The 209,153-nt window shown below is 36.7% G+C and overlaps 3 protein-coding genes and 3 long non-coding RNA genes across 24 annotated transcripts; 1 reads left to right on the plus strand and 5 right to left on the minus strand.

Annotated features, from left to right (window-relative positions):
• The first annotated feature begins 416 nt into the window (after window positions 1-416).
• On the plus strand, window positions 417-207,793 carry LOC139773476 (protein amalgam). 16 transcript variants are annotated; one of them, XM_071707921.1, is made up of 10 exons: window positions 417-1,573; window positions 1,777-1,847; window positions 2,098-3,915; window positions 18,833-18,954; window positions 85,984-86,138; window positions 193,892-194,102; window positions 195,322-195,381; window positions 197,109-197,259; window positions 197,980-198,140; window positions 203,800-207,793. In XM_071707921.1, the coding sequence occupies exons 4-10, from the start codon at window positions 18,858-18,860 to the stop codon at window positions 203,898-203,900; spliced, it is 936 nt and encodes a 311-aa protein (XP_071564022.1). In that variant the 5' UTR covers window positions 417-1,573; window positions 1,777-1,847; window positions 2,098-3,915; window positions 18,833-18,857; the 3' UTR covers window positions 203,901-207,793. The 16 variants fall into 16 exon arrangements, with proteins under 16 accessions (XP_071564022.1, XP_071564023.1, XP_071564020.1 ...); XM_071707922.1 differs by having other exon boundaries at window positions 2,122-3,915; XM_071707919.1 differs by having other exon boundaries at window positions 417-1,847.
• On the minus strand, window positions 9,442-12,072 carry LOC139773478 (uncharacterized). Its single transcript, XR_011718354.1, has 2 exons — window positions 10,685-12,072; window positions 9,442-10,139 (listed from the first exon to the last, which is right to left on the minus strand). It is a non-coding gene; the product is annotated as an uncharacterized lncRNA (long non-coding RNA).
• Window positions 35,989-45,839, minus strand: LOC139773473 (uncharacterized). Its single transcript, XM_071707912.1, has 6 exons — window positions 45,502-45,839; window positions 42,014-42,270; window positions 41,400-41,669; window positions 38,544-38,674; window positions 38,179-38,344; window positions 35,989-36,665 (listed from the first exon to the last, which is right to left on the minus strand). Exons 2-6 carry the CDS (start codon window positions 42,266-42,268, stop codon window positions 36,267-36,269), a joined length of 1,221 nt encoding a protein of 406 aa, XP_071564013.1. The 5' UTR covers window positions 42,269-42,270; window positions 45,502-45,839; the 3' UTR covers window positions 35,989-36,266.
• Window positions 53,033-54,860, minus strand: LOC139773498 (uncharacterized). The gene is made up of 2 exons (XR_011718360.1): window positions 54,197-54,860; window positions 53,033-53,809 (listed from the first exon to the last, which is right to left on the minus strand). It is a non-coding gene; the product is annotated as an uncharacterized lncRNA (long non-coding RNA).
• LOC139773474 (uncharacterized) lies at window positions 56,600-60,856 on the minus strand. 2 transcript variants are annotated; one of them, XR_011718353.1, is made up of 3 exons: window positions 59,953-60,856; window positions 57,271-59,554; window positions 56,600-56,944 (listed from the first exon to the last, which is right to left on the minus strand). It is a non-coding gene; the product is annotated as an uncharacterized lncRNA (long non-coding RNA). The 2 variants fall into 2 exon arrangements; XR_011718352.1 differs by having other exon boundaries at window positions 57,271-60,856.
• On the minus strand, window positions 102,173-107,818 carry LOC139773475 (ATP-binding cassette sub-family G member 1-like). Of its 3 annotated transcripts, none has more exons than XM_071707914.1 (11): window positions 107,271-107,818; window positions 106,147-106,454; window positions 105,783-105,956; window positions 105,265-105,475; window positions 104,586-104,693; window positions 104,157-104,293; window positions 103,898-104,072; window positions 103,530-103,630; window positions 103,235-103,390; window positions 102,811-102,929; window positions 102,173-102,580 (listed from the first exon to the last, which is right to left on the minus strand). In XM_071707914.1, the coding sequence occupies exons 1-11, from the start codon at window positions 107,416-107,418 to the stop codon at window positions 102,355-102,357; spliced, it is 1,863 nt and encodes a 620-aa protein (XP_071564015.1). In that variant the 5' UTR covers window positions 107,419-107,818; the 3' UTR covers window positions 102,173-102,354. The 3 variants fall into 3 exon arrangements, with proteins under 3 accessions (XP_071564015.1, XP_071564016.1, XP_071564014.1); XM_071707915.1 differs by having other exon boundaries at window positions 103,235-103,312; window positions 104,157-104,302; window positions 107,271-107,815; XM_071707913.1 differs by having other exon boundaries at window positions 104,157-104,302; window positions 107,271-107,813.
• Window positions 207,794-209,153: the final 1,360 nt, after the last annotated feature.

Consider the following 209,153-nt stretch of genomic DNA (forward strand, 5'->3'; position numbering starts at 1 on the left):
TAGTGAAGAAAGCGTATATTGAATTTAATCCTCTTTTTCTTCTTCATATATTTATTTAATTATCATATATTTAAATACGTCGATTACATCTTGAGTAGCCTAAGAGATATAAAGGCAATTGAAGATTAATGTCGCGAAATGCACGCTAAAGTTATCTCTGGGCTAATCTGCAATCGAAGAAGAGCACGATTTATCTTCCAGGAAGATAGCAGTCGGATTGCAAGTCGGGTTCTTGAAGAAAATCTCTCATTCTCTCGCGCAATTCGCGCCTTAGACTCCGGGCGACTTAGCTTTTCCTCCGCCACTGCAGGCCACCCTCCACCTCGGGGGTGAACGTCGCGACGCGGAGGAGGGTGATTTTGGTTTGTCCCTCGCTCGTAGCGACGCTAGCGCCGCGTCGGAGGCTCCAGTCCGACCTCAGCATCACTCGTGGTGGTTTCGCGCGCGCATCCGCCGCTAAAGTGAGACCACTTTTCAAGGGAAAAAAATCGAGATTCCGTCCGGTTTTCGGCGCGATCGGCCGATTTCATCCCCCGTCGTCGCGTCGCCGCGTTCGACCGACGCGATTAAAAATTCTGGACGGCGATCGTCGAGGCGCGTCAATCGAAAAGTTGCCGAAAAAAAATCACGAGAAGTGCGTTTTAACGAGAGGGAGACGAAATGAAACCCGCGAGAATGAATCACGGGTGATCGACAAGCGCGAGTGAGTGACCGTATATATATAATCGCGGATCTATCGATCGCTTACAGATCCCGCGTCCCCAACAAGTGAGCCGCGTGTGCGATTTAGGAAGCGTAGATTCTCTCCGCTTTTTGGATCTCAACTTGACACGTTTGTTTACCGCTCGTCGAGCAACCTGTTTTCTTATCGCGCGCGCCTCGCGAGTTCCGTCGATCTGAGTGCTCTCGGGAACGGTGAAATGTATTCGCGGGAATGCTGGGATTTTCGCGGCGAGATCGCAGGGCGATCGAGAAATCCCGGTCGACGTAGAGAAAACGCTTGAATTTCCTGGAGACTAAGAGTGCATCGCTGTGCGGCATCTCTCCTGTGGGGCGAAAAAAGAAGAAACGTTACGTGATTCGCGGAGAATTTGTAGGAGAATTTTAGGAGAAATTCGTTTCGCGGAATAACTGTCTCAAAATGTGGTCGAGATGCTCGAGGTGCCCGAGTGATTCGGAATAAATTCGATTCTGCGGGCGGCGAGATGATAGTTGAAGTGGTGCCATGAAACACATTCAGTGAAATCCGGATTAAAATGCTCTCACCTGTGCGAGTTTCGCCTGTACAAAATTGTTACGCAAGTACGAGTGGAACATTGCAGCGTATCTCTGGTGTTTAAAAAGGACCGGTCGCAAAATTCGCGAGGGGAAAATATAACCGCGGAATATATTCGAAGTGATCCGAGGTGATCGAGCGGAAAGTTTCTCGCGTTTTGAATGTGATAAACTTTATGCGATTTTTAGGGGAAAAATACGCTTTGGATGCCTGTGAGATTCGAAAGTGCTTGAATTTGAATACGGGCGAGAGACGACGAGCCACGTTCGATATCAACAGAGAGATATTTCTGCGGCGGTGCGTAAATGTGTCAGCAAAAATCCGCATTAAAACTTGGGCGTCGGGCTCTTCCCGATACCGATAAGCTTCGCATGAGCGCGAATTCTCTGGTTTTAAGTGGCATTTGAACGCCGAGGGCTCGCCACTGCGAATTCTCACCTCAAAGTGGGCGCGAACTTTCGGGCTCCGCCGCATAAAAATATATGGTTTTTATTTTTTAGTGACACGTATGCATGTTGATAGAACTCTGCATTCTCGGACATTCAATTTTTACTGGGAGAGTAAACACAAGGTAAAATAAATACAATAAAATCAAAGCTTTAGCAAGATAAGAGAGCTATAGAGCGATTTTTATCTGCGATCGAGCGCATAGTTTAAATCCATGTATATAACTATAGGGATATATTAAAATTTGAGAATCAAAGGCGCTTGAAAAAGGCGTACATAATTTTTCGTAAAGAATGATAAAGTTTGAGAATTATAGGCTGTGTCGGAGAGACATACGTAATCAAGCAAAGTTTAAATCATATTGATATTTAAAGGAGTTTCGTTTATAAACGCTTCAGTTTCCGATCCACTCTCAAAGCGTAAAGGATGCCGCGCTCTTCGGGCTACCGCATTATTCCGCGTGCGAATTCTTGAGGATCTATTGGTCAGTGCGGGCATAGTTCGTCCCGGGCGAAGTTACAGGGAAGTGAGCAAAGAAAATACGGTCGTTTGACGTCACGAGTGAGATGCCGATGATGCCGCGAGAGGAGAACAATTTTCAGCGGATGACGCGGTAATCGTGAATATATATATATATACCTTGCGAGTGACGACACAAAATTCGTGAGAAACATCGTGACGTGCGAGAATCTTCGCATTAAAAAGCCCGCGGCTCGCGAATACGTTCTCGGAGTGCTTCAAGTGTTCGTAGAACCGTGAAAATAACAATGTCATTCATCCGAATGTACGGTGACGCTTGGAACAAAAGCGCGCGTGAACTGTAAAAATATAGTCGCAATAACAGTAACGTCGCGCGCGCGCTGCTCCCTTACGTGACCGAGAGCGGGCGTGTTCTCGAAAACGATTACGCGAAGTGCCCGGCGAAAAAGTACTCGTGAGACTAAAGCTCCGACTGACCGTTTGATGTACCCTCCGCCGTGCAATTGCAGTTTTCGGTTTAAAGTGTTGTGCGAGAGACGCAAAGATAACGGTAACGATTGACATTAGAGCGCCTTTCTCGTCGTCAATGTCTTTCGCACAGGCATGAACTTTCGGTATACGGTGCAATGATTATCCCGCGGAACTTTTTATCGCGTGTTTTATCAACGTAATTAGCCGCTCTTTGAGATCGGAATACGTCGGGATAAAAATTACGGCATTGTGTTATTACCTAAATTGTTACACGAGTACGGAACGTATATGAGAAACGTCACGGAGTTACGCAATTAGGCGATTAGGCGAAAAATATCGCGAACGTAGCAAAAGTAAAACAGAGATTACGTTGCGCAATTAGTGCATGAACACGGTTCGAGATAAAAAGAAAAGTTGTAAAAAAATCGCCCAAAATACGGAATCACGCTTTGCGTATCTTGAAATAATATTGTGCACGGTGAATGAAAAAGAAAAAGGAACATCGAAAATAAAATTCGTTTTTTCCGCGATCGATAGTCGTCAACTGATAAAATCGTAATACACGATATGCGCGACCGACTGTAACAATATTGACATTGCCAACGAGTGAAACTCTCTTCCCGTCATCGTCGATTACATATACTTTTCGGCGTATACGTGAAAAGCTGCCAGCCGCGGACGGGAAAGTGTTGACACGGTGCGTTCTATTAATTTTCCATCGCGACGTAAAGTTTCCCGCGAGTTAAAGTCGAAATTGGAGCAACGCGACAGCTGCATGTTGTGAGAGAAGATCGCACGCGACATCGCCGGAGGAAAATAAAATATGTATGTGGGTAAAAGTGTCGGTTGTAAGCTCGACGAAAACGTCTCGGAATTTCTTTAATAAATCGCTATCGTCCGCGCGCGCGAGAAACATCGTATCGTGTGTTCTCGAGCGAAGAACTATTAAACACTCTTGAGTGTCGAGAATTGTTGCGACTCGAGATCCGTAACTGTTGCCTCGGAAATCGATTCGTTCTCGTAAGAGATCGAAGAGTGTCGAGCAAAAGCTTGTGCTGGAAGCGGTTGGATACTTCGTAGCGAGTGCTTCAAGGAGTTGTCCCTTTTTGGTTGCGTTACTCGTCCACCCGACTCAATTTCGTGCCATTGTCTTCCGATCGTTCGATTCGGTGTTTCGTGAAAAGCGATTTCCTCGATTGTGTATATACTTCGGAGAGAAGAGGAGCGCGACTTGTCCGAAGGTAAACTTTAAGTCACCTTATTAATTTAATAACCAACTTTATCTGCAGGGAAATATATTCCAAGCTGATATAAGTTTTACTTTTTTAAAGGAATAATTACAATTTAGATAGATTAACAAAAAATGTATATAGATTTATGAAAATTTAGCAACTTTTAGAAAAAAATTGGAACATATGTCGCTGTACAAATGTATACAAATTAAATTAATCAGATGTACGGTATAATAGAAATCATATTTATATAATTTATGTATAATTACTATCTATATATATATTAAATTTATTTAACATGTCTAATATCTTAAAACTTGCAGTTTAATTATAAAAGTTATTTAACTCCGAGGAATTAAAAAATAATGTAATACTAAATGGACGCAGTTCTGCAATGCGGAACCAACTTTAAAACCTTACTTTTCCGCTAGAACCGGGAAACATTAGAAATAAAAATTCTGCGCCAACGTTATCTCAAATGACCAAACTATAATCCTCCTAAAAAAAATTCTATGTGTTACATGCCTTTTTAAATGTGTTTTATGCGACTGATAGTTGGATTTTGTGTCTCCAAGAAACAGCACATTACAGATAAGAGTTGAATCATTTTTGCATAACATACTGTAGGTTTATCACTTTTTAATATAGAATTAAAAATCTTGAAAATATTATTTGATTCTTTATTGCATAACGTATTCAAATAATATCTACCAAAGTCGTAATATGAATTAATGTGAAATTATGTAAGCCATCAACGGGTACGTACGCTAATAAAAGCTTCAAATTACATTATTCTTTAAGGTAATACTCGACTTTTCCTAATTACGAGTTTCAACGACTTCTGTGATTTCTGCGATTTCTGCTAAGATTACATAAATGCTTATATTAATGAATTAAAAAAACGAATATTATAAAACATACTCAATATTTCAAGAACTACAAGAAACGTTATCTTTAGAAGTAAAATTTAGAAATTTTACATTAAAATCTTTTAAATAATAAATTTAATCTTTGTTTGTATGAAAATTGGTGTTGTAGAGTTTGTTTAGAAGTTAGAGAAGTTCCGTGCATTATTTTTACTTTTCACGCTCTTTCTTATTTAATCTCTTAATACGACATTTTATGAGATGAGTAAATAATTTAGATTATTCTACACTTCTCTTATCAAAACTTTAAATAATATTATAAATTTAAGTATGTAGTGAATACTTATAACTTATATATACATACCAACTTTGAAATAAAAGATATATATTTAAATAATTATATTTGGAACAAAGTGGGCTCATTTATGAAGATTATAGTAAAGTTGTTGGTTATATGATCGAACATTATCCCGTTCTCAGATAATTTATTGGACGTACACTGTTCGAGCGCGATAATTAAAGGGCTGTCACAGTTTTCTAGGCGAGCAGTTAGTTCTCATTTATAAATGAGATTATAATGAATCGCGGGCGCAAACTCAATTTCTTCGAAGTCCCTAATGGATTTGTCACAAAAGAATGTTAGCTTCGGGAATGGGAAGAGTTTGGGGCTCTCTTAATCTGTCTTTACTGCTTTCTCATTACTAGAACTCCCGGAGTGAAGGCTCATTGAAATAAATGTGAGGGGTTAAATTAAACGGACGAAAATCCGAGATTGCCTATTTGCGCATTTTTCACACCCGTTTTTACTCGAAATATTTGCTCGGCTGTTGTTGGTCAGACAGGAATGCACAAGATTTTACTATACAAATAGAGAAATTCTATCTATTTATTACGCGAAATATTTAATGCAAAGAAGTATATTTGTTCTTATAAAATGTATATAAACTTTAATATTATTTATTATTATTAATATAATGTTAATATTTAAGCAAAGAAATATAATTATTATTATTAAAACATATGTAGCTTCTTTATTAGTTATTTTTATGAATTTTTTATAATTAAATAATTATTCTGGAAATAATTAAATATAACGTTTAATTAAAAATGGTATTCCGAATTTTATTGCATTTTATTTACAACTATCTCTGATATCGATCCATTTCATTCATAATGCTTCTATTTGGTACATATATTATAAACAATAATTTTATGGAATGCTGTTGCATATGGTTTAATAAATAAATGTAAAGTGCTGAAATTAAGTTTTAAAAGTTAGAATATTAAACTTGCGCGAAATATGCGGAAATTTTACAAACCAGCCACAAATTCAAATTACATTTAAAAGTTAATAAACCTGTAATTAACGGCTAAATTTCTTGTTATTATAAGTAACTGCGGTATTTATAAAAGAGATTTGTTAATTCAATGTAATAAAATACTCATCGCAATTGATAATTTATATATCTTACAATTAGAGTTACGAATTTATGAATTCATGAGAGTTACCACGCAAAACACATTTTTAAGAGTTCTCCCTTCGCGTGGAGAATACCGACGAGATATTTTTTTGCAGTTTTCGCGATTTGGCAAATTGCAAATGTATGGAATATCCACTTTTCGCGGTTGGCGTATGTGTGCACCGCTGCTGCGGGCAATCGCACAACCACAGAAAGAAAAACATCAATTCACCATTCATAATATAATACCGCAAAATAATTTCTCTTGTTTTAAGTTATAATAACTTTAATGTATCGCCACAGAAGCACTATGGCACAGATCGATCTTTGAATAATCGTAATTCAGCCGTGTAATTCATTACGTATGGGGGTGTTGACAATAATAATTCTGTTTGCACTCGTCTTTATTTATTGCTTGATTATTCGCCGTTGTCGACTTATTAGTATTTTTTAGTATTTTTTGTATACGTATATTTATTTATTAGTTATTTTTAATTTGTAAATATTATTATTGCAAATATTATTATTGCTTTTACTCCACAAAAATATTTCATGAAAAATAATCCATTAATCGTAGCTTCATGCAACAAATATAACAAAGATAGATTGTGAAAATTTTCTCTGTCATTTCAAACTGTACAAACTGAAGACATCGAAGGTTTGATTTTACGAGGTAGCGGAAAGGATCTGAACGAACGGAAGATGAAAGCGGAGAACGAAAACGGAGGACAGGGATTCGAATAATGGGCGAATCTTGCGCAAAACTGAAATGATTGATGGAGAAGCGCGCTGGCGGAGACTGGGAATTCTGGGAAATGCCTCGGAAACAAAAGGAAGGGGAGGAAATAGTTAAACTTGTGCGCGGACTAGGTCGATACCTATGATGTTTGAATGCAGTTAATTCGAATGCTTTCGATAATAGTTACGCTACGAGGACTCATCAACCGACTGACGCGGTTAATGAGTTTTCCAACCTTTTCGCGAGAACTGACATTTGCCATAGTTCGATTTTAAAAAAGCAATCTCTATCTGCGATTCTTTATTATTCTATGGACTCGAGATTAAAATTGCAAGTTACAAGTTATACATTTAATAGAAGAAAATGGTATGAAAAATTCTACATTAATCTCGCTTATAAGCGAAATTAATGTAGAGTTTTTAATTATAAACTCTATAAAGGATAGATTTTGACTTGTTTTTATATTAATATTATCATCTATTTCTACTTTCATTGAAATTGCTGACAAACCTTTATTGTTTATTTGCAAGGTGTGAATAAAACTTATTTAAAGTTGATATCTTGGTAATTATTTTGTCACACACAATAAATTCTTGAAAAGCAAAATTGTTAAAAATAGTCTTATATGAAATAAATGTAATAAAGAAGTAAATTGACAAGAGGGAGATAAAATACGATGTTATTAAAAATTCTTTGTAATTTATCTTAACAATTTTCTGATTATAAATTTATAGAAATTATTCTTTTAACATTTTTGTACAATAATAATTGATTTATGTAAGAAAAAAATTTTATTCGTATTCTGTTTAAGATAATTTCATATCGTAGAATTCTGCTTAATGGTGGAATTATCATTATTCAGATTTAACTCCGAAATTTACACAAGGTATGACCTAATGGTCTTCCACATTCATTAAATATCCAAGTTGTCACAGAAATATGTATGAACCTAAGGAGGTTATCGCGCAATGCAATTTTTCTTCATTAATTTTGTCCGGTTTACGTATGCACGAGGAAACCAGTTTAGTGTACGAACCAACGCGGGTTTATTAGATAAATATTAAAATGTGCTTCACATTTGTTACACAAATTTGATTGATCTCAATAAAAAAATATTCTGCCTTGGAGACACAAGCGAGAATAATTTGACTATAAAAAGAACAATATAATTGTACAATACATAAAGAATGCATCAGTAATATTTACTGATATAGATCAATTTATTATTACAAAAATCTTTAGAAAAAATAATACGCGTATAAAAAATGCGAAAAAAAAGATATATCGAGACTTTTTCAAACTATAGGATTGAAATATACTACGTATTCCGAGAATGATGATAAAGCTAATGAGATACATGAAGCATTTAGTTTCTTATTATGCGTTTCAATAGTCTCTTATGTTTCATTAATATTAATGAAAACTTCAGTTTCTGTTGCATCGTAAGTACAGCGGAGGAATAATTTTTCAAATAATACTTTTTGCGTGAGGATCGATTCTGAAGACGTATCGAGAGAGACCTAATAACGACAAATCCGAATATGTTCATTGAAGCACTTGTCAGACGGCATTGATATCTCTTCGCGCCATGTAAAGAAGCATCGTACTTTGAGTTTTTATGTAGCGATCCAAAGTCCTTACGCGCATAGGGATATGGCGTAAGTCCAGTTTGATTTTCGGAAAAGTCGCCCCTCGAAACTTCTGCGTATTCTTGAAACCGAGTCTTAAAACTTTCCCGGAAGCTACTTCGGCGCCGCGGCATATTTCCTCGTTCGATTTAAACCGAAGGATTTTACTATCCTCGCACCTCCAATTTTACGACCGGTGTTCCCATATCGCAATCGCGAGAGCGCGGGATAAACTTATCTGCTCTCTCTCTCTCTCTCTCTCTCTCTCTCTCTCTCTCTCTCTCTCTCTCTCTCTCTCTCTCTCTCTCTCTCTCTCTCTCTCTCTCTCTCTCTCTCTCTCTCTCTCTCTCTCTCTCTCTCTCTCTCTCAATGTTTTCCCTCCCCTGTTTCTTTTTGACCATGATTTAGTAGACCCCAATAATATCGGTGTCGCAATAATTTTCACCGCGTGACAAATACGTACTAAAACGTATCCGCAGCAATTTGTATCAATAACCATATTTCATTATACGTATATCACGGCGCTACCGAGATCGCGCGGTCTTGATGCGATCTCGATTACATATTGGCGCGGGAACGTTACCTAATCACGCTTGCATCTCGCTCGCAAACTGACACACGAGCGTATACCAATCTTCCGAAAGAAACGGGATTGTGCGCAAACGAGGCGTATATGGAGAAAAATAGCACTTTATAAGCAAGGAGATTCTGATGAATTTTTAACATCGCGTAGGATGGACTGGCACAAGAGAGCAGAAAGAGATAGGAATTTGAAGATGTATAGTCGAGAGCCGACTATAACGTATAGAATAAATTCAACATATTCAAGACAATAAAAAAAGTAAGATCAAAGAAGAGGTTTAATAAATTTCTCCCCATAAATTTACATCGTATTTTGCAGTGTTTACGCTAATTTAGGTCAGATACTTATAAAAATTCTCACATTTTTGCATATTCTCTGATATAAATTTTTTAAATAAATTTTACTCTATCAACAATTATTTATTTCGCACTTTTTTTAATTAAAACGCTAAGCGCCGATGTTTGAAAATCCAGGCTCCGACCAAGTTCTACTTTCCCTCGTCACTGTAAAATTACGGCATTGTCTCCGGAATATGTAATCGCGTTCTTCCGTTCAATATTCATCGAAGCGTTGCCGTCGTCGGGTCAAAGTAATCACTCATAGCTTTGTGCGGGCGTAACGATTCTATACTGAAGGCCGATTAGTGCATTTGTCATGCAGCCGGGGTATCTGGGGTCGCGCATACTCCCATTAGTGACGTACGGGCTTCAAGCCAGACAATGCTTCGATGCGAAGACGGCGATCTGAATTCTACTAAGTGAGCGCTGGCTGATCGATGGGAATACTATATTTCGGGAGGGAAACGGTTCGTCATCCTGTGAAACTCTGCGTGTGACACGGGCCACTTCAACTTCGAAGAGGATTAATGTACTACTCGTACGAGAGAGATGTGCTATCGCGGGTCGCAACAAGCCGTATCTTCCATGAAGTGCGATTGCACAGATTTATCCTGCCATTCTGTAATAAAAATTTCGTTGATTAAATATGGATTTAATTGCACGATTTTTTTTCTCTAATGTTACGTAAGTTACGTAGACTTTATTTATAAATTAATAGCTTTATTTATAAAACTACAATATTATAACGTACAATATTTAATTAATGAAAGAGGAACCTGTCATGCATGAGATTAAATATAACGGAGAAAATAAAAATATTTGTTACGTATATATGTTATAAATATTGAAATAAGTGAAAAATATGGCAATTTTGTAAAAGAACTAGGTCACAGTATTTTACATAATTATATAAATGTCATGTTGACTTCTAAATTTATATACGCTTCATTTCACTATTATTGGCACTTCCTCTAATAAAAAATCCAAAAGAAAAATACGAATTGTGTGCGACTTATAATTTCATCGATAATAGATCAAACAAAATAACAGATTAAACATCGAATGACAACGATAATTGAAAAATATTGCGTCATGAAAAGTAGTGTTACACGTTTGCACGTATCTCCGGGAAAAAAAAAACGTTTATTATCCGCGTGTACATACATCGGGTACTGTGCTCGACACTCTTCCACGCTCTCTGGGACGCGCGTATGGAAACGTGCCGGATGAATCTTGCGTGCGAGAGTCGGTTTTACCGGGATTTATTCGCGTATGCCTCGTTAAAGGTGTACAAACACGTACTTCCGCGGCATTCATTAAAATAACAGATACTTGGTGCTGTCCGGATAAATGTCGGGAACCGGGTTTACGCCTGCCGCTTTCATTTTAAACGAGAACGAGACAATGATTCGTGTTGACTGTCTCGCTCGATGCTCTGCAAAGCTGACGTTAATCGAGTGCCGCGGAAACTTAGACTGAGATACGGTTACATATAGTACGTTATAATAGAGCGCGCGTAATCCGACGGAGACATTGCCGTAAGAAACTAGGGTGGAAAAATGTTCTAGCGCTCGGATATAAAGCGAGCCGGGTTAATGCCGGGCGTGTTCTTTGTTCAAGAAAACATGCCCTAGGTTACGTCTGATCGATTTACCCTTTAAAGTATTCTTACGCCGACAACAGGTTGCACATGCTTCTATAATTAAAAATACTTGAGTTCCAAGATTAATTTGAGTTCCAAGATAATTTAAATTAAATTTTTCAAACACGCTGAAAATACGGGAGAGATACTTTAAAGGTCTTCCGCGTTATTAACGCGGAAAGCGCGCTATCTTATTACAGCGTAATTTAAACGTTCGAGTGTTACTTTACGCTATTATTTGCGGCGAAAGAAGTCGCGGCAGGTTCCAAAGTTACGTAATTTCCTGTTGACGGCGATATCATTGCGAGCGATATGTTTTATGCGAGCGAGACACGAGTGACGCAAGTGACCCCACATCTCGCCGTCCGGTCAACAACACTTGAACAACCGCGCGCGCGGTAATCGTACAAGGGGTAGACAAGCGCAGCCGACAACGAACGGATAGATACGCCTGGATGAAACGGCGCATCGTTGCACGTGCTCGTTGATGTTGATTTTCTCGTGCATCGTGAATAGGTGTGTTTGCCCGGCCGCAAGCACGCATGTACGTACGTACGTGTATCATCCTCGCGCAACACTTGCCCCCAAGCGGATTTTACATTCGCAGTACAAAGCGAGAAAATAAACAGAGAGCAGACGGTGTAATATTGCGTTAGCGAAATGATACATTGATTGTTGTTAGGGGATGCAACTATGCGCTGACTTTACGATAAACATCTGCCGCTCTTGGCTTTCCGTTTCGAATTCTAATGGATGAAACCGATTTTTTTTGTCTAATCAAGACGCGGCGCGCGGCTATGAACACAAGCTTTTACTATAGGCATTAAAATCTTAAAATCTGTTTGCCAAAGTTTATTTCCCAGTTTGACAATTTTGTAATTATTTAATGTCATTGAGTTGACAAAGTTCAAGATGATTCTGAAATGATAGAAAACATGTTACCTATGTTTATCGTTATTTTAGCATTTATTTATAGATATAATAGAATATTAATTTTTCAAATATTGGCGAAATCATTCCTTATCTCAGAATATCAAAAATTAAAAGATGTGTACAAGCACGAATGGAATTAATCTAAAGCGATTATTGCGGGATTTTGAACAATTAAATGTTACTTTGTTTACTCTTTTTTTAGATAGATATAGGTTTTTCTCTTTGCGAAACCAGTCGGGTATAAAAAAAGCGAATCTAACGACGCGTTTATACGGGTTTATGGTTAATCGAACATAAGTTACCCACATATAAAATCCCTCGAAATAGGGGAAGAGAAGTATAATTAAATATAACACGCAATAAGGTCATCTCTTTGTTTGTGTGATAGAAATAGTAAATGTAACAGTTGAACATCATGTAGAGTAACAGCTACTTCATCGTCACTTTATTCGACTCTATTGTCGTCATAACTTCGGAACTTCTTTACGAGTGGGAACTAAACTTATTTTCAAACAACATAGTATCTTATTTTCTGTATATGCATCAATGTTTTAGAACAAGTAATATTCTGCCGAATAAATTATTACACGTATATTGCAGGACATTTGCTCTTTTATTTCCACATTAGAGAAAGATACAGAATTCTTGTCGTTCCTTCGGACTATTGATATTCAGGCAAGCCTCGACTCATTGGATATTTATGCGCATTATAAGTTGATTTCCAGCAATAAGATAGGAATGGCAAATTCCGTAAAGAAACAACTAAATCGGGCAGCGGGACTATCATTAAAATGAAGTATCCTTCTGAACTACGCGGTTCTTCCGCTACGATTGCAAACTCCGCAATACGTCACCTTCCTTCCGCGTGTCGTTTCGCCGCGGGCGGTCGTCGTGGATCGTTTTAACGACGCAATAATGACCGCTCGTATTCAAATAACGAGAGGTGCGCGTAAGGTTCTCGGGCAGCATAAATTTTGCGCTCGCGCGTCATCGACGCGCAACCCGTCGCGAATCGGGGATACCATTCCCCGCGGTATTTTTCACGTAATGCCGCGTCGTCCGGTCGCGCGACACGCTCCCGCATAAGCGAAAACGCGTCTCCGGTAACTGCAGTCGAGAGACGCAGTCGACTTTACGATCGCGAGAAACACGCTACCCCCGACGCTCTTGATTCTTTTATATTCCGTCCGTCCGACGTCGAGCTCCGTAGCCGTTTACTGCCGCGTTTTAACGTCGTATAAGTGACGCGAGGGGTTCCAGGACGTCTGGCGCGCTGGGAGGACGGAAGGATTTAAGTCTCCCGCTCGCCCTTTCGTTTCTCCACGCGGCAGTTTTGAAGCTGCCACCGTCGCGTCGCTTGTACCCGAAGTGGCATCGAGAGAACCTGTCTCACGACTCGCGACTTCCAACGCGAACGCGCCATAGCACGAGAGGAGGGTGGTTACGGTTTCTGAGCCGTGGTTACCGCAGCGCGCACGGAATATTTTACAAAAATGCATACTCCGAAGGATCGCGGCATTCCTTATTCACGGCTGCGCGAATTTGTCGTGTACACGCCGCCACGCTGCCACGTGTACGTGTAGGTATCTATCACCCATGTCGACCGCAATTCTGCTGTTGCGCTGCCGCGCGGTCCTGAGTGTGTTATGTTCACACGGCTTGTTTGCGACGGGAGGGTGTCAACGCGACCGAAAAAGTGACCGGCGGTGATTTCGCGCGAGTTAAACGGAGTAGAAAGTGAATATTGTTTAGGACGAGGGAAACGGATGCGCGAAATTTTGTCGGCAGCCGTCGATGCAATCGGTCGCGCGTTTTAATGCTTTTAACGCGGAACATGATTCACACCTATTGGATGCCCACTGAGTGGATTAACAAATATGCTAGTCAAATTTCTTGTTAACACTATACAGGCCGGGAAGTTGCGCGAGTAACTTTCATCAGTGGTCGGCTCTTTTTGGCAGGAATTGACAAGAAATAATTTTTGCTGTGTATGTAAGTAAATTCAATAACTCCGAATATCTGAAAAGTAACGGTCGGCATATCAAATGTCGCCAATGTGGTGTCATCGGTTATTAAAATATTAATCTGATCTGTTTCTCTTTTCTTTATTTTCGTAATTGAGTTTAACATATATAATTATTTTTACATAGGTATAATTACGATTACAAGTAGAATCTCTCTTTGACTTTATCTTAACCCTCGATTTAATTTTGTTTCAAACTAATCCGATTCTATTCTGAGAGAGACTGATCTTAATTTGGTTATATTAGAGGTTTATTTGAACCTTAATCTAAACTACAAAAGTAAAGTTTTATAGGCAATCTAAGACAGCTTTTTGATATTGATAAATTAAACTTTTTTAATTTAAGATTAAAATTATTTTTAAATTAGATTTTTTAAATAATTATTTCAGTTTTTTGTGGACAATTTTGTTCTTTTACATATCTGTTTTTTTTTAAGTTGCAAAGAAAGCAAGATCGTAAAGTTTGAAACACATATTCGAAAATGTCAAATTTAAAATTCGATTGTTTGTAAGAAAAGTAGGAAATCTATTTCTCCATTATCTGACATTTTTGTATGTACCTACTTAAATAGTAAATTAATCAGGTAATTTGAAAAAATAAAATCGAAAATGAAGATCAAAGCGTAATCCACACAAAACAACAGTTTATTTTTAAAGCACTGATAAAGTCTTGGAACTTCCGATATCGCCGAAAGCTCTCCTTAGTATAAACTGATAATGTACAACTTGGCAAAAGCTGATTTGGCCTGCTTACTACTGGCATAGCTACATATAATTTTATCCGAAATAATAGCTAGAACACAAAGGTTGTGTTAAATACTGCCTGAGATTCGATTTATGTATATGTCTTCAAGAATTCCGCGCACGTCTGCCAAAAATTAGTATTGCTACATTCCATAGAACGACTCAAAATATTGCCAAATTTCAGAAATCTTATTAAATATAACCGAATTAAGTAAAACGGAAATAATAAATGTATTCTCAATAAGACAAAATTGAAAAGAAAATTATTATTGAGAAAAATGGACGTATGCACTCTCTGGGAAAAATAAAGACGGAAATAACCCACTTTGGGGCCCACGATTACGCGTAACTAAAAATCGTAATTAGCTATTCTATCTATTTCTAAGATTTTTAAGTTATACTAGTCAATTATCTCAATTAGTTCTGTCGATATTCAATTACGCAAAAATAATTTTCACTTAAGGGGCACTAACCAAAATGTTAATTAGAGTTACTATATCCAAATAGTTTGATTATCTAAAATCGTGGACCCCAAAGTGGGTTATATTTTTCCCAGAGCTTATATACTATTTTCATACGACTAATATTTTATGTAATTTGACTGGAAATCAGTTATTATTTATACATCAGCATAATAAATAAATAATATAGTAACATTTAAATGAGAAGATATTCTTTATTTTATGGGCACAACGTTGCAATGTTTCCGCTTTTGCGAGGTAAGCAGCGAGGAAATGCAAATTTTTCTGTTCAGAGAAACGATCTCTCTTCTAAAGTAAAACGAGAGTACTTTACCGCATAATTTTTTGCCCATTTTACTGATTTATAGTCGGGTCGACTTCATTGCTAGTCAATTTTCCTCGAAGCCGGTACATAAATGAAGCCCGGTTACATCCATTACTTACAAATCTCTCATCCCCAATCAATTTATATCTCTTTCAACCTTATATTTGTTATAATTAAGATGATAATAAAGAAAAGTCGAAGAAATATACGGATATGACGAAAGATATATTATACATCTACGTTGAAGTTATATCGCTTATCTTAATTTAAAAATAAACCACTCATATATCTTACAGTTTAATCTAACAATTTTCGCTGGATTACTAGAACCGTATTTATTTCTACAAATGTTAATTGACCTTGAAAATAGATTTTGTGTAACTTTATGATATTTCATACAAACTTTATATTTATTGATATTTTCATAAATATTTGATGCACGCTTTGCAATTTTTATATTTCTAAATGCAATTTTATAAAAATGTAAAATATAAAAATAACGGTAAACTGACAACGGTAGTCAATGTAATCAACACAGCTCGGAGTTAATATAGCATAAAGGTACGTCTCTGTCATACGCGAACGGAGAGTTTCATCACATTCGATTCGACGGTGGATTAGTGGTAGCGCTCGAGGTGATTCCGTTTATTCCCTCTATTTACTGCAGGTGTACGATTTTCTACGACGACGCGGGCACACACGATACAAGCCGGGAAACATGTATATAAACGCGATAAATCGCCGACACGCGTCCGTCGAGCCGTGTGTGAAACTCCCGCTCGGATCGCTCGTCGAGTAGATCCGTCACGAATGCAGACGCCCACAGCGATGCATGAAGTGCATCGCGGTGCCGGTTGCACTCGTATTTTACGAAGTTCGCCGGTGCTTCGTCTACGTCATTTTTTCTTCAGGGCTCGCGCGCCGGAAGAGTGGAAATCGTCTCTCTGCGGAATGAGTTCCTGATACGGCCGAGCGGTCGGTAAATTTAGACGATTCGCGATCTACAGGAGCGAAAAGCGAAATAGAGGAATGGTAATTTATTGACTCCTATACATACGCGGTATCGCGGCATATGTGGCCATTGAGAGTTTAGTTCCTATTCAAGTGATGAAATTTGAGTGCAACAGCTCGTCCGCGTGATAAATTATTCCGCTAATGGAGCATATTGTAAAATCGATCAGCGAATTAACCGCGAATATATAATTACGTCTTTTTAATATGCATTTTTAGCGAATTAAACGCTTTTATCCAAAGAAATTTAATCATGTATAGAGTAGGTGTGCATATCGCGCGTAACGTTGTCTATTAATATTCCCATAACTTGAAGAATAATGTACAGTAAAATTCACAATTTTGAAATTTTATTATGTTATCAAATACGTAGAATTGTTCTGTTATATTTCAAATGTTGAAATAGTAAATTAATTTTTTTATGTTAATTTCAATTTAGGATTAAACATTCTCTTTCCTCTAAAATAAGATTATTATTTTAAAATATGCCATTATTATACGTATAAATAGTTATTGTATAACAAATTTTAATATCAATATTTAAACTGTACGGAAAAAAAGATTAGTTACTATAAGCTAATATAGTCGTAATATATGGATAACTAACATTTTTTTGCAGCGAGAGTTATATTTTTTGCAGAGCGAGAACAAAAGGTTTTGCTACTATTGCTAAATTATAGCTCTCGCTGCAAAAATGTTAGTTGTCCATATTTTACGACTAAATTTAGCTAATTTTTTTTCCGTGTGTGCTTGGAGCAAATATTCAAATCCTTCTTTGTGTTTTTCATTATCGTAATGTTCAACATCGGACGGGAAAGTCGCTCTCCGGAAGTGTTTAATCGTCAAATCCATTGAAGAGCATCCTCAAAGCAATCGCTCCGGGGACATTTTCTAGCGCACACCGACACGCAAAACCACGTTCTCCTAACGTGAATTCACGCTCGAAGTCGCGCCACTCGACTTCTGTCGCTTTAAGCCGGATCGGGCCGACGTTCCTGGAACCGAGAGGCAAGATCGCTACTTATCTACGATCTAGCTATTCTGTGGATCAGCTCGCGCGAATCCGAGAGTCGATGCGCCGCGCCGGTGGGTTGGCGGGACATACAATGCCTTGGGTATCTCCCACTTTCGGCCGACGAGGGGATCCATCTAGCCACCAGCCACGAGTTTCTTCCACCATCCTCTTAACGGCGACCATCAATGTGCCTTAGTCGCTTGCGGAGCCCACCACCCCGGACTCATCGTTATCTTAGCCGCGATAAGCCCCGCAGGAGAATAGATGACGACGAGTATTTTTTCGCCCGGGCAAATCTATTTTAAATTCTCTTCCTACATCCCTCGTTCTGCGCGCGGTGCCGTAAACGACACGAAGGTATTTCTCGCCCAGCTTCTCGTAGCATATTAATTTCCGATAAGTCAGCATCCGCGCGCGTCCCACGCCCATTTTCGTTCACCACTCCGACACACCCCCTTATTACGGTCCCGCGGCGAAGACACGCGGCGATCAGAATTGCGGTATCAGAATCTCATTTCGCGGTGAGACGACGCTATCGTTGTTTCACTTTTTTTTTCACCTCCCTCGCGACGATATCGCGTGGGAAAACGAGGAGGTGACGCGATGCGCGACGGTGTTTCCGCTTGATGCGGAACATTACGACAAAGTCGATCTATCTCGGATGGATTGTCCCGGGACAAAAAGCTACGGATGTGAACAAGCTCATGGTTATCTATTTATCTGTGCCTGCAGGTGGAATTATAAAAACATATATAAAATGTATAAAATATGTATGTTAAATATAATCTTCACAAAATAAGGACATAGATACATGGAAGAAATAAAACAAAATTATTTGTTCGAAAAACATAATTTTATTACTAACGTTACAATGGAAAATTAAATAACATTGTAAATATGTTTACCAAAGAAGTATTGTATTATAATATTCTCATATTTTAATGTTTTCATATTGTATAAATATTAGATATATAATTATTCTAGCAAAATTAATTATAAGAGAAAATGAACCGTCTATTTACTTTATTGCTCTTTCCGCTATTTCCTCTATATTTGTCTTTTTAATTAAAATACAGCTTTCGCTCTTAGTTTATATTAATTAGGTACGATTGTCACTCACAGAAAGTGAAGAAAGTCGTTGCTCCTTGTGCATTTCAGGATTTCCATGGAATAGCTACTCACGATGACCAGTATGAAATTTTTTCGCGTCATCTTGGCGCTCTTGGGAGGCACGCACGTTTTGTGCTCACAACCATCGGCGTCTCCAACTGTGAAAACCGGTGAGTACTACCTGCCTTGAACACAATGGACTTGATTACTGCTGCGTTATATCATATTTATTCGTCCGCTGATATCCTCTGTTGTTGAGATCGAAAGTGCTATTAGTTCCCTTTCTCGCGTTTTGATGCAATAAACTACGTGCATTTGTAGCTTTAATAACGGTGATTTTTTAATATAAGATACGATGCAGAATATTGCACGAAGTATTATTACGCTGAAAATAATGCCATTATAAATTTATAGCCACCGCTAGGAATGCACGCTATTGTATCGGAAATTAAATCTTTCACATCGAATTGTAGCGCAACGTTTACATATCTCTTCGCTATTTCACGTGATTATTAATGGATCCAATTCGCGCAATGTTGCATGATCTATCCTTTATCAATTAAAGTTTGTGCATTCAACGTCGGTGAAATTAATAAACAATTTACAGCTGTAATAGAGGTCTCGGTATTTTCAAAGTTTTCCATGCGGTGCTGCCACTGCATGTACCGTAAATAACAGAAACAACAATTTTTATTTTATTTTCAATATACGTCGAAATCTTTCATTATTCTAAACAGATAAAGTAACACATAAATTTACTAATTTCTCTAATAATATATCTTTAAAACACTTTTTTGATAAGAAAAATATGCAATGTGAATACAAGAAGTGCGCAATATGTACGCGGACTCAAAATGAATTAAAATTCTGCAGTAACTTATGAGTGATCTTGTTTCTATTTTTACGAAGATGTAAAGATACCCTTGTCAGCTTCGTTCCATTTCCAATAATCATCGTAGAATGGAATTATCATGCAAATGAAAGCGTAGCATAATGGCTCTGTATGTAATTAACGAGTCGCCCAGCCTTTCGTAACAGTGAAGCCGGTGAAATGGCGATAAAATATTCGCAGAGACAACGAACTGAATCAGACGGTAGGCGAACGAGTCCAGGAAAGTAACGGGTAATGCGCATGCACCGTTCCGAAAGATAGGATGTCCGTCTGTTGCTACAATTTTTCTCGTTAGATATCGCGTTGGATTACTTTTCCAATTGACATGGGATAAAAAAGTAAATTACTGAAAAGAGTGAATTACTGAATTACTGAAAGTAAATGCCTGAAAAGAAACGAAGTGAATAATTAAAATACTTTATGACGCTATAAATAGATTCTTTTTCCTATTTTAATTCTGTTTATATCTCTGTATTAATTAGTTGTATTTTTCGCAATAAATTTAATTATTTAATTAAGATGCTTATATTATAAGCATCTAAAATTACATCAACTTTAGAATGACCAGAATCCTTGGTCGAAAACTCGGTGACGATTTGTCACGACGATTATAATCGTTACCACGATTATAATCATTACCAGTATAGTCAATTAAATTCTTAATTGTGTTAATTAGTTGTATTAGTAAATAACTTCATTAAACGTCAACAAAGGAAATTAGGATATATTAAATAGCTAAACAGCTTTTATGGAAGAGAAATGTTTTGTTTTAATTTAAATTTCAAAACTATTGCATAGATTAAATCTATTATTATACTATTTTAATTAATAATAACGAGGAGAAGCAGCTTTCCTACCATTTCAACCTAGATAGCCTTTCCAATTATTCTGAATTCATTGCTTTAATTATTCAGTTTAATTTACGCAAAATACTATTCATAATTGTATGCAATTAATCGGCGTTTCGAAATGTGAGATGATATATAAATGATTTTAACTTTTCGCTAAATTTTGTATGGTCATAAAACTGAGCTAAGAGCAATTAATTCACAGGTATACTCTCGCGGAATTTAATTCGACCATCGGATCCGCGATACGATGTTCTCGCATTTTTCCAGATAGCCTCGGGAGCGAATCGGTGTGCTTTTAAGCGTAATTTTCATTCATTACTTATGAAACCATTAATTCCGCATCGAAAACCGGACGTGTTTTCATTTGTGTGTGTGTGTGTTCCGTTTAAAACCGCGTTTTTATCTCGAGAATTTTACATGGCTATATTATACAACGCTGTTCGATGCAGCTTCAACCACATATCGATGTGCTTCGGCTGATAAGCAGAGCATTTACGTTCCTTGATTTCTATCGTGCACACTTCAATTTGCACTCGCAAACTGTGCGTAATCTGATTGATTCATTACCGCGAATACCTACGCGCACTTTATTTTCGCAAGCGAGCGACGCGTCCGTATCGGTTCCAATGTGAATGACTTTGCCGCGCCGTTCCTTTTTCATACCGAGAGTTTGATGAAACGATCGATTCTCATTTGCTGTTCTCCAACGGTGCAATTTTCGAGAAAAAGCTGGCCCAGATTTCACCCTAACTGTTTGCCGTATTAGTTTCGTAACTGATAGACGAAGACCTAACGTTATTATTCCGCTAATATTATGGCATTCTAGAATTAATTAAATTTATGTTGACGTCAATGACTCCGGACATTGTTGCTAATGTGTGTTTCGTAAAGTTTGAAGATCTAACATATGTATACTACGCAAATGATCATAATTGAGAATTACAAGATTGTATTCAAGAGTCAAAGAACTATGAGACTATACACTATATTTTCTTATTTTCTAAACTATATTTTTTCTATGATAGCAAAAATGAGTTTTTTTAATGCTTTGCTATTTAATTGCAAATTGTTTAATGAAATCTTTCGCGTCCAATTTTGAACAGGTAAAAATTGTACGGTTACAGAAAAGATGTATATAGATAACTTCTGGAAATAAATAATGCTATAAACTTTGACTTGCTAACGTGGGAAACATCATTTATCAAGTCAAACATGACAAATAATATCGAAAGTGATGACAACGTTGTATCGATTCGTTCTACATATGGCGAAACTTTCGCGAAAATCGTTAGACCTTCCTGTCGGGAGACCTGAAGAAAAGCTTCTCGAGCATTACGCGTGATTTAATGGCGTCGTTGTACCGTAAGTTTGTTACAATGCATAAATTTCGCGTCATTATGAGGCTGTTCGCGATAATTGCGTCGCGTCGCGGCCAACGACTTAAAAGGTCTTCCAGGGTAATTAATTATTGCCGATGAAGGGTGAGGAAGGTGATAAACACGACACACCTGCAGTTCGTTAACCAAGAGGCACACGAACAGGCCCTATTAGATATTGCCTCGAAGATTGAAAGGAAGCCGTGACGAGATCCGGTAGATATCCTACGTGCTATATGTTGGACCGGCAAGGGCGTAGCAGCGCTGTTATTACCCTATCGGTGCATCGACATTCTATTTTGCAATAGAAGTTTTTCCAATCCAGCACGACATTCGTTTACATATACTATCCTTCCCTAGCTATTAATTAAAACAGCGAATTGATTGACGTAGTCAGTAGTTGATATCGAATATTTTTATGGCTTCTCTGTTATCGCAAACAATATTCTTTCCCAATATTTTTTTATTCCGCTAAATATCGACGTGATATTTGCATGCCGAGCTCATGACAAACACGACCGAACATTTTAACGTTGTCGATTTTAGCAAGTTGACGGTTCGTATTTTAATGAATTAAACATGATGGGGCGTATTAAAATGGATTTCCCGCTTAATGTGAAATGTGCAATGTGAAATAACTGATAAGTGATCGTTGTCAACAATTTGCGACGATTGCAATTGGCAATGATTTTTAATATTTTTTTTTTTACAGAGACATTAATGTGTCACAACAGATGCAGGAGAAAAAATATACTGCAAGAAATTTTATTCCTATGTTTTTACTGAGAAATTATATTGCGGCGTATTTCGAAACTTCTATGACGAATGAATATACCTGCATAAGAAATCCCGATAAATGTGATCGTTGTTTACGTTTCGCGCAGTCGATATATCAAACGACCGATGACAGCAAGTCGGAATTGCGCGGGTGTCTTTTTTTCTCGTCGACCGTGTCCGCGCGCTCTTACTCTTCTCGAGATTATACGTGATGGCGTGTATAATGCAGGTCGCTCTAGCCCGACCCCGATATCCATGGCAGCGGGGTGCACGTACAACCCCCTCCCCTTCGGCCGACACCTCCACCAATCTCGAGACGCGATAAAAACTAAGATTACTGTGCAATGCAATCAGTGGGGTACCCGCGGTTGTTCTTTCAGATTAAAACACAGTCCGAGATTACCGGTCGAAACTATTGTTTTGCCGAGAGAGCAGGCTCCGCGACCCGAGATTGTGTCCCGGTTTGCCAGATGCAAAACGTGCGACGTTTGAAGATCGAGCTCAACTGAGGAAAATCTGTGACTTTTCGTTGCGTGCACTTCAGCTGTATCCTTACGCTCGCGTGCGCGCATATGCATGTCACGTATTCTTTTGAGTATCAAAAATTCGACATGTGTCAGAAACGAAAGTTTCTTTTGTTTTTCATGTTTGCGCCGGGGAAAAAATTTTAAGAAAAATTGAAGTAAAATCGGATAAGTTCTTATCGAATCTGCGGCGTAAAAATAAATAAATGCATCAGCAGTAAAAAGTAAGTTACGATATCAATCATAAGTAAGATTATGAATGAGTAACCAGATATTGCAAATAAATTCAGATTTGTTTATTTTTAAATTTTTAATCTAAAAAAATATTATATGCGTTACATAAAATATTTGCCAAAATATTTCCAATTGTGTCCTCGGGATGGAGGTAACGTGTTTGAAGAGAGAAACCACAAACAGTTTAAAACAAGTTTAGCAACCATTGCGTAGTGTGTTTGTTTAAAACAATGTTAAAATGAAAAGATTGAATACATACTCAGTGCAAACAAGCAATGTTTAGGAAAGTTGTAAAAAATCTAAAAGATTAGAAAGTACAATTTCTCAAAATTAGAATAAACAGTCTGTATTTTTTGTTTCTTAAAAAACTTGAATTTTTGATTCGTGGTATTTTACACGTTATTTTCAATTCTTTTAAAAAATACATTGTTTAATGAATTAAAGATAAACGTAGAGATAGACTAGATTAATTTTGTTAGATTTATATTATTTAGTATTACAACTGTATCAGAGAGAAAGGATTTTTGAAAAATATGTAATATGTATTTACTGAAAAACTTTATTTTAAAATTTAATTTTGCTAAATGTATATAATAACAAAATAATTTGTATTATAAATGTTTTATATCAGACAAAAATATCAGCTATAACGTTTTTAATTCTTTGAAGATGTTTTTTAGTTTTATTAGATATTATTATTCTGTAATTTAGCGAACATTTAGACAAACATAAATTTTAATGTAAAATATATTAAAGCACGATACACAAGAGATCATTTAAATGCGTCGCAATGAGTGTTGCATTCGAAGGTGGCTAATATCAAAATACGAAACAACTGATGCAAAAATCGGAATACATGTATATGATCGTGTAAATATGCAACCCGTAATGCCGCATGGTTTAAAACAATAGGGTTATCATAATGCGAAAATACGTAATAATTTGGTAGAACAATTTTGAACTTTAATCGCGTTGCTCGTGACCCTGATATAAATTCTGGGATAAAAACATACAGGAAATTGAACAGCGCGAATATATAAAACAGATTGTGAAACATACTAAAATATCTGATTAATGTAAATAGATTTAAATACAGATATTTTATAAATTTACCAATTAAAAAATGTGTGGTATATTATAATCTATATTTTTATCCGTTATCAATGCTGCTAAAAAATTATTATTATTAAAGAAATAAATTATTATTTCTATTTTTAAATAAAATTTAATCGAAAATTACAATTGAGATATCTCTCCTTCGTTAGTATAATTAAATTATATATTACGTTCATTTCGTATTTTAAATATCCATTCGAAATTTTATCAATGATATTTTCAATATAATTACAGCGAACAAAGATGTCCTGTTGCAAATTTCATGTGAATTTACGAAAATTAATGGTTATTTTATTCATACCATCTCGCTTAGAGATTCCCTTAGTTCCGTGGCGCATTTTATATTCCAATTGTCTAGGACAGACGTTCGCCATTAATCATCGCGCCGTGCGAACTATCGAGACTTCGATTTAAACCGGCGATAGAGGCGCGATCGCATTTCCTATCCATCTATCACCACGCCGCTTCCAAATCGAGAAAACTGAGCCGGTTTAACGAGGGATCGCTCTTACGAAGCATGTTAGATGTAATCTGTAACGGCATTATAGCAATTTAGTTGGCAAAGCGGACTTAGCAAACTTCGTATCTTATTTCATATTTTATATTTCATATTTTACGTTATCATCAGCCTTTAGCCCACGGTACCATTTATTCGCATAATGCCGTAATCGTCTTATCTTTTTATTAAAGATTAAAGAAGGATTATAAGAATTGTTCGAGTCAATATCTTCCCGGTTAGCTTTTTTTTTCGTCCGGAGCAATCCGAAAACTCCCCGAGTTTAAGCGATATGAAAATAATCCGGATACAAGGGTGGTCGAAGACAGGGAGTGATCCGTCGTTGACAATCTAATGAGAATTCTGTGTACGCGTCAACAATTATAGGCAAGAAAGTTTGACGCCTCGGAATGTGAGAAAAGGCAGAATCATCTCAATGGGTCAGATCGAGAGGTTTAGATCGTTGGGCAGGGTACAGGCTAATGCATAAACAATGCGCCGTTTATCCGCATTGGGGATGCAACCCCAATGAATAATAAACTACCCTACAGACATGCGGATAGATAGACCCGGTCTGCTACGGAGAACAGTGAATGTGGGTGGAGGATTATCGACTAGGAAGTACAACCGCCGCTTGTGCATCGGTGGACCAGGCAAAGTGTGAATATTATTGCCCCCCGAGATTCTTTAACGCGCAGAGATTTAAGGCCAAGTGTCGTTGCCGACACATATATAAATAGCGCGATAAATGTTTTTTGATAATACACTTCAATAAAAGTGAAGTTTAGGATTTCCTATTTCAGCCTATTCTCTGTCGAGAGTTAAACAAATATATTAGTGTAACATTGAAATAATTATGGCTAATGCTAATATAATAATGATCAATAACTCTGTTTGTTTATCATTATTGCAATGTTATCCTAATTCTGTTTTAATAAATTTAGCACATGAATTAGGCATATAAATAGAGTAACGATTTGATATAAAATTAAAAATAGGGACAAAATAGACTATTAACACTATTAATCAAAGTTGAAGTATCTTTGATATTTAAAATAATCAATAATAATGTACATTTCGCTTAAAATTATGTTTAATTTTATAATAACTGTGAAAAACTAAACAGTTGAATTATATTTGCACGATCTAAAATCAAAATTGAAATAACACCCGATTTACGTTTATGCAAGCGTTTCTTCTCGTGTATCGTACAAGTGTTACGAGAAATTGATATGTCGAACGAACTTGAGAGGGTAAACTTATTCAGATTCTCTGTTTATTCAAATCTCAATATCGGTTTATCTTTGTTCGCTTATGTGACAGATGGATCTATTGCCACATCCAATTTATATCCGTCTCGGCGTAATACTTTATCCATTGTCATATTTCCCCGCTAAGAGGTCGTCACGGTACGCTTTCAGTTATGGTAATGTCACAGATATAATACCGTATAGGATATCGAGTAACGGCGTTACCGCGCTGTGCTGAGCGTTATTTTATTTTATCCCTTTATTTCGATGCGCGATATGCCGCGGTTGCATCATTATTTTCTATCCGCGCATGGTTTTTATCCCGGCTCTCTCTGGATGCGCGCTTTAAAAGAAATAATTTAGCATTGAGAATAAACGCAACGAGGCATTCCAGGAAAAGCCTCTCATTTCCCGCGTCTTACGGACGGGAACGCTGTTTGTGAACTTGTATGGAACTTTAATCCCGCGAAATTGCTTCGCATCCATGTCAGCGGGAAGTTTAATATCATAATTGAGCGTGGCAGTAGAGTGGGCAATAGAGCCCAATGGAAAGAAGTCCCATTGGAATCTGGTTTCTCCGTAACTTGCGCGCATGTTGAAACGTTATATACCCCTAAAGGATTGAATTTAACTGGACATTCATTAGGATAAGATTACGGATTATCCTGTCTTGCCTCTCGGTAAAGAATAATGGTAAACGCACGGGGATCCCTCTCGGAGATAATTTATCTCGCAAGTAAGAAGAATATACGATAAATGTAAATTTCGCCTACTCCGTCGCTTTTGTTAATCCTCCGGAATATCCTTTACAAATCTGTAATCTTGGGATATTTTTTTAAATGCACTCTTTTAGGCACTCCTCCATAAATTGTATTAATTCCACGAAAGCCCATGAAGAAGCCGTCACGGTTTTAGATGAAAACATTAGTTTGGCAAAGTTATTACGCAGAAATTTAAGCGACGCCGAGGTTCGTTAATTGGGAACGTTTCTTCTGGGCTGTATTAGCACGCACGGGCATGCTTATGTAGGCAAACGATGTAGGGTCGGAATTATTCGGGGAGTAAGCGAGTTTTCGCGCGACAAAGTGATAATCACTTGTTTCGCGTAACCGTCCTCCTCTCCCCTCTCCCACACTTTCTCTTCTCGTCTCTCGCTTTTTTGTCCCTATCCGGCGATAGTGCTCTCAACCGCAACTGTACTGATGGAGTGCGCATTACGTGTGCATCCGATGCACGTACACGGACTACGGATCCGGTTACTGCGAAAACGCTAACGGTAAAGTAGCGAACGAGATAGCGAAGTGCAAAGTGAAATTAAGTGTGTACGATTTTGCTCTATTTCCCCGCGATACTCGCTTGCCCCCTCGAGGTGGAATTGAGATTATTGTACATCTACTAACGAACCGATGCGTGAAATGAATTTTGTAATTTGTATAATGAAGAAATCTGTCAAATCTTTATATATGCACGAATGTAAAGCTATTTCCTTTGTCTTTGCGTCTTGCTTTGTTAATTGAAAAAACGCAAGCGATTGAAAGGGAAGCAGTAAATTATGGAGGAATAAAGACAGTCAAGGGTGGCCGAGAATTGGACCGGAAGCGCGAATAGAGGCGAGCATGCTGCGATCACGAGCAAAGGGAAGTAAACGACTTCGAGTGCAAGGGAGAGAAAAGACACGGCAAATGGAAGGTTTTCCTTTAACGCGATAAAATGTGATCCTCATTTTATCAAGTTAAAGTAATCCACTTATTTTGAACCGGCAACAAGGTTGGATTGGGCAAGGAGAGAGAGAGTGTACTGGTGTGTGGAATTGCGAGGGGCCGATGAGATTATGCAGGTGCTAAGTACGCGGATAGGAAATACTGTCTTTTAAATTAATTTCGGTCGCGTCGCATCGTCGCGCGCTCGCGAAGTCAAGTTATTTGCCACCCTCGCGCGCACGTAATGCATAACCCCACCCCGTCTATTACCCGCACGCCCCCTGCGTCACCTTCTGCCATTGGACCAGTTCCAATCGCGAATTGAACCGTTCGTAACTGTTGAACGTGAATTATGGCGTTTATTTATTTTAGGCTGTCCCGCGTCGGCTTCCATACCCATTCGTGTACGAAACTGTCAATCTAATTGTGCTTTCGGAGCACTTGGCCGGTTCGTCCGATTATAGAGCGATGACTTTCCCTGATTGTGACTGATTTGGTCAGAGGAGGACAGTCGCTGCAAATAAACATAAATAATAAGAATTATTTTATATCGGTTTATATTTATTAAAAACAGAAATAAATTCATGTTCTACATTTAATACAACATATGTTATACAAAGTACTTTATTTTATAGTATAATTAGTATAATTAAATTCACAAGAATATCTTTCTAATCTCTTTTGATATTATCGATTATTTTAATATGATTAATACTGGTAAATTAATATGATTAATTGGACAGCTTTTCTTTACACGTATTGTTTAATTCTTAAGGAGAATATATTCTTAATCTTCTTATCATTAACAGAGCTTTACACGTTTAAATGTCAGAATCCTCCCTTTTACGCGCGGCATTAAATTGTACGATTTGATTCTGTTTCGCATTATACCGCACGCGAATTCTCTGTACGTAATGAAACGTTTATACACGATTGTAGAACAGGTCAGGCACTACCGGCGAACATGCGCGATCTTCATTACTATGCGTTCGCTATTATTTCGTATCAGAACATCGCCGGGCCGCGACGTAAAGTTTCAGACGTTGTCTGAGTAGTTTATGAATACCCGCGACGGCGAGATGATTGCGGTGAAGACGGTCGGGGGGTGAGGGAGACAGAGAGGGATGGTCGGGAGAGACGTTTATCAACCCTCTGTCCCCGACACGCGTATATACGCGCGAGATATACATGCAGTCCGCTTCATATTCTCGGTGATGCTCTTCTTCTCGTATCCTTTATGTGTGTACACCTGTGAGCCGTACGTATATACGTATGTGTGGTCCCTCTTTCGACCTCATGTTCGAGCGCCCGCGTTCAACGCAGAGCCTGGCCTTATAACTCAAACGTGGAGACCCCTTTGACTGATACTCGCATACCAGATATTACTTTTACACATGTGATACCGCATCAGTTCCTGGAGACAAAGGCCGCGAATGTATGATGGCGAGAATGGGCGAGGTGTGGGTTAGTCGACGAAGTTCGCGCTTCAATTTTGCCGGGACCGGCGAGTAATTTTCTGCTTCTTCCTTTCGTGGCCCCTCTCCTCTCTTTTTTTTTTGTTAATCTCCCGGCTGGCTAGCTCCAGTGGGCTCTCTATTGTTGAATAAGGTTAAATGTGATGAATCGCTATCGGGTTTATCAAGCCTAGGTGCCGTGCTGTGCGCGATTTCGATATTCAAACTTTGTTACCGCATCCATTCTTTTCTATTTTACATTATATTATCTTTCTGCTTTTAACATTGCACATTTTTATCCTTATAATATTATTAAGTTATGCATTATTTTGAAATTAATTAATTAAATATGATTAAGTTATTGATTATAAATGTAGTATAAATGCTTCAAAGAAAGCCGTTTTTATTGCTGTAACGGCTATATTAAATAATATAATTTATAAATAAGAATAATTGTTATGTTATAATTATAATTCTAAGTCTGAGTAATAATTTTCCTGATTTTGAAGGACTCATAAATATGGCTGTACATAATACGCCATAGCGTTAGTAATTAATGCTTTATTGATGATTCACTTAGTTGATATAACGCCGTATTTGTCGCGAAATGAATAGAATCTTCATTGTAGTATTCTAGTCTCGGGATACTATGATCAGATACCGTAGATTGTATTCAAGATGTGAAATATGGGCGGAAAGGGACGCTTTCCTATCTCGGCTTGGTATCACGATTCGAGACTTTGAGTAATGATATTGATGTATTAGCTTATTTGATACAGAAATTGCCTATTACTTCCCGCATTGGTCAATATGTCGATCATCATGATGCCGTTATCGATATTACTGGAAAACTGTCCAAGGAACCGTCTAATCGATTATCATGATATTTGTCCACATGGTGAAAACTGAAAATACACGTGTCATGACCAACGCAATCAATAAAAACCCGACCATTTTGAAGCCTTTAGAGTTGTGTAGTTTGAAATCGATGCAATATTACCTTTTCTTTTTTGCGAATGTAAATCTCGATAAAAACATTTACAATTAAAGAATATCACTCGATAACCATTTCAACGATGAAAAGGGAAGGATTACTTCGAGAATGAAATAACACCTCCGTCACGTAAATCGCGAAATCGATTTCTAGAGTGCACACGTTTAAGCTGTTCAGTCAAGAATTGAAAAGCTTTTCTGCGACGAATGACGAGATGGGAGAGGGGGGGGAAAAAAAACAAAATCGGTCCGGAACGTGAAACGAAACAGACTTTTCGGGATAATCTATCTTATCGAGTTATGAGTGCGCAGTTCGAGAGGGTCAAAAGGGGAAGAAATTGCGTTAGATTAGGATGGCACGAAGTCGTTTTATTCCGAGCCATCCTCTTTTCTCGAATCGTCCAACCTCGCCGCCTGTATTTCGCCTTCCGGTGATTCTATCATCATCCACGATACGTTTGATTTTATTCACTCTGACTCTGCTTCCAAGCCTGGATCTTTCGATGTAACTCGCACAATGTCACTTTGGAAAATTATACGAGAATTATACATTTGCCTTGTCGTATATCATCGCATAATTTATTAAGCATGCGAGAGACCGTAAGAAAGTAGCAATAAATTATGCGAATTTTTTTTCATGAAATACCTTCTGTAAAACTTCGCTTATTAGAACTACGCTTTCAGCGCGATTGAGACTCTGCATGGTTTTCTAATTAACAACTTTTATCGCATGCTTAAATGAGAAAGTATACTTTCCGGTTATGGTATAATTTCTGAAACTATTTAAAAAATCATGTATTCTGTATGTCTCTACATATATTTTTATGTATTCTGTGTACAATTAGTGCATGCAGAATTATTTTTATTTATAATTATCTCGATTAACGACATCATCGTTGAAATATTAAACTAAAATCACGTTCCTGTTTTAACATTTAATTGCAGCACAGTGTGATTACAATGTGAAGCGCAATGACGTGAAAAGCATTGTATATACACTACATTGTATAAGATATATTTATTATTTATACGTAGTCTCTCATCCCGTGATGAAATTATTTCAACTGTACAACTCTGTCGATTGTTTCACGGCGATAATTATACTGTCCGTACAATTTTAACAAGCTGGGGTATCATATTGCAGATCTAAAAGTAGGACACTTTGTGCGAGACGTGCGGCGACATTGTTTAATAAAAAAACATGTTTTACTAGAATGTAAACCAATCGCATCGTTTAACGCTACTCTGTGTAACGAATGATCCATAGCGAAAAGTCAATACCAAATATTCGGCTAGTTGAGCCGTATATGTATATTGGTCCCATCGACTGTTTCGGATAAAAACATGAAACGAGAAAAATAGACAGTTAAAATTTTATTTGCTCGCACGGTAGAATACACTCTCTTGTATTTATGTGTGACGTATTATTATATATAATAATATGTACAATACAGTATACCATATTTATTTGGTGTAATGATTTCATTTGCCCTTTACCCCTTTTAAATGATTATTATTCAGTTAAGCTATTTATTATACATACTAACAGTGATTTTTAGAACATATTTTTTGACAAAAAGAAATAGAGATATATTTCATATAATAATTATTATTTTTTTTGTAAGATTAATTTGTGTGCAATTTACCTTAGAAATACTGATTGTTAGAAATTAATGATATTAATAAAATGACTTTAATTTATTTACAGTAGTTTGTTTACAGGGAAAATAATCATTTTTTTCTGAACAATGCGGGTAATTATGGACCATAAAGAGTAATAAGCAAAAGAGCAATATCGACAGGATTAAACAAGGATGAATATATTCTCACAGAGCAAGCAAGGTGCAGGCAAACGAAAGGTGTAAGCTTAGATTAATAGGGGTCGATTTCAGTATCGGAGATGGCAAATCGCGGTAATTAATATCGCCATTTGTTCCGCGTCACGTGCACGCCTACGCGCATGCATACACAGCATACACGTTCGCAGAATATACAAACACATCCACGCATACAGTCGAGCGAATTGTACGTAGACGACATACACGCCAGAGGGGGAAACAGGCATACGTTCGGTTCAATTGAAAGGCTAAATACATATATCCCAACTTCCCGAAGATATTAATTAGCTTTCGCGGTTCATCGAGCCTCGGTCTCCACGCGGAAGGTCCTCGGAATCGGTACATATTTCACACGCAGCCACTCAATTTCGATGGGTGCGTGCAATTGCTCGCGTAGTGATTCGTTGGGATTTAATTGTTGCATTCGAGAATTTGTATGGTTCATTGATGCGCGCACTGCTTGAAATGAGCAACGATCCAGCACGTTTGAATGGCTCTGAAAGGGGAAATTGACATAGCATATAAATGCATTTTGGAAGTTATTATATGATAATTTACTTTTGAATTAGAAAAAATAATTAAACGTGTTTGATTGATTGATGATTATTTTAATTTAATCTAAAAATTTGCACAAATGAAGCAAAGCCCATGAAACGGACAATCAATGCAAAAACAGTTTAGACAAGTAATGTTTATTTAAAGCATTGATCCAAAGCTAATCGATAAATACATGTATCACGATTACATTTGATTTGCTAAATCGGGCTTTCAATTGAATCTGCTACTACGTTATAATCTAATAATCTGCTGGGATATTACCGTTCTTGTGAAATCAAAATCGACATCTATTGATGCGTAGTTCCAATTGGCGCATTGAGACGTGGGATTTGCAAACGCCAATTGCTTGTTAGTAACATGCGCAATCAATATGAACAGACTCTATTCTGGAGTTTCAATTGATTCTCTTTATCCTCTATTTTCCATCCTGTATCTCTTTCATCATGTTATTTTATCTTCCACATACCATAAATTAAATAAATAGATTAAAGATATATTAACGAAATGTTTGATTTCGATATCTTAGTTATCTTTTATAGTATGCAAAAAATAGACGCAATATAGTTTTAAATAATTAATTAATATTTATATATAATCATCTTACTTTGACTTACATCGGTCAGAAAATAATAACTAACGTTATGATTTGTGTAAATAATGTGATAATTTCGTAAGTACTACGCATAAGCGATATGATAGAAAGTTGAAAACATTTTACAAAGTCTGCACTTCTCTAATATAACAATTTATTAAGTTTGCTGACTGTTTAATTTTGACGAAACTATGCTGCATTTATGTCAGTAATGCAGTTTCTCTCTGCAAAATTCGCCCAACTATGTTCGTAAAATAATGATTTTCTACTATTTATTTCATGAAATACTATAAGTAACTGGAATCATTGTTCAGCCACAACAAAGGTTAATTATTTGGTAGTTGGCGCTTAATGTATGGCATGTATGCCATGAATCGGAATCATTTTCAACAGCGTGGATGATATTATCCAGTTTGATCTAAAATCGATGAAAATTATAAGTATAAAATCTCTTTTTAAAACATTTATAAATCCGGCTAACGTTGTGCGTTATATTTTAAACATTTAAGCAACGTTGTCTTATTTCATTGTTTTAATATTAATATTACAAACAAATTTTTAAATAATTTTTATCCTTTTAAGTTTTTCTTTTGACAAATGTTTTATCTAAAGAGTAATGCAATTAATCCATAAAATAGATATGCAATATACAGTACGCGTGCCCAACAGCAATTTCATTTCTACTTCTTTGTTTTTCGCATCTCGTTATTTGTTTTCGTGAAATGGCCGACATGCACGCAAAACTGTGTTGCGTAGATTCATTCAAAACCAGGATTATTCTACAAAGAATGTTATGAAAGTTCAATTTCAATCTAAATCTGTCTGGCTATTTTGAAGATATATGTGAAGGGTAAAAAATTAATAAAATATCAGAAAGACCAAATAATTTATAATTAATATATTAAAGCATTGATTCTAATACTATGCATAATTAATTTTTGTACTAATTTTCAAAATTTTAATTCTAATAGAAGCGAAAACTTTTATAAACATTTTTATAATTATAAACAGATTTTATATATATGTAGTATATTATATTATTTATATAATGTATTATGTATATTATAAAGAATAGATGAAAGTAAGTTAACTTGTAAATATAATTAGACTGCATGAACTTCAAAAATAAAATTTGATTTGAAAATTAAATTTTATATAGAATTTCGAATTAAATAAAAAAAATGAAAATTTAAAGAAAAACAAGACGAATTGTAAAGTTTATAATATTGCAAGAGAGAGAGAGAGAAAGAGAGAGAGAGAGAGAGAGAGAGAGAGAGAGAGAGAGAGAGAGAGAGAGAGAGAGAGAGAGAGAGAGAGAGAGAGAGAGAGAGAGAGAGAGAGAGAGAGAGAGAGAGAGAGAGGAGGGGGGAGGGAGAAAGAGATTGGAAATGTATTAAAAATCTTGAATTATAATCTTTGAAATCTTGAATTATAATCTCTGAAATTAAAACATTGAAGATTTTTACATTAAATTTACGAATATATGTATAAGCAACTGTAACAAGTTTATCAATGATATTAAAATGTAGAGTCTTTCATGTTTTTTAATGTGATCTATAATTGAAGTAATCCATGTTAATCCAAGTCAACGAGGTCAAACATTATATAATCTCTCATTTTGCATCGTAAAAAGAAGTATTTTGTAACTTCGTATGACAAAGTAGACAGTAAAAGATAATTAAAAAGCCATTAAAGAGAATAATTAAGTTTTCTTTTATAATGTTATAATTCTCAGATTTTTCTCGATATAATTATAGTAATCTTTATTTTATATATATATATGTATATGAGAAATTTCTTATATATTTTATATATATGTATAAGAAATTATATATATAATTTTATATATAAATTGGCTTAAATAAAATGTTACAGATTAATATGTCAGGAACCACGCTGGATTATACAACCGTACTATATATAACCGATTGTACAACAGATCTCTATTTTTTATGATTCATAACTTTTGATATAATGGTTTTAGAAAGAAACATTTTAAGTAAGAGTTGCTTGGTTTCTATGTTACTTTTTTTATAAGATACTTTTTCAAATTTTAAAGTTGCTTGTCTGCCGTTTCTTCAGGAAGCTTTCAAAATTCAATTGTAGAACACTTAAAAGGCCATCTTCGATCGGGCTGGATCTTGGTAGCCCCTAATAATAATATTTGTGTGAATTTTGTATCTTTTTTTCAATTTAGCAAACTGTACGCCGATTATTTGTCGGTCTTGAAACATAACTCTTTACACAGAAATATTATTATTTCTCTATTTACCTCTATTTAATTTTTAGATTCATGTCGGTCCAGTTTTATTTATCATTACTTAAAAGCCTCTTTAATAAGAAAATCGCCATCTGAATCACTTATTTTTATCCAATGGGTCCTGTCGTATTAATCTGTAGCACTGTATTTGAGCCACTCTGTGTGTGTGTGTGTGTGTGTGTGTTTCAAGAATATATGTATATATTCAGTTATATATTCCATTCTTCTATTTTTATTTTATTTATTTAATTAAATTTAATATAATTTTATTGGAAAAATAAGAATATCTCATCCATATTTAATAGTTGTTTTATTACTTACATTTGCACTGCTAATTCATTATATACAATATATATATTTGAAACCATTATATTACATCATAAAAGAATAATTTTTGATCTTTCAAACTAAAAGATCTGTCGTTATCATATCAATTCCATGATGGCTTTTTTTAAAGTGCGTCAATATTTTTATTCTTCTATTATTTTTTATTTTAATGTATTTGCTGTAACTTGTCATGCTTATTATTATTTTTTCTACATTATTTATCACAATAAAAGTCAAGTATGCATTAAAGATCCAGCAAACCCCATTCGTCATACATTGGAAGTCTCTTCATCATCAATTTTTTATAACTCTCGCTCTTTAGACCCGGACTTGAAAAAGAGCCACTGCTCATGATTTCATCAAAATCTTTCGCCTCAGTCTTACAGCACAGCACTATCGGTAAAACTGAGAAAGATGCTATCATTCCATAGCTGGCTCTACGTTTTAGGGTAGCTTTCAGTTCTTCTATGGTGGGTGGCTGCGTCTTGCAGCCCAGTTGCTTCAAAGTCGCCGACAGTGCGCTAAGATATTCATTTAATAAAACATCTCTCTTGTTTTCAATGACATCCGGGGAAGGACTTGTACTGAGAAAATACTGAAGATCGATTGCCGGCGATGTGTAGACACATAGTTGGAAGTCCACCTGTAATATCAAACGAACTTTGTCGATCGATCGATTTTTTGAGCTCCTGGCAATTGAATTGGAAATGAAATCCGTGCCCCGGGAAAGAAGTGGGACTCGTGTTTAGGAAGTCGCGGCGAGAAAGTTGAGAGTTTGTGCGAATGACACGGGCAGACAGGTGGCGGATGTACCTGAATGCGATTAAACTGGATTTATGCATTATTCATAATATACTGCAATTTCAAGTATCTCATATTAGCGCCGCCTCTTTGTCTTGATCGCTAAAGTCGATATTGTATACTTTTCAGAATATTATGTATTTGTCTTATTTATTTTGTTTATTTTTACGTAAATTTATTTTGCATTGCATTCAACTACAAAAATAATAATAAAAATTCAGAAATATTATAGATAAGTAAAATAAAGTGACCGATGCTATATTTTAATTATGCTCACAATGCTTTACATTTTTCAAAATTAATCTTTTAAGATATTATAGTTTTAAAGTAAATATACGCTGTTTCAACAATATAAATCATGTCATTACATGCAGGTACAAATTAGATTTCATAAATTTCGTCTTTTAATCTTAAATTTTAATCGTGATTATAATAAATCAAGGTAATTATGCATAAAAGGGACATCCTCTCCGATGACCTTGACCTTGACATATGTTGACAAGGTCACCCTCCTGAGTGACCTTCAGAAGTTTTTAGCCGGCGGTCGTTTTTTATTAAAAAGTTATTAACAAAAAAAGTTTGAAAAATATAGCAATTGTTTTAAGTACTGAGAGGCATAAACGACTAATATTACGTTTTTTTTTTAAAGCAGAGAATACTTTATTTCGCGAGAAAGTCCCTGCTTTACCAAAACACAACATTTAAAGCAGTAAATTGTTGATAAATTGAAGTCTTTTTGTTAAAGCAGAGAATACTTTATTTCGCGAAAAAGTCGTTGCTTTACCAAAACACAACATTTAAAGCAGTAAATTGTTGATAAATTGTATATTGAATATATGTGAGTATTGGAAGGCATAAATGACTAATATATATGTCGAAATAGTTCACGCATACACTTTCCACGCGAGACGAGTTGTCACATGGGTTCGTGGCGCGCTTTACATGCTCGTTTATTGTATATCGCCACAAATATTCACACAGAATACAGATGATCGACTAACTTTAACTTCTTTAATACCATCTCTACTTAAACACGCGCCACGAACCCATGTGACAACTTGTCTCGCGTGAAAAGTGTATGCGTGAACTATTTCGACATATATATTAGTAATTTATGCCTTCCAATACTCAAAATAGCTGCTATATTTTTCAAACTTTTTTTGTTTATAACTTTTTAATAAACAATGACCGCCGACTAAAACCTTCTGAAGGTCACTCAGGAGGGTGACCTTGACAACATATGTCAAGGTCAAGGTCATCGGAGAGGATGTCCCTTTTATGCATATTTACCTAAATCAATAAGCCATTTATATTTAAAGAAAATACATGATTTTTTATAATGTGGTGGTACTTACACAAATGTGCTGAATAGGTTTGCCATCATTGTCATATTTGAACAACATATTGTTTACCCAAAAATCACCGTGATTAATAACATTGAATTCATCCTGACATGGCTTGGTTGCATCTACACCTATTTTATATATGTGGTCGGTGAGTTTAGCAATTTTTTCCGAGTATCTAACAATAAAAGTTACATAAACATGGAATTCTATAAAATTATAAAAAAAATCATAAATATTTGCTGTGTATATTCTAAACAACAATTTGTGTTTCTATATTTGCCAGTTTCTGCTTATTATATATATGCTTATTTACGTTATCTTAGATATTAAGAATTAGATTAATAAATATTGTATGGATGTAGGGTAAATCTTACTTTTTCATTCCCGGCCAATTTGCAACCTCATCTGCTAAAGCTTTAACACTCATAATAAAAAAATTGCTCATTTCTGGCGGCTGCTGCTCGTTAAACATTCCTTTCGAATACATCTCTTTTTGCTTTGGTTCCTAGATATTAAAATATTTTTATCAAAGAATATTGATATTTATTCATTTAATTATAAAATTTAGTAAATAAGTTTGTAGTGTAGACTGGAAATTTAGAACGTTATATGTATACATGAGGCTATATAAAAAAATCTACGACATTAATTTTAATAATATGTGATTTCTTAACAAATTTAGAGAAAATTTTTTCTTGAAGATAGTTACGAGGAGGACTATTATTTGTTACAATTTCTTAATGTAAATTTCAATATAAATTACAAATTACGATTTTGTAAATGTAGAAGGACTTACTGCTTACAATTAGTTAAACACATACGTGTCCATTTAAGTTAAAAGCTTAAAGCCCTTCCTTTTTAATTGCTTTATTTTTGAAGGTATTTGATATACGCGAAGCACTCATCCATAGCGTAACGGAGATCGTGAGAATTATTAAATTGTATTTGTTATGCCGCTGATGATGGCTCAATGCGGAGTCGAAACGTTCGGACGAAGATGTAAGAAGAATAAATAAATAAATTTTGATTTATCACACGCACAAATAACCGCGTTGATTGAGGACCAGATTTAATTTGATATATGTTTTTCAGTAAATTGTAGTTTTTTTTCATGAAGGATACTTCTTTAAATTGTTTTCTTGGCTAAACGCCGAGGCACGTGCTATAATAAAGGATAATAAAGGATATTGAACTTTGGTTAAAACAGTTATTCTCCGCCAGGCATTTCTACTGGATCATTCGCCGTGTAGTTTCGAACTCCCATTCGACCATACAAAATCGCTGCGGTTTACGGTAACCATTATGCCGCACGCATTATTACAGTGTACATATCTGTATTATCAGAGTTTAGGACCACGATATTTATCTTGGATAGATTCAGTTACGTAACAATAATGGACATAATGACTTTTCCTTATTCTAACATAGATGTTCGAGCTTTTATGAATCTTTCATGACTTTTATTACTAGTAATTTACTTGAGTCTTAAATGCATCATTTATGACAAAAAAGATGAGTGCTAAATTTCATCTTTTCAAACATGTTATTAAACAATTTGAAACTAATTATATAAGTACAGCATAAGATTAATATATCTGCAAAAGATTTGTAACTTTATTGTAAATATATTTTATTTTGTATATATTTTATCAATTGTGTCTATAAATTTATTCTGAATTAGAATTCATTAGGGGAGACCGGTGCAAACTCGACACAATTTTTTCAAAGCAATTTTCAACAATTAATTAAAATTTTCAAGCAAATTTAATGGTACACATTTAAAGAGCGTTCCTTCAGGTACAAAATTGCTTAAGGAAATTTTGCTGTACGTCGCTTAGTTTTGCCCCCAGGAAAGGAAAAGTGACGCGAAGACAAATTTTCAAATTGAAAAATGTTGGGGTAAACTCGACACTTTGCCTGATCGACACAATTTGATCTGGAACTTATTTTTTATTGTCTGAAACTAAATATACATTTGTTTATCGTGTATTTAGAAAGTACAAAAATTTGGAATTAAGTAAAACAATCATTGGAAATAATGAGAACAAAAATTGTTGAACATTCAATTATTTTCATCTAAACTCATGTCTGAAAAACAATTTATGCAAGTAAATTCGCGATTACACGTGCGCACACATTTGTCATGGGCCATATAGCTGCATCACAAGCATCGTTTATTATTGGGAGCCAATAAAACAGCGTGTCGACTTTGCCCCGAACGTCGTTTTTTACTTTTGTTACTCCAAAAATATAAAAATTTTGAAAATATGCAAAAACTATTATCGGATTCGTATAAAGCATCGAATTTCCCATCAAAATCACTTACCGGTAGATTCGCAAGAGTAAAGCTCGATGAAAGAGTAGACATTTTCGAGAGATCAGAAAAATTACTTTTCACTATCAAAAACGCTTATGTCGCGCTAAAAACTACACCATAACTCAGAATGTCACCAAATTCCTTTAATAATACTGGCACATAAAGACGCATTTACAGTAGAAAAGGCAAGTTTCTACGATAGATTTAAATTGGCAAAAAGCCTAGTGTCAAGTTTGCCCCGGTGTCGAGTTTGCCCTGGTCTCCCCTATACGAGAAATATTAATTTTTATTTTTTTTTTTAACAAAAGGTGTTGAATGTATGATATTTTATTCTAAATAAATTAAAACGGATAATGAAATGCACTATTTATCAAATTCCCGATATATGCTTATTTGTAAAACGTAAAAACTTTGCTCGCCACTATATATTTATGCAACAAGAAAATTCAATTTAGTATGAAGTTGAGCAATATGTTTGTACACTACACAGTATTAAAACAAAACTTGTACTTTTTTTAAATATTAATTAGAAACTACTTTTCTATAGGATTTAAAGTGTTAAGCACATTGTCCTAAAGCTTTACAAGTTTCAAACTTATCTCTTGACAGTATTCGAAGCAATTAATGTTTCGTCGCTTCAAAATACATTAATGTCTATTACATGAAACTTTTGAATATTTTCGACGATTATGTATAATGCGTGTTTAATACTTCGTATAATATAGTGCAAGAAGTCTCCTAGCATAAAATACAAAATGATTTTTCCATATAATTAAATATATTATTTATATCAGAGGTTTTACATATTAACATGGAAATTTGCACCTTGTATGGTCCATGGTTTCGTGCCACTGACCTGAATTCGTGATAATCGCAATGAGACATTACAAGTGAGTCACGCGTGGTGATTTACCTTCTCGCATATGGCTACTGAAGCTGCGTGGAACCTGGCTAGTCCGTCAAGCGCCAATATGGTATGAGCTAGGTCAAGGCCAGACAGACGATCGGCCATGCGAAAGCCGAGAGGCGCGAGATCCTCCATCACCAGAAGCGTTGGATTTTTATTTTGCATGTATAGGCCCTTCCCGCTTAAGCGATGCTCCGGCCCTAACAACTTATTCATTTTATCCAAAGTATCTGACATCATCAATATCTCGGTGTGAAAGATGCCTGATAATTCGATCTGTAAAAAGTTTATTTAAGATTATTTAATTAAGTTTATTTAAGATTAACGAATAAAATCTTTTAATCAAATAAGCACGCAATTATTTTTGTAATGTAAGTGACAAATAAATAATAATTCTATTCCGCAAATCAAAATTGATTTTAAAATGACTGAAGCATATATTCTTCTTCCAATATATGTGCCTCTTTGAACTTGATAAAAATAATTTTATTTTCAATCACTGATTGCCTTAAAAATAATTGTCCTGATCTTTTTGTTGAATAGAAATCTACTTCGAAATGATGGAATCTGCAGTTTGATCCATTTGCATTATAAATATTATATTAGTTGAATCAACTTACAAGGTCCTGACGAATGCCTTCAACTATAGGCGAGATTTTGACAATGATTGATTTCTTCTCCGTAATTTTACTGTTGCCTTGGTTACGCGAAAATTCGGCAGTAACCCTAATCATGTCGCTGGTGTAGTTGTCACCCTTAGCCGTGGCCGGTTTCGAGAATATATCGATCACCTGAATCGAGTTGTCGCCTTCCGACTTTCGCAGGATCTTCTCTACGAAGCATAGATTCAGCCATGCCGGTGTCTCTAGGGCCATTTCTGAAATTGGAATTGGAATTGGAGAATTTTCCCGACAAATCATTGTTCTTCCCGCCGTGTCATGAAACGCGAAAACGATTCTTTACGATAACTTATTGTTCGCGGCGAGATTTATCACGTTTTCTTTCTCCCTTTCCAGCCGGCTCCCTCCCACTCATTCCGGCCTTTCCACCCTTTCCTTCGTCGCGCCCCTTCCGCCGTTTTTTTTCCCCGCTTCACCGTCGTTTCTTTCTTTATGTCCGTCGATATTCAAGACGGGCGCATTCTCCTACGTTTGAGATCGCTGTTTCAATTAAGACCGTAATGGGAAGCCGCTTTTCCCTTTTCCCTTTTTGGCCAACGGCATACGTACGTTCCGCGTTGAGATCCCGTCGAACGTGATCGAGTTGCGGTATTTGCGAGAAATTTACGACGCGTCTGGCGCGCCGCGATCGCGTACGTACTTGTGGTCAAACGACGTCGGCCATATTTCACCTTGATGAGTTTTCTCAGAAATGTTTTCCGCGCGGTTTTCTCAGAATCAAATCCGCCCATTATTAGATGGACGTTTAATGACTAAACTTATGAGGAACACATATCATTTTAATAATATATAAATAATTTATAGCTTATGATGTAAACCACATTGAAAATGGTTTACTAATCAAGTGCCAGAAATACAAATAAATGACAAAACTTTGTATTCTTTAATCGACTTCAAATAAATTTTATTTTAATTAAATTGTAATACATCTTAATTGCAATAATTAATGTAATAAATTGATTAAAATGGATTTAAGAGAATTTTAATAAAATAGATGGTAACATTTAAAAAATGCATATAATTATACAAATCTTATACTTCATAAATATGTATTGATATATCTGATTGTGTAATACCTTTTTTTCTTAGTTATACTATTTTCACATTATATAACTCTAACATACTAACATTAATCATTACGAAAACAACGAAATGAGATTAAAGTTAAAAACTATTCGTTTGACGTAATAATTGCTCAAGCAAGTACGTAATCATGTACGTATGTCATACTTAGATAAAGCATAACATATGATTATACACTTGCAGTAGAGTCACTGTACTATTAAAGAATATGAACGTATAATTTCTTTATATCGAAGTCAAATTAGAATTATCATTCAATCGAAATCGTTGTACATTGTTACGTCTTAATATGTTACTTTTTATTTATTTGAAATACTAAAAATTGCCTTTTGCTAGCTTCACAATTTTCAATGTCAATAATCATCAATTTGCCACGTCACGTAGTAAAATATGTAAATCTGTTTGATTGTTTGTTTTATTATATTACCATTATTATAATTTTTTCTAAGAAGTATTTACGACAGATTTCTATATATTTTTATTTTAATATTTTAATATATTTTAATTAGAATAACATACTATATTGCTTAATTGTTAAAGGCATCAAAAATCGGCCTCAAGTCGTCGAGAGCTACAAAAATATCGCTAATTATATTTGCTGCACAGCAAACTCATAAAGTACACTGTAACTGCACTCAAATAAATCTTGTTAGATTAAATCTACTTATCTTAAAAGAAAACAAACTCAAGTTTTTTCCTCAATTTTGATGAGCTTTGGATATGTTGCAATACAAATGAAAATAAGAGTATTTTTAGTGCTCTTACGCATGTTAAAGGAGTGAAACACTCTATCGGAAAAAATTAATTTTTATGTTTCTAATCTAAGCGTATATCTTACCGAAACGATAAGGGATAGGCAAAAATGTTCTAACTTAATTTTTAATATACACATACGATCTTATAGTGACGCTTCTTTATGATGCACGAAATTGTGATTAATATTATGTTACTGTGTAAATGCATTTATTAATATTACCATATGCTGCATCATTCTAATTAATTTTTTTATCTTTTTGAATAAGCCTTGATACCAAACTAATGTTCGGTTTATTTAATTGACTTTTTAAACTATATTTTAATAAATATATTACTATCATTATATGTCAAAATTATATTATGTATGGTTATTATATTTACGCACACACACATATTTAAAATATCTCGTACCGTAGTATAGTATTTTTTTCCCAGTCAGAAATGATTAATCAAATCGACATCATGCATTCGACGTCGATTCATCGATGAATAGTCGATGTCGAATACTGACTAGTATTGTTGTCATTTTTCGCCTCATATTTGCTATATACTGTTTTTTTTTTTGTAATTGTTTTTATGTTAATTGAGTAATCATGAATATTTCTATAATATTTCTATGTCTTTCGGCCAATTCTCCCCCCTCCCCTCTTTCTCTTTCTATTCACATCGAATACGTAATATACATATATGTATATATCTATATTGTGCTTTCCGACTTTGGATTAATTCGAAATAGAGTTACCCGAAAGACAATAAAAGTCTCACAGAAATAGTCTCAATTTCTCAATTAAAAACAATTGTGAAGATGACAAAGATATCAACTAGTATCTGATATCAACTATTTATCGATGCAATTGACGTCAATTCAACTAATAATTTCTGGCTGGACTGTTAATCTCAAAAAGCGTAACAATTTTTATTGCATTGAGAAATTGAAATGATATTTGTTATGGCCTATCTTCTTTAATTTAAGAAGTAAAGAGGAGACGTCGTTATTTGTGTTGGACAGATGTATTCGATTTATATAGATATTCGATTTCTATATTATATTTCTATATATATATCGATACATCGATATTATATTTGTATAAAGTATAAGATTGTTTAAAGATATGGAAAATTATTTATGCGGCTCTAAAAAATATTGTCTATAAGCTAGACAAATATCATAACAACTTATAATCGCGTTCGTAATGTTTGCGTTATGTATGTTTACAACTTAAATTCTTCTTCTCTCAAACTCACGTAACTCCATGCAAATTAGACGGAATAAACTTTTGAGATTTTCCACTGATGTGGCATTTTTGTAAAATCATATTTTCTTAAATTATATTAAAGTCTATTAAATTATGTGTCATATAATTTATTCAGGTGCTTTTTATTCCTATTTATTCATATTTATATCAATGCATTATCACATATCATTGCATTATTAGCAAGTTGATCTCATATTTTTGAAGTATAATACGGTATAAGAGTTCACTATAATTACATGCCTTACAAGACTTTATCTAAAATTTGTATCAATAAATTCCGACTGAATATCAGTTTGTGGAAAACATAGTGTTGATAATAATCGACACACTGACCTGTAAATTGCTTCGACTTTGGTCGTCTATTTCACTTAAATGCTCACTTCACTGTGCCGTTTCGTAAAGCCGCGAAGTGATACACGCAGAACGCAGAAGTGACAGGCTTTATATCTACATCAGTGCATTCTTTTATACTCTTGAATGAAATTGCGGGTATACGTATATTTTCATTCGGCACCGCAGATGACGACTGTCACGAACATGACATATGATCTGCTTGGTCACCATTTATACCGTCGGACTTCCTGATTTATTCTGAGCCTGAGATAACTGAGACTTGGCATTAAACTCATGTCGATTCAGCCTCAATAAACTAATAGACGCTAACTTAATCGAGACAGATAACAGAGTGATGATAAGACACTAACACTCGTGCGATTATCAACTGAATACGACAAGCATGATGCCGCTAGAAGCGTGCACTTGCCATCCTGATATTGAGACAAGAGAGGGAGTCCTGTTTCATTGAGACTGGAAAACGTTAAAAAAAATTATAAATGAGTACATATTGTACATGAATGTGTGAATATGTATATTAAGGAAGGAAGATTTCAGAGGAATGCATGAAATTTATCAGATTTTGCACGGAAAATAAGGATTACCTTTTGTTAAAGTTTTGCTACTATTGCTAAATTATAGCTCTCGCTGCAAAAAAAATGTTAGTTATCCCTATTTTACAACTAAATTTGCTATAGTAGCTATAATCCTTTTTTTCCGTGCAGTAAGGATGTACGATTTCCAAAATTAATTCATGCATTATTCGTCGCCGTCCATAATACTGTCATCCTAAACTTGAATAATTTTTCTGAACGGCGAGAATATAGTGGAATTATTCACGAAGGTCGTCTATCATGAGCGTTATCTCGGGATATGAAATTCATATGTGATATTTAAGGGAAAAAAATCTCCGCGGATTTCACACTCTGCGTCAATATATGCATCTCAGTCAACATACATATTGTTCTTTCATTGAATAAATGAAGCGAGACAACAGTTCATCAACGTACTGATAATTAAAGTGATAAATGCATTTAATATTTGCTTATTATATATTTTTGCCTGCATGTACATTTAATTTATTACAAAATTGTGTATTCCGCATTATTGTCCTCTTAAAATATTTATTCTTCTTCGATTTCATGACTAAGTTAACCAAAAATATGAATTGTCTACTGATCTCTCAAATCATAAAAAATTTTTCATATTTATTTTTTCATTTTTATCAACAACTATTTTTGTAATAACATATACGTCTCTAACATTTTTTTACTTAACTTACTTCACTATACTGTTAATGTAATTCAGATTTTAATAATCATTAAAATATTAATCAAATTTCGACATTTTTAATTTTATAATGATTATTACGAAAATAATTTGGTAAATTTGGAACTGAGACACATGTTAACTATCGTGAGAATTTCCGGTTGGTAATCTTAAGTGCGTGATGCACGCATGTTACTAAGAAACAGCTCGTGTACTTAGAATGTAATATAATATAAAAAAAAGCAAATTACGAAAGTAAATTATGAAGAAAAGATGTTAATCTAAAATATTTCTGAATGATTTTAATGTCGGCAATCATATGTATTAATTGTATTACGTCAATCAAAATGCTTATCTATTCCGTACAATGAGATATCGATATATCGATACTACATAATGATAATGATACTATGTCAATACTATAACGATCAACGATAACAATAATCACAGACAATGATATTTCAAAACATCTATTCAAACAATAAGATCGATCTTTTATGTAAAGTATTCTTATTAGACATTTTTAACTTAACGATATAGATTTAATTTAATACGTGATTAATAATATAATAAGGATTAATTAATTATTTGCACGCAAATGATGAATAAGCAAGCAGTTTGCATTTCATAAAATGCACGCGATCTCTAGAATCTTTATGTAACAGATGATATTTTGTTCTCCAACAATTCGCACGCGCGGTTGTTTCGCTGTTCAGGAAGTTAATTGACGCGATTATAAAATCGCACAGTAAACGTTACGACATCCGCGCAAGTCATCGTTGTCTGTGATTAGTCTCTATCTTGATTATACCATATTACTCGATTTAACAACTTAATCCATTGGATTATGAGCGTGGTATTGCAGCATTGCACATTGGAGTAATAAAAAATTTTATCAGGATTCAATGGGTATTTACCCGTTTACCTTATATCAGACGTTTTTTTTCCTTATACCTTTTTTTTCCTTGTACCTTTTTTAGAAGTGGATCCCAGACTTTGTCCAGATTGATATAAGGAGCGAGGAAGGAAAAAGGAGAAAGGGGGAGGGGTTGTTTAAGGGAGAGTAGGGAACAAAGGAAACAATTTAATGTGTGGGAAATAAACTTAATTACTAGAAATTATTCTTCGGATAGGAGTTCGGTGTCATTTTGTTTGTTTAAAACGGAGGTTTGACGCTTGATGTACAACACCATCTCCGAGATCAGTCTTCTTGCATAGGACGGTCTTTTTCTTAGTCTAAGCATTTTCAAACTCACGGTCAGTTTCTAGTCGATGCGATGGTCGGAGATGATCGAAGAGAAGATTTTTTTATGTCAGCATGATGCCTTTTAACGATACTCTGATTTAAGCTGCCTTTTTGTCTGAATACATCGACACGAGCACCTAGTTGTGGCTCTAGTAAACTCTTTTTCATTTTATTGATTTTTAATTATTATTAGATAAGTTTTTTTTTCTAATTGATAAGTTTTTAAATTTAATCGTTTAATTTTTATATTGAGTAATACTAAAACTATGAAAATATAACAAATATAGGAATTACATTTTATTTTAAAAATTGGAGGAAAAAATTTTCTTGACATATATAACGCCATGATATTTTTAAAATATATATACAAAATTTGTTATCAGATATCATCCAAAATGTAAAATAACCACGGCAATGTATATTGAATTAGATTAGAAATATTTTTATGTTAAATATGAATATTGTATTATATAATATTTTAGTGTTATGTTTCTAACAAATGACTTATTTAATAATTAGTTATGAACTCAATATAAATTAAAATTAGTTTTAATATGACTGTAAATGTCATATTTAAAAAAGAATACGCGAATAGATTGAGATAATATTGTATCTAATTGTACAGATGTATACACGGCGATTATCGCACTGCATATATAGACATCTGCTCGATTTGTATTGATCGAGTCTATATATCGAGGTTATATATATTGAGAGATTAAACTATTTTTTATTTGTGACATCTATGCATTGCTCGTTTTCGGCTTAGTATTATTTATTATTATTGTTGAAGCATACGAGCTAGATTCCATTGATGTATTGATCGACTTTGTTTATCAGAAGTTTTTATTACAAAATGAGTACATTTTTAGTTTATTTAAATCTTTTGCGATTTATGTAAATGTATTTTATAACTGAGTTTCTAAAATATTATATTTTTTATTTAAATTTGTATGTTGATAAAGAAGAAGGTTTTTTTTTAAATAAATATTTATGAATTTCACAATTGATAATAAAATTACATGATGAGATTCTTTATAAAATGTTTATTATATAATGATAAGTAATTACTGATGTCTTATTGATATCTTATTGATGTTAGTAGGTACTGAATAAGTTAATATGAATCGCAAATGAGGAATTATTTATTTCTTAAAAGATTTACAAACTTATCGACTCTTATCGACAAAAATATATACGGTGTAGACTGTAGACTAATGAACTTTGAACTGTCTGGTCTATATCAGTCGTGAGAAGTATAATTAATACATTTTTCTAAATTATATCAGTGATATTGATATTAAATTATGTGACGGAACTTTGTCATCAGTTATTCCAAAATACATGTTAATTTGTCAAACATCCATGTTAAAGCACGCGGTTGGACGAAATTCCTGAACGCGTTTCGTAAGTCCGATCGATGGCGATGAATTTTTAACGGTTTAATTAATTCTCGGGCAAAGCCGATAAGTATCACTATTCGATTGAATCGTTAATGGCCATGACTAAAATTATATACTCGCATGCAATTCTGAAGTATCGGGCGCGCTGCATTCACAGTCCGTGCGATTTATTTATATGAACCGATTAAACGAAATGGACCGCTCGTCGGTAGTTTTCAATTACATTATTCAGCGATCACGCGCGCTGCGCGAAATACATCGGCCGGCGCGGGCGTAGCTGTCCAAAATTCTAATTGCGTGCAACATTGCACGCGCGTTTATACGTATGGGACAGAATAGGAAAATGACAGGAATTTCAGGCATGTTCGTGCAAATTAGAAATTGCGATCTGCAGCTGCACCTATATCAAGCATTTTCGTTACAACTTAGTTCCGATGTAGCATTTTTAACAATGGTAACTTTTAATACAAATTAATATACGATCTTTAAATTAACGATAATGTTTAACTTAATAATTATACTAATTAGAAATTAATATAACAGCATTTATAGTTTAAATTATATTTTGCACGATTATATAACATTGCAACATTTACGCGTGCTTTCGCAAATTTAAAATATCATGGAATATATTGTTTTAATAGATGTTATTTAATTATTACAAGTATCAAAGATGTAGATAGCTACAAATTAAAAACGAGAAACAATATATACACAACTAAAATAAAATATAAATGTTAAAAATGTATATAAGCGTGAAAAATAATCATAGTCTCGAAATAGTTACGACATGTGCAGCAAGCAAAGTTTGTTATTCAACACGTTACGTCATTGAAAAGTGATGCGGTGTGTATTCATTCCACGTAGACTTGCAAGTTGATTTGCCTAACGATTACTTGACTGTCTGTGATAAAATGATGATACTATTTCATGCCAAGGATATATAAATTGACTCTGTCATTTATCATGGTGAAGGGCAAATGCATAAACGTGCAAAATATAGTCTAACAGTTGAATCGTCCACATACTTTTCAGTGGCGGTTAAATTGCAACGACAATTACTAGCGTTTATAATATTTATCTTCTTATTAACACAAGCTAATGAAAGATCACGGGTGGGTGGGAGTTTTCTCAGAAATAGACAAGAAACGCAACGGTACTACCAGTTTCAGTATAATGATTTATCGCAGAGTCTCAAAACGATTTTTTTTATTAAAATCATTTTTACACACGTGTTATGAAGAATTACGTTAGTATTTTAATAAATTAAAAATAAAGGATTCTAATTTAAGAAAAATTTTATTGCACATGCACCGCCTTTATTTACAATTTTAACGTTTTGATTCTGCAGAAATGTTAATAATAATTGATTTTCCTAGGAATAAGTGAAGAAAAAATGAATATTTTAGTCGTAACTATGTGAACAATTACGTATAATTTAAGTTCAAATAATTGCCTAACGAGAGGTAATATTTACTTTTAGTAATCATTTATCGACGATTAAGTCGTACGTGTTATTGTAAAAAACAAATATTCGATAAAATATCATGATTTTTAAATGATAAGATGACGAAAGATACGATAACGGCGCGGCGCCGGTCGGATTTAACGGTGTCGATGACCGTTTTATTGATCCCATCGGCACATTCTAAATTACAGTAGCTTAGCCAAGAAGAATGCTGCAATTTGAACGTGCGCATTTTCATCCATAAATTACGCGCGATGAAAAATTACATTGCTGTCCTCGTGTAGATTTACAATTATACTCTGTTATCGCGTTGCGCACATATTTACCTAATGGCGCGCTTTAAAGTCTGTCAATAATGTCTCGATGATGGAAAGACTCATCACCATAATTAATCACAACTTTATTGTAAAATAGCCATTGAATAATAGCTCTGAATAAATAAATCTGATGTAACAAATACATAAATATTTTTATTAAAGTAGGAATAATTCTATGTAGATTTTGCTTTAACAGAATTTTCATTCAAGATTTATTTACGCAGTGATATTTATATCACCGTTGAATATTTATACGTGTTGAAGAAAAGTGGCGTGAAATTAAATTTCTCTAAGAGAATAAGATTAATTCTGAATTAATTAAAGAACTAGCTGAAAGAGCTAGTTCTTTAATTAATACTAAAGGAATAAGTTTAATAATGATGTATCTTCTAGACTTTCTAGAGCTTTGACAGGAGAAAGACAAAATTGTTGCCTATCCTATAAAACTAGATATACGTAAATTAAGTTAGTTCGATCTCGATATGAAAATATATGATTTTTATTGAAGCCGAGAAAGGCAGGAAGTAGACTTAATTTTTTTCATTGCAACGTATGTTTTCACTACGCATTGCGGTGCCATCGATTTCGACGAAATGGCCAGCATATACGTATTTTATTGTTACTCACCATTGGTCGTTGTTCGTGACACCTATACGCGCGGTTTCCTCTTCAGACTCAATTTGCGAAATTCCATCCGATGCGTTTCGACGTTCGAATATAAGTTTCGTTAAGTCGTTGCAAAATGTGGACCGTTGCGAGGTACTCGGGCGCTGAATGCAGTCGTTATGTTCCCACCGTGCTCGCTTCATCCACCACCGGCGGCGCTCTCTCACAACCCTTCGTGGAGTACTCGTTCCACGAACTCTCTCCTGCCATTCGCTCCTCGTTCGAAACAATTGTATGGCGTAGAAGACGAGGATAGCTGAAAGATAGTCGGACACTAGTTTTCCGTAAGATCCTCCTTCGAATAAAGTGACAATTTCCAATGTTGCTCGAATTCTCGGCACAGAGTGGCTCCAGGGCGAATCACAGGATAATCCCGAGCAACGTCCCCTCCAATATCGGTTCTACAAGCGATGGCACTTCTTCTAATGGAGCCCATGTCTGCAATGCATTTATGTTTAATGCGATTGCAGCTGCTTCTTACGTTTATTTCCGCTAAGCGTCGATTGAAAGGGTCTGCATGGGTTGATCTTACGATGGATTTTCCGATTAACAGTTACCCCCGACAGACAATCTTATCTTAATCTCACAAAACCGCTGGTACTCTTAACGTTATAGTGGTTGTTAATCGCACGGAGAATTAATTTTCCGTGCTTAGAATGAATGCAAAAGAAATACGAATACCTAAAAAGACTGCAAACATTATCAGAAAAAGTTAAATTAAATTGGATACCGATAAATAAAGATATATGAAGGCTCTCTTAAATAAAATCAAATAACATTAATAAATTTGGCAATACGAGCCAGGCGCGGCAAATTGAATTCATTCTTCTTATAATATCTTTTTCTTTTCAATTGTGAGATATAAGCTGAGTTGACTCTAATAATATTTTTGAGATTGATATTATCGCAGTAAATGAGGACTGTAATTGATTGAATAACGGATTTTTAGTCAAAAAAGGTTTTGTGTAGTAAGACTAAAATTATTTCTGCGTTTAAGAATTAATGACAACATCTTGATTATATTTTACATCTTATAATTTCTCTCGATACGGCGAATAAGTATTTCATACTTTCATAAGTTAGAGAACTGTGGATGGAAATGGTTTTATTTTAGACGCACTTATTTGCGCTGGAAATTTTATTTTAGACCGCACACACAATATTTTATGCAGTATTCATATTTATTTTTCCAGTAGTAAAAAATTACATATAAAATATGGTTGACATGTAACATAAAACGCGTGAAATAAACCTCTCACCGTAGCAATTTCAGGTCATAAATAACACTGCAAAATCGTAGAACAAAACATCAGATTTTTCGTAAAAAAATGTTTATATTACATCGCTGTATATCACGCACTAAATAAAACTGATACAAAACATGCATACGGTGAAAGAATAATGTACTGCTATTACTGCGTATATGTGTCAGTTGAAAAGCGCTAACGCAGGAACGAAAAAATATGCATTTGCAAAAGATGCATTTTTGAATTAATTGAGATTGCAGCAATGGAAATTTTATACGCGATATGGAAGTTTGAAAATATTTTGGCCATACACGCCATATTTTCTCTCTCTTTCTTCCTTTCCTCTCTTCCCTTCTGTCTCTTCTTTTTTTCTGTTTTACAGAGCTTTATTTAAAAGGACAACCTGCTATCCGTTATCGTTATTGCGCTCCTCTCCTCTAGGAAGTTAATCCAATCAACCGCGTCATCCCTGTGAAATTTCCAGTCAGCGAGGGAATGGCCGAGATGAAAATGAAACGTTCTTGAAACTAGTCGATTTCACGACAGCCCTCGCAATTTCCTTGATCTCCCTTATCGAAAAATGCATCTTTTTGGGATGATCGTATCGAGTTGAAGGGTATCCTCGAGCCAAAAGTCGCAGTTTGTATTTCATCAAGCAGAACGTAGATTCTGTCATGCGTGCGACGAAATGCCTTTTCATACAGAAATATAATATCAGCATGCATATTTTTTCTAATCTATTATATTAATGTCAAGATAATCGCAATTGATTGATATATCAGAAGTTGATTGGAATTAAGGTCAAATGACGTAGCGGAATGTTACGATACTTAAAAATGTATTTTATATCGAGTAATTGACATTGAGAATTGATATGATTAATGATAGTTGATTTGACTTGATTAATGCAGCAAGAATTCTTGCATATTCTATAACAATTTTTTTAATGACGCAACAGAGTACACGTGTCGCAATTATAAAATCACACATATTTATAGTTTATCGATTTCAATGAAAAGAAAGAACTTTACGAAAAGAGAGAATTACGTTTTCCTTTAATATCCCTTCAGGTTTCATACCTATTGGGACTTACTATCACTCGCCAATCATAATGACCGTATTGTCGGAGTCGCATGTAATTCGGCGATATCACTTGAGTTATGCGTATTGCGAAACGCGACGCGTCATTCAGATATCGTCGATTGGAGCCGGAGGGACTTGGCTCAACGAGCAAACGGCGTTCTTAAGAGTCTCGCGAAGTGTTTGTAATGACTGTGCTGACTCTGGAATATCTAGAAGTTGGCAGTAGATGTGTCCCCTGACCCATCTCGGTTATTGGAAGACGATAATGCAGTGATGCTCATCCAATTATTATCAATGAATGTCGTTCCTAAGAGCTGCTCGTATCGGCTGAGCGATTTTTACACCTTGCTGGAAACGATCGTTAGGCTCTAGATAATCACTCGATGGCCGGTGATTAATTTCTCGTTAATGTCAAGCTGCAGGAAGAATTCCACAAGGGTTTCTATCGATACCATGAATTTTCTCATCCCGTTATGGCTGCATGAAAAATTTAATGATCAGACTAATTTGTTTTCTTTTTGTCTAAATACGTAATCTACTAATCTATAATCTCTTGTGGTTGTGGCAATAAATACCAACTGTAATACAAAATTTTATGCTAATCTTTGATTATGCGACTTAAAAGAATTGATTTAAATATTAGACATTGAGTAATAACGTAATATTTTATTTGCTGTATTGTATCTTTATACACGGACAGTATAAGAGTGATTGCATAGTAAAATTTTAAATATCAGTATCGTGATTTGTGTATTTAAAAATATTTACATAAAATAATTTTAGTTTTAAAATTTATACTGTATGTGAAATTTAATATAACAAAACAGAAATATTTGTACCGAAGTAAATAATATGAATTGTTTAAATAAGGAATATGAGAAGCAATTTACACTGCAGCGGTTTGCAATATTAACCAATATAGTGGTAGATAGAACTCTATATTTTGATATATTTATCATAATTATAACAATATTAATACACTGAAAAAAAAAATACTAAAAAAAAAGAAAATTTCCTTAATTTTAGTAAATGGCGAGTTTGCATACAACTGTGAACGTATTTTTTTAAAATAAGAAACTGTATGTATTTATTTAAACAACATAATTCTTTTATAAAGGAAATAATTAATTAATTATAACAAGTATTTACTACAATGCAGTTAATAATTATTGAAATATAATTTTTATTTTTTACTAATTAGTAATTTTCTAATTATATTTATTACTTTCAACAAAATGCATTTTTTCATTAAATAAAGAATTCATAAACTTTAAGAAGTATTTTGTACAATATAGTCAATATTTATAGAGATATGAATCTTATGTTTTATAAGTTAACAATTTTCTAATAATATTTATTTAATTTAAAAAAATAATTTTTCTATAAATTATTTTTACCTATAAGTAAAAACTTTAAAAATTTTTTCTAAAACATATATAAATTGGCGTCCAAGCGCCAAGAGATATCCTTGTAGAGAGAGAGAGAAGGGATTCTTCCACTTATATATATACGAGTCTTACGACAGTGGACTCTGTGGTTTTCGCCTCGCAGGGAGTCTGCTTATATATTATGGTTGGATATATTTTAAATTTGAGAAACGTTTCCCATCATACGCCACCTAGCAGCGTCGCGCGTCGTTGCGAACTTATAGGATTCCGTCGAGTTAAAAATGCTTACAAATAAAATATTCTTTTCCTTTTTTTGTCGAATATATTAACTTTATTTCAGTATACGTTTCCTTAAATGTAATAAATTGCACTAAAGAAAATATTTATTTCTTATAAGTACTCTATTTATTATTTTTATAACTTTGGAAACGTGAAATTAAGCAAATATTTATTAAAGTGCCATTTCTAAAATTAAAAGATTCGGATTTAGTATTTTAAAAATTCATTTACTATATTTCAATAACTATTACACTGTAATATAGTAAACCTGAATTTGATTCAAGTAAACGTTTCAAGAAGAAAACATTTTCTGATTTTAATGCTTTAGTTTACTATAGTCAAATTAATAAGTTTTACATTTTAACATTATTTATTTAAATTAAGTAAATCTAATTTTAGTAAATATATTTACTAAAAGTAAGCAAATTTTTTTTTCAGTGTAGAAATACAAAATACAGATATAGCAGATATGTACTTCTTGATAAAGATTATATCTTTTAAAGTTATTTTTTAATGATCGAATAGCAAAATGCTGTTGCAGAAAAACAATTGTAAATTATTTAAGATGTAGCTTTCTTTAATATAAAAATATTGAATATAAATCTATATATATATGCTTCCATCAGCATTGTAGATAGCAAATCACATGTTCACACACGTCTCATGCGCGCGGTAACAGCAAGTCAAGCTAAACGTGCTTTAATATAAGTCAACATACCCCATCTCTACATATATTTGATTTCAGTCATTTTATTAAATTACTGTTGTTACTCGAAATAACATGTCGTATAGAAACTTTTCTTTTAACTAATAATAAGTCACTTTGATTTACTTCTCAAGCTGAAGAACATTAATACGATATTTTGAAACGCTCGAAAATTTACTTGCCATTTCTTGAATTAGAGTTTTCTCTTTTTTTATTGTAATACTTGTTTGATTTAAATAAAACTTTGGGAAAAGTACCTATGTCATAAAAGATATATTTTGTGATAACTTTTCCATTGTTTCTTTCGCCATAAATACATAAACGGGACGCATTGCCAACTTGCTTTCTGTGCCAACAAGCCTCGGTCTCCCCTAAAACATTTTTTATTCATATCAGTTTTATATATCTACCTAAATTTAATAATATATTTGATTTTACATATTAATATATTAAATGAACTTTTTGTCCCGCTACAGCATATTTCTTGAAAATAAATAAATTCATATAAATTTTTTATGAAAATATTAGTTATAAATTTATGATAAGCACATTAGTTTTTTAATTATTTAATGTTATTTATACATCAAAAAATTTGATTTGCGTACGATAAGCAACAATAAAAGATGATAAAACGAGAATAGTTTCCATGAGATCCATATATGATAAAGATCTATTCGAATGATATGAGCGAAGTCACCTGGGGAATCCTGAACACGTCCACTTTGTATACGACCAAATTTATCAGGCGGGACCTAAATAAAGCTCGATCTCTCTGTAGAACTGGGAAGTCATATCACGCTTCGACCCCATGACCACGAAATCCCAATTCCCGATTCAGGAAATGGCATTGTTCCTGGTAGAGTTCGATCTGGAATTAAAGCTTTTTATCGCGTGGTCGGCAGTAATTCTCATAGTTTCCGGAAATGCATTATTGAAAAGCCTTTAACTACACATAACATATTTCCGGATGTCGTCAATAACGACTCGATGCACTGTAATGAATCGTGAATAATTCAGCAAAGACATTAAGACAGTCTACAGTCATCTGTTTTTAACCCTTTATCCTAGTGTGTATTGAAGAATTATTCTTATTAATTATAAATAAATGAATAATTTATTATCTGGCAAGAGAAAGCATAATTTCTTATATAAGATTTAACAAATTAATATGATTATGCAAACATTTAATATAGTTTTTAAGACTGCTTTATTTAACTGGAATATTAATCAATGTTCCGTTATATCTCTATCTACTTCTCAAATTTGTAACTTTATATTACTTTAACGTATTCGTCTCCGTAAGAAACAAGGTCTATTGTCGGAATATAAACAAAAAAAAGAGCTAATCTTCCACGAACATTCAGAGCATGAAGAAATCCTTTCGCGACAAACTCGGACACCTCGCGCAAATGTCCGAATTTCGCTATCGCGCATTATCCGCTAGGATTTTGCGCCATTAGCGGCCGCGATTCGTTGGCTCGAGTGAGGTAGGCGGGGTTAAAAAGCTCTCGTGTCGAGGGGGTAAGTTCCAAACTTTCGCGATGAGGGGGCATAAAGTTCTAGGAAGCGGGTAGGAAGCGTCGGTGATACCGGGCTACAGTAACAATGAGATGCAGTGTAACTAAGCCCTTTTAAACCCCCCCCCCCCGTTCCTCGCGTTCGTGTCCGACCATCCCCCGCGCTTTTCCTCTCGCTCCACCTACGACGACGGTTGCACTTTCTCGAGCTTTCATTTAGGAAAACAATTGTGAAAGCATCGTGCACACCGAAAGAGCAAAGCGGTGCGCGGCCTGAAAAGGGGAAACCCTCCTTCCCCCCTCTCCCCCCTCTATCTTCTCATCACGCCCGCGCGCGTCATGAATACTATACCGCGCGGTGTAAACTCGCACTCGTAGATTCGTTCGTTGCAAAGGATACCGTCGTCGTCATTGTTTTATTTCGCGGTCGCGAGAACATGCTCGCGTTATGTATGGATTTCCTGCGGCAGATTAAAGTGCCCTTTGTTGTAAATCCCAGGGACGCGAGTCCGCGGCCGTGCGCGCCGCGCCGGGCGGACTATCGACCGGCGATTTATTATTTAAGTTCCCTAAAGTGCAATCAGTAATTCATAGAAAATAGAGGTAAGTTGCGTTAGCGAACAAATGTTGCGTGAATGATTACACTAGTCTCTATATAAATTTGGCATACATTTGGTGCGCATACATATGTTACGCTTTTCGGATAGTATAATAGTAATGGAAAAAGTTACAATATATACACAATGTTTGTATATTTTAATATTTTACACGTCGAATTATCTTGAATTAGAAACGTTCATGAGAGATAAAACATTTCGATTTAGTGCAGCATTCTGTGTAGATATAGTTTACATGTATTCAATTTTTCGATATTCTTTATAATATTCGAAATGCATTTTTTTTTAATTCTTCGCCACAACTCTTTAACGCAAAATCAATATTCAGAAGCAATTTCTTTGTACGCCGTTGCTTCATAAAAACTGCAAAGGATCATTGCAAGTGCAGAGAGAGTATTTCATTTTCCAATTAATTCATCTAAACAAAGGCAAATGGTCCTGAGTCGGGTATTTAATACCTTGTGAGAACGAAATGCCTCGAGACCAAGCGTGATTAGTTTCTTCCTGAGCAGAAGCACAAAATGGTCCGCCGTTGGTTGCATTTGCGGCGCTTTCATATTAAAAAAAAAAAAAAAATTGTAAAAGCATCGCGCGTCGAAAGAAAGTGAGTATAAGCGACACATCGCCTGAAAAGAAAGATTCTTGTACAATGAATACTCACAATCACCAAAAGCAGTCACAAACTCGCCTTTGGTGACTGACTTGTTGTTGCGGAGACAATGTTCACGCGTGCTTTCGTTTTGGCTGTTAGAAAGACACCATTTCGTCGTGTCTTTCGCAGATCTCTCGCAGGGGAAATCAAACTGCCCCTGTTGTGTAAGAGAAACGCGGATAAATTTACTTCGTCCTGGAAAAAGAAATGTCCAACATTCCCGAACGTCGATATTGATGTTACGCGACAAAGAGTAGACGCGTGTATGCGATACGATATGCTGTCTATGATGTCTCTTTCGTGAGAAGTATATTAATACATTTTACAAACACGTTTGTGAGTGTTTATGCAACTGGCAATCAATCTTTGCGAACGCGTAACAACCCGCTATATTAGAGTCAATTAGAGCCTACGTTAATCCTTCTTTTCTATAATCAATTTGCGATGTCAAGTCTTTTTTTGCGAGAGAACATTTCATCAGAAGATATCTCTAATTATTATTATCAACGTGAGAAATAATAGCACGTAGTTAAAGATGTGATATACGGTTTGATTAGCAAACTGTCTTTTACGCAAGAAGCTTAACTGCTTACGTCACGATTCGAGGAACCCTTCCATATTGACCTTGCATGTGAACTCCCGTCTCCGGTTAACTCGTGCTGGAAACCAAGAGTTTCGCTGTTGTCGGTTAGCCGAGACCTTCGACCGTCTTTTTCATTTGAACTGTATAATTGTACATTGAACGGACAGTGGAACCTCTAAGCTTCGGATTTCCACGAGCCACTGTATTTTCATCACGATCACGGTACTCTGATTGCCGACATTGCTTGAACCTTCACGTGAAGCTTCACATGCCCGATTTGAGCTGCACGTAATCATGGCGAGCCTAATCAATCAGATATTAAAGACTTAAGTACGTTAAGTAAATGGGTAAATACAAAGTAAATACAAATCTTGAAAGGCAGACGGGCGATGAAAGATATAAAGAATTTGCTTCGAATAAACTTTCGACGTTGATCCTTCAAAAAAAGAAATTAGCTATTTATTTTAAAAGTAGAGATAAATATTTAAGCATTGTGTAAGCTTGATTACGGATATAATATTATTGACGATGCCATAAATAATTATAATTAATTCTGATACGCGCTTTGTGCATCTGTTATCTGCAGATATCTATAGATGTTAGTACATTCTTAATACGTAAGTAATACATCGCAGCTTCTGTTGGGTTTTAATTTTAACTTATGTAGCTTTTTATAGTAGTTATGAATTTAAAACGCAAAGTTCTCTCTCTCTATTTTAAAATCTTTGTGTTTTATCAGAATTAATTATTTAACTTAAATCCTATGTAATGTTCTCTTATTACAATCTATCGTTAACACTGCTAATTAACTGTACGTATTTAATTAGAAATTAATTATTAATTGAGTTAATTGCTATTTAACATTAGTATTGCACATATTATAAACATAATGATCACATTTTGATTTAAAATAGTTAAACAAATGGTAGTTTTATGAGTATATATAATATTTTGCTACGACAAATATAATGACAAATATAATAAAATTCAAAAAATTAGCTTACAATACAAAATACAATTAACAGTAAAAATTGTGCATATATAAACTATGTGGTACTTATTTATATCATTATTTTGCGCTATAATATTTTGTTTGTTGTTACTATTTGTAGCATATTACAGAAATTAATATGCTTTACATTTTAAACATTTTAATAATTATGTAGTAATTAATAATAATAATTGTTTAATAAGTGATATTCGCTTATTACTATTAATTATATATATGTTATTCTAACACATATTAATATAATTTTTAAGTTATTATGGAAAATAGATTAAATATCTTAATAATAATGTTATATTATTGCAGATGCAAAATAGCATGTTCCTAAAAAATTTAGCGCAATATTTGAAGATGAGATATTTCTATCTGAAAATCTGTTAAAGAGGTAAATACTTATAACTACAATCAACTGAAAATTTAACAAAGCGATACGCTTGCGCCGAAAATCTTAGGAACGCGCTTCTCTGCGAATCTCCGCAAAGCTGGAATTTAAATTGCACGCTAAGCTTGCAGGGCGAGCTTTTCCTTCTATCGCTAAATGTAATTTGCATATTTCGTTTAAACGATGAACGACTCGATATAGCACGTTAAACCGGGCAAAGAGATAACATTCGTGTGTACGCACTTGGAGCATGAATGAGCCAGGTCTTTCCGGATAATAAAGGGCGTAACGGACAAAATTGTCCTTTAAACTGTACGACATTGTCGGGCATATCTACCGACAGATTTTGATCCGATGCTGGTATGTGTCTTTCGCATATCGCTTATGGATTCGGCTATCGAGTTTTCCCGATGGCGCTGGAACTTCGCTAGACCAGGTAATTAAGCGGCGCTTGACACGTACGGACGGGGGATGAAAATGCCACGCCGCTGTTATTTCGTCGCCTCCTGATACCACCTCTGACTACCGTAGCGCAGCTTAACGCTTTAATCTGTTCCGCGTCGTGCAACTTCTCGCCCTCGGATTTTCGACGAAGGGACGATTACGCGGGGGTTTGAGCAACTGCGTGTTCGGAATAATAATTATTGTTGTTTAGCGAAGTCGTCGAAACGTGCCGCGGCATAGTAAGGTCTTCACCGTTACGTACCTTCTTCGTATGTGGATGAAGATACGAGGTTACAAAAGGCAAAACATTCGGGAGATCGAAATTATTTCAGCGTCAGCATTTCTTTTTATCAAGACGATTCGGAGAAAATGTTTCCCTTATTCTTATACATGTATCGCAACATATATACGGAACAGATTAAATCATACTTTCGTAAATTAAATTATTTATTTAGTATATAACATTCGTTCTTATGAGTTGTAAGAAGTTTCAAAAGATCAAGTATAAATACTTTTTGACGAAGAGGTTCTCTCATTGCGAAAATTTTAGAATAACCATGACGCTTTTAAAGAATCAATCATTGTTTTTTTGCGTTTTTTGTTTCTGAAAGTCTAAGTAGTATTAATGTATCAGGTGTTGTGTACGGCATATAATCGCATGAAAAAGGTTTTCAAATTAGAGAACTGACGTTTCAAGTGAAACTTTACGAAACTGCAATAAAAGTTCTTTAGAGGCAGTTTCTTGAATCGTATTTTTAGATATTTTAAAAAAGCATTGTTAATTTATTAATACTATAAAATAATATTAATTTATTAATATTATTTTATAATATTTTTTACAGGGATATTTGAAATTAATGCCATTTAATATATCAAATATGATGGATATTCAAATTTGATACGTTTAGAGAAGTAAAACGTCACAGCTGTATTTAGAATTAAATGACGGTATTTTTTTTATATTTTAATGTTAATGGATACTAATTTGTCGCATTATAAAATCGCGGTTAAAGGTCTATTTTTAACTCAGAAGCATAATTTAGAAACGGAAGCAGTGCTGCTCGCAGCAGATACGATAAATGTTCGAAAACATGCGAGCGCGATATACACATTTTCCAGTTGGCGGTGCCGGTACCACGCGAAACTGTTCCGCTTCTGTTTGTTACAACGTTGCATAAAGCCGGGGGAAGACGCCTGTCTTTGTTGCGCGCAACAACTTTTATACGTGCTACGCGAGCGTGTAATAACGCCATTTCCACTTACCGCGGGCGAGTCGCCACTGTACTGTAAAACATTCGCTAAGTTCTGTTTTGCAGCTAAATACCATTCCACACAAATCTGCCTTTCAACAAACGGCAGGTAACGCGCCGTTGCGTTCGAGTGCTTTCCTTTCGCGCGCATTCCTGCGCGCTTCTGCCGGGAAAGCAGCCCAATAAAGTATCATCGCGAAATAGTTTTGTTCAAGCTGTCATCGTGTCTGCGAGAAATCCTGCAAATTCTACCGCGCACTTTCAGCATACCTTCCCGAAGAATTATGTTGGCTTCCTCGTGGCAGTGGCAGTTTCGAATGGTCCAAGTCCAACGTAATATTAATTACATCATCATAATGTTATCATCTTCGACAAACGCCAGCACAGAATTCTACGGGATTCCATTTGCCATCAGAGCGTTCAGCGAAGCGTAAAAAGCAAGAGATTACATTGCAATCAGATTTAGAAAATCCTATCTTCCAGTTCTCGGTAGATCCACTTCAAATTGACAATGTATACGCATTGAAACGCTGATCGTCGTGCATATCGCGAACGTAAAACGTTCTCGCCATTACGACGCTGAACCCCGACTAATTGTAAATTACAGAATCGATTACGATCGTAAAAAAAGGGGGGAAGGATTAAAGCCTCGCAAGGACCTAAAGTTTACGAGCGGACAACCGCGCGGACTGATTACAAATCGTGTATACATGGAAAAGGCATAAAAGTCTTCCTGAAACTCGGCGATCGATGTGGTGTAAACGGCGAGTCTCGGTCTCGTCGGACGATGATGCGGTGCGTGCTACTGCGGTATTCGCGGATGCCGAATGGAAGACCGTGGGCAATTCGGTCTTCCATTCGAATAATCGGTGGAAACTATTCGCTATATTATCCGTATGCATCCGCGCGCGGCTGACATCGTCAGTAACTATGCGGCGCAGAGAAGTCAGGCTAATTGTAAATTAAACACCAGATATCGCTCACGATACACTTCCATCCGGCGGAACTGACCGCTCTCGCGTTTCAGTCGCGCTCGAAACTATTAGCTCCGGTATTCCGGCCGATCCGCCGGTTTCACATCGTCGGCGCGGCGCCGCGCCGGCGTCTTGTCACTCTTGTCGCGAATATTCGCGACTTGTTTCAGCGCGTCAGCGCGCGCGATGCGCTCCGACATTTTCTCGTCGGTCGCAAGCCAGCCACGGCCATGCGGCGATATGCCAACTTTGATTTTATTAAAAATATTAAGAATAATATTTCTACAGAAACCTCGTAGAAAATAGATCATGTTTTCGATGGAATGCAAAAATCGTAAATTTGAATTTGCAACTAAAATGATGAAAATTGAGGAGATGAAAAATAAACGAGGTATCCGGTCGCCTGGAGATAAAATAATCTAAATCGCGAGAGCGAGAATATATTTCGCTTTATCGATTTTTTTTACGCCGCGGCGCCGCGTGGATAGTGTGGATACTACTAGAGAACGTGAAAATGCCGTTAACCGAATTTTCTCAGAGGGTTGACACAGCCAGGACTCGCTCGTGGAGTCTCACAATTCCAACGCATTTCCCACCGTTCTCTCTTTTTCCTCGCTCCGTCTATGAGATGATCGCGCAGATCTACGCGGGTTACCGTGTACGGGGTTAAGCCTTTAGGCAAGGCGAAATAGCTGAGCATTTTTACGCCCGGCGACAACTAAGGCGACGTTTCCTTTGAGAAACGCCCGAAAGAAAATGAGTAAATATAGGCGTCGGGATCCCCTTGCTTTTCCTTGCCCGCGGTTTCGCATCTGCCTGAGGAGTAAGCGTCTTTAGAAAATACCATCCTCCTCAGCGGCCCTTCTTCTGTGCTTTCACCACGCCTCTGGCGCTCTTGCCCTTTTTATGGGCACGTCTTCCTTCGCTCGAAACAGCGCTAAAAAGGGGAATTCGTGGCTAACGTCGTTCACTTGCTTGGTTGAAAACCCGATTGGCGCTGAAATAGCGATCCCTCGATGCTCGTTCGAGCAATCTAACCCTTTGAGAGTCATGCAATTTTCTCATGCCTAGTGTAAAGAAGCGACCTTTGCAGTTTACGGAAAAACACGAAGAAACTGATCTTGATTTGTATTTGTGATTTCTTTCAAATGCGTATATCTATGGAGTGTTTTGAAGAAATATTGAATAACCTTTCGAAAAACACCCACGTTCTATTTATCGAAAGTGTTGTAATAACTTTAAAATAAATTTTTGAATGGATTTTTGCCAATGAGAAATATCAAGGCATAAAATGTTCAAATAAAGTCATATGTAGTGATTGAATATTTTCTCGTCATTTTTTCACATATTTGCACAGCTAACCATATATAGATTTGCAAATAATAATTATGTCTTAATTGATATTACAATATATTTTTATTGTATTTCTCTTTATATCGACAATTAAAGGGCTCTGCCTTTTCGCCTGCACTCTCATCCCGAAAAAACTAATCCATATCTATTTCTAAATTAAAATTATAATATTTGGCGGAGCCCCTCCCCCGCCCAAGCATTTACTTAAATATACAAGGATTTTTCTCATCGTCCGATTAATAAAAGAGAACTGCAAAATTAATATAGTAAATTATCCCTTTTTAATGTTTTTCTAGATGTCATAATTTTAATGGGTGCCAGGTAATAAGCGGACTACTTCTAAACGTTGGATTGTTTCTCGTCGAATCACATAGACGTCATAGACGCACACTGATTTGCACGTATCATTAATTAATTAATTTCTCATTAATTATTGAGAAATTTAAAAAGCGATAAAAGACTTTTTGATTCAGTTTAATCGACTCCTACCTGTCCATAAGAAGGTGTTCGCTTATTATAGAGCGTGGAATAGTTTTCGGAAGTATATCCAAAATATTAAATGCTTTTCTATATAGTACAGAAAAGTGTGTGTGTGTGTGTGTGTGTGTGTGTGTGTGTGTGTGTGTGTGTGTGTGTGTGTGTGCGCAAAGTATTTATTTTTAATAATGCATTTGAAACTGAATATATATTAAGTCCACATAATGGCATCGTTTCATATTATAATCTCCATATGAATCGTACTACTGAATCTTATATATGACATTTTATTTTTCTGCTCATATTATATCTGAAAACAATTGTACAAAGTGAATCGAGAATTGACTTAAAATTATTTAACATCAGAGAAATGTATCAGAGTTAAATACGTAGCAGTATTCCATTATAGGATTAATTTTTACATAATGCTTACTGTTATACTGTTAAAGTATCGTTATTTTCTCTAGAATTCGAAGATGGTGAAATATAGTCGTTTTTGAGCGGTTTGTCGCGTGTTCCTCACGTTTTTATTCTTCTTTGAGAAATCCGTTTCCTTTCACATGTCGAGATAACCCGAAAGCAAGATCTTCCGCCGGTCTCACCCGTGCAAAAACCTTTGCTAAGGTGCTTTTACGATTCGATGAACTAGACAGTTGAGACAAATATCTCGCTTTCAACACCGGAAGAAGATACAAGCTAGGCGTAACCGGCGAAAAGAAATTACCGCTGGAGATAAACGAGAGCGGTTATCGAAGAGTAGTACCTACGAGAAGGACATCGGAGACGCGTGTCTCGAAGATAAGTAAGAAATTACGTAAGCGCTGCGCCGGGAAGCCGCGGAACTTTTTCAGCTCGTAAATAAGGAAAAACCCTGCCTTACGTAATCGTTGCACCGCGACGGAATCAGATGGCTGTAAATTGTCTTAGTCGTCGTCGTCGTTGTTGCTGCTGGAGCTGAAAGAGAAGGCGCGCGCGCTGGTTTGGGGATAGTCTGCGTCCGTCGTGAAACAGGAGAGACGGTTTAGGCGAGCTGCTTTTTTTCCCTCCTTTCTTCCATCGTGTGGGGGAAAAAACGGAGGACGGTTGGGGTTACAGGAGCAGACCACACTTCGGGCACTCGTGTCTCCTGCAGCGGCAGTGGATAAATGCTCCGAAATATGGAACGAAGGTGTTTAGTTTCTCGAAATGTACCTCTGTGCGACTTGCTTTGTGTGCAGAGGGAGCTTACTGACGGAGAGGCGCAGCAAGTGTCGACTTCTCTGTGGCTGTTTGTACCTAAAAGCCATACTATAGAAGTATAAACTGACAAACACGTAGAACGACATGTTGTGTAATGGTATAAAATATGTCAATTACTTAAACTTGTGTATAATTATTTTATAATTTTTATTCTGTCTTATTTAATGTGCTCAGTCATGTCAATTCTATTATTATTATTATTATTAATGTAATTATTATTCGACAGATTGGGACAATAAATTTTAAACATTACAATTAAGAGAGAAGTATATTACGTGGTAAATGTAAAATAAAAAAACATATTTAATCAAGATTAAAAATACATATTTAATTACATGTATTTATGTTAAAATAGTAATTGAAATATTTTTAAGTATCCGAAAATTACATGTTATCAAATAACAAAGTAAGCGAGAGATCGACTTTCCCGTATATATATATATATATATATATATTTTAAACCCTAGATTGCGATTTCTTAATATTAAGTGTAAAGTATTCCCATCGTCTTTGTTTTGATATCTCTCATTACAATAACGATTAATATAAACGGATTGAAAACCATACGAATTTAAGACCGTATGAGCTTTGAATTTACCAAAATTTTGCTTTTAAGACAAAAAAGTTATTCTGTTAAAAAGGAAAATATTATTTTATTCTCAGTCTTAAAGAAATAGCGGAGTAAAATAACTGAGAGAATTAGGTCCAGTGGACAGAAGCGTGTCGCTTGTGATTGAAAGACAATAAGAGGACGATGGAAGTGTGAAGTTTCTCGTCTTTCTAGGCGAGAAGATCCATCTCCGAGTTTCACCCGTCTTAAGGTGTAATGACGTCATAGGAAGTTTGCCAAGTTCTGTTGCGTATCTTAAGTCGTATTCTTGGTTAATATTTTATTTTGTACGGATCTTATGTTCCAAAAATCTTTTAGCGGTAATTTTCGTTATATTCCGTCTGTAACGACGAACGATATGTGAGCAAGAAGCAATATATATAACTTATATACTTATGTAAATTTTTCAATTACAGAAAAATCTATGCTAAAATAAAATAATAATTTAATGTTTTCAAGAGATCTAAAATAATTATTTAAAAAATTATCAATGAAAATTAAATCTGGCCATGAGAGTCAACGCGGTTATTTGTGCGTGATAAATCAAAATTTATTTATTAATTCTTTTTATATCTTTGTCCGAACGTTTCGGCTGCGCAATTGAGCCATTATCAGCGGCATAACACATACAATTTAATAATTCTCACGGTCTCCGTTACGCTGTGGATGAGTGCTTCGGGACTGGAAAGTCGGAAAGCCGATCCGCTCGTAACGTGTTGACGTATGGAATGCGATGTCATAGTCAAGTGATCAAATGACCACGATATCAATTTTTATACTTGCGTTCTCCTGATAACTTGACTATGATTCCAATATACGTCAACACGTTACGAGCAGTATGAGAATTGATATCGTGGTCATTTTTACTCGTCGCGTCGCGTAAAAGAGTCACGGTGCGGTCTCGCTTTGCGTATACTTGGCGCGAGACACTACCGTGTCTCTTGATCCATTATTCAGCAATGCGACTAAGACGACACATAAGCACGTCTTAGTCGCATTGCTGAACAATGGATTTAAAAATGACCACGATATCAAGTCTCATACTTGCGTTCTCCTGATCACTTGACTGTGACACTTGACATCACATTCCAATCATACGTCAACACGTTACGAGCAGATCGGCTTTCCGACTTTCCAGTCCTGAAGCGCTCATCCATAGCGTAACGGAGATCGTGAGAATTATTAAATTGTATTTGTTATGCCGCTGATAATGGCTCAATGCGGAGCCGAAACGTTCGGACAAAGATGTAAGAAGAATTAATAAATAAATTTTGATTTATCACGCACAAATAAACCGCGTTGTCTCTCATGGCCAGATTTAATTTTTATTGTTATCGAGAGTTTTAGTTATTTAATTTAAAACATTATGTTAAATTATTAAAACTTTTGTTTAAATATGCGTTTATATAGATATTAATATGCAATCAATTTAGATAATATGAAATATAATCGAGATAATTCTTTATATCGAAATGAAATTGACAAATATATGAGAAATTATTTCTTCTTTACTTGCCGTACATGCGATGTATTTTGTCCGATTTTTGAACTGTGGATTTTTTATTTAAAGTTAACGATGAAGAACACCTATTTTAGAATTCACGTACAAAATATGTTCCGTGTTAGATTGGCAGCTGCGAGTATATCTTGAATATACCGAATGCTATAGACGATATATTTCGATCACGTACGCAGCAGCAAAAACGTTGATAGTTTATTCCCTTGACCAGCAATAAAAAGAAGATATATCAGAATATTTCTTGTAAATCTCTTTTGTAAATCCGCTAAGGCGGATGTCTGTGATTCTTGAGAGGGCTAGAAAATGTGATTTGCCATATTAATCTCAGTCAAGCCATATAAATAGCTAGTATGAATATAGGATTATAAGAAAACTCATTGAAATGCATTATGAGGAACTGTTATTATATAGTAATAATTAATATATTTAATTACTTATCAGTTTGATGTTTGATCGTTATCAGTATTAAAATTTTCCGCGAGATACACTTCTTAATAGCTGCGCGGCATTTCGCGAGCCCTATTTACAACGTATCCACAATGAGAAATGATCGGCCCTAGGAATGCCGCATCATGAGAAAGAAGTTAATATGAAGAAGCGCGTCAGGAGAAGAAGCTTCGCAAAATGTAATGGCGCAATTCACACGGTCTTTGCGCAAACGACGATCATTCTTCTTCCGAAAGGCGCGCCTTTCATGCGCAACGACGTGTCCCGGCGATAAGAACCGGCATTCGCAGGAATTCATGAGCCGCGCTTCACGATGAACGAGCCTCGGATATGGGGAACGCGGGATCGAGGTATCAGGAAGAGCTCGTTCCCGCGGAATCGTTTGGTAACGCGGTCCAAGAACATTTCTCATTCTACCGGGAAGCTCCCCTCGCCTCGGGACGGCCTGATATTATCAGGGGGAGACGAAAAAATTATGCGGCTAATCAAGAAACGCGAGTGTCACTCCCCGCTCGATGTATCAAGTTGGATCTGCTACGAGAAATGACCTCATTCGCGTAAGACGTTTTCAGCCAATAACGTAACGCCTTCTCAATCGTGATATCTTATTTGATTTTACTTTTGCTCTCTCATATATCTGGAACGAGTTTTTATGAAAGCGATTTTTAAATTGTCAACAACTTTTCACGTTTCGAAACGCGATTTAGAAATACAAAATATTATTGAAAGTAAGTATTTTAAATTTTATTGCGTATGAGTAAATTTTTATGCACTGGATTTTAGAATTGTTTTAAAACTTTTATTTTTTTCTGCTACGCAAAATAGGAATAAGACACAGTGAAATTGGAAATATCTAATAACTGTAGAGAGATTGTCACGAAACTTTTACTGCGTCGTGCATAGCACTTTGAGAGTGCTCAAAGTCGATCACAGAGATGAGAGAATTCACTTCGCGCGAAAATCTATTTTACACACAAATTTTATGTGTAAAGTTCAATATGGTCTAAAACGTGTTCTCCAATCGATTAGTCAATGAATATTCAATGTGGTTTCCACGTGGCGTTCGTGCGATTGCAGTTTCGTTCTACTAGTTTATCCTCAGATCTACGATCGTCGCGTAGCTCGTAACTTGGATAGTTACGCCCGCCGGTGAGGTGGTCTGGTGGCACAAGAGAGGGTCCTCCGGTACTTCCGGTCCTCGCACGGAGATTATTATCCCCGCATGGTCGTCATCGCTCATAGAATTTTCACCGCAATCTTTCGGGGTACCTCAGTCGGATGTCCCGGTCGAGCGAGAAAAATGTGAAGGGGTTCGGTGAATCGATGTGCTTGCATTAAATATCTTGGCACGGAGCGCAACTGCGGGCGGATAGTTCGGCACGTTCCGTGCGAATCGTTTTTCGTGGTGGCGGCCGATTTCTCACGGAATCGCGAGTTCTCGTTGTAAGTCTGAAGGGTATGTATACAATCGGAAATCTACGGTAGCCGCGGGCCGTTAATGAATCGTAAATAATCCGAAAACTCTGTTCAATCGCAATGTCAGTCACGGTCGTGCGGACCAGTTTACCGACCGTGCCAGTCAACGTGATTGACGCTGCGATCGAATCTTGTTTGGATTCTCGTCACTATTTTATTATTTTACTTTTTCACTTTTTTCGATATTATCTCGCAATAGCAAAATAATTCCTGATCTTTGAAAATTTGATTACGCTATAATGCTATCTTCTTTCTCGACTTACTTTTTATGTAATATATCACTCAAATTATTTCCATTTTTGTAATCAGAACAGTTAAATATGATTTATCCTATATATTCTTTAAAAAGTAAGTTAGTATAATGATAAACGGTTATAATACGATTATAAATTAGTTCCACAGGAAATAGCTTTATTACAGTAAATCACATATGTAACCTTATAATAATTCGTTCAATTCTCTGCAGCGAGATTTTTAGTGCAGAGCACGAAGTTGGAATATGATTCGACATAGGAAAAGTTACAGAGTTCACGCACCGAAACGATTTTTGTCGCTCGTAGGCCGAGCACGCGTTGGTCACATTGTTAGGAAAATGTGTCTGGGTGCTGGTGAAAACGAGTCTCTTGCTGGGATCGAGTAACGTATCGACATTATAAGCAATGCGCATTGTTGCGCTTGTACCTAGCGTTTATACACTGAAAAAGATATACTATTTGCAAGAAAATAGATTTCTTTGAATTTAGTTTCCTTAATTCAAAGAAGTATTGGGTAGGTTTAAGAAAACATTTAATATTTTCTCTACCTAACACTTCTTTGAATTAAGGAAACTAAATTCAAAGAAATCTATTTTCTTGCAAATAATAAATTGTTTTTTTCAGTGTATATATACCGATAATCGAGTCGTAAAATTTAATTCCACCCGCGAATCGATAAAAGAAATTTCACCCCGCGTTTAGTAACGTCGTCGCAGCTGTTACGTTGCTGAATAAGCGGTCCTTACAGGATACACTGAAAAAAAAATACTTAGATCCAAGAAAATATTTTTTCACATAGTACCAATGACCTTATTTACTTAATATAATTACATATTTATTTATAATTAGATATCTTTACTTAAATTAAGTAAAAATATCTAATTCTAAATAAATATGTGATTATATTAAGTAAATAAGGCCATTGGTACTTATATGTGAAAAAATATTTTCTTGGATCTAAGTATTTTTTTTCAGTGTAGTCCTTAATCTTCTTTATCTTCGAATTAAAATTTATATTCGTGATTTTGCATTTTGTTTCAATATTAACTTCCGAAACAGAAGCGAAATGATGCCTCAATGTAGAATTTCACTCGATTATGCTTAGCGCGTTAGTAACGCAATTGCCTCGCTGTCGCCGCTTTGTGTCGATCGTTTCTTCGCATGTTCAACAATACCCGCGGGTGTATGACAATAGGATTTCATTTCGCGTACATGTCGATGCACGGAGAACGCTGCCGTTGCGCTTACTGATGAGGGAAATAACGTTCGCCGATAGATATGCTCTAATACCGGTATAGATTCTCTTTCGTTGAAACGCTGCATCTAAATCATACTGTATTTTGATTAATTGAAATTGTAGGATTGTTTCAAAATCAATAGTATGCTGGTATAAATACGAAGCACAAATCTTATATCTGATATTTGTGTAAAACTATTCAGTTGCAATATTGATTTTTGTTTTATTGTCGTTTATCAAATATTTAAAATATTATTGTAAAAATATAATGTATTATAAATTATGTGAAATATTTACTGGATGTAATAGGTTAGTCGAAAAATATACACATCTCATAAAACGTTTTAGTGTAAATTATAATAATTTTCCGCTTATTTTATTACACAGTTATTTTTAAAATATTATTTTTATTGTTATATTATATATTTTTTAAATTCTTAATTAAGAAATGTATCTGTGCAACGAAAGATAGGCACTCGAGATACAGACACAATCTCGATCTCTATGCAAAGTACAAACATCAAATAATTTGAAAGGATCGCTTCAGACTGAGATACTTGTCTTCATTCACGGACTATTACTCTCAAGAATCTTACTTTAAAGAGATGTTTGTATATTTAACGAGATATTCCAATATGTATTGCATAATAAAGAAATATAATATATACTAGATCTTGAAATAAGTAAATTATTTCAAGTGCCTTGAAATATATAGTAATCGAAAAAGAGACATACTCCACGGTTATATCATCTGGACACGAATGGTTATGCATTTAATGTACTGAAAATCATGTAATAGAGTTGAAACTGGAAATGATTTCGAAATAACGCTTATTAATTCCTTGTCACAAAGTTCGAATGCTAATTACAAAGAAAGATACGGCCAGATAATGCGGATGCTATGACAAGGCGATTTTTGCGAGGCAATTAACTCACGACTGTTTTTCCGTAGCTACGTGTATACCCCGTGACTGAAAAGTAAGCGAAAAGCAAACCGAGAAGGACAGTGCGGAGGCGAAACGAGGACATCGCGAGGTGCGAGGCACGGCCAGGGCAATAATATCAGTAAGGTCGGGCTTATACTGCGCCGCGAGGTTTTCCCGATAGTTCGAACGCGAACTTTCCGCCCAAGTTGCAAAGCTTTAAAGCGAAGGCTTTAACGGGGCTTCTCGCGCCCAGCGCCAACTCTCTCTCTCTCTCTCTCTCCCTCCCCTCCCTCTTTTTCTTTCTCTCTTCGGGATGAAGTCGTGCGAGGAAAGGGGAAAAAAAAGATCAGTACGAGAAGAATGCCCGCCACAGTAACTTCACAGGCCTGAATATACCCGCTGACCTCTCACACTCCCTTTTTGCGTCAATATTCTCACGTTCGGAGTTTATCCCGATCGATGCGGTGCGCGGCATGTTTTCCAGGGGAGCTTTTTATTATTCACATACTCTCCACGATGCGAAGACGAGGTGCGGCGCTCCTCCGCGCCATCGTCGTCCCTTAACTAGCGGGTAATTACGAGTAATTATTACGAAAATTGCATCATGAAGTTCCCAAGCTCTGAAGCAACTTCCAAATCACTTTGCATGATATTCTAGACGTATATATATATGTGTATTTCTATCTATATAAAGTACATGTATGTGTACATACATGTCAGAGTTTAAAATGTTACATATTATGTTGCTGCGCGTATCGTTAAAACATTTTTATATATCTGGAATTTATTCGTATCTTTTGATAATAATATATCTACATATGTTGTTTTATATATCGAGTATCGCGAGCTCGCACATTTCAGAAGAATTCCCAGCGAGAACATCCATCGTCGAAACGTAAGTTTCCGATGGATATCCGTTGATTCTCCAATGATTTGCGTCCAAGTTATTCATCCTCGAGCTGGTATCCGCGATAATCGAAAACGAAACGTCGACGAATCTCGGCGCGCGAAGAAATCATGGCGCGGAATGACAAAGCGTCATTGTCATCGTCGCAGGTCCGTCTCAGGACTCGCGACTCGTCGGGCATTTCAGTCACGTCGAAGTGTAATGATCGGTAAATAACAAATGACCGCGTCTGTCGGCTGTCCTCATCCTTCATCGTATAAGAGTAGCCGAAGCTGCTCGAACTTTCGCGTGGGAGGACGAGGAGAAGCGCCGGGCGTCGATTCTTCTTACAAGCAGCGCGCGGCCGGAAACTTGCGACACGCGACTCCGCCCCCGGAACTCCACTTCCGAGCCTCAGAAACGTACAACCGTACCGGATGATACGTTTTTTTCCGACGAAAGTTTTGGTAGTTACGTTATCTCGCCGAGAGTGGCAATTCCTACGGAATAGACCGCCTTTACAATTCTCTCTCTATAAACAACCTGTGTATATAGCAATGCGAATATTACTCGCGCGCGAATAAAAGTCACCGTCGCAGGGTTGTAAAAAAAAAAAAAAAAAAATTGATGAATTATGCAATGAAGAGAATCAATAGTGTAAAGAGGCAAAATTTTTATTCCTAAATTTTCTATGCACAATACAAATTCTTATTTGCATATATATGTGTATTGTTATAATCTTACGTGACGTTTCTTGACACAATAAAACAACCTGTTATAATCCTGTTATGTAAATATATGATGCGAAGCTACAAGAAAAAGAGGAAAGCAAAAGAAAACACACGTTTCTTTTCTTTTTTTTTTAAACAGAATGTTAAATAAAGCGATCCGACGTATCTGCTATCGAGTTTCCTTACAAGTGTAATTTATGCGAAATTACTTTCCTTGTTCGGGGACGTTTGCCGGCTACTGTACAGAACTGAAAGAGACGACGACGGTGCGCAGTCAGTCGTTCCGCATGTAATTTGCACATTGCATCTCTGCTGGGAGAATTATGATACTGCAGATACGAGATATCTTACTTATGTTCCGCTTCAAAATAGCACGCAAGGCATGGAATTTCAAGAAGTTGGGGGGGGGGGGGTGAAGATGTTGCATTGCGGTGTCGCTCGATGACTTGTTTCCCCTCCACGCAATAAGTTTTGTAATTTTCTCAGTTGCGTAACTTTCTGAGTGGCAATTTTCCGGAACAATGACGCTCTTGATTCCTTTTTCAATTCTTCTGCAACGCAATCTCGATCTCTTCAGATCAACCCGATCTTCACGCAACTCGGATTTCTTCAATTTTCCGCGCGCACTCGCTTTCTCGAGTATATTGAGATTAATTTCAAAATTCTCCTACGTATAAAATTATACATATTTTAATATTATAAATAAATTGCAACGTTAATTATTACGTTATAACGTTAACAGTTGCTATATAAGAAACCACACGGATTAATTTGCGGCAGTCAAAATTTCTATCACCGCTCTTTCAGACCGTCCTCGCTCCAATCTACTTCAAGCCACCCAAAATGGCGGACGATATTGGACGCTATTTTCGTACGAGGATCGCGTTGCGGGTCGTAAGAATACAGTATCGCGACTCTGTTCGCCGCCTCGTTTTCTTCCCATACAATAAGTTTTGTAATCCCCTCGCGCGGTTACGTAACTTTCTGAGTGGCAATTTCCTCGAACCTGCTCGCGCCTAGTTTCATCCGTGATCCTACGATGTCCCAGAGCATCCTTTCAACCCGACCGTTCCTCCTTTAACCGCGAGAACGCACCTTCGACACACCCTTCTCTTTTGACTTGTCATCATCCCATATCACACAGCTTTTGGCAGTCCACCTTCGTCATCTTCATTTGATAGTAAGCTAATTCTTATACTTCATCCTGTCATATTGCTTATTCTTGAGATTTATTTTCGGTAGGCCGTACAATAGTTTTTTATCATAAATTTATATTAGAGAAGCATTGTGAAGCTGGTTTTGAAAGAAGTTTGGAGAAAAGGTGTGTGAAAACGAACTAATACATATATTATACTACAGGTGTAACGAGAATCAATTGAACATGTTAAAAAGTTCAAATATGGAGACCCTCAAGTAAGAATCTGGCCAATTTGACAAATAATGATAGCTGCGTTTAAAAACAACGCGCTCTATATAGAATTTATGTATTAGTTAGAGACACATGACGACATGTTTTGTATGATAAATTATAACAAATATAGACTGGGTTCGTTTTGACGCTTTTGTTTTTATATTTTGGATTGCTTGTGCCATATGGTTTGTCAACACCAATCAGCACACAATCGATCAATGGCCAGGCTCTTACTTGATGGTCTCTACTCAAATACATTAAAACTGCTGTAAAACTAATTGTAAGATGAAGAAATCTGAATCGCATTAATATAATTAAAGTGTAATTAAATTACAGATAAGTGATTAGAAGGCAGTATTTAAAAAAATCTGATGCTAAAATCTATGAATGGGGATTTTTGAGTTGAAAGAGATGATTCGATTTTTATATCAAGATTTAAAAAATCTAGAAATAAGAAAGTCTCGACAAAACGCTTGTCGTATTTTTACTATTTATTTAATGAACTCTTTAAGTACATAAGACGTCTTAATAAATTGCAACATTTTGATGTATTTAATACTGGTCGATAAAGTTTTAGCGCTATAAAAGGATGACATTTATTTAATATTATCTTTGGTTGCACCCGCGGAATTATCGGCGCGCCACTATTATTGCCTTAATATTCTAAGTCGTTTACTGTGCAATGAGCGTTATCGTGCTAGGGTAGAACAGATGTACCAAGATTACGGCATTGTTCACACTTAATAGCCTAATTCCCAGTGCACTAAATTCCCAGAGCGTCAAATTTCAATGCGTGCGATTTCTCAGTCTTCTGACCTTGCTATATCCATACGTTGGCCATGGGTCAAGTGTCACTACGAGGAGACGATGCAGACCTCCACTCGCTAGGACCAACTCTTTCGATTACTCGCCCCCCTCGACTCTTGATGATACCATACTCCCTTCGAAGCGCACGCACGTACACGTAGACGCTTCAGAATTGGTGCCCTTAAGGACGGCACTCCCGTGCCGTGAGGTTGAACGGCCTCGTGAGATTTGGACGTTCGCGAATTTAACTGCTGACTTCGCTCGATAGAACATCCCCTAGTTACTCGCTAATGGGCTTCGTATAAAGTTTAAGCTCGCTTTTGAATACGTATGATATAGGTGAGATTCTGTTATACTAGATTGATTGCTGAACTGGAACTGCTGGAATGTTTATTCTGCTCAGAAGTGCTCTCGTGTTGAAGTGGCATATTTTATAGCATACAATTTGAATGAATAGAAAAGAGCCTTATTTATTATATATTAACCCTTTTTCATTTTTTAATACAAGCAATTCTTGATACAGATACACAAATAAATACACAATAAATAGTCAGCATATGTAGTGTGTGGCATTACGTTATGTATTTTTTATATTCCTTCCGTTTCTGATCTTATTTTAGAGAATATGTTTCTTAACCGCGCGGAGATAAGAATAAGTTAAACTGGAATCGAACTTTCAATATAATTGCAACTAAAGTCGACGGTCGAGAATCACGCGTGCGCCGACGGGATTATACGGCCACTAAAGTTCCGTAACACCAGTACCACCATATTCCACTTTATGCTAAAGCCTGATGCAGTAGTAACTCAGCAATTTCTCCGATCTTTCGAGTTCTTTCCGCCAAAGAGGAAACGAGTGGTCTACGAACTTTCCTCGGGTGCCGCTCGGATTCTCGCATTTGCCAGTATCTCCGCCATTGTACTTCCCTTCTATTCGAATTGTATAGGTTGTTCGAGCAGACATCTAAGACCTCAGTGTTTCACACGCACCCATCCCTCGTGTCTCCTCGACATATATACGCGCTGTATTATTTACCTCGACGGTTCATCTTCGCAGTCACGCGCATTTAAATTATCTTCGTTCGCAAAATGGAAGCACGCGCGATTCTAACACATATACTATACTGTAATTTATAGGATAAGTGGAGCTCCGTAATAAATCTCATGGTCACAATGGACCGCGGTAAAGAATTATTTCAGTTACGTATATAAGACAAGATACAATATATATTATTTAAAAACTCGACATAGCTTCGAACCTTCGGTAAAGTATTCATGATAAGACATTCTTTATCACGCGTTTTGTTTATTTATTATATAAAATTTACATAACAATTACCCATTACTGTTTATGATTATTTGGAAAAAAATTCTAATAATTAAATTTTAATGTCACGATATTTAATTGTTAATATTACAAAATTCTTAATATAATTATAGTGTATTTTAAACAGTAACACAATACGTGATAAATCCTGTAATACATACATTAGGAACATATTATAATGTTTCAGTTACAACACATGATATTCCTTTATTATTACGCATAATAAAATAACATATTATTGAATCAAACAGTTGTATCGACATCGCGAGATATGAAATTCATTTCGCGCATCTTTCACTGGAATTTAGAGATCTATGTAACAACATTAATATTCCATTTTACTCGAGAGGAGGGCTCTTCCACCCGCTGGCGACAAATCCTTCCGAGACGAATAGCTACGCGCGCGAGTTGCTCGTCAGAATTACTCCACCGCTCATTGTCTGACCCGAAACGCTTATTAATGTCGCGGCGTTCTGAGAGTGATAAATTGCACCGCCTGCGTATCACAGCGCGCGAACATTTTTCCGGAAAATGCCGGAAGGTCTTTGTGCTCCCGCGCGTTTCCCCCCCCCCCTCCCGCTCCCCCTCCCCCTGCGTTCTCATTTTTCACGGTTTTCAGTTATGCGAGCGGACGCTGATGAAATTGGCGAACGGGAGCGCGGCAAAGGGCCCCGATGGCGCTGCGTCGCCGCGCGTGGAATCTGTTTGCTCATTTCTATTTACGAGGAATACGCGACCGTGTAAACCGCCATGTTAATAGAATACGCTCGTACCACATCCCAAAGGAGGCATATGGGCTACGGGATTGTAATCGGCGCTGCCTCGCCATATCGTTATCGCAATCGACCGTGTAGCCATCCACGGGCGGAAGCTTGACTTCACTTACGAAACACACGCGCGTGCAAATTCGATCTCGCATGATGGCCCTTCGCGAGGTGATGCCTTGATCTTCCATAACATTTCGCGAAAAAGGAAAGAAGAGATAGAGAGAAGAGTCTGGGGGCTTATTTTTGGAATACTCGCTGAATTCCTTACTGTTTTTAACGTTGCACAATATTGTTTCTCGGAAATTGTCTCTATTTTATTTAAGATATAGTAAAATGTGATATAAAGACCCTCGAAATTCAAAAAATAGATTGGAAGAGGCTGTAAGGGTCACACGCGGATCACGATGCGTTTAAATATTATAATGATTTATTCATCAAGTTCCAAAAATCCAAACGTTTCGGCTCCAGTCCGAGCCATCCTCAGTGGTATAATATTAAAGACATTAATAAAATGTTCTCCTTAACAACATGGCGAGTTTACTGTTTCCAAATTTTACAGGAACCTAGTGAAACTACAAGGTCCAAATCTGTAAAGTAATTAAGGAGTTAAATCCTTGTCTTAATTAGAATTCTAAAACAACTCACCAAGTAGTCTGGAGAACGAATACATCGCAGAGTTAAATAAAATGGTATGAACATATGGCAAAGGGGGATGGTCTATACAAAGAGAACTGTACGAAGAGATCCCGTCGACACGACGCACAACAACAAAATGATTCGGTAAAGCAGGCAGGGACACGTCTTATGCCAGACTTTAGCAGAAATAGATAGAAAAAACACATAGGTCAAAAGTAAGAATAATATAAAGTGAGCGATAATAAATACAATAAATAGCTAGTCGGGAATGTCATAAGTCAAACATTAGTACAAATAAATATAAAATGTATAAGTCAAAACTTAAGAAACAATAAATATTCAATATATAAAGTCAGCGGTAAAAAACACATAAAAACAACTCATGATCTAGTGGAGAAACAAAGGTGTCATGGACATAGCTTACAATTTATCTAAGATCGAAACGTATGCGTGGTGCAAAAACTCTGTATCGGCCTGAGAGTTCAAACTATTCTTTTGTAATTTAATATGTAACATTTCTGATACAAGTCGCTTTGCTAAAAACCTTTCCTTGTCCAATATTTCAACGTTTTTCCAATCAAATTCGTGGTTAAAATTTAATCTGTGTTCTCCTTTTTTAACTCCTTAATTACTTTACAGATTTGGACCTTGTGGTCTCACTAGGTTTCTGTAAAATTTGGAAACAGTAAACTCGCCATGTTGTTAAGGAGAACATTTTATTAATGTCTTTAATATTATACCACTGAGGATGGCTCGGACTGGGGCCGAAACGTTTGGATTTTTGGAACTTGATGAATAAATCATTATAATATTTAAACGCATCGTGATCCGCGTGTGACCCTTACAGCCTCTTCCAATCTATTTTTTTTTTAAGATATAGATACCGTACAGGCGTAGATTTTATATACATATCCCAATTTTTTAATTACTAGAATTATAAATATATTCAAATTTTAATATTAGAAGGTTAATATTCAATTAGCCAAATAATTTTGAATCTAGAATTTAATTAAGTGGATATAATAATTATTTTTTATATTGTTAATACTACTTGCAAACACTAATATGTATAGATATTATATTGATATAAAGAAATAAATTAAAACATTTATTTCATTTCTTTCTCGTTTAAAGATTAAAATTCTAGGCCTATTAAATGTTAATATAAAATTCTAAAGGACAAAACTGAAGAAAATATTAAAAAACGTTCCAGAAAATTGACATTATCTCTTTTTTAAGAACAGAAAGTCGTTTGAATATTTTAACAATATCAACAATATGTATGTTAATTTGCTAGTTCTTTTATATTCTTTTGAGAAATAAATAAAAAATGTTCTCAGATATTTAGCAAATATAACTGATAAATTATAGATGTCGAATGGATTGTATTAAAATCGTTTTATAGCTTAAAAAGTAAATTTTCTCTCAAAAAATGAATTCATCCAGGCATGTATCAATCTGTTCAACTCCAATCTAAATTATACACGATATATTTTATTTTGCCTCATCGCAGATTGCAGGACAGAGGATGATAAAAATAAATATCATTTCCCCGACCTCGACTTAGCTCGCGCAATTGCCGTCGACGTCGTCGTTCGCGAGTCGTCGATTTATCTGAACGGCAAAATCCAGCTTCTCCGATCGCAGGTAAAAGGGAGGGGAATGGCGGACTCATATTGCTGCGAGCCGATCGAGCGTACACCGCGACGAATTGCGACGAAGCGAGCAACGGAATAAAACGGCTAGAAAAGAACGGACCCTTCGGCAATGCACTCGATACCGAAATCGACGATACCATCCATTTCGAAATATCGCCAGCGCAGTTTCCGAGCCAAGTGCGCGACTCGGTATAGGAACTGGTTGGAAAACTATGGTGGAGTATCGTAACGGCGCGGCGGGGGACACTTTGTACAGGCATTTGCTCCGCTTTTCGCTATCGTAACGGCAAATAAATATTGCTTCAGTGCCGGGCAAGATTCGACGCGGCTTAGCGCGGTGAAATACGGCGTGGACCGTGAGTAAAGCGCAGCGTGCGCTTTGACATTAACGGCATTACCGCGTTCTCTTTTCATCGCGCACAGCCATTAGTTCACATTAATGTGAGAAGGAATTTCTGTTTTTCGCTTAATAATTTCTAAAGAGTAGAAAACACATTGAAACATATTCTTTTGTGATATGACATAGCTACACATACGCGAGAGCGTGAAGTCTACTACGTGATACGTACGTTTCTAACGAGATTATAAATATGCGTTTATAATTTTGCCTTCTGCTTCAAGACAGTATGTATCTTAAAAAAATAAATATTTCATAATTATAAGGGTATAATGGATTTTATATAGCTTCTATATGCATTGTACGATATATCTCACTTAACGTTAGTTATAAAATTCTATTTCTTCTCTGAGTTTTAAATTTTACATACATAATATAGCGCATCCTGCATATTTCACATTCTTATTATCCTTTCATTTAAAATTCATAATTTGCATGCGATAATTTGCGTATTGAAAAAGTTTCGTTTTATATTTATTTGCTGTGAATTTTAATCGTGGAAAAGTTGTCGGGGAGCTGCGCATAGACAGCAGACGGTACAAAGATAAAATCAGGAATAAAGGCGGACGTGGCTAAATTTAAAGGCGAAGTGGAAAATTTCACTAGTGGTGTTTTCCGCCGAGTTCAAAGCTACAGATCAAACAACTCGGATTACGTGCCGCGACTGGAGGGAAGTTTGGAAAATCATCCGGCGAGTGGGCAGTGTGCTCGTATTGTTCTCGTGACCGGTGTTTGCTTAACCCGCGCGCCATGACTATAACAAGAAGTTATTGTTGCCACGGAGTGCGGAGAATGCGGAACCTTATTGAATTCGCGCAAGGTAGCAGTGAGGCGGGTAGCCTTTGCGTATCGAAAGCCGAGTTCGATAGCTTTCATTTCCCGGTGTTCATCGAAAGTTGAGAGGGAATGCTTTATTGGCGAAACAACTCCTCGGAACGTAAAAGTTTGTCTAGGTAATATGGAAATGGGATACGAACGACGTACTGTACACACACACACAATCGTAATATATGGTATTTAAGAATTTGAGTTAATTAATTAAATCACAAATAATTCACCAAAATTATTAAATTTTTTAAAATAAAATGTAAAAAACAATTTATTTCTAAGGTTTTTAATACATACATATTTAAATTCATTTAATTCAATAGTGAGATAAAGAAAACATAAATTTTAATTTTTTATTTATATGCTTTAAGTAATATATATTAAAATTTATTTTAAAAGCTTTCTGTAAACCGATAATATATCGTTAAATGTTACACGTTATTTATCTTTGCTACATAATTTATTAGCGTAGTTCGATATTAATGATATTTTGGATTTTTCATAAAAACTGATATAAAATTTATACATCGCGCTTTATAAACTTTCTCATGTTTTTGTATTTTCCGCAACGAAAACAACAGCGCGAACTGAAAAATTTCCGTTTTATCACAGTCATAAATTAATTTCACCGTAAAGCAAGTGAATTAATTTTGCAGGTATATAGTAAGAGCGTTTTTAAGGTATACCGACCTTTTTGATCCCGTCACGCTTTCGTTATACCCCGAGTCTCGCTGTGCGATTTCCGCAATTTTCACATGTACCTCGTAACAATTTCAATTTCTACCCGCGCCAAAGTCCCATTTTCCCCGACATACAATGGAAAATTTTATCGGACGCGCTCTATCCCGGCCTTCTTGTCCGTTGCACGGCCGTTCCGTTGGGCTTTCCGATGCCACCCCCTCGGAAATCCGCCCGTTCTTTTTTATCCCATTCTGCTACTCCTGTGGGATTATGATAATGACAATCTCCGCGATCGTCGAAAGCTCGGTTAATGGCAAGTCGAGCGATTCATATAAATTGAATGAAACCCGCGCTGGGATGCATCATACAGGTATATTAACTACCACACGAACGTCACTGGAGTACATTAATTCCAGACACTGCATTTCCCTGAAAATAAAAAAAATGACGAAACAAGTTTATTATTGTTTCCAATTAATCTTTAATTTTTAATAATATTAATTAACAATGTTTGATTGCCTGGAAGCAAAATCATTTTGCTATCATATATGGGTCAACCGGAAAATAATTGAAAATATAATTATGAATATACTTTCTGTGTACATTACATTAAACTAATATTGAGAGACAGATATATCGATGACGTTACACAAGTTAATGTTTATAAACGAGTATAATTGCAAGATGTTAATTAGCATTTTGTAAATCGGATGTCGTATCAGTCAGAAGTGCATTAACATCGTTTATAAACATGCGCGCGGTCGTCCAAATTATACAAATACGGACAGTTAATTATTAGTTTGTTTACTTATTATAGTGCATACATTTCTAAATACATCGTACTTGTAAAGTAAAGTGCAATAAAACTTTATTGAAATAATTGTCAACAATTTGTCGCATATTATAGATCTTAGTATATCACTGTTGCAGATATACACCGTTATAGCGCGATGCGGCGAAAGTGATAGGAAGCGGCAAGCGTGTGTATATATATGCACGCTTTAATACGCTTTACGGTTATTAGTTTGTAAATTATTTGCCTCGATTTAAGATCAAAGAGAATAGTGGTATTCTTGGCGCGAACAGCATCGTGTTTCGTGAATGCTAAACGCAATTGTGTAGAGGAACCATGAGTAATGGCGTGACGCTTTATAATCCCGGAAGTTTGGGCTTAATCAAGTACTTATTACAATTACCCACGGTATGCGCAACCCGGCAACTTTCAGTCCACTCGCAGCTGCAGCTTCTGATACTGTAAAGGGTTCCGCGTCTAATCTCGTTTGAATGTACATACGCTGTACTGAGTTTCCATATTCATCTAACTTCGACTTTGACTTTAGCTTTGAGTTATATAGCCCGCTCAATGTTTCATCAGATAAGATTTGTCCACGGGTTTACGCGCCTTGTTAAGCTTTCGATACACTCTCTTAGATAATATTTATTTCCAGCTGCGACAATGACACGCGTGAGATCTACAAGTATTTACACACTGCTAGGTATTTTTAATGACTAAAAATTTCAGGTATCTATATGTATTTCTATACGTTTTTTACGATTTCTTTTTTATAGATCTTGTAAAAGAATAATTTTTTTTTAATCGAGAATCTAGGATTAGAATCTGAATAGAAATAAGGAAAAACGATTCGTTGTCAAATAAATGTTGGTTTAAAATGTAGATATAAGGTGAAAACATCATTCGCATTTCAAAAATTTTATTAACATTATTGATTTTATTACGAGCTATTATCTTTCAAAAAAATTAATTTTATTATTTATTCGTGTATAAATTAAATAAATTGTGCGTCTGTTTATCTGTGTACATCATGCTTTCTCATTACTATCATCAGACCAGTTTTTACCGTAAACTGTAAACTAACCAAGTTGTGGATTAAGACTTATTTACATTATGATACGCGCACTCCGCGCGCGAGAAGGGTTTATTTATATTTTATATTATAGCTTGGAGCCACAACAACTCTAAATTCACTACTGACCATCGCATAAGATTAATTTGCATATGAGATTAATTTGTGCCCGCAAGCTTCTATTTTACAATAAAAACATCAGCTCTAGCTAATCTAAAAAAGTATTTTCTAAATTTTAATTTTAACATTTATGCATAACAAATATATTTACATGTATACGTTATATTCTTTAAACAATTTGTGAAGTTGATGCAAAATATTTTTTCAGAAACACACACTTTATCCGATAATATTCAATTTTCAATTAGTTTATAAAATAAAAAATTGTATTTACAAAATTAACTTGCATTTTTCGACATCACTATATATTAATATGGCGTCATTCTGTTTCAGGTGGTTCCAGTATCGCCAGCGTGGTGGCAGGGAGCAAGCCGACGAGATCCTGGGACAAACCTCAATTCGACGATATTGCACCGCGAAACGTCACTGCCATCGTCGGTCAGACGGCGGAGCTGAATTGTTACGTCAAGCATCCGGGCGACCGTGTGGTGAGTACTATTTTCATACTACATTTGCCACGTTGCATCCGTTATTTCTCCCCTGCGTTGTCAGATAAAAGTCCATGAGAATTTTCATTAGTGCTGCACACCAATTTCTCTCAATTTTTCCAGCGGCTATTCGATGCTTATTTTTTAAAAGCGTACAAACGATCGTAATGATTTTGTAACATAAGGGGATTTTATAATGTTATGAGAGAGCGTAAAGATTTAACTACAAGATCTAACTACACCTTACGTCAAGGTAAAAAAAGCCATCAAGTACACGATGCTGTTCTTCATTCCGTATTGTTTCACACCTTACCACGTCGAGCCGCTACTCCGTGTCACCGTCGATCTCGAAAGCTAATCGCGTTGATTAATGCCGCAAAATTGTTAGTTTGAAAAATGATGGAACACAATTTCCACAGTATAGCTCCCGCATGACGTTAAGTTGTCGTGCTACTTCGAAATACCCGAAACAGAGATCTCAGATTATGGTACACGCTCTTGAGGCTCTGTGCACCAGCGCAAATTGCAGAAACGCACGCTACGGAAAAATCGATCGGGAAGATACGCATAAAGCTTTTCGTCGAGATATAACTCTTTTTTTAAAACAGCGCCGCAAATGGAAATTTTCCTTCAATAATGTCATGTTGTGATCCATTTTTTGATAAGTCGCAAAATAGTATATATGATACTTTTCCGCGATCCAAAGTAATCAAGTTCTTTTCTATTTCTGCATTTCTAATTTTTGACCCGAATACATTACATGCGAGGTATACATATTTGACAAACTTTTATACTGCCATGTAGAATTGAATCATAATTGATATGCTATTTGATCGTACCATCATCGAGTATATTTGCCCTCGAACGATGCAATCGAAAAGACAAACATTTCTATTTAACACGCTTCTACTCTACGTCCACGATAATAAATATTTGTTTTTCTAGCTGCAATTAATACCCGCGTAATTGTAAAGTCACGTCGCGATTGCGCGCTTCGCGCGCGATAACTTTGCGCGTGTCGGCATAGGAAATCTCCTCCAGAAGAACGTTTATCGTTAGGATGCAAATGGGGCAGCGAAACTTTCAAAGTCTCCCCGACAAGCGGACAATAACACTGCCCTGAGACAGTTCGCCTGTAACTGCAAACAGTTGCTGGGGAGGAACTCGCGCGCGATCCAACATGCCGGCACACAACACAACGGTGGCGTTTTCACGGGAGTCCGGTCCGCGTGTAGAATGGGCGACGCGATAAAAACGCCCGCGGACATTCTTGCTGCGCTGCATTTACAATGGCCAGCAAGAAACGCAGCGAGGAGAGTTCTCTCGGCCTGATTAAATGCAAATCTCGCCGTTATTACAGCGCCCGAGCGCAGAAGGCAACGCCGTTCTTTAACGTCGCGCTATATTCAATTAACAGCCGTAAGATTATTTAGTTTTAAATTGGTAAATAATAATTAATGCGCGCCGGCTTCGCTGCAAAGCTGGCGCGCTTTCGTCAGACTTTTGCAGGAAAGCGCGATCAATAGATCTCTCGCATTCTTTCCCGAGAAGAAGATCTTAATCTTTAAGATGACACATTCATGAACGAGTTACAGAGAAATATTTATCGGCGTCGCGGTCGTTAAACCTTATCGACTTGCCGCGAATTGTTTTGGGTATTATCTTCGACAAGCATTAACGGGTCGTTAAACTTTAACGACCCCGCACTAGTACTGAAGGTACACGGAAAGTCAAATGTTCAATCCTCGCTTCACAGGAAATTCGAGTTTGGAACACTTGTAGACGGATATCATCATTTAACTTAGTTGCTAATTACTGTTCAAGATTGTACTTATTGTATGTACACATTGTTAATAGCGAATATTTTAACCTGACGTAATAGATCTAGATTTTTGGTTATTAGTATTAGAAAACAAAATTATTGACGTGATAATTGCGTCTCTCTTGTAATATCTGAAATAATATTTCAAGTGTATTCCGGAAATACGTTGGGATCTATTTTTCTTCTTCTTTCTCGTTATGATGAGATAAAATAAAATATAATTATTTAATGAATTAATTTTGATGATTTTTATCTGTTAAATTCGTTTTTGATAGCGCCATTAAAAGTCATATTTGTAATCTTGAAAAAGAGCCAGTTCTCGTTAGAAATAAATTTCTGATCTCACAAATTTAAATTATTTTTAGTATTTCGTATTTCACCTGACTTTTATTGCAATCTCTATGCAAATTTTAATTTTGCAAGTACGGAGGCATCCCGAGAGCAAACTTATCGAAACAGTAATTTCGGATGATTCGCATAGTTCAGCAAGAAATGTTTCTTCTTCCGGAACTGTTTGCAAATACAAACGAACATCCCGGGAGTCGGTTATTGTTTGTTCTTGGATACTCCGGGCGCCGACGAGAGCGTTTGTGAATTCGTTTGCATTGTCTCAACCTTGTTACCTGTTTGAAAATGTACGTTCTCTAGGTTCATTAACACTTTGTGCAGCACGGGCGATAATGAAGTGTGTCCTGATGGAATAATTATCTTTGTGTGTAAATGGCGTGGGAGATGTTCGTCCATTTTGTCGCGACAATTTATTGTTCTTTCGTGTTCTCGCTCGATATCGTGCGGCAGTCTGCCTCGTATGAATACGTTTATAATATAAAAACCGTGCGGGGCGCGACACGCGAACGGTTTAAAGAGAACAATTATGCGTTAATTCGCTAAAATTCATTTCTCAGTTGATCTACGCCAATTACATTATCTGACTTGTGTCAAACCGCGTGATTTCTGGAATATTGTACATTGGGCACCGTGCGAATTCGATATATACGTAAATGTCCGCATAATTATGGGTGTTTATCCGATTTAGCATACGTATACGGCGCGATATCAATATGTACATTAAATCCATTAAAGTTACGTAATGAACAATTGAGGCTCAATGTTTATTTTACACTGCATATTCGCGTATTATTGCATTATGGGGCGTATAATACGATCGCGTCCGTCGCATACGGATGCGCGTTATACATTATTAATATCACTCGTTCAATTTTGATCGCGATCATCCGAGAGTTTTGTAATGTTTGAGCAAAATTGTTAGCACACCACTTAATTAACCATTTTCCAATTATAACAAAATATACTTTTTATTTGTCAACTGATATAAGTTAACGTTCTCGATTCTACACATTACGGTCGATTAATTTTGTATCAATATTATTCTTCTGCGCATAGAGTTTTAAATAATGCAAGATATTTTATAAAGCTACAATTATTTTTAAAAACTCTAAAAACAGCGTAAAGATCATTGATACAAGATGTTGTTTGGATTGATATAAACTTCGCATACAACGGGCATGATCAATTGTTCGATGCTTCCTGGATACACACAGCAGCTGCAATCTCAACAGGATGGTACGTAACATCGTTATCAGGGAGTTTTATTATTTTGAAACGGAGCAATCGTCCTCTTACTTTAACGCATCATTGAGCACCCTCGACTATCGTAACAAGAGAGACGGTCGTTAAAGTCGCCTTTACTCGCTCCTGAAATTCCCAGGAGTGCCTGCGCCATATTGTGTGCTTGTGTTCATCCGTGTAGCGTACCTATATATGTATATACAAGGTAGCTACAAGGATCAAACCTAGATATTCTTTTTTTCTTAAAGAATAATTTGCCAAAATTATTACTCGCTATTTAATCTTGTGACAATTAAAATAATCATCTCTTTAATTTGACCTGCAATATCTAAAATATATCAAAAAGAAAAAAATTACATACAAGAAAAGTATTTTGCTCCGAGAATGTTTAAAGCAACTGAATTATAATTTAAATATTTTGCAATAGATAGCCTTATATATCTTTTTATAGCTGCTTTATAGATTTTAAAAAAGACCTCGGTAATTGAGGTGAAACACTCGATATAAGGTATAAGCGCGTGCGTGTATCCGATGATGGTTGCGCGAAGGCTGTCTTTAATTGGCCAGACCGAAGGGCCTGAGAATATAGTAGAAGAAGCAAATTGCGAGGATGGTTGCCCCCGACTGCACGTTCTCGACGCTGGTAAATGAACCGATCAAGCGTACCCGGCCAAGTGGTTGCCAAGAGAGTATCGGGTCAGATCGCCCGTCACTATGTCGATGATATACATGTCGCACGGCATACATATAGCCAGCCACAAACGTCTCGGAGTAGGTACGCTGCTATTACATTGGCGAGTGTGGGATAGCTGGGGCGAAGATCAAAGGATATAAGTGCAACTACCGAATTAAATAAGCCGACAAACGTGAATACAGGGGGACTAACTTTAACCAGTCTTACACACTTATACATGTAATATTATATGTATATTTAATACATTATATTTAGCTACTGCCATGTATTTTTGAGTGTAAATTCGCACCATGCGAATCTAAAACACAATGTTGAACATACCTATATGTAACAAAATATATACATAAAATTGATTTTTAAGTTATACGTTAAAAATGCACCGTCTAATGTAAAGATAATAGATTGCAATACCTAAAAAATATACTTTCTGTTATTATACATGTGAAATATGAATATATTATAAATATATATATATCTGAAATTAACATTAAATGTCTAAAGTAATGTTCGATATTAAATATCTCTCGTTTAATTAATAACTGAGAGACAAGTTGGAGAGAAAAGTTGCTAGGAGTAGGTCGCATTTCTCACTGCAGCCAGAGCTTGTAGGCGGAACAGCCGGCTTGATTGTAAAATGGATCGGAAGTGATCCGTTTAATCGAGCCCTTCCCATCGCATGTACCATCTGAAATAGTTCGAATGGCTTAGGCTTAATCGTGTATCTGCACACTGCCAAAGTGATATCGTTGAAGGAATTCCGATACATGCTACAAGAGTTAGCGTTTGATTGCGCGAATCGGCTTTGCATTTTCATTAAGCATAATGGATCGTACAGATACGCGAGTGGCTGTGTCACTCTAATCGGTCCTCCCCTTTTTTTGCGCGACGTCATATCTACTTTTCTGTAAAGCGGAAAACGAGCACCTGAAACACTATAATACTCTTCTTTGACGCGATATCGGAGGATTGGCGCAAATTCATTTTAATCGTCAAAAATATGGCCGCCCAAGCTAACGTTTCATCCACTTAGCGGCGGGTATTAAATGATAAATCAGCGGCGGGTATAGGCGAGCATCGTAAACCGATCCGCTTTCCATTTAACAATTTGCACGTTTTACGCGATACCGTATCTCGCTCTTCTCAAAATCAATAAAGTAGGAATGAGTCACGGCGGATACATGCAAAATTCAGCAGAATAAACTGTTTGCTATTTGCAGAGTGCTCCAGAGCAATGCATTGTTTATCTCTGTATAAAATACAACGGTCGTAGTTGTACAAATTTTATATTTGCGTTTTTTTTTTTTATATATTCTGATCGCCGAATAGTGTGGCAATAAATATTTCACGAGAAAGATCGGGGCTGTCATGATAACGTTGAATTTTCCATCTGATCTCTATATTACATTCTTGTTATATAAATGGGAATCTCGATCACGATTTTACAACAAAACACTATATTGTAATAGCTCTCTAGATACATCAAGCATAATAATAGCTATTATTGGAACAATCGAAACCTCTAAAAACTGGCATCAAATTTTATATTAATTGTTGCAATTTATGGGTTTTCGCTAGCACATTTTGACGCTCTATCAAACGTAATAGAAAATTCATTTAGACATTGTAGCAATTAATAATCCTTCCTATTGTTTCTATAAAACGTACAACCACTTATACCGCGCATTGTTCGAAAAGCGCACGTTGTATAATCCACCATTATCCTCGGCCACCCTCTTTTCAATCCGTCGCGGACGATTTCGAGCGTGGCCTGGAAAATAAAAGCACATCGCACAATATGCGAGCCGCCCGAAGGTATTTCCCGGCGACACCCTTTCACATCGCGCCGGTAACTCCGATAATTGATTTAGCGGCGGATCAGGAACGTAACACATATAACTGCTCCGTGCGACGGGGCGGCGGCGGGGGGCGAGGGTTCCGTTTAAACTTAGTTTAATTAAACCGTGGATTTATTGGGCACCGCTTGATACGCGCACACGAAGGCACGGCCATACTAGCGAGCGACAAGAGGGTACGTCGGTGTACCTGAGCTGGTAGGGGAGGGTAAAACGAGATAAAGTAGGGGGGGGGAGGCGAAGCTGATGGGCGAGAGGGTGGGTCGAGGAGGAAGAGGAGGCACGGTACACGTGTCTACGAGTATCCTCTTCGTCGCTGTGTGAGTGTATACGCCATGCAGACGGGACAAAATCTTCCAAATGGCCTCGGGAGAAATATTGCGGGGCATCAATTGGGATAATGGCGCGAGTGATCTAAGAAGACTCGGTGAAGAAATCGGTTTCGTGATGTTCCCCCAGCATCCGCAGCACCCACCGGCGATATTTCTCTCCTCGAAAATGTCACGGAATCAGCCGGGGTGCATATTCAGCGAAATCGCACTTTAATGAAGGGCGCCGACTACTCCTCGGGACGCGAAATGTACATACACCGCCAAGGGTGAGCTCGCGGTTAATTGGGAAGAGAGACGAGACGAGAAAAGCACTCGGTGCTGTGCGATTCTTGACTTACCTCGCGATGATTGCTCGGTTATTTTTAATAGTTCTTCTTCCCTCAAATCGTATATTGTTACTAAGAAATCATACATCGGTACCATTTCTTATTCAATTTTCTTTATAAATTCTTTTACGTAGCTTAGATTTTCTTAGAGGACTTCGTTAATGACGTTACAGATATACATATACATCATTTTTGTACTTGTCGAAATGTAAAGAATATCAATAGTTATATGTTTTTGTACGTTCCTTTCTGTGTATATTTGCGCACGTTTTTTTAAATTTGTTAGCGCAAAATGTTCATTCAGATAGCGAAATACCTTTGTTACGATTTTAATAGCATTTGATAAAATGTCGAAAACACTATTACGTAGGAAGACGTACATATATCGCTGTAATACGATGTTCTTGGGACATTGTGTATTTCGAGAAAGCCGAGCTTAGTACCGAAACCACTAATATACGCATTTAAGGAGCTGAAATGCATACGTAATTAGATTGCTTCCCGTTGAAACGTATCCAATTGCAGGCAACTCATTACACGAAGTAGAATCACAAATACTAATTTCTACTTATTTAAATGCGTTTTAGTTTATAGATTAAATTAGCATTTTCTATTTATAATATGTAATTTATAAAGTATTATATCAATTAACGCTAATTAATGTTTGATTTTATAGTTTTAAAATATAATGTTTAATTTCTTTAAAAAATAAATTTAATTTTATATTCTGCTTATAAATGTTATTATTTTAAATAATGAAGTTACAGAAAATTAATGGAGTAAATTTAAAGTGATAAATTGTGTTTTGCCTTATTATGTATCCTTTTAGTAAGAGACTTTATTCAATTACTTTTTTATTATATATACAAAATAATCTTTAATATTTAATAATAATATCAAACCAATTGAGTTTTATAAAATACATTTCAAATATTTACATTAATTATGTTTTTTTAATTATTCCTTAATATTACAATGTTTGTAAATTATAATTTTAATAACCCAAGTATAATTTTCTGGACAATTCCAACGCTTTAATGATCTTTAAGAGATTTGTTTGCGACCATTTGCTTCTCATCTTGAGGTATTTTCTTTCCCTTTGTTCCCTCTTTCGATGAAGGGAATTTTGATCCTTTGAGTATTTCATCAAGGATCATTATTTACTACGGAAAAGTCTTTTTAAAGTTATTACCTCATAAGCTACGAAATTCGGGGAAAATTTAGGGAAGTCCATTGACTTCTAATTTATCATATCCTAGTTTGTAGCTAATTAGCGAGAACCCTTAATGCGCTGTCGAGAAATATGCAAACTGGGCGACAAGCCATCGTTTTTCTTATCGAGGGATTTACTGACATAATTGCGATAAAGCAGCCGTGGAACGATAATATCTACCGGGCAAATGGGCTAACAATAAGTATAGCTTTTATCATTTTGCATCCTTGAGCGAACGCTGACTTGCATTTTCTTTGTCAACTCATGTCGCGTAAAGACCGCATATATAGTTTAACGCTCCGGAAATTTTCATGCATCGATTCGGATTTCTAAAGCGGAATAACGATACGCGATAAATTCGCGTTGAAAGTTATCATCATATAAAACGCATTATACGATTAAATTGCGAGAATTTTGCGAAAATAATTTTGCAGCTATTATAGTAACTGTTTCAAAGCAATAATGAAAACGGAAAAGGGAATTTAATATTTCATATTTCCGCATATACCGTATGTGTGTGTGCTTTAAATTTATATTGAAAAGATAAATTAAAATATTTTCCGGGATTGAAAAGGGGGGGGGGGGAATCGCAATCGTCAGCGCGGATACGAAACTCATCCTTCTAATCCTGGTGGAGGCAAGGTGGAGTGTTTGTGAACGAAAGCGTTCTCTAGGATTTCCTCCAGAAGCGTCTTTCGATTACGAACCTCTGTCCTAGAGTTTGCACAGTGGACGAAGGGTCCTGTCCATTACTCGACCGAACCACACCCACTACTACGCCGGTGATTCCCAATAACCCCGACGAAGTGTCGGCCGAACGGGGAATAAAAACCAGTCGCTCCCTCAATACAAAAGACACAAATAACATTATACAGACATTATTATACATTATAATAACATTATTATACAGAAGAAAGAATGTAGGAAAAATATTCGATAAAAATTTGGGATTAACATAATGAGAAGAAGAAAGAATGATTTCTGTAATTTTATTTTTATTCTTAATACAATTACAAAGCATAAAATCAAGCTGATGAAAGCAAGAAAATCAATGAACAAGTATGATCGTTCGATCCTAACGTTCGATCCTAACGAAGATAAGTCGAAGAGATTAATTTTGCGGGAAAGATTTCAATCAAGTTGCAATTACTTGACTTGTCCATATGAACGGTACGCAGAGTCAACAACAATGGCTGGCGAGAACAAGTGGGCCGGATTCTCTGTCTTCGATTCAACGGAAAACCGGACGCGGAAAAACAACAGCTCGCGGAGAAACGATTGCTTTCAATTACCTTTATCTGTATTTACTGTGACCGACGAAAGGCTGGCTGGATATAATTGGCACTCGTTCCTTGGGGGATTGTCCTCGGACAGACGCGCGGATAGAATTAGCCTGCTCCTGGTGACTGTTTCTAAGTCTTCGTTTGTCGCGAAATTTACTGTGACCGTTACTCTACTAGATCCGGCAAATTGGACATATTGAAGAAGTTTAAAGTTATCTCGATTTCTTCGCGAGCAGAATGATAGCGATCTTTGTTAACATTAATTGACAATAATGTAAAAAAATAATTTTTACACAATCTTATTCTTTAATTTATCTTTTTTACAGTCTTTCTCAGATATATAAATATATACTTGCATATAACATTGACGTTTGTAAGCATTATCTATGTATTGACTTTGTATACAGCAAATATTACCTTCTTAATTAAAAGAGAAGAACATACCTACGTACAGTAGTAAAGATTGCACGATACTTACATAAAGAACTAAATATCGAGTGAGACAAAATATCGAGCTACTTTAAATATTTATGTGAGAATATTCTTAAAAATGTTCTGCATTAATTTGTAAAATTGCAGCGTAAGATCAAAATAGCTAGATAAATTTACGCAAGCTTGCTCGTTCGGACAAAATTATCGGAAGAGAATAAAACAGCGTGAAATGTTCGTACGCGTTATTCACATGTTATTGAAAACTATATTAATGAATGACGATCAATCATCTGTCACATCCTTTCAACTGAGGCAACCGCACCAGCATTGCTGACACACCGAGGTTCATTATTCACTGACACATTATTCACACACGATCTATCATATTTTCTCAAAATAACGCGACGTACGGTAAAGTAAAATACAGGAAAGGCAGCGTGATTCCCCTATTTCCTTGCAATCGATAGACGATTCGAATCAATCTGAGGATGCAACCGTGAACAGTATATCCGACTCCGCTTGAGCGCGTCTCGGAGTAGATTCGCGCAAACAAAACGTCAAACGGGTCAGTCAAGAGAACATTCCCCAAAGCTAATTCCGAGAGCGGCCATTAACCACGACGGACACGAACGCCGCGCTTGCCAAGCATCCGACACGAACGAAACACACGAAGTAAACGGCATTATTGAAAGGCGACGCGCGCCGAGATAACGCCTGCCTGTTCCACTGAGAGGACGATGCCACTTAGGGAATTATCCTCCTTAATTAGCCTTATTTACGCTCGCAACGACCAAATGCGGAGTGAAACTACGGAATAATCCTCACGGTTCTCTTGCGTCACTTTGTCGGTGCACAGAGAGACGCCAAAAGCTCTTGTTCGATTGAGCGCGCCTTGCGCCTCTCGGCAATCCTGATATTTGGGAAAACGATACGAACTTTGTGAAATAAATATAAAGTTACACTCTTTCTCTTAATGAAATGTTTGTTTTTATACTTACGTAATATTGAATTTAAATAAGTTAATTTAAATTTAATTTTATTATTAAATTTAGATATAAGTTTTATATACAATATTTAAATTATGGTCGGGCATCATTTTTATATAAAATTCTCAGTAAAATATATAATTAATGTCTCATTGAAAAAAGAAACATTGTTTTTATAATTTTTGTAATACGAAGAACTTCTTATATATATAAGTAATTTGTAGTTGTGAGAATTCCATTTATGTACGCGCTCGAATTATAGCTCGAAAATCTCGAAGTCGGGTCTAATATCAGATCCACGTCCTGAACGTCATTACACCCAATAATCCTTATCTGAAAGTTTCTAGCCCCTATCGCATTCTCCGTACTTTAAGAACCATCTCTTAAAAACTTTAGAAAGAAGTCGTTTTCACTCGGTAGCACTTCGATTGGAGCTCTACGGCACGAAATAATTCCCTTTCAGCGTTTTATCGCTCACGCGTCACTAAAATTTCGCCCCAGATTTATCTCGTAGGTTGATTCAAGACACGGCACGGGCTTTCGATCTCGCCCTCGCTCTGTCTTTCTCCTTTTTTTTTTATTAATTATTTCGTGCCGCGCGCCGTTGTTATCCCGGACGAAGGCTCGATCTGTCGCAATGTAATCTATTAAGTCGAGTGCAACGAGCTGCACTCTTCCCAATATTGGAGAAGAGCTGCAGCCGGGATAGAAAAAGGCCGGGTTGAGAATGGGGCGGTTCGAAGGGGAGAAATGGAGGGAACGACGAAGAATGCAAAAGGGAGCAAAGCGTCGATGACGGTCGATGGTAAAAATGCCTCCTAGCTTTTATCAGCCGGGCGCAGGCATAATTTAAGTGGGAGATTATTAAACGTGAGGTTGCGCGCAAAAAGATCCCGCGGGAGATTATTAAAAGTGAAACGCCATTAACGAAAATAGGAGCCCCCTGGATTTAGGTGCAAATTTAATATGCTTGCAATGTCTTCATTAATAGGATTCCCTCTTAAAGTTGAAGATGCGATTACTGAGTTATAGCGGTTAATCGCATGCCCGTTCACCGCTATCCAATCATTTATCTTATCGCAACTATATAATTAATTAGCATTATTATAATATAACAAAATGTTTTATCCGCAAATTAAAAAGAATTAATTTTTGCAGCTTTGGTTTAGCCGGAATGCATTTTTATAAAAAAAAAAAAAAAAACATATCTTTAAAGATGTATATATTGAATCGTATTTAAGGCATTGACTTCTATCGCTTTAACTTACAATAAATTTCATCTGTCAGCTTATTTCAGCTTATTTTTTCCGTGTGTCAGATACAGAACGTTCTAGTAATTGGACGTAATCGAGCGCATTTGAAAGCTTATCGAACGTTCAAACCGTTAACGGTGCTATATAGATTCGCAAAAAACGCAGTTACGAATTCATAAAATGTTACGCATCGTATCGTGCGCGAAGCAATCTCGCACGTTTTAAAATTTGCTCGCATCGAGGACCCGTATTTTTGCGCGCAACGCACGATTCACGCACACCATAAATGGTGTGTAACATAGTTCTCACAATTCGCCGAGAAATCAATGTGCGCGCCCGTAAAACGATCGAAAAAACTTTCCTTTCCCAACAGACAATCGCGGAACTCCGAAATTGTTGACAAATGAGAGAGAGGAGCAATATGCGGTCGGTTCTACGCAGCATTCGTGTATCTGGAGTAAAATTCGGATTTCATAATTAAGAGATTCCAACAGCAATTTTAAATGTGTTTAAATTAAAACAAAATTCCATGTTAAAAATTACAGACTAATTTATATAGATATTTATAAAGTAAGAGAGATTTCTAAATTTTTATGTTATATACGCCTTTCGCAATTTATTATTTAATTATATATGAAAAGCTTATCTTTTCTTGTCGCTCTCTGATTTATTTATTTCTTACAATCAATCTTATATTGTGTACATCAATCAGAAAAAACGGAACGAGGTACGCGAATTATCTGCCACTCAAAAATTGTTGCCGGCCGTGGGCAAGATAGCCATCAATTCTTCGGGGCGAGATTCGTCATTTCTTAGATTACGGGTAAAGAAAAATGAGATTTACGCTTGATCTCTGCTCGAGTTTTCTCATTACCGTTTTCCCCGAAACCGCTTCGTAAACTCGCGCGGTTTCTCTTCCCGAGTGCCCGTAATGTACTGTAGCTCGCATGGAGGGACAGAGAGATATATCGTGAAGCCGGAAACGGGGGAATGCCGACCATTGTTGTCGGGCAATGTTTGTGCAAAACGTTATGCGATACCGGCTGACGAAGTAAGAAGAGATTGGGCACATCAACGGGGTAGCCTGGCCTAATAGTGCCTCTCGCTATCTGTGTCCTTTGTTGCGGCGTCTTAGTCTAATGACGCGGCATTATCTGGCATCCTCGGGACGCGCATTCAGATACAGAAAAATTCCTTGATGGAAATTCGATATGAGAGCGAAACAGAAAATCCCGGATAACGCGCATGAATGCGATATTTATAAGCCAGCGCGCAATTTTCTTATGGACGTAACAGTATCTCCGGTTTGGATACTTGCCGATGCACATTCGACTATCTCGTCCACGTTTTATAAAATCAACGAAGGATACGGTTTGGATACGCTTCCGATGCGCTTGCATTTCGTTTATTTTTGTTTTGGATATTCGCGTTTTCATTTCTAGAAAAGGATTAAAGAAAGGTAGTGCGCCGAGTGCGCGTTTACGTTACGTTTCTCGACAGTGTTTGTTGCATGCTGAAGTTACATTTTTCGCTTGAAACAATTTTTTTATATAACCGAAAACATTTCAGCGCCCCCGGGAAAGAGTTTCAAATGTGTCAATATGAATTTGCGCATATATATTAATACGTGTTAGCTGCTTTTTATTATCTGCCGTGATCTACCAACCGCCCTTTATCCAGCAAGTCTGAATCACTGTTATAATGCGAGTGTTAAAAGAGCAAAATAGGACGGCTACGAATCTGCCATGAAAAAAATTTATCGATAAGCACGAAATCCGATTATCAGCGTGAAAACAAACATTTAATAAAAGCATTCCGGCACGGACGGCGGGCTTTGTAATAACACGAACATACTCCGCTTCTATTTTGACATTGCGTTCTCTGTCTTCCCTTTAATTACTGCAATCTCGTTACAGTTTACATAACGTGTTGGTATTATCTGTTATTACACGAGATATCTGTTAAATTCTATTAAATTTTGGCAATATTATATTAGACGTGATATTGAGGAGAAGTGCAAGTATATCTCTGTTATTTTTAAATATGTTGTATAATTATGAAAAAAACACTCGAAAATTTTTACAGCTTTGCAAATTTCGTGGATCTGACTGTGCCGTTATCGAAAACATTCAGAGATATTTATGAGATATTCACGATGGTTTATGTCCTACAGTAAAGAGCAATATTTGGTTTCCAGTCTTCGGCCTGCTTTTCACGGAAAATAATAATTTATGTCTCGGTAATTTACGAGCAACACGGTACTCTACAGATTTTCCAGATTAACGGTGGCTCGTCCGGTTATAAATAAAACCTTAAGCACAGGTTTTCCTGCCTTTCCTTTTTCCGTTGTAAGGCACCGCCGAGTCTGTGTAATCATCCATTGTGGACATTCGTAGGAGAGAAAGGAGTGCAGCATTCAAAAACAAAACGGATCTCGCCGCTCTCGAGATTTCTAATTGTGCCCGTTTATGAAATACTCGGGCGTTGTAAACATTTGCCGCGCGCAACATAGTCTCGAGAGTGCAGAGCTTAATGCGCGACCGGTGCCTGCGACTACTAACATCGGGCGCTTGTAATTTACGAAACACACAATTCTCGTCCACGTATTTCTGTATTTCCTTTTTCAACTTTTACGGTTTATTTCGTAACTACAGCACGAGATGTCGATGTCTCTTTCAATCTATCTTGTGTCGAGTTTTATCTCCGCGAATATATAAAATATACTTCTCGAGTACATTTTTTTATCGCTAGTTTTATTTCTTGAAGCGCTCTTTTATATATCGCGCGTTGAGATTAGCACTAGTAGGGGAGACCGGGGCTCGTTGGCACAAGAGGCAAGTTGGCAATGCGTTCCATTTATGTATTTATGGCGAAAGAAATAATGGAAAAGTTATCATAAAACATCTTTTTTATGATATAAATGCTTTCCCCAAAGTTCTATTTAAATCAAAAAAGTATTACAATAGAAAAAGAGAAAACTCTAATTCAAGAGGTGGCAAGTAAATTTTCGAGCGTTTCAAAATATCGTATTAATGCTCTTCAGCTTGAAAAGTAAATCAAAGTGACGTATTATTAGTTAAAAGAAAAGTTTCTATTACTATACGACATGTCATTTTGAGGAACAACAGTAATTTATTGTAAGAAAATGACTGAAATCAAACGTATGTAGGGATGGGGTATGTTGGCTCATATCAAGGCATGCTTAGCTTGACTTGTTGTTGCCGCGCGCGTGAGACCTGTGTGAGCATGTGATTTGCTACCTACAATGCTGATAGAAGCTAGATATATATTTATATTAATATTTTTATATTGAAGAAAGCTATATCTAAAATAGTTTACAATTGTTCTTCTGCAACAGCATTTTGCTATTCGATTATTACGAAATAACTTTAAAAGATACAATCTTTATCAAGAAGTACGTATCTGTTACCCGTTTTGTGTTTCTATTACGTTTTCATTAATTTAACATGAACTTTTGTGACATAGCCAACTTACCCTACTACCGGGGCAAGTTGGCTGCGATGCAGCATGTTCGTATTTCACTTATTACGAAGAAACTATACAGTATACAGGAGCGTTCCTGGCATGAAAAGAGAAAGGTTCTCTCTATCATATTAGTACTGTTTAATCATGAAAATTAGTTGTTTAAAAACTCAAATGCCGAAATTGTGAAAACGGTGCCAACGAGCCCCGGTCTCCCCTACAGTTCCTTGCAAACTAGTTTTCCTTGCTAGTCGTTTTAAATTCCCACCAATACTATCACCAGGGACCTTTCCCATGTGCTGTGGTAAAGAAGTGCCATTCTGCCGTGATACCAAAAAAATCACGCGCATAGTAAAGCAAATTATGCAAATTGTATTTATTTTTATAATGTTGGCCGGCTCCATCCTCCATCTGTAAATCAGGTTTCGATTCACACTGCTATATTATTATAAAATAAACGATAAAGTTCGTCATTATTACAGATTTATAGCCATTATTTCAGACGATCTTACAACATAGTAGGTAGCAATGTGCGCTTTTCAACAATTTATTAATAAAAGGACTTAAAACAAAAGGGTATTTTTGTTAAAAAATTATCTATTTTAGGAGCTTTTTCGTCAACTTTGTCAAGTCGACGCATTGATTATTCACTTGTACCTTAAGATATTTTAGTTTATTATACTGTTATATTTAATTTATTTTATTATAATAACGCCAATTCTTACATTATCACCATAATCAGTTATAAGAAAATAAATCTTATTACATTGTTATTATTGAGCGTGTTGTATATTTAGGTTCAAAAAATGTATACAATTTTTACATTTCTAATCCTATTGTCTCTCTTAACATTCTACCTACTGTTACAGAGAAAATGTGCTAAATCATTAATTTTTTGTTTGAGACATACTTAGAGAGTACTTTCTTGTTTAAGATAAGTATTAACACGTTACTTTCTTGCAAAATAAATTTTCCAACAAAGTACTGCATAGGTGATTATGTGTAAACAGAGTATCCAAGAGCTAAGTACTATCAGAATAACGTAAAATGGTACTGTTGGCATGTCCATCATCGAGAGAATCTTGTTTGGCGAACTGAAGAAACAATAGATTTCCGAGCACGACAGCTCCGATCGATTAAGATAAACCGCCTGCATCATTCCTTCGAATGTGTATCTACAATAAAGTTTACATTTCTCAAATTTACTAAAAAAAATAAGGCAAATTGGAAATACAATAAAACAGTGTTTCTACAAATAGGAAGCAAGAACAACTGTTTATAAATAGCCATTATAAATTATTATAAAAAACGGTTCATATGGAAAACATTATGTAGTAATAATAAGTTTAAATACAAAAAATTTTTAATATTAGTAATCGCTATGGTATAATTAAATTGTCTGTACCTGTAAAAGCTTATAATGCTTAAAGGCTGTAGGTATACCGGTATTTCTTTAATTTTCAAGAAAAATCCGGCGAACAGCACTAATGGTGTACTGACTGCCGGTATTAAAAAGAAACCTGACTGAAAGAAATTATACTTGGTCAGCTACATTATCTGTTCATACATATTAAATAACAATCAAATTGAAATTTGAATGGTATAAATTGCTCAATATATACATATATAAACTAGAAAATTATTTATTATTATAAATAAATCATTTAATGATTTATTAACTTATTACTATTACAAATAATTATAGCCGTGATATTTTCCGATATATATTGTAATAAGTATGTAATGTTGACTTATCATAGCTTTTTTTGTAGCTTTTCTAATAGTGTAAATATTAATTAAAATAATAAAAAATACCGCAGCTGAAATACCTTAGTGCCAAAAGCTGCGCCTATAAGTATCCCGGCCGTTTGTCCAAGAATTGTAGTTAACAGGCCAACGCTCCACATCTGTAGAATTGTAATATATTTCATTGGCTGTCCTGTCATATAATATGATATAAACAAAAAAGATGAGGCGCAAAGTATCTAGAAATTAGACAAATTTTTAATTGATTTCAAAACCAATGACAATATATTTAGGTGATATTTAGCCAGAACTTCATGTCTGAAAGAAATAATTAGTAATAATTAGTAATAATACAAATAATACTGCATTAAAACATACTTGCAGCGGGAGATCCGTTAGTATTTTTACGCTATAGTAAGCCCTCAAAGAATACCAGTTATTTAAATATTCCTGCAGAAATACTGTCGCTTCTGCGGGAACTAAAATCAGATTAACTTATGGTACAAGTATTTGTGAAAATCATAAAACGCATTTATCATAATTTTAACACGGAAAATTGAAAGTATTGTCAAAGAAATTAATTTTATTTTTTTTAGTCTTTTAGCATTACCAAAAAGATAGTAATAGTATAGTATATATAATTTAGTTATTTGCCAACAAAATCACATAAATTATACATTATATTTATACGTAAAAAAAAATATACAGAAGTATGAAATATTGTTAGAAAAATCTGTGTCACTTACACATTAGTATTGCAGACTGAGAATTTACGTAGAATAAAAATAACGCAGACATAAATAAGTAAGCGGCATTACTCATCACTTTATGCACGTCCGCGTCGTCACCAAAATTATAGAAAGCTGCTCCAAAAAACAGGCCATTCGCGACGTGCACCGCAAATTTTAGTTTTGCCAAGGTCTGAGAGATCAATCACACAAAACGATAGCATTTTGATTTTTCAAGCAAATTGTTCGAATATTACTTTCGATAGTTTTTACTCACAATATCTCGCTTGATGTAAATTAGAGATCTTAAAAATAAAATCTTTTGCTGTTGCCATGTCGATCTTTTTGGTATTATACTATTTGTGGACGTATCTATGTCGCCTGTTTCACATTTCTGCTTAGAATCAGTCGATTCTATAAATCCTGCAAATGTATTCACGCTTTTATTATCCAGTCATCGCGAAGCAAGATGGAAAAAACATTGTATAAATTGGTATAAGTTATTAAAGTAATTGTTAATAAAAGAGTCACTGTGTACTTGGCGCGTGTACTTGGCGCGTGTACTTGGCGCGTGTACTTGGCGCGAGACACTACCGTGTCTCTTGATGAATTATTAATGAATTATTATGGATTAACAAAAATTTGAAATAATTAAGAAACGTTTAAATATATAACCGTTTAATAAAGTATGTAACATCATATTTACCATTTTCATTAGGTTTGTTGCGCGATCTCGACTTTTCGTATTCATCACGACAGATCTTGTATAAATTCTCTAAATCTCCACCTCTTTGCTCTGTTATGACCTCAAGTACTGCAATCAGGAAAACACAATCAATATCACATGTGGATTGTTGTTCTCCATTTTTTTCAAATTAATAATATGTTTTCATTTAATATCATAAATATTATATAGTAAAATTGTTGTGTAACATCGAAAAGTGATAAAGCCACAATTCATGTAATAAGCAATACTACATCAAATTAAACAACTAATGTGAGCATTTTCTTTGTATTTGCACATAATATTGAGACTTGTATTTATATCAAGTTTTATAATCTTGATGCTTTTCGAGATATCGAAAATATTTCAGTTTATGCAAGGTAAACTTTTTGAATACTTTTTCTTAAGAATACATCTGTCTTAAGGAAGTCTGTTTGTTACTTGTGATTAGTACAATTAATTACGAAATCTATCTTTTTAAATAAATTTAACAAATTTGCTATGCAAGATTAATAAGAAAAAATCTTTCAGGCTTTAAAGTAAAAGAATACATAAGAAAAATGCGCACAGCTCTAAAATATTTTATGTTAATACTTTTTTTCTAATTCTTCTGTCTCTTTGTAATTTACTTATTAAGTCGGATCGATAGAGTCAACGTTACCGAATTCTGCTGTGTTGTAGAAGCTGGGACACGTGAACCCGGCGATGCTGTACGTATTTAAGATCTCGCTCTTTGGACCACAGTACATACTTCTACCTTGGTTAAGTACCATAATGTCATCGAAGAGCGAAATCATCTGTCTGCTGGGTTGATGTATCGCGCAAACCACAGTGCAGTTCTCTCTCGCCATACCGTGCAGCATGTTAACGAGCTATTCAATGCAAATCGTATGGATATATGTGGCACATTAAGAACGCCTTAATGATATCGCGGAACAAAATATAATAATCAGAAATGTTTATTATTCTCGACCACAATATAATAATATTCCAGCTACGTCGCAGGAATGTTGCAACGTTGCTACAATATTGCTGGAATATTTTGCGCTTGTATCTTATTAGTAGAATACAAGAAATAAATATTGATTTATGTCGGTTAATAGCGAATGTTTTTGTAAAATAATCGCTATTGATGTAATCTGCATTAATTTGCATTAATATATTTATATATCAGAATACCTGATTAGATATCGCACTGTCGAGACCGCTCGTTGGCTCGTCTAATAAGAGAACGGGTGGCTTGGCGATCAATTCCACGCCGATGGAGAGTCTCTTTCGTTCGCCACCGCTTAATTTGTTCGCCAATGTACCCAGGCAATTTGACAAGCTGAGACTCTTCGCGATATCGTTCACCTGACATAAATAATATCTGATGGTGCATCAATCTATATATGTATAACTTTTTTGTTCGTCACAGCAAGCTTATTATAAGTAAAAATAATAATATATAAAATATATTTTTATATAATTTTATATATTTATTTAATAATACATTTTATACATAGCGATTGGAGCGTTTCTTTTGTATTTATATTTTACTTACAATTAAGCGAATCACTTGTTCGTCCTGATTAACGAGTTTCAGCCGAGCCGCTATGTAGAGAGTCTCTCTTGTCGTGAGAAACGGCAACAGATCGAATTGTTGCGGCACGTAGCGCACATGTTTGCGGACCATTCCCCTGTCTCGTTCAACGCCGTTTATGGTGACAATACCCTTAACGTCGGTCAATCGTTCGCCCAACACGACTTTCAGCAGGGTGGTCTTTCCCGCGCCAGAAGGACCGATTATTACTGTAAGTTTCCCCGATTCGAAGTGCCCCGTCACATTACGCAGGATCTTTTTCTCGGTCTCTATAGTAAGCATTCTTCTTTGAACCATATTTATAGACAACACGTGGAAAACTCATTATAATTACAAATGAAACTGTGTAACCTTCAAAACCTACACTGAGAAAAAAATTTTCTAAGAAAATAATGCATATACGCAATACACCCTATAACTGCGTTTTATAAATCATTCATAGATTTTCAGGATCGCTAACTCCTAAATTAATAAATGAGATAATTTTAGCCAAAATCCGAAACACGATGTATTTGCTGTCGCTATCGGCTGTCAAATAAATAATTTTTGACATGTTACACCCATCGACATATTATAATATGTTATATATGAATATATGTATCATGAATATGTCTCTAGGATATAATACGGTAAACGCAGTCAGTGGAGAGAGTTTGGAGCAATATTCTAGGATATAATCTCTAGGAAATCTTTAGTATATTTTGTTAGTTTCTTAGACTTGAACATTTTTAATTTTAAGATTAGAGTAAACAATACATGATTTGTATTTTTATTACAAATTTATGTAATGAGATAATTAATTTTAGAACACTCCGCAGATTTTCAAGATAATTGTTTTATATTGCGATAAGTAATTAATAATAAGCTTTATAATGAGGACAAAAACTTGTTTAGTGCACACCTTGCTATTTCAATCGAATGATTAGATTAGTTATTTTTTAGCTACCTAAAGCTGCCTACAGCTACCTAAAGCTGTCTCAAGAATCAAGATATCACGAAGTGTAATGAGTAAATTGTGTCATGGTGTCTAGAACGCAAGAAAATCCCGACTTTCATAAATATGTGAGACGATGAAATGTTCTTGCCTTTGCAGTTGCGACGAACCGAATAACAGAGATCGCTGAATTCGATGCACATCTGCGAGTTCTGCGATTTTCCGGATCGCAGCAATTTTTTCGACTCCTGCAAATGTATTTTGCAGGAGTTGTCATCCAACATTTTCGCTTCCAACATCTTGCCGAACACTTCGTAAAATTAGCAGCCGTCCGCCGTCAACTGATTAATTGAAGAACCGGCGATTTATACGAGATGCATGATACGCGATGATCATCGAATTCTTTATTAATCGTACACGGTCGGCATAGCGTCGTGCTACGATTTCATGGGTTGACTGATCTCGTACTACTGCAAGTCTAGCGGAAGGTCTAGCCTCGGTCACTTTCACAAGACAATGAATAAGTAAGTTTGCTGCGAACCTGTTTTATATCGCACAAGTTCTCACTATGTTGTAATTATCGAGCACGTTGAATATTTAATTGTTTACTGAGTCAGTCTACAGCGTCTAGATGATATAAAATCGCTTTCTGTTATCTTAATGAATGCGTTATTATCCTTTATGTAATATGACTTCATTTTTTACATTAAGCATAATAGTGCTATTATGTGTGATGTGTATATATAATATATGTATATTATGCGTATGTATATACTATACATATATATTTATACAACTATGTATAGTAAGTTTTGTATTAAATATTAAAACAATTATTTTCTTTACGAAATGGCATTGGGTTATATTTAACATTTTTACATGTTGCATTAATAGTAAAGCGCGGTTGTATAAATTATGAAAATATCGCAACTTAAACGCGCACTTTGACGAACTGATTTTTTTCAAAAGAAAAGAACATATTAACTTGTATTAACATCTAATGTCCAGGACAGATATATCGCATTTATTTATATTATTTTTCTTTTAGTGTTAATTTTGTCGCTTTTTGTACTTCTCAGTTCTTTGTTAAATATAACATTTGTGCGCGAAAAGTTTCTTGACTTTGTTCTATAAAACAACAATTTTTTGGTTTTTAATTGTTTTATTTCATCATTTTGTTCATAACTACAGACATTTATAACATTTATAACATTTTGTTTATAACAGAGAGGTAACATGATAAGAAAAGTTAATGTCTGTTTTAAGATAAAAACTCACGTACATAGCTTGAACGAAAATGTTATGGTAAGTTTGAACTGAAATTATATCAATGATAATAAATAGTAAAGATAACTGAAATATATTATAATTAGATTTATCAAACTAAAAGTGCAGATATTTTATTTTATCAACTGGAACAGTTGATAAAATATTATCTAGCAATATTATCTAGCAATATTATAATTTTCGACGTATATTTCAAATGTATATTATATGTATGTTATATGTATGTTATATATATATGTTATAGTTAAGTAAGTGCAAAGTGCATGTTATAGATAAGTATGTCATCATCACGTATAGATCATAAGAAATAAGTTAATCTTAACAGGTGGACCCGCTGTGTTTTATTTACCCGACTGCCGCATGTAATTGTAAAAACTGTGCGAAGTTTTATCTCAAGGTGTGCTACATGCATCTCCTGATCCTTACGTTTAATATAATATATGCTACAATGTCCAAAACAATACACACTGATATTAATATTATTAGATTAAACTAATTAAACCAATAATTTATGTTCTCCAAGCCCAATTCCATGAGGAATTTTTTAGGACTAGCGAAATGGCAATAATCCGCCGAGCACTTCAATTTCGCCCGATCGTACCTACAATTATAAATATTTCTTTTAGATTTTGTGGTAGAGAAGAGGAAAGACAAAGCGAGAAATTAAATAAATGTATAGCTGAATTATTTTTAAATAATAATTTCTTTTAATATTTATACTCGCAAATTTTAGAATTTACTCTAGAATTTTGATTCATAATACACAAATTTTTTAACTCCTAAAAGATTTTTATTAAATATATTACTAACACAAATATATATTACAAATATTCTTTATGAAATAATCAATCAAAACTTTTTAAGTTGCGCAAAATCCATGCAGAGGCGTATTCGGGGGTTGGTGAAACTGGGCACAGGCCCATTAACTAATCAACTTGCAACGTTTCTCTTGCGAATAAATTCAAGAATCGAACCCCTGATAAAAATAAAAATCGGAGCGTAAGTCGAATATAAGAGGAGAATAATAAAAGCGTAAACGAAACTTTTAGGAAATATACTTAAATTAAAACGCCTCTTAGATGACAAGTTTTAATGGGCAAACTTAAAGTTACTTTGAAAGGTCACAGTGATACGAAATGGTCAACCAAACAAAGAACAGTTAGTGTCTTAAAAAAGTCAGTAAAGTAAGTTCTGTTTTTTCAGTATTGAATGACAAGACAGATCGCAGAAATTATATAGTGATGAAACATCTTTTGGAGCACAAGCTTTGATCAGACAAATAGACTTCAGATTTATGTGCCTTCTTCTAATATGGGAAAGAATACTGAGTTGCATCGACAAAGTCAACCAGTCTCTTCAAAACAAGAGTGTTTCTCTGGATGTAGCAAACAAAACGATAAAGGGTCTCGCAGGATCGTTGCAGAAAGTGCGAGATGAGGGAACGGAACCAGCTATAAAGTTTACCAGAGAAAATTAGAAATGGGATTAGAGGACGACTTTTCTGACGTGAGGCTGAAAAGAAAGTCAAAAGCTTTCATGACAGTAGCTTGAAGAATCTGAGTTTGAATGAGCTAAAAAAAGTGCTGACTTCGGACTTCACTATTCATTAGACGTAGACAAAGTGGAACTTGTGTCCGAATTAGAAGTGTTCAAAGCACAAGTACAGGAGATGATCGAGGAATTAGGATCAGTAACTCCCCTGTATTTATTAAAATTTATTCAAGAATACTCCCTAGATGATATTTATCCAAACATCAAGACTGCATGATGCACTTCGAATTTATGTAACTTTACCAGTGACTGTAGCGTCTTGCGAACGCAGTTTTAGCAAGCTCAAGTTAATAAAGAATTATCTCCGTTTTGCGATGAATCAAGAAAGATTAATCAGACTTGCACCATTATTAATAGAAAAAGAAGTGGTTTCACACATAAATGTAGATGCAATAATAGACGGAATTCGCTTTAGCCGAGGCAAGGAAAAATAAAATTGTAACTTTCATAAATTTATATATAAGTAATGAAATGTTTATACATTAAATTAGATGTTATTTTTTTCTGGGAGGGAAGGGTCGCCGATACAGCTCTTTGCCAAGGACGCGAGGAATCCTAGATACGCCTCTGAATCCATGCTAGTTTTGAATAAATTTGCAAATATAATACGCACGCTAAGTTTTATTATCAGATTTCCGTTAGCATTTTTAATCGATTTTTTGTACGTCATTAAATTAATGTTTTTATCACGCTGTTATTCAATTCATTCTACATAAATTATAAAAAATTGTTTAATAAAAGCGAGATTTAGATCACTTGGAGATAATAAGATATGCAGGGTGTTTCATTTTAAAAAACGCACCTCGATAATTCTTCAACGAAGCATTTTCAGCAAAAATGTTTCAGACAAAAGTTGTACGGTTTCGAGGGGCACATAAGATGGTGTCATTAGTTTGACCTTGGATAGACGTTTGAAGATCACGTGAAGGTCACCTTCAATTTCTTAAATGAAAACCCCTATTTTTCAATGCATATTCTTGTAGCTAATCTCGAGAGCTTTTCAAAACACTATAATAAAGTATTTTTTCATTAAGAACTTTTGGAATTATTAGGCTTGAAAGTTCTAGTATTTTGACATAAAATACAAAATATCTTGTAAAACATTAAGTTTTCGGTAATGTTACCTTAATACTTTTATGCACAGAATAATAAGACGAATCAATTGGTATGAAAAAAAGACATAGTTCCTTTTAAGAAAAAATATGTAATTTGCAACATGCATCTGCATACTTTTTCTTAAAAGCAACTATGTCTTTTTTTCATACCAATTGATTCGTCTCATTATTCTGTGCATAAAAGTATTAAGGTAACATTACCGAAAACTTAATGTTTTACAAGATATTTTGTATTTTATGTCAAAATACTAGAACTTTCAAGCCTAATAATTCCAAAAGTTCTTAATGAAAAAATACTTTATTATAGTGTTTTGAAAAGCTCTCGAGATTAGCTACAAGAATATGCATTAAAAAATAGGGGTTTTTATTTAAGAAATTGAAGATATCACGTGATCTTCAAACGCCTATCCAAGGTCAAACTAATGACACCATTTTATGCGCCCCTCGAAACCGTACAACTTTTGTCTGAAACATTTTTGCTGAAAATGCTTCGTTGAAGAATTATTGAGGTGCGTTTTTTAAAATGGGACACCCTGTATATTATAGCTTATTTAACAGCTTATAGCTTATTTAACAGATCAGATTAATCTAAATAATAATTGTTCAAGAGGAGAACCAATATGCGTCACAAAGTAACAACGCAAAAATAATTGTTTACACGTGGAAATGCAAATTGTCGTTTTAACACAATAAATTACTTATATACCGGAAATGATTCTGTTCATCTGTTATATAAGATATTTTATTCAGTTCCCTCAGTCCCCGAAGAATTATATACACAGTAGGCGTTGTCAGTAATATCTACCTTCTGTAATTTCTCATAGTTATTCAACCCAAGTTTGAGATCGGCAGCGATGAGCATAGCTTCCTGCACTGTTAAAAGTGATTGCAGATTATCGTTCTGCATTATGTAGGCAGATAATTTACGAAACTCTGATATATTTCGTTCTCGTCCATTTACCATGGTCTTGCCGGTGACCGAGGTAGTTCTGAAATGCGATGTGTCGTTAATTTATATCAGTACAAAATTACCTTTTTCAAAAAAGGTAAAAAAAGGCGCCAAGTACAATGTATGTTGTAAATCCAAAAATCCTAAATAGTAGTAGCTTTATTTCTCCCTAACAAAATAATTCACAAAATTGAGTTACCTAACTCAACCCAAGTAATATGTACTTCAAAAAAAGATGTGAAATCTTTAAATTGCGCCATATTATAAAGAATTATTTTAATCACAAAGAATTAAAGAGATAACAGTACAAAATAAAAATATTTAATTAAAATATAATAAATAAATTTTTCTTGTAAAAAAACTTGGCGCTGCTTTTTTACTCCCGTCGCATTCTTCCCTAAATTATGTTTATTGTTTTTTTATTTAATAAAAAATTTCAGTACTTAATTAAATTTCGAGATCTAGCAGCGCCAAGTTTTTTTACAAGAAAAATTTATTAATTTTATTTTAATTAAATATTTTTATTTTGTACTGTTATCTCTTTAATTCTCTGTGATTAAAATGATTCTTTATAATATTATAATTTTGCTAAGGTTAAATGTTACGTAACGTTAACTCACGCACAGCCGCGTTTGACTTTCAAAGCCCACTTTTTCCTCGTAAATTTCAATATCGAGAGTCTTTAATTAATTATCCATTTACTGGAAAAGCAAATAACGTTTTTTCAATCTGATACACAGTACCAGCTACGATTGACCATATCTGCACGTGTATCGCGGAGCTTTTTTAACAGCTCTTTTTCTTTCTAATCTCTGTTTAATAAGTCGCATTAATCATCGCATATGACTCAATCGGCCGGACATAGCGACAAGTTAAGGAACGATTTACGTGCTATATGGTCCACATATTAGACTCAGCAAATTATTACATTAACGTACTACATCCATCCACGACACCTGCTCGCGGCTCGGAAGACATTAACGTCACCGAGAGGTCGTTCCCTCTTAATCGCGTGTCGCGCCTGTAGCTCAAATCTCGTCCGTCGAATATTTCGCAAGCGCATCACGCAACACGAACTAAGATAGGTATATACAATTGTCGAATTAAAATCTAATTCACCATAAGACTTTATGGATTAAATTATAACAGACTTGTGGGTCAATATAGCTTTCAACAGAAAGCTGCAGTCCTGGCTTCTGTAAAATTCTGATATAACGTGTGCTTATTAACTCCGATCTTTGAAATAAAAACCACGAGGAAAGTCACGTAATGGCGTTGGCATTGCGCAAAAAGTGTTGTATTAATATATGAGCTACTTTCCACTTCCATCAATCATAAAACGCGCTTACACAGCGTGCTAAAAAAATTGCACGTAAAACATCCTTGTTTTAATCTTGATGAATAAAAAATTATTGGATTCGCTGGAGGTGGCAGGTCTCTTATTACAATGTTAAAAATTTCCCCGCTGCTTTTTTAATACTCTCTAGTCCCGGTTACTTATGAAGAAACATACTTTTTTTCTAGTGTCGTACAATTTCGTGTAATTCGTGCGCCAACACGGTTGCAGCACGGCGGCGAAGATAAATATTTGAGCGAGGCGCCACGTATAAACGCGCGTCTGCTGGAGATACAGGTAGGCTCTCTCAAACGGCCGACTTTCGTTCCGGAACTACGGCGTGCACTTCCGGCTACGCTGCTGCCGCTTAAAATACAAACGTCGTTGCCGGACGTTTCGCACGGCTTATTAGTCGGCAGTAAATTAATAAGTAGTTAGTTTGTCGTACGACTTCATCTAAGTTGGAGTGCTTGCGACTCTGCACTGCGGCGAAAACGGAAAGAGGAAAGTCGATGGTCGCGCACGAAAGGTAGCTTTCGTACTTTTATACAGACGAATGGTCCACAAGCCAATCAGCGTTCTAGAGTCACGGACTGGAAAAGGAATGCTGTACTCGTTAATTGGACCGATCTGGAAGGTCTCCTCCGCTCCGCGATTTTATCGGAGTCCAAGTTTTTGTGAGAGTAAAGACGCAAGAACCTCCGGTGAAACCGTGAGGAACTTTTCGGACGTTACGGCAATTTCTATAAGTTTGTGCGATTGTCGGAGCGCCAGCTGACTATGCGCACGTGATTTGTGAAAATTATTGCCTTTAATTAGATATTACGACTTAAATATAAATTTCAGAATAAAAGACTTAGGGACGTATTAGCGACATATTGTGTCTGCGAATAAAGATTTCATTGTTACTAAATCTAAAACTTAGATTTCTACACAATATACGTGTATAGAAATTTAAACAGTGTTGATTTAAATAATGTTTTAATGTTGCAGACAATAAATCCATAGAAAATAGGTCATTTTCTTGTTATCATATTTTTCTTTAATGCGATAAATTCATTATTTTTATCTTCTCTCTGCGGATAAATGCGAGTGATAAGCGATTCAGCGAGTAATCCATTTTTAGCGAAGATGAAGTTTTCCCATTTAAGTCAAGAGAGAAACAATGAGAACTTTATAAGCAAATTTATCGGATTGAATTTCTTGAACTTTCATCGTCCACGGAGGGGGGAAGAACACTATGTATGGATTCTTTCGAATTTCTTTAATATCAATTTCATATTGCTGTATTGCGGGTCGCCGTCCCGGCGTGATATGCCGTCTATTTCCAAGCGAACGTTGCCAGGAAGGCGAAATAAATCAGCCATTCTCGGAGCAGCATGAAATATTGGTTTAGACGACGCGGACGCGCGCAATCTATGGTTTGTAAATATTAATCCGCGCTACTAGTGTCACATCAAATATTCGCTTCCCAGGAAAAATGGCCAAACAGAGATCGTTGCATTACATGTATTTCTCGAGCATTGCATATTTTCTCCTTTACTGTTGAATTAAGTTCGCATTAATTTAAGATAGATTTTCCTATAATCGTATTTATGTTTTTTTTTACATAATTATATAAAAATGAGCTAGTTGTTTGTTTCGGTATTGGTATTTAGCGTATCATGAAGGAGACTTTTAACGCCAAACTTGTGTATAGAGTTTAGAAAGACAATTCAAAGAATTTATTTTATAATTCAAAATTCTACTAGGCTTTTAACTATAAATTGTTTTAAATGTATGTGTATTGATTGTATATGTATATGTATATACATTATACATACATATACAGTCTATATGTGTAATACTTTATATTAAATGTATATATACATATATTGATTTGCTCGACGTCAAAACTCGTATCTTTTGCCTGGGACGAAATGCTTTCGCTCGAGTGAAACTCTCTCGCGGAAGAAAGCGGAGAAATGGTCTTTCAGACGTCCCTTGTACGCGTCAATCGCAGTGGAAAAATTAAACATCTCTGGCACTATCGCTGGCATATACAGTTTGCCGCGGAAGAAAAGAAAAGCGGATGAGGCAGAAACATCCATTGACCCGCTCCCAATCGCCGCCACATTTATCGCGCCATTCGTCGAATCGTGCGTAAGCTCTTCCGCCGATAGCAGGAAGCATTCCTTCGTCCCGATACCAATACTTCCCGTATATCGGCGTCACGCTCCACCGGCGTATCGGTGAAAATAGAAGAAAGCTTCGCTCGAGGCTCGGCGGCGGATGCGACTGAAAATTCCAAGTTCTCACGTATACCCGATTCTGGCTGGTCCACGTGCCAGCTGCGGTTCTACACACAAGGACCGTGGTCCTTGAGGGGGACAAACAATCGGTATTAGAGCAAGCTGCCAACTTCCAATGTCGGGGAACGTCGAGTGCAAACTTCGATATTGACCGTTCTGCTTTTCATCCGCACAGGCAAGTGGATACTTTCATTGTTTTTATCTTGGTACAAGTATCTTAGCTTGCTAACGTCGGTGACCTTTTATCAGAATATCTTGAGAGCCGCGCATGCACATGTCGCGGGAAAAGTATCGTCGATTCGTTATCGCGGCTTCGTAATCGATCTCGAAACGGATTGAACTCCTCTTTCACCGAGCTCACTGTAGGATGCATTAATTGCTCGTAAACGCAGTTCTTCCAGGACTACTTTCCGGGGGCCGCTGTAGCATAATAAAGTGCATATCCATCATCCCCCTACCCAACCCGCTTCTCTCAATCTTCCTCAATCCCCCCGCATTACTTCCCTGTCCGCCTCTATCTCTCGTGTCGCTGCATCGACGTCGCTTCTTCCGTTGCGGCGCGGGCAAAAGGAAGAGGAGGCCATTGCGACTGAGGGAAATCGCGCGGGCGGGCAGGCGTCCGGGCGGGGAAGGGAAAAAGCACACCCAACGCAATCTCACACGCTGTGGAGAAGCGATACTCTCGCGCGTCAGACTTCCCAGGAAATCTCCTCCGGGAATCTTCGCCGCGGGACACCTGCGCGCGCGGAGATCTCCTCCCCTGAGATCCGGGAAAACTGGGAACGCGGCTGTATATGTGTAATATATATGTGCGCGCGCGCACGCGCGCGCCTGTATGTGTTTGTACGCGCGAATGCCGCGTCCGTCGTGTATGTGCGGAGAGCGTCAGGGATACGGGGGATACTTCTCAGCATCGGTGTTAGCCGAAGGAAGAGCGAGGGAGATCCCGGAGATCGATTGATCGCCCGGCCCGATCGTCGGGGCGGATCAGCGAGAGCGAGAGAGCGTCACGGGCGAAAATGCGAGCCATATTCGATATCCGCGGTACGTTTATCGCGGCACTTTTATCGCGCGCGCGAGAGCCCAGACGTGTTATTGACAAGCGTGTACATTTGTTATCGAGATTGATTAAATTTGGAACGGGCGCGGTGGTTTAAGCGAGACACTGGAAAAGGCGATCGGACAGATCGGAGAGGATAGATAGGGGGATTTTGCCGTGGTTTTATTGGTTGTTTATAGACCGCTGCTTCGGGGGAGGCTACCCGTAATTTGCCGAACAAACGACATTCTTCGCTGAGAATAAACAACTGAGGAATACGATGAAATCACATTAGCATAAAATGTTTATACGATAATTTCGCCCGAGTGTATTTATCACGCTTGGAATATTTTCCCTTGGGTACTGTATAATTTGCAATATAATATTATTATAATTAAAGACTCTAAATTATCTTTGTTTATAGCACACCTCCCACATAAATTAATATTATGCACGATGTATTCGTAATTTTGCTTAAATTTTTGAACTTTCAAAATTATTGTATTTTGTTGCTTGTTACTAAATTAAATGAAAACTATATCATGACATATGTATCTCCTTGTCCACTGCCGTGCACACTTAACTAATTAATTATAGTTGTTAATACGTGCTTGTATAACAAACGGCTAAAAACAACTACAGCGTATACAACACAATGTATAATTATAATTTTATTATAGTAAATTATCCACGCGCGCCGTTATCCGTAGTCGTGAATAATTTTAAATACAAACAGATATGGTTTTAACCTTTGAGATACATGCGTTTTGCTAAATATACGTTACGAGACATTACTAGACTTTAATTCGTTGTCCGATCTTGGAAGTCGAATATCGAAAGGAACGATATATTCGATTGAGGACAATGAGTTTGTACGCACGAGATTCTGGCGAATATTGAAGACGTTATTTCAGAAGTTGTCTGGATGTTGGATACGTTCCAACACCCTCGAAACTCAAACTCTACCTCTTTCGCCGTCCGGACTCTCGTGGAATTCGTTTGCGCTTGGAAATTCGTATGCATTCGATCGATTTGACCATGATCTCCTCGTTTTTCAATCCTCGATTCCTGTTGGCGTTAATAATTGCATAAATAGTTCTCACCGCGAGCACAGAATCGCGCACAAAAGTGCGCCGATTTATTACCACGGCACTTGTGGTTTATCGAAAATAGTTTATCGATCGGACTACTTGAGAAAATAAAAATTCGCTGCCGATTGTATTTAAATAATTAAATAACTAGAATGTTTATCAAAATGTAATTAAAAGTATCAAAGTATTATAATATAGATTAAATCGAATCGGAAGTTTATTTTCAACAAATATTAAAAAACTTTTAGTGGATTAAATTTTTTCTCTCGTATTTTTGTAGATTTTAGTTTTTCTCAGGTTTCCCGACAGACCTGAAAAAAATATTTTGACTCGTTAGGAATAGAAAAATATTGAGAAATTGTGACGTATGAAATGTTTACTTTTCAAGTCAAATCATTACACATAATAATAAAGTGCAGTATAAACATATAGATATTTATTATTTTTTAAAATTTTATTTTAATACTATTTCTTAATAAATTTAATGTTTTCTATAAAGTAATCAAATATTATTATTTTTAAACATACATATGCATTTAATATTGATAATTTATTTTAGCTTTCTTAAATATAACGTAACATATTTTTAGTAAAATATTAATTTAAGAAAATGATACGTATTTCTTCTATATTTATATGAAATTGTTTTTATGCACTAAATTACTAGAAAAAATAATAATAACATTGAAACATCGATGATGCATTGATTTTCTATTCATCAAGATATCCTGAGAGACTATCCGTTATATCCTTTTAGATATCATACTTCCAGATAAAAGAAATAAAAAAATATTTTTAAAAATATCTTATTCTTCTTCAATATATCGCAAAAGTAAGAAAAAGCTGGACCATCATAAATCGGTTTTTTTTCCGAAGGGCTCGAAAAGAATAGTAGATATTCGGAAGTTTTCCGATAGCTTCATACATTTGCTTTTGGCATCCAATTGTCGTAAGTTCACGCCTCCTTAACCTTTTAACTTTGGCCATACCGGTCCGCTCGCGTTTCAATGAAATCGTTATCCGCGGAGGTATCGAGAATCCGCGGATCAAAAATTTTCCCAGCATTAAACTTTCGAATAATTTTCCTTCTCATTAAAATCAGGTTCCCGGGTATAATAAAGGTTCATGCAATGGTAGTTCATGCTGTTACTCAGTTTCGCGATGTTCTCTCATAAACAGGAACTGTTTTTCAGGGGCTGAAACGCCGCTTCTGTTACGTTTATTACCCCGTCGAAATTGCAGATTATTTCTTGCCATGGAATCTGATTATTTATTCTTTTCGCTTTTCGCGATAACAGCCAAGCGAACTGTTTTAAAGCTTCATTATGCGCTCGGAGAACGGTCGAGTTTATCGCGCTAATTAAACGCAAAATTTTCATTTCGATTTCTGTTACTTTGTAACCAAACTGTTACGTGTTTCCATTAATAATATAGCCTACGAGTTTTATGCATAAAAATTAGAAGAATTGTTACTTACATGAATCTCATTATCGTATATATTCTGAACCTAACTGCAACATAATGTAGAAATATTCATTTAGGGGGGGAAAATGCAGTATATAAAGAGTTTGTAAAACTCCCACGCTTCTCGATACTCGTATAAGAAGCAATAAACATGTAGTAACCGTGGGCGGATTGTCTCGCCGGAAATATAACTTTCACGGACAATGTTTTATCTTGCGAGACACGAATGGTTTCGAAGTTTGCAAATTGATTCCACCGCCGGATATATGTTGCACACCGGTTTCGTATCCGTTCTGTAAGATCTATAAAGAAAACCGTAGCCTTCCCAGAGGGAGAAGAACTGTGCGGAATGCCAAGAGAAGGAATGCATCAACGTACAAAATATTTTGCACACAGATCACGAAACGTGAGGTCAGCCCTAAACCACTTGCAATTTAAAGACGCCAATGGGGGCAATAGGGGGTTTTCGAAAAGAAGATAAAGCGAATAGGTGCCGCAGCGCTATGGCAATACCCGAAAGCCGGATTCTCAGCTTGCAGCTAAAGCACAAGATGCACTTTATACTTGCCTTGAAGTTTTCGGAAAGGCGAATGCGCGGAATGCATACAGAAAATAGTCCGCCAATGACCCTTTCTATATATTACAAGAGACAAATAAGAGTGTAGTGTTTCTTTTTTCGAGCGATTGCAAGTTTGCGTATGTGCAAAGAAGATTTAAACAGAAATTGGTAATAATTAGATTTTGGAAATAATACTAAATGATCTATATATTTGTAATTTGTTATAGAGTTTTTAAAATTAGTCAATTATATATGTATATAAAAATTTGTAATTTTATAAGACGAACGTAAGGGACCGTGGCGGGGTCAGCGAATCCCGGAAGGAAGCCGAGTTTGAAGAATCTAGTAAGGCTCGGAGATACCGGGTGGTAGCGGGGTAGAGATGGGTCGTCGGAGAGAGGGATAAATTCATTGAAGTGGATAACTGCATTGTGCCAGGAACACTGCAGGAACACATCCGATTATTGGGAAGACGGGATTTCGGCATTTCTTTACCGCCTGGCCGGCTGCCAGAGGATGTTGTTTCCTGTCGTCGGAGGCCGCTGGCTCGGAAGAATCGGTTCGGTTATTGAAATAATGCACTTTTATCGCTCCTTCAAGGCTTTCTCCTCGCGCTGTTGCCTCATTGAGCCTGATGTCGGCAGGTACCATCACGGGCGAGGTTGGAAAGTAGTGTTTAAAGTATGGTCTCGGGAATTTTTCGCAATAGAATAACCCATGATACATTTAGCGTTGCGGTATGTATGTAATATATATCAAATTTTTTATATTTTTTTATACGTAGGATTTTTATAGAAAGATGGTCATATAATTCTTTATACGCTCTACTTCAACCATCTCTTTCTTTAATATATACGTGTGTATACCATTAGTTCGCACTAATGGTTCGAGAATGCTTAATAACAACTACTTGTTTGAAAGAGGTTTGAGGCTACAGAGTCCGTCTTTCACTATTGAAATTCTTGCCTGTGAGAAGTGGTCTGCAAGAGAAGAAGATGAAGAAGAAGGATGTGCGGCGGTGGAGGAGCAAAACCCGAAGAGACAAAGTTGAGCGTACGTAATCCGTCCTCAAGCTCGCTGAAGCTACGTTGCGGTGTTCTTCGCCCGTCTGTTCGTCCACCTTTGAGACTATACTTTGAAGCTATTTCCTACTGTAAAGTATGTTCTAGTGTTAGCTAGATGGATAGTTTGCGTGAAGAGCAAATATGGCGGAAGATCGAATATATTTTATAAGTATTTGATATTTTGCGTTGCCGGCATAGATAAGAATATATCTTTCATGGTATACCATTCTTTTAAATATGTATATGCATATAATTATTGTCTATGACAAATAAGATAAATAAAAATTAATAAAAATAATGAAAACTAACGCGATTAAACAAGCATATTACGTATAAAATTAAAAAATTCTTTTTTAAATTACTTATAATTAATTCTTTAAGCTAATTAGATTAAGATATTTTTCTTCTTTTAAATCTTTTATACGTATACGTAGCATTTACTTATATTATTTTTGTATTTTTGTAATTTACAGTTATATCTAGGAGGGTTTTGTTGCTTTCAAATGATAAAGAAATTAAATACATTCAACTTTACTTAATTTCTTTTGCTACTTGTAAATCTTTGTTACCTTTATTCTTGATGATAAGCGTCGTAATGCTATAAGACGCAGAAAGTTTCTATTCCTTGACACATTAGAAATGTTAAAAAAATAAGTTCGTATCTCTGCAGCGCATGGTTGCGATTTACGTGTAACATTAAGTTTCGCCACAAATGTATCTCGCGATTGCAATCTCTTGTCCCATCGTCTCGTTCACTTTCGACTTGTTCGCTGCATCTATTCACTCTTTCTTTGTCTTTAACCGACGCCGCTGTCGCGTCTCTTGAATGCGGAATGGATTAACTGCGCTTAACTTTATCGCCTCGGGTTTCGCAGCGATGCCCTCCTCCTTTCGCACTTCCTGTTGCTCACGCGAAGGGGCTTCACAAGAATCTCATTTCCAGACTGTAGTTTCCGGCAACGTGCAATCCGTAGTCATCTCCTTCGCACACGCACATACACATGCGTACGTGCGCCCTATGGGAAGTTACATGCGAAAGAGAGGGTGGAAACGTTGCGTTATTGGGTTGCGTAACGATTATTGGCGCGATCGGTCGTGAGGACTCAGCGCGAAAATGTAGATGGCGGAAATGATGAAGGGACCGCGGAATTGCATGTCCATTTGATGGTGCGGTGCGTTCTAATTAATGATTAATTCCGAAATTCGTCGAATCGAATTTGCGATGCTAGAAATAGGTCGTTGGTCGCGTTAGTCTTTGAGCGGCTGCGCCGCGCCGCACCGGTGGTGTAATTTCTAACAGAGATCTCACGTATCCGTGAATCGCGCACTTAAATTTGCAAGCTGTTGACTTTTGCAGTGGTGCAATTAGATAGCAAAAGCTTCATTTTTTTTTGTTTATTTAAAAGTGAGTAATGTTTGTTTATTACTAAAGGCGCATCGTGTTATAGATATCGCTACTATATAAACACGTTAATATTATTTATACACGATTAATTATCGTACTTTTTATTTTATCAATTAAATAATAAAATGGTGGCTTATTTTAGGGAGAATAGCGTATAGATTCACATTTATAAATACGGAAAGAGAATATGCAAGGGTCGAAATATAGCCATTAGAGCAGAAATGGCGCTAAGGCTGTTCAGCGGTTCCATACAATATTTAAATCAGCGGTTTATATATGTGAAGAAAATGAATAATATATTCTGAATAATGTAATGTGTATTCTGCTTTTGTCGTAAATTGTCGTAAATTATTTGTTACTCTATGGAAGATACCAATTCCATTTGTTTGATTACAAAAGAATATTTAAATTGGCGGAATCTTTGCAATTTTAAAAGTTCGTGAAACTTCCTCAGCTCATCTTATTATTTATTACAAAAAATAGATTAATTTAGATATTTTAAAAAGAAAAAAAGCTATCAATAGCCAAATAACTAAAAAATTATTTGAAATAAACTAAATAAGTATTTTTATAATAAAAGTTGTTTCCTGCTATGTTTATATCTAAATTAACTGTTTACTATTATTAAATTTAAAAATATTGTACAGTAAGTACACAAACTATCTTGAAGGGGACATTTCTTAGCTTATTTTAAGAAGAAAAGATCCTATAAACATCTTAAACTAATTTGTTTTCAAAATATAGGATGACAAAGTTATAAAAAAAAAATCGAAAATCTGGAAAACGTTTAAAAATATTTTATTCAAATTCGCTTTGCGTATATATGGTATTAAGAACTATTTTCCAGTAGGTACCAGATGAAACATTTTTAGATCCACCAGGGACGTATGGGTAATCATATTAAGCTTTTTAATGAATAAAAAAATGGTATATCACTATTTTTTCCAAGTTTAATCTTTTTTTTTTAATTTCAAACTAAAACTCTACAAAAACTGCCTCTTGTGTTTTTTTTTTAAACAATGGACCGCTTTTGAGTTAAAGCAAATATTTAGTTACTTTAATTTTCTTTTTTGTTACTATTGTTTTCCACTTTTTTTCGTTTGTAATAACACAGAACACTGTTCTATAATAAAAAGTGAGGCTATATTTACAGTTTTTAATTTCAATTTTTACCTTAACTTACAACGATATTAGACGCTCCTTAAAAAAAATGGCATCGTGCCGTGCTTAATTTGTTTAGTGTGTTACACCTCTGATGGCGGTCATCGTTGACACAGGATCTCGTGTGAATTATATAAATAATGCAAGCTTTGCATTCGACAAATGAATTAAAGAGAAATTAACAAGGAGTCGCCGTGCGGAAATGAATAATAATGGATGCGTAAATAATATAATTATAAAATAATAAAGACGAAGCACGATGAAACAACGGCCGTAATAATCCTCCTGTTGCGAACGTTCGATATCACGTTTTACGTAGCGACAGCGTAAGTTGTTACGAGTGCCATGTGTTTTTCTATAAATTATGCACCCCTTGCCTCGGAACTTTTTTAATTAGGATGTCTGGGTTCGAGAGACGAGAACAGGGATAACGTGAATTTTTCACACAGCTGGCGCGGTAAAGCGTCCCGCTTTATCGCGGATAATAACATTCGTAAGTAAGTAACTGGAGTGGCGGACGTTTGAAGTATTTTACTTCCTTCTTCGTTAACGACTTCCTCGGCGACGGCTTTTTGTTAAATCACGTTAAGCAGATTAAATGCCGTCTTCCTTGTTAATATTACTGTCAAGGAAGCCACAGTTTCCTTTCACTATAAGAAGTCCTTTATATTACTTCTAGTTCTTATATATAGTAAAGCTCGTTAATTGTTATATAAAATTGTTGTCTAATTTTTTCTATTTTTATAACGCTGTATTCTATCAATTTAAAACTATATAGAGAAAACGCATCTTATATCCGTATCTTTAATAGGTAATCTATCTCGAGCTCATCACAATTTGCTGAAGACAAAACAGAAAAAGTCAACTTTTACATTTTACTTCAATATTAAAAAGGATATATCAGGTACATCCGTTTTTATTAAGAAAGTAATAAGAAATATGAGCAAATAGTACATATGAACGTCGATGGTTTTGCTAAAACATGAATCCGGTTTTAATATCTCTAACGATTTCAACAGTCAATATTCCGCTGCACTATTTTTCCCGTTTTGACGATGCCCAATGAGAACTCAGAGCAATGCTAGCTCGTACATGAATCTTTATCAGCAGTCCGTCTATTCATGAAAATCGTGACAGGTTCGCTCTTCTCTCTTTTTTTTTTCGGCCGGCTGTACCGCGCGCGCTGCGAAACATCACGAATGAGCTCTTCGTGTTCGTCCTCGACTCGTTCGCGCTGCAACGGCGCGTAACGAAAGAGGAAAAGCGTTTCATACTGGCAATAAATAATAACGAATCCATGCGGTCAATGTGTCTCGTGACCGATATTCCCCATTTTCCTCTTTTCATTTTTCTCGCTTTTCTTCCTCTTTCTTCCGCGCGCTTGTTTGTAGCCAGTCAGAAACGCGGGAATGGATGTTGAGCGTGGACGAATTTACGAAATATCAAATATAGTTATACTATCGGAAGCTATCCTTAACTCATATTGCTTTTTTTTTTTTAATATACTGATTTAGTAGTACTGATTTAAATTCGGGAATACTTGTAAATACAATTTTCTATCGTAAAAATTTTCTTATTACGAATTATTAGTTATTTGCCAGACACGTTTTTATACTTAATAAAAACTATCCTTAACTCATATTGCTCTTTTTTAGTCTACCGACTTAGTAGTACTGATTTAAATTCGAGAATACTTGTAAATACAATTTTCTATCGCAAATTCATTCTCTTATTACGAATTATTAGCTATTTGCTAGGCATGTTTTTATATTTAATAGAATAACACTGTTGATTTGCTTTTATTCCGCAATGCAATACATATATAAATTAAACTTTGTCCATTTAGTAAGCACAATTTGTACAAACATGATAGATTTCATTCTTTGTTTCAACATCGGAAAACAATACAATTGTCGTGGCGCGAATGAATATTGCCTATAGTGACAAAGCATTTTTGCAGAAATAATATTTTAAATTTCTGCCAAGCTCATCTAAAACTCTCTCTACAACATGTTATAGCGACGAAAAAGTGTTTTAAATAATAACGAGTTACGAGTAGCAATAAATAATAACGGATTTGATTGTTTGATGTATTCCGTGACCCATTTTCCTTCTTTTTGGCTATCTATTTTCTCTCAGCCGAATCATAAAATGTCCAGAATCAATACTAAATAGTTTTGTGAATCAATTGGTTATTACCTAATACCTATATTTTTAATATTTTTTACTCTTAATATACATTATATATTTTAAAAAACGTATTTAGAAGATATTTAAAAGAAATTCGCGTTTTTCCGTCATGATAAATATTTTAAAATATCTTACATTTCCCGATACATATCTCCCTTTGTACAAAGAACAAAGCACTGGAGAATCAACTGCTAAAAGCTCTTAAATATACTTTTAAAAACTTCCCTCTGTAAGCTTCGACAAGCTCGGAAAGAAACCATAACGATCGGCTACACGAATTTCGTCGAAAAACGTTCGCAATACATCGCAATATATTTTTGAGATGTGAAAAAAGGAAAGAGAGAGAGAGAGAGAGAGGGAGGGAGAAAGCTTGCGTTTCTCGTGTGAGTAATAAATAATAATGCCTCCATTTGCTCCAGTCCGATATTCTCCGCACCCACACCGCCATTTTCCTCGCTTCCATAGACATTTCTCTCTTCCTCTTTGAAGCCGCGCTGTACATGCAACTGGCAGAAACGCAACACAACGGCTCCGGGGCCCTACACTCGAGAGTAAACGAATCCACGGCGCAATTAGCTATTATTCGAACGAAAATGATACATGGCTCCTATTCTGAGTGCAACAAAGGACGCCCGGAGAATGGACGCGGCGCTCGCTCGCATGAATCTTCCTCAGCGCTTTTTCGCGGAAATGATCGCATTCGCGATGCACCGCTCGTGTGTTTCCGCGGTACCTGTAACACCATTATGGGCGTATACGTAGCGTAAATGTAAAAAAAACGTAGCGCACAATGGAAATATAGCGCCTAACAAATATACTGTACAAATGTATCGTCGTGCGCATATTAACAATGTTCATCGCGTGAATGAGGTATTTCAGGGGCGAGTCAATGGTTATATAAAATTCATTCGCGCAAAGCTCTCGCTACAATAACCTCGGGAATTTTTCGTTATTATTGTTCTTCAATTATTTTCAGGCCAAGATCATTTCATAGAGACGAGAATTTACCCAATTTCTACGTGCGAATCTTCAATTATATTTCATTGATAGCGAAGAGAAGGTAAAAGAAAACGAGACAATCGGTGAGAATGCATGTGAAAATTTCTACAAGAATTGCAGGCTCCATATCAAAGGAATATCATATTCGCTTTACTGTAAATTATCCAAGCATGAATAAGTATAGAAGTTTTATCATCAGTGTGAGAAGAAGTAAAAGAGAGAGCGACAGAATTTTCTGTTGCACAATATAAATTGTAGTCTTTTCTTGCTGTTCAGGAGAATTTGAAGGAAATGTGAGAAATAAATGTTCCATAAAATTAAATCTCGTCTCGCAAAAATTGTACGCGCTTAAAGCGAGTTAAAATTATTTGAATTATCTCACCTTATTTTTAACTTCGAGAGTCACGAACCGATTAGAATAATATATCTGTACGACGAAAATTAATTATTTCAAATACTTAGATATTTTTCTCCTCTCGTTTTTGTTATCTAAATTAGCCACGATAAGATTAAAATGAGATTTTAAAGGAATATTCTCTTTTATAGGAATCAGACGGTTAAACATATAATTCTTTCAATATTTGAATATGTACTATCAAAAGTGAATAATAAATGAATGAAAAACGGGTACTTCCGGTAGTCTACAGGATGTTACCGAAGAGGGTAAGTCGTTTTTGCCCTTCAGACGATAAAAATTTTGCAATAAAGTAAAAACAATGAAACCACAAAAATCGTAACTCCGCGCTCATGAGAAGTTTAAAATTCAGCACCATCCTGCTTTTTAACTTTTTATCCGACGCAAAGTCGAACTAAACCGCCACATCCGCGGGATTCCACCTCTCACAATAACACTTTTCTTTTCTTTTCTTTTTTTTTGTTTTTTTGAAAAGAGAGACCCGCGCTCGTTCACCTCTTCCAAGCCAAGCGTTTCGCGCCAGCGTTTTCCTGCTGTCGCATCTGTTCATGCTGATGCAACACGACAAAATGACGAGAGAGAAAAGGTGCTTCGTGCTAGTAATAAATAATAACGGATCTCGTCGGTCGATGTGCCTCGTGAAACGATACTGCCATCTCCTGCCTTTTGCCAGCCCGCCCTTTACGCGAAATAGCTACGTACCGTCAGCAGAATGTAATAATGGCCTCTGGAACTTTACGTTGCCCCGTATCTCACATCATTTTTCCTATCTTCTTCCCGGTAGCGTAGCGACACTTTATCCACGATTAAACGTCTATAATCTTTTCACGGCGAATCTCTTATATACGTTAAACAGCGCCCGTAACCTTTACACAACGTGAATGCATGATTCGAGAGTGCGCGCGAGCGCGCGCGCAAGCGTATAGTTTTTCTACTTCATTCTACGCCAAGCGGAAAAATTCCATTCGATCATCGTTTTTCACTATTCTTCATTGTTCATTCACGTCGGTGGGCAAAGATACGTACCTAAAATCGAGAAAACCGAAGCAGCTCTTGAGTCCTGGAGCAGATTCGATTCGAAACGACGAGATATTCCAAAATATCAATGACGCTTTTGTTAAGAGAACCGAGAATTGTGTGAGAATTAGCGATTGTCGTACTGTGCATATCAAATTTTCAAAGCAAACACTGTTATTTCGTTTTACACGGTGGTCTTTGAAATTTTGTCGTATTTGTTTGTACATTATACGTTGCAAAACAAAATCTTTTTGGCATCGTTGAATAACAATCGTATTTTGCTTATAAAATTCTAAATACTTACAAAACTGTAATTATATTTTATTGATTGCTGAAGAACTAAGGTTTTTATATACTTTATATATCTTTTATAAACTCTCATATATTTATATAAATACATAATGTTAACGAACTAATAAACGTTTTACTTATGAATATAATTACGTATATAAATTACGTAAGATTTTTAATATTACTATTAATATTTTTAATATCTTGTAACTTAACAATCGAGATTATATCAAAGAAGAAATGTAGGTTGTTTTCTTGCTCTCTCTGTAAATTCGTGAGAATGTCAGATCATATTTTTGCGTAATATATCTTTATCCGCGCTAGATCGATGATTCTGGGGTACTAACGGCGAGCATTTTTTTCCCGAATGCGATAAATTCCTGTCTATCCCCCTTTCTCATTATTCGGTTCTGTCGCTCGCTAGTGCACTCGTCGATCAGATAAGGGGATACGTGTCCACTTCTGATCGGAAAATTCGAATCGCGCGACCTCGATCCGCCGTGGATTAAATTTAGAGAGGGGTAACGAGATGCTGTCCATCGCTTCTCGTTCGCCTGCTCTTTGGTTATGCTACGAAATCCGACGAGGATGTAAATTCGTGTCGATTATGCCGTAAAAAGAGTTTAAAAAAAAATCTTCGCTGAAAAATAATGGTCGTATAATGATATTCTTGTGTTTTTAAGTTCCACAATTTTCCATATTAATATGCTTTAAAAAAAAATACAAAAATCTGATTCTGTGTTATGACAAAAATAATATTTATCACAAGTTAAATTATCTTTTTTATATAACATTATAATTTTCTTGACGAATATATAGAGAAATTTGCGCTATTTTTACCGTCGTATTAGTCATGACACATCTGCGAAATATAGTAGGGTAGAGCGGGGTCAAAAGTAACAATTTGACTTTAGAACTTGATTGTGGAAGAACTATTACAGTAAAAGAAAAACTCTTGATACCCTAAGTTAATGTGATCATTTCACTTTATGGAAATCCTCCTATTTAAATCTTGTGATAAACCAAATAAGAATTATTAATCAAAAACATAAACGAGGGAAAATGTTACAATCGCCCCCGACTCCGGATCGGTTGCAACACTATAGGGGATCGATAGTAATAGTTTTAAATAATCAAAATAAAAAATATTTATTCAATGAAAAATAATAATTTCTCTTATATTAACAAAAACAAACTAAAATATTCATATTCTCAGACAAAAGAAGTAAAATAAAATCTTATTCTATTAAAACATAACTTCTTTATATCAATTATAGAAAACATTAACTTTGTTCATTTAATTATAAACATTTTTTGTTCTTATATTTTTAAATGATAGGAACACAATGTCTTTAAGGACTAGTACAAATAAAAATTACTTTGAATCACAGTTGTTACAATCGTCCCGAATATGTTTTTGAACTTTGACTTAAAATTTTTAATAATAAAATGCCAAAAATGAATAAGTAATAATTATTATAATAAGCAAAAATAACGAAACTCAAATATAACCTAAAAGAAAAAGTACTTACTTGCAGTGGATATATTATATTAAAAGTTTAAGATTGTCGGAAGAAATTACTTTACGGCCTCAAAAACATATTTTATTTATTGCACACGTCCACTCAATACCCAGGCCGCAGGCGTTCTGAGACACGTTATAGCTTGTTCAGCTTCATCCGTTAACCAACAGACGCATTCGCATCTATGCCTATAACTATAGATATTTGAGTTGTTACTTTCGCCCCGCGTTACTTTTGACCCCGCTCTACCCTACTATATGAGCCACAAAATATTACTGCAAAACTCTAAACTTACCTATATCATCCTTTCGAACATTGTTAGTTTTTTACTGAACAGTTTTTGCAACGGCATTTTGAAAATAATCATTGTGGATCTAATGACTCTGCGAGCGCTTTGCAAATTTGTTATGGCGCATTTTATCACTAATAAACTGCAGCGATGACAAAGTTCAGAATTTCAAGCGGGCTGTGACAATGTGTAGTTAATAACATTAATTTTCCGTCGCGCAAAATCCGCGCGAGTACCTCTTTGTCCCCCGCGCTTCCGCTTATGCGTATTTGCCAACAGTAATTAAGCCGTAAGCATATTTCGCGTTTCCACGCGGACTCACGCCGCAACGAGTGCGACTATTTTCATGCGACAGGCGGCGCAATATAGCGCTAGTCGTTCCCTACAATTGGAGATGAAATGGATTAAATGGATTCAATTGCCGCCGCGAAAAGAGCGCAATGTCCAACACTTCACTTTTGGAATGTCACAAAGTATAAAAGTCATCGACAATTTTGGTTCTAATATATATTTCGATTCATTTGCGAAGCTTTTTAATCGAAACACAATGCAATATGTCCCGTAATCATTTTAGTAGGTACTTGTAATTACTGTGTAAATATATCGCTGCCTTATGACATTAGAACGGCATAAGAAAGTTTGAGATGAATATTAAAATATATATAAATTAAATAATTCAATAAATTGATATTCTAATCAAGTTTATTCTTAAATCAATTTAATTGCGTACCTTCTTTTGCGAAATTTTGAATTTTTTTATATATTTTAATTTTATTTAATGTGTATTTGGTCTTGCATCGCAATTTGATAAGGTGCACCATAGTTTACTACTTTGTATTGACCATTTGATATTTGTATAATTGCTGGAAAATATAATTTCTATATAAACGCCATCTTTTTTTAACGAAATTGAGTCGAGAAATATTGAATAAAGTTGGCTTTCGGTTTATAACTCTTTCGAAAATACTTCTTCTTTTGTCATTCTTTTTATAAAATTTGCCACCTAAACTGTTACACAATTTATAGAATATTAAAATTGATATATAAGCAAAATTAAATCAATGATAGTCGAAATGTTAGACCGTTAAGTTGCACGATAGTTAAAATGAGCACGATGACCACAAAAGGATACTGCAAATATGCCGGCGCGTTTAAAAGGAGTTGATATGGAAAAATCTTGAAAAATGAGTAGGTGAAAATGAAAGAAAAGCATACCGCGATTAATGAATGCTCACGAATACAGTCACGTTATTAATTAAGCAGCTCCAGCTTGTTGCTCGAGATGAATACTTGATTGGAGCAGTCCATTCTAGTTCCTTCCGTTTCTTCTACGATAATAAAGAATGTTAAAGAAACCCATAAATTTGCGTGATTTTTCGCGAAATAGCGTTTGCTTTTGGAACAAGAAATCTTATATATCTTCACCATATAATCGTAAGAATGGATTAAAAATTTCGCATTTGTCATCTTTGTGAAAATGTTCGCGAAAAATTCGCTTTGTAGCTTTTATCATTTTTTATAGTGAATAATATATTTTTAATAAAACATAGTACATAATAGATATTATCTTAAAAGACATATGTAATTACGTATTTCATAATATATATTTTAAAATAACTGTTGTAATTTTTATGAGATATGAATGTGTGGTGTTATCAAGATATGAGAACGTCGATTTTTGCTTAATTCTATAATTATTCTACATTTTGCAATATCGTTATTCCTTAAAATGTATCTCTATCGTAGAAGGAATAGATATAGGGAAGCTTTAGGAAAGCACGAAGAGAGAGAGAAATTATACGGGGCTGTTCTCTTCGCTAAGGCTTTGCTTTATTAAAGGCGAAACTTCCAGGAACTTCGAGATTATTTAATTAAGTATTCGTAATGGAAAAGCAGTCATTCGTGAAGCACGGGATATTAGACCTGCTCTCGCATTGTATATGAATTATTATCATTGCTGTAACAGATATTCTTAAATAGATGGCTCCCTTTAATTCAATTCTCATGAAACCACCAAACCGCTTTTGACGTAATTTATTTTCAAAAGATATTGCCAGGTCTCTCTCTCTCTCTCTCTCTCTCTCTCTCTCTCTCTCTCTCTCTCTCTCTCACTCACTCACTCTCTCAAACTCGCGAAATTTATTCGCATGGCATTTGCTATGAAACCTCGCAAATTTATCGGAGATTTATTAACAGTTCACTTCTCGTATATTTACCTGTATTATATTTGGCTCGATTCAATTAAATGGCATAAATGTTTTCCAGATATTGAATATTAAATGCTTCCTTGATGATATCTAAGATGGAAACAATGTTACGTCACAGGGAACATTACTCGCTCTTTAATCTCACTTAATCTCATCGTCATAAAGACTGAACATGAAGAAACATTGCGTCTATAATAATGACATATTAAATCCGTAATTGATCTATAAACCGTACATTATTTACCTGGGACTAGCGCGAGACGTTACATGAATTCTTTTTACAAGCCGAATTCTACGGGATCTTACGATTATTTATCCGTATCACGACGAACAATATCGCGAATTAGAAGTAACAGCGTTACGCCGTAAAAAGCGTCACGGTGGCTGTTGCGGAAGGATGCGCCGCGCCATAAACGCGCTCGCGAACGTGCAAACGGGAGCTCTGGAAGCGGGCCGCATAAAATCGCATTATCCCGAAGGCGCTATTCCCGCTCCCACGGGGTTATACTTCGTTTCACGAATTTTTCCGCGTCCGTGGGTCCGCCGCCGTCGGTTTTCGAACCTCTCCACCCAGATCGCAAAATATTCAGGGAGTTATGTGTGTCTTTCGCCTGGATGGGTAGACCGGCCACGAAATCCCACCAGCAGGAATTCCCTTAACACATTTCAAGGGTGAAAACGAGGCGCTTTGGGAAGGAGATGGGTAGGGATGGGGGAGAGGGGGAAGGGGGCTTGTGCTTGCAGCGCGAGGCTGCTGCGGCACGAGGCAATAAACGCCGACACTATCTAGCATCCCCGGAATGTTATATAAAAGCTCATAAATAAAATTCCCATACGCTCGAAGAGGCAGCGCGTTGGCGCGCGAGCCGACTCCGTTTTTTTCTTAATTGTCTTTACCCCTTCCCCCCTTGCTCTAGGATGGCGCCTGGGGCCGACGTCGTGGAACCTTCGAAGCACCCAGAACGCGCGTTATTATACGTTTCGTGGAACGTAAACGACTTAGCGCGGTACATATCGCACAAATATTGTGTAAAATGTCCATCGTTATCATATGAGAGTCAAGAGCGTGCGTAGATGTGTAATATTTTTGTTAAATAAATTCAGCCACGCACCACCTGCACCGATAATAGCATATTATTGCGTCGGAAATAACTTTGTCGGTTGGTTTACGATCTAATTTTTGAAGCGCATCTGACGGAATTTCGCAGGCGAATGTATATAGGTATACGGTTCGCGGTAATATTGCTATGGAAAGTGCAGTATTGTGCCTCTCACGATTACGATGTGTATAATCTACGACGACCTCGTGCGAGAGATGCGAGAGATGTCAGTGCAGAATGTTCTTTAACATCTGCTTTCCTTCTTTCTTGTAGTAACAAGCTTCTTAAAAAAATTATTAGTTCCTTGCTTAACAAAATTTCACGCAAAATTTTTATTACATTATAACTCTTGACGTTAAAAGTTTAACTTTTAATATCTGGAGGAACGATTATATATGAAAAATTAATAAAAACGAAACTATGCAGCTAAAAGAAGCTACAGTTAGTTAAAAGTTTGGTAGATATATACACGACAAAATCGCTGAAAATTGATTGTTTTACTTTTAATGTAATATGATAGGTCAAACTAAATATTTGAATTAATAATATTTTTTATATACACTGGTGTGACAATTAATATAATTAATTGTATCGAAATATTGGTCATTTGTAATTTAATTTAGTAGTAACATATATATATATTTATTCGATAAATTAATATATACTGCTGCTACTGCAAGAAATACGAAATTGCGAAATGAAAAAAGGATAAGAATCTCGCGTGCCTCAACATTATTTTCATTTCTTCGTAATATCTTAATGACTGACATTTTTGCACGAAGTGAAACGCCGGTTGTATTCCGCTTACGTGACGATAGTCGTGCAATACTGAATGCTTAAGCAAGGAATCATTTCTTTTTTACAAATTACTCATTATGATATATGCTGTATTACGAACTTTCTTACTTGTAATCGTTTTTACTACAAAACAAGGTATATAGGTATACACAGCGATTATTTTTTACACGCAAACGCATTCTTCGAAATATATATCCTCGCAATCTGTTTTTTTGCAGAAAATATTTTTAATTACATACGTGTATTTTGTGTAAAATAAAATTTAGCTTCGATAATGGTTTTGTATTTTTCTTACATTTTTACGGATACACAATCCGAGGTGAAGAACCCGGAAAGTTGCGCTACCAAAATGTATCACTGAGATGCTGTATCTCTGTATATCGATCTCGGCCGCCGAAGGACCATTCGTTATTCGGTCCCATTTGACCTCCCGTTCGTCGTATAAAAAAGAAACTCGAAAATAAGCGTACGGAGAGGAGTGGAGGAAAGAGAGTGTCGTGGGCCACTCACTAAACGGCGTCTAAAGCTCTGTCCGCAAGCTAAGTAACGAGCTTTCGGCCAAACTTTTTTCCTGAACGGTTGCCAAGTGGCCGAGGGGTGTTTGCAAGGGTGGTCGCTGGCGACGGGTAAAAAGGACGAAGGCAAGAAAAAAGGAAGAATCCGCCTCTCTTCCGTGAGCGTTTTCACCCTACGGCCAGCTTTTCTGTTCCTAACTTTTTTTGTCTGTGACAAGCTCTCATTAAGCTCATTTGCCGTTCAATACTAAGTTTCTCTTCTTGGAGGACGCGCCAGAGGAAAAGAAAATACAATAAATACAATTCTAATGTGCAGACGTATCGACGATACGTTTCGCAAGCTTCTTTAGACAACTCTTCACGCATATATTCCGGGAAAGTGCACGTTGCGCGTTGTTATTTCAGAGCTGAATCTTACGACAATGTTTCCATAATTAATTAAGGTGGCACTTTATAATTAAGTGAACCGAGAGTAGGTGAATGTGATTAAGACGAATAATGGAATAAAAGCATAACCGAAGGATAAATATTGTTGCGTTCAGGACACGCAGCGTATATAAACACTATGATTATTAAAATAATTATTAATTGTACCATTTTACCTTCAATTTTGTTATATAAACGATGAATGTATATTTAGCGACAACTTTAGATTAAAAAATCAGATTTAAAATCGGAAAGAATCTAAAAGATTCTTTCGAAGTACGAATTCTTGTTGTCTAATTACCATCTGTATTATAAACTTACTTATTTGTTAACGATATTAAAAAGGTATAACAAGCGTATAACAAGCGCGTATAAGCTAATCGATTTAAAATAAAATAAAGATTATAATAAAATTTAATTAAAATTACAGTAATTTTAACTTTAATAAACCGCAATTTGCAACGAGGCAAACGGGAAATCGATAATAATAATTTTATATGTCATGGGTTTAAAATTGATCGTAACAAAATCAGAGGATATCCTTATTATGATTTTAATTTACGCCAAACTGTCACGCACTTTCGAATTTCTCGTATTCTTGATCGAATTTAATATGCGCCAGCACAGTGGCATAATTCCAGACTGTCATTAACCAATGTACTTAGGGATGGTCATGCACCAGCAATTTCTGAGCGTATTGCTAATAAAGGGTTAAGTGCTGGAGCATACGCTGACAACTGGAACGTCATAGCTCTAGCGTATCGCTTAGAGCATTTCAGGGGGTATTGCACGGGTATACCGTCGCATTGGACTGCACATCGATATAACGATTCTGTGCCCGCTCGGTACGCATGATTGGTTGGTTTTCGAATCAGCATGGATATACGCAAACCGTGTGCATCCAGTGTGCGCGATGCATCATTGGACTGCACCGATGGAATATTCGCAAAATGTATCGTAAAACTGCACACCTGCAAAGATATCGAACATATATAATAATAGAATTGTACCTCTCCCTTTCAATGAGAAGATTATACAATTTCATGTTTTGCGATACGACTCAATGTTTAGCATTAAATTTCTCTCATTCTCTCTAATCTCGTTAGATAGAGTGCATTTTGTTTTATATTTGTTCGACGGAGCAGCTTTTTAAATAAAAAACACAGCAACAGAGACTTAAGTGGTAACTGTGTTATAAATATTGTGCAAAATAATTAAAATTTTGTAGACTAACTGCATTTTAGCTTGGTATTGTTTGCTTTTAGAACTATCTCTTAATTCGCACTCGCAGCAATTCTTCTATCATTTAGATCGCGTCGTCGAATACGACTGTCATTCAATTTGGATTACGAAAATTGCAACAAGCGAAGCATGAAAGTGCAATTGTAAGCGACATACAAGATGCAAAGCACCTTTTCATCGGTAGCTCCATAGAATTACGTACGATGCCGGTGTAACGAGGCAATAGTCGAATTTTGGTGATATTACCGAGGCAAGTGACGACTAACGAGACACATTCATCAGCCCGCGAAGATACAAGGAACGAGTTTCGTCCTCCGGTAGGGCGCTCCAATTCACTCAGAATAACGCACTTCAAGCGCCGCCGGGCAAGCGTGTACATGTTCATGCACAGCCGTACAATTTATACGACATATACCTGTGTCTAGAAGGTGCCCATAAAGTCCCTACCTATTTCGTCGAAATTATGCGGAAACGTGCCTTCACACAGCACCTGAGAGTCTAATTTTCGAACGCTATCGTGTCGCTTGCGAGCAGGTCGTTATTTCTACTAAATAACCCTGTGTATAATAATTGTCTTATGCTTCTTCTTAATTTCTTAAAACAAGCTATTTGCACTGTTTACAACTTTGTGCTTTTATACTGTAATTACGTCTCGTAATGTCTACACTTTAGTAAGATTTTTATGAAAGATATAACGTGTATATATATATATATATATATATATATTAATCTAAAGTAGAAGTAATGTTAAACATATAAGAAGGTCAACGGTCAAAATACGAGTAAAATAAAGATGTTGGTTTTAAAAATATCTAATTTATTTAGTGGTATATCTATTTATTTAATAGTAATTTATTTTAAAAGTATATTAAAACCAATTGAACGTATTAACTACTTATTGTTAGTCTTCTTCAGCAACAATAATTTAATAAAAAAAAGGAATAAGGAATAAGGAAGTCAACATTAAAAATTAATAAAGAGAAAGAGAACATTGTATACTATCGTAAATAACTATTAATATACTATTGTAAATAAATTAGATTATATTTTAAATCAACATCCTTACTTTGTCCGTATTTTGGCTGTTAACTTTCTTACAGAGCTTATGTTAGCTTATAATAACGAGCGTTGACTTCTCCGTTTATGCCTAACACGTAATATTTTTACGTGGTAAAAAAATTGCTTTGTGTTTCTGTTTGGAAGCTTAATTAAAAAGTTTTTGTAGAAAAATTTAATCAATTACTTACATGAAATTAATTTTCGAGATTTTTACATAAAATTTATATCTGAGATACTTTAACTTTAGTGATATTGACAGGGGCTTTATAGACACCAATTACATGAATAGAACTCGCGCAGCTGCGCGCAACAATGGACAATGGCACGCGCAGTTTCGCCAATCGTATCTACGTATCCATTTTCTCCCTTATTGTTGGCCGTCAATCTCCAGTACTGAGTTTTCCAACGGCTTTTATGCCTGTTCGGAAATGCACCGGCATGTTTGGGTTATTACAGCTATTATTATTCATTCGGCTCGCATGCTCGTCGACGTTTGCTCGTTTATTCCGTGAACAATTTAGCCGACCGGATCAAAAATCAGCGCAACTTCTGGTCCGTACATATTTGATGACAGATAATCTGAAAAAAAGTGTTCTGCAGGAAATTCGATTTGCAATGATTTATAATAATTATAATGTTTACGTTTACACACGAACACGTATATTTGTATTCATCAGGCGAAAGGATTAGTTAATCATATACATGTTACATATATATATATATATATATATATATATATATATAACATTTGATGGATGCTAAAATAATTACTGTCATGTTTTGATAGATAAATTAACAAATCCATCCTTTGTACCTTTAAAGTAGGGCCGCTGTATGTTCGGGTTAATTAATGATGTTAGCCTGTAATTTCAGTTATCTCGTGAAAGCACAACTCAACTGAGATCAATATCGCGAGTATAATTATTAAAACGGCATATGTGTATGTAACCTATGTAAAATAGGTAGGTATTGGGAGCCATGACGTATTATTATTAATAACATCGTTATATCCATCAACCCATTAGCGTTATTATTGCGATATACTCTCTATTGAAAAGAATTACTTATTACCTATCATTATCTATTTCCTTTTCTGCTTCTTCATATTATATTGTATTGTATTTAAAAGGCTTTGAAAAGTTTCAGCAATGAGGGATACAAACGTAACGGTAATATCCGCTAATTATCGTACTATGTATAATTACGCACTCTATAATAATTTTTGCATTATTTTGCATCAAGACAGTGTTGGGTGAGTCTTGCGTTGTATTGCTGACAAAGATAGATGTCTCGCGGATGTCATGATTTTGCTTCGCAGGAGGCCTGCTTATATTAGCCCCCAACTGAAATTTACTTACGCGTTAGTCTTACCATTATGCGCCGCCTAGTGGCGTCGTTGCAAACTATCACGGAAAGACAGCTACCGCGCGCATGCATCTTTCTTAACTGCATGTACATTATTTCTATATCTTTGACAGATAAAATTATATATAATTATATATCTATCTACATATATAAAGACAAATGTCCTGACTGACTGACTCATCAACGCCCAGCCGAAACCCCTGAACCTAGAAACATGAAATTTGGAGAGTGTATTCCTCTCATAACGTAAGCACCCACTAAGAAGGGATTTTTAGAAATTTGAACCCTAAGGGGGTGAATAGGGGTAAGATGTGTTTTCACGACTTTCTCCCTGCTTGGGCCTGATGAGATATCGACTTGGTTTTTGCTTACAAAGGTTACCCGCATACAAGTGTTTAAAAACATAATTTCAGATTTTGCCCTAATCAACCCCTAAAGGGGAAAATTTGTTAATGTGCATTTTCTCGGCTTACACATGACTGTGAGACGCAATACAATAGCTACAGTTTAACCCTATATATGCGTACAGTTTGCCGGCTGCATGACGGATCCCCTTGTACGTAGTAAATATTTCCTCGTTGCAGAAAGCATCTAATTGTAAGTCGAGTAGTAAGCTTCTTGCCGTCATGTCACGTTGCAAAATCTTCGTTGCTAGCAATCACTTATAAATTCGTGAACACCCGATTAATTCGATAGAAAAAGATAGCGTTTAAATTCACAGTTTGTATTATTAAACGACATTATGTACTTTTATTCTTTTATCACAAACTTATGGAACAGCCACTAAATTCTTTTATCTTAATAATTTTATTTCTGTGTACAAATCAGTGGACTTATAAACAACAGTGTCAGAGCTGTGTTGCAAGTCTGACAATTTAGTCGGCGCGCAGTTACTATAAGGTTGGAAAATATGTAAAAATTAAAAAATAAAAATAACTTTTGCGCATCATTTACCGCGCCTGGCTCTTAATTAGCCCGTTTTCTTATATTCGTGAATCTTCGAATTTTAATACCATGCGAATCTCTGCGAGTCGCGATGGTGAGACTCCACATGTATATTAATGTTAAGCATACTTTCAGCTAGCGTGACTCCATTTCCAATATTTCGAATTTTAAGTCACGCTGGCTGAAAGTACGCGTAACATGACAACTAATAATAAGTTATTGCGATAAATATTACCATATGCCTTAGTGGTCGAATTGGTACGACATCCTTCACGGAATAAGGGAGGTTCCAGGTTCGAACCCTGGCTGAGGTAATATTTTTCGCAATAATTTCTTTACAGTTATTTTGATGCTTAGCATGGCTCTTAATTAGCCCGTTTTCTTATATTCATGAATATTATTGTTTTTATACATATGTTTATTTATAATAATATTATTACAAAAGTATAAGTATATTAATTTTTCAACTATCAAACAGAATATACTTTATTACAAAGCATAAAAAATATTAATATGCAAGTTGCTCTTCAAAATTAATAAATTTAATTACGAGAAGAGTAATTATTTTCCTACCATGTACTATACTTTGTAGCACTTTGCGTGGAGATTTTCGCGCAAATCGCGTAGAAATAAAAAAAAAATTTGTTAAACGATTCCTGAACTTATTAAACGCGACTACGATTCCTGCTAAAAAAATCAGGCAGATTCTCTCCATCGCAGCCAGTTATATTATGCTGGTCTCGTTTTCTTTCGCCGTCATAAAAACGCAAAGTATCGCGCAACCACCTGTGCTACGCGGTAGTTGCTGTCCACAGCACGGCTCGGTCCTTTTTAACTCATTCACCCCTCCCTACTCGCGCGGTGCAGCGCGTGATTTAGCGCGCCCGCGTCCCAATAGGCAGGTGCGTTTCGCGCTCGCAAATTACACATCTACCGCTATTCAGAAATCCGTGACAATTCTAGGGTGGCAGGAACAGGAGCGCGAACTCCCTCGCCTCGCGAAGAGCTGGTGATGGCTGGCGCGAGTGAGAGCGGACCCGAAAATCAATGTAACCGGTAAACCGTACGTACCGGCACCCTCAACCCTTCCACGCCGCTATCGAACACGCCGCGCGGATTATTTGCGGTTACGTGCGGAAAATCGATACGTCCCGAACGGAAAGACGAGATCACCTAAAAATATCGCGATTAAGTTATATATATAATTTGGCCACTTTAGATCTCACGTATAAATTAAGAATTTAATTTTTGATAAATTAACAAATTAGATAAAATAATTAGAAGGCGAAGAGAATAATGGCGTAATAAATTGGTAATATATCAAACATTAATAATATTAAATAAAATACTCTAATATTTATTGCGCATATCCTTGCAAATAATGAGTCGAAGAAATTATTATCCGAATTATGGAACAATAATAATCGCGTGCCTTACGGAAAAGAATCTTATTTGAAATCAAATTAAAAGAGACAATGATCTTCTCATTATTACCTCATAATATAGAGTGCAAGTAGCTTCAAAACAATATCTGAAGCGCAGCAATTCCCGCGGCATCTCTACACTCCGCGTTTTACCGTTAATTGGCCAATTAATGATAAAATTGCATCGACGAATTAGTAATTCCATTTAGCACGGGCGCGCCGGTGGGCATGCTTAATTATTCACAAAGTTCTTAGAACGGACAGAGTGTGACGGGTAGGTCTCCACGGTACGCTCTATTTTGTCGATAATTAAGCGCTTACCGGTTGGCGTCTGCGATCCGCGTTAATTCCGAATTAATTCACGGCGGGATAACGCGCGGTACGGCGGGATGGCGGAAGAAGCCCCGGCGTAGGTTTTCCCCGCGTATTTCTTCTCGCGGGCGCTTGAGCCGCGTAAGTCGCGGCGCAGTCACAGCGCCATCCAAGAGATTTCAAGAAAATGGATATTGGTACGTAAAACGTGTGTAACTTTGGGCTCGAGCACGTAAGCTCTGTATCTTGATTGCCAGGCTGGCTTTAAAGTTAAATCCCGCGGGAGGAGGCGGAGGGTTATGTCACTTCGAGAACTATGTATATAGATACGCGGTTCTTTGCGAATAAAACTGAAGCTAAAGTATGGAGTGCGGCATACGTCATATACGGTTTTCATGTAATTAGCCACGAGGATATCTAAAAGACATCGTATATATTTGTTTTAGTATATTATTCCGTAAATTTATATGCTTAAAGAACAACTGGGCAACACGGGGCTAATTCCTTTAATTTAGAAACGTATCGTTCAGTTTTCTCAAATAGAAATGTTTTATTAGCGCTTTGAATTTATAATGATAGTGTGAACTAAACCTAATTATAATATATTTTCTCGTACTAATTTCGTAACAACCTAAATTACCATCACCCTTATCATATATTCTTTCATACGCATTGCGACTAGGGAAATCCAATTTCCATTTTCCATTTGCCAGGTGCACGCGTTTGAGCACGCGTGAAGGCGGAAGGCGCGGTAGATACCTACGTCTCTCATTGATTTTCGTCGGTGCCTGGCTTATATCCATTACGAAGGCGACGTGGAGATCGAATTAAATTCGCGGAGACGGAGAGGAGAAACGGATCTCCCCGGGAGATCCATTAGATGTCAATTAGACGCAATATCGGAACGCGATGCCCGACAATTCTCCCGACTGTCGTCGATTCCTACGTTTTCGATAATCCGCTTAATATCGCGCGGCCCTTCCGACGGAAAGAGCGGGGCATTAAACCGATGAGAATTGAATTACTCGATTTCCTGCCGGTTCCACGTGTATTCGTCGAAACTTGCGTGAGTGCAATTACGCATAACTGTATGACCGTGCGCGGATTGCAACGAGCCAAGGATACGCACACACGTTATTCCCCGTTCGGGGTATTCCCGCGATTGTTTCAGAAATTGCGATCGATAATGACGCAGTCATCCGTTGTGGAAATTATGGTTAGGCAGTTAGTGTAAACTTGATTTTCTGCCGTACGCGTAATTCGTAATGCTCTACTATGCAGTAAACGTGGCAAAGTAATTAACTCAAGCACACAAGATTAGAATTTCCAATAATTCTTACATGCCAATCGAACGTTCAATGATCGCTGCACATCCAACGCTTCGCGCATTTGCGCCATTGTTGCTGCGATAATTATTTGATTATTCGAGAAAGTAATCACTTTTCAATTACAGTAAATAAAAGATACGAAAGCGTTCTCTCTCTAGAGAAACAGAGATCTCTCTCTCTCTCTCTCTCTCTCTCTCTCTCTCTCTCTCTCTCTCTCTCTCTCTCTCTCTCTCTCTCTCTCTCTCTCTCTCTCTCTCTCTCTCTCTCTCTCTCTCTCTCTCTCTCTCTCTCTCTCTCTCTCTCTCTCTCTCTCTCTCTCTCTCTCTCTCTCTCTCTCTCTCTCTCTCTCTTCTCTCTCCTATCTCTCTCTTTCTCTCTCTTTGGACATTGTGTTATATAAATACGCTTGATACTTTCGCCCAAAATTATTTCCATATTTTGTTTGTTTCTGATATAATAAAATAGGTTCAAATAACACTGGAATTAAAATAAATAATTAAATTACCAATCTACGATATTTCTCATATTAATCAAACAGTATAAATAAAATTTGCATATGCATACATATGCGTATGATTCAGTCAGTTTAAAGCAAACTTCTACTTGCGAGTAAAAATTACATTATTCATTGCTTACAGCACCTTTTTTGTAAAAAAAAAATATGCTAAAATAATATATTTTTTACAGATTTAAGTCAATCTACAGAATTTTACACGTGAAATTTGTATTATATAAATTTTCTGTACAACTAATTGATTGAAAATAATTAATTAAAAATAAAAATCTTCCTAACACTTATTGTAAATAATTTTTAAAAAGTGAATACAATTTATTTTCGATATCGATCGGCTTGTACAAACAGCATTGCAGTATGATTTCGAAATGCATGTGCAGCTGTGCGGCCGGTGGAACGCGAGAACGCTCGGTTACACTGGGAAAAATCTTTTCTCGATATTCCGCGGTCATACCGGCATCCGACCGGACGTGCGCGACGGCGTTTCGGGAATCAGTCCCTCGCAATCGCGGGAGTTATTATCGTGAAAAATATTTTTGAATCGATCCACGATTCCAAAGTGGGTCGACGGCTCGCGCTGAAAGGAAACCGCGCTGAAGCGAGCATGATGAAGATGTACGTGACAAAATGCAGGAAGCGGGTGCAGGCGCGGAAATTCCGCGTGGATGTATGTCGCGGATGCGGAGGTAAAATGCAATTGCCTTGCGGGCCGACATTTCTGCAACAATTCTATGTGAGCTGCCTCGATTGTTCAGATTAGGGGAGCCATTATTTTAGTTGAAGTTGAGAGAAATTTTGGTTTACTCATTAAAACAATATCGCGAGTGGGATTCAAGGGAATCACGCGGTCGCAGCTGGATGGATGAAAACTAAATAACTTATTGAACCCTTTGTATTGTTTTTACAATAACTAAATGTAAAGAAGCTTGAGAGAGACTGTAAATTAGTTCGATCTTATTAAAAATTAAGTTCAACGAGGTTGTGAATATTTCGAAACAAAATAATAAAATGCTTATTGATTTTATTTTGAAGAAAACCCAAGTGCGAAACATTATTGATTAAAATTTTCGTTTTCGTTTCAGAACTTTCACGAATACTTATTAATTAGAAAAATAGATTTGCAGCAGAAAAAACGACGCGTGCACGTTTCCTTAATGACGAATGGCGCTAAACACTTTACTCGGTAATCGGTTAAGAGATACCTTCTAGTCGCATCCGCCGAGTATAAAGCGTAAAGCTGTTGACATAAGCTAGTCGTACGAAGACTACCCTATTATACGTGCAATCTGCTTAATATCATGAGGCTCAGCAGCCACCATAATGGCAACCTGACTCCCCTCGAAATTTGTACGCTACTTTGCGCCGCATATAGCTTACCACCAGGTAATAAGTTATTGTTTTCCCCTGCGTCCCAGTGTTGTCTCCTGCCAGTTGTCTTTTGCTTATAAGTTCAATAATTACACGAGTTATTCTAACAATAACATTGTTTAAATATTTTCTTCGATTTTTTAAATTTAAAGCCTCACATCTACAGATTGATGTAAACATTTTTATATCTTTGAATCTATTGAACCTTTTGATCCAAAATAATTGCATAGATTGTAATTAACCGATTCCAATAACGTAAAAGATTATGGCGTTTAATCCCTGAGTTACGAGAGAAATGTTCTTCCTAGCGATGGCGAAGTACAAGAATACAAAAGCGATCGCCGCTTTCACCGGAAGACAGCGACAACGAGAACGGAGGGCAGAACGAGGAAAGAGAAGTGGATATATAGGGGCGGCGAGGCGAGAGAGGGTCGAGTTGAAACCGGGCACTAACTAGAATTGTCTCTCTAGTGTCCTGACGTGTCTCGGTACGGCGGCGCGTATATATCTATCTCGAGGTACCCCCGATGTTAGCTTTGCCTAAGGCAACTTGACACGTTTGCCTGCGACGACGACGAGGGCTCGGTGCCACCGGGCCTCGGAGATCCGGGGAACGGTTTCCTTCTCCGGGGCTCACCAGTCCTCTCCTCTCTCGCCCGCGCTCTCTTCTCTCTCCCGGGTGCATGCGCACGTATAACGTGTCTATGTGCCCTAGCTATGCATTGTCGCTTTACCTTATGAAGGACCGTGGCGCATTAGTAGTTACGCTTGCCGGTGTAATTGAAATCGCCCCGAGGACCGGATTACCCTCTCTTCGGGGAAGTACGGCGCGGAAATTCCAAAACCCGGAATTTTCGCGGACAAATGGTATTACTTACTCGAAAGAAGTGACTTTGTAACAAGTTCAACCCAGGGCGGGGGGCGGGGGGAGAGCCGTATAACCGAAAGGCGCGAAGGCGATTTTATTCGCGCGGCGACCGGCGCGGCGCGCGGCTCTAAAATCGGAGTCTTGTAATTTCGACGACGAATAAAGGTGGAACCGTTAAGTTCGTAGTTTGGTAGCGTTAATTAAATGGAAACTCCGGCGCGCTGCGCTATACGCGCCGCCAGGGCGCTTCTTCAAACTTTCCGGTCGTAAATTTATACGAGTAATTTAACACAGGGTCGAAATTACAATTTATTCGTGAGTTTATATTTTAATCCGCTCAATACGTACGCCCGTGCTGCGAGTTCCCGGAGTTCACGTAAGAGCGCGATCGGGTAATGAGGAGCGGCGCGACACGTTGCAGCGTGCATGCACAATACGCGCGCGATGTAACTGAGTTAGCGCTATCGTCGACTCCTTCACGATGTAAGTGATAATGCATTACCGAGACTGCAAAGTTTCTTTATTCAATAAAGTCTAGAAATTCCAAACTTATATAATTCTGAAGATTTTTTTACTCATGTATAAATTATATTATAGAAATTATGTATAATTATATTGTTATAAATAATTACTCCAATTAATTTATTTAGGCAGATATCATTAGTTATTTGTATAATTTTGATTAATTCAACGTCATTAACTTTTGCACGACCAAAAGTTCGCATAAGAACCTTGCATAACTCGAGCCGTCTAAATATTTTCTTATAATCTTCCTTTGAGTTTACGTAACTCTTCGTAAGTGTGCAGAAGATTACTCGCATACGATAATTAATATTGTAAATAGTCAAACAAGAACTACGAAATTGCGGGGCAAAGTCGAAGGGAGAGAATATCTGCGAAGCTTCAATTTCGAATGCGCGGTCACGGTGCAATAATAGTTAATAATCGGACGGACGCGGCGGGAAGGGGAAGGCAAGACGAACCGCCGTATAATTCAGCCGATACGCGCGCGCGTCTCTCTCCCTTGACGTTCTTGCGCCTTCCGGAATACCTCGAACGCGACGCTGGAACGTAATTTCGTGACTAACAACGAGAGAGTTGTCATCGACAGCTGCGGTTTAACACGGGGATGGCGCCGGAACGTGTATATGGCACGAGTTACATTATACGCGCAATGTAACGTGAATTACATAGGTATACGTCTGCACGCGAATGAGCTCGTATCTTTAGGACGGAGGCACATATTGACGCCTTCGCGCTTAAAGTGAACGGTCCATGATGTTTGCATAATCATCTGAATGGCGCTTCGCAGATGATGCCATTCATCTTTAATCGCCCTGTGGATCCACATTGCAAAATGCAATGTGGACGACACTTGTTTGATGTTGTAATCTGATTTTGCTTTAACTACTTTTGATAATGCTTTACCTATAATTTCATTTTTATTAGAATATATATATATAATTTATCTTTTCTGTACAATATTATAATACATATAGGACATAACTTAAGTTTTTACTTAACTAGAAATAATAATAAAAAATTGCAGTAAATATATAATTATATAAATTGTTAATAAAGATAAATTTCAAACGGACAAATATATTAACGAACTTAATTAATTTATACATAACTACGACATAAATATTATTACAATTATTATAATTTGCCGCCCAATCTTAGAAAGTAATGATAATATTAATTTATGTGATAACGTGAGATGTTCAACATTCGTGAGATGGCAGACTCATTTTAATTTGTTGAATTTCCGCAATTAATATTTGTTTCACATATAGCGCAAAATTCTCGAGAGCACACATCTTTTCGATAGAGAATCGCTTTTATCGAATCGTCGAGTATTCTTATGAAAGCCGGCGTCCTCTGCAGTCGAGCCGCGAGCGTAATTTGCACAAGAGTCTCTCCAGATATGCGACGTACACAAAGGATCAAAGTATGGCGCTTGTAGCGCCTATAGCCGTGTAATCGAAGCTGCAACGCCTGTGTATGCATCTACGTAAATCTACCTATCTGGCGCCATAACACCCGAGCACGTTAAATTGCTGCTTTCGATTACATCGACACCTCTCGAGATTACGCTCTGCAATCTCGGCGTATCGAAGGAACTCCGTCAGGATTTCACGCTCGGGGCCTCCCCTAGGCCGAAACAATGTTAAGCTCATGACGAATTGACGCGAAGGAACGCGAAACAGTCGTCCAAGTAATTTTCTTTAGGACCGGAAGAAAGAAGAAACCTTGAAGCTTATAGCTTAAAAGTCACAATAAAGTTATTATTATTATTATTTATCATCACGTCTTGTTTGGTCAACTTTCTTGATCGAACTGTATCTTTTAAAACTGTTCTTGAAGTGCAGAGACGACGCAATAGAAATGGTAGAACATGATTTTAGGTCGACTTTAGCCACCACTGTGCTATTGGATTATTTTTTATTAAAATGATACTATATAAAGAGCTTAAGATACGTATAGGTATAGGTACAAGTTATGCAGTGCAATTCGTTTCAGGTAAATAATTCGTCATATAATATAATGATGAAAGTTAAGATATAATTAAGATATATTGTTCCTGAGCAACAATAGCGAACCTATTTTGTAAATTATTCATGTATCTTGCACGTAATGTTGGATGAAGTTGGCTAGTAAACCAGATCTTATTTTATGTGATACATTCATCTTTATCACAAATATATTCGATTGTAGTAATTATTTCTAAAGTAGGTTTTGACGAAATTATTTTAACAATCCGTTAATATTTTTTTAAGAAATAGTTTTTCGTATCATTACCACTGTACACAGGAAGGATGAAAGAATGATTATCGTGATAGACAGTAACCAAAATTTTGTTTTATCTATCTTTAAAGCACTTGACATCCAAACACTAGTTACTATTATTGAGTTTTCTGAGATTCTTAAAAGTTGCAGTGGCGATCGTGGCGCAGAGAGGTGTGCGCTGGTCTAGTGAGCCGGAAGATCCGAGTTCAAATCCGACCAAAAATTGTCGGTTTTTATTTGATCGCCACCTCTCGGAAGCAGGGATGGCAACCCACCGAGAGTATTCTTGCCTAGCTCTCTATATTTAGAGAAGGAACTGATCCCCTAGGCTGGGGGTTGGCAACAATGAAAATCAGACTAATCTGTTAAGTTTTTTTGTAGAGGAGTTAATAAGAACATCCCCGTGATGTAGTAGATATAAAAACCTGCGCACGTATTATGTGCGCGAAATACCAATATTATCGCGTGACAAATTCGATCAGAACTCGTGATTTTCCTATGTTTACTCTTCTTTAATTTTCTTTTATGGATCTATTGGCTGTGTCTTCATATTCTTCATGCGTATTTATTTATTATATCTACACGTCTGTCCCTGCACGCTAAAACCCTCAAATAGCTTTTCTCCGTTTCTTGTACGTTTTAATCTTAATATGATTTCCTTGTGGTAAAAAAAACTATTACTAGGATAACGAACTTTGCATTTTGGAAAAATTATGCTATTTATTATTTAAATACGAAAATTAGCGAAAGTATGTATTTCTTTTAATTAAAAAGCAGATTAATTAATTACAACTTAAAAATTATAAAACTTTTAAATGCATTACTGTCTTGTTTCCTGATTATGAAGAGAGCGACTCTTCATAATAAATAAGATATAACAAATTCATGCAAAATATACCAAAGCCACTCCTCGAACAAATCGCGCTGATTATTTACGCGCGTAAAGACAACAAATGGATCCACAAAAGAAGATTGACAAAGACAGAAGAAGAGTGTTCGTAGGAAAATCGTACTGATCGAATTTGTCAAGTCGTGAAAAAATATTGGTATTCAGATAACGAAAGACGAATGCACAGGAACAATGAGTACCGCCCGTTGTTTTTCTCTTTCCAAGCCTGACACCTAATTTTCCGCACTTCAACTCTGATCTAACCGATTCGCCTACTGTCCGCCTCAGATGTAGACTTCCGAAACTTCCGCAACATTCTCTCTATTTCTCTCCAAAAATATAATTTTCTACATATTACTAATAATTTAATAATTATAGATACAGTTGTGAATTTTTTTAAATTATTTATTTTGATTCTTCACTTAATTTTTAGCTGCAGTCAAGTTCGAGACATGTGCATAACTAATGTGATATTTAGTAAAAGTATTGCATTATTAAGAATGCCTAATATTATTGTGTTGTGTGTCATCTTTGAAATATAAACCAGTTAAATTGTTTAAGTGATTGTGAATGAAATAATTACGATTTAACGCATTACAATTCGTACATTCATAATTATTCTGCGAATACGAGAGGAATATTAATATCTGTCAGGACTAACATTTATTTTCCGAAAGATCACGTCAATCTTTTGCAACTTTCGACGAGAGGCGACGAGGAATCTGTGCTCGATGCTCGCGAAATTATTCAACGCGCGCACATGTCGAATGCACATTCTTCTTTCGTCTCCAGCAAAAGCCTTGAGTTCCGATTGGTGGCACGAGTCAATTTCCCGCACCCAGTAGCCGCAACGCTTCGAGTGGCTAAAGTCTAGAAAGAGGGCTTGAAATTTCCAGGAACCAATTTGTCAGAGCTCAAGGCGGTTTTCCGCCTTCTCTTACTGCCTCTCCTCGCCCCGCGTCTCTTCTCTCTCTTTCTCTCTTTTTTTTTTTATTTATGACTCGCATAAATCGACGTGGATTGCCGGCGATTCGCGAAACTTTCACGATACGGCTGTAGACGGCGAGTTTTACTAACCCGCTACTGGTCATCGCACCTCAGTGGTCTTCCAGAGGGAGGAAGAGCCGGAGGATAGGCAGAGAGAGAGAGGGGGGGGGGGAGGACGAGAGACGGGAGCGAAAACCCTCGATATAAATCGCCATGGGGCTCTAATTCTCGCCACAGTTTATATGTTATTGCATTTATCACGAGTACGTGACCCGAGTTCGAGTCGCGCGAGTTCGCGCGGACACGCGTTGCACATACGCGAGATGTGTTATGTGGTACGTGAGGACATATATTACGCTACGAGGTACATGTGTGCCCCCGCGCGCAACGCGACGTCCATGAAAACCTATAATGAAATATCACCAACGTGTCGTAAATTTCCACGGAACGTCGGCTATTTGCAAATTGTCCGACCGACGCGACGCGACGCGACCTGGCGACCCGCGATTGTCTTCGACTCTCGCGACTCTAATCTCGGCTTTTCTTCTCGGCCCCCCTTTCGATGCGATGTTGCAGCCATAAAATATGTAACTGCGACTGCCGCGCATCGGCGCCGGATCTGTAACAGGCCAAACTGCTGTTTGCGGAGATTGGGTTGAATTATAGCGTAGATTGCGCGCGTCCGTGCTTCCGAGGTGTCCAATTTTCTTTTGCTTGCGCATACCGAGATTTGTCTTCCGGCTCGCCGCCGTGGTGTGAACATATTTTAGACTTACCCGCGTGAATTACGCAACTATATACGTTGGACTCACCCCTTTTTTTTTCGACCTGAATGAGCGTTGATGCCCGCGGGAATAACGAACTAGATCTTCTGAGTTATTGCGGCCAGTGTCCTGTGCAATTGTTGCATATATACATGAGACATGTAGACTGTGTATCTTCATAACCGTACACTTCAAACTTCATAACTTCAGATCGTAATTGTGATTTAAGTTGTTGCATATTTACTTGTATCTGTTTTTTACACGTAAGGGCCTTACTCGATGCATAATTTTCCTCAACCGATCCAGATCTCGTTTCTTTTCTATATTCGTGCAGCGCATGATGTACGCGGTACGCGGGAACAAGATGCAAGAAATAATTTTGGCCGAACTCAAACTTGAATACCAAAATGTCAGCTGTATTGTAAGAATAACTTATAAGAATTTTTCGCACGGTTTACAACTAATAAATTCACTTCTCGTTTCTTCGAACTAAATTGCGAGGACGTACGGGAGCGCGGAAAGATTCTACTATTCAAGAGCTTCATTCTGAGCCATTCGGAAGATTCGTTTGGAATGACGAAGTAGCGCTGTAAGTGCTTTCAAAGAATGCTTGAATTCACGACTAAAATTTACTTAAATTGCCTCTTTAAGAACACATTTGAACTTTCCGTTATGACATTTTAACGCAATCAGAGGTATTTTTATCATGTAAAATTTGTTTGTAAGCATTGTAGCTTATTTAATTGTGGCTTACATTCTTTTACATATATCAAACATTTTATTTATTAAAATATTATTATAATTATAAGCGTAATTGCAATTAAAGGGTACAAGACTTAATTTTGACAATGTATATATTCCTTCCTTATTAATTAGACCATACATTGCTACGAAATGTTTTCTAAGAATTTTTAAATGCTACCACTAGTGAATATATTTTTGCCCCTAACGCCCGTGCAGTTCGTACAATAGAAAAGTAATATTTTTCAGGATTATCACGCGAATTTCAACCAGTGAATTTATCCTTCGTGCCACGAGAATCGAAATAAATTGTGGGAATGGCGAGAGGCACACGGAAATTCTTTCCACCGTCCGTTTCGCTTAAAGTTCTTCTGGCACAGAATAAATAATTTATCCGACTGGCCGCAATGAATAGCTCGCGGCGGATGGAAGAAGCGAAAACTTCTGTCGCTTATTATTCGCTGTAGCACGGCATAATTATCAGTGAATCAAAAGGCGAAAGGACGCCCAGGTATTTTGTGCTTGCCGAGAGTACTTCCATTCCTTAATCCCACCGCCGCTGCCGCCGCCGCCGCCGCCGCCGCGCGCGCGACTCAATGGATCAATGTGTAATTACAACGACTCCGAAACCGGGAAGTGAAAATTAAGATTCCAAATGAATGCAAGAAATAAATTGCGCTCCTGCGAATTTCGCGGATATTACGGCCAGAGAACTCCGGCCGGAGGCGATGGTGAGACATTATTTCAATTAGGGAACATCAATTAGAAGGCACTAGCGTTAGTTCACTTTCTCGTTGCATGCTTGAAGTCACTTTGCTGAAGTTTACGTCCCGCTTATAGGGCCGTCTTTGGAGTTTAAGAGTGTGAGAATTAATGTCGCGGCTCTCTGCGCATCTCCTTTGGGACACCTTGGCAGTTAAGAGAAACGAATAAACATTCTTACTCGATAAGAAAGAGGTTGTAATAATAATATTAAGTGTGTTCCGAAGGGAGTCTGGTAAATAAGTAACTGAAGAAAAAAATAATTAAAAGTTATTATTATAACAAACCTTTTCAATAAAAAAAGGATCACTGATACAAGTACTTCGTTTTCTAAAAGCTATGTTGTTAAGAGTACACTTTTTCCGATGATTGAAAACATAATTTTACTTTGTGGAGAGAAGCTCCTTCAAACTTTTATTTTATCGCCGATAATAATGAAACAACCAGAGATCTAATATGAATCAATTAAGAGATAAGAAATCCATCCCATCTAGAATGAAATATTCCGATGGTCGCGCGAAGAGCAAAAGGGCGAACGAAATTGGAATTGTAATAAATTATTGAAATCCGATAGCATTCGCGGACACGGCCGGATGAATATGTAACAATCGATACTAACCAATTTCAAGCATTTATGTTTGATATCAATTTCCCTTGGCCAATATTTTCGAAGCAACTGCACTGGGTTATTTTAATCCCCCGGCTGCCAATCCGCTCTTTATCGTCGACCGCGTCACAGAGTTACCTCATTGTTTCGTGTCGTATTCGTATATATCGCTTCCGTCTCTTTATTTGATTTTAATTACCTCGATGAATTGATATATTATAAGAAAGAGTCAATGTGTGTGTGCATGTGTCTACGTATGTGCAAGAGACTGTCGAATTGCTCGCGTCCAATTTCTTATCCAAGGTTCTCATGTCAAACAATATATCTCTCTGTGTCGAGTTTTATATTATTTAATATAATAATACAAAATATTTAATAAAATATTAAGTAATATTTAGCAATAAATTTTGTAAAAAAATATTAAATAAATAGTAAACATACGATATAAAATATTTTTAAATCTTACTACATGTCAGAATTTTATTTTCTAAAATTTTTTTGTTTTGAAACATCTCTCGGAGCGCTATCAATACCAATATTACAAAGAAATATATGGAAAGGTGTGAAGGAATAGAAATCCTCTTGGAGTCATCTTCGACTTTCGAGAATGGGGTCTCAGAGATTTCCTAGCTATATATAATGTATATGAGACATTTTTCTCCGACGAAGCTCAGTCGGCCTCATTAAGCCTCCCAGGGAATCCCAAACCCCTCGTCAAGGAGCTCGCAAAAAAAAAAGAAAACCCGCGGGATTGAAAAATCGCCGACGTGACGCGGCAAATTGCGTCATCGCCGACGAAATAACTCGCCATAATTATCGCCACCTGAATAATTGCGAACGTCTCGTTATCGTGCCCGCGTGACTGCTTGCCAGGACTGACGGGAACCGGAGCCGGGCCGTTAAATGGAAATAATTCCCCTAGGACAGCTTTCCATGACCCGTTTAATTCTTCCCTCGTATTTTCCAACTAGCAATGGAATACGCTAAAATACTCTCATTTTACCGTTCTTCATTTAGCCGTTCGCCACTATCTCTCTCGTTTTATATACATTATGTTAATACGTATATCCGACGGAGGAAGTATAATCCTCGTATTGATCCTGGAGTCGGAAGTATAATATACGCATATAGGCGCAGGATGCGTGATACGAAACTCAAGTTCCGTAAAGTTGCGTTAGGCGCCCTTAGAAATTTAACTGGAGTTCGATCCGCTTTACAATGTGATATCAAAATGTAGCACGTAGTTCGAATAGTTTCCTTGAGATTGAAGTGCATGCTCAACCCTAATAGTTGTTCCTCAGATCGAAATGCTTGAAGAGTTTGTGATAAGGGAAGAGTTTATGGGTATATTGCAGAATGCGCAAAATTCTTATGTGAAACTTTTGAGACTTGAAATAGACTTTCTGGAAAAGGAGAATTAACAGTAGATAGTATTCTTTAAAAACTTTCATGCATTTGAGAATAATTAAAATTTGACAAAAATAAAATAAAATAAAATAAAATAAAATAAAATAAAATAAAATAAAATAAAATAAAATAAAAATAAAATTAGCCAAAACTTGAATCGTCAGTTTATTGTTATTAATAACAAAATCTCGATATTTTACAATTAGATAAGCATCAAATTGAATGGCTCACACGTATAGTTTCCGCCGTAGAATTACACGGATTAAATTGTCGAATAACATTTTCTTTTAAATAGAGAAAATAATATTAAGAAATTTTATATCTCGATCGTTATGCGACATCGCTCTGAAAGCGTCATCTGCCGATGAACAGCTTCCTGTCTCCGGAAAGGAAAGTGCGATGGAAGATTTTCACGCTCGAAAAAACTCAATAGATGGATGCGCGGCTCTTAAGGGACGAATGTCCGATGGGGATTGAACGTCCAAAGGGGCACTGAATGGTCTCCGGTGGCAAGTACAAGTGACGACGGCCACGAAAAAGCAGGCTGCGTACGCATTATGAAAGAAATACCAAATGGAGTGGAAAACACAGGCAACCCTCCGTCTGTGCTTTTTCCACTTTTCTCACCCTTTTTCTTGTGCGCCCGACCCACCCTCGCGCCCGCGCGAGCGACGGTCCCATTGTAACTGGACTTGGAAGTTTCGCCGCAGCTGTCGGTTCGACACGTTGAGTTACAGTCACTCCATCAAGTTCGCGGCGAATGGAGCAGTGGAAAGCGTGGCAATTGGTGGCTTTTACCTCTAACTTGCGAAAAATGCGAGAAAATCCCGGGGAACTCGCCTCGCCGAAATACGGATGCCACGGCGAAGAGTACACTCGGAACTTTGACTCTTCGATCTGGTGAAGAGCTCACTTCGTAACGTATTTACGATGGATTCAAGAGGTGATTTTATCAGATTAAACTAGATTTGTGTGCTTCAACCAGACTACAATCTAACAATGTTTTCTTGTATCGTTTGATTTCAGACTTTATTTTCAAATAGGTAAAGTGAATGGTATATAAATAATGATGTCTGGTCTTTTAATATGTTCAATCAGAAAATGCACAGTTTTACAGTATTTGTGAGATATGTAGATAAAATCTATAAAATTTGTAAAATTAAATAAAAGTAAATAGTCTCAAATATATCTTTCGCAACATTTGGTATTGAAATGCTGTTTATTCTTTTTAGCGAAAAAAATCATAGCTTCTTGTTTTCCTTGCTCAATGTATGTGCTAATAATAATTTATTAAAACTAAGAATGAAGTATATAAAAACTAAGAAAGTGTAATTTATATCAATTTTTTTTTTAAATTATGGATGTTTTTTCTCGAGTTTTCTTTTTAGATACAATATTCAAAATTTTAAAATATAGACTTTTATTACCACTTCTTTATAAAGTTATCTTGTAGAAGAACAATATATATAAGTTTGTCGAATACGCGTAAGAGTTCACTCAAAATTCTACACAATACTACAGTTTAGTTTTGTTAGCGGAACAACGGGAGAGAGAAATAATGAAATTAAATCGAACGAAAAAAGCTTGCGGAACAAAAACGTGCCATATTCTATTTTCCGGCGCGAGTCCGAGCGTGCTAGTCGAATGCGATTCGGCGTCCGGAAACGCGTGTGTAAAATCAGTGATTCGTATCGCCTGGGAGCAACATATTCCATAGTAACGCAAATACGGGATTCGGCATATTGCGTCAGTAAACACCGCATTCGCGTGTGTATTCACATTGAAACGTGGGGGACACACACGGCGGAGCGCCTGCAACAGAGATGAAACTCGGCGTTAAGCGCTCGCCTATAGATACATACTTACGCGAGATGTGGATAGACGTTGGCTTCCTCAAACTGCGATATCGCGAGATTTCAGCTGCGATAACAATAGAAAAGTATAAAGGATTGGACGAGACTACAATTTGTCTGTATTGTGAAATTTCGATTGAGAGCGTCGTGTTAAAAAAAGCTTGGATAATTTTTTAATTAAAATTTTAAAATCTACGTACATCAATCTTGATATCTTTGTGTCTCGAGAGACGCTACAAACTTTGATTGCTCAAAAAATAATATCCTGACGGAAAATTATTACGACGCATATGGACGACGGTCTGAACAAGTAGCTGATGTATTATAGTATTACACTGTACGAGATTGCTTTTTTCGGGTTGAATGAATCGCGGTTGACTAGTCCAAGCGTGATTAATATGAATACTAACAAGGCGAAAATTCGTCCTGCCACGGATTTCGCGCGGGTGCCGCGGCTCAACCGCCGCGCTGGTGCACAACGATTTAATTAGCTCCCGCGGCCCGTGATTGCCCCTGTCATCTTATGAATATGCGGTACGAACATTTATTTCAAAGTTCGTTAATTCGAAATCTCCGACATAAAATGGTAGCAGGTCGGCACGTAGGTCGCGACGGACGTTGCGCGCTCGAGCGCAGATCGTAGCTTTCCGCGCGGTACTATCGTGCGCCGTGTCAATTTTGCTGCATTACAAAATTTTTTATTAAAGGCACATGAAGGATTGAATGTAGCGTAAATACTTGATCCTCCAGCACATCACCTCTTTTTGCAGTAGAATATTACACGGCAGATATTACGCGGAAGGTAATCGCAGATTTTGGACCTAATTGAGTCTATTGGAATTTTGCAAAATTTCCAAATAGTAAAGTGACGTCTATTTTATTGGACGTCACTATATGTCGTCTTTTAACATCACTCTGCTACTTGGGGATGTATATGTACGACACAAAGCATATCTACAAAAATAACTCTATATTTAAGTATTCCATATCGCGCTTGTGTCAACGTTACAAAAATAGATTACGCCGCGGCAGATATCGGACGTGGAACTTTTTCCAGATGCGTTTTAGAGCTCCCTGCTCTGCTTATTAGACCGTGTTCTCGGTACGGAAGTTGTAATGAAGCGGTCACGCCGCGTGGGGGAACAACGTCCCTAACACTCTGCGGTCGAACGAAGGCGACTTTTCTGCCGCTGATATCACGGCGACTGCATGTTTCAGCAATGCGGTTGCGCAAACAAGCAGCAAGGGGTAGAATGTTTGCGGCGAGTTCTATAATACGGGCAGAAAGCCGCGGGAAACCTCCACCGCGAGAGTAGATATACCGGGCGTATATATATATATATACGACGCGCGCACACAATGCCGCGGAGCTTACGAATTTTGCGGAAAAGTCATCCATGCGTGCCGCTGTACGTGACCGTGCATTGCGTTATATAACTCCGAGAGAGTAATTGTGGTCGCTCCGAGTGTGAATAGCGATTACTGAACATAGTTGGAGAATTCACGCAACGCGCTCCGTCGCCTCGTGCCATAATTTGTACCTCCCCTGAGAAACATATGCTGTTGGCTCCATAGATCTGTTTCGGCAATAAAATTATTTGTTACATGTATACGCGGCCATAACCGCAAAATGACGAATTCCCCCTGTGATACTGGAATCAATTAAAAATTGCCGTTTCTTTTAAGATATTGTAATTATATAGCACCAACTCATTTTCATTTCCTTTACATTTCTTAATTAAAAGTGGAAAAAAAGCTTCGGTAATATCTTTCTTTACAACATTATTAATTAGAAGGGTTAATTTAGACTTCATAAAATAATTACGGCTATTAAAAAAGAGTAGAAATTATGCGGAAATTACATTATCTTAAACTTAAATTGAATTATCTCGATAAAAGGCCTGTCAGTCGCGTTTCCGTGTTATTAAATGAGATATTCCGTATCTTGGATCCGGGAAAAGAGAAAACTAATTTAAATTTAATTTAACTTATATAGATCAACTAAACATATTTTAATTAGTTATACCTAATATTAAATTTACATAAATTTACAAAATCCTTCCCTTATAATTTCACTTAATTTACGGAAATTAAACTACATGGAAACATACAACTACTGCAAAACTATCGTATTCTAGATCGTAGGAAAATAGCCATTGCACCTCTCGATGGACTAATAAATCTTGAGCGGCCGGCGCGGCGCGCTCAAGCGCTCAAGCGCTCTAACCAAAGCGGATTTGATCAGAGAACTTCCCAAGGTTTGACTCCGTAACGTGTGGTTTAATCGAGCGAGGCTGCGTTCGGTTAAAAACTTTTCGGCATTATTCGATAATAATATTCGTTTGCGAGCGGCTCAAGTGCGGCGATTGCCAGACGAAAGTACTTTAAGTCGATATGTATGTGCCGTGACGTGATACCATTATTCTCGAATTAGTTTCGATGTCTGACTTTAATGCTGTTACTACTACTTCCAGCCATGTGGTAATACCGATCCCTTTTCGCCTCCCATGCCCTTCCTTATCCTCGCCCTATATAGCCTCACTTTTAAAAGTGCAGTCTGGACTGCGACAAAAACTAGGACGTGAAAGGGTTTAATCGTGAATGCAAAAGTAGGCGTGAGCCCTTAATCCTGGAATTACGAGAAAAAGCGAATATCACACGTCAGTTGACGAGAACAGCTTTATAAAGCTGCACACAAAATAGATACATATATGTATATAGTGTTATAAATTATATTATATATATTTTAAATAAATATTTGAGGAGTGCTTTATAGATACGTAGAAATGAATGAAATTCGAGAAGTAATTAAATTTGTAAAATTATTAATTGAACATATGTATGTACACATATATTCGATAATTTCGCGAATTTTCATTGTTTCATTTTACATTTAGAACAGATTCTATCAGATCCCATGTCGGATGTACGCCAAACGAAGTGAAATATCGCGATATCGCGACTGGATGGATTTTTCAATCTGGTTCTTTTCAATCACCAGATAAATATCGTGATATCTGTCATTTACCGAATGCGGAAGATGTAATCAAATTTTAAATCGTTAATGCAACGCGACACGCGTTTCGATCGCTCAAAAACAAATAGTATCGAATTCAAAGAGCATGTTAATTCAAAACGACGCATCCGCACACGACGACGGTATAAACCGGATATATACCAGAGTTGTCGGTCCGGACCACTTTGCTTCCGGTTTGCCACATAAACGCGGCTGCTGTTTGCTCTCGAGTTGTTTACAAACATTGTTTCACATTTGCGTGTGACCCCCCCCCCTCCCCCAACGCACCGTTGAGAATTATCGATAGCTTTGCTTATCGCATACAGCCGTGTATGCATACACACATATAGACGGTGTTTTGAATATATCAGGATACTTTAAGGATATCCTCAATATACAGCGGCGTGTACATCGTGAAGCGCTGGTAAAATATCGCCGGCGCTTCGAAACGCGTCAACGCGATAGAAATTTTTCAAGGCTGCATCACGGAGACAGTTATTTCCATCATCATGTTGATGCTTATTACATTTGTATATGTACATCTATAGTTTGGAATAATCTCAAATATTGAAAATTCTTATCGAACACCACGGATATAAAACTTCATGTAATAGTAAGTCGACGTAAATTATTTTCCAATTAATTTAAAAATGGTTTTCGCAGCTATGCTTTTTTATATGGATTAAGATAGACGTTTATGTTATAAGAATATCAGAAACCTAAACGCTATTGTTAAATTTATGCGCATATATTTAAAGCTGTTGAAATGATGGTAATCTAATATATTACATCGCGATATATTACACCGCTCATTGCGAATAATTGTGCAAAGATTTATGCGTGCAGTCTTGTCAAGCGGTTGATGGACAGCCGCGATACATATTTCCAACCGCGTATACACGGTGGTTGAACCATTAACCAAATGTTTCTCGCAGAACATACGTATAATGATTTCATGCTGTGCAGTAATTAATTATGCTTAACGAGGTTAATAATAGAGGTTTCGGAAGAGAAGAGGTTTTGCGGGCGGCAAAGGGAACCTGCGGGGGTATAATACCGCGCCGATCGCGCGCGCGAGTTCAAAGCGCGGACGAGGGGGGGGGGCTCTCGATCGAAGTCGGCGTAATCTCGCGTATACGCGAACTTCCGGAGGTTTTAATGTGCCCCGGAGGTAATCGGCAACTCCGGGTGAATCCGGGGCGGTTGTAATCGCAAACTACGTAATCCGTGCAATTCGCGACCCACTTTTTTGATGAATATATTGGATCGCTCGCGGAAAATAATGTCCGTCTCTCTACCTGGATAATTTCAAGTTTCGGGAACTGGCACTCCGCGAGATAAATTGTTGTTTAATATTACACGTCAAATTTTGGTTGTGACTATTCTCAACAACAACAACAAAATAGATTCAGCTTGGGACGTGTCGTATTTTCGATGGGATTTTTAACTCCTGACAAACTTATTGTTAAATACGAGTTGCTTGAGACTTGAATTCATTCCCATCGCGCGCGCGAGACGACACACACGGGGAGCAGCGCTCAGTAGGAAAAATTGTGACGGGAGAAGTGGGAAAGATTGGAGGACGGTGAGCGCGCCGGACGGTTACTTTGGTTGTCCGGAAATTAAGAGTAAAAAGAATTGGCCGTCTGCCAGATCGTGTTACGCGAGCAAATCCGGACAACTAATAATGAAACGAGCGATATAGTACCGCGGCTACGACCGAGCGACTACGGGCGTGTCTATAAATTTACGACAATTTACTATAACGGCCGGCGGCCACGAGACTCGTGGCGGTAGCGGAAAAGCTAAATTAAAATTTCGGCCCGGCGTATCGGACCGGAAAGAAAAAACGGGGAACGATTGAAATGACGGCCGAAATTGTGGGCGAAACGAACAATCGCGTGCAAGCGATCCTCCTATATGTATTTGTAGCCGAAGAAGCTCTTTTGCAATCGCCCGTACCGGATTTATTAAAAACGATATGCTGTTCTCTGTTTTGTCAATTTCTACAATATTATATCTTTTATCTTAAAAATAAAAAAAAAATTTGTAGATTTCAATGACATAATCAACAATCCGATTCGTGTATCTTATAAATGTTTGCATTAATTTAGTATTAATTTGTCATTTTGTAGTTTTGAAAAATTTAACGTATTAAAATGATTAAAATCACAAAAAAATTAATTATATAACTGTATATGAGGCAAGGTTGCAATGTCAATAATTTTAAGATAAAAATATTTTCGTGTTTTTTTAATTACAAAACACGCAGAACACAAAAACAATATTTCGTACGGCGCTGCGCCAGCCGTGAAAAACAGATAAAAATTTGATGTTTCATGACGTGGCAGATTGAATTTTTGGATGGTTCCCATGCTAATATATAAAACCAATTCGAAATTTTTCTTGTGTAAATGATTGACAGAAATCCGATATCGATTATGCCAAAATTTTGAAATTGAGTAAAAAATACCATTTATTTCTGCAGCATGCGTTGTGCTTCTTTTTATTATTGCTATTATTATTTACCTCTGAAGTAATTATACTGTATCTACATTTTCAATTTAGAGGAAAATGTTATTTACTTAAAATTGTTATTTATTTACAAAAGAGTACAAGACTGATTTGGTAAAATTTCATTCATAAATGTTACATATCTTTTGTTACATTCAATCGATAAATCTCATCACTATTTCAATAACGACTAAGATCCACTTTTATCGCGCTGTCCGGATCAGACGATCCTGGCGATTGTCAATAGTATAGCGACCTTCTGTCTTGTATTTTTCATTTTAGCCGTCCGCACGGGAAAGGCGGACGGCATTTATTTCTCTCTTCTTTTTGAAATTTGAGGAGAAGCGATCGAAAAGCTGAAGTTTGGCTTCCCCTCGCCATTGAACGCCACGCGGGAAGGTGAAGGAGAGAGAGAAGCTCACGGACAATATATTGGAAATATCTCCACGGTGGTATAAAGATTCCACGAAGAATAACGCAGACTTCATAGCGCTTTTGTGCGCATAGTTTCGTCGGAATGTGATTCAGTTATGCATGAGGTCGTCGGCAATGACGCAGCGTAACGTAAGCCAAATTTTGGTATCTGGAAGGCTATAAGTTTATGCTTTGTATCGGACACTTTTTATATATCGGCATAACGCTATGAAATCGTGTACTTACATTCGCAACGTCAAACGACGTCGTAAAACGTCAAACTTTTATCAGGTTTTCTTTTACAAAAGTGACTTTGTTTTATATGACTACATTTCGCCAGCTATCTAATCTAATTTCGTATAACCAGACTTGTAAAAGAGAATAGTAATGCATTAAATTTACTCGTTCTAGTGTGTTCTGCAAAGCCAGGGGGTATTCTTGTTCCTACAATGAAAGCCGTATAAACTATCTTCCGTCACAATTCTGCTGTCCTCAATAGTTACACCTGCACTGGTCGTCATTTATATGCACGATATTTAGTGTTTCGCTGCTCTGTAATCATAATGCATTTCTACGTGACATTGCAATGGTCGCCTCTTCGAGAAATGGAAATTATATTATTGGAAATTGTTGAGATAATAAAGGCACTGTGCAATAATTTGTCCTTTATAGTTTGTATTATTTGAATGAAAGAATATAATATGTACTTTTGTTCTCATACGGATTTTTTCCCTAAATGACGCACTAGATATACGAATTAATTAAATATTTAAATTATAATTTAAAAAAAAACTCGATTTAGGAGAAAAACAGTTTTGGATACACACTATAGAAACCACAACTTATTTATATGTTTCGCAATTAATCGTTTTTCGATGTTGCGGATATCATTAACAACGAACGTTGACACAGTTAAACAGCTATGTAGCTATTATGATTCAACAAAATAAAATTAAATGAAATTATGCAGATAGATTTATTTTCTGATAAATGGGTCATTTTACGTTATCGAAAACATGTATTTTGGTTATCTCATGAATTTACTAATGATGTAATTTTCCAATACTAATTTTGTCCCTTAATGCATTTGTGAATGCAATATTATAAAACAAATAAAAATTACAAATAAACATGAAAATTATATAGTAATATAAAATGTATATTATATATAAAATATATTATTATAGAAATAATTTACAATTAACATGTGAAAATCATTTCTAACGAATCCTTTTCAACTAAATAAGGTAAAAGGTTTTGACCATATTCTTAGTATTTCCATATTTACATTATTTGTTTTAATAAGATTACGCATGAAAAAGGGACGAAAATGATTTCGTTTTATATGTACATAAATTCCTCCCGCTATCACAGAGGCTCCGCAAACATTTCTCGCCAGTCCTCCTTTTTATCGAAGCAGATTTTTATGAGCCAGTATCACAGAGACATCGTAGTCACAAATCCTCACGTTCCATAAGGACACCCGGCACCTTCTTTCATCATCGAGAAAAGCATTCATCGAGCACACGCATTCGTTATTTCTGTGCTGCCACCCTGGCGTCGTCTCCTTGCCATTCAATTCGTCAGCATTCCAAAAGACAGCGGCAATGAAAGAGAGAAAGCGGAGCCAATTCCGGGCTCCCAAACGAGAGGGCACAGCGCCGTAGCGGGACGAACAAATGGCCACCGAGAGAGTGCGAGAAACCCCCATAAAAACAAAGCACTGAAAACAAAGGACAATCGGTTATGATTCGCGCCTCCTCTTTTCATCCCTTTACTCTCCCAACCCATTCATTTCTCTCGTTGCGTATCTACGACTCGCGCGATGTCGCTGAAAGACGCGCGAGCATTTCTCTCTCCTTTGTCGCGCGTACGATATATATAATATATCTCTCTCTCTTTTCTCCGGACTCCACGGCGTTTCTTATGTCTTATCTCTCAACTCGTTTCTGCGAAACACGCATTGCCGGTTTTGTTCGAACCGCGCCGCGCCGCGCCGCGCCGCACCGGTGATTTACGACGATTCTTGTCTCAGCGACGAGTCTTTGTGTCGCGCTTTCGCGCTGATAATGCGCGCTTTCCTGTCGCGAGACGCTGTTCGAAATAATTGCGCTCTTCCGTATCAACCGCGTGACTCGCGGATGTCCTCGACTGAGAAAAATCCCGCTCGTTCCCGGGCCCGTGCCGTGGCAGACATGAAATATGCTTAGGTACCGCGTGTGTAAAGGGGAGTAGTTTACACACGCAACGATTAGTGGCGCCAACTGACTGGCATTCATTGGCGCCAGAAACCGACTGGCAAACTCACAAGTGTTTACACAGTGATTGGCGTATAATATGGAAAATATTTAACATTTATTAAACACACGGTAAATGACAGCAAGCATATAACCTCAAATTTTGAGGTTATATGCTTTGGCCAATAACCGCCAGTAAACGCCACATTATTAGCGCCAGTTTTTGTGTCAAGTGTTTACACTTGCATTTTTACTGGCGTTAGTCGATTGGCGCCACTAATCATTGCGTGTGTAAACTCCCCTTAATCCGTAATCGCCGCGCTGCCGAAGAGCGTGCTGTTGCTGACGTATGCGAACGTATGGCGATGGAATTGTTCGCTCATGCGTGAAAAATATTTCCCGCGTCCAATCTCGCGCGCCTCGCCATGAACGATTTGCTCGATGATAACTTTCGCGCGTTTACGGATTTCGCTCTCGCGAGTCGCGTAAACGTGTGTATTTAGCATAGGTAATGTCCCTTCAATTTCGAAGCTTCATGCAATTTCGCCGCTTTTTCAATATTTTCATATCGTCGCGCGCTCTAATATTTATTTAATTCCGCCGACCACGACAAAGCATTACAATTTTACGGCGCAAAATCGAAATAGCGTTTCGCGCGCGCGGCAAATATACCGAATGACGATGCGGAAATAGCGGCATCCGCGTAACGAGCTTTGCACGCGCGCAATTTTCACACGGCGCGTTAAAGCCAACAAAATAATTTGGACGCGAAAAGCGCGCGTAGCCCGCGGTCAGCGGATTAAATATTGATTTATTCTGAAAAGACACGCAATATATAGGCCGGGAAAAATTTTTGAATGAAACCCGTGTGCGTCGCGCGCGCGATCTTTCAGTATATTTCGATTTCGCATTGTAAGCTTGCCGGCGACGATATAGGTCCGTGCCGAATATCGATTTGCCTTTGCGGCGCGTGACTGCGTGGCAGTTTTAAAAAATATATGGAGCGATCCGCGTGTAAAATAGTAAAATGGAATAAGTTAGCATTAGCATCAAGTTTTATATTACAATGAAAAAATATTCTACAAACATTTAATGAAAATGCACTTAAATGCTTTACGCGAAAGCGCTGGTTTATTGAACCACGCATTTCGCAGAATATATGCTTATAAGTCATAACTTTATCACGGTATTCCTCAATCAGTTGAAAAATAAGATATAATACCTAACATTACGCTCTGTTTGCGCGCTATAACACTATAACGCGGTGCGTTACGGCGGAGTAGAAAATTTTATGGCTCAGCCGAGTTTCCTATAGAGCAGTAACTTAGAAGCATTATAACGACCATTAGCGGGGCTCTTACTCAACATATGCATTTAGCGTTGGGGGTTGTAAAAGCTCCTAATTACGTCCGCGTCTTAGAAACTTGTACATTATGTGCTCACTCAGTTATTTTACTATAGTACGCAATGTACGAGACAGTTATAAACAATATGAAATTCGTTATTATTGTTGCACACTACAAACGAGTGTTTTCTGTTTCAAATTATGTGTAGTATACGTGTGGAAGGTAGTTTAAGTAGCTATAAATTATTAGCTAGTAAAATAAGTCACTTATTTACACGCGCATTTACACTTTTAGGTATTTTAGAGAAAAATTAGTTTTCCTAATACATCAAAAACTCATAATACAGTTATTACAAACAAATTGTGGTGATTGAAAGGCTATTATGAGAGTACAACGCGGTTATCAATAGATTTCATACATCAAAATTAATTTATTTTAATTTCCACAAAATAATAGAGTCCGTTACAGTTATCACAATTACTCAAAAATTATTTTAGATAGATCCTACACTAAATGGGTGTAGGCAGGCGAGGTAAAGAATAATTCCGAACAAACCCTACAGCTGCTTCATAACTTTCACGTAGCACTCACTGCCATTCGGACAATAGCGATTGGTTAAAATCTCCGGCGTCGTAAAACGGGAAAGGAGCCGTTCAGCCGAGAGAGAGGGAAAGAGAGAGAGAGAGAGGGAGAGAGAGAGAGGAGAGAGGAGAGAGAGATGGAGAGAGAGAGAGGGGAGAGAGAGGAGAGAAGACGAAGGAGACGAGGAGACAGACCAGAGACGGAGAAGAAGAGAGAATAACTTGTTATTTATTAAGTAATGAACAATTTTCGTTTCAAAACAACTATCTGCAATGGCAAATACGTGTTTGATTCCCTTAAGAAAACTTGACGGTTTCAAAATAGCTACAATAATTTCAGGCTTTGCAAGATTTATTTGCAACTTTGCGTAGTGCGATATGGAATTTTCAACGAAATGAAAGTAATAAATAAAAACATTTTACGATTTTTATTGCTTTGCAAGTTTTATTTGAAGCGTTTATACAGATTCGTGTGCGAAAAACGATAAAATAGAAAAAAAAAACGAACAAAAATGCTCAATTTTCCTTTTCTCGTTCGATATCTCGAAAACTATCGATCGTACGCCAAAATATCACTGATCGTAACTTGTAGAGCGGGAAAAATCCTATAAAAAACACCTATTATGTTACTTTTTTGCGTCAATGAAGTCGAAAATCTTAGCGAAAGCGTTCGGTGCCGCATATCGACGTAAACAACGCGCCGCTGACGCGATGGCGACGACTCTCCACTTTGAAGCGCTCTACAAGGCGTAATTTTCAACGAAATGAAATGAATAACAAATAAAAATTGTAGGTTTTTTACGCTCTACAAGTTTCATTTGAAGCATTTTTGCAATTTCGGACGACAATAATGAGTAAAAAGAAAAAACTAAATATTATACTTTTTTATTTCCTTTCTCGTTCGATGTCTCGAAAACAATCGATCATACGTTGCTGACGTATGCGAACGTATGGCGATGGAATTGTTCGCTCATGCGTGAAAAATATTTCCCGCGTCCAATCTCGCGCGCCTCGCCATGACGATTTTGCTCGATGATAACTTTCGCGCGTTTACGGATTTCGCTCTCGCGAGTCGCGTAAAACGTGTGTATTTAGCATAGGTAATGTCCCTTCAATTTCGAAGCTTCATGCAATTTCGCCGCTTTTTCAATATTTTCATATCGTCGCGCGCTCTAATATTTATTTAATTCCGCCGACCACGACAAAGCATTACAATTTTACGGCGCAAAATCGAAATAGCGTTTCGCGCGCGCGGCAAATATACCGAATGACGATGCGGAAATAGCGGCATCCGCGTAACGAGCTTTGCACGCGCGCAATTTTCACACGGCGCGTTAAAGCCAACAAAATAATTTGGACGCGAAAAGCGCGCGTAGCCCGCGGTCAGCGGATTAAATATTGATTTATTCTGAAAAGACACGCAATATATAGGCCGGGAAACAATTTTGAATGAAACCCGTGTGCGTCGCGCGCGCGATCTTTCAGTATATTTCGATTTCGCATTGTAAGCTTGCCGGCGACGATATAGGTCCGTGCCGAATATCGATTTGCCTTTGCGGCGCGTGACTGCGTGGCAGTTTTAAAAAATATATGGAGCGATCCGCGTGTAAAATAGTAAAATGGAATAAGTTAGCATTAGCATCAAGTTTTATATTACAATGAAAAAATATTCTACAAACATTTAATGAAAATGCACTTAAATGCTTTACGCGAAAGCGCTGGTTTATTGAACCACGCATTTCGCAGAATATATGCTTATAAGTCATAACTTTATCACGGTATTCCTCAATCAGTTGAAAAATAAGATATAATACCTAACATTACGCTCTGTTTGCGCGCTATAACACTATAACGCGGTGCGTTACGGCGGAGTAGAAAATTTTATGGCTCAGCCGAGTTTCCTATAGAGCAGTAACTTAGAAGCATTATAACGACCATTAGCGGGGCTCTTACTCAACATATGCATTTAGCGTTGGGGGTTGTAAAAGCTCCTAATTACGTCCGCGTCTTAGAAACTTGTACATTATGTGCTCACTCAGTTATTTTACTATAGTACGCAATGTACGAGACAGTTATAAACAATATGAAATTCGTTATTATTGTTGCACACTACAAACGAGTGTTTTCTGTTTCAAATTATGTGTAGTATACGTGTGGAAGGTAGTTTAAGTAGCTATAAATTATTAGCTAGTAAAATAAGTCACTTATTTACACGCGCATTTACACTTTTAGGTATTTTAGAGAAAAATTAGTTTTCCTAATACATCAAAAACTCATAATACAGTTATTACAAACAAATTGTGGTGATTGAAAGGCTATTATGAGAGTACAACGCGGTTATCAATAGATTTCATACATCAAAATTAATTTATTTTAATTTCCACAAAATAATAGAGTCCGTTACAGTTATCACAATTACTCAAAAATTATTTTAGATAGATCCTACACTAAATGGGTGTAGGCAGGCGAGGTAAAGAAATAATTCCGAACAAACCCTACAGCTGCTTCATAACTTTCACGTAGCACTCACTGCCATTCGGGACAATAGCGATTGGTTAAAATCTCCGGCGTCGTAAAACGGGAAAGGAGCCGTTCAGCCGAGAGAGAGGGAAAGAGAGAGAGAGAGAGAGAGAGAGAGAGAGAGAGAGAGAGAGAGAGAGAGAGAGAGAGAGAGAGAGAGAGAGAGAGAGAGAGAGAGAGAGAGAGAGAGAGAGAGAGAAGAGAGAGAGAGAGAAAAGGAACTCGAGAATCGCTCGACAGGAAGTCGGAACGGCAACGCGCTCGACCTCGTTTATCCGCCGATGACGAGAAACGCCCGCCGTCGAACCACGAGAATTTAATAGAGGGACTTCCAGGGAAAGACAATTTTCTTGGTATCTTGGTGGAGCGGGCGGACAACTCGTCGGGCGAGGAGATGGACGGAGGGTGGATGATGTCGGACGAATCTGGAGAGCATCGTAGATTGGAGCGCTTCAACTTTGATTCTGAAAGTTACTCGTTACCCCCGCGGAAACGATGTCGCGTTTGTTATAATAGTTGTAATGCTTGTGTTGCAGCGAAATACCGAGAAATCCCGCTATGATCCGCCGTAGAGAGATAGACAATCTTTTTCGAACAGACTTTTTGTTATTGATGAATTATAAACCTTAATAATAATAAAACAATCATGTAGGTTAAAGATTGATTAAATTGGATTTATTAATTTAATTGAATCTCGTATATTATTTTTAAATCCAAGCTTCTGCTTCTCTCTCTCTCTCTCTCTCTCTCTCTCTCTCTCTCTTTCTCTCACTTTTATTCCAGAATTCAGCCAGTCATAAGATATTTTGACGTCAAATCGTTCGTGATGATTTGTTAGTCCCCCCCCCCCCTCCTCTCCTAGAGTAATGAAAGCACATTCGCATTTGTCTCTGCACCTCCGGGCGTTATACGGACGCCTCTCTTTACGACGTCCCAAATTTATTTTACAGCGCTATTATGAATGCGACGTGATCGCGCGACTCTCGGCGCTCGAATAGGACATAAGGAGGTCGACTTCTTGAGATCGTAAACTTCAGGATGACATTAAGAGCCGGTGTGATATCTATACGTATACACACACATATATATATATATATATATATAAAATAATTCCTACGATATTGAAGCTTACCAGGGGATCCGGCTTAATGGTTTATGGTATTTCAATTACGCATGCAATCATGCTGATATTACTATTGTTCTAATGCGCACCTACTATGTCTTTCGAGTATCCCGGGCGTAAACCCTTGAGGAACACAGTCCTGGAGCAAGAAGAGAGAAAGAGAGAGTGCCCAAGCGGCAAGTAAGAGATAGCACGAGAGAGGTACCGGAAGTCGAGGGGGTGAAGCTCGGATGAGCTACAGGGTTGTCCCAAACCGCACGCCTCCACCGCTATTGGTACCAATTCGACCACCGTACCCGGAGCGCAGTTCCGCCACTGGATTCGTCGCTATTGCCGGTGGCATTGTAATTGGCTGCCAAATGAGAGCCCGACCTCTCCTAAATCTTCCGAAGTTACACCATGCGGAATCGGTTACGGCGGCTCCTCTACGGTCTGAGAAAACGAAGATTCCCGGGATATTCTCGGTGAGACGGAAAATAACGACAAATAAAATGTCAGAGGAGAATAATAATGATCGAGAGCGTGTTCCAAATATATTAACGTTGAAATTATAATTATTACATCGATGTCGGTATCATTATATATATTACATTTCTTATTCTATTGCAAACGTTGGCTTGTTATTTATTTTCTATAAATTTTTATAAGATGCTGTACAATAAAAAATTTATAACCACAAAGGCCTTGCGATCTTTTTATTTAACAGCGAAGAAACTAACAAACGGGCAAGCGAAATCTAATAGCGCTTTCAAGAAAAAATTTGTATAATGGAGTTTTGTAGATCATTTCGGTTTTTTATTGTTCAAATCGAAACAATGAACAGTAAACAAAAAATAGATCCGTAAAGAGTTGAAAATCAGTTGAAAGGAGTGACAGTAAATCTGCGGACAAAGTGCACGAAATCGATTGAATGCTCCGAAAGGGGATCTTTTTCACGCATTCATATACCCTCGGCGTACACTCATTTTTGCAGACGCGACAGTCATTAAGAGCGATGATGATGGTTAGGCAGAGCGCTGTCTGCGACGTGAAAATGACTTCCAACGGAAATGCATATATATAACGATTGTGAGGATACTACCAGCGAAATATGTTCTTATTCTTCCATATTTAGTGTATGAGATTGCTCTTCTTGCTATATTGCTTGTCATTATTATCGCAATATTTGTTTTATATAAAAAATATCTTTATTTCTTTTCATTTCTTTTAAACCCTTGTTTGTACGTAACTCTGTAATTATTTGTATATGAGTACATATTTCTAAATACGTTTCTTGTGTTTGAGTGCTGAATATTTTACGTTACATAACAGAGATATTCAAGTATTAATTATATAATCTTGCCTTTTAAACTCGGTCCGCTTGCTTTCGTGTGTTTCGCTTGTTCAATTCTTGAACGTGTATGTACGTCAGCCGTTTACTGCCCCAGGCTTTGTGTATCAAATACCGGGACAGTTTATCGTGGCAAAGAGACTGGAAGCGTGAATCTAACATTGATTTACTGTTGTGTAATCGGTTGGCAGGACACATCGACAGTCGAAAGGCCTTAGAATTTATTTATAGACTCAATAACCTAAATATAAAACAAGAATCCAATATACATAACTTTAAAAAAATCGCACTCACACTCACACTTCTCGATTCAAAGTTTTACGAGTTTTACATTTCGACTTTTACTTTATATGATCTTTCTTCTTTAATAATTTCTTAGCTAAATATTTTTTAATTATAATATAACATTGCGTTTTATACGTTGTAACAAAGTTTTCACCGATATTTTGGATCGAAATTTAATTAAGATTAAATAAAGAATTAAAAATATTGATAAAAACTTTATTTCAATTAGCAAGAGCGTACTTGAGATATTGCTATAAACTGTAAAGTTACCTAATCATATTATATAATGTCAGATACTATAACTAAAACTACATATTGTAATCTCGCATACACAGTACACAAGAAAACTTTTTTTATCCAGGAGAAAAATTCATTTCACAACCCCTCGTGCCTTTTAAACTATAATGCTGCTTTACTATGCAGATTTGCTTATCTTTTAATACTTTTAGACCAGACGGCCCCCTTCACGGAAAACGATATACAAGAATAGATATAGTCAGCGGTAAAAAGTAGGACAATGCCGAGTCAAACTTAACTTCGCATTAATTCGCCAACGCGCATAAACACAATTTTTTTAAACTAATCGGGATTTTCCGACTAAAAATTCTCTGTTATAAGAGACGCAACGTACGGCAAAGGATACACACAGATTGTATCGAGCGTGACATCTAACATTTTCCAATATGTCCTCTCGCTTTGATCTCTAAAAGCCGTCGCAACCGAACGCCCAGTTGAATCGCTCGGCGAGGAAATGCAAGGAGCACGACATTATAAAAGTCACGGCGAAGTATGCGCAGGTATCGACTGGTATTAAGTAAACATTGTATCGTACGTTATATATGCTGCTATTACTTATTTTTTCTGGTATCTTTTTGTTTAAAAAAATTACCTACGTCGTTGCATAGATTAAGACATTATCTTGGAAGCTTGAAAATACAATGATAATGAAAGAAATTCTTTTTTCACACATAAAATTGTTCTTATTTTGAAAGATCTCACAAGCAGTGTAGTCTTTTAAAATTTAATAGAGAAGATATTGTAAAATGAAGATCTTTGCGTGTTTACAATGCAAAATTCGACAGCTTACATAAATATATAATAACTAACGATACTTAATAAATTATAACTTCATCGTGCGAGGAGAGGCGAAAGTTCGCTTGCTCAAAGTTATGAACTAGAGAAGCAAAGTCTTCTATAGAGCTTTACTGAAGGAAAAGGATTACGTGCGATAAATAATATTGCAATTATAAAACATAATGAAAATAGATAATATAAGCAATTAAGAAATTTAATTTATATAATTTATATAATTCGTAATCATGGCTGGAGGATACAAACTCGTGTAAATTGTTCTAATTTTCTTCACACGTAAGCGATGGACGGAATTGATATATTATTACGTGTTGGCAAATCGCGTGCGGTAGTTCGCGAAGCTGAAGGAGAGGAAAGAAGGAACGTGCCAAATTACACCGAAAAATCATTCCGACTACGTCGCACCCTATTCGACACGAGAATCCCTCATGCATAACAATCATGGCGAGGCAACCGTGGCGCGGTGGCAGTTGTTTTCAATAGAAGCGCCGTAATTGCAGGCAGACAAAAGAAGAAACCACGATAAGAAACCACCATGCCCGCCTTTCCACGAGCTCGTGCGGTATGCGAGACGTTGACTACGACTTCGGCGAGCATATATCTCGTCAGCGTCGTCGTCTTCGTGTCGTCATCGTCGTCGACGTCGCCGTCGCCGCCGTCTCGGCTGACTGAAAGGGGTTGAAAGCCGCGCCGGGGGTTGTCTGTTACATAAAGGGCGTATTCACACAATAATGCGCGCCATACCGTGTGCGTATCCCGCGTGCGGTTACGCGCGGAAATTACACGCTCCGGGAGACGTCTACTCCCGGAGCCGCGCGAGGGCGGGATTATCGAGAAGACGAGTCCGCAAACTACCCTGACTTTGGCCCTTACGCGATTGCGAGGGCGGAAACTGGAAAGCGTCGCGAATAACGAGAAAGGAAACAAGCGGGGAGCGCGAAGCGTCGCGAAGCTCGAATACCGCGAGAGAATAATTCGCGCGGAATATATCTAAAAATATTAGGTACATTTGGTGTGATTACGTAGGACAGGCTTGGACTCGGCGCAAAAGTCGGTTCTTATACGGAATAATCCTCCGTGGCCCTAGGAGTTCAAAGGGAGCTCTTTGTAATAACGAGAGGTCGGATTAATTCCAATTTCGCGGACATTTTTTACAGTCCCCACGCGCGTGAGGGGTTAAATTAATTTCTTTCATCGTCGGCGTTCTCGACCCTCCATTCGTCGTTTCTCGACGCGATCGTCGTAAGAATTATTCGAATTCCACGGCGCGTCTGTGATTCTTAACCCAGATCAATGCTGACGCTATCAAGGGCCAATTAGATCTTTTGCACGGTGATCTTCCTTTTGTTCGCCGCCCTTTCTACCTTCGTCTTCTATCTCGACAATTTTACACAAATTACGAGACTAGTGATTTCAAACGTAACGCGTAATGACAAGCTGTGACCATCTCAACTGGGATACAATTAAATATCACTCGCAACAATAATACTATTTTCTAATTAAAGATAATGTTTTTAAATACCTTATCCAAAAAAAGTACAATTTTGAATTTTATGCCATTATACAGATAACAAGAGATTTAAACTCTAATCAAGTCACTTTGTTTTAATACTGTTTTCTGTTTTTACTCTTCAGAGTTTAAGAGAACTTTCTGTCAATGGTAATTGTTTGCTGTTAAGAAATAAATAACCATAACCCGCTAATTTTATTTTTATTTAAACACTACAATATTAACACGCTTTATTATGTTTATATCATCTTCTAACAGAAATAAAAACGCATTGTTATGATTTCTGTGTCATTAACTTACTAATTTTATGCATTTTTGTCGATATATGCAACGCAACTATAGTACAGTTATTATTGCGAGATAAGATAAATGCGCGCGGAGAAACCTTCTGCACGATTAGAGGAGCGGTATTAGATCGCTGAACTCCTCATTCCGTCGATTGATCGCCGCACAGCTCAGGGAAGACATATTCCGGGAGATCTCCCGGAAATCCGGAATAAAGGTGAGCGAGTACAGAGGATGAAGGATAAATCGCGTTCGTTGTTAGGGCTTTCTGGGAATCGCGTTCCTGCTCTTGAAGGCCTATTAGTGGATCCCTGTCGTCTGACCGCTCGGGCATGGCACAGCCGGGTACAAAGCTTTTCAAAGCGAAGCTCGAGTAAACGTGCTGACCTGGAACTATTATTATCTGACCGGATAATTATACGCGACCCCGTATTATTACTATAATCATGTTTGGCGACATTGTCCTCTCATTTGTCATAGGACTCCATGAGGATTACAATTTAAATTGCTTGAGCGAATCTCCTTTTGCGTTGAATTTCAATCATCGTATTGCAAGCCGCAATTGCAATCGTAATTGCAATTGCAAATTACTTCCTTATCCTTTCTTTCTAACTCTTTCGATAACACTTTTCGCTTTTGCGCCAATTGAAATGTCAGCAAAGTCAAGCAATAAAACAGTAAATGCAGTAGTATACATAATTGATGGTTTGATAATTATTGAAGACGATGAGCTTTTTCTTCACTTGTAATATTCTTGCATTATTGAAAGTACGAATTAATGTCTGAGAGATATCAGTCGTTTCTACTTCTTTTGACCTCATTTCCTTCGCGGCGACTCCACACCCCCCGAGTTTTTCATTTGTTGCTCACTCACAGATCGATGATCTCCAAAAGAGAAAACCGTCGCAATAATTATTAGTATGGGCAATCTTAAACCCCCTCCCCCCCGCGCATCCAAAAGAATTGTTTCTCTGCCGGAACTAAAAAAGTGTCTTTGTCGGCTTGCAACTCGCGAGGTCGATGGCCTGAATGGCGCGGCATGGAGAAGTAATACGGGGGATGATCGAAGAATATAAGAAGAGAAATCCTACTAGCTCTATGGAATCTGTATTTGGTTCGTCACCATTGTCGTTCATCTTCCTTGTAAAATACTTTTTATCAGCTCCTTCGATTTTCCACTCGAAGCCATTATGTTATCGACACAATGCTGGAAGATAGTAGAAGCGATCGTTGAGTCATTGCTCGTTACATCAAAATCCATTCTTGAGATCTTTATACGAAGTTTAAGCATGTATTGACTTCATAATGCACAGTAGCTTACGAATACAATTACTATTATAATGCTTTCAGGATTTTGATATAAATGTGTACTTATTTGATTAAAGATTTTAAATAATAACTTAGTTATTCACCTTAATGTAATAAAGAGCATAAAACGTTGAAGAAACAAAAAGCTTTGAAATTTTTAATTTACTTACTCTTGCGTTTGATCTACACATCGTAACACATCCTCTTCCTCGTTTTTAAAATAAATTATCATAAATTATCAATAATTATTATATGTGTCTAAAGAAGATTGTCTGCCTAATAACCCATTTATTTTTATTATCTTATCTAAAGTACTAATATTATTATAACATCGCTATTATTTATAGCTACTTTAAATAGCTTTAAGAAGGAATGCCGTTTAGAAGATTTATCGTAGCTTTCGTAAATCATATTGAGCAGTGCATTTGCACAAGAAAATTTATCGCCGAAATAATTCGCGCAAAATACCAGCCAGCGGGAGCGTAGTTAGCGGTGCTATTCGGAGCAGAAAAATATAATCAGCGATTGCTTGGCTGGGTACAGAGACAGAGGGATTTTACCAGCGATTGATTTGTTTGAGCCGTTGGAACGATTATGAAGTCATCATTTATAATGGGCGATTGTTTGTTGGTCCAAGAGTCTTTTTTCTGCAACTCTTTGAACAACATTTATAAAGAGAGGTCCTATTTTTATCAAGTAATTGCAAGTAAGCAAGTTTTCTCATTTCCTTGAAAATAATTTACAGTAATGAGTTCCCTTGTTCAAAAGTATTAGCAACAAAAGGTAGAATTAAGGTTTATGATAATCTTGAAAATCGCCTTTGTATTGCTCGTTTCGCAGAGATAATTAAGAACGGCCAAGATGCAAGAGAAAATTACTTAAGAATAACTAAGAATCAATATTTCGTCATAGCATTTTTTGATATAATTTTCGATATATCTAACAAATATATGAACTAAACTTACAGCTCGATTGATGGAAGATTAAATGCATTTGCACTGTCATTTATGTAAAATATAAATAATAGCGTTAATGTTTTGCCCAACTGAAATTATTGTTTGTAATAAAAACAATGCTTATTTATGTTAAATTTATTATCATTTTCTTATAAACTGACTCTTACTTTTGATCAAATAGAGCAGATAATATAATTAAAAAGAAATCCTGCATACACTCTCACAAGATTTTTAGTAGCCTGATGTTTTAGAAAGATTTGTTTAAAAAAATAACAGCTTTTAACCGTCTTGGAAGAGGAACAAGTAATTTCTAAACGTGACAATATCGTTCGTTGAGTACTAACGTAAGATGGCCACCACCGTAAAATCACTTTCTACTTATTCAATCTGGCGTGAAAGTCCAGAAAGTAATTTCCGCGCGAACCAATAAAAGAACAATCCTCCGTCGTTCTCTCAATTCGAAATTACCTCATTTTTTCTTCGCTGATTAAGAAAACCGAGACTTTGGACAGCGTGACAGTTTTAATTAAACAGAAAATTTTCAAGTTGAAGATCTAATGATTCGGTCGATCTCACCGAATCATTTGCGGCACGTTTTGCGGAATAATGTTTATTTTTAGGGAATACTTTCGCGATGCACTTTCGCGAGACACACTCGGCCGTGGAGGAGACCGACATATCATATCATATGCCACTCGATCTCGCCTAGCTTCGCCCATGCTAACCGTAATCTAACATCCCTGAACCAAATCCAACCCCCGGAACCGCCACCGACCGGGCAAGGCTATACTTTGTTTGCCTTGTGCTCGACCATTACTAACCCCGCTACAGCCGAGAACCCGTGTAATGTACAGCGGCACGTGGATGAGCTACAAGGTTCCACCGCACCGCGCGCGCGACCGTGTATTTGCTTACTGCATTTTGGCCGCTTCCGGCCTGATATCCTGCTTTCGGAGTGCATCCGCGCGGAAGACCGTGGCACTTGTTTACCGCGAATGCGCGTTTCCAAATGGTATACGTTCGAGAAATATGCAACTCTTTCGATACTTCTTCACGGAATCTCGACCGAAATCAGTCACATATTATATTAGTTCGTTAGATTGAGATGGAGATAATTAATCTTGAAAGTTATAAGAAGAAAATTGTGAGAAAACAAGATTTTTAAAGAATTATCTTTAATTTTCTCTGGAAAGATTACTCTTGAGAAATATTTCTTTTAGTTTTGAGATAAATTATAAAGAAAAATTTCGTTTTAAGATCTATGAAATGATGAGGTTTAACAGATATACAGCATCAAAATTTATAAATACGCTAGCTCAATTTAAATTATTTAAGATATATTGGTTGACGAAAGAAAAATTAATAATTTAAATTAATATATAAATTGACTAGTAAGTTATGCATCTTTCTTAATTAACAATAGTTTTAAAAGCATGGTGAATACAGGAATTTAAAGATTAATAGTTCAAATATATTTGTATCTATATATCCTTGTTGTTTGTTGCTTTTAATGTAATTAAAACGTCGCAGCTAGAGTTCGCAAAATAATACGGTGCCTTTTTGTTATCAATAGTCATGATTTCAAACAGGTGTTCCTATTGCACGTCTATTTAAAGTTTCATAGCGTATTACGCGTATGAATATTTTCTCTTTTTCGAGGTCCCGTGAATACGTGACCTGTTTTTCTATATCCCTTACAAAAGAGAGGACCTGGCGATAACATCTGGTCACTGCACCGGGAATATTCGCTTCATATACGGAAGTTCAACCTGCGCCTAGAAATTCATAATTCTCTACATCATCAAATATTAATGCACGTTTGCGCCGCTATAAAGGCCTTGGGAAGAAATAGGTAGGAAGAAGTGGAGAAGGAAATTAGTGTATGACTAATTAATTATGAATATTTTGACTCTCCCAAAATGTCGTGCATATGCAAGGCATGGCTTTTCGCGTATCTGCTTCTATGAGGAAATATCGCGAACACGTCGACAGCGCAGAATGACATATCGCTGAATTTTCTTTGCTTTGCGCAACGAATGCGTAAATTAATTAGAAGTTAATCGGAAATGCTGTATAATATATAATCTAATTACAGAAATATATAGCTTATTGTAATTAAAGGGATATTTTCTTCTTTTCTTGTTGCTAGATTGATTAATTGAAAAATATATATAATATATGTTGGTTTAAATGGAAGCTATTAATATTTCTGAATTTTTAATTATTTTTCTAATATAATTAATCTAAAATAATAATATATATTTTACATTTCTTTATCATTAACTACATCACGTATTTCATTATTATTAAACAAAATATCTTTAATAATTTAATTTGCTCGTTTTCTTGATGCAGTATAATTTTATTACATTACAACTATTCGTTTTTATATCGTCGGCGTAATCCATTAATACCACCGTGTCGAGACTCGAGGACAGGAGCACGTTATAACGTTCTACCTCCTCGGCCATCAAATCCACCCAGTGCATTTGCTATACGCCTCTGAATCTCTCGCGCATATACAGCAGCTAGGGCACAATCTTCGTAGTCCCCGCTATGACGCTCGAATATATACACACCGAGTGTCCTCGAAAATTTACAACCGTTCACCTCACGAGGGACTAATATCTATACAGCAGCTAGACGTCTGGAGATCCTAGAAATGGCGGAACTGAAGCAGGAAGTTGGTGTATCTCGAGTAACATTTTCTCGTCCGACCGCGCCACACAGAGATTCCTTTTATTTCCTCCCCTTGTCTTTCTTCCTTTTCTCCCGACCGCGCCCCTCCGCGGGCTGTGCGGGGTGGATTCGCCCTCTTGACTTTACGACCCGTCCTAGATTAGGATTTATTTTAATCCTAAAGGAGCGTCGCCGCGCCTTCATACGGCGGGTTCTTTCCAGAGCCACGACTCGCACAAAGATCACACTAACTCCATTTAAAGTGTACACGTGACCGGCGATCATTCTTTACGCACTACTCTAATACGTCTTTCCCTCTCGTAAATCAATTGATACTGCCTGATACCTGACGGCCAGATAATTGAGGAAAGCTGAAGTTACAATCGAGATTTACTCAACGGATCCCTTGAAAATAAATGCGCAAAGTCGAATATAGTACAATTCGACAGAATATTTTTTTATTCCTATCATCTTTAATTACACAGGACCACAAAAATTTTTTTTTTAAAATAATATTAATAAATTGTAATTGTAATGAGAAGAAAAATCTTGAACGTATAATGTAATATATTTTGTTACTGTAAAACGATCGGGTCGTATGATGCTTCGGTATCTTATCTAGTTTCACAAGTGCTTCTTAATGGAATCGATTATTCCGGACAGTTTAAAGGTTAATTAACTGCCTGCCTATATGCGTTATTGAAGCCTACACGTCTACTCATACATCGCGCTATATACGACATACTACTACTCACCCTTAATCCCACAAGCGCTCGTACACGGCCGTATAAGGTAAACTAGGGCATTTCTCATCCCTTTCCGGTGTCTCCTTCATCTTCCCAGAGAATATGAGCAATATACTGTCGTTAAACATATATTTTGTTAGATGTATTTGTGGAAATATGGCGGAAAATAAACGGTGGGGCTCTCGCGGAACAATGCGCGATCGTTAGAACGGAATATCAAGAGGAATTCGATTTATTCGATCCGTTCCCCGGATATTTCTCCCTGCGTGCGTCGACCTTTGTTCCGCTCCGCAGCACGAAATTCACAAATAATGAAATAATCCGATCCCTTTAAACGCGCATGTAGGTCTCTATGCCCTCTAGTTTATTCTATCCGGAGAACACATTCATTAATTATATTAAACAAATGTGTACAGATCTTTATCGCGTGTACGCGATTAGTTTCATTTTACATCGTGGTGTTATGTTTCGCATTCGACACGCTCGCGCGCGGAAAGCTCTGACCTATATCATTCGTCTGTTTAGCTCGTAGACACGTGTAAATACGCACGGTTTGTCAACGCGCGAACAATTTCTCTGCCTATAAGTCAACTAATCGTGAATAAAGTGAACATTAAATCGGATTCGTTATATGAAGGCCCGGGATATTATGATGAAACAATATGTGATACAGGTAAAAAATAAAAGTTCTCGTCTGTGGGGATTAATAAATCGGATGTGCAAAAATGCGTCTACGTTGCAGTTTGAAAAATATAAATCCTTTATAAATTTTACATTTTTATTACATATGTACAATACGTTTTACAGTTTCTCTTTATCTTTAAACAGCTTTTACAAAAACTCTGATATAATGATCTTAAAGGAGATAAAGGATTTACCCCTAGTATTCTCTTCGAACAAAAGATTGTTTTTTAAAGTTATTAACAATAAATTAACGTAAATTTATATAAATATTTCTTTTGTTAAACGGTGTGATACATTTTAGATATTCTATCCCGTGAGCAGACGCTTTTCCATCACCCAAATTCGACTTTTGCACCATAACTGCGAGATGATTATAAGCATGTTGTTTTAAATACACATTTTATATCATCTTTTCTTCTATCATCAATTTTCATGTCCCTACAGTGACGAGAAAAATTGCTTTTGGAGTGTACAAAGTAATTCACGACATATTTTTCTCTTTCTATCGCAGGCAGGTATCCATGTATTTCTTTTATTCCGCGCGTCTCGGCCGCGCTATCGTTTACGATCATCCTTTACTGAGAGAACATCCTTTGGTATAGGAGGAAGAGCGATGCCGCCGAGCGTGGACGTATCATCTTCAGATTTCGATTTAGCTGCGCGATATAAATTTATAACGTCAAGATTGAGAATGGAATAATAAATCCGTCCTCTCGGCTAAGCGGAGAATGGCCTATACCTGATAGACTTCGCCAGATTTCTCTCTCTCTTGGATAAATATATTTCCCTTCGAGAGGAGTTTTTCGCTTGGTAGCGTTCGTCATGATGAGATGCGATCCTACGCTTGTTAAAGTAATTTAACAGATATGATTTCCTATTTCTGCGATTTATTTACTTACCGATAAGTAAATTCAAAATAATTGTTAGATTTTTCGAAACGACGATTTTTCAATATAAAGGCTAAATTAATAAAAACGACGAAATAGCATTTTTGCCTAGCGATAAAAATAAACCAAATAACTGTGGCAAACGAAAAACGCAAACTCATCTTTTGCTAAGCGAAGCTCGCGCAAGTTTCAATACGTTAGTCTGTCAAACTGGCATGTCGTAAACGTCTCATCTGTAAGTTTCATTGTGACTTTTCATCGCTGCAATTTACATAAATTACTTTCTTTGCTGCTCTTTTCCTGCATTCGCAATGAACCAGCAGGAAGTTATTCTATCCTAGATGAAGAGCAAAAATATAAACTTATTGATAAAGATTAGTACCGTAGTGCCTTTCGCCTTTATATTTGAAAGAGTAATATTAAATTTTATATTCTATATTTTGATATAAATTGTATAAAATATTTATAAAACAAAAAAGAAGATTCTCTTTTTTTTCGTGTTTTTGATTAAACTTTTAAATATAGATATCTAATATAAAGTGGAGTATATGTATAAGTCGAGCAGCATTATATTTGTTAACTTTTTTGAATATTATCAATTAATAATAATTAATTTATAATTATTACAAAGTTACCACATATTTCAAAGGAAAATATATTAAAAGAAGTATTTATAAAGAAACATCAATTAAAAGAATCTTCGCAGCTATATTATTACGCGACCAATAATTTGACGCACGGTCGATCGCATCCTTGTTGGTTGAGGGCTCAATAAATAATGCATCACATAACGTTACATAAATCATTGGATGATGTAGATGTCACGTACAAGGCGGACGTGAAATTCAATGTAATGGGAGCGCGGGCTGAAATCTGGTTGCATCGCGGCGCCCGAATACGACGCATTTCGCCCCGCAATTACGTCACGAACTCGATACGTATCTACCGCGTGATGTATTAATATCGATTATTTAATTTCCTTACGGCGCGGCGCTAAGAAGACGGGGCCGAGAACTTCCGGCGCGAGAACACGAGCGCGTGTTTACCGGGTGCGCTCGAGCGACCGAAAGCCCGACGCGCGCGTTACTCTTCATCCGCGATGAGAAATCGCCGGGCCTCGACTTCCGTTACAAGGTACGCGGAAGAAAGAGCGATTTACGTGAAATCGCGGTCGACTGCCTCGCCTGAAAAGAGAGCAGGGGCTTTTGAATAACCATATTACGGATACTATTTATATTCTAGCCATATATAAACAATTAAATCGTGAAGTTTAAATAGAAGGGATATCTATATACATATATGAATAATTGTATCACTTAGTAATGTTTATAATAGTTTATTATATCATAAAAAATGCAATGTGAACTTTTTTTATATTTTCTGTATAGAGCATGCAAGAGAAGAAAATAAGAGAAGAAAAGAGTAAAATTGAGAGAAAGAGAAAGAAAGAGAGAAGAGTCCAACTTATAAGAAATACATGTATATATTGAATGTTTAAGTTCCAATATGGGTGGCCACTGATACTTTATACATACATATAAAATAAACAAGTGTAAAATGCATCATTTATACAATATCGACGTTTTCGGCGATAAAAATGTCGATAAAGTTAAAGTTTTTAAGAGGAAACATATATATGTATGAAATCTAAAATTCGTGAACGTACTTCGACATTTTTAAATTTTCAGTATCATCCAGTGTATGTGGATATCTAAAAGTTTGATCTTCCTTCATTTAAGATTCCCCCATAAACTATATCCGAGGTATTCAATATAGAATGGGCGAATCATAAATTGATGTGGAATTGTAGTAGCGCGACGCGTATCGCGCTACACGGTAGTCGAGAAAAGAGTAACGTTTACAGAACAAACGCATAACGATAAATATACGAACAATACCGGCCAAGTAGTAGACAATTCGATACACTTTGTCAACACGATACCGGGCGAGTGCACTTACGCGGGGTAAACAAATCACGCGAATTACGTAGCACAAATATTCCGTCGGCCGTGCGCTCTGTAGTATCGCGAGCAACAAACACCGTCGTCGGCGGCCGCGTCGAGAACCATCACGAGAGAGGAAAGCGAGTGCGCATCAAAAGGAGGGAAGGGTAAAAAGGGATACGCGACGTTGCTCGGACTCGTTCGGTTGTCAATATCGAAAATTAGAAATTCGGAGCAGGCAGCGGGTTCCGTTCTCTCTTTCGACGCACGTCGGTGTGCCCGGCTCCATGGCACACATTGACGCGACTCTTCCCCCCCCCCCCCCGACTGTCGCTCGGTGGATGCAGGCTCCGATAACACTCCGTGATCGTACAGTGACCGTCGACGCTCTTGCTGCACATAAATCAAACAATATCGATCACGTGTTTACTTTGCCGTCTCTCCGCAGCCACCATTACTATGTCACCGCGCGGGAACGATATATCCAAAGGGGGAACGTGTGTACGTGCGCGCGTACCTACGTGCAAGCTTGTCGGTGACGGTGCGGGGGACGGTCTCGGGGAAAATTCGCGGGAAATGCACGATTTATAGAGTAACGTATGCGCATCTGTATGTGCGTGTACGGACAAGCTCGCTCGGTCGCAATCTATCGAAAAGCTGCCACCGCCGCCGCCGCCGTCCGTCGCCGCCGCCGTCGTTGCTAACGCAGCGAAACGCCCAACTAAAAAATTGGGTTACTCGAATAAACGACGGAGGTACGCGTATACGTTAAATTCACGGCGGTTAATTCGATTTCCAGCGGTAAATTATTAAACGGTTTTCGACGCTCCGAATTAATCGGCCGCGCGGAAACGCCGTTGATCTAGTAGACTTACCCGCCGGTTGGCTATCGATGAAGCAAACGATGAAGTTCGTTCTATCTTTAACTTCGAAACCGGCTAACTAGCCGCTTTCACCCTAATACGTCATGAAGTTTGTGTAGTTTAAATATTTACGTGTATCTCCTCGCATGTTTCCTTTTTAACTCTAACTAGCCACACTTGGTTTCGAGTCCTTAATTCGCCATCACAGTTTGATCCGTGAGACCGCTCGACTTTGTCACATTGTCATCTTCATTCTAATTAATAGTTTTAAGCTTGTAGTGTAGGAATTGTAAATACAGAGTCTGAATAAGATGTTCATGATAATATTAGGTCAAGAAAATAATTTTTGTTTAAACTGAACTTATTATGAAGAAACTAGAAAATTATGTTGTTACGTAAAAACTAGAAAACCGAAAAACGTGTAGCGGTCCACTGGGCCGAAATGTGGCGAGCTAGGGTTAATAGAAATTGTCACCTTTACGATGAGCAGCCAAATGGAGGATACAAAACTTATCACGATGTATACGGCAAACGCTACATCATATTTCTGAAGCAACAATTTGCGCTTTACTCCCTTTTCCACGTTTTTACTATCGTTCTACATTCTTTATTTCTCATCTGCTCTCTCTCTCTGTCGTTCTTTATATCAGTCGCAGCAGTTTTCCACCGCGTACTAGTGTTTCGGCGACGGAATTTGCATGTACCGTTTATTGGCCGTATGCCGAGTGCACGCAACCATCCGCTAGATTTATATACGCCGTACGCGTGCGCATTATGTGAGTGCGATTTTGTGGAATTTCTCGCTCGCGAATATGAAGGTGCCGGTGGGAGTCGAGTAAGTTTCGCCGCGGTGCGCCTTCGAGCGTATTCCACGTATGGTGCATGTTTATCAGGAACTACCCCGGAAAGTTTCCCGCAGGCTGCGCGCGTTGATTGCTTCGCGAGAAGTCGCATGCGAGATGTCGACACGCTCGCGGAAAATTTTTCGACCTTTCGATAGACTCGAAAATTTTATTTGTCATAATTTTTGTTGCGACAAAGTTTATATTGCGGCTAAGAATTTAATTAACCATTTTTTTTTAATAAACGCTGATAATAGCTAATAATATTCATTTAGAATGTACCGTAAAGTAAAATTAATTATATAATTAAATGTTTTTCTCAGAGTTAATTACACAAATATATTAGGTTTTAAATAGAATATATTATGTAGAGCAATTAAAAAATTCGATGTTTACAGAAATAAGATTAAACTGAAACACATAAAAAGTATAAGTATAGAAGTATAATTTTAATCGGAATTCATAACTTTATTCCAATAATATTAAAAATGTTCTTAATCTTTTATAAAGTACCTCATTCTCTTATAAAATATCCTTGCTCTATTTACTTCGTTTTTCATCACTGCCATAAAATGATCACGCTACTCGACATCTTCTATCGCTTTTCATCCAACCTGGTTCGACCTTATGGCAGCGCGAATATTCGTCTGGTTCTCAGGAAAATCGCGATCATAAAATACGAGGGATGATCCAGTGCGGCGAGAAGGGATGGCGGAAGTGCAATGGTGAGAGAATACGCCAGGTCGGTTGGTAAGAGCCGTGCCTCTCAGCGGAATATATGACCGCGAAGGAAAAAGGCGTCGTTACCGGAGGCTCATTAACGTGAACTACCCCCAAGACACCCCTAGCAACACCTTCGGTCCCGTCGTGCTCTATATCTGGGGTGGGCAGTCCTCGTGCTGCAAAGAGGCGTACTGAGCTCCAATACTAATTAGCTGCCGTCTCTTCGAGTGGACTGTTCGCCTGTACCACCCCATTTTACCCCTTTTCACCCTGCCTCCGATATCTCCGTCTGCTTTCTCACTTTTTTCTTCTTCTCCGTCTACTTGGATCTAACCTAGACCAAACCGTTTCCCAGATACTTCGCAACCTCCTTCTCGTTTTTCCACCTTTGTCGTTTTATATAAATGTAATTTCAGTTCAGTTTCTGAATATACTTGTAAAATATATTTAATATTATACCTATATTAAAACGGTCGTGGATAATAAATAATTTTTAGACTGTCTTGAAGGATTAATAAAACACTAAACATACAACAATTATAAAGTATAATGTTAAATATAATTAATTCTTTTAGTTTTTATACGTAATACCTACAGACTATAAAATCATATAATCTTTTATTTTGTAATACCATTGTCTTTACATATTAGAAGCTTCCACTCAAGTTGTAGTGAGAGAATAGAGCGATTTAGAAAACAACTCCAAATACTATTTTGCAAAAAAAACCGATTTATTATAATAAAAAATATATATTTATTTATTTTTTATTTGTAATAGATAATTTTTTATCTTGTAAAATCTGTATTACAATTTATATTAAAACATCCCTCTTATCGAGAAATTGTTCAATCATTTCCTTTTATTATTTTCTTATTTCTTTGATCTCTTCATCTTTTTTTTAAATATTCTTTGGCTTAACTTATTTCTGAATATCCAAACATAATTTCGTTTCCTTCAAAACGGCTATCGTCCTCTTTGCTCTCTTCGCTAATTCAATTTGTTCTTATCTCCCGTGTTCTGTTGCTCGAGTCCTATTACGAACATCTAATCGAACCTATCTCAACAACCTCACTTCCTCAAACAGCTTCGTTAAATCCTCCCTCCCGTTCTTTTCTTTACACTTTACCGAAACCGCTCTTCCCCCCTTCCTGCTCCATCCCCAGCCACAACTTCTCGTACATCTTCTTTCAAGGAAGCTGCTTCGCTTCTTTTTTCACATCTAATCCAAACTCAACCCCCTTCGTTTGAGTTTTCTTCTATTTCTCATTCGCGCCTATCCTACGCTTCTTATTTCGGTTTCGGTAATCGAACGGTGCGATAGATAGCAGCTAACAACTCGCCCGGAGCCACTTCGTTAAAGGAGAAGCGCACACGTTTGTTCCGGCGCCGATCGTCCTCTGTCCCTTTTTAGAGAGATTCCGCGAGAATTTGGATTCGTGCCACGCCTAAGTGTCTTCCGCCGAGGCAACGGAAATTCGTTCGATCGCCCGACATTAGTCTCGCCTTGCTTCGACAGCTCGCTTGAATGATGCTTCTTGATTCGGAATCTTCGCTACGCGAAGTTTATCGCATTTATTTGCGATTCTAATTTTACGAAATTAAATTTTTGAGCATCTCAATATACATCTTTTATGTGTAAAACTTTAGACAGTTTTAATACCTTCAGCATACTTCATCTTAACTTCCATACCAAAATAATGACGTGACTGAAATTGTCTATCAGGCTATCGGTCAGGCGTTTACAAAGTGTCAATTACAAACTCCATTTTCCAAAATCAACGTGTCGTCGATGATGCAGCCCTGTTCGCCCAACATGCAGATTTCCCCGGGAAATTCAACATTGAAATTGCCGACAAAATTAGTTACAAAACATTACGCAAACAACATGTCCTAATAAAGCGTCAATTTGTTTGCACGTGAATTTCGATTTAATTTATTATCTCGGGCGAGCTTTCCTCGCCTCTGGAGAGAGGAGGATGCAGCTATCACACGGTAGAATCGGGAAAGAGCGCGGACCAAGGGAAAATGGAGGGAGGGGGGGGGGAAAGCGGTTGGGGGTGGATAGCGGCCGATAGGGTATTCAAGTAATGACGACGATAACGACGGCGACGATAATCAATGCCTAGCGCGCCCGTGTCGAACACGTTTCGCCGCGCTAACAGCGATGACGAACGATGCCGTGGCGGCCATTAAATTGATACCACCTGCTAATTGGTACCTCCAATTTCTATCGCTCGGTATACCGACTACCGCGCGATAAAATAATCGCGCGGTGCGCGGCGCGGCGTGCCTGCCGGCCGAAATGTTGCTGCGCCCGCGAAAACGTCGATTCGCCCTGCGTTACGGGCTGTCTGACAATTTCGCGAGTGCGTCACGGCGATGATCAATGTGGCCTGAACACCGCTGAAGTCTTGGTCGGATGGATTTCGCTAATGTTCTAGCGGCGGGTGCCTCGCGTGACGTGCCTCTCGCTGCATTTGCGCGCAGATGATACGCGTTTGCAGCTTCCGTTTGAGGAACAAAGATGGGAGATGAGAAACGATTTGCCTACAATAATACGTTAATAGCAATTGTTAATATTACTTGAAGACAGTTATTACAAAATTTGCATGGTATTATTATTGTTATTAACGTAATGGATTCGTCGACATTTCGCAATTTTTTAAATAAACATTTTCTTGAACAGTTTAATCTACTTTATATGTTTTTATTTAATAGTTTGTTTAGAATAATACTAGATGAAAATTTTATATTACGAAGAACTAAACTGCTATGATATATATATTAGAATGAGTATATATGTGCCTAACATTTTACGTCATTAAATTTAAATTACGAGACCTCTGAATATTTTTCCCGACATGTCGGATATAAAAGTATAACGAAAGTGTCAGTGTCGCCATTAAAAATTGACGTAAATGGATTATGTCAGAGTCCTTCCCTTTTTTTCTCTCGCTTTCCCCTCTTTTATTTCACTTGTGTCAGTCGATATTGTCGTGCGTCTGTTAGTTCGCGCCCGAGACAAAACCGACCGGATACAAACTGTCTCTGCCAAATTGATCGACATGCCTGACTGCCTCCCGAGATCCCACGAAAACTCGTGAAAACAGGAAAAAGAAAACGAAGAGTCGAGCCGTAACACAGCACGTCGACCAACTTGTGCAAAAGTGCGACTACTTGTATATTGAGACTCCCCGTAAATAGAATTTATCTCCATGTGTCGTACACGCGCGATACATTCGCATCTGTGACGAATCATCGCCTGTCTGCGCTGGAAATCTTTCACATCGTCAGATTTTACAGTGAATGTCTGACATGAGAAATATTCGTAATGATCTCGTAGTTTCTGATTTTTCGGGGCAGGAAAGAACATCATCATTTATACTAATTGTAAGGAAAAAGAAAACAAAAATGTACATAACAGCAGATATGGAAACATTTTTACATAATAATAAAATAGAATTCGAGAAACAATTAAGTTATTATGTTCCACATCTTGAATATCGTCTTCAGCGAGCTCCAGTCATTTATTTCATTATCGACAAATAAATGCCGTGCACATCAATCCTAGAACGTTACATAAAACGAGGATAGCAGCAAAGGAATACCTTAAAAAAAAAAGTAAGATTGACGGCTACTCGCTACGCTTTGAATACGTTCCACCTTGCGCTAAATTGCATCCACTTTCAGTATAGTTATATGCGCGTACAATCCGCCGCCTCCTTCTACCCGGTCGCGAATTAAAGGGAAATCAGGATCGCTGAACGGCGGCGCGGCGGTGCGGGCGGCGCGCGCGGTCATATTGCCGTGTACAAAGAGACGCGCTTTCCAGAGCGCTTTCGGGTTGACCTAAGCAGAAAATGGCGGATCTTCGTGACAGCGACGAAAGGTCAAAGCCACTGAAAGCTCGCTTACGCTGCTTACCGCCTGGCAAATTGCGCTTGGAGATGTTTTATGTACCGCCTAGCTCGTCTTAAGCTTGCACTCTCCCTTTTTCTCTCGCCGGATATTCCTGTAGGATGTAAGGGAAACAAGCAAAAAGTCTAGAGGAGGAGCACGCGAGAGAGAGAGAGAGAGAGAGAGAGAGAGAGAGAGAGAGAGAGAGAGAAGGAGAGAGAGAGAGATGCTGCCCTGTCTCGTTCCTTTCGCTATTCGTACGCGCTGATTTCTAAGCTGGCGCAACATTGCCGAGCGCCGTCCTTTCTTGCCGCGTAATTTCTCTTGACTACGGTAGGAAGAGCGAGGTGTTCTTGCGCTTGGAAATTGCGGGACGAATTTGGTTATCTCGCTGCAGATTGCGTCGATTGTTCTTAGCGATGTGTCGTGAAAATTTTAGCTCAATTTTGGGTAGTTTGACTTCAACGATAAGACGCTTAAAAGCTACGTAATTGTAGGGGATTCCTGTCTTCAAGTTATATTTGAAAGATACATATGGATAATCAATTGTAAAATGATATGTAGTGTAAACTTGAGTCTAAAAAAAAATTGTTTCCAAATTTAAATTAAATTGTTTAAATATATTAACTAATATTAATATTAATTATACATATATCTTTTTATTAAAATAAAAACTGTAAGAATATTATCGTCTTATACGTCAAGTGTAAATTTTTATTCTCGAATAAAATACTTCCTTCCTTTTGTCTTTCTAATAACGAGAAAGACAGAGTAGAGGAAAAAAATAATAGAGTTTCTGTCAACGATTCGCGATGTAACCGTGTTTCTTATATTTACACGCTGATGCGGCCAGTTACTTATTATCACTAGAAGGGACGAATATCTCATATTTAATTACGAGTAAGCATCGTTAGCAGTACAATCGTGAGTAATTCAAAGCGCTAAATGTAACCCATTTATTTATCACATTACCGCCGCAATAAAATGACACGATAACATGTCGAGCACGTAATATTCCTGCTCTCGTAATCTTGGTTGCGAGTCGAGAGTTCGGAACTATAAGATTTTCGTGGCTAAGTTACGAAGGATTCTGACCCCGAGGGGCCAAACGTAGGAGCTGGAGGATATTTAATTTTCCCCGACGGAGGTGCACTCCGTCTAGATATAAAAGGCGCTAAACGATAACCACAGAAGGAGGGAGAGGAGAAAGAGAGAAAGAGGTATGAACGATAAAAGAGACGTATAGAGATACGAGAGCGTATTTCTAATTCATGCTTAAAAGCTCCCTATTCCTTGTTTTCTCTTAAAAATTACAATCTCTTGGGCTTACTGTCGATTTCAGATAATTTTCGCAGCATCATTTTTAAACTTGGAAATATTGGAATTTAATATTGTTTATATATTGATTGAAAATTGCACACAAAATGCATTTTATAACTTCTAATGTTTTTTAAGGGACTTATCTATCAATATTGTAATATGTTGCTTCTTATTATAATTTTATATAAATTAAAATAAAATTTACTGCGATTATAAAAAGAAGTAATTAATCGAATAAAATGTTATATACCTGAGGACTCTTTCGGAACACATTACATAAATGTATGTATAATTTTTATTCCAACTAAAATGTGTGTGATATTATTGAAATGTGTTATATACACATATTTTACAGCAAAAAATAACACATGTGATATTTTTGTACTTCATATATGCACATCAGAATGTTTTGTAAAGAATTGTTACGCGCGATGGGTGTAAAATTGTGAAATATCTTATCTCCTTTTTCCAAGTGAGAAATTTAAGAGCTCGAAAACGATAATAGAAAATGGGATAAGTTCTCAGTTGTCATATATAGCGCGTTGGATCAGAAGATCGACCCTTATCAACCGCATAATATTCAGAACTTCGTCTATCCAATTTCTGGCTTTCCCGCGCGGAAGGATCATGTCATTCTAAAACCGAGGTGACTTCCAGAAGGACGCGATGGGGAATAATTAATGAAAGGGGTGAGAGCGTCGTCTATCCGGAAAGAACATACGTTTAACGATCCGCCATTGCTAGGGTTGGAAGTCCGATAGCGAGGATCGGGAGGAACGTCAAGGATGTCTTGTGGATGTGCTGGTCGGAGGCACGTACTTCTATAATTGTTGGGGTGGCTCGCGCGCGCGCGGCGCGGGGAGACGACCTTTAACGGCCGTCTCAAATACTACCCTCGTGGGTCCGGGGAAACCTAATGCGTTTTTCCAATTCGGCCGTTATACATACGTGTGCCATTATTATCGATTAAACAATATCGATGTTGCGTCAGCCCGAAGCACGCTTCGAAGGGATTCGAGCAATTCGATAGAATGACTCGCCGCGCGATCGTCTGACACAATTTCCCTCGAGTTGAGGGAGCCCCTATTTTATATTGGACTCATATATGTGCGTGTCTTTAAGAGGGCGGCATCGTATAATTTACGATTGAATGAAATAAAGATTGAAATCGGCAATTTACGTGATAATACATTTTTATCTGATGCAGGAGAAATGAGTAGAACAGTTATTGAATTCTGAAAAAAATCATATTTTATTTCTAAGTGAAAAAAAAATAGAAGGTATAAGATTTTATTATAAAATTAGAGTATACTGCTAATAGAGCAATTTAATTCTCAGCAAAATGTCTGAAATATATACTATTCATATATTTTGATATTGCCACGTTATGACGTAATAATCCACAAAATCCGAAAGGTTAAACCGCGGAAACCGTTTATTATCGCGCTTAATAGGCGATGTTGTAAACCACGAAAATGTAATACCTCATTTGTAATGCCGTACACGCCGGGCATGTATGCACCAGGCTGCGACAAATTTCAGATTACACTGCAATTTTGATGTAACGGTGTGGTAATTCAGTTATTATCACAGGCAACGTGGCTTGATCGATCAACAATTGACGATGAAATCGATAGAACGGAATATTTATATGCGACACGGAGCGACAATATTTAACGTTTGCGTGGACGAAACGTTACACATTATGCGTGTTTGTGCGGGAAGCGTGCGCGTTATATAACAATGGGCGGGCCGTACCGATCGTCGACGCATTACACGCCTATGCGGCCACGGGAAGTTATTGTTAAATTTGTAATATTTCCTACGGATTGACAGCTAAACTAGCCGGAAATGAACGTCGGCTTTTTAAAGCGAATCGGACAGTGGTATCGCGGGTTAATGACGGACGACATAATTGATCAAATAAATGGATAGTTGGGTACCGATTAACTGAGAGTCGATTAATCGTGCTATACTGACTAATTGCCGTCATCTGATGAATTGAGGTCGACTGGATCCGCGATCGCTCTTCTCCTGTCACTCTGTTTCGTTTCCAAAACATACCTCCCGAAAATATTTGATATAATAGAACAATATCTTCGATTAAAGCTGGATTATCTAAAAGGAGGAAAATCGTATAGAATTTAGAAATATAAAAAGCTAAAAAATTTTCTTGAAGGACACAACTTATTTAAAGCCTCTCTTCGATATTAAGTACAATTTATTGGAACTGTGGTACGACAATATTTTCCTAAGAAAATGGGTGTGCAGCCGGTGATAATCGTATCAATTATTCAGATCGGCAAATCGATGGTCGGAGCTCGGGCGGATGAAGTCTAATCGAGCATTCACTTTGCTTGTAGATCTCCTGGATACGTAAGAGGGATTTGCATATCCTGACGTCATCGACCCTCGCTTACACGGGGGACGCAAGATTTTCCGTTAAGCACCCTGAATCATCCGACGAATGGACGCTGAGGATCGAGTATGTCCAACCACGGGACGCCGGGGTTTATGAATGCCAGGTTAACACCGAGCCCAAAATGAACTTAGCCTTCATGTTGAAAGTCGAAGGTAAAATCAAGATCGTAAAGTTTCTAGAAATTTGCCAGATAACCCTTTCATGGATCGCTCAATTCGAAAACAAATTTACACTTTTCGAACAAGTTTTATCACAAACAAAGAGAGAGAAAAGAGAACGGAAATAATATTAATACAATAAAAATAGATTTTTAAATTTTTGTTGCAACGTTACTTATTGTCAGTACATATGCATATAATATATTACATTATATATACTTTATAAATTGAAATAGATATTTCATTATAATTTATTGCAATATATTAAAGTATTATAATTTCCGAGTTAGCTTTTAATTATTTCAGTTAAAACATAAGCGAAAAACTGTGAAAAGGTTAAATTAGATACCGTAATAACTCTAAGCCGTTGTAAATATATTATTACGTAATTTACGATAGGTGAAAGAATATCTGAACGCTTTTCGTAAGTGTCTATCACCTGATTGATCAGGAATGACACTGCTGGATAACTCGAATACGCACCAGCATGACCAAAGTCATTAACGCTTCCGCTTGCATGTCTGTCACGTGAGGAATATCCTAAAGTACCGATCAGCTTTGTTGCATCTATTTCTCTGACCGAGTAATCGCATAACATTGCAGTTACTTTAATTACCAGCGCACAGTATCGATTTCGTCTTTCAATACGTAAAGCACCTATATATGTATGTATGTTTATATACGATCACTTTTAATACAGATATTAATAAAATATCTCGTCAATTAAAATTTCTCTAACAAAAGGGTTCATTTCGGCGCGTTATCCGGGAAAAAGATAAAATACAGGATAAATTACAAGATTTATTGTATAAATATTAATATTTACTCGATATAAGCATTCAAAAGATGTTTAAAAAGATGATAATATTTTAATTACTCATCAATTAATCTGATTTTAATAATTAGAATCCGAGAGATTTTAAATAGAAATTTATTGAAATCGTTTTCAACGCTTTAAACTCAATTATATTAGGTCAAACATTTTTAAAATGTCGGACTAGGGAATCTCCATAAATCTCGACTAACATACATAAAAACGGACGATAAAAAGGAAACAGAGGAATAATATTCTTTATACTCCGTGTTTCGCAGGCGTGGCCTACATATACTAATAGTGCTTTCAACATTAGTTCAATTCCCAACCCCCCCCCCCCAAACAATAGATCTTGACGAAATCGATTAACTCGATATCTTTTCTGTCCTCCCATTCCAGAAAGTGCCCCTGTCCCTGCCATCACCACACCAAACGCCATTCACCGGACGTTCAACTCAGGTTAGATTCACGCAAAGAGCAGACTCCTTTTCCAAGCTATTGAATTTGCTATTAGCTGCTAGAAGTATTATTTACAATTTAGTTACATGCCGTAATGATGTGCATGAACGTTTTTTTTTTTTTTGTATATTTATGGCCAAGCCGCCCGGATGGGTTTCGCTCGCCAATGAATTGGAGGTCGTAGCATGAGGAAGGTGAAAACACGGACAGCACTCTTCATTTAGACGCCGTTACGCTCGGGACTGTCGGGCAAATATTCTCCTCTTTTTTTTTTACGCAGATACAGCTGACGCTAACGCGTGCTAATTTTCCGCCCTAATATTGCGAGTCGTAAATATACCACGCGTTAAATGTGTTCGGTGGAACCGCGCGCAAGAACCTTGTTTTGAAATAGAGGGAACCCAATATGCGAGCGTAGTGAAAATATCTTCCGCGCAATATTCGTACTCGGCCTCAACTTATTTAGATTGTAGATTTTGACTGTTAGCGACAGAGTTTATCGACTTTTGTACAAAGCTCTACGTCCCCTAAAATTTGGAAACCGTTTGATTATCTTCAGGTTGGCCTTTCGTGATTTTGCATGGTTCTGTTTGCATGTTTTGATGTGTATTCTATATAACTTTTTTAAGATAACTGCAGCAATGATTTGAAGAACAAGTAAGTACTGAATGTAATGAACTGTTAATGTAATTGAAATAAGTTTTCCCTTGTCATGCGGAAATCTTGTTGATAATGACGAATTCTAATTTTACTATTTTTATGCACTTTTTTCTTCTCTCTTTATATGTCCTAGATTATTATCTTGTTAATTTCAAACATATCTATATATAATTACTTTCAAATTAATCTATCTCTTTTTAATTTATTATTGCATAAAAGTCACAGACAGAACTCTTATTTTCATTTATAAATTATACCATAAGATCGAAATAATAAACTAATTATTAAAATAATTAAGTTTAAAATCATCGATTGTAATTAAAAGTTTCTAAACAAGAAGTTCAATATGAGAAAATTGCTTAAATATTGGTTTATTTAATTGGCAACATTTTTTAACCCGTAATGTGCATAAATTTTAAACTCTGGACAGAATCGATAATATTAAACAAATAATATTAACTAATAACTAATAACTAACTAATAACTAGAGGAAAATTTCATCTAACTGTGTGAAGTAATATGCTGTAGTCGAATGTCAAATCAAGTCATTTTCTTTTCGTTATGATGTATATGTATGACACTAAAACATATTAATTAATTAAGCTATATTACAAACACGTATTTATTACAAATGACAAATATAATGCATAAATTCCTTCCTTTATAATATAATTTTCTGAGATATATAATATTTCACCACAAACACATATACATAAAAATTAACAATATCTTTCATGTAGAAATATAAATACAAGGAACAGAAAGAGAATTTTAATAAGCTAATTCTATTAATAAAAAAATTCAGTGACCATGGTAATGATAATAACCTTAAGCATATATAAGAGATCGTTAGATATTTAATTGCTTGAAATTTCACACGAGTGCAGAGTGAAACAAGCAGAAAGATATTTTGCTTCTGTAAAATTTTAGATCATGCAAGTAAATGAATTTGATATGAATAAAGGGCACGATTTGATGTTTCCAGATCGATCAAAGCCCGTTATCTAGCACATATGGATACACGGATGCGGAATATTTAAACGTACGGTTTCTAACGTGTGTTACAGCTGCTCAGGCGACGATCCTGGGACCGGAAGACGTCTACGTGAAGAAAGGTAGCACGATAAGCCTCACGTGCGAAGTGAATGTGCGAAGTACACCGCCCAGTAGCGTTTCCTGGCATCACGGAGGGGCCGTAGTGGATTTCGACAGTCCCAGGTACAAATCGTAAGAATCGCTCTCTCTCCCTTTCTTTCTTTCTCTCACATACACGCGCTAGTACGTACCGTACGTACACACGTTTCCATTCGATTGCGGATCGCATAACCGAGACGGGAGATCCTAGCAATGTTTCACAAGTCGCCTCCGTCTCGGCAAACGAGGAGGGAGGCTTCGGCCAAGTTTTTTTAGGGGCGTTACTTTGCGGTATCGCCGATCGAGCGGAAGACATTGGAGTACCCCGCCTTTAATCTTTTCGTCAGCCCCGTCAACTCCGGGAAGGATCATCAAGAGTCGAAAAAGCAAGCGACCCTTGATCCAGCAATTTTGTCCGGGATTAGTTCAGAGAACGCTTTACGAAAAAATGTTCAAGTAGTTTAGATTCTTCTTTTTCTCTCTGCAGAGCGAAATGTGTCACTTACAATGCCGAAAAAATGATATAATGTTACTTGTCAAACTCGTACGTCGTACATCAGTTTTATAGGAAAACATCTGATACGAATAAACCTTTTATTTCTATTTATTCGTGCACGTTTGCCAGCAAATGTTTGACAATATGCGTTACGCGAACAAGAGTCCGCGTTATCGTTTATGCATCATACACGATCGCGCTTTTTGCCGATGTTTCCTGTAAGCCGCGCGCCTGCCTGCAGAGAGAATTAATGACAAAGTAGCAATGTGTGTGACGAGAACGGCGCCAAAGTATCTGCGATAATTCAGTGTACACCGCAGGGGCGGGGTTTCCCTGGAGACGGAGAAAACGGATACCGGGACGACAAGCAGACTACTGGTGACACAGGCCAGATTGACCGACAGCGGAAATTATACCTGCATCCCCAGCAACGCGAATCCAGCGAGCGTAATGGTCCACGTGCTGAATGGTAAGCGAATTTCTTTTTTTCTTTCTTTCTTTCTTTTACGACGCGGACTTATCCGGCGCGGCGGCCCATCATCCCTCTCGCCTCTCGCGACGTCGTCCCCGGCATCCCGGATATTCGGATACTCGGGGTGCTGCCTTAATGACATATCGCGATAGAAACGTCTGAATATCCGCAGTTGAAATTTTCAGATAACCCAGCGGTAGCGCTGGGAACACCTCCATATATTACGAGTCATTATCTACCAAGCCGGCCCCGCATGACGCGATAATTTGCGGAATTTTCAACTAATGCAAACGCGTTATGATTACGTGACGAGTTTTTATTATTACAAATGTGACGAATGTAATAATGTTTCGACGTATCTTATCAACACAGAGACGATTTAATTCGACCCGACTGGCCTTTTATAAATATATATTCAAATACACTATTTGTATGAGTTCAGAACCGATTTTATTATTGGAAAAAAAGATACCATAAAATTAAAGTTTCAACCTGTTAATATACTTTACGATACGTGCAACACTGAAGATTAAACAGAAAACAAAAAAATATTGGTTTAATATTTATATCATATAAATAATATGTGGTCCAATTGACACCTCACGCGCCCTATTACGTTTCAAATTTTCACGTGGTCTGCACTGGAGAGATAAGAGCGATAAAACGATTACATCGCGCCGAAACTTGCACGAGAAACTGCGAGACGTTTAAATTGGAAGTTTATTGCTTTAAAGATCAATTAATTTCTATTCAGCAAACACGACATGCCGCATGCAAACCAGACTTGCACTCGATAAACAAAGTCAGAGGCGGGTTCTCAACAGTTTACGCGTTCCACGTTACAATGTAATTCGCTTATGAACTAACCGAATAACGAGAATACCAAACTGCAATATTTTATGCGGCGTATTACCTTAATATTATTGAACAGGCCGGCAATATCTTCTTTATTGCCGCAGAATTGCGAAGTTATTGTCGGGTAAAATTGAGAATGGAACTAATAATTTTTTTATTTGCTCGCATGAATTACGCGGTGTGTTTCTTGCGCTGCGTAATTCGATATACAATCGACTCGGTATAGTCGGATTTTTCCTCTTCTTCGTCTACTTGCTTTTTTTCTTCTTTACGTGAAGGAAACACGCGCGCGAGTTGAGTCGAGGCTGCTGCATCATGTGCACGCACACCCTTCGATAAACGTCGCGTGCACATGCACATTTAAGAGCCGTTGCATGCGAAAAAATCTCCGAACACCGGCGTATAAACATTTCCATGTCGGCATTCTTGTAATACCGCATTTTCATGTCCACCACATCACGCGATTCGATCAGAGTTCACGGTTAACTGCATTGTTTTCTATTAGAGCGCAACCGGATTTGCATGGAATTCGTTTCGGAAGAAAAATTCCCGCTCTCTCTCTCTCTCTCTCTCTCTCTCTCTCTCTCTCTCTCTCTCTCTCTCTCTCTCTCTCTCTCTCTCTCTCTCTCTCTCTCTCTCTCTCTCTCTCTCTCTCTCTCTCTCTCTCTCTCTTTCTTTCTAATTTTAAACAAATTTACTCAATCGAATGCAGTTACACATTATTTGTGTATTTCATTGAATCCAACGTTTCGATTTCACTTTCATGTAAATAACAATATTGAAAACTGATTTGTATATAACAATACAAAACTTTATCATAAAGAAATTAAAAGTTGGAAAATTGATCAAATTCACCTCATATATCATTTTTATTTCAGCGTGTTTTTCAACACTGTTGTTTCTCTCTTGAATGGAATGAAATATTAAATAACAGTTATGTATCGATCATTTACGGATATGAATTGGTTAACATTTTAATTCTCTTTATACGTTTGGTTGAATATTATATATACATCTAAATATTTTAATTTTTTTTTACATCTCAAGCGTTTTATTATTGCCAGACAGTTCTGTAGAAATTGAGTTTGGTATACATCCTTGGCTTTTTTTGTAGAAGCGGAATTTAGAAATTTATAATATCATCCTTTTCATTATCGCGCGTCTCTTTCGAGGGAAATTTCTTCAATAGAGGAAGCTTCTCGGGGACGGCAAAATTTTCCCAGCGGAATTGTGTTCGCGCGCGACCGACAAATTTCACATCAATAAACGCTCGCATATTCACAACGAACGCAAGTTTGGCGACAGGAAGCCAGCGGGCTCCTGAAGTGTGACATTCGAAAGGGACGGCATGCGTTCATTCATCAAGTATCGAAATCCCCCGTCATAAAGTTTGACAGGCTCGTATATTGGAGTCGCGGCAAGTACTCGGCGCGCAGCACGCATACTCTCGCTTTTGATCTATTGTCAGCCGGCAGCGCTCGCGATAACACATGTAATATCTTGTTCGGCAAGTTCACCAATCCAAGCTGTCAATCATCGCGCGAGCGTGCAGCCCCGGCACGCGTCTCGCGAAACTCGAGCGCTGCAGCTGCAATTGTTCGAAATCAACATCTTTCGCGCTTTCTTTTCTATAGTCGAGATTTATAAATGTTAATAAATAGATTTAATAAAAATTGAGATTTTTCAATAAAAGCGAGATAAATATGCGAAATAATCTTAAATTAATATCCAAGTTTACCTAAATAAGATTTTTTAATATAATTTACAGTTGATTTTTTTTTTAAACAAAACTATCCGTTTTGTAATTTTAAAATTTAATATAAAACACAAAAAGGTTTTATCCTTCGGTAAAAATTTCAACTAAACTTTATCCGCACAGAATTTTATCTTAACACTTAGCTGCCAGAATATTTAAAATTAAATATTTAAAAGTTCTGAAAAAGTAGTATTTCATAATATATATGTATATAACGATTATACCGAAATGATTATGATTACGCACGATGTAAAAATTTACGATGTAAAAATTGCAATGTTTCAGTCGATTATGTAGTCTATTATATTCGGAATATTATACATCATCATCATTTTATATTCGTATGATATAATCTACTTAATATTCAGTGAAAAAAAGCCCGCATCGATATTCCGCAACTTTCGTTTTGCTTCATTTCAACACCGATGCTGCTGCATGCGCGTGCTGGCCGACAACGCAATAAATTTACAATACCACTGGCCTCACTCTCTTCAATCCCTGATTAAATTAATGTTTTCGAATTCATAGCACCCCACGACGGGGAGCTACAAAAATCAACAAAACCCTCTCTGGCAACTATAGGCAACACGGACCGCTCGCGGCGCGTACGCCTCGCGTTTACACGGCAATCGAATTGCAGAACTTAACAAGCTTTCTTCGACGGTTTCCACGGTTTCCAGCACGCAGCCTGGCGCTGTCCGGCCCTCCCCCCCCCCGCCCGCCCCCCTCCCCCGTCCGCACGCCCGCCGCGGTGCGCTTTCCACCCTTCGAACCATCGCATCGAGACATCGATCGCGCGCCCACTTTCCGTCTGGAAACGCCCGGCGGAACGCGCGCGCTCCGCTCGCGCAGAGCGGCGGCCGCTTCCGGTGCCGGATGAAAATTAATGCGGCACAGTTCGTCTGCATAATTAATTTATAGGGCGCACCCGGTTGTGCCGCGCGGTCGGCGCATTGGCCATCGACGTTATTTCAAACACAGCTGATTACTCTGCAAAATTGACCGCAAATTTCAATTATTTCTCGATAAACCCCCGTATGCGACCCGGGAGCCATCCGTTTTGGCACGTACTATCCGCGCATTAACGCAATTACGCACGTCGGCCGTGCTCGCGCGCCCCCCTCCCCCTTCCACTCCCCCTCCCCCTCCTCCCCCCCTCATTTCGAGTGTCGGGCCGGTGTCATTTTTCGTTAACAGGCCAGGTAAACGCGGCGTAACGGTAAACTCCGTCCGATGAGATTTTCAATTTGCTCGTAAATTGCGAGCCTCGCCGAAGGGACCGGTTACCGCGTCGCGGAACCGCCGTTATGTCATATACCGCCGGACCCGCGTGATTATCTTTATTACCGTCGAATGTTACACGCAACGCGGCGATACCGCGCACCGCGCCGTCGTCATAGAACGCGAAATTGTTGTTTGCCGTTCGAACGTGGCGCGAGCCGCGTAGCTACTGTTATTGCCGAACGAAACGATATTTCAACTTGCGGTTCGTACCGCGGCACGCGTTTTACTCTTTCGTAGCGCGCCTTACGTACATTATTAAGCGTTATTCCTTTCTGTCGTGACGTGAAACTTTATATAGTAACATATGTGAAAATTGCACCGTTGATCTTGTAAATCCATTGTGAACGTATATCGCGTGAGACTTTGCGAAAGATGACATAAATTATAATATTGCTGGGAAGTATAGAAAAATGATTTGTACATATGTACATTTCGATTTGTATTTAAAAGTTGCTCGGGCAAACGAAGTTTATAAAGAATACATTAGAGTCAGTGTTATTATATTATTGAGAGATTTTTCAACAGTATACGTAACTAATATGATTGAATTATCATCAATGCACTGAAAAAATATATATATTATAAAATATTTCTCTTTCTTACTTTAGATTAATGTTATATATTTTTTATTATTGTATGTTATAATCTTGATTATCTAATAATTTTTAGGATTTTATATAAGTTCAATTTATGAATATTAAAAATATTTGTTCCATAAATTGAAACCATTAGTTCTTCTAAATTTTTGTTACAATACATATTGTTTGTTATTGTGTGTTGTTGGTAATCGTTTAGCAATGTGTTGAATTTTAGAATAAAAATACAAAAGTTTACTACAATATATTTTATTTTCCCGATTATTTCCTCTATACATATAGGCTCTCGTTACTGGAGAGAGATTGTCTGTTAGGCTGGAAAGTTCATGCTTGGCGTTTAACGCGTTATACGAACGATTAACCTACATTGTGAATCTAATTAGGGCTGCACAATTAAATTCCTGCGTTATGTAGCTACTCGAGATAATATTCAACGCGAAGAGACTGTGACGTGGTTTATAGAATTAACTATATAGAACGATAGAATTTGCTTTAGCTCCCGCGAACAATTTTCTATGTTATTGCTCCTAAAAATTATCAAATTGTATAATGATTTAATTAATTTTACTAATCGCAAGAAGATGAAAATATTGTATATTAGAAATTAATGTTTGATTCTATTACCTTTCCAAAGTAATTGTTTCTCTTTATTTTGGCATTTATATGTAAAGATCAATGATATGCACTTAATATGATTGAAAGGTATAATTCTTATACAATAGTTTATTTTATTTTTGAAATATTTAATAGGCAACTATTATTTTAGAAAATATCGGTATTTACGCTTCTATACATGGCAGTACAATAATATATCATCTGTAAATGTTTGAAAATTTAAAAAGATTTAATTAGAGAAGAATTATTTTAACTTTTCGCTTAAACAACGAAAAATACGTTATTTTGAGAATCTAATATACATATATAATAATTTAAATAATTTTCGGATTGTTCTTTATCCAAGATAAAGTCGTGCTCAATATTTACACACACTTTAAATATATTATACATATATTAATATAATTTTACATATATATTTAATATATAGACACAAATAGTATCAGATATCTGGATGAAGATTAACGCGAATTATCGAGAAAGATCATCAATGTGTAAAACGGAATCGAGTACGGAGGAACTAAAGCCAATTTGCGCACTTCTGTTGCAGGTGAACATCCGGCGGCGATGCAGCACGGCGGCAGCTGCGGCGTGGCACCGACAATTTTACTCGCCAGCATCACCCTCATAATCGCGAACCTGTTAAGGTGAGCAGCCGCGTTGTGAATCGCGCAATTACCAAAAAGAGAGAAAAAAAAAGAAAGGAAGTCAAACGTGTCAATGGTCGAAAGAGACAATGTCCAAAGTGAAAACGCGGCGATCGACGGTCGCGAAGCGCGGTGCACGCTCGGAAAAATCGTCCGGCCGACCGCGATAGATCGCTTTAGCTCACGCCTCGCTGTCACAAGCTGCGTGTATCCGTTCGTCGAGTGCTCGGAAGCGACGACAAGAGAATCATAGTGCGCGGACCGAAGTGCAGTGGACCAAAAGCTCTGTGAAGGATGCAGTGATGTGGCGGACGATCTTTAGCGTACGTACGTTTTTAACACGAAAATCTTTCACCAGACACTCTCTCCATTCTTTTGTATGAAAAATCGTGTTAATGCGGCCGAAAAAACATACCGAATTATTCTCAACATCCTCGGTAGTACGGTTGAGCGGTTCGCCAAAGGGACACTCTTACACTTGTGCTTTTTGTATAATTAAATCGGCATGGTTAACCGTGCCTCAACGAATCTGCGCGGACTCTCTTTAGTGACGGACAGAAACTGCTCATCTCGTGACTTTGTTGCGAGAACTCTGTTAGAATTTGTATTTTAACTAATTCAATAATGGCCTCGTAGTATCCTAATGTAACGTCGATCGAGGAACGACGCCGTGTACTTGGCATATTATAGTCGGATCGATCGCACGATCCGTTTACGACTGCCAAACTGCTTTCGAATTGAGTATCGATGGCTGGATCCGTTCGATGGCTACGAAATAATTATTACATAAATCGAGATTTATAATTTAACGATTATCAATTAGTTGCGTAATAAATTATCAGATAATTAAGGATCTTGTACATAAAACGAGTAATGGAGCGTGTGAGGTTTGCCGTGACCTTGTACAGTACAATGCACGTGCGAGAATTGCCACGTGATCGATAATCGTTTCTCGTCGTCGTTTGATCTGGGCAATATTGTACATAGCTTGTATCATTGGTTATAATGTAATTGTACGGTATACGTACAATCGTAAATTTGCGAAAATTCTAACTAAACCTCGTGCCTCGGGCGCAATTCAGCATCTCGAGCGTGCCAGATATTTTTCGTATATATTTCTTGAATTATGTATAATTGTATACTATACACATAAAATGATTTTGCCCAGATTTAACTCGTTCTGTTTTTGTTAAATATAGATACGACACAATGTCTATTATCGAGAGATAATTGCGTTGGTAAGGGATTGATTGCTAAAGTGAGAGTGATGCGGTGATTTTATTTAAAAAAAAACTGTGAAAAAATATCGCAAAAACGATTTGCATCAAACTGTAGGTAAAATCAAATTTTCACAGTATTGACATTTACTATGTTAATATAATAATGATATACTATTTACGGAAATCAAAATCGTTGTTTGTAGTCTTTTAATACGTAACTCAAGTGCAGTCTTTTAATACGCGACGAAATTATTTAAAGAGTTACAAAGTTGTGTAAAGAAATTCTTTGTTTGAAAAATTTTAATCGAGTATTGTTATAAATGTAAAATCTTTTCTTGGATTTACACCCTAAGTAGCTATTTAATATTATCAAATTTGTAAGAACCTATTCTTTTTTTAAAAAGCCTATTTTGGAAAAAATTTTTAATTTATACAAAAAAATAGTTGCTATTGCAATTAAATTAATGTCTACACAAAACGTCTTGTTTCAATTAGTTTTGATATTTTATAAATAATCGGTGTGTTATGTTGAAGACGTTATCACTAATCAATTAATTTTGATTTTATAAAAGAAATTTAGAAAAAAGTTTTTTATATTAAAATATAATTGTTTCTAACATCAGGAGAGGGTGTTTATAGCACAGTATACGGAATTATACCAATAAAGAATGAAAAGGCAACCAGAACTAATCACTTTAGTAATGGTAGTAGATAGGTCTGTCCTCGATATGTTTCTGTTTGTTTATTGTAAACAGGATACGTGTCTTGCTTTATTGTTCGATAATCAAAATGCAATTTGTTAAAAGTAATGTTCGTTCTTCAAACATATATATGTTACTTCATTTCTAATTCATTCAAATTTTGCTATGAGAATATCAAAGTATTGTTTCGAAAAATAAAACGCATCAAAATTAATTCATCGATTAAAAGCTAATCAAACGGATAACAAATTATATTAACAAATTATATTAAAATGTATTATGAAGCTCGTGTATACATAAGTGAATATATGAAAAGATAATACGTAAATATATTTAAATAGGTCAATAATAAGCGTTCGTTATGTATCATGATAGTACGGAAAGTATAATTCGAAAGATCGAAATGTAATTAAAAATGAAATAAAGGTTCCTTTGCAGGAGTAATAAAAAATCGCCTTTTGCTATGATAATTTATTTAAACTCTCTAAAATATTGAGAAAGTGTCATCGAACCTGTCACAAATTCTATATATAATTTAAAAATATTATTTAATATTTACTTTAGTATTTAGTTATATTTATAAGAAATTAGTAACTTTCTAAATAACGGAAATCAGATTTTTGGGGAAATAATGGAGTAATTAATTTAATTTTGCAAATGAATCAAATAACCTTGTACATAAGGACATAATTCCGCTAAAATTTAAAAATTTTATTTCGTCTATTAATATTACATACAGCGGTCTTCCGACTTTAACGCCAGATTCGATATTTCCATCAGATTCTACGAAGGACAAATGCTTAAATTATTCGTTTTCCTGTGCATTTGATTAAATCAATCAAATCTTGATTATCTAGCTAACAAAGTTGAGTATTTTTAAATGACTTTTCAGATTAATTTCTTCCAATTCAAGCCACTTTTTCTGGGAAGAAAAAAACACGAGAGAGAAAGCATGATCCTAGATATGATCATTAAGTAATTCAACGCACGTAATATAGAACATAGCAGTAAATCATTAGGAGGTAGATTTATTACGACATAATAATGTAACATGAGTAAAGAAATATATCATAATGAAACTAAAATGTTAAGATACGATTTATCTTAGAACCCATAGATTTTTTATAACATTGTAGTTTTGAAAACACAAATTAGAATCTACCCCCTGTTGAAGATTGTGAAGCATTTCGGGATTTTCATTCAGAATCAGAGGGGAAATATCGCAGTGCTATCAATTTGTATATAATTTTTCACATTATGATTTATGTTAACATACTAATCGAATCATATATATATTTCGGACAAAAATTGTGAATCATATAATGATTCAGAGAACGAGAGGGAGAATGCGAGAAAGAGAGAGAGAGAGAGAGAGAGAGAGAGAGAGAGAGAGAGAGAGAGAGAGAGAGAGAGAGAGGCTGGCGTAATTACATAAAAAGTGATCAAAGTGCAAAGTAAAAAATAAATTTTTTAAATTGAAGAATCACTTCCATCGAGCTACTGGTGTGTGTCGAATCAAAGTATAATATTTAATCAAACTCAATTCGATAAAAGAAAATGCTTACATTCGCGATGCTCCGCGTTTTGGCGGTTTCCGATAGAGATCCCGCACCCGTGATTTTTCATAACGCGAACGTGGCTCAATTATAAGATCTAAAAATACACTCCTGTGCACACATGAAAGGTGATCAAACAGAAAAATATCGAGAGAAGTATACCTATTTGTGAATTAGATAATCAAATATCCGCGATTCGCATACGTACGGAATGTTGCACATTATACATAGGTAAGAGACTAGACTGCATTGTACATAAAATTCATAATCGATTTTATGTATCATGTTATAAGAGAACTTAAGCATGAATCAAAAGGACAAGATTAAAAAGCGGAAAAGCGATATAGATTACTATATTGTAAAAATATTCATCGACGTGAATACTGTTTCAATAAATGTAATGATAATATAAAAAAACCACTTCTAGACTTCTGTACTTCGCTCCTCCTGTTCGATAAATAATTTTCGTCAAACAAACGCGTATACATTTTTCTTTACACATAACAAACAGGACTTATATCCATAATATTGTATGTTATGGAAATTTCATATATCATCTCCATTCCGTTAGTAGTTAATATTTTTAGTAGTTCCAGTTTTTAGTAAAACTGGAAATTTAATCTAAATTTTTTACTACCTAGAAGAGAAATCAAAGCTAAGAAACAGTTTAAAATCTATTTTTTACATAAAGAGAGCAAATATTGAAAAGAAAAAATATATATGTATACATATGAGTAATATTTTCAACAAAAGTATTATTCTTTTTGCTCGAAATCGAAAAAATAATTTCAACTGTGTATTGTAATGTATCTTGCATGTTTAATCCGATCTTCATCATTTTTATGTCTGGATTAACGTGTACCTACTATACACAACTTTGCGCATAGCATTTACATAATATACAGGGTGTGCCATTTTAAACGCCCCAGACAAATATCTCGAAAAATACACAGAAAAAAAGAAGTGTCAAATCAACTGATATACTTGGATGTATATAATCTTGAAATGATATTATATTGCGTTAAACGAAGAAAACTTGCTTGAATGAAGTCATTTATATAGTTAAACGAATTGTTTTATATAGTTCAATCGAGGAAAACAAGTTGAAATAAATTGAAATAAATTGAAATTCTTATAAGAAGATTATATATTCTTGCGTACATACCTATATGAGTATATCATTGTTGATTTGACACTTATTTTTTTTCTGCGTATGGAAGATACGGAAAAACGTTTCAGGCAAAAGTTGTAGGATATCAAGGGGGACAAACAATAGTAAAACCAATCTCCGAAAAAAATCAATTTTTTAAAATTATTTTTATCATTATTTGTCCCCTTTGATATCCTGCAACTTTTGTCCAAAACATTTTTCCGTATCTTCCATATTTTTCGAGATATTAGCCTGGAGCATTTAAAATGGCACACCCTGTATACAGAAATATTTATATATTTTCGTTTTTAATGAATACACGCACCGCCTTTTTAATTAGATACGAAAACGGTTGATTTTAATTGGTACGCGGTTCACATGGTAACGGTTTCTCTGCTGCGTACGTTGTATGTCGCGTGTATTTTATGCGTGGAAAATACTAGACGGAAAAATGGGTGTTCGCACACACGTATAACTATTAACGCGAAAACATGCATGGCAAGCATCTTTTATTTATCATACTCGGCTGCTTCGAAACGCGTTGTAACAAAATTAACGAAATTGCGGAGACATTCATAACGTAGCCGCCGCTCACTCTTAATTTCTTTAATGGCACTAATGGACTAATTG

The sequence above is a fragment of the Temnothorax nylanderi genome, unplaced genomic scaffold (genome assembly GCF_030848795.1).
Source record: "Temnothorax nylanderi isolate EJ_2023f unplaced genomic scaffold, tnyl_v1.0 TNYL_tig0062_pilon, whole genome shotgun sequence".
Lineage (NCBI taxonomy): Eukaryota > Metazoa > Arthropoda > Insecta > Hymenoptera > Formicidae > Temnothorax > Temnothorax nylanderi.

Excerpts from the sequence above, each read along its gene's own strand:
- LOC139773476 (XM_071707919.1), top strand. The coding sequence starts at position 18,858 with ATGACCAGTATGAAATTTTTTCGCGTCATCTTGGCGCTCTTGGGAGGC. Across the intron at positions 86,139-193,891 it reads AGCATCCGGGCGACCGTGTG|ATCTCCTGGATACGTAAGAG; the intron begins GTGAGTACTATT and ends CTTTGCTTGTAG. Across the intron at positions 197,260-197,979 it reads GTGGATTTCGACAGTCCCAG|TGTACACCGCAGGGGCGGGG; the intron begins GTACAAATCGTA and ends GCGATAATTCAG.
- LOC139773473 (XM_071707912.1), bottom strand. The coding sequence starts at position 42,268 with ATGGCCCTAGAGACACCGGCATGGCTGAATCTATGCTTCGTAGAGAAG. Across the intron at positions 38,675-41,399 it reads CAGTAGCCATATGCGAGAAG|GAACCAAAGCAAAAAGAGAT; the intron begins GTAAATCACCAC and ends TTTAATATCTAG. Across the intron at positions 38,345-38,543 it reads AATTGGCCGGGAATGAAAAA|ATACTCGGAAAAAATTGCTA; the intron begins GTAAGATTTACC and ends TTTTATTGTTAG.
- LOC139773475 (XM_071707913.1), bottom strand. The coding sequence starts at position 107,418 with ATGTTGGAAGCGAAAATGTTGGATGACAACTCCTGCAAAATACATTTG. Across the intron at positions 105,476-105,782 it reads ACAGTGCGATATCTAATCAG|CTCGTTAACATGCTGCACGG; the intron begins GTATTCTGATAT and ends TGCATTGAATAG. Across the intron at positions 104,303-104,585 it reads CAACAAACCTAATGAAAATG|GATTTATAGAATCGACTGAT; the intron begins GTAAATATGATG and ends ATACATTTGCAG.